This window comes from Schistocerca nitens, chromosome 12 (genome assembly GCF_023898315.1).
Source record: "Schistocerca nitens isolate TAMUIC-IGC-003100 chromosome 12, iqSchNite1.1, whole genome shotgun sequence".
NCBI lineage: Eukaryota > Metazoa > Arthropoda > Insecta > Orthoptera > Acrididae > Schistocerca > Schistocerca nitens.
Genome location: NC_064625.1, coordinates 12,118,197 through 12,406,554, shown reverse-complemented (window position 1 = coordinate 12,406,554; position 288,358 = coordinate 12,118,197). Strand labels below are relative to the sequence as shown.

Here is a 288,358-nt window from a genome sequence, read left to right as displayed (position 1 = left end):
CTGCGAACGATCTACACTTCGTCGCCAGAGTATCGATCGTGTGCTGTCTGTGTGTGTTAGGTGACGTGCTACGATGTGGTAAAAAAAGTGCTATCAAATGAGCGCAAGAGCGCTTTGAAAAAATTGGGCTGACTCTACAGTTACTTTAAATTTATGTTTATTTGGGTGTCCGATTAGTATGCCACAATTTTTATAATTTGTGTTGGATTTAGTAAGTTTATGCTGATAATTGTTATGACATCCTAGAAGCTTCATGCTGTTTCATACACTACCACAAGAATACTTACACTTTGTTCCGACGCGCAAGTAGAGTATTATGTATGAGTTTAAGATGTAAAGTAAGTATATCAAATTTGGTGCGACTTATGTACCCAAACACCAAGCTAACGTGCCACATTAAATGGAAGTGTGTAGCGTTAAGCGTACGTAGGTGGTCTAATCGACTGTTGAGTACAGAATTTTTTGTATGGCTGAGCGCTGGCGAGCCCCGGCAGGTCCAACTAAGTGCCCAGTACGGGCGAGTCTCGGTATAAAGACCAGCAGCGTCGCCGAAAATTGGTAAATTCCAAAGCTGGGAATTTGGACGGCTGTTTCTTGTATGCTCTTTGTACGCGAGATGCACCAAAGATGGTGGAGTGTCAGACAAGCTGAGTTCTTAACTTTTAACGCTTCATGCGATTGCATAAACGACATCTTAGATGACAGCATTGCATGATAGCTATCATCCTACGAAGTTACTCATCTGTATATTTTAATCTGTGATTTGTGACTTCTTTTCTAACTTTTTTGGTACGCAAATGTGTCAGAATAATGTGTTCTCCACAATTACACAGCATATGAATGCAGCATGAGTACCTCATATCTTGACACACTTGTGGTATTTAATAAACAGTTTACTATTTTGCCAGTAAATTTATTTAAATGTTGATTCCAAGAACTAATGAAAACTGTGTATAAATAATTGTTCAAACAATATTTAACAATTCCTTTTCATTCAATGTGAGTGGACTTTCGCAAGAATACTAGCGTATTTATTTATGAATAAACCTTTGTTTGTAATTATTGTGAATGATCTGAGGGTGACCGAATATTTTGTAAATGTTCTTTATTTAAATTTAGTCCAAGAAGTGGTTGAGTGAGATCATGCCAGTAGAACTTAAGAACGATGCATTTTCGGTGGGGACGACCTTCAGCCAATGGGAAAGTAGACAGTGAACACTACGAGAGTCGAGCGGGACTGGGGATTTTTGAGTGAAGATCTCAAAGGAGCTATTCTGGACACTTTTACATTTGTGCTTGAAGAAAGACTGATCTACTTAAAGTAATGTGTGATCTTCGGTCGTGTCGGTGATACACTCCAGGCAGTTAACGGCTACATCATTACTCGAACTATGTAAGGGATTTTATATTTTGAGGGGTCCAAATGTGCTTCAGAGTAGGAAAAACTTTTTGCATTTTTATTACGGGACTCAGGAAGAGCCCCTACTCGTCATCTCACCGTGTTATTTTGAATTGTGCTGAACTCTGAACTGATTTGAGCTGATGAATATTTCGTGTTTTGTGATTACGAAACAGACTTAGTTTTCGTGAATTTTTATGACTATGTAGTTTGGGGATTTTGCTATCATTATCATAACGCTCTCGACATAACTTTACTGCATTTGGAAAGGGTATTTTGTGTCTAATTAATTGATCATAGGACCACTTCCCATTTATTTAATGCGTGTTTTCCTGAATAAACATTATTCAATATAATTCTGTTGTGTACATCAATTACAGACGTTAGAACAGAACCCCTGTTATTAAATTATTCATTTAACTTTTATTTTGTATTTCTTTGTATTTTATCAACTCTGAATTCCAGGCAATGCATAGACTACTTGACTACAAGATCACAGCTTCAGTTTGTAGCACAGTATCTGTGGAGCATCAAAGCAGACATTTTTTTAAAACAAACAGAGCCGTGCATAGCCTAAGTACCTGAAGTACGACTGACGGCAGGTAAAGACGCAACTGGTTTGCTCGTATGAGATGCTGTTTGGAAGAGCAGCTCGACTAGCGGTAACTGTCAGGTAGTCAGTCACATCTTCCACATGGTGACTGGGTGATGGGGCAGGACTCCGGATGCAGGAGCCATGGGAAGACTGTGTGTCCCTAACACTATCCAGGTGGCGTGTAGAAGTGGGGGCGAAAGACGACAGACCCTACTCCTAGTGACCGCGGGCTGGTCCCACGTGAAGGGGGCCCTGGATCACGGCAGTCCCTAACCAGTCCTATGCGTCCAACAGATTATCCCTGGAGAATCTGTTGTCCGCCAGAAGAGAGTTGCAGCAAGCTGCGGGAACTGCGAGTCCTTTGGACTCTTGAAACCACGACAAATTTTGCTTTCTTTTCCGCAGTGTGCGGCAGAGAGTGAAGAATACTCGTGGAATTTCTTGAAACTTCTCTCGTTGCTACTTGAAGATCCTCAGCTGTTCTTCTACAATCTTCTGTGTACTTCTGCTTCCTCTGGGTAGGGGGAGCTCGTCCGAGACTGCGGCTGGCCAGTGGCGAGAGGGAGTCCACCAGCTAAGTGGATGCTGCGACCGCTCCCTGGCTTCTGGTTCTGGCTCGGAGGGCCACTGGTATTTAAGTCTGCAACAGCGGCATACTAATTCAGTTTTTCGTACGCGAGTGGCGCTATCAATTTATCACAGTACTAGTGCAGTAACTCGGCGTTGTCCAGATATTTACAACTGTTTGGCCACGCCCGTACTACGCAACATGTGCCCTTGTGCTTAAGAGGGGACGTTGATGAATTTACCAAAAATATAAATTTTCCATTCATTTTTATTTGTTAGTACAACTCATGGACAATAAGTTCCCAAAGTTTCAATGTTTAAATCGCATTCGAAGTGCCTGAAAATTAATTAAAAGTGTGACGCGGCCTCCTTGCCACGCCCACGTTTTGAAGCAGCACTTCAATACCAGCTCAATGAACAAGGATTCTGTGTATTACTTTCAACCACACGTGTGCAAGATACATCTAGAAGGCCGTGATAGATACCTACTCTTTGGTTTTATAGATCTTTGACTGTTCCATATCTTATAAACAAGAACAAACTAGCTACATCGTTTATGACGAAGCAATTCTTTTTTTGCCTTGTGATACTGACGGAGATTTATACAATTGTTCGACTCTTTCTTCATTCAGTTATGCCACGATCACAAAGAGTGTATAAAAAACCGGATAAACTGCGTTTGAATAAGTTAGTGAATGGAAGACGTGAGAAACAACGACAAACCAGCAATGAGGCTACGTCCGAAGTAAGAACATCTGCTGAAAATGTGAACTCGTCTCCTAACAGCTCCAAGCGAAAAATTGGTGAGGTGAATGGTGCATACTACAGTGATGAATCTCGGTACACTGGATTTAGGTTAATTGATCTTTAATAATTGACTGCAGCAGTGAAATTTTCTTGTTTTTGTAAGACGTGCGGTAGTGATAACATTCAGATTATAGATGATGGTAAGGGAGTAGGCTTTGCAGCCAATCTGCATACTGTGTGCAAAAAATGCGATGCTGATAGCTCATTCGAAACTTCTAAATGTAAAAACTGGTACTATGAAGCTAATATGAGGTTTACCTATGGACTAAAGTGCATTGGAGTTGGGAGAGAAGGGGGAAAATATTTTGTGGAATAATAAATATACCAGCGCCATGTCTGAGATTTACACAAATGAACTGTGTAGTGGAAAACAATTTCTGACGTGTGTGAGGGCAGTACAGTAGAAGCTATTGCGGACAATGATCTGTTAGATGAGAACGATTTGGGTCATGTTAGAACATCATCTTTTTGTGTCATGGTACATTCATGAAAAGAGGGCATACATCTTTATATAGTGTGTCAAGTGTCATAAGTATTGACACAGGGAAGGTACTAGATGTTCGTTATGAGCAAATTCTGCCATAACTGTGCACTTAGTGGAGAATGTGAAGGAGATGTAAAATGACAGAACTGCAGCAAAACATTTTCTGGTTCTGGTGGTGGAATGAAAGGAGCTAGTATGCAAATTATTTTTAAGAGATCTGTCATGGAACATGGTGTCAGATATGTGAAATATCTTGTGGATGGTGGCTCCAGTGCATTCAAATATGTGAATGAGAGGAAACCTTATGGAGAACTTTCAATTGAGAAACTTGAATGTATAGGTCACATCCAGAAGAGAATGGACTCAAGATTGAGGAAACTTGTCAGTGACAAGAAGGGCAAAAAGTTGGAAGATGGAAAGAGCATTGGTGGACACAACAGACTCGCTAAGATGTTGATAGACTCCCTTCAAGTGTATTATGGCAAGGCTATCAGACAGAACCTGTCCAGTGTAAATGACATGAAAAGTGCAGTATGGGCTACGTATTTCCACATGTTGTCAACAGATTTACACCCTGTTCATAATCTGTGCCACATTAGCTGGTGTAAATATCTACAAGCTCAGAGGGATTACGACCCCTACATTCACAAGGAGAGGCTTCCAACTTGTATCCTGGATCTTGTCAAGCCCATTTACAGGTTTCTGGCCGATCCTGCACTTCTCAAAAAGTGTGTTCACGGCAAAACCCAAAATCCAAATTAGTCTAAATTCACTCATATGGAAACGATGCCTAAAACACATTTGCATCTTCTACAGTTGTCAAAATTCTAACTTATCATGCAGTTATTGTATTTAATGATGGGAACGTCGGGAGGATGAAGGTATTTGAAAGAATGGGCTTCAAGATAGGAAATTTTACTCAAGGCATCCTGAGAAAAGTAGATTTATAGCTCTTCTCTGCAGCTGAAAGGTCAGCTGAAGACCAGGTAAAGGGAAGACAGACAACAAGAAATCAGAAGAGAAGCCTTGAAGGGAAAGACGACCCAGAGTACAAATGTGGTGCCTTCTGAAGAAGTGACGAAGGAAAAAAGTTAGGTTGAACTTCAAGTTGCGTTTCCTGAAAAGTTTGTTTTTTAAAGTTTATGTACCTTTTCCTCAGAATTCTAGAATTATGAAATTTTGTACACACATTTCTGTAAACCTAATAAACGTTGTCTCAGGAGTAAATTTTGAAATTCTGATTGCAAGCTGAGATATGGGGCACAGTGCTTATAATTTTCCACGAATTTAAAATTGTACTTTTGGAATTATAATTTTAAAAATTATGTAAATTCTCCTATTTGACCTATTCCAAAAACCTCATGAGAGAAGCTTACAACATATAAAGAAACAAATTTTTGTAGAAGTCTCTTCAATACTTTCTGAGAAAAAGGAACATACATTATTTTTTGAAATTAAAACTTCAAATTTCATTAAAAAAGTTAAATTATATAATCAAAGGATTTTATATGTAAATGTGTTACTTTCACGTAAAGCGTGGTACAAAATTTCATTGCCATATCTCCAAAACTGTGGATTTGGTGCATTTTTTAAATAATTGTTTTTCATCAACATCCCCCCTTAATGTTTATGACGTAAGCGATAAACTTTCCTCCTTTCATCACTTTAAGGTTTGTCGGCGAGAAAAAGTTTTGTATAGTTTTGAAATTGTGTGTAAAGTTTGTTGCAAGTCGCTAAGTGCTCTCTTCCTCAAATGCTGCGTGAATAAAGTCTGGGAATTCACACGTCACGGCTACGCTTCTTTTTCACCCCTAGGGGGTGGCCATAAGTCAGTTTAACAACTAACAATCCTTAATAACTAACAATACTTAGCCTTTGTTTTGCCTAGTGTAGTGGCAGTCAATTGTGAACTCGACTAGTGCGTGGTATCCTAAGTCAGCTGACACTAGCAGTTTGATACGATGCTATCTGAACAATTAAGTACTAGTACAGAGCAGCATGCATTTGTTTTGCGAACGTGCTGGCACATGACCACAATCGCTGTGATGTTTATGATTTGTTTCTGAAACGTTTTGCAGTAAGATATTGGCAACAGTGGTGACACTTGAGTATACGTTCTGGGTGTTCACAAACTTTTAGATTCCGATAAATTTCAGAGTGTGAAATTAGTAGCATCTGCTGTATAACAATTATGTTTATCAACAAGTTTATACACCTAGGGCCACTCCTAATAATAATAATAATAATAATAATAATAATAATAATAATAATAATAATAATAAACCCCGTGGAGGCCCGGGAAAAGAATAGGCCTCTGGTATGTTCTGCCAGTCGTAAAAGGCGACGAAAAGAACAAACCACTAATAGGGCTAACCCCCCTTTTAGTGTGATTACTTGGTTCAGGACAGAACTAAAGAAGCCTCGGACAAGCGCCGTCATGGTCGGGGACGACGCTTGAACCCTATGCCCGCCCACAATGGTAACGACACTGCTAGCCAACTGGAAAATGATTTAAATCCAAATAGAGGTGTTTTGCAGGATATGCTTCCTGCAACCACCCTAGAAGGAAAACAAAGAGGATGAGATGGTCAGATGAAGTTAATCGACACCTCATGTTCTGTTATTACCAAGCAACAAACCTAGGAACCAACACAACTGGATACAGATCACAAGTACACACAACATTTATTACCAGATACCCAGAATTAAAATTTTTAACAGAACAACGACTAGCTGATCAGATCCGTTTAATAATCAAAAATAACAGGATACCCCAGTCAGAATTAGAAAACATCAAACAACAAGTACAACAAATACTAGAACAAAATAATGTGCAATCAGAAGAAGAAGAAGAAGAAAATACAGTAATGGACTCAAACATCCCAGAGCAAACAAAGAACAACACACATCAATTAAACAATCAGAGGAAAACGACATCTTAAGACAGCCACCAGAACAAGCACAAATAGAACACGAAGTGACACACATGTTAGATATAGAAGAGAAATTTCAGCTGACATATATAGAATACAAAGACACAAATACAGACATTAGACCATTCTTGCATAGACCACCAAATAACCCACAAGTCGAAACAACAATAACAACTATCAACACAATCATACACAACAAAATAAATGAAAATACAACAATGGAAGAGTTACAACTACTGGTTTATGTAGGAGCACTCACTACACTAAATATACACACTAGGCAGAGATCAGAACCAACCAACACACAGAAGAAACCCACAAAACCAGCATGGCAACACAGGCTACAGATCAGAATAGAAAAACTGAGAAAAGACATCGGACAGCTAACACAATTTATAAGAAATGAAATATCAGACAAAAAACGAAAAAGGTTAGGTAAAATCTCACAACAAGAAGCAATGGAGCAATTAGATGAAAAGAAGCAGAAGTTACAAGCATTGGCCAAACGACTTAGAAGATACAAAAAAATTGAAAATAGAAGGAAACAAAACCAAACATTCAACACAAACCAAAAGAAATTTTACCAGACAATAGATAACACACATTAAAATAGACAATCCACCAAACATAACAGACATGGAACACTTCTGGAGCAACATATGGTCAAACCCGGTACAACATAACAGGCATGCACGGTGGATACAAGCAGAAACAGACTCATACAAGATGATACCACAAATGCCTAAAATGATAATTTTGCAACATGAAGTCACCCGAGCAATTAATTCTACACACAATTGGAAAGCCCCTGGAAATGATAAAATAGCAAATTTCTGGCTAAAGAAGTTCACCTCAACACATTCACATCTAACTAAATTATTTAACAGTTACATTGCATACCCATACACATTCCCTGATACACTTACACATGGAATAACCTATCTGAAACCTAAAGATCAAGCAGACACAGCAAACCCAGCTAAATATCGCCCCATAACATGCCTACCAACAATCTACAAAATATTAACTTCAGTCATTACACAGAAATTAATGACACATACAACACAGAACAAAATTATAAATGAAGAACAAAAAGGCTGTTGCAAAGGAGCACGAGGATGTAAAGAGCAACTGATAATAGATGCAGAGGTGACATATCAAGCTAAAACTAAACAAAGGTCACTACACTACGCATACATTGATTACCAAAAAGCTTTTGATAGTGTACCCCACTCATGGTTACTACAGATATTGGAAATATACAAAGTAGATCCTAAATTGATGCAGTTCCTAAACATAATTATGAAAAACTGGAAAACCACACTTAATATCCAAACAAATTCAAATAATATCACATCACAGCCAATACAGATTAAGCGTGGAATATACCAAGGAGACTCATTAAGTCCTTTCTGGTTCTGCCTTGCTCTGAACCCACTATCCAACATGCTAAACAATACAAATTATGGATACAATATTACTGGAACATACCCACACAAAATCACACATTTGCTATACATGGATGATCTAAAACTACTGGCAGCAACCAATCAACAACTCAACCAATTACTAAAGATAACAGAAGGATTCAGCAATGATATAAATATGGCTTTTGGAACAGACAAATGTAAGAAAAATAGCATAGTCAAGGGAAAACACATTAAACAAGAAGATTACATATTGGATAACCACAGCGACTGCATAGAAGCGATGGAAAAAACGGATGCCTATAAATATCTAGGATACAGGCAAAAAATAGGAATAGATAATACAAATATTAAAGAAGAACTAAAAGAAAAATATAGACAAAGACTAACAAAAATACTGAAAACAGAATTGACAGCAAGAAACAAGACAAAAGCTATAAATACTTACGCTATACCAATATTGACCTACTCATTTGGAGTAGTGAAATGGAGTAACACAGACCTAGAAGCACTCAATACACTTACACGATCACAATGCCACAAATATAGAATACATCACATACATTCAGCAACAGAAAGATTCACATTAAGCAGAAAGGAAGGAGGAAGGGGATTTATCGACATAAAAAACCTACATTATGGACAGGTAGAAAATTTAAGAAAATTCTTTCTAGAACGAGCAGAAACTAGCAAAATACACAAGGCAATCACTCATATAAATACATCGGCTACACCACTGCAATTTCATAACCACTTCTACAACCCTTTAGATCACATAACATCAACAGATACGAAGAAAGCAAATTGGAAAAAGAAAACACTTCATGGCAAGCACCCATATCATCTAACACAGCCACACATCGATCAAGACGCATCCAACATATGGCTAAGAAAAGGCAATATATACAGTGAGACAGAAGGATTCATGATTGCAATACAGGATCAAACAATAAACACCAGGTATTTCAGCAAGCATATTATTAAAGATCCCAATACCACAACAGATAAATGCAGACTTTGTAAACAACAAATAGAAACAGTAGATCACATCACAAGCGGATGTACAATACTAGCAAATACAGAATACCCCAGAAGACATGACAATGTCGCAAAAATAATACATCAACAGCTTGCCTTACAACATAAACTTATAAAACAACACGTTCCTACATACAAGTATGCACCACAAAATGTACTGGAGAATGATGAATACAAATTATACTGGAACAGAACCATTATAACAGATAAAACAACGCCACATAACAAACCTGACATCATACTCACCAATAAAAAGAAGAAATTAACACAACTAATCGAAATATCCATACCCAATACAACAAATATACAAAAGAAAACAGGAGAAAAAATTGAAAAATACATCCAACTGGCTGAGGAAGTCAAAGACATGTGGCATCAGGATAAAGTTGACATCATACCAATTATACTATCAACTACAGGAGTCATACCACACAATATCCACCAATACATCAATGCAATACAGCTACATCCAAACATATATATACAATTACAGAAATCCGTAATTATTGATACATGTTCAATTACCCGAAAGTTCCTAAATGCAATATAACATATACCGTACAGCAAAAAGGAAGTGACGCTTGATAAAGGTCCGCGTCACTCCATTCCTCACCAGACTTAACGTCTGAGAAAGTAAAGATAATAATAATAATATGCACAACTTTATTTCACTAAGAAGGATTTGTTTTGTGGAATTTTGTTGTTTTGTACATAATTAAGAACAGTTTGGGGCAGTTAGGAAAATAGGGTGCAAGCTTTCGCATCTCTCCATTTCGCACTTTCGGGTACGCGGGAGTTTTCGCGCTTTTCCATTTTTTCGGGAAAAATGTACAAGATCCGTAACAGATGTTTTAGCTGACGAATTTACTTCAGGGCTGAAAATCAGATATTCTTACGCTGCATCCACACCACAACTTGTGCTAAGTGTACACTTCCTTGTTAAATTTTCGCTTGTAGTCACGCTTATTTGATTTCGTAACTCTCTCAAAGGATCTGTTCTCTGAGGACCTAGTTCCTTGGCGGCTAACTTTTCATGATAATTTACTTTTCTGTTCCCAGAATGAGATTTTTCACTCTGCAGTAGACTGAGCGCTAATATGAAACCACTTGGCAGATTAAAGTGGTGTGCTGGACTGAGACTCGAACTCAGGACTTGCATTTCGCGGGCAAGTGCTCTAGCGACTGTGCTACCTGAGCACGACTCACGACCCGTCCTCACATCTTTAGTTTTCTGTTGGCATTTAAAGTAGATTCAACACAGTTCATGTTTATACTGAACACGTAAGCCAATTTCCACAAAGTAAACAACCAACTCCAAAGACAGAGCGCCATTTGTGGAAATAATTAAACGTAAACAGTAATGTCTACCAAATGGTTATTTTAATACAAATAAGGCGCTGAGATCCGTAAGGACTAAAGCACACCGCCGTTTATGTCACATTTAAGTGAATGTGAGCGAAACCAATGATACAGCTTTTCGTGAATCTTCGTGTATACCATGTGGGTCTACAGCATGAATAAACTTGACTCATCAGAAGATGAACAGATTCCAGAAGCACGAATAAATGCTACACTCTCACAATCGACAGTGGTGTCGTTTAGGCCCTTGCAATTCTTAGCGCCTCAAATGGATGATAAAATTCATAAATATATTACAACTCATTCAGAAACCCACAAAATATGTTTACTGTCAGTATAACATATGCTGACGTCCGATCTAATTTTACTACAGTATATAGTGAGTGAATTAGCATATCTGCGGAATGTGTTAATAGCAGGATTTTTGCCGAGCGAACAGGGAGGAAGTGTGCAATTTTCAAGTATTTGGCCCGTAAGGCAATTACATCGCGTGAGTTGCGCATGCGAGAAGGTTCCTACAAACGCGCACAACTGAAGGTGTGCTCGCGACCCTGATGCCGGGTTTCGTGGAGTCTAGCGGAGCAGTGGAGCGGTAGATTTAATTGTGGTGTCTTTCAGGTTGCAGTGTGTGTTGCGTTTAAGACCATTCAAAGAAAAATAACCGATAAATCTACAAGGTGTCGAGAGTTAGGGTGTTCACGTGCTCTTATACAGCAGCTACCACTGATTGGTAAATAAAATTTCAGATTTGAAGAGCTTGGACCCTTAGCTTCCTCGTTCATGTGTGACAAAAATCTGTCACTACAGAAGACGCACTCAATATTGCCAGTGACTAAACCCAAAAGAAAAGCGCCCACCGAATGTGGAATAGCAAGAACAGTCCCACAAGAGATACAGAAAAAGCTAAAAAACTGAGTTCATACAGGTCTTTTAGACCTAAATGAAGATGATCCGTATTGTATTTCTGCGATTTGTACACAAACTGACAAGAAACCGAAACCAAATTTTGCAAAAGCTTTATTTGGACTGTCGAAACTACTTTTAAGTGGAATGGTTGAGAACCCACAACAGTATCTACTGGGGTTGTGTGAATCCTCACGTCGCAGTGGAGACGAATTTATACTCTTCTGGCGTGTGTGTATGGGCAGGGATTTTCAGCGGTGGGCCAATTTCTTAACGGTGCTGTCGGTTCTGTAAATTATCTACATATGCTTAAAGAAGTATTCTTATAACTGGAAACTAGTCCACTTTTCAAACATCTACAGCCGGTTAAGGAGAAGTTAGTATGGCAACAAGACAGAACGCCTGCAATATGGAGCTGAAAACTTCGATTAAGGGGTGCTATTCAATGGCCTCCACAACCCCAGATATTGCCATTGATTTCTCAATCTGGGGTATAGTAGAAAAAGCTGTTTATTCTGTCAAGACCCAATGTTGAACATGTGAAAAAACGAATCCGTACAGACTTTAAAAACCTGCAGTCCCAGAGAATTTTCGGCAAAATTTGTCAATCAATGTTAACAAGTGGTAATGTTTGTTTGGAACAGTATGAAAATCCCTGAGCATCTTTAGTAGCTTCATTGAACGCTACACGTATTTCTGTGTTGACACCAAATTGTATTTTCATTTGTTTAGTATTATTGCAGCAAACGCGTTTTAGACGGTGACTTATGGCCCACACTGTATTCTTGTGAATGAAAGTGTAGCGACAGCAACGCCAGACATTATGTTGCACACTCTCGGAAACACAGTACGTATGACATTGAATGCAAATACTTTAGCAGAGAGCAAACAAAAGAAAAGCGCCATTCAGGTTGTTTGGTTGGTAAGTGACTGTCATAACAAACTAGTAATCCAGGTGTTCATTTGCATTTGTTTGGTTACTGTTGTAGGCATGACATAAGGGCCTGTTTTGTCCTTTGAAGGACAGGCATTAAAGAGAAAAGACTAGGACACAAAGACCGCGGCCATTCCACTTGTACTGTACATCCACACTGGGGTCACTGTGTGTCCACGTTTGCTTTAAGGGGCTGCCTGCACTCAACATACTAGTTTGTCAAACGTACAAAATATTGAAGCGACTCACTATCAAGAAGTCAGCAGGCAACTTGGTTTCACAAGGTTAAAATGTTCAGTACACAAAAGCAAGCGGGTACCGCAGTTATGTAAGTTCTAGCCGCAAACCATCGAAAATAACGGAAAAAAAGGCCTTTGGTCCGAGAATGGATGATAGAATGGAGAGTCGTGTATGTTAATTTCCTCACTAAAGTAACAACCATGGACCTGAAAAATTTCATAACATTTTCGCATGATTCCTGTATCCTAAGAAATGATTAATATTGATATGATAAAATAGAGGAGCAAAATACTTTAATGGGAGAGGCAACAACAGTCTACGAGAGATTTGGTGTAACTACGATTTCGGGCGAGAGGCAGGTCATTCGATGCTTGAAGTTCAGAGCTGTAGTATCAGCAAACGCAATTAGCGAAATAGCTATTGATACCTGTGAAGTAATTATATCTGTCCTACAATGACATTTTAAGGTAATTAACACAAGAGATATTTTTTACGTCTTCTGATAATGTTGTGAGACTCATACTTCGCTTCGTTTTTCGCATCTTCTAGCACCATTTTCCTTTTTTACGTTGTTTTTATTGCATATGTACAACGTACTTTTCCAAGTACAAGCATTTCATTATATCTTTGTTGATCCATTATGGACTGTGTGACAACGGCTGGCATGTATTTCTTGATGCAATAATTTAACAACATCTGTATGTATTGCAGAAATTTATTTTATGAACTTATGTGCTACCAGTTTCGGCATTACGTTAATGCCATCTTCAGGCCCCACACGCTATAGTCGTAAAATCGACACACACGGAAGGAGCCATATAACTGGATCCGTGAATCAAATCGCTATGCGACAGTTCTTGGTGGCCAGGCGACACAGACTGGGCCCATTATTGAATCAAGAGATTTTATTATATGGCTGAGTAATTCAACAAGCTAACAGGCTTGCCACGTTTTCAAATTAATAAAGAAAGCAATGCCATAGTCTATTTTCCACCGATCCCGAAAATGGTAAATACAATGAATACGCCTGCTATAGTTCTATTAAACCGGTTCTGTATTAAAAGCTTTCTTCAGAAACAATCTGGTGAGTGATATACACAGACGACCTGAAGACAAACAGCGCGCATTAACGCCGTTTGGTTGTTTCATGAAAATGGGTGCCGTATCTAGCTGGGACCTTATCGGGACACAATGAGCTGTGTGTGTAGAAATTACATGGAACTTATTGCGGCAAAAGTAGTTTGTACATCATATTTGTTCGAAAGATTTCACCTTTTTCAGCAAGGCTTTTTCCTTTTTGCGCATTTACAAAACTCCGGGCAGGTCAGACCGTAGTTAAACTGGCACTGGAAGACAAATTCCACAGTCCCTTGGTAGCAGTCGATTTCTTTCATCAGTCCACTGGGCCCTCATAAACGAAAATACTCTTTCCACAGTGGCATTGTGTGCAGGATTAGAAAACAAACACTCGCATAAATTCAGCAGTTAGGATTTGCGTTCAGGATTTTCGGTTCCTTAAAGTAAATCCACCTTTATTTCACGGAGTGTTTAGAGTTCCATTATTCCGAGTGACGTTTAGTTTCTAAAACGCTCTTCATATACATATACCGGGTGATCAAAAAGTCAGTATAAATATGAAAACTTGATAAACCACGGAATAATGCAGACAGAGGTAAAAATTGACACATGCTGGGAATGACATGGGGTTTTATTAGAACCAAAAAAAAACAATGTTCACAAAATGTCCGACAGATGGCGCTGGACAGCAGGTAACTGCTACCGTGAGGGGTGAGAGGTACGCCGATATGTTACAGAATCGCATCATCCCCAGCCTGGCTGATAAACACCTGCTGGAACGTACGATGTATATGCAGGATGGCGCTCCACCCCATATTGCTAGACGCGTGAAAGATCTCTTTTGCGCGTCGTTTGGTGATGATCGTGTGCTCAGCCGCCACTTTCGTCATGCTTGGCCTCCCAGGTCCCTAGACCTCAGTCCGTGCGATTATTGGCTTTGAGGTTACCTGAAGTCGCAAGTGTATCGTGATCGACCGACATCTCTAGGGATGCTGAAAGACAACATCCGACGCCAATGCCTCACCATAACTCCGGACGTGCTTTACAGTGCTGTTCACAACATTATTCCTCGACTACAGCTATTGTTGAGGAATGATGGTGGACATATGGAGCATTTCCTGTAAAGATCATCATCTTTGCTTTGTCTTACTTTGTTATGCTAATTATTGCTATTCTGATCAGATGAAGCGCCATCTGTCACTGTATTTCTGAAAACAATTATCGTCTCAAATCTTCACACCCTTTTTAATCACGTGTATAATAGTGTTTTCAATCATAACGCAATCGGGGTTTCAGATAGCATCAAACTCGCTCACTCCCTCCCTCTGACCGACTGACCGCCCCCTCATCCTCAGCCGATAGGCAGCACTAGACGCGGATATGGAGGGGCATGTGGACAGTTTGAGTGCAGCCCGCTTGCAAGTAGCGCTCGGCAGACCTGGACGGTCACCCATCCTATCTCTAGCCAAGCCCGACAGCGCTTAACTTTGGTGATCTGACGAGAACCGGTGTTACCGCTGCGGTAATGCCACTGTACGTCATCCAATCAAATACTTGACATTTATTAAAAGTAACAGCCCACTTCTCAACGTAATTAAATCCTATAGTGTAGAAAGCCATTACCTCTACCTTAAATTTCGAAATCAAATTTTTTCTTGGTTAGGATTCTCATTACTTAGTTTGTTCAAATTTGTCCTCGTTTGCATGCCAATAAATTTGATAGTATTCCTTTCACTCAGATATCTTTGTGTGTCGATTAATATATTTCTTATTTGAATTATAGAGACTTCACTATTGTCTGTGCTTTTTTTCAAAACCCAAGTTTCACTGCAGAAACATAGTAAATTTCACTGATCAGACTATTGAAAAAATCTGAAATTTTAGATAGTCTGTCTTCGGCGTGAAAAGATTGTTTTACTGGATTCCAAAGGTTAAGAATTCATTCAATTGCGGGCATTAATGACAGCTATCTTGTTTTTTAGTAAGACAGAAGGACACCAACACCAACGTATAAGCAGAACTCTTTCAGCATCTCTGTAAATACCGTGTATATTGAAAATAGTTAAATATTTTCGTAACGATTATTTCAATGTCGACAGTTAAGACTCCAGTAGTGCCTGATTAGTGTTTTGCAGAATATGGGCAGGGCATCCAATTGCTTCTACATTTTTCTAGTTCTTTAATTTGGTGAAACACATTCTGCTAGCCGCGTCGTTAGAGCCTTCCGAAGTTTGTATTGGTACTGTCTCCACAAAAATCGAACGATTTATCTAATTGAATCTGTAATTGTCTTAAAGTGTCTAGACAAAACTTTGCAGTTGTTTCCCGTTATTCAGCGAGTCAAACTTGAGCATCTTCTGTTGGATTCAGCCAGATTTAGTAAAGTATTGAACAACTAAAGGAAATATCTGTTCATCCTTGTGGCTCGATGCGTCTGTGCCTTTGCCGTAGAATGAGGCTTCCTACAATTGTTTTGTGCATTCGGACACGGAGTGTGACGCGAGAATATTTTTAACGGTCGCTGTAACTTTGGTCCTGGCCGTAGACTGCTTTGCGGCGACTTAGGAGTCGGGATACATTGCGGTATTCCGTTTTGACGGCGCCCTCAAGCGAACTAAAGGACTGATGACAGACAACGTTTAAAGTTTTTAATTACGCAGCAGCAACGAGGAATTTTTCCTGCGTATCTTCTTTAATCATGACTGCAGAAATAGGCTTTGATGTCGATGCTACGGCGAATCTATTTCTATGATCCTTCGTAGAAGTGTGATGCCACACAATTGCCTTACCTCCGGGAGTTAATGAGATGAAACACCTACAAATCTCTCTTAACTGTTGCTGATCCGTACGTCCTTTCTTGACCAAAGACCTCTCTTGTGTAATCATCCGAAAAGTGACGCTTTCTGTTTCTATCAGGCATTTTTGTAAGCTATGGTAATTTTATTAGACTGAAGAGTCGACAAGTAACACTTTAGTCATCTAAGTACATGTCGCTGTACACTTCATGCCTTCTATACCCGCAGAGAACACTTTGGACATTACTAACTTGCTCTCGTATTAAATTAAGAAAGAATCGCATTATCAGATCGATATTCAAATGGAAAGTGGTCGATTCTTCAGTGCTTAAATAGTTCCAGCCCAGTACTACTGGAAAAGTCTGGCGTCTTCTTGAACGACGGCGTCAGATGTAGAAGGCGCTTGCGTCGACCGACACAGGACACGCAACATGCAAGGCTGTCTGAGGCGACTTATCGACAAACTTGTGACGCAAATAAAACAGACTGCATTTACATGTTGCGCTAACAGATGGCATTACTTCAGTAGTTGAGCCAAGGTCGTAACAGTATTTTGCAAAGTTAGGTCTTGTCGGAATGTCAGGACAAGAAGGTCCGTAGCAGTGACTGTCCCGATGTATCAGGCAACCCCTGTGATGAAGCACCGTCAACATACGTATGGCTAACATTGGCAGACCGTCATTTCCAGACCTCACACGCTCAGTAAATATTGAGAATACATATGGCAGCATCATCAATGCCGCTCGTCAATATTTCTAGTACCGACAACAGGTCAATACTACTACTAAGACGGTCAATATAATGACGGATTCGACAATACTGTTAAACGTTGGCATCCTCAAAGTACACTTTGGCCATTAAAATTGCTGCACCACGAAGACGACGTGCTACAGACGCGAAATTTAACAGACAGGAAGAAGATGCTGTGATATGCAAGTGATTAGCGTTTCAGAACATTCACACAAGGTTGGCGCCGGTGGCGACACCTACAACGTGCTGACACGAGGAAAGTTTCCAACAGATTTCTCATACACACACAGCAGTTGACCGGCGTTGACAGGTGAAACGTTGTTGTGATGCCTCGTGTAAGGAGGAGAAATGCGTACCATCACGTTTCCGACTTTGATAAAGGTCGGATTGTAGCCTATCGCGACATTGCTGCTCGATATGTCGAGATCCAATGTCTGTTAGCAGAATGTGGAATCGGTGGGTTAAGGAGGGTAATACGGAACGCCATGCTGGATCCCAACGGCCTCTTATCACTAGCAGTCGAGATGACAGGCATCTTATCCGCATGGATGTAACGGATCGTGCAGCCACGTCTCGATCGCTGAGTCAACAGATGGGGACGTTTGCAAGACAACAACCATCTGCACGAACAGTTCGACGACGTTTGCGGCAGCATGGACTATCAGCTTGGAGACCATGGCTGCAGTTACCCTTGACGCTGCATCACAGACAGGAGCGCCTGCGATGGTGTACTCAACGACGGACGTGTTCAATGGTGGGCGAGCAGCTGGCTCGTCACAATACGCCAGTCACTACTCTTGAACTGTGGTATCGTGTTGAAGCTGCACGGGCAGCTCTGTTTGACTCAATGCCCAGGCGTATCAAGGCCATTATTATGGCCAAAGGTGGTGGTTCTGGGTACTGATTTCTCAGAATGTATGCACGCAAATTGCGTGAAAATGTGATCATATATCAGTTCTAGTATAATTTATTTGCCCAATGAATACCCGTTTATCAACTGCATTTCTTCTCGGTGTAGCAATTTTAACGGCCAGTAGTGTACTTTCATCAGATACGTTACATCTCCAGAGAGGACAAAATAACCCTGTCACTGTCACAGTTTAGAAGATGCAATCATTGTTTAGTCCCCTGTAAACGATTAAACTTTTTTACCAAATCCGTTGTTTCCTATTCACGGGTTTGTCAAAAAAGTGTGCAGACTTACTAAGAAAGTTTATCAAATTTAACCTATATTTTGAAGCAGCTGTCACAATGAGTATTGCGATGCGTATATTTTGTGATCGGTGGGCGCCGGTCCAGGTAATGGTTGCAATTGAAAACTATATCCATGAAAATATAAATATTACACTCAGAACGTGACTTAAGCTTTGCTTTTATTTTATCGCGCTTCAGCTTGTATGCAGCGTCTACAATACAGTTTTTCTTAATATCTTACTGTGTAATGTATGCTGAGGTGACAGATCATGGGATAGCGACACACACTTATACAGATGGCGGCAGTACCGCATACATATGCAGTGGCATAGCTGTCATTTGTCCTTACGTGATTAGTGTAGAAAGGTTTCCATCGTGACTATGGCCGCACGAAAGGCATTAACATTCTGTACGCGGCATTGCAGTTGGAGCTAGACGTGTGGGATAGCCCATTTCGGAAATCCTTAATGAAGTCAATATTCAGAGATCTACGGTGCCAAGAATATCAAATATTAGGCATTACCTCTCAACGTGGACAACGCAGTGAGTGAAGGCCTTCACTTAACGACCGAGAGGAGCAGTGTTTGGGTAGAGGTGCCAGTTAACAGACAAGCAACACCGAGAGATAACTGCAGAAATCAATGTGAGCCATACGACGAACATATCCGTTAGAACAGTGCGGCAAAATTTGGCATACTGGGCTATGGCAGCAGACGAACGACGCAATTGCCTTTCTTAACAGCACGACATCGGCCGTAGCGCCTGTCCATATCGGTGAGGCCCTAGAAGACTGAAAACCCTGACCTGGTCAGATGAGTTCCGATTTCAGTTGGTAAAAAGCTGATAGTAGGGTTCCGGTGTGTCGCAGACCCCCACGAAGCCACGGACCAGGTTATCGACAAGGCACTATGCAAGCAGGCGGTGACTCCACGATTGTGTGCACCGGGTTCACATCGAGTGAACTGGGTCCTCTGGTCCAACTGGAGATGGTTATGTTCGGCTACGTTGAGACCACTTACAGCCATTCAAAGACTTCATGTTTGCAAACATGTCACCGGGCTACAATTGTTTGCGACTGGTTTGAAGAACACACATGGAGTCCAAGTGATTGATTTGGCCACTCACATCGCACGACTTTAACCCAATCGAATGTTCGTGGGACACAATCAAGATGTCAGTTCGTGCACAAAATCCTGCTCCCGAACACTTTCACAACTGTGGGCGGCTACAGAGGCGATATCGTTCATTATCTCTGCAGGGCACTTGCAACGACTGGTTGAGTCCATGGCAAGTCCAGTTGCTGCTCTGCACCGGGCAAAAGGAGGTCCGAAACGATATTAGGCGATATCCCCTGACTTGCGCGGTGAATGGTTGTAAGGATCTATTCAGACGTTTCCAAGCTGATCCTGTAGTAGTTTAAAAATTTTTCCTGTGTTTGTATTCAGTCCTTTATGTAAGTAACTGAGTTCTGACAATCTGCTTTGTTTACTTAATGCCCCTACACACGCACCAATTTAACGACCAACAGGCCGGCCGGCCGACCGCTCGAGCGACCGAGCGACCGGCCAATTTCATGTCAGCCTACGCATGTCCCGACTGACTGCACCCAACGACTACAGCGCCGCACTGTTGTGATTTGTCTGTTAAGATAATTGTGTTTATGTTCCACGAGATCCAGCTTGGTTTTACACATAAAAATAAATGTGCGTTGCCTTACGTCTTTTGGACGATTTAGGGAAATCACAGAAATCATGAATCTGGATGGCCGGACGCGGGTTTAAACATCTACATCTACATACATACTCCGCAATCCACCATACGATGCGTGGCGGAGGGTACCTCGTACCACAATTCTCATTTTCTTTCCCTGTTCCACTCCCAAACAGAACGAGGGAAAAATGATTGCCTATATGCCTCTGTACGAGCCCTACTCTCTCTTATCTTTGTGGTCTTTCCGCGAAATGTAAGTTGGCGGCAGTAAAATTCTACTGCAGTCAGCCTCAAATGCTAGTTCTCTAAATTTCCTCAGTAGCGATTCACGAAAAGAACGCCTCCTTTCCTCTAGAGACTGCCACCCGAGTTCCTGAAGCATTTCCGTAACACTCGCGTGATGATCAAACCTACCAGTAACAAATGTAGCAGCCCGCCTCTGAATTGCTTTTATGTCCTCCCTCAATCCGACCTGATAGGGATCCAAAACGCTCGAGCAGTACTCAAGGATACGTCGTATTAGTGTTTTATAAGCGGTCTCCTTTACAGATGAACCACATCTTCCCAAAATTCCCTTCCGAATGCGGTCCCACCGTGCTGACCACTGCACTAACTCACTCGGTGGCTGTATTAGACGTAACAAGGACAATGGGATTGGGGGGGGGGGGGGGGGGGAAGCGAGAGAGAGCTGTGTGTAATGAAGTGGTTAATGCAGGGAAAGAAATTTATCCACGTTCTGTTACTTCAGCGGCTGGGTGCCGATGATTGTAATTATCTACGAATGCATGATCATGCAGTTCGGAGCTGCTAATCAGCAGACCATTCTTAACGGAAAAGAACACAGTCATGACAGAGGCTGTTAGCTACTTTGATTTCTAGCGACGGGCAGAAATTGAGGGGACCTCAAATCAGTGCTGTTATATCACCCACTAAACTAAAATGACTTCCGAAACGTGCAACGTGATTTACAGGTGGCCGAGAAAATACGTCATGGTAAACCGAAATAAACAAAAGACGTTCATTTGAAAGTTGTTTGTTTATGTTACAGGAAAGATGACCAATGAGTGTAAGACACTCATTTCAAATTCGAAGAATAAAGACTATACATGGTGGTGGTGGTGTACATAATCTAATAAATACACATACAGATACATAAGAAAGGAAGCATTTAGTCACTGTTAGATCTAAAAAAATCTCACACTTTGCTCTTCATAGCGGACGGCTAGGGTACAGACTGGACCATTATTAACACTTATAACAATGAAGAAAGTTATTTTACGAATTACCCTCAATATCGCTATTTCGGTTTGTAGACTTAATTTCTGGTAAGTATAGGAAATAAAACTTTATCATTAGGTCCCATACTCCGATGAGTGTAGGGGACGATGCGAGAGACCCGCACCACTTACTAGGCAAGGTCCTACCGGAGGTGGTTTGCCATTTACTTCCTCCGACCATAATGTGGATGAATGAATGATGAAGACAACAACCAGTCATCTCGACAGATGGCTAGCATAACGACTCAGAAGGACTGCTCGCTGATTGGACAGCGGAGGTTCAACAGTCTCAGCATAAAGGCTTTCCACAGGGCTGGTGTAAAAAGCTCCAGACACTAAACGTAATCCACGGTGGTGGATAGAGTCGAGACGACGAAGAATAGACGGCCGAGCAGAGGAGTAGACTATGCTTCCATAGTCCAATTTCGAGCGCACTAAGGCGCGACAGAGACGGAGAAGGACCACTCGGTCCGCTCCCCAGGAGGTACCATTCAGGACACGGAGGGTGTTGAGGGATCGCAGACAGAGAGCCGAAAGATAGGAAACGTGGGAGGACCAGCACAGTTTTCTGTCAAACATAAGACCCAAGAATTTAGCGAAGTCTGAAAACGGAAGGTTGACAGGACCTAAATGTAAGGAGGGCGGAAGAAACTCCTTACGTCGCCAAAAATTAACACAAACGGTCTTACTGGGAGAAAAACGGAAGCCGGTTTCGATGCTCCAAGAGTAGAGGCGATTGAGACATCCTTGAAGACGTCGTTCAAGAAGGCTGGCCCGTTGAGAGCTGTAGTAGATCGCAAAATCGTCCACAAAGAGGGAGCCCGAGACATCAGGAAGGGGACAACCCATATTTGGATTTATGGCAATAGCAAACAGTACAACACTCAGCACGGAGCCCTGGGCTACCCCGTTTTCTTGGGAGAAAGTACGGGAGAGAGTAGTGTTCACCCGCACTCTAAATGTGCGCTCTGCCATAAATTCGCGAAGAAAAAGGGGAAGCCGACCTCGAAAGCCCCAAGAGAACAGTGTGCGGAGGACGCCTGTTTTCCAACAGGTATAGTATGCTCTCTCCAGATCAAAAAATATTGCTACTGTTTGGCGTTTCCAGAGAAAATTGTTCATGATGTAAGTGGAGAGAGCAACAAGATGGTCAACTGCAGAACAATGCTTTCGCAGACCGCATTGGGCAGGTGTTAAAAGACTGCGGGACTCCAGTCGCCAAGCTAAACGGCAATTCACCATACGCTCCAAAACCTTACATACACTACTCGTGAGAGAAATGGGGCGATACCTAGAGGGGAGATGTTTGTCCTTTCCAGGTTTCGGAACATTAACGACGATAGCTTCCCGCCATCGTCTGGGAAAAGTACTGTCGGTCCAAATTCGATTATAAAGGCGAAGGAGGTAACGCAGACTATGGGTTGATAAATGCAGCAACATTTGGACGTGGATACCATCCGCTCCTGGGGCAGAGGAGCGAGAAGAAGAGAGTGCATCCTGGAGTTCCCGCATGGAGAAAACAGTATTATAGCTTTCGCGATTTTGAGAGAAGAAAGCAAGAGGTTGCATTTCCGCTGCACGTTTCTTCGGGAGAAACGCTGGTGGGTAATTTGAAGAGCTCGAAATCTCAGCAAAGTGTTGACCCAATGAGTTAGAAATTGCGACGGGGTCCACTAATTTATCATGCGCGACAGTGAGCCCAGAGACTGGGGAGAAACTTGGCGCGCCTGATAACCGTCTAATCTGACTCCAAACTTCAGAGGAGGGAGTGAAGGTGTTAAATGAGCTAATAAAGAATTTCCAGCATGCCTTCTTGCTATCGCGGATGACGCGACGGCATCGCGCACGGAACTGCTTATAGCGGATACAGGTGGCCAAATTAGGATGGTGGCGGAAAACACGAAGAGCACGTCGCCGCTCACGTTTTGCGTCACGGCATGCCTCGTTCCACCAAGGAACTGAGGGGCGCCGGGGCAATCTGGAGGTGCATGGTATTGAACGTTCCGCAGCTGTAAGAATAACGTCTGTAATATGTGTGACCTCATCGTCGACGCTAGGAAAGTGACGGTCATCGAATGTCGCTAGAGACGAAAAGTGTCCAATCGGCTTGGGCAAACTTCCAGCGTCGCGGGCGCATATATGGCAGTTGAGGCTGCAGTCTAAGGACACATGGAAAGTGGTCACTCGAGTGTGTATCATCAAGGGCGAACCATTCGAAGCGCCGAGCTAGCGGAACAGTACCGACCGAAAGGTCTAAATGAGATAAATTTGTCGTGGAGGCAGACAAAAATTTAGGGACCCCAGTGTTGAGGCAAACTAGATCCGCTTGGTGGAAGACGTCAAGCAATAGTGAGCCACGTGGACAAGGATGTGGAGATCCCCAAAGCGGGTGGTGGGCATTGAATGCCCCAACCAGCACATAGGGGGGTGGAAGCTGACCAAGAAGATGGAGATCAGCTCGTGCCATTGGTGTGGACGATGGAATGTATACAGTACAAAGAGAAAAGGTATATCCAGAAAGAGAAAGACGGACAGCGACAGCTTGGAAGGAAGTGTTTAAGGGGATTGGGTGATAATGGAGAGATCATGGAGAAGAATCATGAGTCCTCCATGGGCTGGAGTGCCTTCAACAGAGGAGATCAAATCAGACGGACTGAAAATGGGGGAGAACAAAGCGGTCATGGGGACGCAGCTTTGTTTCCTGAAGACAAAAGATTACCAGCGAGTAGGATCGTAAGAGGATCGACAATTCATCCCGATTGGCTCGAATGCCGCGGATATTCCAGTGGATAATGGACATAGGGTGAACATAAAATGGAGGAATGTGACCAAGGTTGCCGTCAACTCAACAACTGCTCAGAGCTTGCGACCGACAGCATGGAATGGCATTCAGCCGAAGGCAGAAGATCCTGATCCATGGGTTGTTCAGGAGCAGCTCCTGCCACCAGCGACCGGCCGGTTGATCGTCCGCCAGCGGTGCGCCTCGGCGACACAGAAGACGGCCAAGGGCGGTTACCGCCAGGTGGTGCTGTAGATGAGACATGCCGTGGCGGAGAAGGAGAGGAACTGGGTTTCTTATTAGCCTCCTTGGAAATATGTTTAGATGAAGGAGGAACCGATGGTTGTGAAGTTGGAGTACGTAAAAAATCTTCACGAGTATGCTCTTTTTTCGAAGTCTTGGTGTCTGACTTTTGGGCTCGCGATTTAGCAGAACCTGATGAAGGGTGAGCCATAAAGTGGGCAGGCGAAAGTGGTGAGGTTGAACGGGCGATCTTTGCGCTGGCCGATCTGATGACCGTGGCACTAAAGGTGAGGTCGCAAGTCTGCGTGGCCGCCTCCTTTGTTGGCCAAGGAGAAGCAAGGACAGGGCTGTATTTTCCTGTCTGAGGCACGGTGGGCTGTCGACTGGCGAATAATTTTCGAGCAGCAAAGGTCGACACTTTTTCCTTCACTCTGATTTCCTGAATGAGCTTTTCGTCTTTAAAAATGGGGCAATCTCGAGAGGAAGCAGCGTGGTCACGCACAAAGTTGATGCAACGAGGGGATGGAGGTGGATAAGCACCCTCATGGGCATGCTTGCCACACGTAACACATTTGGCCGGATTGGAACAGGACTGGCTGGTGTGATTGAACCGCTGACACCGATAGCAATGCTTAGGGTTTGGGACGTGGGGGCGAACGGAAGGTGTGGAGCAGTGAAGTACGCAGCAATTTTTGTGCCTGGAGGGCACTGACTGTTTCTAACAACAGGGTGCCATTACGTAATCTGGAACAAGACTTTACAGGGCCTGCAATTGCGTCGACACCTTTCTGAATAACGAAAGGGTTGACCGTGGAGAAGTCGTGACCTTCGTCAGACCGAGAAACAACAAGGAACTGTGCCAACGATGGAAGAACTGTCAGTGGCTGAGACTCAGTGAACTTACGCTTGTGAGCAGACATAGTGGAAGATGAGGAAACCATTGCGGAAGAATCCCCCATGATTACCGGCGTCTCCGATGGCGCGCTCTTCCCTTGTGGGGGCCCTCTCTGAGGGCATTCCCGCCTTAGGTGATTGTTCACACCTCAGGTCACACCTCCCGACAACCGGACAGAGGGACCAATCGGCACTTTCGGAAGGTATCAGCTCGGGTAATCACCCCTCCCTGGGCCTGGTCGTTACCAGGGGGTACATACATGTCCTACCTGTCTATCCGGGGCAGGGAATTACGCGTTACCCCGTCACCGGCTACGCACGAAAATGCGTGGGTCGGCCTTCAGACACGCACAGGGAGGAAGAAAGAGAAAGGGCAAAAACAAAGAAAGGGAAAGGAGAGAAGAGAGGTCTCAAACACCGCAGCGGAGAAAAGGGTAAAGAGAAGAGGTAAGGAAAAGAAGGACAAAGGAAGGATGAAGACATACAAGCAGAGAAGGCAAAGAATGCGTTACGTTTACGAGCGTCCGTCTCCGGATGTAGGCACAAACCTTACTCCCAGAGGGGGAGAAAGGGAAGGAAAGAGCCAGAGGGGAGGGGAGGGGAGGGGAGGGGAGGCGAAGATGGGGGATAGGGAAGGATGCGGAAAAGAAAGGTATGCAGCCCGGAAAGGAAGGAGGGCCACATTAGCTCGGGGTCCCATGCTCGCTACGCACGTATCCACGAAAGAGTTGTGGACCCCCTGGGGGGGGGGGGGGGGGGGGACGGTGTTTTATCTGCTACATCCATTTAATATTTTCTTGTAATGTCTATCAAATATTGTGAATAATGACCACAGAAGGAGTGGTTTTGCGTTAGGAAACGTATTTCAGTTAAAAATGGTCGCTTCATGCAAGAGGTGGCCCTACTGTCATGTTTCACGTTGCGACCTGTATACGTCAGCAACGATTATGGTAAGGGCAGTATTTACTACTGTGAGAACAAGGCACTGCTACAGTAAAGTGCTCCATTTACATGACTATAGCTATTTTCTTCATTAGTTCCAGTTTTCTGCAAAAGCTTTATCTTATCAATTCCTTCCGCTACTGCTCTTTTAAGTTCTAGTGCCTAAGTGACCAAACTGATAGGGTTATCAGTCCATAGACGTAGAAACTACTTACAGTAACTTATTCTATGGACAAAACACATTTCCATGCCCCAGGGAGGACTAGAAGCTCCGGCGGAAGCGGCCGCGAAATCTGTGACACGGCGCGGTCACCACGCGCGGCAACTGCTATTCAAAAGGTTGCAACTGCGAGACTATTCCAAACCCTCCGATTCATGTATGTTCTGGAAACCTCTCTGGACTTGCGACAGTAGTATTCTTATCGAATACCAATTTACATCAACAACAAAACAAGACTAACCCCCAGAAGAGACTAGAATTAACTGTCAGTAACACGAATTTGTGTTGTTTACACCGCGCGACCGCTACGGTCGCAGGTTAGAATCCTGCCTCGGGCATGGATGTGTGTGCTGTCCTTAGGTTAGTTGGGTTTAAGTAGTTTTAAGTTCTAGGGGACTGATGACCTTAGAAGTTGAGTCCCATAGCGCTCAGAGCCATTTTTGTGTTGTTTACATCATCTCGGTGTCAAACAAGAAGTTAAGTTACTGAAGCAATAAACGAGGTTATTATTGATGTATTAACTATAGCAGATATGAACATAAAAACGTATGAAAACACACATCAGCGCATTATCCCATTGTTTCCTTTCTTCTTCAATAATCTGTTATATTCATTGTGAATCCGCCAAATGATTTCGATGTGTTGGACTATTATCCATAACACCTGATATTCTAGTCATGTATAACAAATTTCACTGAAGCTGATCAGTGTAAGTACACAATTCATTCGTAGAACTCAGCAGTGTAAGGTGCTATCGGGTTGGCGTCTGGCAGCGCAGCACCACAAGGGCTGACACAAACAGGCTGTAGATAGCAGTGAGACCTTTCTGATCTGTCCAGTGCTTTAATCATATTGCTACTGTTTTTGGTACTTGGCGGCCGACCTTTCGAAAGTGTTGGGCACGCCTGTGGTCATTCACACTATCAGCATTGGTGGCGTAGAACAATGCTCAGTTCCCATAATTTTGTCTTTTTACTTTGACGAGTAATCTGCATAGTCGTCACGTTCATGTGCCATCTACATCTCAAATATAATATTACGATCCTAGGAACTAACCTGTATTACATAATCGGAACTATCTGTATTAACCATCATCAGAGCAGTCAGGGAACAGAATGCAGCAATGCCTTGGTAGCTACTTGAGGACCTGCCTGAGTCGTGTACTAAGGAAAGGGTAGTTGCTCGTTCACATATTACTCTAGCGAGAAGTACCGAATTTTCCTTTTTCTCTGCAAACATCCAGAACTAAATTCAGTAACAAAATGCTAAGAAGGTATTTGCAATGTGCCAACTCAACGATCAACCTATTTTTATAGATTTTTATTTGCACAGACATTCTCGTTCTGCATTGCAATAAACTTCACTCTATTTGCTTGTTCTTATTACGATTATTACTGTAATTCTCTCACTCGCAAGAGTTTTGTCATCCATATTTGGTATGGATGCACATGAACAGTGGCTATGAAACATGGGAATACTAAATGTTACGTTATGCAGAATACACTCTTACTTCGGCACCTCGTGATTAACACTACAGGAGAAGTGAGATACATAAAGTTGACAATGGGAGGACAGATATGCTGGCACAACTCCAACTACTGCTGATTTAACGGTGTTACCAGAAAAACTGGTGCTGCGGGATCGAAAATGTAGTACGGACTTTGCCACAGTAGCAGACAGCTGCTAATTTCAGACCATGACCGTGGATCACACTTGGGTCACCTGCTGGTTAAAGTGTTGCAACTGTAAATGGCAGACAGTTTTGTGCTCATGCTGTCTGAATAAATTATGCCATTGGACAAAAACGGTTTAGTTTTGAGACCAAACCCTCGAGGGGGGGGAGGGAGGGGGGAGGCAGAGTGGTCTGCTTCATGATTTCCAAGCAAAAAAACACACAGGAAGGGTTCAAATTACTTTCTTGCAGAGACATGCATTTGGAATCTACTGATCGTTTAGGGGCCAAACAAGAGGGTAACATCATGGAAACAATGATCAGTCTACTTACAAGGGAACCTCCCCATCGCACCCCCCTCAGATTTAGTTATAAGTTGGCACAGTGGATAGGCCTTGAAAAACTGAACACAGATCAATCGAGAAAACCGGAAGAAGTTGTGTGGAACTATGAAAAAAATTAGTAAAATATACAAACTGAGTAGTCCATGCGAAGATAGGCAACATCAAGGACAGTGCATGACACGGAGCGCCGTGGTCCCGTGGTTAGCGAGAGCAGCTACCAAACGAGAGGTCCTAGGTTCAAGTCTTCCTTCGAGTGAAAAGTTTAAATTTTTATTTTCAGTTTATGTGACAAACTCTTATGTTTTCAACACGTTTTTCGGAGTGATTATCACATCCACAAGAAAACCTAAATCGGGCAAGGTAGAAGAATCTTTTTACCCATTCGCCAAGTGTACAAGTTAGGTGGGTCAACATATTCCTGTCATGTGACGCACATGCCGTCACCAGTGTCGTATAGAATATATCAGACGTGTTTTCCTGCGGAGGAATAGGTTGACCTATGACCTTGCGATCAAATGTTTTCGGTTCCCATTGGAGAGGCACGTCCTTTCGTCTACTAATCGCACGGTTTTGCGGTGCGGTCGCAAAACACAGACACTAAACTTCTTACAGTGAACAGAGACGTCAATGAACGAACAGACAGATCATAACTTTGCGAAAATAAAGAAAGTAAAATTTTCAGTCGAGGCAAGACTTGAACCTAGGACCTCTCGTTCTGCAGCTACTCACGCTAACCACGGGACCACGGCGCTCCTTGTGCTACAACCTCCTTGATGTTGCATATGTTGCGCATGGACTACTCAGTTTGTATATTTTACTAATTTTTTTCATAGTTCCACACAACATCTTCCTGTTTTCTCGATTGGTCTGTGTCCAGTTTTTGAAGGCCTATCCACTGTGCCAACTTATAACTAAATCTGAGGGGGGTGCGATGGGGAGGTTCCCTTGTTAGTATATAAGAGAGCATACAGATTTCAGGGAGGAAACATATGAAGACGCAGGCTTCCTCGTTATCCATATGTGCGACATATCTTTCGTGTTAACGAAAGTAATATCCCGCTTTGCCTCTTCTTAAATCTCAAATGAAATGAATACCCTGAGGAATCGAATATGTGTTGACTGTGTCTCTTTTTGCTTCCATCCCTACCAACATATTTCTTCATTCTCGTGGTAATCGTGACATTCTATGTGTATGCTGCAAAAGATTGCATGTGGACACATTCGACATCGAGGTGCAAAGCGTTTGATATCTTTCATTATATTCAGTTCAAATAAGCTTAAGTTGTATTTTTACTTCGTCTGTAGTTTGAGATGATTATGAACATTACGGAAAATTATTTTACATGCTTTATGCTGAATGAGAAACACTGAATCATCCGTTTGGATTTCCTACGTTGAAATGATATGTCAGTTTTCAACAGCCTTCTCCCACGCCGGAAGCTGAAACTTGTATACATAGACCACACGGCGACATCAGAAACTATTAGGAGAGAACGCCGCATAAAAACCGAACGTGCGCGCGCGTCTCCCCTGTGAAGAACGGTATTGGACAAACACGAAAAGCATTTCGCTGAAGAGCTGCCTCGTAAGAGAGCTGAGAATAGGCAGCGTCGTAGCAAGTATTTGTCAACACTGTGATAGTGGATTTACTTCCGGGTGTAGCCCGGTGTTACCTCGCTAAATTCACTTGGCGTTCGTATTTCACATCTAAGACTCGTACGATATAACCCACTGTAAAACGAGGCACTTAGAAAGTATATTTAATTTCTGGACTCCAATAACGGCGTTCTTCACATATGTAACACCTGTTGGTGTGTTTAATGTTGCGCATTGACGCTCAGGCAATATTGCAATGACTGTAGTCCGCGTGTTGCGGCCAGTGTGTCGTTAGCTCAGTGGTTCCGTTATGCGTGCGATGATAGTGCTATATGAGATGAGTTCCACTCTGGCAGAAAGCCGCTGAACACGACCTTTTTATATTCCATTTTAATTAATGGAGTTTCAAACTGCTAGTAAAAATTCCTTACACGAAATCTGAGGAACGCCTTTACACACAAATCTTCGTGCAATTTTGACTTAGTAAATTATGTTAATATCACGGATGTCTGCTTTGCAAATGCCAAGGTGCTTCACTGTAAACTACTTTCGGAAAAGATTCAAACAGACTGTCAACGACACGAATTTTAGCTTCGTTCGTCATATAGGTCTAACATGTCAGGAGGTTGGTTGTGAAGTGAACATGTTGATTAATATACTTCCTCTCTTCTAAATTTTTGCAATAGCATTTAACTGTAGAGTTTTTCTGTCACCAGCGTTAGCAATTCCTTTCCGTTCTCTTAAGCCTCAAAAACAATAACTCTTTCTGGTTTAAATCTGATGACATTAACTATCACTTCCGATCAACGTTAAATACTTCATGAACCCATACATGGAACTCTAAATATGCAGTGCTCCTGCACTGCTACAGAGTATGCATTGCAAGGTATTCACACAGTTTATCGCATAGACTTACCACAAGGAATGAACCAGAAACGGTAATACAGTTTGCACCACAGCTCACTCTGCCTTGACGAAAACATCCGAATATTGGCCAAAAGTTGCACAAATGATTGACTGTGGAAGAAAAAGAAGCGAGGTATGAAGTATTTATAAATTCATCGAATGTGGTGTGTTGGTTTAATTTCGACCCAGTCTATAAAATTAATTTCGGGCCATACTCAGCTATTGCCGATTAATGTAATAGAGTAATCTCCGTTGCTTTCGAGTGTGAATGGAAATCGAGAAATTTTCTGTGGAGCAACATTTAATAATAAAGCGTTTTCAATTATCAAAAGCGATCAGCGGTAGCAGGCGCTTTCGATAAAGAACAGGGGAGTGCAGCGCCTCTGCTGTCGCCACAGCCGCTGCCGGTAGCCAGCACGAGGATCTCGGAGCTTTACCGCATACAGCGTCCAGAGGACAGTCTTCGAGAAATCTGCCGCAAAATGATTACTGGATAAAATCATGTTATTGGTATGTCAAAGTAAAATAGATTGAATCCGCGCTACCATTAAATTCACGTCTTCACCATTCAGACAGAAGATGGTATAAAAATATTTCAGTCCAGCTCGTCTCGATCCACAGACATTGTAGACAGAAAGAACGCATGCTACCACTAGACCACGGGCGTAAACCAACTACGTTTTATCATCAGACAAGATTTCCTCCAGGATGTGCCGCAGTGTACAGTGTTGCCAGATTGTGCAGATAGCCGGACTTGGAGAATTAGCGAGGTGGTCAGTTTATTTGTCCCATGTCGCGATCGGCGCGGACTTAGCCTCTGCAGCGGCCGGCCGCCGGTCGAGTTTTATGTCAAAGAATGTACATAGAAGTTAAGATCAAGGGAATGGTTCGGAATCATTCCGTAGCAGTAGTACCGGTCAATGCGAAAGTTATATCTTACTTTAGAAATGAAACTGATTAGACCGATATTACACTATCATATTTCTTTGTCAAACTTGATATGTCAAATATTTATGTCAAAGAAATTTGATGGTGTAACAGGAAACTTTGCCAACTCTCCCCGTCGTCAAATAAATTATTTGTTCAAATCTAAGAGTCGTTCGTCTTTTGTCCACTGCAATGTGAAACAACCGCTTCAAGTGCTGGCGTCACTGCAGCTATTTGACGTCTCTGTAGCGTTTATAAACATGGTTTCAGAGTTGGTTTGCTCCGACTTTTTTTTAATAAACTTACTTCGACTAGGGTGGGGAATGAGCAAGAGGGGCACAATACATGCTATTAATTGTGTTGATGGGCAGGTGGAATGTGCTGCACACTACTTTGTCCACAATCACAGCTCCAGCCATCCAACTAAATCTGGATACATCCAGGCAGCTAATCCAGCAAGCCGGAAATGAGCATGTGATCACTCAAAATTCTTAGCTTTCCATTCTACTTTATTTTTGAACTCTGGACGCTACAAGTTAAAAAGCGCTTCACCTGTTTAGTACTTTTTATTACTTTTGTAGTTGTTAGAACACTAATTCCATTAATCAAATTATTCAAAATTAAAAATACTTATTGCCCATATTGTGTACTAAACATTTATTTACCCTCACATATTCCGTTTCAGTGCTTTATAAATCGCTTCACATGTTTCTGGAATTATTTTGGGTACTGTGCAATATGATATTAGAGTTCTGTTGTAAACTAGAGTAGCTGTCTCGTATCAAGAAATCCCTGTGTCAGTTTGTCTTCTGCACTTACAGCCTTTCATTTCTCAAAAGAGTATTCTGTTTTGTAACATGAGAAGCCACTTTACTGAGGAAATACTGAAATAAATTGATTCATTTTGACGACACCTAGCGCGGCGGATCCAAATGGCAAAAATGGTGACTGGCCGATCCATAAATGATCAACACCACACTCTCGCAGACCTGGTTAGCAGGTCTCGAGTACTGTAAAAATTACAAGTGTGTGTCAAGGTTAGGGCAGCAAATTCTGAAAGAGCGCTTTGCCAGCAAACTTTTTCCCTATATTCACTATCACCACCTCCGCTTACTTTGTAAGTCACTTGAAGTAGCAAAATACAAACCTGGCCAGAGAATTCATTCGTCGATAAAAATACTTTATTGTATAATTGATTGTCATGTTGTAAGTGCATGCACAGACAGATCACGAGACGTTGGCTTTTATGTGTAAGGAAGTTCATTTTATTAGGTACGTATTAATGCACTTTGAATTTGTTGGTGGACGTCAACCAGAATGACATCATTTAACAACGCATACGCTCGAAATACTGGTTAACATCTAAGTCAAATAATCGCAATATGTGAAAAGGATTTTCAATTTATAGTGGAACTCGGGTGCGTATTCCCAGTCTTCGTTTCTTAAAGAAAACACGAATACTGAAAAAAGCCCAAATATGTCTCGTCAATGAACTGTTTTGCGCTCCCCTGAATTACAAGTACTTTGACAACAATGCTTGTTCTAGTTCATAATTTTTCAATTTGTACGGAAATTTTGTTTTAGTAGACAGCAGGCCTTTGATCCAGTTTAATCGGGTATTGGGTGTGAAAAAGGAAAGTGGCTTTATTCCTGGTCTTTAACGCACTTTAAACATTAGGAAGGAAATGTGTGTTGTGATCTAACGAGCATCATGCCAGAAGATCAATTACTTTTGCAACTCGCTGACTACCTGCTAGAAAATTATTTTGGTGAAAATCCGTCTTTCTTACCTTACGTGTGGGCAGAGAGCTCTGCGCTTTGCAGAATGACAAAACCATGGGATAGCTTTCATTCTCGTTTTAACTTTGAATCCCCTCACCTTAATATTTACATTTTTGTACCTTGATAAGGGTAGAAACATTCAACTAAATACTAAAAACGAACAAGAGGACCAGACAAACATTTATGCAGGAAAAGATGTGCAATCGCAAAACGGTGAACTTGAGAATTTGCAACTCAGCGTGTTGTACCCAAAATTTAAAAGTTTTCTTCAGCTTCAGAATATTTACCGAATAAAAGTATTTTCACTGAAGCCCGTTATTGTGTACTTCATTCTGTCATCTTTCATTCAGTTTCGAAATTTGGGAGAATGTTTTACCGTTTTGTACATTTTGTAGTAAAATTTAATAAAATTGCTACATCTCTTGTGGCTCACTGATGGTCAACAGAAAACGAGTTTGCAGATTAAGTTGCAGGGCTAATATGCCAGAAGCAGCGGTTCGTCGTCTGCACCGAAAACAAGCGTCTGCGCCCCATTCGAACGACCGGCAGATGCGCAAAGCGATTTCGGACAGCCTCAGGAATCTCCGGACCACAAATGTTCCAGAGTGGTCGAAATTTTCCACAGTGCGAATAAGTAGCGCGCATGATGGCCGTTTGGTCACTATATTTAGCCTTCCACAAGTAAAGGCATAAATTTCGCATACAAATTTCAAATTCTGAACATTTTCTCTTACGTGAGTTGCAAGATTACAGTTAACGTATTGGACGTAAGTGGCCACGGAACCAAATACTACCCAGCTATCCCGTTAGACTATGGAATGCAATTTCTTTAGATACCAGTTACTTTTAAAGTTATGTAAGAACACTTCACTTCATAAAAGCTAAAGAATAGTAATACATGCTTGCACGAAAATAGGACCAACAAGTGAAATGAGAAGTGTAAAATTTGTTTTGTAAATAAAAACTGCCTTTTCTTGCTGCATTATAGAAATGAAATATTCCGTCGGTATAATACGCATAAGACATTATGCATCTTATGAGCACAGGTAGAAACAAGTTTTAACATTACTCAAATGACATTTTAGAAATTGCTCTGAACGCAACATGTTTAAACTTTGCACTAAACCAAAGTTCAGAGAAACATTTTTTGCCAGATACAACCACATCGTATGTTTGTCTTCTATTTGGTACAGTTCGATTACTTTCTCTACAAAATATATATGTCTGATTACGAACGAGTCTACACATTACGATATTAAAACATCAGTCTCTAAGAACACAGGCGAGTATTAGGAGCCACAGCGGTTTAAAATCTTAACATAACGCAGTTTTAACAGGCAGAATAAAATACATCTAAAGTACTATGTCGAAAAGGACGTAGGCTTACATACTGCAAATTCTCGAAAACTGATCTTATATTATCCAATACATACCAATTCTGCAATAAATTTTTGATTCCTGCTAAAATCTACGAATGTAAAATACTTTCAACATATTTCATGAAATAAAACTGGTATTTAATACCGTATATGAAGCCACTTCGTAGATGCTATGTGGTGGAGTGCATAATACTGCTAACGGAAGCTAACCGATACAGAGTGAATAATAGTGTTCTGAATTCATCCACTCACACAATTCGAACTTCATATAATCCAAGAGTCGTCGCCTAACCTAAAATTCGAGACCCCATCCTACAGAAATAACGATTTACTCAACAGGCAGGAAATCATAAATAATCATGTTCCTACAATTACTATCGCAAGCGAGCTCTGTGACGGATATGTAAGTGTTTGTCGTTACGTAAGCTTACCTTATGACGGAAGAAGTCTTCGAAGACGAAAAAAAAATGGCTACGGTAGAAATGGAAGAGTACAACACGAAACCGAACGCACAGGATATCAAATTCGAACCGCACCTTGCGATCAGGGGTTGTTAACTTCGACACTTCAAACTTGTGATTCGCTGACGTGACGTCACAGCTGCTGATTGACCAATAGCTTTTAAGGCCGCTACACACGCACCAATTTATTGGCCGACCGACCGACCAACTTCTTGTCGACCTACCCATATCCCGATCCACTGCACACAGCGCCGCCCCGTAGTGGTCATGAAGTTGATGATGTAGGAGATCCCGCTCGGTTTTACATAGGAACAAAACGGGTGTTTGCCTTGCCTGTTTTAGAGGTAAACAGAAAAAAGAAACGACAGAAACCTGTGGGCAAAGAGGTGGCTAGTGGAAGGAAAGAAAATTACCGACGTTCCTTTATTTAAACAGCTGGGATCCGATGATTTTCGTAATTATCTGAATGCATGAATCTTGCGTTTCGGAGCTGCTTTAGATCTTCAGACCATTCAGAATACAGTAATGAGAGAGGCTGTAAGCTACATTACGATTTCTAGCCGCTGGCAGAAGATAAAAGGGCCTCAAATTCAGTGGTGTTGTGTCCTCAGGATAATTATCTAAAATGATTCCAGAAACCTGCAACGTGATTAATAGTTGACTGAGGAAATACATCACGGTAAAGCAAAATAAATAAAACACTAGACGTACGTTCGTGTAGATTTAATTTATTTATGTGTGTAGCATAAAAGACGACTAGTTAGTTTAGCGAACGAGGTGGCGCAATGGTTAGCACACTGGCCTCGCATCCGGCAGGACTTCGGTTAAAACCCGTGTCCGGCCGTCCTAATTTAGGTTTTCCGTGGTTCCCCTAATCGCTTCAGGCAATTGTTGGGATGGTTCCTGTGAAAGGGCACGGCCGACTTCCTTCCCTAATCCGATGGGACCGATGACCTTGCTGTTTGGTTCCCTCCCCCGAATCAACCAACCTGTTAGTTTAAGAAACTCATTTCAGAGTCCAAGAAAAAAGATTGCACATGGTGGTGGCATACATAATCGAATAAGTACAGTAAAAGAAACATAAGAAATGAGGGCCTTGGCAATTGTTATAATCGTTAAAAAAAATTATGCTCTTTATAGCACATGGCTTGTGTAAAGGCTGAACGTTTTTAACACATAACGGTAAAGCAAGTACAGGAAGTCCGTAATTAAAGGTCCAGTTTGAAAACGCTGTAGAAAGAGAACCACCGCACAGAATGACGTCAAATTTCAACAGCAACAGCATATTACTGACGCAGGGAGAAATGTCATGGGAAAAAAACGAACATTTTCCCGGTTGATGAGACTGTACGGGTAGTAATGTAAATGAGGTCGGCTACAAATGAAAGACGAATGTCAGTAGGACGGCTATAGCTTGTGTTGTATATTACACCATTTGTACTGCTCAGTGTGCATGACTGCGTAAGTTCGGCAGTCAGTCAGTAGTTGTGGCAATGTTAGTTAGGTATTTTATTTTATTTATTTAGCCGCTCTGTCTGGGGCGCCTTGCCACGGTTCGCGCGGCTCCCCCCATCGAAAGTTCGAGTCCTCCATCCATCACGGATGCTAGCTGGTGCCAAATCGGATGGGAAAAATCGGTTTTCATTGCCTTGCGGCCTAAAACCGCATAAAAAGCAAAATAGTATCGGTTTTTAATTGGCCTGGAGCCAAAAACCGCCAAAAAACAAAATGACATCGTTTTTTAATTGCCCTGAGGGCAAAATCCGCAGAATAAGTAAAACGACATGGGTTTCCTACTCGTCGTGAGATTGGCGCAAGACATGTTCAGTATGCTGTCCACCGTTTTCTGCCAAAGTTGACATCCAGAAACGTCATGTTCCACAACAGATCGGAGTGTCTGAAGGGTCACGTTGCTCGACGCGTGCCTCCAGCTACGTTCGTAATAGCAGCACTGAACAGAACGTCTCAGAAGCTGTGACATTGTCGCGAATAAAACAGTGACCCGTATATACAATAAGTTTACTTTAATTTACGTCTATGGTCACAAACTTTTTGTTAACAGATTACCGGTTTCGGTCTATAATGTCCATCATCCAATCTGTTTATAAAAACAAAGTCCTAATGTACTGCAGCCATAGTGGCATCGTCAAATGTTAAATGCAAAATCAGCACCAGCATCCTCAAATATACATAAATAACAGCATATGTACGAGTCATGTTGTCAGTAGCACTACTGTTCAAAACAAGCCGCGAAGTTTTGCTACGGAAAATTAACTGCTATGCTCAGCAGCAGTAGCAGATGATCTGCGCAAGTCATCAAATACTCGTACAGACGTAAGAAAAAAAATGGAGCTGACATTTACTCTAAATTGTTTTCGAACGCTCTTTTACATCACTATTTACATATTTTGGGGCTTCTTTCCGTTCCATTCATGAATAGACGAGAATATGACTGCTTAAACACATCTCTACACAGTGTCGTCGCGATCCCTACTGTCCTGAGAAAGCCCACTTACAAATTTTCAAGATCCTTCTTTAAATGAGCAGTACAGGAATGTACAAGAAGGGGTCACACAACTGCACTGCCCGTGGTCTCCTACAAACACAGGTGGTAGCTTAGTGATATGCCTATGTAGTGACGGCGGCACACGAGGTGTACAAGTGCAGTGTATTGGCGGAGTACTCCTTTGTACTCAGGTGATTCACGGGAAACCGCTTCCGATGTGATAAACCGCACGGCGAGAACTAACAGATTTTGAACGCAGAATGACAGTTCGAGCTAGACGCACGGGACATTCCTTTTCGGAAATCGCTAAGAAATTCAATATTTCGAGATCCTCAGTGTCAAGAGTGTACACAATGGCAAATTTCAGGCATTACCTTTCACCACGGATTATGCAGTGGTTGACAGCCTTCACTTAACGACCGAGAGCCGCGGCGTTTGTGTAGAGTAGTCAGTGCTAACAGACAAGCAACACTGCATACAACAACTGCAGAAATCAATGTGGGACGTACGACGAACGTATACGTTAGGACAGTGCGGCGAAATCTGGTATTAATGGGCCATGGCAGCTGACGACCGATGCGAGAACCTTTACAGGACGACATTGTCTGTGTACCTGTCCTAGACTCGTGACCTTATCCATATGGGTCAGGCCATAGACGACTAGAAAACCGTGGGCTGATCAGTCTCCATTTGAATTAGTAATAGTTGCAAAAAGGTGGCAATTTAAGGAGATGGGACCTGGATAAACTGACTAAAATAGAGGTTGTACAGAGTTTCAGGGAGAACACAAGGGAACAATTGACAAGAATGGGGAAAAGAAATACAGTAGAAGAAGAATGGATACCTTTCAGGGATGAAGTAGTGAAGGCGGCAGAGGATAAAGTAGGTAAAAAGACGAGGGCTAGCAGAAATCCTTCGGTGACAGAAGAAATATCGCATTTAATTGATGAAAGGAGAAAATATAAAAATGCAGCAAATGAAACAGGCAAAAAGGAATACAAAAGTCTCAAAAATGAGATTGACAGGAAGTGCAAAATGGCTAAGCAGGCGTGGCTAGAGGACAAAAATAAAGATGTAGAGGCTTATCTCACTAGGGGTAAGATAGATACTGCCTACTAGAAAATTAAAGACACCTTCGGAGAAAAGAGAACCACTTGCATGAATATCAAGAGCTCAGATGGCAACCCAGTTCTAAGCAAAGAAGGGAAAGCAGAAAGGTGGAAGGAGTATAAAGAGGGTCTATACAAGGGCGATGCTCTTGAGGACAATATATTATGGAAATGGAAGAGGATGTAGACGAAGATGAAATGGGAGATACGTTACTGCGTGAAGAGTTTGACAGAGCACTGAAACATCTGAGTCGAAACAAGGCCCCGGGAGTAGACAACATTCCATTAGAACTACTGACAGCCTTGGGAGAGCCAGTCCTGACAAACCTCTACCATCTGGTGAGCAAAATGTATGAGGCAGGCGAAATACCCTCAGACTTCAAGAAGAATATAATAATTCCAATCCCAAAGGAAGCAGGTGTTGACAGATGTCAAAATTACCGAACTATCAGTTTAATAAGTCACGCTTGCAAAATACTAACGCGAATTCTTTACAGACAAATGGAAAAACTGGTAGAAGCCGACCTCGAGGAAGATCAGTTTGGATTCCGTAAAAATATTCGAACACGTGAGGCAATACTGACCCTACGACTTATCTTAGAAGCTAGATTAAGGAAAGGCAAACCTACGTTTCTAGCATTTGTAGACTTGGAGGAGTCTTTTGACAATGTTGACTGGAATACTCTCTTTCAAATTTTGAAGGTGGCAGTGGTAAAATACAGGGAGCGAAAGGCTATTTACAATTTGTACAGAAACCAGATGGCAGTTACAAGAGTCGAGGGGCATGAAAAGGAAGCAGTGGTTGGTAACGGAGTGAGACAGGGTTGTAGCCTCTCCCCGATGTTATTCAATCTGTATATTGAGCAAGCAGTAAAAGAAACAAAAGAAAAATTTGGAGTAGGAAATAAAATTCATGGAGAAGAAATAAAAACTTTGAGGTTCGCTGATGACATTGTAATTTTGTCAGACAGGAAAGGACCTTGAAGAGCAGTTGAACGGAATGGACAGTGTCGTGAAAGGAGGATAAAGATGAACATCAACAAAAGCAAAACGAGGATAATGGAATGTAGTCGAGTTAACTTGGGTGATGCTGAGGGAATTAGATTAGGGAATGAGACACTTAAAGTAGTAAAGGAGTTTTGCTATTTGGGGAGCAAAATACCTGATGATGGTCGAAGTAGAGAGGATATAAAATGTAGACTGGCAATGGCAAGGAAAGCGTATCTGAAGGAGAGAAATTTGTTAACACCGAGTGTAGATTTAAATGTCAGGAAGTCGTTTCTGAGAGTATTTGTATGGAAGTGAAACGACGACGATGAATAGTTTAGACAAAAAGGGAATAGAAGGATTCGAAATGTGGTGCTACAGAAGAATGCTGAAGATTAGATGGGTAGATCACATAACTAATGAGGAGGTATTGAATAGAATTGGAGAGAAGAGAAATTTGTGATACAACTTGCCTAGAAGAAGGGATCGGTTGGTAGGACATGTTCTGAGGCATCAAGGGATCACCAATTTAGTACTGGAGGGCAGCATGGAGGCTAAAAATTATAGAGGGAGCCAAGAGATGAATACACTAAGCAGATTCAGAAGGATGTAGGCTTCAGTACGTACTGGGAGATGAAGCAGCTTGCACAGGATAGAGTAGCATGGAGAGCTGCATCAAACCAGTCTCAGGACTGAAGACCACAACAACAACGATGGTAGATATCGATTATGGCGCAGACCCCTGAAGCGGTGAACCCAAGTTCACTGTGGAAGCTGGCGAACCAGTGGTGGATCTACGATCGTGTGGGGTGTGTCTTCTGGTCCAACTGAATCGATTATTGATTATAAATGGTTATGTTCGACTAGCTGGAGCCATTTTTGGACTACACGTTTGCAAACAACGATGGATTTTTTATGGATGATTACGTGTCATGTCTCTGGGGCACAACTATTTGTGACTGGTTCGAAGAACATTCTGGACAATTGTAGCAAATGATTTGGCCACCCAGATCACCGGACACGAATACCATCGAACATTTATGGGACATGTCAGTTCGTGCACAAAAACGCGCACCAGCAACACGTCTGCAGTTACGGACAGCTGTGGAGACAGTTTGGTTCAATATTTCTGCTGGGACTTCCATCGACTTGTCGAGTCCGTGCGATGTAGAGCTGCTGCACTACACGGTATTAGGAGGTATCCCGAGACATGCTTTCCTAGAACTGTCCCAATAAACCAAAGTCGACCATTCACTTTCACTAATACCGACCTGACGTGCTCCCTCCGTATCATCTCACATACGCTTTGATATTTAACAGCACACCACCAAGTATTAGAGGAGTGCTTTTCGTACTCACCTGCATTCTTCTGCATTTAGAGCAATCTGCCATTCATCACAGCAAATAGAAACTGTGTGTAAACCGTCGTATAGCCAAGTACAGTCACTCGACGACAGCTCTGTCGCCTACACCGCAGTGTAGTCAGCGAACCGTCTCAGGTTGCTGCTGGCTCTGCCCGTCTGATAATTTGTGTGTACAGAGAAAATAGCAGTCATTTCAAACTTCCCTGTGGCACTGCTAACAATACCACTGTCTCTGACAAACACTCACCATCGAGGACGTTGTAGTGGGTTCTATTGAGAAGTCTTCGAACCCCTTACATATCCGAGAACCTATTCCGTACACTCGGACTTCCCTAACAGTCTGCGTCAGAGTACTGTGCCAGAAACCTGCAATAAAACTAGGAGTATGGAATTTGCCTGGTGCTCTTCATCCTCGGTTTGTAGCATATTGTGCGAGAAAAGGGCAAGCCGAGTATCACACGAGCGATACTCTCTACGTGCGTGCTGATTTGCGGACAGAAGCTATTCTGACCTGTAATTTTGCGAGGCCATTATTATACTCTTCTGATATAGAAGAGTCGCCTGCACTTTTCAACTTCTTCAGCTGCTTCTCAGTGGCACAGATGCCTATTGCTATGCTCTCCAAATGAAATTTGACAGTCACATCAAAAAAGTGCGGAGGCGACACGTGTCCTAGGCGTGCAGGCCCACTAGCACAACAGGGATGGCCGGCCGGGGTGGCCGAGTGGTTCTAGGCGCTACAGTCTGGAATCGCGCGACCACTACGGTCGCAGGTTCGAATCCTGCCTCGGACATGGCTGTGTGTGATGTCCTTAGGTTAGTTAAGTTTAAGTAGTTCTAAGTTCTATGGCACTGATGACCTTAGACGTTAAGTCCCATAGTGCTCCGAGCCATTTGAACCACAACAGGGAGGTAGGTCAGTCACGTTTTGGGCTGATACCGTGTACAGGCATCGCTTCTGAGAATCCGAGTGCTGCATAGTATCGGGGCTGGACACTCCAACTTACTGTTTGCCCTCAGACTCAAAATATCAGCTAAGCATTCGTCCTTTGAGATGATAATGCACGATCACGCCAGTAGGAATCGGCCGAATGTACCGTATCTGCTGACACGAAACCGATGAGGATTCTCCAGATCGGTGGAAACTTGAGTACTCATTTGCTCGGTCCCTCCTCATACACTGGGTGGTCTCAGAGTGGCCGAGAATGGTACAGGCTCGGGGAGAAGCGTCTCGACCGTCACGTGGTCAGTAAGCTGAGGTGAGTCCGAGGAGGAAATCAGTGTACGGGGTGGAGCGACACAGTCTCAAATGTTACACAGCAGCAAATTTCAATTTCATAGATATGCGTACAAATGAAAGACCGAGAACTAAATCCTCGGATTAAAATGGGTGGGACGAATTCTCTCATCGCTACTGTTCAGTCTATACATTGAAGAAGCAGCAATGGAAACAAAACAGAATTGCTGACCATTAACATTAACAATGGTCTGCTGTGAATTCTCGAACATATCCTCAGTTCAAATATAATAAATTTCCTCGAGACTGAAAAGCTTCTGTCCACGAATCAGCATGGTTTTAGAAAGCACCACCTATGCGAAATGCAGGTTGTTTTTTTTTATTGCACGATATATTACGAGCTACGGATGAAGGCAACATGCAGATACCATATTTCTAGATTTCTGGATAGCATTTGACACGGCGCCCCACTGTATACTGTTAATGAAGATACAAGCGTACGGACTAGCTTTCCAGATACACGAGTGGCTCAAATACTTCTTAAGTAACAGAACCCAATACTTTGACTTCAATGGCGAGTGTTCACCAGAAACAAGGTTATCGTCAAGAGTGTTCCATGGAAGTGTGGTAATACTGCTGTTATTTTCTATGTACACACAGAGTAAACAGCAGCCTGTGGCTATTCGCTGATGGTGCTGTACACCGTTACATCCGACTGAAGTGTTACATGCCATTTAGGGAAATGACATTTCACACTCCTCGTGAAGTACAAAGAAAGACGATTGGGACAGAGTAATACGAGGGGGAGTCAAATGAAAATCTTAAATATTTCTTTAAATATTATTTATTGTGCAGAAGTGGTACAAAGCTGTATCACTTTTCAACATAATCTCGCCCACGCTCAATGCAAGTGCTCCAGCGCTTACAAAGTGCATAAATTCCTTTACAAAAAAATTATTTTGGTAGTCCACGCAACCACTCATGCACCGCATGGTGTACCTCTTCATCAGAATGGAACTTCTTTCCTCCCATTGTGTCTTAGAGTGGTCCAAACATTGGGAAATCACTTGGAGCAAGGTCTGGTGATACTCAAGATGCAGGTTGTCATTGTTGCAACTGTTGTACGGGCAGTGTGGGGCCTTGCATTGTCATGTTACAGAAAGACACCCGCTGACAGCAATCCACGTCACCTTGATTTGATTGCAGGCCACAGATGATTTTTTAGGAGATCTGTGTATGATGCACTGGTGACAGTGGTCCCTCTAGGCACGTAATGCTCCAAAATGACGCCTTTTTCGTCCCAAAAGAGAGTCAGCATAACCTTCCCAGCTGATGGTTCTGTTCGAAACTTCTTTGGTTTTGGTGATGAGGAATGGCGCCATTCCTTGCTCGCTCTCTTCGTTTCCGGTTGGTGGAAGTGAACCCAGGTTTTGTACCCAGTAACGATTGTTGCAAGAAAGCCATCACCTTCTTGTTCAAAGCGCCGAAGTAGTTCTTCACGAGCATCGACACGTCATTCTCTCATTTCCGGAGTCAGCTGTCGTGGCATCCATCTTGCAGACACTTTGTGAAACTGGAGCACATCATGCACAATGTGGTGTGGTGGCACATGACTAATCTGTAAACATGCTGCAATGTCACTCGGCAGTTTTCCTTCACTATGGCTTCAACTGCCGCAATGTTCTGTGGAGTAACAACTCGTTGTGCCTGACCTGGACGAGGAACACCTTCCACTGAAGTCACACCATTTGCGAACTTCCTACTCCATTCGTAAACTTGCTGCTGTGACAAACATGCATCACCGTACTGAACCTTCATTCGTCGATGAATTTCAATAGGTTTCACACCTTCGCTACGCAAAAACCGAATAACAGAACGCTGTTCTTCCCTGGTGCAAGCCGCAAGTGGGGCGGCCATCTTTATACTGATACTGCCACGGTATGTGTGCATCTGCACTATGCTGTCACCTACAGGCCATTCTGCACGCTGTTTGTAGCACGCTCACCAACTTACAGGATGACGGCGCGAAATTTCGTTTTGTTATTACAAATTTAAGGTTTTCATTTGACTCACCCTCTTATTAAGTGGGGAGTAAGTCGCTGAAAGTATACTGTGAACGGATGTTTATTTATTAAATGGGAGGTGTGGAGTACAAGAGAACGGCAAGAGATGCTGACAACTAAACGGCTCGAGCTGCTTTACGTGGAGCCTTTCCCATTTTGGCATCACAGCTTAGCAGTGCCTTCACCGTCAAAGAGCAACCACACTCTCCGAGAAGGAAAACAAAACACAAGATGGTTTTGTCACAAATGAAATATATTGTGATCTTGAATGTGACGTTGAGCCTTCAAGGCATATGTCGCACAATAAGTGTGTTCTCCTCTAGTTCATGAATCACTCTAATGATCTGTACACCCATTGGAGGAAATATATGTTTGTAAAAGGAAAGAAGTGAAAGAGCTCTTTCGCAGTATGAGTAGAAGTTATCTTTTTTTGCTCCAATAACAGCTGCAGAACGCGAAGAAGTCAAGCCTTTCCTCTCCTACTCAAAGGATTTCAGAGGCACAGATTAGCATGACCTCACTTCAAGAGAACTGGTCGGATTAGAATAAAAAGGTAAATACGCCCAATGTTACGTCGGATATCAGATCTTATGGAGTATTCCGACTCAGCTTCAGTTACGAGGAACAAGCCAGCAGCTACATAAAACACTAAACCGACAAGAACAACACTTCACAACATGGTGATATAAAATTTTCCTTTATCACCTAAGTACCATTTATTTAATTTGCACTCTGTATGGATCAAATGAAATAAATTGAAGAGATCCTAATCACAATACAAGTCTCGATTTTTTTGTATCAAAGTGCATCTTTTTACCACCTATTGCTTTCCTACGTAAGTAATCAGAATATTGTCACTCTCGAGTAACCTCCACAATTCTCTCACCACGTCGTACAGCCCTGCTCTACGAGCCCACTATTGATGAGTGATGGTTTCCCAAAATGCCCTTTTCAACCTACTCATTTTTGCGCTTTCAGAACACAGCTGGCTCCAAAAGCACAGAGTGCTCTTGCTTACGATATACAGGGTGCTACAAAAAGGTACGGCCAAACTTTCAGGAAGCATTTCTCACACACAAAGAAAGAAAATATGTTATGTGGACATGTGTCCGGAAACGCTTACTTTCCATATTAGAGCTCATTTTATTACTTCTCTTCAAATCACATTAATCATGGAATGGAAACACACAGCTACAGAACGTACCAGCGTGACTTCAAACACTTTGTTACAGGAAATGTTCAAAATGTCCTCCGTTAGCGAGGATACATGCATCCACCCTCCGTTGCATGGAATCCCTGATGCGCTGATGCAGCCATGGAGAATGGCGTATTGTATCACAGCCGTCCATAATACGAGCACAAAGAGTCTCTACATTTGGTACCGGGGTTGCGTAGACAAGAGCTTTCAAATGCCCCCATAAATGAAAGCCAAGAGAGTTGAGGTCAGGAGAGCGTGGAGGCCATGGAATTGGTCCGTCTCTACCAATCCGTCGGTCACCGAATCTCTTGTTGAGAAGCGTACGAACACTTCGACTGAAATGTGCAGGAGCTACATCGTGCATGAACCACATGTTGTGTCGTACTTGTAAAGGCACATGTTCTAGCAGCACAGGTAGAGTATCCCGTATGAAATCATGATAACGTGCTGCATTGGGTGTAGGTGGAAGAACATGGGGCCCAGTCAAGACATCACCAACAATACCTGCCCAAACGTTCACAGAAAATCTGTTTTTATGACGTGATTGCACAATTGCGTGCGGATTCTTGTCAGCCCACACATGTTGATTGTGAAAATTTACGATCACGTTGGAATGAAGACTCATCCGTAAAGAGAACATTTGCACTGCAATGAGGATTGACACATTATTGGATGAACCATTCGCAGAAGTGTACCCGTGGAGGCCAATCAGCTGCTGATAGTGCCTGCACACGCTGTACATGGTACGGAAACAACTGGTTCTCCCGTAGCACTCTCCATACAGTGACGTGGTCAACGTTACCTTGTACAGCAGCAACTTCTCTGACGCTGACATTAGGGTTATCGTCAACTGCACGAAGAATTGCCTCGTCCATTGCAGGTGTCCTCGTCGTTCTAGGTCTTCCCCAGTCGCGAGTCATAGGCTGGAATGTTCCGTGCTCCCTAAGACGCCGATCAATTGCTTCGAACGTCTTCCTGTCGGGACACCTTCGTTCTGGAAATCTGTCTTGATACACACGTACCGCGCCACGGCTATTGCCCCGTGCTAAGCCATACATCAAACGGGCATCTGCCAACTCCGCATTTGTAAACATTGCACTGACTGCAAAACCACGTTCTTGATGAACACTAACCTGTTGATGCTACGTACTGATGTGCTTGATGCTAGTACTGTAGAGCAATGAGTCGCATGTCAGCACAAGCACCGAAGTCAACATTACCTTCCTTCAATTGGGCCAACTGGCGGTGAATCGAGGAAGTACAGTACATACTGACGAAACTAAAATGAGCTCTAACATGGAAATTAAGCGTTTCCGGACACATGTCCACATAACATCTTTTCTTTATTTGTGTGTGAGGAATGTTTCCTGAAAGTTTGGCCGTACCTTTTTGTAACACCCTGTATTGCCAATACACTGGAGCTCGCCCCACAGTGTGCTTCTGACTGCGAGGTAGGCCTAGTGACTCACCATTTTTCTAGTGTTCAGATCATGTGCAAATGAGGCCCCTCCTACGTGCACTCGCCTTAATATGGCGTATCACATCACTGACTTAATGACTGTCAATCACTATAAAAATGAGCCCAAAACATGGTATCTCCATTACTCACATGAATAAGGGAAATGAATGTTTTCATTAGGAAACCACTTATGTCGGTTACACAGTCAAACAGAACCATCATTTACACTACTGGTCATTAAAATCGCTACACCACGAAGATGACGTGCTACAGAAGCGAAATTTAACTGACAGGAAGAAGATGCTGTGATATGCAAATGATTAGCTTTTCAGAACATTCACACAAGGTTGGCGCCGGTGGCGACACCTACAACGTGCTGACACAAGGAAAGTTTCCAACCGATTTCTCATACACAAACAGCAGTTGACCCGCGTTGCCTGGTGAAACGTTGTTGTGGTGCCTCGTGTAAGGAGGAGAAATGCGTACCATCACGTTTCCGACTTTGATAAAGGTCGGATTGTAGCCTATCACGATTGCGGTTTATCGTATCGCGACATTGCTGCTCGCGTTGGTCGAGATCCGATGACTGTTAGCAGAATATGGAATCGGTGGGTTCAGGAGGGTAATACGGAACGCCGTGCTGGATCCCAACGGCCTCGTATCACTAGCAGTCGAGATGACAGGCATCTTATCCTCATGGCTGTAACGGATCGTGCAGCCACGTCTCGATCACTGAGTCAACAGATGGACGTTTGCAAGACAACAACCATCTACACGAACAGTTCGACGTCGTTTGCAGCAGCATGGACTATCAGCTTGGAGACTATGGCTGCGGTTACCCTTGACGCTGCATCACAGACAGTAGCGCCTGCGATGGTGCACTGAACGACGAACCTGGGTGCACGAATGGCAAAACGTCATTTTTTCGGTTGAATCCAGGTTCTGTTTACAGCATCGTGACGGTCACATCCGTGTTTGGCGACATCGCGGTGAACGCACATTGGAAGTGTGTATTCGTCATCGCCATACTGGCATATCGCCCGGCGTGATGGTATGGGATGCCATTCGTTACACGTCTCGGTCACCTCTTGTACGCATTGACGGCACTTTGAACAGTGGACGTTACATTTCTGATGTGTTACGACCCGTGGTTCTACCTTTCATTCGATTTCTGCGAAACCCTACATTTCAGCAGGATAATGCACGACCGCATGTTGCAAGTTCTGTACAGGCCTTTCTGGATACAGAAAATGTTCAACTGCTGCCCTGGCCAGCGCATTGTTCAGATCTCTCACCAATTGAAAACGTCTGGTCAATGGTGGCCGAGCAACTGGCTCGTCACAATATGCCAGTGATGAGTATCGTGTTGAAGCTGCATGGGCAGCTGTACCTGTACACACCATCCAAGCTCTGTTTGACTCAATGTCCAAGCGTATCAAGGCCGTTATTACGGCCAGAGGTGATTGTTCTGGGTACTGATTTCTCAGGATCTATGCACCCAGATTGCGTGAAAATGTAATCACATGTTAATTCTAGTATAATATATTTGTCCAATGAATACCCGTTTATCATCTGCATTTCTTCTTGGTGTAGCAATTTGAATGGCCAGTAGTGTAAAATAAAATACAGTTTACGTGTAAGTGTGGTGGCTCCCTAAAACCGTACATGAAGAAGAGAGCACTTCCCCAATGACTCCTGTGTCTGGTACCTGATCTAAATTATACTGAGCATGTACCTTCCCAGACATATTTCCTTTAACACTGTCCAGTTGGCATTGCCTCTTTGTAACTTTCAGCATCCAGAGATAAGTTCAGTTACTGGTCACTCTAATCTCGGATCTGTCACACGGGTCTTACTCACTAATTCACAACTTGCAAAATCTCATAAAATATCAGAGGACTTGTACAGGTACGATATTAAATGCAACGAGGTGGCCATTGGTAGTTTATATATTATTGTAAAGAAGATGCAGCAATGAAGTGCTAGTGCACCAAATACTTACCAGTACTTGAGAAGTGAGTCAAGCTGCACGGCCATCTCTAACACCGGTGGATAGGATTACATCAGGTGCTGGAATTCTTTAACAATGTCGGAACTGCTCTCGGCTTAATAACAGGTGCGGCAGTAAAACGGGCAATTTTTTAACCTCCACCATACAATGTGATCTGATATGTCGAGTTGCAGTGCATCCTCACGTGCAGAACACCTGGGACTTTGGTTGAAGGCAGTATAACAACTTCTGTGCAACTCTTGGACCTTCGTCGACATTTTTCTGTCCGGCACTCCGACACGGAGACTTTTGTCAAGTGCCCGATTGTGAGGCCTTCTCAAAATACCAGAAGGCACCCCTACTTAGGCTCTTTTGAATGATCGGGAGCCATTACTATGAATTGATTTTTGTCTCAAAATACCTTAACTAAAGTTCATTTGTGCACTTTGCCATTTCTTCTGTTCTCCAACTCTTACACAGTGCTTGAAAAGTAAAAAAATTCTGCACAATAGATTGCATCTTCCAGCCATCTGAGTTAATGCGCAGTCCCAAATCTGCAGTAAAGGAGTACCCATGCAGAGACTCCGTCACAATCTAAAGGGCACTGTAAATGATTGAACAATTTCAAACTTCACTATTATTGTCAAATTATTTGGCAGTATGCAGCTTTGTCTGACGTGTTTTCTGATGATGATGATGACAATGATGATGATGCTGATGTTCGGTTTGTAGGGCCTCAATGATGCAATTATCAGCACCTGTACAAATTCCCAATCATTACACAGTTCGGCCTCACGATTTTCCTTAATGATGAGGAAATGATGAGGACAAGACAAACACACAGTCCCTGGGCAGAGAAAATCCTCGACCTGGCTGTGAATCGAACCTAGGTCCCCATGAATCAGAGGCAGCAACTTCTGTGTGTTTGTCAAACTTATTGTGCTTGACCGTTTGAGGGATGGAAGTTGTCGGTGTTAATGTTTCGCTGCAGACATTTAGCGAGAAAGAGTTTCTGCGACAGCGTTGTGAGTTTCCGTGATTGTGGAAGTTATGGTCGCAAGAGTACTGGTATACAGAAAAAACCAAAAGAGCACTGGCAGTTAGCAAACTGGTAGAGTTATTGCATCTTTCCCAGCCATATATTATGCAGGAAGATATAAGAAGATAATCAATATTCTATGCACGCTATACAAGTGGGAGTGCTATAAAATAAAGAAATCGAAACTCTCTGGTTCTTCCATGGATGATGTATATATTTTTCTGCTGTGGTGTTTTAACAAACTTTCATTAGAGTTTCCTGGATACAATTATCTCTCAGTTTCAAAAATTCCCTCAACCAGCATCTTGTTTTCATTTTCTTCTTTATACACCGTGCTACAGTGAAAGCAAGAAATGCTTTACCAGCCCTTCCCACTAATGTCAAAACACTGTGCAACATGATACATATAGTTTGACGGCTCTTTCAACAGTGCGATTAAATTTTACAGACTTTGTTGATACGCGTATGTGCTTGTTTGACAAACCAGTGATCAGAAAACAGTGAATCCGACGAACATGTTTGACTGTTACTATACCGTGGGTGTTAAGAATTTCACAGAGGTAACGATGTGTCAATGTTCTAAGAGCTTCTTGGCATGGAACTCGCTGTAACCAGTACCCCCTGTGGCACCAGCTAGAAATCTTGCCATCTGTATCTCTCCAGCAAGATTTGCAGTAAAGGTGCCCATATTGACTCTTACTCCTTATACACACTCCTTTTGTGCTTATTTCGAGCTCACAGTAGCTCATAATATCAATTACTTAAACAGAATTACGTAATAAATATTTTCTCCTACATCATTCTTCATTGTCTTAACCTGTATTCGTAATCAGATTAATTGTGCAATAACTATCGTGAAGGTGGAATGAGGGCGGCACGGAGTGTGGATTCCCACCTGGCATCACCCTGAAAGCTGGTGATGAACTTTGATAGGAGCTTCATTGTGTATGTTAAAAAATTTCATCGTAGCCTTAGTTTACGCGTCAGCGTAGCCATTTTAAGTTACTGAAATATGCCAGCTGTCCTTTCATCATGTTGGTGTTGGTGCTGGTGGTACATGTAGGGCAATCAGTGGTGCGGCCATCAGCACCTGTACTAAACCAGTTGTAATTCTCGCCCATCTTTATTATTCCCTACTATTTTCGTCGCAAAATGATTGTCTCAGGTTCGATTTTTCTTTGTACCATTGAAAAGAGCTCATTTTGTCTGATCAAGAAAAGTTTGTTTCATTTTTGAGACAAACCAGTTAAAAGTAATAAAGAAGTTAAAAAACATGTTTTGACTGCTATTACTAGTGAAGAATATGCGGACTTTTTGAATATGCATATTTGAGAATTATGTAAAATCTGTTGGAACTGTTATTAGTTGTCTTTCTTTTTCTTAAATTAAATATTAAATTGTGCAGCCTTTGACATTTAGAAATGTTCATCTGTTCATTTAAGTTGTTTCTCGTTGTATGGGATTTCGTCACAACACTTTTCACAATCTATAAACGTACAATTATTTTCTGGTGAAAATGTTTGGTGAGTTGTGTACAAAGTCAAGTGGAAGTAAGAACCAAACTGTACCTTGATGGATGTTCAAGCCAACATTCCAATGCAGTGTGGCATTGGTTTTTCAAACAATTCTGCGAGTCACCTGACAACAGTTTACCATCCTTTTCGAGCCACCAAATCCTGTGTCATTCTTTTATAGTCCAACTTCTGAGGTGAAGTGTACAAAACAACCTCGCCGATCACTTTGCTAACACTGAAAGACCTGCTCTTTAGCGAATGGGCAAAATCTAAAATGTATTCTACATCTACATCTACATCCATACTCCGCAAGCCACCTGACGGTGTGTGGCGGAGGGTACCTTGAGTATCTCTATCGGTTCTCCCTTCTATTCCAGTCTCGTATTGTTCGTGGAAAGAAGGATTGTTGGTATGCTTCTGTGTGGGCTCTAATCTCTCTGATTTTATCAAAAAAATGGCTCTGAGCACTATGGGACTCAACTGCTGAGGTCATTAGTCCCCTAGAACTTAGAACTAGTTAAACCTAACTAACCTAAGGACATCACAAACATCCATGCCCGAGGCAGGATTCGAACCTGCGACCGTAGCGGTCTCGCGGTTCCAGACTGCAGCGCCTTTAACCGCACGGCCACTTCGGCCGGCCTGATTTTATCTTCATGGTCTCTTCGCGAGATATACGTAGGAGGGAGCAATATACTGCTTGACTCTTCGGTGAAGGTATGTTCTCGAAACTTCAACAAAAGCCCGTACCGAGCTACTTAGCGTCTCTCCTGCAGAGTCTTCCACTGGAGTTTATCTATCATCTCCGTAACGCTTTCGCGATTACTAAATGATCCTGTAACGAAGCGCGCTGCTCTTCTTTGGATCTTCTCTCTCTCTTCTATCAACCCTATCTGGTACGGATCCCACACTGCTGAGCAGTATTCAAGCAGTGGGCGAACAAGCGTACTGTAACCTACTTCCTTTGTTTTCGGATTGCATTTCCTTAGGATTCTTCCAATGAAACTCAGTCTGGCATCTGGTTTACCAACGATCAACTTCATATGATCATTCCATTTTAAATCACTCCTAATGCGTACTCCCAGATAATTTATGGAATTAACTGCTTCCGGTTTCTGACCTGCTATATTGTAGCAAAATGATAAGGGATCTTTCTTTCTATGTATTCGCAGCACATTACACTTGTCTATATTGAGATTAAATTGCCATTCCCTGCACCATGCGTAATTCGCTGCAGATCCTCCTGCATTTCAGTAAAATTTTCCATTGATATAACCTCTCGATATACTACAGCATCATCCGCAAAAACCCTCAATGAACTTCCGATATTATCCACAAGGTCATTTATACATATTGTGAATAGCAACGGTCCTACGATACACCCCTGCAGCACCCGTGAAATCACTCTTACTTCGGAAGGCTTCTCTCCATTGAGAATGACACGCAGCGTTCTGTTATTTAGAAACTCTTCAATCCAATCACACAATTGGTCTGATAGACAATATACTCTTACTTTGTTCTTTAAAGGACTGTGGGGAACTGTATGGAACACCTTGCGGAAGTGAAGAAACGCGGCATCTACCTGGGAACCCGTGTCCGTGGCCCTCTGAGTCTCGTGGATGAATAGCGCGAGCTGGGTTTCACACGACCGTCTTTTCGAAACCCATGCTGATTCCTACAGAGTAGATTTCTAGTCTCCCGAAAAGTCATTATACTTGAACATAATACGTGTTCCAAAATTCTACAACTGATCGACATTAGAGATATAGGTCTGTTCGACGTCCCTTCTTGAAAACGGGGATGACCTGTGCCCTTTTCCAATCCTTTGGAACGCTACGCTATTCTGATAAGTAATAAGCAAAAGTCTGCTATGCCAGTCCCAAGCTCAAGTGATGAGGAATTAGGAGGGGGGGGGGGGGAGGGTAACAGTCTCGTAAAAAAACCAGGACTCACCTGGCCTGAGAGATAGCACCCTGTGAGTGCTCCACACTAGGATTACAGTAATGGCTTTAATGGTAGAAAAGACAGAAAGAATGATTTCGGAATGGCAGAACTAGCAAAAAAAGCAATACAACAAAAAAATCCACAATTCACCAGAGGTGCAGCTGGAAACATATTCCTAGAGCTAACAACCCTGAGTGATATTTTTGTTCCCCTAACTCAACACGCAATCGACAACGGAGATGCATTTTGTAACAGATTTTACCCCAGGGAGCTCCCAGTCTCCCATTTCCAACCAAATGACAATTAGACATTTGGATTCTGTATGACATCATACAAAGAATAAGTCAGAGGATTCTGAAACCTGCTTTAAACAACAAACCCACACAATCAAACAAACAGAATTTAAACCAATTAATGAAAAACTTTCCACAGTGACATTTAAAACATCAAACAAAGTTTACATTCCAGAATGAGATTTTCACTCTGCAGCGGAGTGCCAGGAAGTTCCAAAGTTTACATTATTTTAAGTATGCATGCACCAACAACTGAGAAATGCTTAACACAGAAAGAGCAAACAGAAAATTTTTGGCAAACTCTGTCAAACACCCCAGACCACATTCCGTCGAAAAACACTGTATTTAACTACTTGGAGACTTTAATACAGAAACTGGTATAGAGTGTCAGCATAGATCAGTAGTAGGAAAATTACCTGCACATAGAAGAACCAACACGTAGCAGAGATGCTGAGTGACAGATAGGCACAACAAAAAGACTCACACTTGAAGCTTTTGGCCAATGGCCTTTGTCAGCAATAGACACACACACACACACACACACACACACACACACACACACACGCGCGCGCGCGCGCGCGCGCGCGCAAGTCATGTGTGTGTGTGTGTGTGTGTGTGTGTGTGTGTCTATTGCTGACAAAGGCCATTGGCTGAAAGCTTTAAGTGTGAAAGTCCTTTTGTTGTGCCTATCTGCGACTCAGCATCTCCGTTATATGATCAGTAGCAACTTTCCTTCTCTTAATATTGTTACATTCCATCCTGGATTTTTTATTGTTTGAAGGAACCAACACAAATGGAGAAAGACTGTAAAGCCTATGTGGGCAGCATAACATAGTACTAAAATCTACATTCTTCAAAAAACTTCCTAGAAAACAAATTGCATGGGTATCACCAAATCCAAATTGTAGTGAAAAACAACTTGACCTCACTGCTATAAGCAGATATTCTGCAATGGAGTCATTAAATAGAAAAGTTGCCAGTTTAGATTCAAATCCCTATCTATCTATCATCAAGTTCAAGGTTGGACCAATATTTAAAAAAAAGAACCAATGACAACTCAGAAAGATTGACATTCAGAAGTTATCTAGAAAAAATGATTACAAAATGCAGTTTGCAAAAAGAGTTCCTAAATATTGGGAACAACTTCAAAAAGAAATTATTGAGACTGCAGATGAAACTATTGCTCATAAAAAGAAATAGAAACATGCCTGCTGGAATCATGATTGTGATAAGTTAATTATAAAGAGGTAAGGAACTTGGACTATTTGGAATGCAAATAAAAATGATAAGAACTGGAAAATTTTTGTAGAAGCAAGGAAACATGCATCAAAAGGTCTCAAAAAGATCAAAGTACGGCATACATCAGATCGACTAACATCAATTGAGAAAGACTTCAAGTAGAACAACACAAGTAACTTATATAAGACATTCAAAAATAGTTTAAAGAAGTTTACACCACCAATCTTACAGTTTATAGATCCAAAAACACAGAAGACTGCGTATTATAACATGGAGAACTGAGGAATATTCGACGGCTACTTCAAGGAACTACACAATTGTGATCCAATTACAATCAGACTCACAGCTGCTAACAACAGAGGAAGTCAAAGAAATCATAAATTAACTTAAACATAGCAAAGCGTCAGGAAAAGATAACACAGTTGCTGAATAATGGAAACATGTAGTGACAGCGTTATTATATGTTTAACAGACAATTAGCCTTCCTACCACGACCCTCACCCACTTTTTCCATTTCGTATCACTTTGCAACACTATTTCCGGATATTTAAATAATGTGACTGTGTCAAACAGGGCACTATTAATGCTGTTTCCAAACATTATGGGTTTGTTTGACTCTCTTAGAGACTTCATCATGTGCAAAATATGCAAGGTGCTAAAAACTGGTGCAGAACTGATTTTCACTTTTCCCACTTTCACTTCAATTTGATACACAGGTCATCAAGCACTTCTGTTGCCGTTTCTGCTTCTTAACGGACAGACAGCGCGTCACTCGGGTCTTTGCCAGTCGACTCGTCCGACAGCACCGGAGGCACCTCTGCCATCTGATCACCGTGGCATACAGAGACTGTGTGTGTGTGTTTGTGTTTCTGTACTCTAGCTCGTCAAATGATGACTCCAAAACTAGGAAGTTTTCATTCTTCTGTGCGTGCCTATTGACAAAACGTGAATTGTGCAACTCTATTTTTCAATGTGATACTTACAACTTTATGACTACCCACTTGTTCCAATCCTTTCATTTTCTTCTGTCATCTATCTGCCGGCAACTGTTTACAGACAGGAAGGAAGACTAGGGACTGACACCTATCTACCACTGCAGTTGATTGTGGCACTTCAGCTGATTCTGAACATATATACTGAGGTGGAAAAAGTAATGGGATACATCCGAATATTGTGTCAGATCTTCTTTTGCCTGGCATTGTGTAGCAGCACAGTACGGAAGAGTCAACAAATCTGCAAAAATACTGAGCCCTGCTGCCTCTACAGCCGTCTATAATTGTGAAGGTGTTGCCAGTGCGCAAACTGACCTCTCAGTTGTGTCCCACAAACGTTCGACAGGATCCGTGTCGGGTGCTACGGTTGGCCAAATCGTTCACTTGAACTGTCCAGAGTGTTCTTCGAACTGATCGCAAACAATTGTGGCCCGGTGAGGTGGCGCAATGTCATCCGTCACCGTCTGTAAACGTGAAGTCCACGAATGGCTACAAACGGTCCCCGAGTAGCCGACATAACCGTTTACAGGCAACAGCTGATTTGGTTGCACCAGTGGATCCAGTCCACTACAGGCAAACACAGCCCACACCACTATGGAGTCACCACCAGCTCGCACAGTGCCTCGGGACCGCGGCTCCGCGGGACCGGCACCGCAACTGAACCCCACTATCGGCTCTGACCGGCTGCAATCCAGACTCGTCTGACCGGGCCACAGTTTTACAGTCATCTAGGATCCAATCGATGCGGTCACGAGCCCAGAAAAGGCACTGCAGGTTATTTCATTCTGTCAGCAACGGCACTCGCGTCAGCTGTCTGCTGCTGTAGCCGCGGGTGCCAAATTTCGCCACACTGTGCTAACGGATACATTTATTATATTTCCCACACTTATTTCTGTGGTTATATCACGTATTGCCGCTCATCTGTTATTACTGACGACTCGGCACAAACACCACTGCTCTCAGTCATCGAGTCTAGGCCGTCGGCCACTGTGTTGTCTGTGCTGAGAGGTAATCCCTGAAATTAGGTATTCTCTGTGCGCTTTTGACACTGTGGACTGTGGAATACTCAATTCCCTACCAATTTCTGAAATGGAATCTCCCACGAATCTAGCTCAAACTACCATTTCGTGTTCAAAGTCTATTAATTCCTGTCGGGCAGCCGTAATTATGTTGGAAATCTTTTCACGTGGATCACACGAGTACAAATGAAACTCCACCAGTGCATTGTCCTTTTACACCTGCCTGTCTCAGCTTTGCTCATCCCTTCCCAGAAGTACTCAGTACATTTCGACATTTTCTAGGCTGCCACAATTGTTCAATTGCTGGCACTATTGTCCAATTTATGAAGGAAAAAAGGAGTGCAGGAACGAAAATTAGAAGATTCGTAACTGATTGCAAGCCTCGCATTTTAAGCGCACTTGACTCTCACTGCCCACAGTAAGACTTGCAAGGTGAGAAACAACTTTATTTGATGGGGTTGCATTTAAAAAGAAAATCACTTTATGGAACACATTCTGACAAACACAGTCAGTTTCCTAAGCTCACTGCCATGAAAGGAAATGCAAAATTTGAAGAAACAATTTTGCCCTCGATAGAATTACATGGATATTTTCCGAAATGTTTCCAGGACACTACCATTCATAGATTTGTTTTCAAATTGCTTTTAAGATTGTTTGCCATTCAGTTGAAACCACCCTGTGCATGTGCACATGTATAACTGGCTGTCCTCCAAGATGATTCCCATTTTAATCACAAATCCTTTTCTGTTAAAACTGTCCAGGACACCTTCATTGCTTTCCTCAGGTAGAGTTTCCATGTCACCACAATGAGGTTACAAAAGTGCCACAATATTTTGACTAACATTCTTGTGTAGACGAACTTTTTTTTATTATAAAACTAAACTTGAGTGGAAACATCTGTGAAATTGTCTGCATCTGTCCTACTGACGGTTTGTACCAGGTAAAAACTGTGATACTGAAAATTTGTTTTTTATGATCCACATCCCCCCCATGAACCGTGGACCTTGCCGTCAGTGGAGAGGCTTGCATGCCTCAGCGATACAGATAGCTCTACCGTAGGTGCGACAACAACAGAGGGATGTCTGCTGAGAGGCCAGAAAAACGTGTGGTTCCTGAAGAGGGGCAGCAGCCTTTTCAGTAGTTGCAGGGGCAACAGTCTGGGTGACTGACTGATCTGGCCTTGAAACACTAACCAAAACGGACTTGCTGTGCTGGTAGCTAAGGGAAACTACAATAATAATTTTTCCCGAGGCCATCCAGCTTTGCTGTGTGGTTAAATGATGATGGCATTCTCTTGGGTAAAATACACCAGAGGTAAAATAGTCCCCCATTCGGATCTCCGGGCGGGGACTACTAGGGAGGATGGCGTTATCACGAGAAAGAAAACTGGCGTTCTATGGATCAGAGCGTGGAATGTCAGATCCCTTAATCAGGCAGGTAGATAAGAAAATTTAAAAAGGGAAATGGATAGGTTAACGTTAGATATAGTGGGAGTGAGTGAAGTTCGGTGGCAGGAGGAACAAGACTCCTGGTCACGTGAATACAGGGTTATAAATACAAAATCAAATAGAGGTATGAAGGAGGAGGTTTAATAATAAATAAAAAAATAGGAGTGCCAGTAAGCTACTACAAACAGCATAGTGAACACATTATTGTCGCCAAGATAGACATGAAGCCCACACCTACCACAGTAGTACAAGTTTATATGCCAACTAGCTCCGCAGATGACGAAGAAATTGATGAAATGTATGATGAGATAAAAGGAATTATTCAGATAGTGAAGGGAGATGAAAGTTTAATAGTCATGGGTGACTGGAATTCGATTGTAGGAAAAGGAAGAGAAGGAAATGTAGTAAGTGAATATGAAATGGGGGTAAGGAATGAAAGAAGAAGGCGCCTGGTAGAATTTTGCACAAAGCAAAACTTAATCATAGCTAACACTTGGTTCAAAAATCATGAAAGAAGGTTGGATACATGGAAGAAGTCTAGGTATACTGGAAGGTGTCAGACAGATTATAAAACGGTAAGACAGAGATTTAGGAAACATATTTTAAATTGTAAGACATTTCGAGGGGCAGATGTGGACTCTGACCACAATCTATTAGTTATGATCTGTAGATTGAAACTAAAGAAACTGCAAAAAGGTGGGAATTCCTAAGGAGGTGGGACCTGGATAAACCGACAGAACCGGAGGTTGTAGAGAGTTTCAGGGAGAGCTTTAGGGAATAATTGACATGAATGGGGGAAAGAAATACTGTAGAAGAAGAATGGGTAGCTTTGAGGGATGAAACAGTGAAGGCAGCAGAGGGTCAAGCAGTTAAAAAGACAAGGGCTAGTAGAAATGTTTGGATAACAGAAGATATATTGAATTTAATTGATGAAAGGAGAAAATATAAAAATGCAGTAAATGAAGCAAGCAAAAAGGAATACAAATATCTTAAAAATGAGATCGACAGGAAGTGCAAAATGGCTAAGCAGGGGTGGCTAGAGAACAAATGTAAGGATATAGAGGCATATATCACTAGGGGTAAGATAGATACTGCCTACTAGAAAATTAAAGACACCTTCGGAGAAAAGAGAACCACTTGCATGAATATCAAGAGTTCAGATGGCAACCCAGTTCTAAGCAAAGAAGGGAAAGCAGAAAGGTGGAAGGAGTATATAGAGGGTCTATACAAGGGTGATGTGCTTGAGGACAATATTATGGAAATGGAAGAGGATGTAGATGAAGATGAAATGGGAGGTACGATACTGCGTGAAGAGTATGATGGAGCACTGAAAGACCTGAGTCGAAACAAGGCCCTGGGAGTAGATAACATTCCATTAGAACTTGTGACGGCCTTGGGAGAGCCAGTCCTGACAAAACTCTTCCATCTAGTAAGCAAGATGTACGAGACAGGCGAAATACCCTCAGACTTCAAGAAGAATATAATAATTCCAATCCCAAAGAAAGCAGGTGTTGACAGATGTGAAAATTACCGAACTATCAGTTTAATAAGCCACGGCTGCAAATTACTATCACGAATTCTTTACAGACGAATGGAAAAACTGGTAGAAGCGGACCTCGGGGAAGATCAGTTTGGATTCCGTAGGAATATAGGAACACGTGAGGCAATACTGACCCTACAACTTATCTTAGAAGATAGATTAAGCAAAGGCAAACCTACATTTCTAGCATTTGTAGACTTAGAGAAAGCTTTTGACAATGTTGACTGGAATACTCTTTTTCAAATTCTGAAGGTGAGAGGGGTAAAATGCAGGGAGCTTTTTACAATTTGTACAGAAACCAGATAGCAGTTATAAGAGTTGAGGGGCATGAAAGGGAAGCAGTGGTTGGGGTGGGAGTGAGACAGGGTTGTAGCCTATCCCTGATGTTATACAATCTGTATATTGAGCAAGCCGTAAAGGAAACAAAAGAAAAATTTGGAGTAGGAATTAAAATCAATGGAGAAGAAATAAAAACTTTGAGGTTCACCAATGACATTGTAATTCTGTCAGACAGGAAAGGACTTGGAAGAGCAGTTGATCTGAATGGACAGTGTCTTGAAAGGAGGATATAAGCTGAACATCAACAAAAGCAAAATGAGGATAATGGAATGTGTTTGAATTAAATCGGGTGATGCTGAGGGAATTAGATTAGAAGATGAGACACTTAAGGTAGTAAATGAGTTTTACTATTTGGGGAGCAAAATAAAGGATGATGGTCGAAGTAGAGAGGATATAAGATGTATACTGGCAATGGGAAGGAAAGTGTTTCTGAAGAAGAGGAATTTGTTAACATCGAGTATAGATTTAAGTGTCAGGAAGTCGTTTCTGAAAGTATTTGTATGGAGTGTAGCCATCTATGGAAGTGAAACATGGATGATAAATAGTTTAGACAAGAAGAGAACAGAAGCTTTCGACACGTGGTTCTACAGAAGATTGCTGAAGATTAGATGGGTAGATCACGTAACTAATGATGAGGTACTGAACAGAATTGGGGAGAAGAGGAATTTGTGGCACAACTTGACTAGAAGAAGGGATTGAGTGGTAGGACACGTTCTCAGACCCCAAGGGATCACTAATTTAGTATTATCTTGGGTGGAGTGTAAAAATCGTAGAGGGAGACCAAGAGATAAATACACTAAGCAGATTCAGAAGGATGTAGGTTGCAGTAGTTACTGGGAGATGAAGATGTTTGCACAGGACAGAGTAGTACGTAGAGCTGCATCAAACCAGTCTCTGGACTGAAGACCACAACAACAACAACAACAACAACAACAACAACATGATTCTCATTGTTGAGAAATATGAAATACAAAACCAAGTCACATGCAATGAGACTGTGCTGCCATTTAAACGTTCATGGTTTCCTCCTCACCCCTCAATGACAGTGTGGTTTGGTGGTGGCTTTTCTTTTTTTAATTTTTTTCTGCAGGCATACATGCTGCTTCTTTGGACTACCACATTTACTTCACCCTTCATATTCTCCTGAAATGGCTTCCAGTGATTGCCTCTCTTTCATTTGATGAAAGTGGGTCATCAGAAGCATTTTGACAATGATGATACCATTTTTAAGTGGACTGTTACTGAACAGTCAAAACAAAGATTTCTGCTGAATGGTTATAATTAACTGATAATGTTCTAAGTACTGCAGTGTGGACTGTATACATCACAGGATGTGGGCTATACACAGTAAAGGATGCTGAAATGTCATAGGTAAGTTCATTAATAAATGCGCCCGTGGAGATGCTGAAAAAAAAGAAAAAAACAGTTCCATTTTCTGAAACCAGGTGAAAATAGGGTGCTGTAACCAGCCAGAATCTGGTGTGGGTGCAGGAAAATGCAAGGAATGATCAAACACATGATAACCATTGTTTTGACACACTTATTAGGATACCGTCACATGTAGACATGTGTTCTATACTGCCTCCCAACACAGCAAGACATTGTATTTGTTACATGGCACGGTTGACCGATGCTCACAGCGTATCCAGTGTAATAAGCACAATATCTCATCGTATGCCATCTTCCTGATTGGGATGAGACCAGATATGTCCCATACAGCAGACAGAATCTCTTAGATATCCTCACAACCAGAATCACACGGGTTTAGGTTGGGGAATATGGAAGGCCACACATCTTGAAATTGCCTAGAGATGCTACAGTTATTACCAGAGGTTTCTGTAAGCAAATCTTTTGCCTGGCAAGCAGCATGTGCTGTTGCCCCATCTTGCATGAAAATAGTGGTGAGGACACAGTTGCTTTTTTACTCTGATGCAGCCGGCCACGAATTCCTCTCCTGTGCCAACCTCTTCATCTCACAGTAGCACTTCCGACCTACGTCCTCAATTATTTGCTTGACGTATTCCAATCTCTGTCTTCCTCTACAGTTTTTGCCTTCTACAGCTCCCTCTAGTACCGTGGAAAATTGTCCCTCATGTCTTAACAGGTGTCCTATCATCCTGTCCCTTCTCCTTTCCTCTCCGATTCTGTACAGAACCTCCTCATTCCTTACCTTATCAGTCCACCCAATTTTCAACATTTGTCTGTGGCACCACACCTCAAATGTTTCGATTCTCTTCTGTTCTGGTTTTCCCACAGTTCATATTTCACTACCATACAATGCTGTACTCCAGACATACATTCTCAGAAATTTCTTCCTCAAATTAAGACTGATATTTGATATCAGTAGACTTCTCTTGGCCAGGAATGCCCTCTTTGCCATTGCTAGTCTGCTTTTGATGTCCTCCTAGCTCCATCCATCACTCATTTTACTGCTTAGGTAGCAGAATTCCTTAACTTCAACTACTTCACGACCATCGATCCTGATATTAAGTTTCCCGCTGTTTTCATTTCTACTACTTCTCATTACCTTATTCTTTCTTTGATTTACTCTCAGTCAATACTCTGTATTCATTAGACCATTCAGTCCATTCAGCAGATCATGTAATTCTTGTTCACTTTCACTCAGAATAGGAATGTCATCAGCAAATTCACCTTGAACTTTGAATCCACTCCTGAATCTTTCTTATATTTCCATCATTGCTTCCTCAATGTACAGATTAACAGTAGAGGCAAAAAACTACATCCTTGTCTTACACCCTTTTTAATAGGAGCACTTCATTCTTGGTCATCCACTCTTATTAATCCCTCTTGGCTGTTGTACATATTGTATATGACCCATCTCTGCCTATAGCTTACCTCTATTTTTCTCTGAATTTCGAACATCTTGCACCATTTTACATTGTCGAACGCTTTTTCCAGGTCGACAAATCCTATGAAAGTGTCTTGGTTTTTCTTTAGCCTTGCTTCCATTATTAGCCGTAACGTCAGAATTGCCTCTCTCGTCCCTTTACTTTTCCTAAAGCCAAACTTATCGTCACCTAGCGCATTCTCAATTTTCTTTTCCATTCTTCTGTATATTATTCTTGTAAGCAGCTTCGATGCATGAGCTGTTAAACTGCTTGTGCGATAATTCTCGCACTTGTCAGCTCTTGCCGTCTTCGGAATTGTGTGGATGATGCTTTTCCGAAAGTCAGATGGTATGTCGCCAGACTCATATATTCTACACACCAACGTGAATAGTAGTTTTGTTGCCACTTCCCCCAATGATTTTAGAAATTCTGATGGAATGTTATCTATCCCTTCTGCCTTATTTGACCGTAAGTCCTCCAAAGCTCTTTTAAATTCCGATTCTAATACTGGATCCCCTATCTCTTCTAAATCGACTCCTGTTTCTTCTTCTATCACATCAGACAAATCGTCACCCTCATAGAGGCTTTCAATGTATTCTTCCCATCTATGTGCTCTCTCCTCTGCATTTAACAGTGGAATTCCCGTTGCACTCTTAATGTTACCACCGTTGCTTTTAATGTCACCAAAGGTTGTTTTGACTTTCCTGTATGCTGAGTCTGTCCTTCTGACAATCATATCTTTTTCGATATCTTCACATTTTTCCTGCAGCCATTTCGTCTTAGCTTCCCTGCACTTCCTATTTATTTCATTCCTCAGCGACTTGTATTTCTGTATTCCTGATTTTCCCGGAACATGTTTGTACTTCCTCCTTTCATCAATCAACTGAAGTATTTCTTATGTTACCCATGGTTTCTTCGCAGCTACCTTCTTTGTACCTATGTTTTCCTTTCCAACTTCTGTGATGGCCCTTTTTAGAGATGTCCATTCCTCTTCAACTGTACTGCCTACTGCGCTATTCCTTATTGCTGTATCTATAGCGCTAGAGAACTTCAAACGTATCTCGTCATTCCTTAGTACTTCCGTATCCCACTCCTTTGCGTATTGATTCTTCCTGACTAATGTCTTGAACTTCAGCCTACTCTTCATCACTACTATATTGTGATCTGAGTCTATATCTGCTTCTGGGTATGCCTTAAAATCCAGTATCTGATTTCTGAATCTCTGTCTGACCATGATGTAATCTAATTGAAATCTTCCCGTATCTCCCGGCCTTTGCCAAGTATACCACCTCCTCCTGTGATTCCTGAACAGAGTATTCGCTATTACTAGCTGAAGTTTATTACAGAACTCAATTAATCTTCCTCCTCTCTCATTCCTTGTCCCAAGCCCATATTGTCCTGTAACCTTTTCTTCTATTCCTTCACCTACAACTGCATTCCAGTCCTCCAGGACTATTAGATTTTCATCTCCCTTTACGTACTGCATTACCCTTTCAATATCCTCGTACCCTTTCTCTGTCTCTTCATCTTCAGCTTGCAATGTCGACATATACAGGTATACCTGAACTATCGTTGTCGGTTTTGGTTTGCTGTCGATTCTTATAAGAAAAACTCTATCACTGAACTGTTTACAGTAACACACTCTCTGCCCTATCTTCACATTCATAACGAACCCTACTCCCATTATACCATTTTCTGCTACTGTTGATATTACCCTGTACTCATATGACCAGAAATCCTTGTCTTCTTTACACTTCACTTCACTGACCCCTACTATATCTAGATCGAGCCTTTGCATTTCCCTTTTCAGATTTTCTAGTTTCCCTACCACATTCAAGCTTCCGACATTCCACATCCCGACTCGCAGAATGTTATTATTTCATTAATTATTCAATATTTTTCTCAAGGTAACATCCTCGTTGGCAGTCTCCTCCCAGAGATCTGAATAGGGGACTATTCCGGAATCTTTTGCTAAAGAAGATATCATGACACTTCTTCAATTACAGGCAACATGTCCTGTGGATACACTTAACGTGTCTTTAATGTAGTGGTTTCCATTGCCTTCTGCATCCTCATGCCATTGATCTTTTGTTGATTTATGGCCTTTAGTTCCCCACCCCTAGGACAAGAGAGTGCCCTGAAACTCTATCCGCTCCTCCGCCCTCTTTGATAAGGCCGTTGGCAGAATGAGGGTGACTTCTTATGCCGGAAGTCTTCGGCTACCAATGCAAATTATTAATCAAAATTTAAGCAGCAGTGGGATTCGAACCCGGGACCGAAGACATTTTGATTATAAATCAGAGACACTACCCCGAGACCACGGGTCTCACCTTCTTTGCATTTTTGTGAATACACCTAACAGGCCCACAAGGTGTCTCCTCCTAGGAGAAAAATGGAGAGCCCCTAAGACCACACCCCTTAGTCACATAAGCTGAATCCAGTGGATGTTCTGCACATCATGTGGTGGAGCAGAACCCCAAATGTGACAGTTCCGTGCATTCACATCACCGTGAAGAGAAAAATTGGCCCTCATCCAAACAATATTCTCCAGCTACATGTCATCCATTTCCGTGTGTGCCAAAAATGAAGGACAAAGCCACAGTGACGTAGTCTAATTTGGGACTTCATTTGGTGCACATTTTGAGTCTCGAAGGGCCACTTGTGTAAAATGTGTCACAAAATCATTTGAACTATTGACCGTGCCAGAGACAGTTCCCCTGACACAGCACAGGCACTGTATACAGAATTTGAGGCGCGTGCTGCACGGTCGGCTACAGCTACAGCAACTTTATCGACAACTGGCACGGGTACGGGCCACCTCCCTCTCCCTGGTGCACCATCTAATTCACCCGTTTCTTAAAATTTTGTGATCATATTCTTTACCCCACTTATTGATATGAGGCCTCTACACAGCTTTTCTGTCAGTGCAGCTCTGCAATTGCTGCCATTCTGGTGAAACAATTTTACGAGGCATGCATGGTCTTTCTTCTCAATAGCCATTGAATTTTGCATTTTGTAAGAAAACTTGAAGCCGGCCGGTGTGGCCGTGCGGTTAAAGGCGCTTCAGTCTGGGACCGCGTGACCGCTCCGGTCGCAGGTTCGAATCCTGCCTCGGGCATGGATGTGTGTGATGTCCTTAGGTTAGTTAGGTTTAAGTAGTTCTAAGTTCTAGGGGACTGATGACCACAGATGTTAAGTCCCGTAGTGCACAGAGCCATTTGAACCAGAAAACTTGAAGACGCTTACAGCACCTTATTTTCACCTGGTGGGAAGGAGTGAAACTATTATTTTTTCAGCACATTCCACGAACATATTGATTAATGAACATACCCGTGATGTTTCAGAATCCTGTGATGTACAGAGCCCACACTGCAGCACTCAGAACAGTGTCAGTTTAGTGATAACAATCAAAGTCTCCACCGAGTCATCCACTGTCGAGAAAAATGTACGGCACCGTACAACGAATACGGATAGAACGTCTATCGCCGTCACCGAGCTTCACGATCGCAGCTTAATTTTTTTTTTTGACGTGTTAATTGAAACACTGTTAGACTGCCTCAGCACAATAGTAACACCGGTTCCTGCCATTTCCCGAAGTTAACTGCCGTCGGGCTCGGCTAGCTCTCGAACAGGTAGCCGTCCACTCTGCTGAACACTGTCGGCAGTCGGGATGCACTCGTCCACCGCGAGCCAAATCGAGGCCTACGTGACTGAGAAGTAGTGACTCCAGTCTCGTAAACTGACAGAGTCTGGGAGAGCAATGTGCCAATTACTCGCCCCTCCGTATTCGCATCCGGTGACACCTATGGGCCGAGGACGACGTGGCGGTCAGTCGGTTCTGTCGGGCCGTCCGATGCCCGTTTTTGATTAAAACTGTGATTAACCCTCACAAGTGCGGTTTGAGAAGGGGTAGGAAAGAGATGTGGAAATAGGCAGCTCTGAGTGTCAGTGGTTGAGGACGACATGGCGGTCAGTCAGTACTGTCGGGCCGTCCGACGCCCGTTTTTTATTAAAACTGTGACTAAACCTCGCAAGTGCGGTTTGAGAAGGGGTAGGAAAGAGATGCAGAAGTAGGCAGCTCTGAGTGTCAGAGACAAAATTCTGGCTAATTATTGTAATGGCCTGAAAATAGAGGTCAGAATGACAGGAGGAGAAAGAACAGGAGTACAATATAAGAACAGTGGAGGAAGAAGGAAAGAGTGAGGTGTACGGGGGTACAATTGAGGAACGGTATGACAGTCGACCCTTCACAGTTCAAAGGGGAGAGGCCCAAAATGCACAAAAGCAGACGTTATTGTGGTGTTTCACAACTGGGAAATCAAATTGGCAGTTAGGCACAGTTTTGTGGTGGCCTTCCACATACACGGCTGACAATCTGCTACTTGCACATAAAATATTATACTAAACAGTGGAATCTTCAGGTTGGAATATCAACAATTTTAAGTAAATGATAGATTACTACTTACTGTAAAGATGACACTTTAAGTTGCAACAAAAAGATACTTACACATTAGCCTTCACCATAAAAAGAAACACACAAGCAAGCACACCTCACACACACACAGCCATCATCTGCCAGTCCAAACAGCTGGAGAAGACGATGTGCGTGAGGTGTGCTTGCTTGTGTAAATGAATGTGTGTGTGTGTGTGTGTGTGTGTGTGTGTTGTTCCTTTTCTGACAAAGGCTTTGGACAAAGGCTAATGTGTAAGTGTCTTTTCGTTGTGTCCATCTGCAACTTAATGCGCCGTCTTTACAATTATTAGCAGTCTATTTATTCCTTATGTTGTTAATACATCAGAGCTGGTATACGGGTTCCCTCCTAAGAGTCATCAGGCTCATTATCCCTGGTGTTTCAGCAGATATTTGCAATTTCATTTCTGCAATGATTAGCTGGACTCTGCCTAAAAAAATACTGTTCATCACATTTTTCACGTGATACCCGGTAATGATGGAAAGTTTCAGTTTGTTTTCCATTACAGCTCTGCCCTGGATCGTGCTGACCGCTGCTGCCGTGTACCGACACTGGAGCACTGAGTATTGTTCGAGTTTTACTGTTCCTGATAGTATGTTCTGATAAAACAGATATTGTTTATGTTTTACTGTTCCAGGTAGTACATACTGATAAAACAGACATTGTTCTAGATTAATTAGGAACTGTACTCTCAAATGGGCATGTAAAATTCTGCTTTAAATATCATTTTGATTACAATGGGAAACAAATTGATGCTTTCCATTGATAATGATGTGAGGTGAAAGATGTGACAAGCAGTATTGGTTTGGGCTGACTTCAGCTGCTTGTGACACATCCTTCTATCGGATAAGAAATGTCTGTGACTGGGCTGGAGAAGCAGGTGGTGTGTGGACAGAACGGACCCACGACGGGCGAGATTGGGAGTGAGGACCGCAGAGGGATAAACTCGGATAATATACAATTTGGCTCAGTTACAGAATACCACTTTACAGTATGACAACGGCACTTTGAATGGAATATCTGTTATCTCAGGGCACGATGAAAAGTTAGTCAAAAAAGTAAGGATGTAGTCTGTTTCTTCCCGATACTTGTCTTTGAGTCAAAACAACTCTATCAGACATGTTTAAAAAAATGTTTATATTGTATATCATCTGATGAATGACTGGCTATAACAAATTTGCTTCTGTAGGTGACTAATGAAGTCATTAATAAAATTCCTGAAATAGATCCATTCACACAACATAAGAATGACATGTTCATACATATTTAATAACTATTTTCTTTTTCATGCTTAAGCAGAAGAAAAATTAAATACGTCAAGTCATATGTGAAATAAATTAATGTTATCCAAATATTTTTTTTACAAAAATTAATCACAGTGTATTACTGTTACCAAGATATATTTACCAAAAAATTTTCAATTTTCCAAATATAATAGCAATCATTATAAAAGTTGAGTCGGCACTCTTAAATAATTTTCAACACGTGTACGGAACCGACAATGTTGCTGCGTGCTTCTTAAGGAAATCTTTGACTTTCTTTACTGACAGCAGTCTTGCCATACAGTTGTGGAGAGTTATAACCTACAAATAATCAAATATTCCAATATGAAAAATACCTTTACTTCAAAAACATGGAAGCATTTTACAGTGAAAGGTTACATTTTAATGAAAGTATATTGTTCACAAAATGTAATTACAATTATGAGGTTCAAGGTTTTCTCCCCCGTCCACCCCACCCCCGCCCCTTCTTTTTTTTTTTAAGTGTCCCATTTGTCCATAGTAAGAGTGTGTTATAAACAATAAAGCTCAATATACCCTGCCAGAATAAAAAATTAGTACTCCCTTTTAGAGGTTTCCAGTCCACTCAAGATTTATTGTTGCAACAGTGCATAAGAAGTACTCGAAATATTTACATTTGGAGATGAAGAGCATAAGCAGTTCTATGGTAGTGGGCACTGAAACACCCATACTAATACGTGGTGTAACCTCCACAGCTGGCATCCAGTTTATCGTACACATGGCAAATACTGTGCCGGGAGATGTTACGCCACATCTGCTCGACCTGTTCACGTAGTCCCGTAAGAGCTGTCAGTCGACGAGTCGCACGAATCACTTCTCGTCCCATCGTATCCCACACGTGCTCAATTGAAGACGAGTCCAGAGATTGTGCCGGCTAGGGAAGTTGCTGCGCGTCTCACAGAGCACGGTGAGCTCGTCGGCATTTTACGGGCCGGTGTTATCCTGTCGGAATGACCCGTCACCTTCTCGTTGCGAGAATGGCAAAAGAATGGGTCTGACAATGTTCTGCACGTACAGAGCCCCAGTTAGTGTCCCCATCAGAAACATCAAAGGTGAACAAGAGTTGGAGCTTATTGCACCCCAGATTGTGAGGCCGGGGGTGGGGCCAGTATGTCTCAGACGAATGCACTTCACGAGACAGCACTCGCCAGGTCTACGTCATACGCACAAACGACCGTCACTCGCACGCAGGCAGAATCTGGTTTCATTGCCGAAGACGCGGCACACCGTTCCGTCTTCCGAGTGATCCTCTGACGGCACCAGTCGAGCCGCACGTGTCGGTGCTGTGGTTTGAGTGGAAAACTCGCTAGATGTGTGTTTGCCTGTAGTCTTACTGCAACATCTGTGCTGTGGTAGCTGTACGATCTGCCACTGCTGCCTTTACAATAAGACGATTCTGTCTGGCATCTGTGCTTTGTGGACGTACGTAACCTCGTCTAAGGGTGTGAGAATGTTGACGTGACCACCGGTACCAGAATCGTTGCCCTACTGATGCAGCATATCCAACCTGTGTGGCAGTTCTCCGAAAGGACCGTCCCGCCACTCGTAAGGCCACAATTTGATCCTTCTGAAACTTGCTCAGTTGGCTGTAGGAAGCAAGAGTGCATCTCTGTGGCATGCTTGCCTGCTTGTGTCACACATTTACAGCACACTGGGCCTTCTGTTTGTGATCATTCCCTATCTGATGGCGGATGATGTCGAAACCGTTATTAGTACATCTGCTATCCCCCAGGTGGCATATGCCACATAAGATCAAAATCGGTGTCATCTTTCCAGGTGTACTAATTTTATTTCTGGCAGTGTATTTCTTGACAGTTTAACTTTTACACGAATATGTGGTGTTTGTTGTTTTGAACAAGTCCAAAACAACAGACACCACATGGAATCAGCAGCAGTGAAACAAATTATACAAATTGAAGGAGGAGGGGGGAGAAAGGAAAGGAAAGGGAAGGGATTACTGAAATCAGCTGCATCAGGAATTTGTACAGCATCAGTGGCAATGAGTGAAAATGTGTGCCAGACTGGGATTCGAACCCAGTATCTCCTGCTTACCGGGCAGTTGTGTCACTCGGACACAGTGTTTATTGCATCTGTGCAGACTGTTTCGGAATGCCTCTCAGCCGACCCACATACTCACTGAGTGCTACCTATCTGCAGTCCCCATCTGTGTTCTCCGTTTTGCTATTCTGAGGGGTTCCTGCAGGAGGTCACACGTAACTGTGCATCTGCACGGAATGTAGTAGGTTTGACCGTGGCGAATCAGTTATACGAATGTGTGGTGTCTGTCCTTTCAGACACGTGGGTCAGCTGAGATGCTTGCCGAGATAGTCTGCACAGTTATAATAAACACTGGGTTCAGGTGGCACAGTGGTTAATGCAACTGCCTAGTAAGCGGGATGTACCCGGTTCGAATCCCTCCGGCACACATTTTCACTCGTAGCTGCACAAAGTGCTGATGCAGCTGATATCGATAGTCCATTCCCTTTCCTTTCACCCCCTCTTTCAGTTTGTACAGTTTAACTTTTCCCTAATGGATAACAAGTTAATCAAATTATGAGGGCTGCCTTTCCGTGTCACTAGGGTGTAGAAAGCTGATAGTAAGATGAGTTGAAGTGGCCTGACAGGAAAAGTGTCCTTTAAACATTTTTTTTCGCTTCCTGCCAAGAAGTGGTGACACTAGTGCTAGTACACTCATACATCAGTAAGTTTGACATAGAGAGCTGGTCCTATTATTTTTTAATAAGAACTTTTTTGATTTTCAGTCATATCATGTAATGTAAGTCATTTATGTTATTCTTGTTACTTCACTTAAATGGAAAGTAATAATTTTTTACAATACCAATGTGTAAAACAACATCTTTTGGTTTACATATGTAGTTTCTTATTGTTTCTTTCAGTTTGGTAGTTTCATCTGTGAACCACTAATGGCGATGTGGCACAAAATCGGGAAACTTGGCCACACAATCTGTCAGTAAAAGTGGCCATCCTGAACAGTTTATTTTTAATTTATTTACCCCAGTGAGAGTTGTTACACACTGATGAGCCAAAACATTATGACCGTCGGATTAATATCTTGTTTGTCCATCTTTGGAGTGACATAATCACTGAGTCTGCATATCAGGAATCCAACAGTTTTAAGCAAGTTTCTAGAGGTATGTGGCATTAGAAGTCTATGTGCAGATAATGTAATTCACACAAATAACAAGCTGCCAATTTACATGTGTGGTGATGGTGCCCGATAGTGAACGAGACGGTCTCCGTAGGATTTACGTGAGGCAAATTTGGTCACTGAGACATCGAAGTGACTTCATACAATGATCCTTGAACCGAAGTAGCACGGTTCTGGCTCCGAGACACGGACAATTATACTGCTGAAAGACGGCATCGCCTTCGGGGAAGACAATGAGCGTGGAAGAACGCAGGTGATTTCGACTGTGTTCTCGATTACTACCGCAGGTCCCGTGCGAGTGCAGGAGAATGTCTCCCACAGCATAATACTGCTCCCACCGACCTGTGTCTGTGGAGCACTGCACATTTCGAACCTTCATTTCCCTCAACGGTGGCATTCGTGTTGACGACCGTCGAACTAGTGTAGCAAAAATGTGATTCGCGTGAAGAGCTGACACGTTTCCGTTAATCCCGACGATCTCGTGCCTGTCACAGTCGTAATTGATGATGTCGTAGGGTTAACGTGTCGACGTGCGGGGGATGATCTGCCACAGAGCTCCACGTTCGACAGTGTACGATGAATTGTGTGCTCTGAAACACTTGCGGTTGCACCGGCATTGTGCTCTTTTGGCAGAGATGCCGCAGATCCACAGAGCAGACAAATCTCCAAACCCTACATTCTGTGAACATTCGGCCAGCTTCACCGTTTGCGAGATACTCGTTCACGGGCTCTGTGTAATAATAATCTGCCTGTTGTCGAGGTCACTTATCTCAATGGATTTCCCCATCTGCAGCACATATCTTCACTAGGGTGGTTCCCCGTCTGTGTCTACTCCACTTACATACTTTTGTTTGCACGTCACCTGCCTGCAAGGCCACCAGGCAGCATCCGACATCGCTGCGGGCACTGGTCATAATGATTTAGCTGATCAGCAAATATCATTTATACACTGACACGAGAAGAGTCACAGGATACCTCCTAAACAGCTCAAAAAGTTGCTGGAAGAAATATTGAGACTTGCTGCCTCTATACCTGTCCATAACTGCAGACGTGTTGCCAGTGCAGGATTTTATGTCCCATAAATTGGGGATGGGATCCAGGTCAAACGATGTGGGTGGCCAAACCATTTGCTCGAACTGATCAGAATGTTCTTCAAATCAATTGACAACAATTGCGACTTGGTGACACTGGCACTGTCATCCATAAAAATTCCATCGTTGTTTGGGAATGTGATGTCCATTAATGGCTGCAAATGGTCTCCAAGTTGCTGACATCCGGAGGTCCCAGTCCATTCCATATAAACACAGCCCACACCAGTAAGGAGCCACCATCAGCTTACACAGTGCTTTGTTGACAACTCGAGTCCACAGCTTCAAGGGGTCTGCACCACACGCAAACACCACTGTCAGCTCCTACTGACTACAATAGGGACTTGTCTGATTAGGCCACTGTTTTCCAGTCATCTAGGGTCCAAGCAATATGGTCACAAGCCCAGGAGATGCACTGCAGGCAATGTTGTTCAGTCAGAAAGGTAATTTCATCAGTCATCTCCTGCCAAAGGCTGTGCCAAATTTCGCTGCACTGTCCTAAGTGACACATTTGTTGTGTGTCCTACAGTGATTTCTGTGATTATTTCACACAGTGTCGCTCGTATGTTAGCAGTGACAACTCTACGCAAACGCGGCTGCTCCCGGTCGTTAAGTGAGGGCCTTCGGCCACTGCATTGCCCGTGGTGAGAGGTAATGACTGAAATCTGGCATTCTCTACCCACTCTTGACACTGTGGATCTCAGAATATCGAATTCCGTAATGATGTTATTTTCATCGTGCAGCAATAATCGCAGCAGAAACCTTTCCACGTGAAACACCTGAGCGCAAATGACAGCGCCACCAATACAGTGCTCTTTTATGCCTTGTATACACGATACACGATACCACTGCCATCTGTATATGTGCATATTGCTATCCCGTGACTTTTGTCACCTCAGTGTAATATTACATGTTGACTTCTAAACCCTTTCACATACAAAGCTGTCATGTGTAATTCCATTTCTTTGTGGCAATTTTGAATTAATTAATTAGATTTAAAATCATCTCTGTTTTGTTTGAGGTAGATACAAAAACTTGATTGAAAACAGTCTACTGCAGCTGTTCAGTACTAGTTTCGATATGAGGGCATCTAAATGTCATTAAAAAATGCAATTCACATGGTGAAGAGTGATAATGTGGCTTTTTTTACAGCAGCAACGCAATTTAATGTTCTGTGCAACACGTTGAGAAGCAGAGTTATAGGGAAAAAATTGAGATACAGTACGTGGTAAAAAGGTTATGCAAAGCTTAAGGAGGGTGTCCAAAGGAGAACAAGAATGCGAAGTCCTTAATTATATTTTTGAAACTGAAAATAGATTTTATGAATTTACAGTAAATAACCAATGGAAATCAGTATTTCAGTTGGCAGAGCAGAACAAAATACCATATTGTTTCTGTACTAATATCCTGTCTCGAAAAGTCACGAGGCACTGCCCAGGTTGGCCGCTTAGGCAGGGAAAAAGACTTCAGAAAAATGCATATAGTTCCTTTTCACTTTAAAATATCTGGTGCAATACCTTATACTGTGTAGATTCAAAATGTGTAAGCAGCAAGCTCCCGTGAATAATGATGGTTTGGTGAAAATTCATCTTTAAGAGTGGCTGCTTTCCCCTACACTTAACGATTCAGATATGATCGAGTTCTTATTCAGACTGAGTAGTCTGGCAAACTGGACAGTTTGCACGATGGTAAAAGCCCCAATGTTAAGCACTCAGATCTTCCAGTAAGGGCATAAGACTGACCTGCTCAGAAATTGGCACTACTCACATGTGGGTCATGAGTTATTCTTTACTTGTAAGTAAATACATGGCTGATTCAAATGAAAACCTAAAAAGTGCTGTAATATTTTTAGTTGTAACAATGAACAAAAAACTTAGTCTCCCTGATATTGAATGCACATATTCCACCATTTTGGAACTGTACAGATTCCACGATGAAAGAATTCTTACGGTCATGTGTGTAGGCAGTCATACAGCACAATTTTCACCTCTTTGTCACTTCTGGAAATGTCTGCTTCCTGTTGCTTCTTTGAATGCACTGAGCAGATGAAAGTCACTATGAGTCACTAGTCTGATGAATAAGTAGGACGTACCAGACATTCAAATTGAATTCCTCGAATAATCTCACCGTCTTACGGGCTGTATGCAGTCGGACATTGTCATGCTGTAGCAATACTAAAAAGTCAGACGTCCTCACAATTTACTCCTGATTGCAGGGCAAAGTAGATTTTTCAGCATGTCTCAATAAGAAATACAGATTACTGTCACTCCCCTATCCACGAAATGCTCCAAAATTACTCCATTTGCATCCCAGAAGAGAATAAGTACAACTTTTCCACCACACAGTCGATGCGGAATTTTTTAGGTTTCGGTGATGAGCTGTGGCACCTTTCCTCGCTTGACCTTTTCATTTCTGTTTGGTGATAGTGGACTAGAGCCTCATTACCCGGAACAAATTCTCCCAGAAATGCATCACCTTCGATGTGGAAATGGTGCAAAAGTTCCTCACAGGCACTGGTACTACGGTCTTTCAATTCAGTGGTCGACTGATGTGGCACTCATTTTGTATCCACCTTACTGAAGTGCAGTACATTGTGAACAATATTATGTGCTGATCCAATTCTAATCTTCAGACTTGTAGTCATTTGGTTCAGAGTTACACAACTATTCTGCTTTACAAATACCTCCACTAACACAATATTCTCGTCCGTCACTACATGGTGAGCCTGACCTGGTCTTGGAGCATCCTCCACAAAAGTTACACTGTTTTTAAACTTCCTACACCACTCTTACACTTGCTGCGATCACAAACGTAAATCACCATGCTGCACTGTCATTCACAACGAATTTTGATCTGTCTGACACCATCACTGCACAAAAATGCATCACAGATCGTCGCTCGACTGCAGTGCACGCTGACAGTGGGACGGCCATCTTGTTGTGGATGCTGCTGCCTTCTCGTGTGTTGTAGCATCACTCTGCCACTTCTTGATCACTTTCTTAAACTCGAGGAACACTACTGCTGCCTACCAACTTCATCACAAAAATTTTGGAAAAGAAATGGAACTTCTGAGGTTTTTATTTGAATCACCTTCGTATTTTAGGAACGTCCGGCCGTTGCGTTTGTACGGCTATCCTGAATATGTGCATCTCACTTCTGAGGCACAGATGAATGTTCCATGAAGTAAGCAGGTGAGAAAAAAGAACTTCAAAGTGCCGGTTAGTCCAGTGAGACAATGTTCTTGTCAAGTGACTACTGCTGCCCAGAGTGCACTTTTTTCCCTCGACAAATTTCTGAACAGAGTGGAGTTCCAGAGTTTAGATTCTCCACAACACAAATTTATCTGCCAGGGCTAGCGCCAAATACAGAGAGGCATTTCCACTGTTTTCGAGAGCAGAGTGTTGGTGAATGTCAAAGGTATCACTCTGGTACAAATTCCAGTGCACCGGCGTTGTATTTTGTCTAATTTGACGAGTGCTAACTCGATGACACTGCAGTAGAAGATCAGACCGTAGCCTAATGACATCGTACCAGTGACTTACGCAGGGTGCACATTGTCACAGAGTTGTACACACTAAGTACGGGCTAGCACAGGAAAATATGACTGCTCATTTTATAGCTTGAATAAAATAACTGTGATTGACAGCTTGCAATTGTGGTGGTGGGTGGTGGTGGTGGTGCTGGTGGTGGTGGTGGAGGGGGGGGGGGCACTGTTGCCACATTGACAAGGTCTTGCATGTACCTATGAGACAGGCATTGCAGTGAACATGTGATGTTCAAGAAAGCTGTGAGATTTGCCATAACATACCCTTTAATTTACTGGCATGTCAGTGGTAAAGTTATTTGAATCAAAGTATAGCCACATAAGTAGGTACAGGAAATGAATTTGCAGTTGCAAATATGGACAACCATCAGCTCTATAACAAAATGGCGACAATGATACGTTGTGCCGGACTGAGACTCGAACCCGGATTTCCCACGTATCGCAACTGGTTGCCTTACCGTTTGGTTGTCCGGGCACATTTCACAGCCGAACCCAGACTTCCGTAAGTCATCAGCCACGTGTCTACAATCTGCACTTGTACATCAAGTATATATAATCTCATACAGGAAAGACATTTTAATTGAAAATCGCTTTTCTGTTGTCAGTGGGATAAACAGTACAATATGCATGCATGTTTGAATGAACATTGCATTGTACTTTTGAAGAACATAGGCACTGCAATATCATGAAACTTCCTGGCAGATTAAAACTGTGTGCCGGACAGAGACTCGAACTCGGGACCTTTTGCCTTTCACGGGCAAGTGCCCTACCGAGGTAGAAAGGCAAAAGGTCCCGAGTTCGAGCCTCGGTCCGGCACACAGTTTTAATCAGCCAGGAAGTTTCATATCGGCGCACACTCTGCTGCAGAGTGAAAATCTCATTCTGGAAACATTCCCCAGGCTGTGGCTAAGCCATGTCTCTGCAATATCCTTTCTTTCAGAAGTGCTAGTTCTGCAAGGTTCGCAGTAAAGCTTCTGTAAAGTTTGGAACGTAGGAGACGAGGTACTGGCAGAAGTAAAGCTGTGAGGACGGGGCGTGAGTCGTGCTCGGGTAGCGCAGATGGTTCAAATGGTTCAAATGGCTCTGAGCACTATGGGACTCAACTGCTGTGGTCATCAGTCCCCTAGAACTTAGAACTACTTAAACCTAACTAACCTAAGGACATCACACACATCCATGCCCGAGGCAGGATTCGAACCTGCGACCGTAGCAGTCGTGCGGTCCCGGACTGCGCGCCTAGAACCGTTAGACCACCGCGGCCGGCGGTAGCGCAGATGGTAGAGCACTTGCCCGCGAAAGGCAAAGGTCCCGAGTTCGAGTCTCGGTCTGGCACACAGTTTTAATCTGCCAGGAAGTTTCATATCAGCGCACACTCCACTGCAGAGTGAAAATCTCATACTGCAATATCATATTTATCTCCCCTGTATGGGACTGCTGTCAAATAATCGGCAGCTGCTACGAATAGGTGTGTCAGAAGAGCTCCCGAGAGTTGTGTGCCTCTGATACTGGCACCAGAAATACCTCGAGCACTACCCTCTCCCACGGATCCAGTCTCCTCTGCAGAAAGTACAGAACCTATCATTACTTGTCCACTCGAGTGTGAGTGACCTATCAGTGGTAGATCCAGGCATCTGGTACAGGGTGGAGAGGGACCAGTGAGGACTCGGGGTGTTGTACCGATCACCCTAACTGACGAGTTTGAGGTACTGTCTTTTGCTGAAACTGGAGGAGACAGTGGGACTCACTTCACCTGTTTTGTGGAGGAGGCAAACGCAAAAGGTCAGGAGTCTATTATTCGTCAGCAGTTCAAACGTACAGCGAATTACGGTACCCCTCAGAAAAATGGCAGCGAGAGACAGGGAAGGACAGCAGATGTGCTCAGTGTGTATGCTGGGGGTCAGTCTAATTTGACATGTTGGAGAGGCTCTTACAGCAGCCACTGAGGGAACAGGCTGCAATCAACTGCAGATTCTGGCACTTGTTGGAACAAATGATGCCTGTCATACGAGCTTCACAGTCATTCTCGGGTCATTCCAGAGACCGGCAGAGAAGGCTGAGAATACCGGCCTCGTGCACGGAGTCACCGCAGCTCTCAATTTGCAGCATTGTCCCCAAAACTAATTGTGGCCCTTTGGCTCTGAGTCAAATGGAACAGCTGAACCAGAGACTCTGAAGGTTCTGTGACGAGCTAGGCTGCGACTTCCTGGTCTTGCACCGTAGGGTTGAGAACTGTGGGGTCAGGTGTGTACTATACATCAGAGGCTGCTACTCAGATAGCTGACTGTGTATGGGGTGCAAACAAGGGATTTTTAGATTAGGCAACTCTCCATCCAATCCAGATAATGATAGCTGTAGGAAACCCAGGGGTAGCAGTACGAGATCGAAAGAAATTCCTCCCACAGGTGAAAGTATTAAAATCCTAATGGTAAACTGCCAAATCATTCGCAACGAAGTGCCAGAGTTTGAAGTAACTTTATGTGTGCCCCCAGGGACGTGTGTTGGGACCCTTGCTCTTCATATTGTATGCGAATGATCTTGCAGACAATATTAATTACAAAATCAGACTTTTTTGCAGGTAATGCAGTTATCTACGACGTATGTCCACAAAATAAGTTCCGTTTGTTTATATAAAACAAATGTGTACAGATACAGAAAAAATATTTATTGTACAAAAATCTACAACTGTTACATTACTTTCCTACATAGCTTCTGAAATTTTATAGGCACTTGTCATAGCGTGGCACAAGTTTTTGTATGTCTTCTTCATAGAAGTGTATTCAACCGTATGGTAACATGTCCTTTCAGCTCATCATCAGCGTTGAAGTGTTGACCACTGAGGACAAATTTTAGGTGTAAGAAGAGTAAGTCACTAGGAGCGAGGTCCGGGCTGTATGGAGGATGATCGAACACGTCCCGGTGCAATTCCCGTAAGAGTTGTTAAGTCACATTCGCCGTGTGAGGTCGGGCATTATAGTGGAAAGAAACAACACCTTTTGGCAGTAATCCTTGGTGCTTGTTCTGTATTGTGCGGCGCAATTTCTTAATGGTCTCGCAGTAACCGTGTGCACTGATTGTTTGGCCTTGTGCTAAGAAATGGATCAGCAAAATGCCTTTTCTGTCCCAAAAAATGGTGCACATGACTTTATGAGGTGTCAAGATCTGCTTAGGCTTAACCTTCATTGGGGATGAAGTGTGCCTCCATTCCATTGATTGCTGTTTTGTTTCAGGGGTGTCATACAATACCCGAGTTTCATCGCCCGTGACTATCCGAGAAATAAAACCGTCGCGTTCTTCATTGTAGCATGTCAAAAACTGAAGTGCACTGCCCATCCGTTGATTTTTGCATTGTTCAGTAAGAATTTTGGGTACCCAACATGAGCAAAGTTTTCGAATTTTCACTTTTCAGTAACAATTTTGTGAATTAGTGATTGTGAGATTTGCGGAACTTCCATAGCGAGGGCACTAAGTGTAAAATTACAGTTGTGCTTAATCTTCTCTTCAATTGCGTGAACCAGTTCATCAGTAACCACAGACAGGCATCCACTTTGTTCTTAATCGTGCACTCGATCACGTCCTTCATCGAACAGTCTGACCTATTTTATAACAATCGAATCACACGCAGCATTTTGTCCGTAAACCTCGCAGATTTACCGACGAATTTCCTTCAGTTTACCTTTCTTTGCATTTAGAAAATGAATCACAGATCTGATTTCACATGCGGCGGCATTTTCAAGTACGGCTGACATAAAGAAGCACTACAAAGCACACATTGGCAGCAGCGATCTGTAAATGGCGTACATGTCGTCTCGAGTCACAGTAACTGCCATGCACACTCGGAACTGCGATGGTAGCACTGCCGCAGATAGAAATAGAAATGAAACTTACTCTGTGGACGACCCTCGTATAATTAAGTACTATCGGAAAGAAGCTGCATAAATATTTAGTCACATCTTGATAAGATCTCAAAGAGGTGCAGAGATTGGCAACTTGCTTTAAATGTTGAGAAATGTAAAATTTCGCACTTTACAAAACAAAAAGGATGTAGTATCCTATGACTGTAACATCAGTGAGGCACTGCTGGCATCAGCCAACTCGTACAAATATGTGGGTGTAACACACAGTAGGGATACGAAATGGAGTGATCATACTGTTTCAGTCATGCGTAAAAAAGGCGGTTTTATTGGCGGAATACTGGGGGAGTACAACCAATCTACAAAGGAGATTTCTTCCAAATCACTTGTGCAACCGGTTCTAGAACACTTGCTCAAGTGTGTGGAATCTGTGCCAGATAGGAGTAACAGAGGATACTGAGAGGGGCAGCACGAATGGTCACAGGTTTGTATAGTCCGTGGGAGAGTGTCATAGAGATACTGAAGCAACTGAACTGGAAGACTGTCCAAGATAGACGTAAACCATCCTGAGAAAGTCTGTTAACATAGTTTCAAGAACCAGCCTTAAATGATTAGGAATATACTTCAATCCCCTATGTATGCTCACATTTGGTCACAAAGATAAGATTAGAATAATTACCGCATGCACAGAGGCATATTCTTTCTGCACTCCATATGTGAATGTAACGAGAGGAAACCCTAATAACTGATACAGTGGGATGCACCCACTGCCATGTGCCTCACAGTGGCTTGCAGAGTATAGATATAGATGTAGATGTAGATGCAGATGTAGGTGAAATACACACAACGGATGTACAAATTCATATTGTAGACACACAGCTGATGACATGTGGAAGTCTGGGTCTGGCCGTAGTGATGCTCATGTCGCCTAATTGTAAGGAGACTACTTACAATAAGAGGGAAATCCTGGTTTGAGTTTTGGTCTGCCACAAATTTTCATTGTTGTCAATCCATTTTACAGCTGGTGGTGGTCCATATTCTCAACTGCGAATATATTTCACGTACTTCATAACGGCTGTACAGTCACTGCAGTGCCTGTCCCTTCGGACACGCGTACGTGTCCGAAAGAACATTCCATCGTACTTCTGAATGACAAAGGCAATGGAATATTGTAACCTCATAAGCAGATGTCTGGTGTTGGCACACCTCGTCTGTCATAGTTTAGTCACAGTAGCTGTACTGTTGAGGTTACTGTTATTGTACAGTCCACCAGTTTCAACTGCAGAGCAAGATGCTGCACACATTTGGGTGTAAATAACACTGATTGTTTACAGAATGAAAGGAAAGTAGGAGATGAAGTACCAGTGGAAATAAAATTGTGAGGTCGGGTCGTGCGTCGTGGTCAGTTAGCTCAGTCGGCAGAGGACTCGCCTGTGAAAGGCAAAGGTCTCAGGTTCGAGCCCTAGTCTGGCATTTAGTTTACCAGGAAGTTTCACCACTAATTGTGATTTGTTAGCCCATTTTTTACCAGCACAGTCTACAGCAGCACAATCTAAATTAAGTCATGTATCGTGGAGAGCTGTGGTCATTCAGTAGAGGCAAATATTGTCTGTATATTTCAATAGCTTAAGAATCATTGGGAGAGGAGTTTCAGTATCAGCAGTATTTATGGAATACAATATCGGGATGCGGAATGACCCTCGAGGTACACCTCGTGACTGCTATTTTCAGTGTGGGCTGCCTGTCTCGTTGCTTATCCGAATGTAAGCGCAATGAGTGTGGAGTAGCTTGCAGCTAAAATCTGTGAAGATATCTGGCATTCTCAGGGCACAAAGCTGACATATTAGTATAGGAACTTACACAACATGTACGAGAGTCATTCAGTAAGTAATGAAACACGCATTTTTTTCTCAGCCAGTTTCAGCTGAAAAAATGTGGAATATATTGTGGGACATCACGGAATACTTCCACTTTAGCCTCTATTATTTCACGAAGTTCCAATACGTTGTGGCAATACAGTAGCCTCCAAAACGGTATATGTGGCGGAGGTGCATTCCGAGCAGAGAACTGTCACCGAGTTCCTTTTGGCGGAAAACCACATTGTTGCAGATATTCGTAAGTGTTCGCAGAATGTCTACAGTGACCCGGCAGCGAACAACGGCACAATCGGTCACCGAGTGAGGCACCTGACGTCGCTGCGGCAATCCGTCGAGTGGCGCCACTCCGTCTCTCTTGAGAAGTAAAAGTTCAAAGCCACTCCTTCTGCTGCCGGTAAAGTCACGGTGCCGATCTTCTGCGTATCTCAAGTGGTTATTTTGTTCAGCGTCCTTTCTCGTGGTGCAGTGGTCAACTCAGAGGTGTATTGTGCTACCACCAGGAAATTGAGATCTCTGTCACTACAAAAATGCAAACGAACTTCCCCTTTTCTGTGACAAAGTGAGGCCTCACATAAGAGTGCATACCTGAGAAGGGCTCACTAAACTTCATCAGACTGTTCTTCCTTGTCCAGCCTACAGCCCAATGACTAGCACCTTCCTACATTCATCTGTTTGGCACAATGAAGGACACACTCCACAAGAAGCAGCAGTGCATGGCTAATGGGGAGGTTGTTAGTGCGACAAGACCGTGCCTGTGATGTCGACCAATAGAGAGGTACCTTGTGGGCGTACACTCACTCCCACTTAGGTGGGTAAGGCCTTTCCATTGAACAGAGATTATGTTGAAAAATAGGGTTTTGTAGGCAAAAGATTGGGGAACAATATGGTGTATCTGAATCCTGAATAAAACCGCCCTGCTTTCAGAAAAAATGTGTTGCATTATTTATTGACCACCCCGCATATGAAGCCAAGAAACTGAGGAAAACTACAATTGAAGGAACTGTGCCAGGCAAATTTGGGCAATACATCAATTTCTTAAGTCAGAAATGCCGTGTAGTTAGGGCCCCCCGTCGGCTAGACTGTTTGCCCGGTGCGAGTCTTTCGAGTCGACACCACTTCGGTGACTTCCGTGTCGGTGGGGACGAAACGGTGACGGTAAGAACGACACGACACCCGGTCCCCGAGCGCAGAAAATCTCCGACCCGGCTGGGAATCGAACCCGGCCGTCAGGTACGACATTCCGTCGCGCCGACCACTCGGCTACTGGGGGCGGACAATTCCTCGTGTTGCGTGATAGCCTTACGTCCTCGTTCCTTTTCTGAACCCATTTTAGGTGCTTGACAGTAAATAACTGTGCCGCAGTCACAATTCCAGCTGTGCTCTAACAATCAATTCCAGGGGTCTACTGACGGACGAACTTAGTGCCATCGGCCTATAAGACCAGGTGTCACTGGGCTCATTTCCGTGCTTCAGGGTTGGGACAACGATCTGTACGACCTGTAGCACTAGTAGTGGCTCCACAGGCCACATTTCGTAGCAGGTGTTGTAATACCTCCTATGGCAGATTTGGGACCATTAGGCAACATATTTTGTCGATTGCAAGGGCAGTATTTGAGATCTGGATGATTACCAGTTGAAGGTCTCTCATTGTTATGAGGGTACACAGAGAGCAATCCTCCTTTACCACAAGATCAAATGAAATTCCTCAGAGATTAACAGATGTTGCAGACATTGTGTTTGTGTTTTATCTTACCTTTGAATGTACCTCCAAGGTTATGAACAAATTTTTGTCTCCAAATCTCTTGACTTTCCACCAGATGTTTGTGAAGTTAGCATCACAAATCACTCAGGTACAAACCATCTTACGAGTGTCACTTTTGCATCTCTACAAGAACCACTTCACCCTGTGGTCATAATGCTCATATTTCAGTTATATTTCTTCTATAGGCTGTTCTCAAAGTTTTATTGGTGCTGACCTTCTTAGAGCAATAGTCTCAGAGCTTTTCAGTTTCTACCATCTCGTGGGCTGTTTATTGTGCGGTGAGGAACAGTTTCTTTTGAAACCGTTGTGAAAGCCACTTTCTCCAGCTGATCGACAGGCCGGTAATATGCAATACATCTGGTAACATGGTGTGTGAAGTGGTTCATTTCCTGTTTTATGCAAGCTGAACAACCTTTCAAGTAAGATTTATCACAGTTCCAGTGGAGAAGGCGAGTTTGCTGTCAGATTGATCAGAATGGGAAAATGATGTGACCCCATAGAGTCTTTCCAGATTTCATTGACATATGTCAGAGTGATATGATGTGGTGAATACATGAATATATCAACTGCTCCAACAAGGTCAAGTGTGTGCTTAAGGTTGTTTCACACTACAGCATTTTAGTTTTCTATTAGTGAATAGCCACACTGTTTTGTGTGCTGCCTCACGGCCTCATGCTGTGCCACAGGCATAATGTTGCTGCAAATTAAGTAATGTGGCCAACTCTGTGAGAAGATTTCCTGCATATGTCATTCTAAATGACTGTTGTTGGAGGGTGGTAAAGTGACACGATTGTAAATGAGACATCTGGTAGTTTTATGCATGCTGTCAAAAGCTGGAATGATGTTAGCAAAATATGTAGTGTCATTAAGTGCTGATATGCTACAGTTACATAAATGAATGGGGCAGTCTTCTCAAATTATGTTGTAGATTACTTTATATCTGGAGAATATAATCTGGGAGCTGGGAGTCGGGCCTGATCTATGCCTCTGCACCCGTCAACGAATGAATGAAGCTTCCTGGCAGATTCAAACTGTGAGATGGACCGGGACTTGAATCTGGGATCTTTGCCTATCGTGAGCAAGTGCTTTATGTGCTCAGCTATCCCAGTGCTACTCACAATTTTACTTCCACCAGTATCTCAACTCCTACATGCGCCGCAGAGTGAAAATTCATTCTGGAAAGAATCCTCCAGTCAGTGACCAAGTCATGTTCACATGATAACCTTTTTCCAGGGGCCCTAGTTCTGCAAGGTATGCAGGACACCTTCTGTGAAGTTTGGAAGGTAGGAGATGAGATACTGGCAGAAGTAAAGCTGTGAGGGCAGATCACGAGTTATGCCGAATAGCTCGGTCAGTAGAGTACTTGCCCGTGAAAGGTAAAGGCCCCAGGTTCGATTCCTGGTCTGGCACACAGTTTTAATCTGCCCACAGTTTCATATCAGTGCACACTCTGCTGCACAGTGAAAATTCATTCTGGAATGGATGAACGGTATCCATCACACGGAGCATACTTTCTCCATCAGATGTCACAGATCACACATTCTATCGGAACCATTTGTAGACACAAAGAAATGCACGATTCTGCCGCAAACAGATAGTGTGGCATTTTTATCTAGCTGGCTTCAGCTAGCCTAATGTACAACAGCAGTGGTAGTCAATTTGTTGCCTACCGCTCTCTAGTCGGCATTTCAACTTTCGTGGTGGGCAGAAGGTTGTGGCCAGTGGTGGTTTAAAAACCATTTTCCTTAGGTTTTCATAAAATTTTGTCATACAGTATTTGGTGGCTAAATATTATTACATGCTTTAACTTGCTCTGCCTCTATTTTATAAATTTTATGAAGTAAAGTTACTTCCCTACTTTATAAATCACCATCACTCTGCAACCACTGGGCTGTTAGAAAATTGTACCACTAACAGAGATACGAGGTGCAGTACACTGAACCATCTCCCACGGGATAGACGGCACTCAAAAGTTCACAGAATAGTGCTGCTTCGGGTGGAGACTGCACGGTACGCATTTTTCTCATCAGGTGCACGTGCTGCAACTTGTTGTGAGTTCATTACTACCTGTGGTGTCAACCAGGTACCCGTAGTGAATTTTGTCACCACAGTTGTTCTGCTATCCTCATTTTTTATGATTTCAAGTGTAAGTGAACAATGGGCAGCTTTGTTAAGTTTGCATCCCGCTCGAGAAAAGATGCCAAAGACACTGTCATGTTGATGAAAACAGCTTACAGACATGACACTATCGGAAAAACTCACAGGTACAACAAATCTGTAATTTTAACATTTTATAAAATACGACAGGCCGACTGAGACAAAACTCATTCTGGACACCTGTCAACTGCCCCGACCGGGAAAAATATTGAGAAAGTTTGTGAAATCGTGTCCGAAGCTCGACAAATGCACGAGTGCCATTATCTAGCTGTACTCCACAGGCAGTCGGGATATGAGCCCGTCCACTTGGGCCATCTGGGTTAAACACAGATTGTAATTTTCGAGAATTCTCTATAATTTTCAAGATTTTTAGTTATCACGTTACTTCATTCTCTGAAAGTTATCTGAAGAATTTGGATATTGGCAAATGTAAAAATGTAAATGCTTTTTTTGTCAATTTGAGGCACGCTGCCACAGGACGGTAGGTCTGCAGCTGTTCTGTTCTGAGGAAATTTAATGATTTCTTCATTTTGTCCATCTCAGTCGCACGAGTATACAAGTTTTGCTGCAGTGATTACCGGTTTCGAGCTGACACGTCCGTCCTCAAATCGCACACCTCGTTGTTAACTATAGTATGAATAACTTCTGTACAGAAAGTCAAACTGTGGGCAACACTGTCATTGATGTTAGCCTATGTGTCTACTGTTGCACCTGACTGACTTGGTTGTGTCAATCAGGTGCAACAGTAGACACATAGGCTAATATCAATCAGAGTACTCGTTGCTCACAGTTTGACTTTCTGCACAGAAGTTATTCGTGCCTTTTAGCACCTTACTGTACGACTGGTTACGGTTAATAACGAGGTGTGTGGTTTGAGAATGGTTGTGTCAGCCCGAACCAGGTAACCACTGTAGCAAAAATTGTATATTTGAGCAACTGAGATGGACAGGATAAAGAAATTATCAAATGCCCTCATACGTGCTTCACCTGCCCCCACCTCATACAAAGCTAGGGCCACTCATTTCGACGTTCCAGTCACTGGGCAACGTATTGTCGAAACTGGTCCACGAGTCCTCTCTTACCTTTGGAGCCTCTCAATTTTGCACTGTGTCGCTCGGCAAGACTCTCGTCCTGTCACTCTAGATTCTGGTCTTCTGGGGTCGAGCGAGACACAGTGGTGTCCGTGGCACTCCTCGGTGGGAGACTACCTTGCCTGATGTACTCCAGTCAGTTGACAGCTTGGTGGATCTCACCTAATTCTTTCACTAGATAGTTTCAGAGTGTCCCTGCTGATAACTGTTGCGGTGTAAGGAACCTCAGATCAAAGTTTACACGCTCCCCATATCACACCAAACATGGTGCACTGTTTCTGTGAGTTGTGGTGAGCTGGCTAGCAGAACGTGCTCAGGATTAAGGCACACCCTAACATTTCTTGAATTTATCCATATATCTGAAGGCAATTAGAGCAGCTAATTTCTGTAGTACCTCTAGAGAGAGAGAGAGAGTAGATTTCAAGAGTCCTAAATCTAAACATAGTCTCCACTTTACTCTCTTCAATTTTGATGAGGTTTCTTTCCAAGATATATGATGCATGGATTTTAGGTGAAACCATACCAAATTATAGACTTATAAGTAGCATGTTGGAGCTACTAACCATACTTTCGATTAAGGCAAGTTCTTCTATACACAGAGGCGACAAAAGTCACGGGATGGTGATATGCACATATATGATGGCAGTAGTGTCATGTATGTGAAGTATAAAAGAGCAGTGCCTCGGTGGAGCTGTCATTCGTACTCAGGTAATTCACGTACGAGGTTTCTGACATGACGATAGCCACACGACGGGAATTACCAGACTTTGAACGTGGAACAGTCATTGGAACTAGAAGCGTATGACATTCTATTTCAGAACTCATTAGGGAATTCAATATTCCGTGATTCACAGCGACAAGAGTGTGCCGACAATATCAAATTTTAGGCATTACCTCTCACCACAGACAATGCAGTGGCCAACAATCTTCACTTAACAACAAAGAGCAGTGGCATATGTGTACAGTCGTCAGTGCCAACAGACGAGCAACAATGTGTGAAGTAACTGCAAAAATCAATGTGGGACACACGAGAAACGTATCCATTATGACAGTGCAGGAAAATCTGGCGTTAACGGACTATGGCAGCAGAATGACTGACACGAGTGCCTTCGCTAACGGCACCTAGTCACCTGTATCAGGTGCCTGGAAAACTGTGGCCCGGTCACATTAGTCTCAGTTTCAGCTGGTAGGAGCTGACGGTAGGGTTCAAGTGCGGCACAGGCCCCCTGAGGCCGCCGACAAAAGTTGTTGACGAGGCACTGTGTGAGCTGGTGGTAGCTCCAGAGTGGGTTGGACCTCTGGTCCAACTAAACCGATTCCTGGAAATGGTTTTGTTCAGCTACTGAGAGACCACTTGCAGCTATTCATCGACTTCATGCTGCCAGACAATGATGGACTTTTTACAGATGATAATGTGCTATGTCACTGGGCCACAATTGTTCACAACTGGTCCGAAGAACATCCTGAACAGTTCGAGTGAACGATTTGGCCACCCTTCGAACATTTACGGGACGTAATCGAGAGGTCAGTTTGCGCACAAAATCCTGCACCGACACTTCCACAGTTGTGGATGACTGTAGGGGCAGCACGGCTCAATATTTCTTCGAGGGGCTTCCGACAACTCGCCGGGGCTGTGCCACAGCGAGTTGCTGCAGGACACCAGTCAAAAGGAGATCTGACACAATGTTAGGGGGTATTCCGTGACTTTTGTCACCTCAGTGTATTGTGACAAATTTGAAAAAATTAAAAAGTTTTGCTTTACTGCTGCTCATGATCTACGGGGACTCCCATGATGAAACTTGTTGATTCAGCTCAACTTTTGAAGTACAACAGCCTGGTTGATGAACAAGTGCTCGATATACTGCAGATTTGTCACAGTTTGATGTCAAAGTACTTCATAACTATATTTGTGCCAAATTTTGATCACGTTTTGGCAGCTTGTATCTTATGGCAGAATAACTTTCTGATGCTGTGTTCAAAACATCAATACATTCTTCACTCGTAATAGCAGTCAAAGCATGTTTTCTAGCCTCTTTATTACCTAAATAAAGTAGTAAATACTTCTCTGAAAACCACCTCTAACCGATAGTTCGGAATCGCACTCGTGATTGAAATATATTGGATCTAATGACTACAAATAGACGTGGCCTCTTTGAAGGTGTCCACATCAAAACTGGTATCAGTGACCGTGACACGGTTATGGCAACAGTGGTTACAAAAGTACAAAGGACAACTAAAACAAACAAAAAGACATATATGTTCAATAAACCAGTAAAAAATCAGTAGTGTCATACCTCAGTGAGGAACTTGAAACTTTCAGTACAGGGCAGGAACGTGCAGAGGAACTACGGCTCACATTTAAAAGAATGACAGATGTGTACCCAGCAGGAAAGTTCACAATGGGAGGGACCCTCCACGGTATGCAGCCACTGTAAAGAATATTTTAAAGAAACAGAAGCTACTGCATAACATGTCTAAAACAAAGTATAGGACTATCGATAGAGAGATGCCGGATGAAATGCATTTGGCTGTCAAAAGAGCAATGCGTGATGCCTTCAGAGATTACTGTAGCAGAATATTGTCAAACAATCTTTCACAAAACCTAAAGAAATACTGGTGGTACATAAAGGCTGTTAGTAGCACTGAAGTTAGTGTCCAGTCCCTAGCAAATGAGACAGGAACTGAAATTGACAGTAGCAAAGCAAAAACTGAAATGTTGAACTCCATTTTCAAATGTTCCTCTACAAAGAAAAATCCAGGAGTGCCACAATTTAATTCTTGTACCACTGAAAAGATGAGTGAAATAAGCATTAGTGTCAGTGGCTTTGAGAAACAGCTGAAATCATTAAAATTGAACTAAGCTTCAGGGCCCAGTGGAATCCCTACCAGATTCTGTACTGAATTTGTGGTTGAGTTAGCCCCTCTTCTGACTATAATCCATCATATATCCCTCAAACAAAAACTGTCTACAGTAAATGTAGTAGAAATGATCCACAAAACTACTGTCCAATATCTCTGACATCGATTTGTTGTAAAATCTTAGAACATATTCTGAGCACAAATGTAATGAGGTATCTCAAAAAGAATGATGTCCTTCAAGCAATCCAGCATGGATTATGAAAACAACTCATACTTTTCTCACATGCCATATTGAAAACTTTGTATCTAGGCCGTCAGGTAAAACCAGTATTTCTTGATTTCCAAAAAGCATTTGACTCAGTACCACACCTACACTTATTGTTGAAAGCATGATCATAGGGGCAATCAAGTGAAATTTGTGACTGGATTGAGGACTTTTCGGTAGGAAGGACACAGCATCTTATCTCAGACGGAGAGTCACCACTAGATGTAGGTGACGATGTAGAAGTAACTTCGGTTGTGCCCCAGAAAACTGTGCTGGGAGCCATGCTGGTCATGTTGTATATTAATGACTCTGCAGACAGTGTTAATAGCAACCTCTGAAATTTTGCCGATTATGCAGTTATCTATAATGAAGTACTATCTGAAAGAAGCTGCAGAAATATCCAATCAGATCTTGATAAGATTTCAAAGTTGTACAAACGTTGGGAACTTTGTTTAAATGTCCAGAGATGTAAAATTGTGCACTTCACAAAACAGAAAACATAGTATCCTATGACTATAATATCAAAGAGTCACTGTTGGAATCAGCCAACTCAAATGAATAAATTGTAGGGGTATGAGCAGAACCACCACATACGCTCAGTCACGGGTAAAGCAGGTGGTGGACTTCGGTTTATTGGTAGAATACTGGGTAAGTGCAATTAGTCTACAAAGGAGATTGCTTACAAATGTCCGGCACTGAAGGCGGTGAGGGAGATGGCAGTGATATGACGGGGACGTCCACCTCCAGAGGTTGTAGCAGCAGGGACCACGCCGGGAGGTCGACACGGAACTCCTGTCGGTCGTGCGGGTGGACGAGGCATCGGCCGCGCGTGAGGATGGAGCGGTGTGGGGAGGGACTGTGTCCCCCGCGTGATCGGCTGGCAGCGTTCGAACTGTAACTCTCCGTAGGGGGATTACCGTAGCTCGGAGGTGCAAGTGGTCGACCCTGCGGGCGGGAGCCGGCGATCGACTGGCGAACCGGGTTCCCGGTCGGGTGGGGTGAGCTATCTTGCAGCAAGATGGTGGCGTCCTATCCGTGTTCGTGTGGGATGTCAGTTTGCAGAACCACCAGAGAGGGTAGGGGGGAGGAGGTAGAGAGAGAGAGAGAGAGAGAGAGAGAGAGAGAGAGAGAGAGATGGCAAGACTCGAGGAACGGTGTCGATCGTGATGCAGTAAAGCAGACGCGTGTTTGGGTGAGGGCTGCACCAGCGGCTCTGAGGGTTCATAGCTCGAGCACGAGTTCTCAGTGCTGGGAAGCTGCATAACATCCGTGGGCGTGAAAGACACTGGGTCGAGGTGTGCCGGTTTCACACGGCGGAGAGAAACAGTGAGCGGTGAACCTTTAACGCGGATGTCCGTCGTGTTAGCGGTGTAGTTTATGACCTCGTATAGGCCCGAATACGGTGGGGCAAGTGGGGCCCAGATGGTGCTGACGCGGAAAGAAACGAACTTGCACGAAAGGAGATTCGAGGGCATGTAGGAGCGGGGGCCAGGGGACAGGGAAATGTTTGCAAAATACGTTCAGATCCGGTTTACGAAATTGGGAAGGGGGGTGAGATTGTCGGGGGAGGTAGGTCGTAACAGCTAACCACGGAGGACAGGGTTTTTCCGTAGACAAACTCCTCGTGGTGCCCTCGATGTCTGGTTTGTACGATGACCGTAGGCAGAGGAGTAGCCGAGGGAGGGTCTCAGTCCAAAGACTGTTACGACACCGCAGTGCTGTCTCGAAAGTGCGATGCCACCATTCTACCAATCCGTTTGTCAATACCGCACAGCCAGTAGAGTTGGGCGAAGGGTACCGATTCGAACTGCCAGCCCTGGTCAGTAGTGACAGTAAGGGGGCAGCTGAAGTGGGAAATCCAGGAAGAAACAAAAGCCTTAGCCAGGGTTGCAGCAGCAGTTACGTCGGTGAGAGGCACAGCCTCTACCCACCGAGATAAAAGATCGAGGCAAGAAAGAACACAACGGAAGCCCTCTGAGGGGGGAAGGGGGCCAGTGAGGTCCAGGTGTACGTGGCGAAAGTGGCCAGATGGAATGTCAAATTTGCAGAGAGGTGGTAAGTGTACACGGTGACTTAGTCGCGCTGGCAGGTGGCGCAGTTCCGGGCCCAGGTCTGACAATCGCACTTCACGTCTCGCCGCGCGAATCGTTCACACACGAGGCGTGTCGATGACTTAATTCTGGCGTGTGCTAGAGAAACCGATGTGTCAGACACTGAATGGCGGAGGAGAGTGGGGACGAAGGGTCGGAGGGTGCCGGTGGAGGAGTCACACCAGACTTCCTCTCAGACACTGGCAAATTTTTGCTTCGGTGAAAGACAGCGAAATGCAGGTGCTGTCGAGAAGTGCTGCGTATCCTCGACCCGGTCCTGTAGGGACGTGAGGTCAGGAAGGTTGACGACCGTCGAGATGGTGCTAATGCAGGAAAAGAAATCTGTAACGATGTTGTTGGTGTCTTTGATATGGCAGACGTCAGTAGACAAGTGAGACTTGAAACCGAAATGCTGAAAGCGACGGGAGGGGAGGGGGGGGGGTGCGTGTGGCATCTGCTACTGGTTTATAGTCGGTCAGGATGTGGAAAGATCGACCCTCGACATTGGGGCGGAAGTGTTTGACTGCCTCATAAACTGCTAAAAGTTCGCGGCCAAAGGCTGAGTATTTTTGTGGAATGCTTGAAAGTTTCTTTGAAAAGAACTGAAGTGGCATGACCACGTCATTGTGCTGTTGTTGTAGGACTGTGCCTACCACGGAGTCACTGGCATCCGTGGTGATGAAGAGTTCAGCATCCGAGATTGGACGAGCGAGAGTGACGGCTCGCGCAAGAGAGTCTTTCAGGGCCGCGGAATGGGGCACGTCCCTGAAGCTTGTTTGCCAGCGAGAGCATTAGTCAGTGCAGCCTGGATGTCAGCTGCTGCAGGAATATGATGACAGTAGTAGTTTATTATGATGTAAAATATGTAGTTTATGATGAAAATATGTAGTTTATTATTTCCAGGAACTGACGGAGCTTCTGTATGTGGTAGGGAGTGGCACGGATAAGATTGATTGTACCTTTGATTCAGAGGGGTGTATACTGGTGGCTAAGACTGTGTGCCCCAAGAACTGAACAGATTGTTGGCGCAGTTGCAGTTTGTCAGTGTTGATCTCGACTCTGTTTGATGAGGGAGTGTCCTTTACTAATGTGATGTCGCGTTCACGATCTTGTGCAGATTTGATGACGTTCAGGATATTGTTGAGATCTACGTAACAGAAAACGAACTGGAGCAAGAGAGAGTCAATAAAGTGTTGCCATGTCTGGGCGGCATTTTTTAACCCAAATGTCACGAAATGGTACTCGTAGAACATGACAGGTGTGATAATCACCATTTTCGGAATGTCTTCCGGTGCGGGATTTGGTGATAAGCGCCTTTTGAATGCAGTACGCTGAAAATTGTAGCACCTGTGAGAAGGTTTTTGAAGTTGGAAATGTTCGGTATAGGATATCTGTCCGTCACAGTTCTAGCATTCGAGTGTCTGTAATCGCCACACATATGAAAGGGGCCATCCTGTTTAGGGGTGAGGTGTACGGGTGACGACCAGTTACTATCAGAGGGCTGTAAAATTCCTGCCTCAAGATGTTCCTGTATTTGCCGGTGAGCCGAGTGTAACTCAGGTGGGTTAAGGCAGCGAGCCTTGTGGCGAATAGGTGAGTCCTCGGATGTGATGATCCGACAAACAGTTCCGTTCGCAACGGCGAAAACCGAATGTTCGATCACTGAGCACAGGCAGGGCACGGTGTCAGTCCATTTATTACGGTCGCACGGCTCGGAAGCAGCGTAGTCGTCTCCTCGAGAGGGGAACGGCAGCGAAAAAATCACATTTTGTTATGTTTATGCTGGCGTGGATGGCAGATTGCGAGTGCAGAGCACGAGGCAGGTGCGAGCAGTGCGCGTAGAGGCCGTCCACTGTCCACAGTGTGCGAGAGAGATGCGCTCGGCAGTGGCGGTGCTGCTGGCGCACGTGGAGCCGTGCGAGGAGGCGCCAGAGGGGGTCGACACACTGGGCGGGCGCACGCGTGGCGGCAGGGGGGCGTGGTCAGATGGCTGGATTGTCACGAGGCACGAGATTGTCAGTTTGCAAAACAGGTGAAAGAGATGTCGAGCACACTCGACGGGGGCGGGGTAACACTGCGTGGTTGAGACTGGAGTTTCACGAGATAGGTGTGTCGTTGCTAATCTGTGTGCTGTTGTCGGCAGAGCTTTCAGATGAGGGTTCGGGTGTCGGTGCTGCCGAACAGTGTGAATCGGTACGGGCAGTGATCGCGGCAAGCTCATCCTCGGCGCGTGCGATGCGATATTTCAAAACGGCATTCTCACAGCGGAAGGCACACGTCTCGGAACTTCCCGCCAGGAAGCGATTCGCAGTTGCACAATTCCTGCTCGTGAGAATTGTGCACTGATACACTAAACAGTTAATGGCGTTTACACTCGGAGCAGGTGGTGGAGCACGGTCACACGGGATGTGAGAGTTAGAGGTGTGGTGAAACAGAGAAACTTGAACGACGTTTGGAGACAGGTGCCGGTGTGATAAGAAGTCAATTCCCGGGATCAGTTTCACGATGTCTCCCACACGGAAGGTCCGAGGGAGGGAGAGGCTGTTAGAATGGTGGGGCTGAAGCTCGACAGAGCCGCAGGTCTGGAGTGTAGACGAGTTCACGGCTCGCAGGAGAGAGTGTGCGCGTGTGAGGGGGCGTTTCGCTGTCGATTTATGTACGATTGAGATGTCGGCGCCGGTGTCCACGTGGAAGTTGCAGCTCGAGGAATAGTCTTTGGCGTAAAGGCGGCCATTCGGTGGGACAAAGGCGTGGACAGAATGTAGCGTGGGTCGGCGCTTATCGGACAGTGGGCTTTTCGGACGCTCGCACGGCGGGCGGCACTTTTTTGCGTCGTCGCCGAATACGGTGCGGTACTAACAGTGAGGGTACATTGGGAGAGGAGGCGGCGGATCGTCCTCTACGTGTTTGGGTTCGTACACCGGGACGGTCGGCGCAGGTGCGATACGCGGCAGAGAGTACACGTGCTGCATTCCAGACGGCCCAGCAGTCTGGGGGGCGGAAGGCGACCCGGCCCTGCCTGCGGCTGGGCGAGCTACCGGTGCAGGAGTGCCGACCTGTTGCGTGAGTGAATAGACCCGGTCAGCCATCTGCAGATGTGAACTGACGGATTCCAGGGTGCGGTGGACGAGACGAACCCGGGGATCTGTAGGCCACAGGGTTTCGTTCGGCACCGTCCGCTCGCTGACCGGGAGGCGTAGCCAGTGCCGAAGCTGGGGCGAGGTGCAGTCACCGAGCTGTTCCTCGTACAGTATTTGTAGAATAACCTCTTGTGGGGAATGCGAGAGGTGCTCGACGATAGTCTGTTGTGCGAAATTGAACTTTGAAGTTAGCGGCGGTGTCAGAAGTAGGTCACAGATCAGGTTATGTGCTCGTGCAGTTGAGTCACGAGGCACACGAATTTTGAATATTGTCAGTGACGTGGTACAGTTCGGACACGTTCTCCACCAGTGCAAACCACGTTGCCGGGTTGCCCTCGAATAGTGGGGGCAGGGTCGATAAGCGGCCCGGTGGTGGCGATGAAGGTGCAGCTAGTTTTGTATCAGAGTCCCTAGTATCACTCGTATGACGTGGATGCCCGACCGGCGTAATCGACGCAGACGGCACTGTGTAGCGTGCGAGCGAGCTGTCTGGCGGAGCAGCGGAGGACTGTCTGATGAAACGTTCGTGGCACAAAAGTCTGACGTGCACGGCAACATTTGACAAGTGAGTGGGTGAACGACTGCAGCTGAAACTCCCTGCATGTTTACTTGTGGTGGTGGGGTGGGTGGAAGAGCAGGCATGCATGGAGCAGCACAGTAAAATGTTCCCACTGGGCTGTCAATGTGATGAGCCGGAGGACGTTCTGAAGGGCGGAAACCACAGTTAGTATCACTACACGGCACATTGTTCACATCAGGTGGGGGCCCGTAAAGTACACTGAGGGGCCGAACAATCACTGGAGGCGGAATGTTCGTGATATACACTGGGCATTGTCCACTTTATAAACCGATGAAGTGGTAAACCACTCGGGTGTCGCGGAAGCACTGTCGGTACACGTGGTCTGTTCTAACAAATGCGAGGTTGCACACGGCACTGTTTTAACGGTCGCCCAGGCAGCCAGCATCTGATACATAGTTTGTGCACGAAATGCAGAATCCGTGTCAGCGTGATGAAATGCAGTAACCTTGCTCTGCTCATTATTGTTTTCGAAATGCACATGTTGATGCATATTTGCTGGAGAGGCATAGCCAGAGTCTGCAGTCACATGTTCCACGTCGAGTAGCGAAAGTGTTGACGCAACGAAACTGCAGGAAATGTGTTGTAGAATCCAGGTGCTGGTGAAGTGACAAAATGTCCCATTGTAGGTGCAGGAGCTTTGATATCCACATGCTCGACAGCACGATACACGGCCAAGAACGAAGGTGTAAAAAAAGCCGGCACAGTAGCTGTGAAAATATTTGCACTACGAGGAAACAGCACACAAATTCTTACTTGGGGTCACCACTGTGGGATTTCTGTTGGGTTGTAGCCCACGGAAACACAATCATTTCTGTAAGACTGGGTATATTTCATGCTGACATATCCACATCACAACAAATCATACAGCGAACTAAACGAGCAAGGTGGCGTGGACTGTTAAGATTACACAGTCAGAGAACTTGTGATAGCAGAGATATGTCATCTGTACTTGTCGACGCCACAAACTGATTTGCCTCAAAAATGAAATAAACATTTCCCGATCAAATGAAATGAGCCCTTTTCAATGGTGCAATGAAAATTCAAATCTGATTCAACTGTTTTGAGATACCTATAGCCTTTTGGAAGTCTGACAAAACTGATGAACAACTTTTTTGAATAGACATTACTTTTGGATAACTCAGTAATTACCTTAGTAATCAAGACACCACTAACAGGGCATTATGGTATGCTGGCTGTCTGCAAATGAAGGGAGAAATCAGTATCAGAAAGTCATTCTATCATAAGACACAAGCTGCCAAAACATCATCCAAGTTTGTCCCAACAAGATTTTTGAACTACTTTGACAGCAAATTGTGATAAATCAACATCTACATCTACATCCATACTCTGCAAGCCACCTGATGGTGTGTGGCGGAGGGTACCTTGAGTAACTCTATCGATTCTCCCTTCTATTCCAGTCTCATATTGTTTGTGGAAAGAAAGATTGTCGGTACGCCTCTCTGTGGGCTCTAATCTCTCTGATCTTATCCTCATAGTCTCTTCGCGAGATATTCGTAGGAGGGAGCAATATACTGCTTGACTCCACGATGAAGGTATGTTCTCAAAACTTCAGCAAAAGCCCGTACCGAGCTACTGAGCGTCTCTCTTGCAGAGTCTTCCACTGGAGTTTATCTATCATCTCTATAACGCTCTTGTGATTACTAAATGACCCTGTAATGAAGCACGCTGCTCTCTGTTGGATCTTCTCTATCTCTCCTATCAACCCTATCTGGTATAGATCCCACACCGGTGAGCAGTATTCAAGCAGTGGGCAAACAAGTGTACTGTAACCTACTTCCTTTGTTTTCGGACAGCATTTATTTAGGATTCTTCCAATGAATCTCAGTCTGGCATCTGCTTTACCAACAATTAATTTTATATGGTCATTCCACTTTAAATCACTCCTAATGCCTGTTTTTGTTGCTGTGGTGGTCTTCAGTCCTGAGACTGGTTTGATGCAGCTCTCCATGCTACTCTATCCTGTGCAAGCTTCTTCATCTCCCAGTTCCTACTGCAACCTACATCCTTCTGAGTCCGCTTAGTGTATTCATCTCTTAGTCTCCCTCTACGATTTTTACCCTCCACGGTGCCCTCCAATGCTAAATTTGTAATCCCCTGACGCCTCAGAACATGTCCTACCAACCGATCCCTTCTTCTAGTCAAGTTGTGCCACAAACTCCTCTTCTCCCCAATTCTATTCAATACGTCCTCATTAGTTATGTGATCTACCCATTTAATCTTCAGCATTCTTCTGTGGCACTACATTTTGAAAGTTTCTATTCTCGTCTTGTCCAAACTATTTATTGTCCATGTTTCACTTCCATACATGGCTACACTCCATACAAATACTTTCAGAAGCGACTTCCTGACACTTAAATCTATACTCGATGTTAACAAATTTCTCTTCTTCAGAAATGCTTTCCTTACCATTGCCAGTCTACATTTTATATCTTCTCTACTTCGACCATCATCAGTTATTTTACTCCCCAAATAGCAAAACTCACTTACTACTTTATGTGTCCCGATCTAATTCCCTCAGCTTCATCCGACTTAATTCGACTACATTCCATTATCCTTCTTTTGCTTTTGTTGATGTTCATCTTATATCCTCCTTTCAAGACACTGTCCATTCCGTTCAACTGCTCTTTCAAGTCCTTAGCTGTCTCTGACAGAATTACAATGTCATCGGCGAACCTCAAAGTTTTTATTTCTTCTCCATGGATTTTAATACCTACTCTGAATTTTTCTTTTGTTTCCTTTGCTGCTTGTTCAATATACAAATTGAATAACATCGGGGAGAGGCTACAACCCTGTCTCACTCCTTTCCCAACCACTGCTTCCCTTTCGGCCCCTTGACTCTTATAACTGCCATCTGGTTTTTGTACAAATTGTACATAGCCTTTCGCTCCCTGTATTTTACCCCTACCACCTTTAAAATTTGAAAGAGAGTATTCCAGTCAACATTGTCTAAAGCTTTCTCTAAATCTACAAATGCTAGAAATGTAGGTTTGCCTTTCCTTAATCTTTCCTCTAAGATAAGTCGAAAGGTCAGTATTGCCTCACGTGTTCCAACATTTCTACGGAATCCAAACTGAGCTTCCCCGAGGTCAGCTCCTACCAGTTTTTCCATTCGTCTGTAAAGAATTCGCGTTAGTATTTTGCAGCTGTGACTTATTAAATTGATAGTTCGGTAATTTTCACATCTGTGAACACCTGCTTTCTTTGGGATTGGAATTATTATATTCTTCTTGAAGTCTGAGGGTATTTCGCCTGTCTCATACATCTTGCTCACCAGATGGTAGAGTTTTGTCAGGACTGGCTCTCCCAAGGCCGTCAGTAGTTCTAATGGAATGTTGTCTACTCCCGTGGCCTTGTTTCGACTAATGCCTACTGCCAGATAATTTATGGAATTAACTGCTTCCAGTTACTGACCTGCTATATTGTAGCTAAATGACAAAGGACTTTCTTTCTATGTGTTCACAGCACATTACACTTGTCTACATTGAGATTCAATTGCCATTCCCTGCACCATGTGTCAATTCGTTGCAGATCCTCCTGCATTTCAGAACAATTTTCCATTGTTACAACCTGTCGATATACCACAGCATCATCCGAAAAAAGCCTCAGTGAACTTCTGATGTTATCCACAAGGTCATTTTTGTATAATGTGAATAGCAATGGTCCTACGACACTCCCCTGTGGCACACCTGAAATCACTCTTACTTCGGAAGACTTTTCTCCATTGAGAATGACATGCTGCGTTCTGTTATCTAGGAACTCTTCAATCCAATCACACAATTGCTCTGATAGTCCATATGCTCTTACTTTGTTCATTAGATGACTGTGGGGAACTGTATCGAACGCCTTGCGGAAGTCAAGAAACACGGCATCTACTTGGAAACCCATGTCTATGGCCCTCTGAGTCTCGTGGACGAATAGCGCAAGCTGGGTTTCACACGATCGTCTTTTTTGAAACCCATGCTGATTCCTACAGAGTAGATTTCTAGTCTCCAGAAAAGTCATTGTACTCGAACATAATACGTGTTCCAAAATTCTACAACTGATCGACATTAGAGATATAGGTCTATAGTTCTGCACATCTGTTCAATGTCCCTTCTTGAAAACGGGGATGACCTGTGCCCTTTTCCAATCTTTTGGAATACTACGCTCTTCTAGAGACCTATGGTAGACTGCTGCAAGAAGGGGGGCAAGTTCCTTCGCATACTCTGTGTAAAATCGAACTGGTGCCCCATGAGGACCAGCAGCCTTTCCTCTTTTGAGCGATTGGAATTGTTTTTCTATCCCTCTGTCATCTATTTCAATATCAACCATTTTGCCATCTGTGTGACAATCTAGAGAAGTGCAGTCTTCCTCTGTGAAATAGCTTTGGAAAAAGACATTTAATATTTCAGCCTTTAGTCTGTCATCCTCTGTTTCAGTACCATTTTGGTCACAGAGTGTCTGGACATTTTGTTTTGATCCACCTACCGCTTTGACATAAGACCAGAATTTCTTAGGATTTTCTGCCAAGTCAGTAAATAGAACTTAACTTTCGAATTTGTTGAACGCCTCTCGCATAGCTCTCCTCTCACAACACTTCGCTTTGTGTAAGTTTTGTTTGTCTGTAAGGTTTTGGCTATGTTTATGTTTGCTGTGAAGTTCCCTTTGCTTTCATAGCAGTTTCCTAACTCGGTTGTTGTACCACAGTGGCTCTTTTCCATCTCTTATGATCTTGCTTGGCACATACTCATCTAATGCATATTGTACGATGGTTTTGAACTTTGTCCACTGATGCTCAACACTATCTGTACTTGAGATAAAACTTTTGTGTTGAGCCGTCAAGAACTCTGAAATCTGCTTTTTGTCACTTTTGCTAAACAGAAAAATCTTCCTACTTTTTTTTAATATTTCTAGTTACGACTGATATCACCGATGCTGTAAGCGCTTTATGACTGCTGATTCCCTGTTTTGCGTTAACTGTTTCAAATAGTTCGGGTCTGTTTGTCACCAGGTCTAATATGTTATCGCCACAAGTCGGTTCTCTGTTTAACTGCTCAAGGTAGTTTTCAGATAATGCACTTAAAAACAATTTCACTGGATTCTTTGTACCTGCCACCCGTTATAAACGTTTGAGTCTCCCAGTCTATATCAGGAAAATTAAAATCTCCACCCTAAACTAATACATGGTTGGGAAATCTACTCAAAATATCTTCCAAATTTTCCTTCAGGTGTTCTGATACAACAACTGCTGAGCCAGGGGGCCTAGAGAGACATCCAATTACCATGTTTGAGCCTGATTTAACCGTGACCTTCACCAAAATTATTTCACATTTCCAATCTCTGTCAATTTCCTTCGATACTATTTCACTTTTTGTCGCTATAAACATGCCTCCCCCTTCACTGTCCAGCCTGTCTCTGCAGTATACATTCCAATCTAAGTTTAGAATTTTATTACTGTTTACATCTGGTACACTGCTGTACACTGAGGACATCTTCAGCAATTAAATTATTGTGCATAAAAAGTTGAGCAGAAGCGCCAAGTTGCAGTATGTGGGTCCCCGTAGACCATGAGCAACAACACAGAAAACTGTACACTACTTAGTGGGCTACAATTTTGTACGGGTTCATGAAAGACCAATATGAACATCCTGCAAAAATTTCATCAAAATTGGAGAGTATCTACTGGGGATCCTTATGTTGGCTGACCAGATGTCCTGGTTTTGCTGGGACAGTCCCAGTTTTTACACAAATATACTGGTGTCCTGAGAAAATCATTCAGGACACGTAATTGTCTTGGTTTTTAACCGAGAGACAAAATGTGTGCAATGGTATTTATCATTTAATTAATTTTTTTTTGAAAAAAGTGTTTCATAGAAGTAGAGCGTTACACAAATATGTATATTCACAATACCACTCAGGCCTACCACATTTGTTTTAAATTGTGTTATAAATAGAAATAGAGGAAGAGATTTGTTGAAAAGAAAAGCAGGTATTACTTTACCCCAACCTCTTACTTGCCAGCCTTCTACTTTACAGTCCACAACACAAGTAAAACATAAACTAAAGGAGGTATAAAGGAGCATTACTTAAACTATTTGCCCTAACAGGACTGCATCCATACGGAATGTGAGCGATGTGGCGTATGTTAGCACTGCTAACTAAATATTGTTTGGCACGTATGTACGCATGCCTTAACACTCTACAGTCAATTGAAATCTTAAGTTTTAGTATGAAATATATAATTTGTATCTGATTACTGATTAGTAATATTATACTTTTTTTATAATTAACAAACTGTACCTACTAAGTGACTAAACATTGCTGAAAATATATCCAGGCTATTACAACAAAAAATATACTCATATCTCAGTATTTTATCACTTCTAAAGAAAAGAATTTTATTTACATGTGATGTACCTACACGTTCCTTTCCAATTCACAAAATGAAGATATATTCTCGTTTTGGGGTTTTCTGCTGCTGCATCGACACAGGTGTATTATCGATTTCAAAATATGACTATAACTGGGAAGAAATGTAAGCATAAGTGTAGAAATGAAGTTAAGTATAAAAGTAAAAACACAAGTGTCCTGGTTTTTTCTCTTTGAAATCTGGTCAGCCTATCCTCAGCTCACTTGACACGAAATGTCAAATAATTTCCACTGTGTGTACTGCAGCGCTGACTGACAAACAAATGACGTTAACTGAAGTTGCTATTGCTGCATTTTATGTATGACTGAAATATTCAGAGCTACGATTTAATGAGCCTGAAAATAATGATTTTAACATACTGCCTCTATGCATATAAGGGATGGTCAGATACAGGATGATATAAATATCCTCACTATTATAGTGGCGAGCAAGTAAGAAGCTGGTCGTGTGTCACGTTCTGCACAGAGGGGGCCGTAGCGTATTCAGATGGTGTGCTCTCGTTCCTGTCCCACACCACAGCATCTGGCAGGTGTGGGAGGCACACTGGGCTACTGTTTCTGCTTTCGAGTCTCCCGAGAAAAATCTAAATACTCCGAAAACTACCGCCAGCACTTGTAAACATAATGGACAACGTGTCTGTTTTACGTCACCCGGAACGAATGCTGCATCGGGCGACTACCTTCACCGTACCTAAACTAATATAAAAATTGCTGCTAAGTGTTTGAGGCAGAGCAACACTATCAGCTGAAGTGTCATGTAGTACACTGCGCACACCAGCCACCTTCTTACGTTTAAGCTGCTACAATAAGAAGTTACAGTACTGGTGACTTACCGGAAGGGTTTTAGCAGTCCGATTTGCACGTCGGGGGGCAGATAACTGGCTTCGGACAGGGGCCGGGTCTTATTTTTGGGCAAGGATCGTCTACTCTACAGTCACTTTTCTTGATTTCTTTCTTTGGGCATTTTTCCTTCGCCTCACAGCCAGTTTTCGGACACTTTTCTTTCTGCAAACAGGGGTCTGCTGCCGGCTTCCTGCAGGGGTCCGGTTTGGGTTCCGGCTGCTTGGGTGGCTTCGAACAGGGCGGAGGTCTCGCACAGGGATCGCACGATTTCGCTGGTGGGGGCTTTTTCGGTTCACACGGGTCTTCCTTTGGGCATTTATTTTCCCTCTTCTTTTTGGGACAGTGTTCGGGCTTCTTCTTAGGACACGGTTTCTGTGGTTCTTTCTTTGGGCAGCTGGTGTCCTTCTTACCACATCCGTTTGCATAGTGAGCAGTTTGTGTGTTGGTGACAGCCTGAAAAAGAAGGTAATACTGAATTTATTGTGTTTATAACACGCTTACAACTACTCGATCAGTTTGATGTACAGAATACTAGCTCGTGTTTGGTATGCCCTTAGAAATATTTCTGATTATGTTGATCTAAAGAAGAGGTTCCCCTCCCCCCTCCAACTGCCCCTCCCCCGCCATCCTCCCTCCCCACAAGTTGTTGTCTTGCAAAATTATTTTCTGGGGCAGCACATTTAAAACAAAGTGTCTATTAAGCATAAGTGAACAGTAAGAATACTGTGTAAAGTGGGTAATTGTACATCTTGTGAAAGTCCTTTTAAGAGTCTTTGGATTCTCGAACTCATTTCCCAATTCATTTCTTAATGGTTTTGTCAACAATAATAAAAACTGGTTTCGGGTAAACTGTGATTTGAGACACAAGGACAATTTAGGATAATTTTTGTGTAGACTTTGCCTCCCTGTCTAGTGTTCAGTATGCAGTTATGTACCATGTTGGCAAGATATTCAACAAACTCCCATCAAAAATAAAGCAAAAAATTTTGAGCCCTTCCCAGTGCAGAAGGATATTAAAAAGATTTTTTCTTATGCCAGTGTAATTGAATAAATGTTGAGCTACCAATATCAGATAAACAGCATCTTTATAGCATAATTGAGGATACAGTAACTTTTATCAACATAGTGGCTTTGTTACCAATTTGCTTCATTAAATTTAGCTGACATAAGCACGAATAATACTAGGCAATATAGTCATAGTTTGACGTTAATATAGCAGACAACTCAAGTTTCTGTGATATCTTTGTCTTTTGTTAATGTACGTCTTGGCTTGTTCCACCTCTCTGAAGGTTCTCATTTTCGGTGAACGAATGAAATGGAGCAGTGAGTGAGAGGGAATCGAACAAAAAATTACAAAATTCTAAATTGTCAAATATCAATTTTTTTTGGGTCAGTTGATTTATCACAAAATGACTCAATGGCAATGTTCTACTGCAAAACTGTATTGATGTAAGTGGTTGCCAAGTTCATCACTAACAACACAAATTTTGTGGGAAAAAATCGAGGTTAGAATGTAAAACAGAGTAACTTTAGTAACATTCCACACCCCACCTTTTTATACTTATCAAACAATTCAGTCACTATAGAAACATAATTCTCTTCTCTTTCGTTACCCAAAAAGCGACAAACAGTAGCTTCAAAAGAAGTACAAGTATGTAACTTGAGATTCGTGAGATAAGCATCAAACATCTTGTAGATTACAAACTAAAAATCACATGTGTGACCCATTTTGGAATATTGCTCGAGTGTGTGTGACCCGTACCAAATACAACTAACAGCGTATATTGAATGTATACAGAGAAGGGCAACACAAATGGCCACAGGTTTGCTTGACCCATCGGAGAGTGCAACAGAGATGCTGAAGAAACTGAACTGGCAGATCTTGAAGATAGATGTAAACTATCCTGAGAAAGCCTACTAACAAAGTTTGAAGAACCAGCTTCAACTGATTGCTCTGGGAATATACTACAACCCTCTATGTATCCCTCACACAGGAACTGTGAGGACAAGTTTAAATTATTTACAGCAACACACAGAGGCAATTAAACAATCATTCTTCCTGTGCTCCATACATGAATGGAATGGAAAGACACCCTATGACTGGTTTATTTGTTTTTATTTACTTATAAATTAAGTAATCCATCTGTAGACATTGTAAATTTTATGGTTGTCATCAACACATGAATACATAAAATACAGACACAGAGATACATAAACATACAGAATTACAACCATAAACAGATACATACATTTCTTGTCTACTGGGTTATGCATTTGGACATTGTATTTCACTGTTCTATTGAACATACTGTAAAATGCCTCTTAATTGCAGTAACTAATGATTAGCACAATTGGACTAACAAAATTTACACATCAGTCTAGGTCATCCTTTACAGTATAAAAACACTTTTTTAACAAATAATTTTTAGGGTATTTCTGAAGGCATGTATTTCACTTGTCTTTGATCTCTTGCGGTAGATTATTGTATAGTTTAATTCCATTATATAACACACTACTTTGGATTTTTGTTTTGTTTTTGCTATTGGTACTGGATTTGGTTCCATGTTCATGTAGAGACTTGTTTGTTGGGTACTGATCAATGTGTTTTTTAATGTGGATTCTGTTTGCAAAATGTACTCCCATGGAACAGTCAAAATTGCCATAGATTTAAACACCTCAGTGCAGAGAGTTCTCTTGCTACTTTTTGTCACAGCTCATACAGCCAAGGATAGATGTAGATGTTAATGTAGATGCACAGATCAACAACTTTGTGATCTGTGTTCCAATAAACATACCTTTTTTCGACACGGATCCACTGACCTCCGAAAAAGTTCTTTCAAACGATTGAAAATCTTAACCCATTTATCGGGGACATTTCCAAAATTCTCTGTCACACAAAGGCAGTATGACTTCATTTGCACAGATAATGACTTGTCTGTAACATTTTCCTATCCTGTAATAGACATTTGTCTCATATGTCATTTGTACCAAAAATATGTAGGAACTGATACTCCCGACACCAGCTGCAAAACGGTAATTATCAACAAAGTTACAAACCGAAAAAATACACAGTCATTTAATATATTGAATTACACAAAACTTTTCTCCCTTGGGATAAATTAGATAAAATATCAGTAGTGTCACATCTCAGTGAGGAACCTGGAAGTTTCAGTACAGGGCAGGAGCATGTAGACAAACTCTGGCTCAAATTTAAAAGAATAATTGATCAGAGAGATACCGAATGAAACACGTTTGGATGTCGAGAGAGTAATGTGTGATATCGAGTGAGTAATGTGTGATGCCTCTGGTGGTTACCGTAGCAGAATATTGTCAAATGACATTTCACAATATCCAAAGAAATTCTGGTCGTATGTAAAGACTGTCAGGGACACCAAAGTTAGTGTCCAGTCCCTTGTGAATGAGACAGAAACTGAAGCTGAGGGTTGGAAAGCAGAGGTTGAAATGCTTAACTCTGTTTTCAAATGCTCCCTTACAAAGGAAAACCCAGGAGAACTGTCCGGATTTAATCCTCATATCACTGAAAAGATGAGTGAAATAAGTATTAGTGTTAGTGGTGTTGAGAAACAGCTGAAATCGTTGAAACTGAACAAAGCTCCAGGGCCCGACGGAATCACTGAGGTTCTGTACTGAATTTATGGTCGAGTTAGCCCCTCTTCTAACTGTAATCTCACATAGATCCCTCAAACAAAAAACTGTGCCTATTTCTTGGGAAAAAGCACAGGCGACACCAGTCTACAATAAGGATAGTAGAAGTGATCTACATAACTACTGTCCAACATCCTTGACATCAATTTGCTGCAGAATCTTAGAACGTATCGTGAGCTCAAACATAATGAGGTATCTCGAACAAAATGACCTCCTCTGTGCCGACCAGTACAGATTTCAAAAAGGTCAGTCGTGTGAAACACAACTCGTACTTTTCTCACAAGGTACACTGAAAGCTCTGGATCGAGGAAACCGTGTAGAGACTGTATTTCTCAATTTCTGAAAACCATTTGACTCAGTACTGTACCTACATTTATTGTCAAAAGTATGATCATATGAGGTACCAAGCAAAATTTGTGACTGGATTGAGGACTTTTAGGTAGGGAGGGTGCACACAGATGGAGGGTGATCGTCAGATGTAGAAGTAACTTGGGGTGTGCCCCACAGAATTGCGTTTGGACCCTTGTTGTTCATGTTGTATATTAATGACCTTGCAGACAACATTAATAGTAAAATCAGGCTTTTTTAATATGATGCAATTATCTATAATGAAGTACTAAATGAAAGAAGCTGCATAAATATTCATTTTGATCTTGATAAGATTTCAACAAGGTGCAGAGATTGGCCATTTGCTTAAAATATTCAGAAATGTAAAATTTTGCACTTGACACAATGGAAAGATGTGGTATGCTATGATTGTAATATCAATGAGTCACGGCTGAAATCAGCCAACTCATACAAATACGTAGTTTTAACACTTAGTAGGGATATGAAATGGAATTATCATATAGGTTCAGCCATGGATAAAGCAGGTGGTAGACTTCAGTTTATTGGTAGAATACTGGGGAAGTGGAATCAGTCTACAAAGGAGATTGCTTACATATCCTCTTGCGTGACCAGTTCTAGAATATTGCTCAAGTGTCTGGGACCCATACCGGATAAGACTAACAGGGGATATAAAACATATACAGAGAAGGGCAGCACAAATGGTACAAGTTTGTTTCATCCGTGGGAGTGTCACAGGGATACTGAAGGAACTGAACTGCAAGACTGTTGAAGACAGACGTAAACTATCCCAAGAAAGTCTACTAACAACATTTCAAGAACTGGCTTTAAATGATCACTCTAGAAATATACTAAAATCCCTGGTATTGCTCACAGGGGGATCATAAGGACAATATTAGAATAATTACAGCACACACAGAGACATTCAAACAATCATTATTCCCACACTGCATACGTAAATGGGAATTGGAAGAAACCCTAATAACTGGCACAATGGGATGTACCATCTGCTATGCACTTTATCGTAGTTAGCAGAATATATATATAGATGTAGCTGTGGAACTGAAGCATATTTGAAACTAACATTAAAGTAAAACAACTGCCACACGATGGATGCGCAACTGCCAGTCATTACCAGACCCTATCACAGCTCAGACATAACTGAAGAAAGGGAAAATGAGAGAAGGCCCAGTGATCAGGCCCTGGAGACTGTGTACTAATCAACTGACCGCCGTATCGTCCTCAGCTATTCGTCATCTGTTAGGGGGTAACGCAGTCAGAACACGGCACTCCCAGCCGTTGTCGACATTCCGACCTCGGAGCCACTACCTGTCAGCCGGACAGCTTCTCAGTCGGCATCTCGAGGCCGAGTACACCCAGTCTATCATTCCACCGAGGAACAATCCCTGACAGTACCGAGAGTCGAACCCCGGTCCCCCGTGAGAGAGTCTGTTGTGTCGATCGTCCATCTAAGGTGGGGGTCAACGGAAGAAACAGAAGACATTTTATAACATATTTATTCCCATTTCGCAAATGAAGGTGTCAGCGGTAGAAAGTGCTAACCCTCAGTTTACCGAGAATTACTGTGAGTACACTAACTGTCGTGGTTTCAAATGCATTACGTGCTAGCAAAAAGTAGTTCCATTTGAACTGCTAGAATCATTTGTTCGCTATATACATTATTTTATGACCTTGTTCTTTGGAAGAAAACAGTGTCATGCCACAATGTCAACATAGCAGTGGCATCAAAAATTGTTAATCGAGTTAGAAGATGACTGCTCAATGGCACAATGATATCGAGACATCGGAGAGAAACTGGCCAGGTTACAGAGAGAAGCAGAAGTTGCAGGCCTCAAGATAAATGTTCACAAAACCAAAGAAATGCGGATAAATTTGACCGTCACAAATAGGCTGGCCGTTAATGGAAAGGACGAAGAAACTTGGGGAAGGTGACTAACCACATCAAAAACCAGCTCCAAGCTTTTATCGACCACTGTCTCCGGCATATTTTAAATGTGAGATGGCCATATATTATGACAAATGAAGATCTTTGGAAGGAGACAAATCAGCAACCAATCAATATACAAATCAAAGAAAGAAAATTGAATTAGATCGGGCATACATAGAGGAAACCAGATGGAGCTTTTGAAAGGATGGCATCGGATCGGAACCGTCTAGGAGTCAGAAAATGTGGTCATCCCAAACAGACGTGGAAAGGACAATCGAGAGAGAAGCTGCGGAGGATGGAAAAACCTGGAGTGAAGTGAAGAGCCTTGCTACAAATCATACCAGGTGGAGAAATTTTGTCACGGCCCTACGTTCCAGGAACTGAGCTAAGCAAAGGTAAGAAGATGACTGTTTGGTTAGGTTGGTAACAACAATAGTGATCCAGTTTTTTTGTATATCGTGACTACACATGTGGGAACACTGCTTCACAAGGTATCACCACCAGTGGGCAAATCTGAACATTGGTCGGTCAGATGACTTCACTGTGCTCAGATGATTGTTTGTATACACTTGTACCATTGTTCTTCAGAGTACTACGATCATGTAATAATTGTCTCCTATACCCCATGATCCAGACACAAGAGAAAATTCAGCAGATGTTAAAAATACTGCAAGTGTGGCTTAGCAATCTACTGCTACCAAATGGTCTACATACGACATTTGTTAAAATGTTGGGGACTTCTTTAATGTTAGTAGCATATGAATTTAATTTAATGTATATCAGTAAACTCCTAAGGTTGTTACAGTCACTGTTTCATTTTACATTGCAGCAACAGGAAAACCTAAAATAATCGTGTTTGAGGGTTAGAATTATTTTGGCTCTACTGTTGAACATCTTTAGTCTCTTTTATTTTCCTACAAATGCTCATGTGTGTTTATAATTAAGAAGGAGCAATTCCACGTCCACTGAAAGAGAAGCAGGAGAGAATGTCACTGAAGGCCAAACATCGAGTGAATGCAGATTTTGTAAATGTTTCATTATAAAAAAAGTAGAGATGTTTATTAATGTGGTGACTTCAGTTAACCAAAACTCACATACGTTCCTCCTTAATGTCTTACACATACTGAATTATAGTTTATTTACACATATGTTTATTATGTTGTATCCTGTTTTCTAATGCACAAGGAAACAAACACGAGGGTTCAGAAATATGTGATGTATTAAATCAGTCACTGACATTCAAAACGAACATCGTTACTTTACAGATGTTACTATAATTTTCCCCCTTACGTTTATTCTCTCTAATGTAGGAAACAAAGAGTCACATATTTGCTCTCAAAACTTCTCTAGAAACTTTGTGGTAAAGACAGTGCTAACCCACAAAAGCAAAGACAGTGTTACAAGTAAATAATTTTCTGTGACTTACTAACAATTTTGCTACACGTGTGGCAGATTAGATAGCTAAGGAATGGTGTAACAATCTGTAGGAAAAAAATATTATGAAAAGGATTGGTTGCTACTCTCTGTGAAGATGACATGCCGAGTTGCAGACAAGTACAATTAAAAAACTGTTACAACTGAGCTATCAGCCGAAGCCTTCTTCAGAAAAGAAAACACACACATTCAGACAAGGCGGCACACCTCACGCACACATGACCGTTACCTCTGGCTACAGCAGCTGGAGATTGTCTGCAGCTCAGCATGTCATCTTTACAGAGAGTAGCAGTCTGCCATTTTCATAATATTGTTGATATTCCAATCTAGACTTTTCATTATTTAATTTGTAGAAAAAGTTACAAATAAGTCCACCACAATTTACAATTTACAAATTTAACCGAACAGATAACACGTAATAAGGAAAACCTACGCTCTCGTGTGTTAGCACTTTCTTCCTCTGGCACCTATAAATGTATTACTACATATATGGGTCTGTACAGAACTATCTAAAAGAAAAGAATAACAATAAATGTGAAAAAACTGGATGAGTTCTTGAATCCGTGTCCACCAAATTGATCTTCAGTGCTCTTACACAAGAACTACCACATATAATAATTTGTGAGGTAGGTGAATATACGATGTTGCCAATAGACCAGAATAACACAGCCGTGGGCGGAGCACGTGTAGTACGCATTTCTACTGCTAGGTGTGTATAGCACAACTCGTTGCCAGTTCGGTGTCATTTGTGTTATCGACCTGGGTCGTTCTGTTCGTATGCGGTGACTGTTTCTGCTAGCACTGTTTTATTCTCATTTCATTTTTTACGGTGGTAAGTTTAAGTGAACATTGTGCAGCTGTGAAATTCTGTTTTATGCTCGGTAAAAATGCTGCCGAAACTGTTTTAATTTTGAAAATAGCTTACCGAGATGACGCTGTGGGAAAAACTCGAGTGTACGAGTGGTTTGCTCAATTTAAAAATGGTGATATGTCGAACGATGACAGACCTCATTCTGGACGTCCGTTGACTGCCCGATTTGATGAAAATATTCAGAGTTTCTTCCCCCCAGGCCAGACTGTCAATCGAACCCTTTATTTGGAAGTTTTGAGAAGATTGCACAACAGTGTCTGTCAAAACAGACCCAATTTTTGGCAGACAGGAGACCTGTTCTTCCACCACGACAATGCACCTGCACACACAGCCATCTCCGTCAGGCAGTTTTTTGGCCGAAAACGGCACAGCTCCACAGCCCCGTGCACCGTACTCACCTGACGTGGCTCCGTGTAATTTTTTGTTATTTCCACACGAGAAGGGCCACGACATAACACCAATTTCACAACGTTGAGGGAGGAGCTGCCAGCCATTTCTAAAGATGACTACAAAGAATGTTTCAAACAGTGGAAGCAGCGGTGGTGCAAATGTATAAGTTGTAATGGGCAGTATTTTGAAGGAGACAAGATAGTCAAAATATCCCTCTCTCCTCCACAAGGACTAACTATAGTTCTGAAAGCTAGAATAATATCCCTTTCATTTTTACACGTGTCCACCAGCAGTACTTTATCTTCTATACTTAAGTTCGGAACATTATTTCTGTCTCGTAATTTATCAGTTATCTCAACTGAATGTGCCTTTGATGCATACAATATTTTGCTATTTACACTGCCCGACTGAAAAAGTGAAGGACACAAAAGTGGAGGAGGAAACTAAATGAAATTGCACATGTTGAGAGGGGTCGTGAAATTATCCCAGTGATTAAAAAACTGAGCCTACTTTACAAAGAACTAGGAAGTACGAGCCCACTTATCGATACGACATTGCACCCCCTCCGCTCCGGCTGCACGAACCGATTCTGTCGGGAAGGGTGTCAAAAATCTGCCATATCCTCTCCTACAACTATCTTAACTGGTCCTCGGCATCACAGAGATGGGCACTGTTACAGAGTCGATGTGAGAGCTGGTCCCAGACGTGTTCTGTCAAGAGCAGAACTGGGGATCTCACCGGCCACAAAAGTACGTCAGCACCGTGACGTGTGCGGACGAGCACTGTCCTGTCAAAAAATGACACCACGATCCTGTAATATTAGAGGTAATGCAGAATGTCCGTGACATACCACTGTGCCACCAGCTGTGACCTGAAGTCGTATCCGACGGCTCCCCACGCTACGTTGCCAGGAGTAATGTACTGTGCCTCTCTGAAACATTGCGAGACTGGGACATCTCCGCAGGTGACGGCCACAGTCGCCGGGGCAGCGCAGACACGCAATTCGTCGCCGAATGCGGTGCGGCACCGGTCGTCGGTGGCCCGTGCTTCCCAGCCGTGGCACAACTCGGAATGCCGGTGTCCGTGTCGTGGTGCCTGAGCTGCGTTGCAGCCTGCACACAGGACGGTAATTTCACAGTGTGGCTGATAGTGCGGGATGACACAGATGTTGGAGGGAGTGCATTGCTGGTTCTCGGACGGCAAGTGCAGTACGGAGAGGTTACCGTACGTTCGGTGCACGGTACGCTGACGATCCTTCACTGCGGTCGGCCGGAAGCTCGGTGACGAGTACGTCCGACCTGACGTTCCCACACGGTCTGACACCGTGCCACCGCCACCTCTAAATACCTCGTAAATGTGGATATTGCACAAATCGACCGGCTGGCCGAATGGAGACCCACGACGTGGCTCCTTCCAAATTCTGTCAGGTGCCGAAAATGCCGTCTCACACGAGTACGTGTCCTTCAAGACAGTCACACGACATCTGAAGCTGTTCGCACCCCTCGTATATCCTACCGGGGGCTTTAGCGATATCCACAGCTACGTCTATACTCCGCAAACCACTGTGAAGTGCATTGTAGTGGCTACTAGTTGTTAGGGTTTCTTCTCATTCCATTCACATATGGAGCACTGTAATTAATCTAATCTTCTTCTCACGATGTAGAGGGTTGTAGCAGGGGAGACAGGGGTGGAGTGACTACCAAGCAGAACAGTCTCGGTCATCTAATTTTCTATAGAGACTCTAGGGTGCACCCAGACAGACAAGTGTTTAACAATCCGACTTCTGTGACAGTTCAGTAAGGTCGCAACTGTTGTCGCACACGAATTACGTAGTCTGCCTACAAAAGTGAGTGAATTCACTGTTCTATTATAACCTTCCAGACCATTTCCAACTAAGGTAAGTCTCGTCTTTTTTTTTCTTCTCAATCGACATTTAGTCCACCTAAATTGGCACGGTCACATTTTATTCTCCGTTTGATGAATTCTACCACACGGTTTGCCTGTTTTGTTTGCAGATGGTATGCCATTTTGTATGGAAAATGGAGAGATAAAAGCTTTCCACAAAAAAAAAAAAAAGGAAAAGGACCGAGCTGTTGAATCAGTAAGTAATAAAATGATGACCCACGAAAAAGTGTCAAAACATTTGGTGTGCATTTGCTGTTTCAAAATGATACATAAAAATGAAAATGTACAGTCCCCTTTCAACAATTGATAAAACCTATGGAAAATAAGGAGAAAAAGTCAGAACTTTTCAAATATCTTACAGACCTGCAAAATTGACATTTTGGTATGACTATGGAAGAACTACACAGATTGACGTATCAATGCAAAGAATGACATGGCTGTCCACACCTATTTCACAATGAAATGATAATGGCTGCAGGAATTGGGTCCTTGGATAACCAGACTTAAGTTTCAGGAAGTAGTGCAAGCAGTGGGCTCATAACTCATGTGCTGACATAAATACTGAGGATGATGAAGCCCAGCTTACTTGTAAGATGTGTCATGGGAGAGGGGGGGGGGGGGGGGGGATGGAGTCCATTGAATCGATCTTCTTCAGGACACCATAATGCAGAACAGTACTGCACCTGTGTTCTGGAGCCCTTCCTAAGTGAACTGAATAAGGACGAAATCGAGAATGCCTGGTTCCAAAAGAATGGGGTGACTGCACATACCGCATACAAGGCAATGAATGTTTTAAAGGACATCTTCAGTGACTCTGGCCTCTACTTCACCTGACTTGGCTCCACTGGATTACTTTCTGTTGGATATGTTGAAGGGAAAGGCCTATGAAGGCAATCCACACACCATACAAGAACTCCAAGCTGCACTGACACATCATATTCAGAACATCACTCCCAATGTTCTGTGCAAAGACTTCAAGAACGTGCAGAAATGTGTGCAACTGTCTCTGGGGATCACTTCCAGCGCTTTACACATTGTATGCGAAGGAACTTGCCCCCCTTCTTACACCGGTGTACTGTAGGTCTCTAGAAAAACGTAGCATTAGAAAGTATTGGAAAAGGGCACAGGTCATCCCAATTTTTAAGAAGGGACGTCAAACAGATGTGCAGAACTATAGACCTATATCTCTAACGTCGATCAGTTGTAGAATTTTGGAACACGTATTATGTTCAAGTACAATGACTTTCCTGGAGGCTAGAAATCTACTCTGTAGGAATCAGCATGGGTTTCAAAAAAGACGATCGTGTGAAACCCAGCTCGCGCTATTCGTCCACAAGACTCAGAGGACCATAGACACGGGTTTCCAAGTAGATGCCGTGTTTCTTGACTTCCGCAAGGCGTTCGATACAGTTCCCCACAGTCATCTAATGAACAAAGTAAGAGCATATGGGCTATCAGAGCAATTGTGTGATTGGATTGAAGAGTTGCTAGATAACAGAACGCAGCATGTCATTCTCAATGGAGAAAAGTCTTCCAAAGTAAGAGTGATTTCAGGTGTGCCGCAGGGGAGTGTCGTAGGACCGTTGCTATTTGCATTATATATAAATGACCTTGTGGATAACATCGGAAGTTCACTGAGGCTTTTTTCGGATGATGCTGTGGTATCTCGAGAGGTTGTAACAATGGAAAATTGTACTGAAATGCAAGAGGATCTGCAACAAATTGAAGCATGGTGCAGCGAATGGCAATTGAATCTCAATGTAGATAAGTGTAATGTGCTGCGAATACATAGAAAGAAAGATCCTTTATCATTTAGCTACAATATTGCAGGTCAGCAACTAGAAGCAATTAATTCCATAAATTATCTGGGTGTGATTTAAAATGGAATGATCATATAAAGTTGATCGTCGGTAAAGCAGATGCCAGACAGATTCATTGGAAGAGTCCTAAGGAAATGCAGTCCGAAAACAAAGGAAGTAGGTTACAGTACACTTGTTCGCACACTGCTTGAACATTGCTCAGCGGTGTGGGATCCGTACCAGATAGGGTTGATAGAGGATATAGAGAAGATCCAACGGAGAGCAGCGCGCTTCGTCACAGGATCATTTGGTAATCGCGAAAGCGTTACGGAGATGATAGATAAACTCCAGAGGAAGACTTTGCAGGAGAGAAGCTCAGTAGCTCGGTACGGGCTTTTGTTGAAGTTTCGAGAACATACCTTCACCGACGAGTCAAGCAGTATATTGTTCCCTCCTATGTATATCTCGCAAAGGGACCATGAGGATAAAATCAGAGAGATTAGAGCCCACACAGAGGTATAATGACAATCTTTCTTTCCACGAACAATACAAGACTGGAATAGAATGGAGAACCGATAGAGGTACTCAGAGTACCCTCCGAGACACACCGCCAGTTGGCTTGCGGAGTATGGATGTAGATGTAGATGTAGATGTAGAAGATATAAGATGAACCACAACAAAAGCAAAACGTGTATAATGGAATGTGGCCAAATTAAATCAGGTGATTCTGAAGGAATTAGATTAGGAAAGGAGACTCTGAAAGCAGAAAACGAGTTTTCCTATTTGGGCGTCAAAATAATTGACAATGGCTGAAGTAGAGAGAGTAATTGACTGCCAATGGCAAGAGAAGCATTTCTGAAGAAGAGAAACTTGTTGCCATCAAATATAGATTTAAGGATCAGGAAGCCTTCTCTAAAACTGTTTTTAAGGAGTGTAGCCACGTATCGAAGTGAAACACAGACAAATGGACAATAAGCTATTTAAACAAGAAGAGAATAGAAGCCTTTGAAATCTGGTGTTACAGAAGAATCCTTGAAGATTAAATGGGTAGATCACGTAAGTGATGGTATTGAATAGAAATGGGGAGGTACTGAATAGAAATGGGCAGAAAAGAAATTTTGTGCCACAACCTGATTAGAAGAAGGGGTCGGGTGATAGAACACATCTGAGACATCAAAGGATCATCAGTTTAATATTGGAGGAAAGTTTGGAAGGTAAAAATTGTAGTGCAAGATAAAGAGATGAATACAGTAAGCAGATTCAGAAGGACGTAGACTGCAGTAGTTATTCAGACACGAAGAGGCTCGCACAAGATAGCGCAGAGAGGAGAGCTGCATCAGGCCACAACAACAACGTAGGTGTCCACGAGGGAGCACTTATTCCCCCCTGGAATTTGGGTACCTACCCAATTCGTACTCATTACGTAATTCTCAACAACCTTCTGAAAAGGACAGATTGCTATTTATGGTAAAGAGGGGATGTCGGAGTCAATAAAGATTTAAAAATAAAAAACTGACACGATAAGTTTTGAACCCACACCTTTCGTAAGTGATGACTCTGCATTAACCATTACACTACACAACCACTCTGTGCAACTATTAGTTCTTAAAAAGCTGTAGAGCATCACGTGAAAGCCTGAATATTTTTTCGGCGGTTACTCACAAATGACTGTCCACCAGAGTGAATACTGCAGGGTGATATTCCTGCAACCTTAACCTACATTACCAGATAGATGGTTTCAAAAAATCTATACCACAACTGGAGTTGTCTCCCTATCAGCCCAGGTACGGCCACTAACAACTTATATTGGGTGGAATACACAGAAAATGTTGTGGGGAAGGCTAACCGAAGACTGCGTTTTATTGGCAGGACACTTAGAAAATACATTACTGGCCATTAAATTGCTACACCACGAAGATGATGTGCTACAGATGTGATATTTAACCGACAGGTTGGAGATGCTGTGATATGCAAATGATTAGCTTTTCAGAGCATTCACACAAGGTTGGCGCCGCTGGCGACACCTACAACGTGCTGACATGAGGAAAGTTTCCAACCAGTTTCTCATACACAAACAGCAGTTGACCGGCATTGCCTGGTGAAACGTTGTTGTGATGCCTCGTGTAAGGAGGAGAAATGTGTACTGTCACATTTCTGACTTTGATAAAGGTCGGATTGTAGCCTATCGTGACTGCGGTTTACCGTATCGCGACATTGCTGCTCGACATCCAATGACTGTTAGCAGAATATGGAATCGATGGGTTCAGGAGGGTAATACGGAACGCTGTGCTGGATCCCAACAGCCTCGTATCACTAGCAGTTGAGGTGACAGGCATCTTATCCGCATGGCTATAACGGATCGTGCAGCCACGTCTCGATCCATGAGTCAACAGATGGGGACATTTGTAATACAACAACCATTTGCACGAACAATTCGATGAAGTTTGCAGCAGCATGGACTATCAGCTCGGAGACCATGGCTGAAATACCCTTGACGCTGCATCACAGACAGAAGCGCCTGCGATGGTGTACTCAACGACGAACCTGGGTGCACGAATGGCAAAACGTCATGTTTTTGGATGAATCAAGGTTCAGTTTACAGCATCATGACAGTCGCATCAGTGTTTGGCGACATCGCAGTGAACGCACATTGGAAGCGTGTATTCGTCATCGCCACACTGGCGTATCGCCCGGCGTGATGGTATGGGGTGCCATTGGTTACACGTCTCTGTCACCTCTTGTTCGCATTCACGGCACTTCGAACAGTGGACGTTACATTTCAGATGTGTTACGACCCGTGGCTCTACCCTTCATTCGATCCCTGTAAAACCCTATATTTCAGGAGGATAATGCACGACTGCATGTTGAAGGTCATGTACGGGCCTTTCTGGATACAGAAAATGTTCGACTGCTGCCCTGCCCAGCACATTCTCCAGATCTCTCATTAACTGAAAAAGTCTGGTCAATGGTGGCCGAGCAACTGGCTCGTCACAATACGCCAGTCACTACTCTTGATGAACTGTGGTATCGTGTTGAAGCTGCATGGGCAGCTGTACCTGTACACGCCACCCAAGCTCTGTTTGACTCAATGCCCAGGCGTATCATGGCCGTTATTACAGCCAGAGGTGGTTGTTCTGGGTACTGATTTCTCAGGATCTATGCACCCAAATTGTGTGAAAATTTAATCACATGTCAGTTCTAGTATAATATATTTGTCCAATGAATACCCGTTTATCATCTGCATTTCTTCTTGGTGTAACAATTTTAATGGCCAGTAGTGTATAACAGATACTAAGGAGACTGCCTACACCATGCTGGTCCGTCCTCTTTTAGAATACTGCTGCACAATGTGCGATCCTTACCAGATAGGACTGATGGAGTACATTGAAAAAGTTCAGAGAAGAGCAGCACATTTTGTATTATCGCGAAATATGGGAGAGAATGTCACGGAAATGATACAGGATTTGGGCTGGACATCATTAAAGGAAAGGCGTTTTTCATTGTGACGGCATCTTCTCACAAAATTCCAGTCACAAACTTTCTCCTCCGAATGAGAAAATATTTTGTTGACACCGACCTACATAGGGAGAAACAATCACCACAATAAAATAAAGGAAATCAGAGCTCGTACGTAAAGATATAGGTGTTCGTTCTTTCTGCGCGCTATATGAGATTGGAATAATAGAGAATTGTGAAGGTGGTTCGATGAACCCTCTGCCGGGCACTTAAATGTGATTTGCAGAGTATCCGTGTACATGTAGATAGACGTACAGACACCTCATTGAAAATGTTTCCAGCTGAGTTCCAGCCTCCAAAAATGTTAAGGGTGGACATGTCCCATGTTATTGTCCACTATCAGGTCTCCAGATGCTTTTAATGAAATAGTGTGTATCTTAGCATTTTTGCTTACCACACTATTTATAATAAATTATTTCCATTTTTGGTGTGACGGCAGATTCAATGAAGTGCTGCAGTCGAGATGGATTACACACCAGTGCTGAAACAGAGTCCTCAATCTCTTCTGTCACTTCTTCATAAAGGTCTTATTGAACTGCAGAAAGGAACCAGTCCTACACCTCTGTGCACAGATTCCAGCTATAAACCACAGCACAATATAAAAACGGTCGCAGTAAGAGTGCCGACCATCTGGCTCTGATTCTCACAAGCACACCCTCTCTGCTTGATATGGAATGGAATCATAACAGTTGTTTCCTGTTTATATGTGGACAAAGAACACTCACAATGGCTTGCTGATTCTAAATACAAAAATTAAAAATTTTTGAAGAATGGAAAACATTTTTGAGTACAGGTTACAGCTCACTAACTAGTAGAGGCATTGAGAAATTGGCAGTGTTATAAATTAGACTGGAAACTTTAGTAGCCTTTGACAGCTCCTTCTTTGAGCTACAGTGCACATATATAGGTACGTACAGCTACACCTTTCTGTCTCGCAAGCTAGTGTGGTGTGCATTACACTGTACAAGCAGGTCTGTATTCTGAATATTTGTTGCAAATGTTGACACAGTTTAAACGGTCAAAATTCCCTTAATTACAGATTCAGTTTACAAAAGCTGTGTTTCATAATTCAATAATTATTTTACTGATGTGGGATGTACAGGACTTCAACAACTCAGAACTGCATGAAAACAACAAACTGTTGCTATTGACCTGATATGCTATTGACGTGATAGTACTGAACAACTGTTCAGTGTTCAAAAGCATAGGCATGGGATTTCAGTGAAGTGGTCAGAGCAAAGTGTACTATGCAATCGACTTTCTGCAGCAAAGTACAAGCCTACATTACACTATGCTCAGTTATAGTCGGATTATGATATTGACACACCAATAGCATCCTTTGAAAAAGTAATTAGTGTGTCATTTGATAATGTACTGCTCGAATGCAGAAGTGATGTCGAATGCAAAAAAGTGCCTGTTGTTCTGTTCCACTTTGCTTTGACCACTCCAATGAAATCCCACATTTGCACTTCGAAGACTGAATAGGTGTGGCAACACTATCAAGTCAGTGGAAAAAGTTTGCTGCTGAGTTAGCACAATTATTTTAAGTCTACAGAAATATAATAACAAATCATGTCATTGAAACATGTTTGTTTTCAGTTCTATTGTATCGATATTTTGTTTCTTCGTGTTATCGAAGTTACTCCCTTAGACTTTGAATAGGTGATATTCAAATATCGCTCAAGGTAAAATGCACAGTTTTGCATCTGAATGGCTCATTCCACTGTTTTTTGAAATGAGCGATTTATATTGTAAGCACGTGTTCAGCCAGTTCTGAAATTCAGTGTCATGCTCTTCCCATGTGAGTAAAAGCCCTGTTCCATTGCGGTTCTATTTAGTGGTATTTCTATACTTCTGTTTTAAATCATGGTTAAAGTTATATAGACTGATTTCAGACTTCTGAAGTTTTAGCACAGCAAACCATAGCACAACTGATGTGGTTTGGAGAGATCTTTTATGTGATGTATCATTGGAATTGCATATTTTCATAATATACTAGTATAAACACAAGAACCACTAATTATGGCACATTTGCTTTGAAAACAATGAAATCAAAATGGCAGCTGCTCAATTTGTATCTGACAAACAAATCGAATCACAACATCACTTAATGTATACAAATGTTATAGTAAGTGTCGCGTATGGGCCGTGGCACAATTTGGACATTAGTTCTTTCTATTGTACTCCTCAGCTTGTGAATCACATATAAACCTGACAACGATTCTTTGGCTGTGGAGCTAGTCTACGGAGAGATATGAGACATTGTGTCTTCCTGGTGAAATCATTGATGCCTATGTCCTGCATACATCCACACGAGACCAGCTAGAATACTTATGTTCAAAAAGATTTCGGGCATGCAGCCGGTCGTAGTAAACTTTACGTAAAGTTTACGATGACCAGCTGCAAGCCCCAAATTTTTTGAATAGTTGATTCGCCGGGAAATTTTCAAATTAGAATTCTTATGTCACGTGTGGGATCATATCAGTCAGATCTGGCCTTCAAAAGCTTCCTGTCACGGCACACCACCTTCTTACGTGCATTGAGATCTAGACAGCTATCCACGTGTCACGCTCTGTACCAGCAGCATGAAACCACCATTCCAACCACCGTACACTGGCCTGTACTGTGTGTTACAAAGAGGTACATAGAAAGACAACTGTTTCGCCCAACAGAGTCAAACCTGTCTATATGTTCCAAGAGGCATCACCATCCAAAATGCCAAGAAGACATCGGATTCTTCCAGAGCCTGGCAAGCAATCTCTCGAGTGTGAGGTCGCAAAAGGCCAACGATTCTTGCAGCATTTGACACCCTACATATTGTCTTCTGTGCAACCACAATATTGGCTGCTAATGGCAACAGGGGGTGAGACCGGGGGTATCCAATGGTGAACACTTCATGAGGCTCTGGAATGTAGTTGAACTGTTTAGTTGATGACTAACCCACAACAGTATTAGAGTGGTAGTGGTGTTGTTACAAAGCAGAGCAATGGCAATGATAAACAAGCGAACATTACATTATATCTACAATAACAGTTGCTGAAGTTGACATTTCATCAGAAAGGTTCCAATGTGATTATGATCGCACGATGGGAATTCCTAGACTTTGAACGTGGAATAGTAGTTGGAGCTAGATGCATGGGACATTCCATTTTGGAAATCATTAGGGAATTCAATATTCAAAGATTCACATGTCGAGAGTGTGGTGAAAGTACCAAATTTCAGGCATAACCTCTCACCACGGACAACACAGTGGCTGACAGTCTTCACTTAATTACTGAGAGCAGCGGCATTTGTGCAGAGTTGTCAGTACCAACAGACAAGCAACACTGTATGAAATAACCACAGAAATTCATGTGGGATGTACGACGAACGTATCTGTTAGGAAAATTTGGCGTTAATTGGTTACGGCAGCAGACAATCGACACGAATGCCTTTGCTAACAGCACAACATCGCCTGCAACACCTCTACTGGGCTCCTGATCATATTGGTTGGACCCTAGACGACTGGAAAACAGTGGCATGGTCAGAAGAGTCTCAAATTCAGTTGTTAAGTGCTAACAGTAAGGTTCGAATGTGGTACAGGCCTCACAAAGCCGTGGACCCAAATTGTCAAAAAGACACTGTGCAAGCTGGTGCTGGCTTCATAATGGTGTTGGTTGTGTTTACATGGAATGAACTGGGTCCAACTGAACCGATCATTGACCAGAAATGGTTATGTTCAGGTAATCAGAGATCATTTGCATCCATTCGTGGACTTAATATTTCACCCCCCCCCCCCCAAAAAAAAAGAAATGTAATTTTTATGGATGACAATGCGCCATATCACCAGGCCACAACTGTTCACAATTGGTTCGAAAAACACTTTGGACGATTCGAGTGAATAATTTGAGCACTCAGATCGTCCGACATGAATCCCATTAAACATTTATGGGGCTTAGTCGAGAGGTCAATTCTGCATCGGCAACACTTTCACAATTGTTGACACCTATAGTGGCAGCATGGCACAATATTTCTGCAGAGGGCTTCCAACGTCTTATTGAGTCCATGTCCGGTGAGTTTCTGTACTACGCAGGGCAAAACGAGTCCGACACAATGTTGGCAGGTATCCCATTTTTTGTCACTTTTGTTTATTTCAATAAATTCATCAGTGAACTCCCTATTGCAATGGCGCAGATCGGCCACTTCAGAATTCAGTGTACTGAAGACGAAGAGGTAGACTGAATAAGTAGCCAGTGCAAACGGGTTTCACCGACAGATTTGCGGCGCTCTTCTGTTCAAATGCTACGATATAGCTGCGCAGAGGTGAATCGCGCTCAGAAGTTGGAGCGATTTTGCTCAGACCTCCGACTAGCATGTCTGCACACGTGTCATACCTGCGCCAACTGTCGAACTATTCGCTATGATCTGCCTGCACAGATATGTTGGCGCACACAGATCATTCCGAATCGTCCGGTCGACGTTTATAGTATGATTCTCTAGCATTCTTTCTATTTGTTAGATTAGATTAGATTAGATTAATACTAGTTCCATGGATCATGAATACGATATTTCGTAATGATGTGGAACGAGTCGAATTTTCCAATACATGACATAATTAGGTTAATTTAACAACATACTTAAGTTAATATAACAACTTTATTGTATTGTGTTTTTTTGTTTTTCTTTATTTTTTATTTTTATTTTTTTTTAATATTTTTTTTGTTTTTTTTTTCTTAATTTATATCTAAAAATTCCTCTATGGAGTAGAAGGAGTTGTCATTCAGAAATTCTTTTAATTTCGTCTTAAATATTTGTTGGTTATCTGCCAGACTTTTGATACTATTTGGTAAGTGGCCAAAGACTTTAGTGCCAGTATAATTCACCCCTTTCTGTGCCAAAGTTAGATTTAATCTTGAATAGTGAAGATCATCCTTTCTCCTAGTATTGTAGTTATGCACACTGCTATTACTTTTGAATTGGGTTTGGTTGTTAATAACAAATTTCATAAGAGAGTATATATACTGAGAAGCTACTGTGAATATCCCTAGATCCTTAAATAAATGTCTGCAGGATGATCTTGGGTGGACTCCAGCTATTATTCTGATTACACGCTTTTGTGCAATAAATACTTTATTCCTCAGTGATGAATTACCCCAAAATATGATGCCATATGAAAGCAATGAGTGAAAATAGGCGTAGTAAGCTAATTTACTAAGATGTTTATCACCAAAATTTGCAATGACCCTTATTGCATAAGTAGCTGAACTCAAACGTTTCAGCAGATCATCAATGTGTTTCTTCCAATTTAATCTCTCATCAATGGACACACCTAAAAATTTGCAATATTCTACCTTAGCTATATGCTTCTGATTAAGGTCTATATTTATTAATGGTGTCATACCATTCACTGTACGGAACTGTATGTACTGTGTCTTATCAAAATTCAGTGAGAGTCCGTTTACAAGGAACCACTTAGTAATTTTCTGAAAGACAATATTGACAATTTCATCAGTTAATTCTTGTTTGTCAGGTGTGATTACTATACTTGTATCATCAGCAAAGAGAACTAACTTTGCCTCTTCATGAATATAGAATGGCAAGTCATTAATACTGTATATAATAAGAACAACAAAGGACCCAAGGCTGACCCTTGTGGAACCCCATTCTTGATAGTTCCCCAGTTTGAGGAATGTGCTGATCTTTGCATGTTACGAGAACTACTTATTTCTACTTTCTGCACTCTTCCAGTTAGGTACGAATTAAACCATTTGTGCACTGTCCCACTCATGCCACAATACTTGAGCTTGTCTAGCAGAATTTCATCATTTACACAATCAAAAGCCTTTGAGAGATCACAAAAAATCCCAATGGGTGGTGTTCGGTTATTCAGATCATTCAAAATTTGACTGGAGAAAGCATATATGGCATTTTCTGTTGAAAAACCTTTCTGGAAACCAAACTGACATTTTGTTAGTACTTCATTTTTACAGATATGTGAAGCTACTCTTGAATACATTACTTTCTCAAAAATTTTGGATAAAGCTGTTAGAAGGGAGATTGGACGGTAATTGTTGACATCAGATCTATCCCCCTTTTTATGCAAAGGTATAACAATAGCATATTTCAGTCTACCAGGGAAAATGCCCTGTTCCAGAGAGCTATTACACAGGTGGCTGAGAATCTTACTTATCTGTTGAGAACAAGCTTCTAGTATTTTGCTGGAAATGCCATCAATTCCATGTGAGTTTTTGCTTTTTAGCAAGTTTATTATTTTCCTAATTTCAGAGGGAGAAGTGGGTGAGATTTCAATTGTATCAAATTGCATAGGTATGGCCTCTTCCATTAACAGCCTAGCATCTTCTAATGAACACCTGGATCCTACTATATCCACAACATTTAGAAAATGATTATTAAAAATATTTTCAACTTCTGACTTTTTGTTCGTAAAGTTTTCATTCAATTTGATGGTAATACTGTCTTCCTCTGCTCTTGGTTGACCTGTTTCTCTTTCAATAATATTCCAAATTGTTTTAATTTTATTATCAGAGTTCCTGATTTCAGACATGATACACATACTCCTGGATTTTTTAATAACTTTTCTTAATATAACACAGTAGTTTTTATAATGTTTGATAGTTTCTGGGTCACTACTCTTTCTTACTGTCAGATACATTTCCCTTTTCCGGTTACAAGATATTTTTATACCCTTAGTAAGCCATGGTTTGTTACAAGGTTTCTTACGAGTATATTTAACTATTTTCTTGGGGAAGCAGTTTTCAAATGCATTTACAAAAATGTCATGAAATAAATTATATTTTAAATTGGCATCAGGTTCATGGTACACCTCATCCCAGTCTAACTGCTGTAGGCTTTCCCTGAAATTTGCAATTGTTAAATCGTTGACTGAATGTACTACTTTGGAGGACTGTTTAGTATTGCTGAATGGAGCTATGTCATATATTGTAACTAGCTGTGCACCATGATCAGAAAGACCATTCTCAACAGGCTGAGCATTTATCTGGTTAAACTTATCTTGGTCTATAAAGAAGTTATCTATCAGTGAGCTGCTATCCTTTACCACCCAAGTAGGAAAATCAATAACGGGTGTCAAATTGAAAGAACCGAGTAATACTTCAAGGTCATTTTTCCTATTACCCTCTTTCAGAGAATCTACATTGAAGTCCCCACAAATAATAATTTGCTTCCCCCTGTCTGACAGATAGCACAACAAGGAGTCCAAATTTTTCAGAAATAGATGAAAATTTCCTGATGGGGACCTATATACAGTTACAATTATAAATGTGCCTTTATTTAATTTAAGCTCACAGGCACATGCTTCTATATGTTTCTCTATACAAAACTTTTTTGTTTCTATACTTTTTGCACAATGATAACTTTTGACATATATGGCAACTCCTCCTTTCTCCATATTTTCTCTCATTACACGTGCAGAGAGCTTATATCCACTTACATTTACCTTATCCATATCAGTAACAATGTGATGCTCAGACAGGCATAGTATATCTATTTCATTCTCAGCTTCTAAATCTTCTAAACAAACCAGAAGCTCATCTACTTTATTCTTTAAACTCCCAATATTTTGATGAAATATACTTACATTATTTTTAATTATACTTTTATGAGAACCTTTCCTTATTCTAACATTTGCAGTACTCTCCTGTCTGAGTTTCTGATTGTGCTTAGGCCTAGTTCCTATACCAGTGGTCACACGGTGTTCAGAGAGGCAGATTATGTCAACTGGGTTGGGTGACTTTAATTCATCAATGCAATTACCGAGGACTGAGATACAACTTGGTGGAGATAAAATTTCTGGTGATTGGTGAAAATTTATAATTGATAGCTGTGATTGGTGATCCAATGTGCTAGAATTGTGCTGTTTAATTTCTTTCCCAAACTGAAGATTTGTTTCAATCCTGACCTCTCGTAGAACTTGACATCTTTCTGTCTTACCTATCCTAAAAAAGGTGCTGCTCCAACACCTGTAACCACTGGTATTTTACCATTCATGGCAGTGCCTCCCCCCCTTAAATTTCCTGCTATTACCCCAGCCAGTTTCCCCTTCCCTTTCCTGTTGAGATGTAGGCCGTGCCTGGTATAGTCCCACCTACTGAGATAATCAACAGGAACCACACCAATATGAGCCCCCGCACCCGACCCAAGCAGCCGTTCCAACTCCAAATTAACTCTCCCAACAGAAGAGTTCAAATGAGGCCGGTCATGGCGTCTCAGGACAGATACAAATTCAACATTGGTGTGTCTCGATGCCGACGCAATCTTTACCAGGTCACACTCTATACTGTACCCAGGATCTCTGTCGATGCTGTTCCCTGGCCCTCCCACAATAACCACGGTGTCTTCCCTGGTAAATCCTTTACAGAGTGAACCTAAATCCTCTGTCACCTGATCCAGACTAGCACTTGGTTTGAAAAAATTTGTGACCTGGTATTCTGGTCGTAATTCCTCCTGCAGAAGTTGGCCTACACCTCTGGCATGAGAACTGCCTAACAACAAAACTTTCTTCCTTTTCGATGACTTTCCTACATTCTTTTTCAATTTCCCATTGAAAGTTTGTTGTGTCCTGTCTACACCTACCTCTGCTTGAAGCTCATCAGTTTCTAACTGAAGCAACAGGTCAAACTTATTTTTGACATTCACCACAAAACTGTCAGACTTAGTTCTAGGCCTGTTCCTCCTGCTACCTGTTGCCACTTCCCACCTCTCTTTGCCCTTCTCCCTCCTTAACCTGTCCAGATCTTCCCTAGCCTGATCTAGCTCAGCCTGAAGGGCAGCAATTTTCCCCTCCTGTTCCACTATCTTCCTATCTCTGCTGCAAATCCTACATAACCACTGATGAGCCTGATCCACTTTCCCAACACCCACGCCACTGCAATCCCCCCAGTGAAAAAAACTACTACATCCATCACACCAAACCCCGGAACTAACAATTCTACGGCAAGTCAGGCACTTCTCACTCATGGCAAAAATAATACTTTAGCTAGAATAAATCAATTAAATTACCGAAAATCAAAAAAGACGTTACAAGAATTAAGCCTATTCACAAATGTATATAAGCAAGTTTCTGATTTAAAATTCCGCTGTTTTTCTGAGATCTGTATTAAAACAATGAAGGTATACGCTATTTATTATATATTTCATTCGATTGAATGAAAAAAAAGGACAATTAAACGAGGTACTTTAACTTTGATTCTCCAAAAACGTAACGAGAATTAGGCCTATAAACAAATGTGTATAGGCAAGTTTCTGATATAAAGTTACGCTGTTTTTCTGAAATCTGTATTAAAACAATGAAGTTACACGCTATTTACGGTAGTTTACTTATTTGTTACCGAGAAACTAGTTAAATTACCGTGAAACAATAAACAAACACGTTTACAAAATTTAAGCCTAAGCGCGACTTCGCGAAGTTACGATCTTTTCGTGTTTTCTGAAAAAATACGCAAAGAAAAGTCAAACCTTTAATGGCAAGACTAAACGATACACTAATGCACGTATTTAATTTGTTGTCGGCGTTAAACTAAATTATATTCCTGTCTAAATCACTTAACTTTCTGGAAATGGTTTCTGGCGTCACTTACTCGGCGGCCCTTAAGACCGAATCAAACAAAAACGAATGCCCATCGCAAACAATGCCCAGGGGATGCGCACTATCTTAAATGTACCTGCGAATAAGTAAGAATTTACGCTGAAGCCAGAGAAAGACAATGCGAGGGAACGAAGATCTTAGCATACGTTGTGCATTGATTTTTGACGCTAACGTCGCCGTTGTTGCTTAACTTACAAGTCGTACAGCGCATTGTCGTCGCAATGGAGAAACGAAACGTGCAACCTGGCGCAAAGGAAGAATTTAGGTGTCTCGCTTTGTACGTAAATGTGAAATGTGTGGCGATAAACGTAGTGGTCAGAACACTGAATTGCATTTCAAGCTTTCCTTAGCATTATTCGTCCAAAACTTTGCATATTCTTCGGTTAATGCTTTTCGGCGTCTTCTCATTACAGCTGAGGAGAAAATTCAAAAGCAGAACACTGATTTCCGAAGGCCAACACAAGCTGAAGATAGGTTAACATTTGCACTCTGATTATTAGCAACAGCAGACATTTACGTTGGTGCTGTTTCGCATTTTAGTTCTGTAGCTGATTTGTGTAAGATGGTTTCCCGTCTGTAGTGAAATACTCGAAGCACTTAAAGGATTTTATTAGAAATATATATAAGGAAGATAATGTCAATAAAATATGATTGATGAAATGTGAAATATGCATATGATTTGTTGCACAGTCTAAGCACTTGATAAGCGTGATCGTGGGCCATTTTATCATCAACGGTTTGTAACATGTATGGATAGAGATAGCAACGAGTATGATGAGACCTTTCGTTTATTTTAATCTGCATAATCGCACATGTTTACATTCAAGGACATATTCCCACTTGTCTACTTTCAAGAAAATTCACTGTACTTTTCTCTTTTAATATAAAGAATAACGAAGCTTGTTCTTATTTACTCCGTTCCCGCCTAATGCAAGCATCTAATGAATTTGTCGTCTTTCTCGTGTCTCCAGAAGGTGCTTTTGTTTGATTCTGCAATTTTTCACTAATCATATTTCTTTTCCTTCGGCATTTGTGCTGTGAATCTCTTAGATCTGAGAAGGGCGTATCAGCAACATTGTTTACATTCCCCTCGGACCACTGCATCGTTCATCCAACTCATGACATCTATAACAAAAAGTAGACGAGATAACAGACGGAAGTCTCTGTGCTCCTAGCACTGAAGCGGAGGTGGTTCGCCGAAAAACTCGACAATTTATTTACCACAGATTACTGGTTATCCGTCAGAAATGCTGTATTTGGTTCTAAGTCTTCCAGAAATCTAGGAACATAGCATAATACTGAATACTCATTAAAAAGACACAAACGAATTAAGAATACTATCACATTCCAACCTGTATGAAAAAAATCAGATTTTCGTAACCCACTATAGCGTCAAGACCAAATATGATGAGTTCTGTAATACCGATACAGTTAATCTACGTCACAATAGCACTCTGCTTTTGTGTAATGTATTGTTTATCCACCCAGACTGTAACCAAACTTCTTATCAACAAAAAAGCGAAGTAGAGCAGCTACTATCCGCGATTTCGCGAAGATAAGAGTTAAAGCAAATGGAATATCGAATGCCGTTCACAGCGCAGATTTTTCTAGTAGAAATAAATTCCCTTTTTATCAGTTTCGAAGACGAAGGATTCTCTTGTACTTGTAATAAACACAAAGAAAACTAAAAATGGTTCATAATATAAAGGAAAGTCAAACTCACCTCTATAAATACTGGTCTCAATTTAGAAGCAAAACCAAAAAGTTTGTTCATTTTTTGGTTTAATTCCCACAAGAATTTTGATGTAGGCCGAAAATAAAATGTTACCAGACGCCGATAGGCGTTTGTTCCGCCCCTCCCTTATTAAACAATTCTTAGAAACTCTATTTACGGCTATAATTTCCATGTAGCTGTTGCCCAGGAATGTGCCTACATATGAAAGCTTGGTGCATGCTAAACTTTATTAGCGGTTAGAGATGTTATTTGCGGTTAATAAGTTGCAACGTTGCATTTCGAATTAGATACTAGGTACCAGAAACCTGTTTATTACGCAATAGTAGTTATAGGTTGCGGTTACATGCTCCCCTGTGAGTGATGAATTACAATTAAACCAGCGACATAGTTCATTTTACTATATTAACATTTTCTGTTTCATGTCGTTAAAAATCGTTTTGAATGTTGACGAATTTAAAACCTAAACTGATAAACTGTAGAACTTTCTAAATAAGGTATTTTTATTTTCTTCAACAAATAAGAGAGAGAGTGTGGTGGTATTGAACACCCCCTCCCCCACCCCAAAATATTGGATATTGATATTGGTGACAAATTGATGTTAGTGTAGCCCGAGGTCTAAGGTCAGATGGAAAATGCTAATTTGATTGTGAATTGCAAAACCAATGGCTGTGAGAAAAAAGAATCATTTCTATGTGCTTTGTGCTTTACTTAACTTTGCTGTGGTATATTATGTTTACACAATAAATGAAAAACTACTTTTTCGCAACAACATACCATACCATAGCGAAACAAATGCATCATGGCATTATGGTACTAATGGCAATCCTCTGTTGTCCTAGCTGATAGGTAAGATCAGTACCTTAGTGACTTAGTATTTAATAAGTGTTTATAGTCTGGAATTTTTCCTGATTCCCCTAAAATCTGAAAAGTGGTTCCAAAATTTTGAAGGAAGGCAAACATCTACGCCAAGCTATCACACAGTGTCAATTATTTCAATAGAGAATATTGAAAAATGTGATGCAACTCGTCAATTTTAACCAATGACGTAACAGTCAGTCTGGATTTTGGCAGGGTAGCTGCTTTATTGATGAAACATTATCAGCCTTTCAAAATAAGAATATAATGGCACTTGTATTATGCTATCTAAGGAAAGCACTTGACTGTATTTCCATTGACATTCTAATAACAAACCTGAAATTTTAAGGTGTGTATAATCCTCCTTCAGTACAAATTATAGTACTCCTCATCTTAACAGTAGGGAACAGTTTTGCCTCAGTAAAATGTGAATCTAGGACTATATTGGACCATGTCCTAATTACTATAGTCATTTCTTGAAATTGTTACACAGGAAAATACTCAGCACTGATATTTAGTAAAAGGTAACTGAAACCTAATGATAGATAATAGAAGGCATCACAGGTATGCCCCAGAATTATTACTCTCACTATTAATGATGGTAATGTATATTTCTTACTAAAACGAAGGAAACACCAAGTAGGAATATCAACAGTGTAGGAAAATATAGATTGCTTCATACCGTAAAGAAGACACGTCAAGTTACAGACAGACGCAATTAAAAGACACTTACATATTGCATTTGGCCACAGTCTTCATCAGTAAAATAGACACAAAAATACCATTCACACCCACAAGCAAGCATACCTCACACATATGCGACCACCAACTCCAGCATCTCGGGCTGGAGTGGAACATCACGTGGGATGCGAGCAACAATCTGGAGGGGGCAGGGAAGGGGAAGGGATGGTGCACGGATGGGTAGAGAAGCGAACCCTGTTTGGTGGAGTGTGCAGGGACTAGAATGTCAACAGGCACAGCGTCAGGAGGTTGTGGGGCAGGGAGGTTGAGAAAAAATGAGCAAAAAAGGAGAGGACCAGGGAAAGATGGGGGATGTGTTGGTAGAGGACTGCAAATAAATGTATGGGAGATGAGATGAGAATGGGAATAGAGGGAGTGGAAACTGTCGAGTGGAGGGTGTGGGTACAGCACGTTACCGTAGGTTGAGGTCGGAATAATTACGGGAGTGGAGAATGTGATGTAAGGATAACTCCCATCTGCACAGTTCAGTAAAGCTGTTGGTGGAGGGAAGGATCCAGATGCCTCAGCTAGTGAGGCATCCATTGAAATCAAGTGTGTTGTGTTCAGCTGCATGTTGTGCCACTGGGTGACACACTTTGCTCTTGGCCACAGTTTGGCAGTGGCCATTCATCCTGGTGGACTGCTGGCTGGTAGTCATACCAATATAAAAATCTGTGCAGTGATTGCAGCAGATCTGGCAAATGGCACGGATGCTTTCGCAGGTGCCCTGATGGGGTAGGATAAACCTGTGAAAGTACTGGAATAGGAAGTGCTGTGGGGATGGATCGGACAGGTTTTGTACCTGTGTCTTCCACAAGGATACGATCCTCGTGGCAAGGGGTCGGGATTGGGAGTGGCATAGGGATGGTCTAGGATGTTGTGCAGGTTGGATGGGCAACAGAACATCACTTTAGGAGGGGTGGGAAGTACCTCACGTAGGATGTCCCTCATTTCAGGGCACAATGATACGTAATCAAAGCCCTGTAGAAGGATGTAGTTCAGTTGTTCCAGTCCGGGGTGGTTCTGGGTGATGAAGGGGACATATTATTATGGCTGGTTCTTGGGGGTGGTGGGAGGATTGGGGGGGGGGGGGGGATGAGGGGAAATGGCATGGGAGATCTGTTTGCAGACTGGGTCTGGGGGATAGTGCCTGTCTGTGAAGGCCTTGATGAGTCCCTCAGCATACTGAGCAAGGGAGTTTTTGTTACTGCAGATGCACCATACCCAGGTAGCCAGGCTGTAAGGGAGAGATTTTTTTGATGTGAAAGGAATAACAGTGGTCAAAATGTAGCTGCTGCTGGTGATTGGTGGGCTTAATGTGGACAGAACTGCAGATGGAGCCATCACAGGCGAGGAGGTCAACATCTAGGAAGGTGACACGCTGGGTTGAGGAGGAACATGTAAAGCAGATGGGAGAGGTGTTGAGGTTGTGAAGGAACAAAGACAGGGAGGGTATCTTGGCCCTGAGTCCAGATCATGAAGATATCATCAATGAATGTGAACCAGACTTGGGGTTTTGGGAGACTAGGAAGGTGTCCTCCAGATGGCCCATAAAAAGGTTGACATAGAAGGGTGCCATGTGGGTGCCCGTGGCTGTGCTGCAGATTTGTTTATATACCTTCCCTTCAAATGAGAAGTAGTTGTGGGAGTTTGGAGGACATTCGAAAAGGTAGTGTTCAATAGCAGTAAGACTGTGGGCATGTGGGATGTTGGCATATAGGGAGGTGGTGTCAACAGTGATGAGTAGGGGAGGGAATGGTGAATAGCTGGGGAAGGAAGTAGTTGGTATCTTTGACATGAGAGGCTAGATTATGGGCAATTGATTGGAGATGTTGGTCCATGAGGGCCAAAATTCTTTCAGTAGGGGCACAATAATTAGCTACAATGGGGCATCCAAGATTGTTGGTTTCTTTTTTGGGGAGCATGTAGAAGGTGGATTTGAGGAGTGTCAGAGAGGTGAGGAGGGAAATGGATTCAGGAGAGATGTTCTGGGAAATGACTATGCTTTTAAGCAGGGATTGGAGTTTGTGTTGGACATCTACGATGGGATCACTCTGGCAGAGATTATAGGTGGTGTAGTCAGATAAATGGTGGAAGCCTTCTGCAGGTAGTCATTGCAGTTCATAATAACAGTGGTGGAACCTTCATCTGCAGGTACAATGATTAGATCAAGATTTGTTTTCATGTTGTGTATGGCTGTTCTTTCTTCTACTGAGGAAGGGGCTGGGGAAGGATGGGGAGGCTAATCTGGAGGTAAGGAATTCCGGGAAGTGACCAGCAGGTGGTTAGGTGGGGGGAGGAGGGATAGGGTTTGGGGGGGGTGGGGGGAGATCACAGTTGGATGGTGGTATGAACTGGAAGAGGCAGGATTCATTGTTGGAATTAAGGTGGTATTGGTGGTTGTAAGTTATCCCTACAACACATTCTCCTTTCCCACAATTATCCCAGCCTCAGCCTACTGTAACATGCTGTGCCCACACCGTTGACCCAGCAGTTTCCACCCCCTCTACCCCTGTCTTATCTCCCACTCTGGTTATTTGCAGCCCTGTACCAACGCATTTGCCTGTCTCTTGCTGCTCCTCTCCTTTTTTGCTCCTTCTTTTTCCCCATCTCCCTGCCCCACAACCTCCGGATGCTGTGCCCGTTGACATTCTAGTCCCTGCACACTCCACCAGACACGTACACCATCCCTTCCCCGTCCTTGCCCCCTCCAGATTGCTGCTTGCATCCCACGAGATGCAACACTCCAGCCTGAGATGCTGTAGTTGGTGGTCATGTGTGCATGAGGTGTGCTCACTTGTTTGTGTGAATGGTGTGTGTATCTCTCTTTCACTGATGAAGGCTGTGGCTGAAAGCTATATGTAAGTGTCTTTTAATTGCACCTGTCTGCAACTTGACATATCTTTTTATGGTAAGTAGCAATCTGTGTTTTCCTACATTATTCATATTTCATACTAGGAACAATGGAAAAACTAGAGAAGCCGACCTCGGGGAAGATCAGTTTGGATTCCGTAGAAATGTTGGAACTCATGAGGCAATACTGACCCTACGACTTACCTTAGAAGCTAGATTAAGGAAGGGCAAACCTATGTTTCTAGCATTTGTAGACTTAGAGAAAGCTTTTGACAATGTTGACTGGAATACTCTCTTTCAAATTCTGAAGGTGGCAGGGTAAAATACAGGGAGCGAAAGGCTATTTACAATTTGTACAGAAACCAGATGGCAGTTATAAGAGTCGAGGGACATGAAAGGGAAGCAGTGGTTGGGAAGGGAGTGAGACAGGGTTGTAGTCTCTCCCCGATGTTATTCAGTCTGTATATTGAGCAAGCAGTGAAGGAAACAAAAGAAAAATTCGGAGCAGGTATTAAAATCCATGGAGAAGAAATAAAAACTTTGAGGTTCGCCGATGACATTGTAATTCTGTCAGACACAGCAAAGGACTTGGAAGAGCAGTTGAATGGAATGGATAGTGTCTTGAAAGGAGGATATAAGATGAACATCAACAAAAGTGAAACGAGGATAATGGAATGTAGTTGAATTAAGTCAGGTGATGCTGAGGGAATTAGATTAGGAAATGAGACACTTAATGTAGTAAAGGAGTTTTGCTATTTGGGGAGCAAAATAACTGATGATGGTCGAAGGAGAGAGGATATAAAATGTAGACTGGCAATGGCAAGGAAAGCGTTTCTGAAGAACAGAAATTTGTTAACATCGAATATAGATTTAAGTGTCAGGAAGTCGTTTCTGAAAGTATTTGTATGGAGTGTAGCCATGTATGGAAGTGAAACGTGGACGATAAATAGTTTGGACAAGAAGAGAATAGAAGCTTTCGAAATGTGGTGCTACAGAAGAATGCTGAAGATTAGATGGGTAGAAGGGGAGAAGAGAAGTTTGTGGCACAACTTGACCAGAAGAAGGGATCGGTTGGTAGGACATGTTCTGAGGCATCAAGGGATCACCAATTTAGTATTGGAGGGCAGCGTGAAGGGTAAAAATCGTAGAGGGAGACCAAGAGATGAATACACTAAGCAGATTCAGAAGGATGTAGGTTGCAGTAGGTACTGGGAGATGAAGAAGCTTGCACAGGATAGAGTAGCATGGAGAGCTGCATCAAACCAGTCTCAGGACTGAAGACCACAACAACAACTAGGAACATAAAACTGGCTGAAATAGGAAATGAAGGGCAGTGACATATTAAAGTCTGAATGGAATACATACTGGAAAAATAGGATATACACCAATTATTGAAATGTCTTTACTCGCATGAAAAATCTCATAATGCATCACAAGGTAAATACAGAATATGGATGTGAGATACTTAGGTGGAAAGTAATCTTCAAGGTGAATCTAAAACAGGAATCAGTGTTTTCTTTTATACACCTACATCAACTATCAAAATGTTGGAATGTTTCACAGAGAGCTTGGAAAATATTGGTCATACTGGTAAGTCCTCAAATCACACCACAGTAATGTGGGGAGATTACAATCTGCCATCTACAGATTATGAGAAGCACACATTTAGAATGGAAGAAAAATCTCATTATATTATACTGAATGTATTTACCAAATGTTATTTTAAGAGACTGCTGAGACAACTCAACTGCAAGGGAACAAAATGATGAGTTAACACTGGATGCTACTACGGGACTAGAGCAAATAACTACTTATTTCCAGGATCAAAGTTTGAAGGTTAACATCAGCAAATCACGGCTATTGCCATTTAAACTTCCAAATTGACACCAAAACTCTTTCAGTATTATGGGTGGAATTGAAGCAGTAGATACAGAAGACTGTAAATTTCTCGATATTTACCTAGATGAAAATCTACAATGGGTAAACTGTATCAATTTTATATGTAATAAAAGCAGTAGATCACTACATCTAATTAGCCAGCTATCAAAAGTAGTTTTCTGAATGGACACTAAAAACTGTTTACTGTGGGGCAATTTTTGCACAAATTAATTATGGGCTAATGATATGGGGCTGTGCTGCTAATATACATTTGAGCAGAATATTAATCCTGCAGAAAACGGCAATCAGGATTATTGGTGGAATAGAGTACAGTGACTTCTGCAAAGAAATCATAAATACCTCACTGTCTGCTCACTGTATCTTTACAAATTAATTTCATTTTTTGCGATACATAAATACAAATCAACCAGGTGCTCTGATACTCATGTTTATAATACAAGAAAGAAAGACTGATACTACACACAAAGAGCTAAGCTAAAAACAACAGACCACAGTCCGCGCATTAGCATCCAAATACAGTGCAAGAAAGCACTGAGCTCTATAAGGTGTCGCAATGGGAACTTACTCAGAGTGAAACTGAAATCATTCTCGATTGATAAGTGCTTATACTCTTTGAGTGAATACTAGTATTGAACCCAATTGAAATCTCCATATATTTTGTTGTGTAAAATTTGAACATTTGCAATAATTATGAAGTAATAAATGCATCTACTCTGTTTGTATGAAACTTGTAAAAAATTTCTACATTTGCAAAAGTCATCAGTTCGTGGTTCCACGCAATAAAATACGACAAATAAGTAAATAAATGTATTTGATCTGCTGATGACATACAGTTCTCAGATTTTCACATTACTAACTTAAGATACGTGTATCAGCAATAACGAGGCTCTTACGGCACCATCGATCACTGGTGTCGAACGAAAATTTAAACAAGATAGAAATACATTTCTCTCAATGAGTACAACATGAAAATGAATAGAAACAAATTGAACAATCAACAACAAACATTCAGCTATGGAGAGGTAAATGTGGAGAATACATGCCACAAATTAGGCACATTGTAGGCTAAGTATTAGTGGGAGACGGGAAGGCTCCACGAGGGTTCAATAACAATATTAGAAAGTTTCTAGAAAAGCAGAAGATCTGCATAGCAGGTGAGAATGAACTCAAATCTTTGCTGGCAAACAAAAGCTGAACAAAGTCAAAAGTAGTGTCAACACACCTGTGCAAGAAGTTGTCTGTGAATTCAGAAAACGAGATCTTACATACCGAGATGTCAAAAACACTATAGAGTTTTGATTGTGTACGGAATCAGTCAGTAGGACGAAGTCATCTATTTCTAATATCTTGTATACAATGGGATTTTCACAAACCAACCTCCTAAAGGTGTAACACGAGTACCGAAAATCCACCACTGCTACTAGTAATAGTAGTAGTAGTTAGAGTTTTATTCATCCATAGATCATTTTTGCAAAGATATTGGATATGTCTTGGTATTAAAATTTAAGACCAACAAAAATAATGTAATACATACACTGAGCTGAGAAAAGTCATGGGATAGAAATAAGTGCATAAGCCGATAGTGGTAGTTTTGCATACACAAGGTTAAAAGGGCAGCGCATTGCCAGAGCTGTTACTTTTACTCAGGTGATTCGTGTCAAAAGATTTCCAACGAGATTATGGCTGCACAACAGGAATTATCAGACTTTGAATGTCGAACGGTAGTCGGAGCTAGACGCACGAGACATTCCATTTCAGAAATCGTTAGGGAATTCGATATTCCACGAGTGTGTCGAGAACACCGATTTGCAGGCATTATCGCTCGCCACAGGCAGTGCAGTGGCCGACAGCCTTCATTTGGTGACTGAGAATAGTGGCATTTGTGTAGAGTTGCCAGTGCTAACAGACAAGCGACACTCTGTGAAATAACTAAATAGATCCGTGTGGGCACACAGTGAACATTGCCAGTAGGACAGTGTGGTGAAATCTGGTGTTAATGGGCTAGGACAACAGATGACCGACAAGCATTTGCTAACAGCATATCACCTGCAGTGCCTCTCCGGGGCTCGTGACCGTACCGATTAAATCCTAGATGACTGAAAAACGGTGGTCCGGTCAGGTGAGTCCCAGTTTCAGTCGGTAAAAGCTGACCGTAGGATTCGTACGTGGCGCAAGACCCCGAGAAACCTCGGACCCGAGTTGTCGACAAAGCACTGTGCTAGCTGACGGTGGTTCCGTAAAGGTGTGGGCCGGGTTTACACGGAACAAATTGGGTCCTCTGGTCCAACAGAACTGGACATTGACTGGAAATTGTTATGTTCAGCTACTTGGAGACCATTTGTGGACTTAATGTTCCCAAACAACAATGGACATTTTACGGATGACAGTGTGCCGTGTCACTGGGCCACGATTGTTCACGACTGGTTAGAAGAACATTCTGGAAAACTGAATGAGTAATTTCGCCCGACTCGAACCTCATCGAACGTGTCGGACATAATCGAGAGATCAGTTTGTGCACAAAATCCTGCACCACACACACTTTCACAAGTACGGACAGTCGTAGAGGCAGCTTCGCATTCGACGACTCGTCGAACCCGTGCCACGTCGAGTTGCTGCACGACGCCTGGCAGAAGGAGGTCTGACGTGGCATTAGGAGGTATCCCGTGACTTCTGTCACCTAAGTGTATACACGCGTTTACATCTTTACAGGTCTAGCTAGTTTGACAAGGATGGGACAGGTAATTGGCTGTGGCCTGATAGTAGGAGCCATCCCTGCATTTGCCTGAAGTAATTTAGAGAAACCACAGAAAACTTGCCACCGGATGGTGACCGGTGCTTCCACACTTCCGAGAGCGAGGCCAGTCTGTTTTAAACAGTGCTATCTTAAGTTTGTACCTAGTCCGCAATACCGTTTTGCATAGAAGCTAAAAGTCTAGTGCTACATCATCCATTCATTTCTCACTCACAGTGACTGCACACGCTACACACACATTGCTCCACAATGTAACACTACACAGCCTATCGGGCTGACATAAGATCCACAGCACTGATGTTTGGTCCCCTTTTGTGTGCCATAACTTCCCATTTGCTAGCCTGAAAAAGTGAATCAGCATCCCTATATAATGAGTGACATGTTGAGCTCAGAAATAGGATGTGAGGTTTTACTATTATTATTTGCATAGCGTAAGGAATAAGTTATTCCAGAAACGGAAAAAGAAAAAAAAAAAAAAGACATAGTGTGAACGTGTTACTTGAAATTACAGGTGTTTTATCATCATTTTTGGCCCACAGCCATGTAATAATGTTCAAATAACATTTCTGCCATTTGACTGTACACATTTGTTTATTTTATATTACTATAATAATTTTGGCCTTAAGCCATTATCAAGTACAACAATGTTGTGTACAATTAGACTTTTTAGAGTTTGTTAAGTGAAGCCATAATCGAGGTCTACTCAACCGTGTGTCCCGGTGTGTAAATAAATACAAAATCACCGAAATGTATGTCAGACAGCTAGCAAACGTGTCAACCAGTAACTTCCGTAGTTTTTTTTAAGCATATGACTGCAAATAATAGATTGCCCCAGTCACAAGTTCTGATATAGAGAAGGATGTTTCCATACAGTGAGAAAGTACTTAATTCATTAGATAACAATTTAGAGGCCACTGGCATTTTCTATGTACTGCCAAAAGTCTTTAACTTTGTGAACCACAGCAGTAAATTAGAATATTATGGTGTCACTGGCAGTGCTGCAAAATGCATCTAACACAAAACATAGAGCGTCATTGCAAAATACCTGTCGAGTAAGCAATCAGTCTTCATCTAATTAGGAATTAATTGCATGTGGTGTTCCTCAATGTTCCATCTTGTGTCCATTGCTTTTTCTTGTTTACATTACTGACCTCTCATCTGTTACATTGCAGATGCTAAGTTTGTTTTGTTTGCAAATGATAAAAACACTGCAATTAAAAGCAAGCCAAGAAATGGCTGATAATCAAAGTTTCTCTGGCATTAATAAATGGTTTAAAGCTATTTCACTGTCATTAAACTTTGAAAAGACCAACTATATGCAGTTCAAGGCCTGTAAGCGATTTCCTTCCTGTATGTGTATAACAAAAGATGACAAGCAGATTGAAGAGGTCGAATCTGTTAAATTTCCAAGATCACAACACAATAATAAATTCAATTGGAAATTGCATACCACAGAATTGCTGAAGTGCCTAAACAAGTCTGTTTTTGCAATACAAATGATGTCAGGTATAGGAATTATATATATAAAACTTGCACACTTTGCTTACTTTCATTGTATTATGTCATTTGGGATCATATTCTACGATAACTCGTCAAACCGTGCCAAAGTTTTTAGAGGGCAAAACCGTGTAATAAGACTCATTTGGGGTGTGAATTCAAGAATATCATGTAGAAACTGTTCAAGGAGCTGGGTATTGTAACTACTGCTTCTCAGTATAGAATAGAATAGAATAGAATAGAATAGAAGTTTATTGTCTTATAACATACAATTTCAAGCCATTGGCTTAATGTACAGGAGACTCGTGAAAACACAAAAACTAGTTTACAATTTTCCTTATAGTACCAGTAATATAATACACGGTTTTGAATAATTGCTTAATTGAATAATTACTTAATCAAGCAATTAATAATTTTTCTTCCAAAGTAACAATCTTTTATAAAGTAACAGTCCTAATTACTTGCTCTCTCCTGAGTAGCAAAGAGTGATTCACACTATCAGAGGCCTTTGATAGGTCACAAAATATTCCTGTGGCATGCAGAGTTGTCTAGAGACGAGCTAATTTTATCAACAAAATTATTTATAGCAGATACTGTGGTTTTGCCTTTTTGAAATCCATACTGATTTTTTGAGGTTATTTTAAATTTTTCTACGAAATTTTGCATTTGTATAGCGACTACCTTTTCGGATATTTTTGATAGTGATGGAAGAAGAGAGACTGGGCGATAGTTTCCCATATGTTCTTTTGTGCCTTTTTTGAATAGTGGCTTAACTACTGCATACTTCAGTGTGTCTGAAAAGTAACCTTATTGAAGGGACTGGTTAACTATTGTAGTTAGTGGCTGCACAATTATTTTAGAGACTGTTTTTAACACTTTGGTTGGGATCCCATCTCATCCTGCTGATGTTTTACTGTTTAGTGATAGTATCACATTTTCTGTATCTATTACAGAAGTTTTGGTAAATGTCCTGAAAAATTCACCTTCAGATTGTTCACTGTTGAAGAAATTTACCTTATCTGGGTAATTTGCTACATTGATATTAGATTTGTTTACATTTATAAAGAATTCATTAAATAATTCAGTAATTTGAGCAGGATTTACAATAGTTTTATGCTCCATGTTGATTTCGGAAATATCATGGCCTCTACCTGTGGTACCTGTTCCAGCTTTGATAACTGACCATATTGCCTTTGATTTGTTTTCACCATCCAATATAAATCTATTATTTGACAGTTCTTTGGCTGCCTTTACAAATTTTTTAAAAATATTTTTGTTATCTTTTACATAGGTAACAAAATCAGGACTTTTGTTATGTTTTAGTTCCCTATGTAGTCATCTTTTTCTTGCACTAGAGATTTTTACTCCTTCAGTAATCTACTTCACTTTATTTCCTACTTTTTTATTATGTACAATAAGGGGGAATGTTTCATTAAAATATGTAGGAAGTTTTTCAAGAAAGTAGAGCATGAAATACTATGATCTATAGCCCACTCCACATTATTTAATCTTTGTATTTTCGTTGCTGAACTGACGTTCGCTGTAGGATTTTTTTGATTCAGGTTCTATTGTTTTTGGTAACTCTATAAACAGAGCACAATGATCAGAAAGTCGTAAATCTAAACAAGACAGAGCACAATGATCAGAAAGTCGTAAATCTAAACAAAACTTCTTTAACTCGTTATAAGTGTAGTTGGTTAAAATATTACTGATATCAATATAATAGAGGGAAACATTCCACGTGGGAAAAATATATGTAAAAACAAAGATGATGTGACTTACCGAACGAAAGCGCTGGCAGGTCGATAGACACACAAACAAACACAAACACACACACAAAATTCAAGCTTTCGCAACAAACTGTTGCCTCATCAGGAAAGAGGGGAAGGAGATGAAAGGATGTGGGTTTTAAGGGAGAGGGTAAGGAGTCATTCCAATCCCGGGAGCGGAAAGACTTACCTTAGGGGGAAAAAAGGACAGGTATACACTCGCACACTTGCCCATATCCATCCACACATCCTAAGGTAAGTCTTTCCGCTCCCGGGATTGGAATGACTCCTTACCCTCTCCCTTAAAACCCACATCCTTTTGTCTTTCCCTCTCCTTCCCCTCTTTCCTGATGAGGCAACAGTTTGTTGCGAAAGCTTGAATTTTGTGTGTGTGTTTGTGTTTGTTTGTGTGTCTATCGACCTGCCAGCGCTTTCGTTCGGTAAGTCACATCATCTTTGGTTAAAATATTATCTATACATGTTGAGACATTTAGTTTACTCGACTAAAATCAGTGAAATTTGCACTGAAACCCAATATCTAAATCATATCAAGGAATTTATTCAGTTATTGGCTTCACTGGCTAGATTTATGTTGAAATCAGCAGTTATTATGATTTCTTTTTTCTTTTTTTTTTTCTTTTTCAAGTTTTAGCAGTAGACACTGGAATTTCAACAAAAAATGTTTTGTTATTTCTGCACCTGGAATTCTATACACAGATAAAAACCATTAACAATTTGCTTTCAGATAAAGCAGTATTTAAATAGAGTTTTAAAGACTTTTTGGAAGGCAACTCTTCCTACCCTGTAACTGAATATCATAACAGGGACTGTTAGACAAGATTAAGTAAAAATGTCTTGTAGATTTCAGTTCTGACAGTACAGTCAAGGTTAGGTACTTAGTGCCATAGTGACCATATGTCAGCTCTGACTGACAAAGTAAACATCACTGTCCTGCGCAGTAGAGTGAACAAAAATATCTGCGACGGTTTAGTATGTGTCAAACTGCTGACCGGTGCAGACCACGATTTAATTCTGTTGTATACCGCACACCGTGTACTATTTATTATGTATACATTCCCGCCGGTTCCCCATTTCCTACAGCAGTTACCCTGTCCGCCGTTCTGCGTCGTGATTTTGTGCAAATCTGCCGTGCCAGACAGGTACCTGACACTGCTGCCGCCATTCGCCGCATCGTCTCGCCGTGACAGTGACAGCTCCGAGAATATTCCACAGACAGTGCCCCGACCCGATACGAACATTTGATGCAATAATTTAGAAAGTAACATTTGACCCGGACTAGAGGAACTTCACTGCAATGACTTATACAGAAACAATGTTGAGTGGTGTAACGAACAGTGGCACCCAGTTTATCCTTCAATTCTTATCTTGTGTGCTCCTAGGTTTTCCTTTGTTGCAGCTCCTGCACCTACCCGTGGACTTCCGAACCTTTCCAGTAACTTTTCGAGCGATATTTTCCGGCCACAATGCTATACAGGTGCATCGGGAGTGGACTCTTCGAAATAATCCTGCCGTTATTTCGTCTGCCGCACATACAGACCGCAAATTACGGTGACCGATCCTGCCACAGTGTCGGAGTCTCACGTCACAACTATTTCCGCACCATTCGTTTCCCTCGAAAGTGATCCCGGTGCGTCGAACAGTGACGTCACGCTCGTTACACCCGTGCCTCCCGCACTGCGTACTGTGTTTTACCTGACCACTGCCACACACTCCATATTTCACACCTCTCGGGTGCATTCTGCATACAGTGGTAACATGCTCCGCAAGCCTGGACTTTTGCAGAATTCACTGCTTCAGGCTCCATCTTCATTGCGCCAACCCACGTCTGACATCATATCTGTGCCAGCTGTGCCACACAGTTTTGACCTCTCGTACGCCACTGATTGAGATGGGACGTGTCCGTCTGATTACCGAGCATTGTACATCTCGTGCCTGCCACGTCGGTTTTCGAGTCACACGACACCACACTTCCGCGACCGCCTCGTCGGTACAGTGTGTCGCCCGAGGTCTACGCTCCGTACCACACAATGTCTGAGCGTCTGCATCGCACGCTTCGTGTTGCTGCAAGACAGGCACTTACAAGAGATGCAGCAACTGTGTACTGTGTGCTCCGTCGCTCCAGCACCAGCCACGCCAGCCGACACTGTGCTCTGACTGATTTTGCGTATACAACTGACAGCCTCACTTTGAACTGCTCCCATTCCGTACCGAGATTCTGGCAATTTGGTTCACTCTATGCGAGTACTCGATGTTTGCACACGGGATCGTCAATGGTGACATACGATTTATGACCTTACTCGGCCGCCTCGGTGACGACACAGATGTGACTGGGGACCTATTCCTGGCAGCACCCACTCACAGTAAGTACGAGACGACTATGGCTTTGCTGCTCTGGTACCCTTCACGCTCTCCAGAACACCAACTACGTGTAGTCATGCACAAATAACCTCTTGAAGATGACTCCCCATCCTCACTCTGTTGACGCCTATAGGCACAGATTGATCCTACATTGCTGCCTGATCACATGCTCCGGACAATGTGGCTGTCAGAGCTTACCACACACGACCAGACTGCAGTGCTGTCACACAAGGATGATTCTTCAATGCCAGACTTTGCCTTCGTGCCCTGGGACAATATTGTACTCTTGACAAATTCTCAGACATCGGGAAGGCCGTCATCCCACTCGACTCGAGGCGACCGAGGCTTGACTACTGCCGAGCTCCCCCGATCTCCCCCAGTTGCCACTGTTTGACATCACTGCCTCTGCTCCGTGCAGCCGTGACACGTCCGAGGTCAGCCGACTCCTGCCGATTCGGACCGGGCCTCCTCCCACTGCTATGTTACAAAATATGCCACTTAAGAGAACAATGCTGCCGCTTCTGCCCCTTCGATGGCTGAGCAATACTGTCAGTTCCGTAGCAGATTCGGACAGGAGGCTAGCAACTGCAGAGCACCTTGTGCTTACGTAAACTAGCACAGCAGTCTGCCATAGGCACACCAAGTTCCCCTACAACAACAAGATGCCTCGCCTTCATCAATCGCACCTGCACAATTCTGCCAAATCACGTTACCCTTCCGACCGCTCACGCTTATTTGTTTACGGCTGTCTGAACGCGAACCTACATCCTCGTCGACACGGGCGCCAATGTCGGCACCCTCCCGCCAGCTCGAGTGACGACTACTCTCTCACCGTCGTCACTCCAATTACGTGCAGTGAACGACACTGTCATCGCAGCCGCGTTCCGCCTCAGTCACTTTGGACTTGGGGGTAGAGGATCACGTGCACTGGACCTTCCCCATCACCGAGACGGCGAGCTGGTCCCGGGAGCAGACTTTCGGCATCACTGTCACCCACTTCCCGACCTCGCCCGCGGTTTGTTATTACGCCGTGACAGTCGGCAGCCGATCATTGAAGTTATCGGCAAAGTTCTCATTAAACATTCCTGTCCACCTCTCACCTCTTCATCACACAGAGATACGCCGCTGGACCTCCTCCTAAAGTGCTCAGCACCCTACAGTGAACTTCGTTCTCTGATGTCCGACTGTTCTTCACGAACACCACAAATGACACCACAAGACACAAAAACACGGATCTTTGGCAGTGCATCGCTGACACTGCAGCACCACTTCACACTGCCGAGCATAATCTTGCCACCCCACAACGTTCGCAACAGCCACGCAGCACGTCTGCCTCTTCAGTGGACGCTGATGTACTTCCAGAGCCTTTCTGAAAGGAATTTGGACAGGTTAGTAAAATGCTGTACCCAACTTCAGTGTGATTCTGACAGTGTACCCAGAGCGTGCATTCCATGCCAACAGAGCAAAACAGGCCACCACACTCAGCCCCCTCCCAACGGGAGGTTACAACATGTGCATATGTACAACAGGACAGGTTTCCAGTCTCAGATGGACAGCACGACATTATATCACTCATCGGTAAGAGTTACGTGTCGGGTCGAGGCGACATCTACTGCCGATTTATCTGCCGAGACTGTTGCCAAAGTTTTCGTCAATATGTGGATTGTTTGTGTGGGCTGCCACGTGTTGCTCACTACTGACCAGGGCAGACAAATTGAGTCCTCTCTATTCAATGACCTGTGTCATCTTTGCGGCTGCCAACGTTTCTGTACCACCGCTTATCACCTGCAGTCAACCAGGCTCGTCAAAAGATGGCACCGCGTGTTAAAACCAGCTCTAATGTGCCATCCTGAATCGTGGGCAGAAGCCCTTCCCTCAGTATCGCTCGACGTCTGCATCGCGAGTAAGGAAGACCTCGACGCATCTTCAGCCGAGACCCCGTACGGCGAGAGATTATCTCTTCCCGCTGACTCTGTCGAACAGGCTACATCCCCTACTCACCGTGACCTGCCATATCTCATTGCCCGTGTCAAGATGCCGCATACAGAAGCTGTATATACCCGTCACACAGTGCAACATTATGAGTATTCATCTGTAACGACCTGTCCATCTCCTCGTATGTGCTGCTACACACTGTGAGGCTGGCCCTGCACTCGCCTTATACAGGCTCTCAGAAAGTAATTACGCGTGGCACGAACACATTCGACATCACGAATGGGGGACAATTAACAACACTGTCTGTTAATAGACTGCAGCCGGATCGGGCCGTTGCAGAACAGCCTCTGCAGCCCCCATCTGGCTCTGCACCTGCCCAGTGGTCTTCCATCCATTTCACACTGCAGCTCAGTCTCTCCGACGTTCTCCCCAGGGATATATCTGTGATGCTCGTTGACCAAAATCTGGTCACCTTCGTGCAGTACGAAGACGGGAGATCCGGGACCGGCACAATTTTGCACCGTTACCACCACACCTTGCTTACCTGGGAAAGTTGCGCTGTAGACCGGGGCAGTTACGATGAGGGAGCCCTCGGTAATGAATTGGGACACCAATTCCACCGTGGTCACATCGGTATCAGGGCTCTCCGATCAACAGTTTTCACCCCTTCTGTCATACTGTTCTATCTCCTATCCCTATACTCATTTCCCAGCTTCTTTGTGTGCTACCCAATAGCAACACACCCGCCCATCTTTCCCTTCACTGCTCTTTTCCTTTTTCACTCCCAGCTCCAGTCCCTCTTCCCACCTCCCTGCCACGCAGCTTCCCAATGCCGTGCCTGTCGCCAGTATAGCACTGCGCACTCCACCCTGTAGCTCTCTTCTCTCCCTCTGGTCGGTATTCTGCTATCTGTATAACCCCCTCTCTTCCTCTCGATCGCTGCTTCCATTCTATATAACAGTTGCATACTGGTCCGAGCTGCTGGAGATGGCACTCGTGTGTGCATGAAATGTGCTTGTTTGTGTGAATGTATGTGTGTATGTTTCCTTTTCTGATAAAAGCTTTAGCCAAAGATAATGTGCAAGTTTATTTTCGTTGACACTATATGCAACTCAGTGTGTCATCTTTACAGTATCTGTCTATAATTTCAAGGCTTACAATTTTTTTTCACTATTATACCATTCTCTTGCTATCGTTAACGTGATGAGGCCTTATTTTGCAAACATTTTACTTTCGAGCCTAAACATTTTTAAAATCCACACAAGTGCGAGTATAAGACAACATTACACGCAGCAACATCTGGAGCACACGGACTGTCGGCACGGCAGGCTTCATCGCGGCTTCCCTCGACACGGCATTAGAGAGATACGCACCGATGACAGTGCAACCGACCGCAGCACCGGGCACGGGACTGGCACCGTATCCACTTTTTGGACGACTCTCAGTTCTGTGAAAAGCATCGCAAAGGACATGTTGCCTGTCTGTGGAGGCTCTAAGGAGAATAAGTATGGTCAGACTGCATCTGTAATCATTGTACGAGCCCAGTATCTGGCGTGATGGTACAGATGTTCGAATACAATAAATTTCCTGGAGACCGTGAAGCTTGTGTCCCAGACAGTAATTCCGATATAAATATAAGTATTAAGCATAGTAAGTTTCAGAACTCAGATTTAACTCCAAATCTGACAGTATTTCATCAAAATCTACAATCGCTGTCCAACAAACTAAATGAATTTCATATTTTGTTAGAAAATGACATGAAACACACTTCTGCATTACATTTTACTTAACATTGCCTTGACAAAGAGAAACTTCGTACGGTATCCATTCCAAATTTTGTATCGGGTAGTTATTTTTGTAGGGTCCGCCCCGATAGCTGAGTGGACAGCGTGACGGATTGCCATCCTACGGGCCCGGGTTCAATTCCGGGCTGGGTCGGGGATTTTCTCTGCTCATCGACTGGGTGTTGTGTTGTCTTCATCATCACTTCATCCCCATCCGGTGCGCAGGTCACCCAATGTGATGTTGAATGTAATAAGACCTGCACCGAGGCGGCCGGACACCTCCCGGCCAATGACGCCAAACGCTCATTTCCATTTCGGTAGGAAGCTATATAAACATGGCAGTAGTTGCAATTATGTTAAAAATGGCATACATTTTACATGTATACCTTACTTAGAAAAATTATCCTTAGAGAAAGATATTGAAGTAAATGGAGTTGAAATCACTGATGAAAAAATAGCTGTAATTTGCCTATCTAGGGCATCACCTGATGTTATTAACACCATGTAAAAAAATCTTGAAAATATTTTACATAAGGCTATATAAAAAATAGAAACATAATTATATGTGAAGATTTCAATATTAACTTTGCAATTGAGTCCACACTAAAAACTGTTTTACTGAACCTCTTAGCAACTTTCAATTTAAAGGCTACTACAGAAGCAACAACCCACACCACAGAAACCACAGTCACAATCTTTGATCAAATATTTATGAATATGCCCTTGAAATATTCAACACAAATGTTCAAAACACGTTTTGGGGACCACACAGCCTAAGAAATTAATATAGATTAGGAAAACAGCTTAGTTCAACTGAATTCCTAACAACTACACATAAGAAGTACAATGACCAGAACATACAACATTTCCTTCATTATCTGAGTCAAGAAATTTGGGAAGAGTTCATTCCTACTTTAATAATTACAAAAAGATTTTAATTTATGATGTAAAAGAAGCAAAAAGAATGGCAAATAGTTCCTTCATAGCAAACTCACCAAATAAAATGAAAGCCAAATTGGACATTATAAGAGAAGAAACATGAGTAAAACAGAGAAAATACCATAACATCAGACTGAAAGGAAACTAATCTGTAATATCTAACACTCATCAGATTTCAAATAATTTTAAGTCTTATTTCACAGAGGCAGCCGAGATTCCGATGAAGCAAAACATTCAATATGCTGCCACCGCACATCAGATTAAAACTGTCCATCTTTACACAACCCGTTACCTCGTGGCTCATACCCCTGTAATAGACCTAGATGTAAGACCTGTCCCATACATCCTCCCACCACCACCTACTCCAGTCCTGTCACTAACACCACCTATCCCATCAAAGGGAGGGCTGGCTACCTGTGAAGCCAGTCACGTGGTGTACAAGCTAAGCTGCAGCCACTCTGCTGCATTCTACGTGGGCATAACAACCGACAAGCTGTCTGTCCGCACGAGAAATGAGTGGACCATCACGTTGCTGGATGCGCTGCCAAACATGATACCCTTCATTTCAATGACTGCTTCACAGCTTGTGCCATACAGATCCTTCCCACCGACACCAGCTTTCCTGAATTGTGCAGGTGGGAACTGTCCCTGCAATACATCCTATGTTCCTGTAACCCTCCTGTCCTACTTTCAGTAGTCACTGTCCTCGCCCATCCAGCCCTCTCCCTGTTCCCATTCCGGCACTACACAGCCATCATATCACCACCACACTCAGTCTTTTTATTTCCCTCCTTTTCCGCTACTCCTCACGTCTCCCCTGCCCTCTGTCTAACCTGCAGCACTTCACTGTCTGCCACCCCCCCATACTATCCCTCCCCATCCCCGCACCAGCCTCCTCCTTAGCCCCACCCAGTCGCCACTCCCATCATGCACTGGTGCTGCTGCTTGCAGTGTGGTTTCAGTTGCCTGAGACTGCAGTCGTGTGTGTGAGTTGTGTGTGTGTGTGTGTGTGTGTGTGTGTGTGTGTGTTTTTTGTTGACAAAGGCTGATGGCCGAAAGCTTTAATTGAGATAGTCTTTTTGTTACGCCTATCTGCGGCGGCTCGACATCTCCGCTATATGGTGAGTAGCAACTTTCCTTCTCATAATATTATCACGTGCCATCCTGGATTTTCCATTGTTGGATTAAAACTGTCCCTCATAACATGTCTCTCTTTTTATAAACAGAAAAATGGAAAATGTTACAATATCTTCCTTTGGTACTGACAGTATACCATCCCACATCATTAAAAAATGAGCACCCTTAGCAGTTAGGCCCAGGCTGACATATGCAATAGCTCACTTTCTGAGGGAATCTTCCCAGATAAGCTAAACATAGCTAAAGTGAAGTCATTGTACAAAAAAGGTGAAAAATAGATGTAATAAATATGGGCCAGTCTGTAATATTTGATTTTTTTTCTAAAATAATTGAAAAAATCTTTTACAAGAGTCTCACAGATTTCACTGAAATAAATAAACTTTTCTCGCCCACGTGGCACAATTTTCGCAAAGGTAAATCCACCGAGACAGCTATTATTGATTTCCTAAAGGAACCTGTGAACATGTTAGACAAAATAGAACACGTAGCAGTAATATTCTTGGATCCTTCAAAAGCCTTTGATGTCATTAACCACTGTCTATTGCTAAGAAAGCTAGAAAATACTGGTGTCAGAGGCCCAGCCTACGAATGGGTAATGTCATACCTACAAAACAGACAACAAACAGTTGAAGTCTTGTACAAAGAAGGCAAAAATTTAATTTCCTGTCACCCAGAAAAGCACTGTGATAAATATGATGTGCCAAAGTGTTCCATTCTGGGACCGAGCTTGTTCTTGCTCTTTGTAAATTACTTGAAACCACCCGACCCTAACTATAAGTACATTAATTATGCTGATGATACAAATATTCTTATCAACAGACAGACCCCATTAGAGCTCCAAAATGAAATAAAAATGAGCACTTCACATACAGCAGAATGGTTTGCAATGAACAACTTAATAATACACACAGAAATCAACCAATATGCAATTACACACAGCATAGAATAAACAGCCCCTAACTGCAACCACAGAACTTTCAGACAAAAGACTTGAAACCGGGAATAACACCAAATTTCTAGGAGTTGGGATCTGAGATGGCCTAAGATGGCAGAACCACATACAACTATGTAGAAAATTATACAACATTTGTTGTTTGTTGTTGTGGTCTTCAGTCCTGAGACTGGTTTGATTCAGCTCTCCATGCTACTCTACCCTGTGCAAGCTTCTTCATCTCCCAATACCTACTGCAACCTACATCCTTCTGAATCTGTTTAGTGTATTCATCTCTTGGTCTCCCTCTACGATTTTTACCCTCCACACTGCCCTCCAATACCAAATTGGTGATCCCTTGATGCCTCAGAACATGTCCTACCAACCGATGCCTTCTTCTAGTCAAGTTGTGCCACAAACTCCTCTTCTCCACAATTCTATTCAACACCTCCTCATTAGTTATGTGATCTACCCATCTAATCTTCAGCATCCTTCTGTAGCACCACATTTCGAAAGCTTCTATTCTCTTTTTGTCTAAACTATTTAATGTCCATGTTTCACTTCCATACATGGCTACACTCCATACAAATACACACCTAAATCTATACTCGATGTTAACAAATTTCTCTTTTTCAGAAACGCCTTCCTTGCCTTTGCTAGTCTACATTTTATATCCTCTCTACTTCGACCATCATCAGTTATTTTGCTCCCCAAATAGCAAAACTCATTTACAATACCATTTGTTATAGAATTAAAATTTTTACTGGATGCGCATCAATGCAAGGCATAAAAAAATGTGTAGTATGCCCGAGCAGAATCGCTATTAAGATATGGTCTGATTTGGGGAGGAGGAGAAGAAGAAGGAAGAAGAAGAATCAGAAGAGCCATGGAACGCACAGCACATCAATCTTCGCACATTCATTTAAAATGCTTCATATTCTTCCATTACCGTGATTATATATCTTAGAAACTACAATGTTCACAAAGAAAATAATAGATGACAACAGCAAGATTGCTCCAAAAAACCAAAATATCCATTCATACAACACAAGGAATAACAACGATTTACATGTGCAGTTTGCACATACGGCACTAAAACAAAAAGGAGCCCCTGCAAACAGAAAAAGAACTCTACAACAAAACTACCTAATAAATTAAGGCAACAACTAGCTTGCATAAATTCAGATCTGCAGTCAGCGACTACCTGCTACAGAATAGCTCCTGAAGTGCTGATGGATTTTTATCTACTACGTAAATATGTGAAAAGCTTTAAATAGTTTATACAACTAAGGCCAAAATAAGAAATGTGTATGTATAAATTTATTTGTGTATTCTACAAATGTGTAAGCTGTCATACCTGTGTGTGTGTGTGTGTGTGTGTGTGTGTGTGTGTGTAAAATTTATTTGTGTATTTGTGGACTGTTTTACCCATATGTCAGGCTTATATTGTATTTCCTGTAAACCATATAACAGCTTCTGTTCAAAATTTATTGCAATTTTTGGACTTGTCCTATACCACTATGTACCCCTGTACAATGTATGATGCACAGGACCAATAAATATACAATACAATATAATAATACATCAGGTAAACATTTGTATGCTAACCACCAGATACACCATAGCAAAAAATAGCTTGTAATTTTTCCAGTTTTTTAACATTATGAAACATTCTGATTTATTATGTATGCAATGTTTTATCCAAAATACATCATTCTCACAAAAATTAGGCACATTACAAATGACACCAAAATTCCCCTAGATTGCATCTAATGACTGCATATTACATCAACTGTTAGCCGCAGATTCAATGTGTGCACTATGCTTATCTGCGAGCACGGCCACTATCTTGCGCTCTATCTCGACACCGGCCGATTGCTCCTCTGGTGAGAGTAGTATTTCCTTTTCACTGTCTGGTGTTATAATCAGCACTCTGTACTTTCTGGTGTTCAGAATATTTCCAATCACCATCTGAAACAATGTGGAGACTGTATCAGGGCTCGAGACATTTAACAGCCGAGAAGTTATCGTTTATCGCACATTTAAGATATTTGAAGCGTACAACAGGGATCGTAGTACATACGTCTACAATGCTGTTGGTTCTCAGGATGAGAAATCGTCATAAAGTAAACTAATCGGAGTCTGTGTCCATATGGGTTAAAGGTGCTCTGAATTGTGCTAAGATTAAAGTTGTTGGTGATGTCACACATTGTTATAGGAACTGAAATAAAATACTTATCCTTTCCTTATCTCATATATAAGTGCATTATAAAAGGTATCTGAACTTTCAAGCAGTTTCTTTATGTTATTGTCCTGTAGTATAGGTAATACGAGGTGCATTCAAGTTCTAAGGCCTCCGATTTTTTTTTCTAATTAACTATTCACCCGAAATCGATGAAACTGGCGTTACTTCTCGACGTAATCGCCCTGCAGATGTACACATTTTTCACAACGCTGATGCCATGATTCCATGGCTTCTTTAGGAGTCTGTTTTGACCACTGGAAAATGGCTGAGGCAATAGCAGCACAGCTGGTGAATGTGCGGCCACGGAGAGTGTCTTTCATTGTTGGAAAAAGCCAAAAGTCACTAGGAGCCAGGTCAGGTGAGTAGGGAGCATGAGGAATCACTTCAAAGTTGTTATCACGAAGAAACTGTTGCGTAACGTTAGCTCGATGTGCGGGTGCGTTGTCTCGGTGAAACAGCACACGCGCAGCCCTTCCCGGCGTTTTTATTGCAGTGCAGGAAGGAATTTGTTCTTCAAAACATTTTCGTAGGATGCACCTGTTACCGTAGTGCCCTTTGGAACGCAATGGGTAAGGATTACGCCCTCGCTGTCCCAGAACATGGACACCATCATTTTTTCAGCACTAGCAGTTACCCAAAATTTTTTTGGTGGCAGTGAAACATTGTGCTTCCATTGAGCTGACTGGCGCTTTGTTTCTGGATTGAAAAATGGCATCCATGTCTCATCCATTGTCACAACCGACGAAAAGAAAGTCCCAATCATGCTGTTGTTGCGCGTCAACATCGCTTGGCAACATGCCACACGGGCAGCCATGTGGTCGTCCGTCAGCATTCGTGGCACCCACCTGGATGACACTTTTCGCATTTTCAGGTCGTCATGCAGGATTGTGTGCGCAGAACCCACAGAAATGCCAACTCTGGAGGCGATCTGTTCAACAGTCATTCGGCGATCCCTCAAAACAATTCTCTCCACTTTCTCGATCATGTCGGCTTGTGCGAGCCCGAGGTTGTTTCAGTTTGTTGTCACACGATGTTCTGCCTTCATTAAACTGTTGCACCCACGAACGCACTTTCGACACATCCATAACCCCATCACCACATGTCTCCTTCAGCTGTCGATGAATTGCAATTGGTTTCACACCACGCAAATTCAGAAAACGAATGATTGCACACTGTTCAAGTAAGGAAAACGTCGCCATTTTAAGTATTTAAAACAGTTCTCATTCTCGCCGCTGGCGGTAAAATTCCATCTGCCGTACGGTGCTGCCATCTCTGGGACGTATTGACAATGAACGTGGCCTCATTTTAAAACAATGCGCATGTTTCTATCTCTTTCCAGTCCGGGGAAAAAAAAACCGGAGGCCTTAGAACTTGAATGCACCTCGTATAGTAACTGCAAAGAAATACTTTTCTTGAATCTCAGGGAAAACGCAAATTTAATCATCATAAATAACCTGTACCGTTCTTACACACAATATTGTTCCACAGATTTCATCAAAAAGTAGAGCCTTCCAGTACGAGCAACAAGTCAAATTTTACATTAATAGACAGAAGGAGCTATTGCAGTATGCTTCTCTGAAGTATACTAATAACATATTATCACTCGTGGTAATGTGCTCACATTACTTAATTGCTCAGCTGATGTTTTTACATAATATTTCATACTAAGCATTTATATAACTTCACAGATTTCAGATAACATTATCAGCTGCCTGTGTGCAGAAAAAGATAAACAAGAAGTTCAGGTATGTTTGCTCTTTGTATAATAGCTGGTCTTGGAAACAAATGAATCAACCTGCTGAAATATTTTGCATATTTTCATTGAGTAATGTCTTATGGAATAGTTTTCTGGGGTAACTCATCACTCAGGAAGGAATTATTCATTGCACAAAAGTGAGCAGTGCAAACAATGCATGGTGTTCCCCACAGTTGTCATGTAGGAACCTCTTCAAGGAGATTGGCATCTCAACTGCACTGCCACAACACACAGATTCGCTGATGAAATTCATCATAAATAATCCATCACAGTTTGAGAAGAACAGTGATATTCACACCTACAACACTAGAGGAAAAAATGACCTTTGCTACCTATTATTACAGCTTTCTGTCCGGTAAGTTTCCCTGACCTCGGGGTTCTGGGTCACTTTACCATAACTCTCCCAATTTCCTAAACTTCACCACTCCTTTTCCTTCATCCAACTTCCTTTGACTTCAACTTGTCTATCAGAAGGATCCATGGTTCCAAAAGCTTGCACACTTCCTTAACTTTTGTATGCTCCTGCCACAGTCTATTGAGTAGATTTCTTTATCTGTCCAATTACACTACATTTAAAAACGTACACAATGACATTCTGATACCTCAAAGGCACGTTTACACTGAGTTCGAAACCCGTTCTGCAACGTTTGCAGCTACTACTGGGCTATCAACATTTGCAATGTGCTGCGACCACGAAAACGGCGTCCCACGGCCGCGTCAGTACAGATTGAAGGAATATCACTCCCAGTCTGCTACTACTAAATGCTGCTACACAGCGCTAGTGTTCGTTTCTGCTATTGTGTGTAGTGTCGCACATCATCTTACGTTGTGTCGTGTGTTCCTATTTGAAAATGGAGTGGACGAGAAATAAAATATATGAACTTGTCACACACTACGGACAAGAAGAGTGCCTCGCGAATGTATGAAGTCCCATTTACAAAAATACTAAAGTCGTGCGTTATTATCTACAGAAAATCACTGCACTACTTGGAACCAGTAATAGTGATGTGGATAGTTAAACAGGTGTTTTATATTTAAGTACAGTCACGAGAAATGAAAAATTGAAGATAGGAAGAAAACTGAATTAAACTGAATTATCTTCACATATTTGTTCAACCAATGCTCACACACTACATGGACTGTATGAGATATGGTTGGCTTGGAAATGTGGAATACATATGCAAGGCTTTTACTGGAATCTGCAGTTACTGAAAAATGAAGCGTAACAGCAAGTCTTTGCTTCACAGGAACTGCTTTTCTGTAGTTTGTGTATTTCTTTTAAAAGCTGGCCCCATAACATTCATTAGAATTTCAGAATGAAACTGCAACATCCTAGTGAAGTTGCAAAAACTAGAACAGTCTTCCAAATGCAGCGCACACAGCCTGTCATTCTCACCACGTCTTCTACAGTACGTTACTGTCCATGGAAGACAACTACGCTTCTCGGTCTGCTTATTTCGTCAAGTATTATTAATTATCATTAATTCTGCCTCTTCATTTTTCGAAGTATAGCTCTCAATGCGAAAATACAATGTGAAACTTCAGTAGCAGTTCAGCATAGCATGTAGAAATGTTTGTCACTAGAGAAGATGGGGACGTGAAAAATTAACATTGCTGCCAAGTCACAGTATAGCTCTCAATGCGAACACACGATGTGAAACTTCGAACTTTGGTACCAGTTCAGCGTAGCAGATGCTCCAAATACATATGCAGAAATGTTTGTCACTACAAAAGACGGGGACGTGAAAAATTAACATTTCTGCCAAAATGTTGCAGACTTCAGTGGAATAATATTATGAACAGAAACATGATTTAAGCTCAGTGCAAATGTGGGTTAAAGCAGCACAGTTTAATCATCAAAGAAGCAATAGAGTCAGCTTTTCACCAGTACACTCTCCTCCATTGCACCGACTCACCTTGTGTTTGTACCTCTCCAGAGCATTTTTCGCCTTTGGCACCAGTAGCCCCTCGTCGGTCTCCAGCTTGAATGAGACAATGAAGGTGCTCACCGCCCACTTTGTTGCCACCTCTCTCAGAATCTTTGGGGCTACACGTAGCTGGATTTTAGGACTGCCACCAGATGACTGAATTTTATGTTCGGGCTGCAAATCAAAATTATATTCCAATAAATTTCTCTGTAAATCCACTAAAAGGTATTTTCCTTCTCTCTGGAAAATTATAACAATGTTGAAAAAAACAATGTCACAGGAGGAAAAGGCAACATTATTTTGTCTGGTGTGTCCCTCATATGTAACTCAACGTACCCACACCTTCTATTAGTACCATAATTTAAATAAATAATAGTATCTTGTATCCAAGACGATAATCATACTGGACAAAGTAAGCAGGCGAGAACGTTACTTTTTCGTCGGAACAGACTGCAAACAGCCACGATACGAAATATATTTAACGCAACTGGAGCTGTTATTTATTTAAAATGAATATTCCAGCAAGTAAAAAAATGGGTACCTGAAACAAAGAATTTAATGTTGATGTATGCACTACTCCAAATATTTGCAAGATAAGCTTTCAATGAGGTGCAAAGATTGCTATAATGATTATAAGGGCATCAAAATGAAGCACTGAGTAGACATTTCATTGCACAAGTTATCACTAAAGGTAACATATTTTCACTAATGCAGAACACGTGAATACAGTGAGCATTTACAATTTCTAGCAAGTTTGCTCCTGCTGCTATTTGAGAACAATTTTAGGCTGAACTTTACTTCAGGCCATCCATGCGCTGCTCTTGTTCATGGTATAGCGCAAATGTTGTCAACGCCTGTGCTCATATCTTTGATGGCACCCGATTGGATTCAAGCATTTGTAGAGATAATGAGTTAGCCAGAAAATGAGAAAATACAAATGGATTGCTTTATTTTTACTCAAGTTTTGGCTGGATATCTATGTTTCTGATGTAAATACAAATCGGAATACGAAATTTCATTTGTGGTGACGGACACACAAGAGTTATTCACGTTGTGTAGATGGTCCTTTTTTTAAATTTTTACTATAGGAGCATATTGACATTTCTATCATTGGCATATCTAGCAATTTGTATGATGAAATTTCACTAATGATTTTTTTTCTCAAATGTGGAATGTTGTGCTGGTGACAGACAGCAATGGATTATTTGTGTTTTATAGACGGCCCTTTATTAATTTTCTACTTATGCTGCACTTTGGCATTTCTATTATAGATGTATATAGGCAGTTTGGCATTTCTTGTGTTGAAGCCGTTATTACTGAGCCTGTCTAAATTATGGAAATTTGTTTTGTGACAATCTGATGGCAAGTATAGTGAATTCTTGTTTCGATGAGAAACAAATTCCATTACGTCGTGTAGCCTGTCGGTTTCTGTCTCGGGTTCTTCAGCAGACTTCTGTCCGATGATTTTCTGATGTTTCACCAGCACGAGTGGCTGGCATTGTCAAAGCTTCACCCTCATTTGCTAGTGGCGGACTGGAGCCAAGCTCGAGCCACAGACGATATGTACCTGGTGTGCCAACGTCCGAGGGCTTTTCCGTGCAGTTCTCCTCTTGCTACCTGCAACAGTAGTTTGTTGCTGCACGGGAACCCAGGATCGGTTTACCTCGAGGCTTCTTTCAATCTTGTTGAAGCTATTCTAGTGTTTGTGTATTTCTATAGCTTCTCGGAATGAGAGGGTGTAATATCTCTTCTCTACAACTAGAACTTCTGTGTTGGCGAATTTTACTATGTGGTCAGCCTCACACAGTATACGCTATGCCGTGGCCCATTTCTCCACCTGCCTCAACCTGCAGAGTCACTTATATTCCGTTATATTCTATGATCCTGGTATTGGTTGACCGTCCAGTCACTCTGACAAACTTTTCCCCACATGCGTATGTGGTATATTCCCAACATTGCAAGTGGGTCCCTTTTCTTCTTTGCCGATTTGAGACAATCTTTGATGATCTTTTTCAGTTCGTAAATAGTCTTTACACGGTGTTTGTGCAATGTACAGCCGATTCTTTCCATCACTCGGGGAATGTACGGCAGAAAGGCCCTACCTGACATTTCTTTTTCGACGTGTCACTTTTCCGAGTGTTCGATTCTGTTATACTTCTAATATAGTTTGTGTATTTTCCAGATGTCGCATTTCGCATATGACATGCTGCGGCTTTGTTTTACCGGTGCGGTTGTAGATACGAGCTATCGCACCCAGTTGTCCACAGAAGCTATAGAAATACACAAACATGAGAATAGCTTCAACAAGAAAGAAGAAAGCCTCAAGGTTCCCCGTGCTGCAGCGAATGACTGTTGCAGGTAGCAAGAGGAGAACTGCACCAGAAATGACTGTGGAGAAGCCCTCGGGCATTCGTGCGCCACGTACATATAGTATGTGGACACGAGCTCAGCTCCAGTCCACCATCAGTAATGGAGGGTGAAGCGTTGACAATGCCAGTCACTCATGCTGGCAAAATGTCAGAAAAATCGTGAGAAAAATGTTGGCCGAAGTACCCAAGACAGAGGCCAACATGCAGTTTGTAAACAAGTATCCACGAAAGCCTTAACAATTTTGTGTTGTGTAGATGGCCTCTTCAGTTTCCGCAACTCTGGTATACTGTCATTTCTATTATTCATATATACAGCACTTTATATGGTGAAATATTATTAATACTTTGTTGTGGAATGGTGTGTTGGTGATGAACTGTTACAAATAATTCACATTTAAAGGAAGACCCATTATTAATTTTTTACTTCTGCTGCATTTTGACCTTTCTGCTATCTTATAATTTTCAGTGCGATAGGGTCCGCAGCTGTGATGAATTTTTTTGAATGATTTCTTGAACAACTGCTCGAAAGTAACATGCTCCTAAAATAGTGTGAAACCTAGAACTAATTTATGAACATAACACGATGTCACAATAGCAACGACATATACGACACAATCTGCTACCAAGAAATCATCTATAAAATACTTGAAAATGGCCTAAGGCCGAAATTGTACAGGAAATAAAGAAAATGGCAACTGAAGGCCTTTTTCTTAAAAAAAAAAAAACACCTTCTGTTATCGATGTATATATGCATTTTGGCATTTTTTATGTGGAACTTGGTATGAGATATGTCTAAATTATAGATATTTTTGTTTTGTGACATTCTGATCAGAAGCAAATTGTATACAATAGTGAATCTTGATTGTGATGAAAGATGAATTACAAGCATTGTATAGATGACCCTTTCTTTATTTTTTGATGTTACAGCTTATTAGTATTTCTATTACGACCTGTAGCCTAGTGATGTCTAGATTAGGTGGGAATGAGGCATTTTGGTTTTGAAAGCAAGAAAAACTGGTTGTGGTGACAGACTGACCCATAGTGTAGCTCGAGGCCTAGGTTAGGTTGGAAGGCAACAGTTTGGCTTTGTGTTGGTGAAGCCAATGAATGTGAAAGCAGAAAAACTAGTAGTGGTGACAGACTGACCTGTAGCATAGTCTGAGGCCTAGGTTAGGTTGGAAGGCAACAGTCTGACTGAGAGTTTGCAAAGCCAATGAATGTGGAAGTTGGAAAACACGTAGTGTCACCCAAGGTCTATGTAAGAGCAATGTGTCTCACCCTGTAACAATATTGGTACTAATAAATAGATACTAATGTAGGTTCTATTCAAAGTTTATCTTGTAGTGCACAGATTCTTCTGATTGGACCATATCAAAATGGGGTGGGTTTACATAATGGGGGATATTTCGCCCTAACCTAAAGAAAAATTTACTCAGGCATATTTATTTCCAGAGAGAGTACAATTTTCTGATATGAGTCTGTCTCTCATCACCTTATAACACAACTGTAGACATTAATGCTGCATTTGGTATTCTTGTAAGTAACCTATGAGAAATACAAAAACAGATGACTTCAGCCTCTTTTCAGCAAACAATTCAATTTGACTCCACTGCGTTTTCTCATATGGCCTATGAAGGAGTTTGCTACAGGAACCTCATCTTTATGGAACATGAAGGCACTGTAGTTAACTGGTGTATGTTGCACGGTTTTATAGTCAGTCTAGGAAGTGTCCAAAGTGTGGTGGGAATGTGACCCTTACTTCTTGTACAAAAAGTACAGACTCATCGCAGAGTTAAGTTAGTTGCTGCATTAGAAAAAAATTCGTGGTTTCAGGGAAGCAAGTAAAGTATTGTAAATATTCTACAGTTAACTTATCTCTGGGTCAAAAGGTGCACACACATTTTTACTGCCAGTGAACTACAATTATCCGAGAAGACCGTAGTGGACTGGAAATCCTTCATAGAAGTCTAGGCCTATGTGTGGATTACATCTTTCCAGGAACGACTGTCTTTCCAACTGTTTTAGGTCGTACAAATGCTTGAATGAGGAAGGATTTGAGCATTTTACAGTGTACCGTAAAGTGACATTTAAGGATCTCGAAACACGTGCACACGCTAATAGTACTGATGGCACTTGGTCAGCCACAAGGACATCTCTTCACCACATCAGACAGTGCAAAAAACTTTGTGACAGTTACTTGTTCATGTGCCACAAACAGTACTCTCAAAAGCAGGATTTATTTATGCATATCATGAAGAGTGCAGCAGCAGTGTACAAGCCCTAGCGTGATGGTTATTTTCAATAAAATCATGGTCTTATTATTTTTATGTTTTCCATAATTCCTTTGTTGTTCCTATATTTTTATTTTGTTGGAGATGTGGTACATCCATATAACTGCATAAAAGGCTGTTTGTTTTTATCACATGTTTCACTTCCTTTTATTTATGAAGTTTCATAAGTACCTTTTAACACACAGCCTTTCTTAAATAAAAGGAAGCGGAACCTGTGTGTGATAAAAATAAAATATTGTTCCCCTCCCCACAGACAGGTCACATCTCCAGGTTATAATGATACCACTTGTGCTAAATATTTTATTGTATGTTTTTATGTATCCGTGTTTCTCTGTAAAACTTGAAGTGCATTGTGTAAACAACACGTACAATGCTAATGGATGTTGTGAAAAATGCAGTATTTGTTTTGCCCACATTTGAAACTCAAACATCATTCTTATTGGCTACACAAATCAGCCCTTCCACCAACTTACATTTCCATCACCACTCGGGAAGGCATTATCGACATACGCTTTAGAGCACTGACGGCCCTCTGTAAAATTTTACCCAATTTGAAACTTTGTAACTTCGAGTAAACAGTTTTTAATTTTAACACATTGTTTGAAACTGGAGGACTGATTAATGAATGCTTCATGTGAATGAGGAGTTGAACAGTATGTAAAGAAGTGTTGTGTTCTCATTATCTAACAGAGTCCTACAACAAGCCCACAACAGCTTTGCACTTACTCACATATGGCAAACATCCAGAAACCATCTTGATTCTGGAGACAGTGCACAATAACTTGATTTTAGCATTGGTTAACACCAGTCATTATGCGGTCCATGAATGCACTACAACAAGCAATACAACATGTTCTGACAGTAAAAAAGTGCACTGAAGTTGGTTGTAGGGCATTTGAAAATTTGTAGCAAACTGTTAATGATGTTTTCTGAGCTACTGGAAATATATTACTAACCACTGCATGCTTGTAAAATGGCAAATAAATAACAGCTTATACATGAAAATAAGTAACAAAGTAAAAGCATTTCAAAATGTTGAAACATTCATGTGCATTTTTATTTGAAGTAAAGCATAGGTCTGGCAACTCGTTTTTTTCTTAAATGACCTGTCCTGTTGTCTTTCAGAGAATTGATCTTTGTTCCTGGGACACACGTTATACAGATGTCAATACAAATTGTCTCGAGAAGTCAACGTACGTGCAGAGGATGAATTATATTGTTGGCTTATAAAGTAAACTATATAACTTCAAATGAATCAAAAAATGTAATCGGCATGTTAATGCAATCACAATGCTGTCATTAAAATTAAAGCTCTAAAAAAGTTGTGAGCCATCTCAAATGAATTACTTGACAGAGTTCCCATGAAACGGAGAGGGAAATGACTATAACAGCAGCTCTCCAGAATATACAGAATAGGCATAAACTGGTATTATGCAGTCACACTGTAAGGGGCTGCCACAGATTGAATCTGGTTGTCTATAAGGTATACTCATCCATCCACCCATACATTTTTCATGTTCTGAAGGTCACTAATGAAAGATAAACTTCAGGCACTCACAAAGCCAGACCCCCTTCTGCTTCTGCACTGCAACCGTCAGCACATTGTGTGCATCTGCCGATAGTGTGGACAGCTGCTGAAGAGAGCACTGTTAAATGTGGACTTCACTGCTTCTGTCTCGAACTGGCAGGTACGTAAATTCTTCTGCCGACAGACTGAAAATGACCCCACCCCACTGACACTATCAGAGATCCCAACCACCAAATAAAATGGGAGCAATCAGCCCACAACACTGTGGTGTGGTGCTTACAAGCAGACAGAAGCTGTCTGTGCCTATGACAGTGGCAATGTTGTGATGGAAAAGTCACAATTGGTTAGATTGATCTGAATCTGGACTGCTGCCACTTGTTAATGTGTGACGAATCACATTTTCTGGCTCACTGGTACACGTGGGTGCAACATGTTTGGTGAGAACCACACTGTGTAAAATGAGCATAGAACACCAGCATTATTGTTTGTGAAAAGTTTGCATGCTATTCTCTAGGAGAATTATTCCTTGTGCAGTACACCTACATCCGTGCCCTGCAAACCACAGTGGAGTGCACGGCAGAGGATATGTAGCACATTAGCAATCTCATTTGAAGTGTGGTAAGATTGCTTAAATGTGTCTGTGCAGTCTGTAATTAGTCTAATTTAATCTTAACAGTCCTTACGGGAGCAATATGTTGACAACTGAAGAATTATCTCCAGATTCTTCACATACTACTGGTTCTTGAAACTTCACAAGTAGCCTTTTACAGGATAATTTGAAGCTATCTTCAGATTTTTCAATATCTTTGTGACACTCTCTCCTGGGTCAAACAAACTTGTGGCCACTCCTGTCACCCTTCTTTCTGTATATTCAAATCCCCTGTTAGTCCCATTTGGTATGAGTCATTTACACTTGAGCAATATTCTAAGATGGGAAGCACAAGTAATTTGTAAAAAGTCTCCTTTGTAGACTGGCTGCATTTTCCCAGAATCTACGCAAAGAACCAAACTCTGCCACCTGCTTTACCTACAAATAAGTCTATGTGATTGTTCCATTTTGTATTCCTACAAACTGTTACACCTGACATTTGTATGAGTTGACCAATTATAACTGTGACTCACTGATACTGTAAGCATGGAACACTACATTTTTTGATATTGAGAACCGTACAATTTTACATTTCTGAACATATGAGCCAACCCACCAATCTTTGCACCACTTTGAAATGCTACCAAAGTCTGACTGAATATTTTCACAGATTTTTTCAGACAGTACTTCATTACAGATAATTGTATCATATGCAGAAAATTTGGGGTTTCTATTAATATATCCATTCAAGATGACACTGCTGCATCCTCCCTAGCAAGAAATCCTAAATCCCTTAAACCAATTTTGTTCAATACAACACACAATCGTACTTTCGATAATAAGTGTAAGTGTGTTACTGAGCCAAATGCTTTTCGCACATCAACAAATACTGCATATACTTGACTGCGTCAATCCGTGACTTTCAGGATGTCGTGTGAGAAAAGTGTAAGTTTGGCTTCACATGACCAATGTTTTCTGAATTCATGATGGTTTGTACAGAAGATATCATTCTGTTCAAGATACATCATTACGTTTGAGCTCAGAATATGTTCTGAGATTCTACAACAATTGGATGTCATGGATATTCGACAGTAGTTTTGTGGATCACTTTTGCTACCTTTCTTATAGATGTGTGTGACTTGTGCATTCATTCCAATAGTGGGCACAGTATTTTATTCGAGGGATATATAGTACACTACTAGCCATTAAAATTGCTACACCAAGAAGAAATGTAGATGACAAACGGGTATTCATTGGGCAAATATATTATACAGCAACTGGCATGTGATTACATTTTCACGCAATTTGGGTGCATAGATTCTGAGAAATCAGTACTCAGAACAAAACCACCTATGGCTGTAATAACGGCCTTGATGCACCTGCGTATTGAGTCAAACAGAGCTTGGATGGCGTGTATAGGTACAGCTGCCCATGCAGTAGGACTGGTGTATTGCGACGAGCCAGTTGCTCGGCCACCATTGACCAGATGTTTTCAATTGGTGAGAGATCTGGAGAATGTGCTGGCCAGGGCAGCAGTCGAACATTTTCTGTATCCACAAAGGCCCGTACAGGACCTGCAACATGTGGTCGTGCATTATCCTGCTGAAATGTAGGATTTCGCAGGGACTGAATGAAGGGTAGAGCCACGGGTCGTAACACATCTGAAATGTAACGTCCACTGTTCAAAGTGCCGTCAATGCGAACAAGAGGTGACTGAGACGTGTAACCAATGGCACCCCATACCATCACACCGAGTGATACGCCAGTATGGCGATGACGAATACACGCTTCCAATGTGCGTTCACCACGATGTCGCCAAACACGGATGCGACAACCATGATGCTGTAAACAGAACCTGGATTCATTCGGAAAAATCACGTTTTGCCACTCGTGCACCCAGGTTCGTCATTGAGTACACCATCGCAGGCACTCCTGTCTGTGATGCAGCGTCAAGGGTAACCGCAGCCTGGTCTCCAAGCTGATAGTCCATGCTGCTGCAAACGTCGTCGAACTGTTTGTGCAGATGGTTGTTGTCTTGCAAACGTCCCCATCTGTTGACTCAGGGATCGAGACGTGGTTGCACAATCACTTACAGCCATGTGGATAAGATGCCTTTCATCTCAACTGCTAGTGATACGTGGCCGTTGGGATCCAGCATGGCGTTCCATATTACCCTCCTGAACCCACCGACTCCATGTTCTGCTAACAGTCATTGGATCTTGACCAACGTGAGTAGCAATGTCGCGATACAATAAACTGCAATCGCGATAGGCTACAATCCGACCTTTATCAAAGTCGGAAACACGATGGTACATATTTCTCCTCCTTACACAAGGCATCACAACAACATTTCACCAGGCAATGCCAGTCAACTGCTGTTTGTGTATGAGAAATCGGTTTGAAACGTTCCTCATGTCAGCACATTGTATGTATCGCCACCGGCGCCAACCTTGTGTGAATGCTCTGAAAAGCTAATCATTTGCATATCACAGCATCTTCTTCCTTTCGGTTAAATTTCACTTCTGTAGCACATCATCTTCGTGGTGTAGCAATTTTAATAGCCAGTAGTGTAGATTATGGCTGTAAGGGGACTAACTCAGCTGCAAATCTGGTAAAGAATCTGACAGGGATTCCACTGTGTCCTGGATCTTTGTGTAATCTTAACGATTTCAACTATTTCTCAACACCACTGACACTAATATCTACACCACTCATCTTTGCAGTGGTGCGAGACAAAAATTGGGACAATACCCCTCGATTTTCAATTGTAAAGGTATAATTGGACACAGAATTCAGCATTTTCTCTGCTAGCCTCAATTTCACTCCCTGTCTCATCTGTGAGTATCTGGACACTAACTTTGGTACCACCAACAGCCTTCATGTATGACCAGAATTTCTTTGGATTCTGTGTGAGATTTGTTCAAAAATATTCTGTTACAGTACTCACTGAAGGTTTCACACATTGCCCTCTTGACAGCCAAACATGTTTCATTCAATATTTCCTCTGTTTTACACTTATGCTATAGTCTCTGTTTATTTAAAGTGACTGCATACCATGGAGGGTCCTTTTCCTACAATAAATTGTTCTTCTAAATGTGAGCCATATTTTTTTTCTATATGGTCCTCTTAAGAGCTAACTTTTATGAGTTCCTTACTGGGATACAACACTACTGCCTTTTTACAGAGTTTGCTGAAAATATGTGTCCTTCTACTCGCTTTAGTTGCCCTTTGTGTTTTTGTACCCATCGTCGCTACAATTGCCTCACAGTCACACCCACCATTCCCTAGCTTCTATGAGAACTGCTAATAAATCCAACAGATTTCCATACCCGCCAGTATAGCTGTTTCTGGGACGGTTAGGTGCGCCAGCCCTGGACCGAATCTGTCTGGCGGACTAACGGTGACAGCTGGTGTGCCGGTGACCTGGATGTGTAGTGTAGGTGGTTTCCCACATCCCACTATGTGAATACTGAGCTGCAGTCCCATCTCAGTTCACGATTCGAAAACTTTTGTTCAATTTTACGTGAATAACACTACACATAGACAGTTGGGGTGGCAACAGGAAGAGCATATCAACATCCCTTAACTTAAGCACGTCAAAGCCGTAAACAACTATCCGAGCCCGGTGCCGATATGGGTCAAAGGAACAGGGAAAGAAGAAGGAATCCAATATATTTCCATCAAGAGAGCACTTATGAACCACTTGTTCTAGATAGTGCTCAGAGAATGCATGTAATAATGTTTCACAGACCACTTAAGAAACATAATTTTTTTCCAATTGATTGTTGGACAATAAAAGTCTCTTTGATATGACAGTATGGTCGGGTACTTACACGCTATCAAACTGAGGTTTTTTCTAAAGTTTTTGATTACATCAGGAGTTGTGTTCTGGTGGTCGCCTAAAGGCTCCAATCACCACATTGTGCCCACCCCTAACACTGAGTCTTGCCCAAATTATATCACATGCAGCTTCAATTTTGAGTTTGTCTACTGCAAAAAATACACCTCCGTTTACCATTACCATATCATTTTGATATATACTTAAATTTTCCCCAAAAATATCTCTGCTACCAATTCAACAGCTTCCTGTACCTTGTATCCTAGTATAATACGAACTCCACAGCCCTGGCACTTTGTTGTGGATTTTTTAGCAGTTAACCATTAGGATTTTGACGCACTTGATCGTAGAGGGCATTCTCACACTGCCCGGTCACCTACACCTATTGTTATCAACACTGGACAGAGTTGCCTAATCTAAAAAAAAAGAAAAACCTCTTACGTGCACCCCCCACCCTCCTCGCCTCCCATCTCACACACTCTAATACAAAAAAATATATATTATAATAAAAGCTAGAGTGTGTGGCTTTTTAGATATATTGAATTAATGAGATTATTTTTTCGGCACTCGGACAAGCACAATAAGCTGGGCTATGCCTGGAAACGGGTAAGGTATCCTTTTATATTAGTTTCATATAAATGAAATAGTCTTTCTCTTGTGGTATATTTGTGCTCATCAATTAATAATATTATGTCTAATCGGCGCATTCACCTACAAAATCTTGACCGTGTCCGTGTTACGTTAATTGGATCTTTGTAAATTTTTCAAAGTACACAGGTGGGCTTCAGTTCTCTTTATTACATTACTACTTGAAATAATAACTTGTACAATCTTTCAGTTAATAAAATAATACTATATTCTTCTGTTCGATGCACACAGAAAATACATACTCTTCACTTATTTACATCGCCCAAAATGGCTACCTCTGTTCACTGGCAGAGAGCAAGTCCTTCCTCCTACAGAGCGAAAGGAAAAACATCTACATTTTTAACATCTGAAAATAAAAAATACACGACAGTAGCTACAATCTCTATGCTGGGTTACTGCTTCACCCTTTCTCTTTGTCTTTAAAGAAAACGAAAACATAAAAGTAGGAAATGCATAAGGTTCATCATAAAAAAAACACACACACACACACACACACACACACACACACACACACACACACACACACAGAGAGAGAGAGAGAGAGAGAGAGAGAGAGAGAGAGAGAGAGAGAGAGAGAGAGAGAGAGAGAGAGAGAGAGAGAGAGGGGGGGGGGGGGGGGGGGGAGAGAGAGAGAGAGAGAGAGAGAAAATCAGGATATCAGTCTCAGCCTCTGATGTGTAGTGCACACCCAGCCTAGTCAAGGTTGTCGCAACCTAGCTTGCTGCAAACTTTTGAAGTCTCTAGTCCAGTCCTCAACTTAGAACTGTGGGAGCATGATAACTTCTGGGGACAATGCTGCAGATTGTGAGCTTTGCTGAAACACTTTCTCTACTAGTCTCTGGAATGGCCCACGTGTGTTCTCAGAGCCCAGAAAACAGGAATCATTTGTTCCAGTGTACACCACATTCTTCACCTGGTTACACCCCCTTCTCTCAACGGCTGCCGATCACAGTCTATGCTGAATAACGAGCCCACGCATAAACATTGATTGTATCTGGTGTTCCTTCCCATCCTGTGCTGCTATTTCCGTGAGGAGTATCATTATTTGCTGTATGTTTGAACACCGGTGATTATCATATTAACTATTCCCACAAAAAACCTGTGTAATAAACAAAAGCACATAAGTTCTTTTGTAAATATATATTACGTATTTTAGTTTTGCAGGCATGTCCCACGTCCTCCAGGATTCCGTCAGTGTAAGTCTGTGGAACAGACAGTGTACTTTATCTAACCTGATCAACAAAAGACCATGATTCTTTACAGATATACAACTGTGGCACCTATTAAAGGGGCATGATACTGCCTTCTCCAGTTGTCTATACTCCAGTACAGCACAGAAGGGCATACACAAGTGGCATTTAATCACTTCAATCATATGTTACACAATTCAACAATGCACTTTGATAGATCTTGCTCTCCTCATCAGGTTGTCAACACCTGACACATATTAAAACTGGAACAACAGCTTTGTATCCTTCACAAAATAAAATACACAGGACTACGGGTCCTTCTCTTATACTAAAATCATTCACTTCTGTCTTCGGCAGTCTCGTACACACAGCTACTGTGCATCGGACAATGTCCTCTTCATCAGCTGTGCCTCCAAGAGTGTTCAGTTGACACTTATCCTGGCTTAGTTGTGAGCTGCTGTGCCCGACGTATCACTGCGTGGTAACAGTGTACAGTTCTAATGTGACTACGAACTGTAGTCCAAATATTTTTTAACTTGATAACTACTGTTGACTTTTCTTAAGTAAAGTGCTGAATGCTATCAATTATATCTGATTACAAGAATTATATTCATGATATGCTACAGCAAATTGGAACATAAAAAAGAAAGAATCAGTGGAAATACGGAAGCATCCGATCCCGCCCGTCTGCTTTAGCCTATGACGTCACAAATATGGCGGAAACAAAAACAAACACACACACTTTCCACAAGAAGCCTAATGACACTAACGGGACAAGCGTGGGAAATGGGGTGTTTTGGGTGGGGGGGCAAACTAAATATAAACAAATGTAGACGCCTTGCGTAGCTACAACGTGTAGGCCTAAGTGAAGACAGCCATGCATGAATACCCACCCACCTCCCCAGGGGTCGTAACCCCTGCAACCCATAGAAGATAAAGATGCTTCAGTAGCTGATTAGTGTTTTTTGTCTTTTTTTAAAAAAAAATCTCATGGGATAGAACGAACAGATCAGAAAGATAAATATAATAAACTAAAACAGAAATTGGAGGAAACAGATAATTAAAATAAGTAATAAGTGTTTTTAATTTTTTAAAAAAATCTCATGAGATAGAACGAACAGATCAGAAAAGTAAATAAAATAAGATAAAACAGAACTGGAGACAGCCACACTCAAACCAAACTCCGCGCCGTCATGATGTCATACACACGACAACACCCTTACGTCACGGGTCAAAGCCGAAGCGTGGGATCGGACACTTCTGTCGACCCGAATCAGTAGCTCTTTGACAAGTTTACTGTTTCATAAATCTTTCACCCTTACCATCTCTTTCGCAGGAACATAGAAGTCAGCCACAGCAGCAGCCATATACAACATCACACGGTTGCCGAGAGGTTGTACAGCATCACATGCAGCGTGGACCAACCAAGCGTAGTCAGAGAGGGTTCTGAACTGAACTCCCAAAAATCTGTTTGACTCTATTGCACTATGGTAGTCTTGCAGCACTGGCAACAGCTTCGGTATGACCTCCGTACGCACTGCGTAACACATTCAGAAACTAATTATAGTGAGTCAGAAACCTGTATTCATTACTGACTGCTAACACTGAGACACTTACTGATACATAATAATACTACAGACAATAAACACACTTATAATCTTAAAAAATCAAAGGAAATGTTGCGAAGTGGAGGCTAAAACATTTGTATGAAAGCTGATTACATATTTGCACTAAAATATAATCAACAACATAAGCAAACAGAAATGTCATAATTTATTACATACTGACAGTATTCACTTGTGTATCTAGTTCCTGGTAGCCAATAAGATGAATGTATCTCTAACTTTATGTGCTAGTATGAAATCACAACTGTGTAAATTAAAGTTACTACTGTCGGGCACTAGTTAATCTGGGCAAGAATTGGACAGAAAATCAGTATGGCTCTTTTGAGGAAAACATTAAATGTGTCTGAAGATATCCGGGGAAACTGCAGTGAGCAATAAGCAGGATTGGTGGACACTGATTTTCAACCGGCTCTTAAAATATAAGTGTTACTGTGTCTTAATGACGGTGCCATTTCATAGGATACTTCTGTTATACACTTTCCTACTTGTTACATCATTTATATTAACACTGGACAACTTGCAATGCACACTTCAATGAACTGACATATGTAACTTGTGTAGTATGACGGTGGACAACACATCACAATGAATCGTGGAGTAGGGAAAATAATTTGGCCTGAGAAGTTTTTGTATGTCTCTCAAACACGAAAACGTCTATAACAACTCTTCTTTGTCACAGTCTCCCGTGGTTTTCAGTTTGTCTGAGCATACATTATTCATTGCTCCTGTAGGTAAAAAAGAACGGCTTAAAAACGTTGCAGATCACTACCACGGATGAGAAATCAATCAACTAACCTGCTATATTTGTGTTTTCTCCTTCGTAAGAAATGTCTAGTGCATCAAGTAATGTATGTCCTGGAAAATGTCGAGTAAATGGTTCTAAGGAGCCTGACCTAAACAGAACAAAACAAAAACTGTTGCACTTGAAACTGCCGGAGAAAAAAAATTTTATCTTTGAATTAGCAAGTTATGATGCTACACAACCTGTACAAGAAAATAACAGCATATCCGCTTTTCAGAAAGTATTCAGCAGACGATGCCCCTCTAGTGCCGGCGCTAAAATTGTCAACAAATCGGACGGTATTTTGTTCCAACGGCACCGTTGTACCTCCAGACTGCAAAATGAAAGTTTATCTGAGCAAACACTACGCCAAATAGTATCAGAGTCAATATTGGCCAGTTCCCGTACCGTGATCAAAACAATTTTTGTTTCCAAATTGGTGTGGTGCTGGCAAAAGTCTTTCATTCGTTTCGATTGTTTATCATAATCGGATGGCTTGGGATTTGTCGCGAAAAATTCATCACAGGTATCGACGCTTTCTACGTTATCTCCCATTATTGCGCAGCTGTCTTCACAATTTATATCTCAATCCAAACGATACAAGCCACTTGAGGCAACAAACTAGTACGAATCATACGTTTGTAGTTTGTACCTTGCTCGTAGCATGTTGACATAACAAGAGAATACCTACAGTACCAACATAACGACACTAGATATCAAGGCATGCTAGATATCAAAACAAGTAATTTAAAAATATGTGCTACTGTCAACCATCTTAATCGGCTTGTAAATAAGTAAAATTACAAGTACTGCAGAGGAGTATCTTATTTAGAATCACAATTTGATACAATCAACATATACCTAATAATAACCTACATTTGACAGAGTTGGCTGCTGGCTCCAAGTGTCAGGGCCCAGGTGTGATTGCATTGGGGTGCAGAGCTTAGTAAGTGTTTATTTTGTCCTGGATATGTGCAGTGTTGTGTTGACATAAGTTAAAAAATATTCCCCAACATTAATATGCGTTTCTCTACTTAGTTTATCGTGGTTTATATGTCTCAAGAACAAGCTAAGTGTTATACGTGCCGTGTTATGAAGACGCCGTAGATCCGAGGATGCTCAATTTAAGTGTTCAAAAATAGAACAGAAGCGTGTTTGGAGCCAGAATATTCTAGCGTGCCCGAAGCGTCGATCGCAGAAAACAGTCATTGCTTGTGTGTTGAAACGGAATCTTCAAAATGACGAATCTACCGGCAACAGAAAAGAAAAATAGCGCGGAAGACGAGAAGCAGGCGAACCAGCTGAAGGAGGAAGGCAATGCCGCTTTCAAGGAAGGCGAATGGGATAAAGCAATCAATTGTTACTCTCGAGCCATCAATTTAATAAAAGGAGAAAGTCCCGACAAGGCTGTCTATTACAAGAACAGGGCTGCAGTCCACCTGAAAAAAGAAATGTTCAGAGAGGCGATGGATGACTGCACAGCATCACTCGAAATTACCCCCAACGATCCCAAGGTAAGTCCGTCAAAAATCTATGACGAGAAAACTTAATAGAAGGTCATCAGTCAACACTTTTATTAAGTCTTCTCTTGTGGTACTGTAATAGTCCTGGATATGTCAGTGCTCCACTCTGCAACTCAAGTTCTTTTTGCCAACACCATTGACTGTTTAGTGCACATCTTTACCTAATCCAGTGTAAACAGTGTTTGATTGGTAGCAAATGCGTTTACCTTGTACCATGTTTGTGATCATGGGAAACCTAAAAATATTTATGTTTGACCTCCCTCTTTTTTAGTTTTGTACCATTTTTGTTGACTTCTTCTAATTGTTATAGTAATGCTGCTTTCAACAACATCATGGTTCCATTTTTTCTCCTAGCTTTGTACGATTAGTTTTAATAAGAAACATTTGTGAATAAAATTGAGTGTGTGGCTAAAGATACAGATAGGCTGTGTATGCTGCTGGGGTATACATGGAGTTGTACCATCCTCTTGTTGTGTATGATACTGCAATCACATTTTATTCTTAGATTCCATTCACAGCCTGGAACCTAATCACATGAGTGTACACTAAACATGCACAGCTAACTCCTATTGAGTGTGGTCACAGCAATTGAGACAATGAGTTTTTATGCAGAAGGTATAGTTTCAGATTCCTGTCCTGTAGTTCAGATTCCAGTTGTCGACAAAAAAACAGTTTCGGTGAACCTGCACCCTCCATTGCATGCTGCGTTTGGTAACCCTGCAGTGAATTATTGGAGATTTGTTGGCTTCACCATCTCACAGCCAAGTTATCCCATTCTAACCTAATTTCATTACAGGTCAGTCTGTCACCTCGTCAAGTTTTCTTTCTGTTCGTCATATAGAATGTTATTTAAACTGTTTCAGACCAATTGCAATAGGTAATGGTTCATTTTCCTCCCTATATTTTTCCAACTTGACAAGTGTTGCAGCCATAATAGCCTCAGTCTTCTCAAGACATTAAATTCAAATCATAATTCCATTTAACAAGTTGCTGGCGCCACTTTAAGAACCATGACATCTGTCACTGGGAACTTATATTATAGCTATGATTTAGAAACTGTTGTTGCTTAGTGTGTTTCCTGTATTTTTGCAAATATTGTGTCATACAAATGAGAGGGGTCTGCAGAGTGTACATTGAGGCATAAATACTGAAATACTGCTATGTATGTAAACTGGTTAATGTGTGTCTTACTGATCACAGGCCCTTTTCCGACGCTGCCAGGCATACGAAGCATTGGGACGGTTTGAGGAGGCATACAAGGATGCACGTCAGGCGCATACAGTGGACCCGGGGAATAAAGCTCTGACCCCAGTCCTGGAGAGGCTCCACCGCATTGTACAGGACCGGCTCAGAGAAAACGCTCAAACTAACAACAAGGTAATTTTGCACATATTATGTTAATGACGTTAACACTGGGAGTAATGAAAATGCGTTACAGTGCATCAGCTTTGACCGGTGACTCTTTCAGCAAAGCAACTATTCAGGAGCACTGTGTAACCAAAATGGTACTTATGGCTTCATACAATTTTGCGCACTTTAACAATCAAAGTATCAGGATCTCTGTGGGAAATAGGGAATTTTGGGCAGGGACTTCCTGGTTGGTAACATTTAAAACAAAGGTTGAAAACACGCAGTGGGAAAAATTGAGATTTTCATTGGGGACACAAATATAACTAAGGTGGGGGGGGGGGGGGGGGGGGTGAATTACTGCCATGGCACATTCATTGGCTTCACAATTCGCAGACAAACTTTGACTTTCCAAGTAGACCACCACCTTCATTTCTAAAAACTAGTGTCAGTGGTGGCATCGCTACTCTAAGCAGAAGGACAGCTTTTTAAACTTTACAATCAGAGAGATGTGTGTGTGTTTAAAATAAATCTGGATTTACAGTGAAAATTCTGTTTGCATTGGAACACGTAGGAGGGTTACCAACTGTATTTCCTTTCTGTGTGGTGCACAATGTGTCCAAAAGTCATGCACTGTGAGTGATGAGCATGGAATATTGTTTTTGTGTAAGTTTCTTGTCATAATAATGCTGAGGGAATGCAGATGCAGTGAATCTACTTAGATCTTTCATTGCTCTGTCAGATTCTTTTCACATCTTCATATCTCCCATAACATCTCCATCTACTTCCTCTACTATCTATGTGTTCCCTCCTCCTTTCAGACAAAACTTCTTTGCTCAGTATGTGTACCTACTTGCCGTTGGAGCTCTTGCTGGCCACACAAGTCTTCTTCTGTTCTTCAAAGGTTTCATTAATTTTGCTGTTGGCAGCATTTGTCTTTCTGGTAGACTTTGTACTTTTGCAGCTTTGCAGCCTCCCCCCCCCCCTCCCCCTGCAATTCAGCAATTCATGGTTCACAATTTTGCACTTCCATTTTAATGCTTTACACGTCTGTATTCTCTTTTGCCTCCTTCATTTCTTGCAGTTTTCTGCTTACATCAGTTAAATTCAATATCTCGTGTTATCCAAGGATTTGTTCTGGACATTGTCTTTTTGCCTATTTGATCCTCTGCTGCTTTCACTTTCACCTCTCAAAGCTATGCATCCATCTTTATTGCATTCCTTTCCCATGTTTCAGTCATTCATTTCCTAATGCCTCATTTGAAGTTCTCAACAGCCACTGGTATTTTCAATTTATCATGCTCTACTTTTACTAATTTTGCACCTTTCTGAAGTTTCTTAAGTAGACTTAGAGAAAGCTTTTGACAATGTTAACTGGAATACTCTCTTTCAAATTCTGAAAGTGGCAGGGGTAAAATACAGGGAGCGAAAGGCTATTTACAATTTGTACAGAAACCAGATGGCAGTTATAAGAGTCGAGGGGCATGAAAGGGAAGCAGTGGTTGGGAAAGGAGTGAGACAGGGTTGTAGCCTCTCCCCGACGTTATTCAATCTGTATATTGAGCAAGCAGTACAGGAAACAAAAGAAAAATTTGGAGTAGGTATTAAAATTCATGGAGAAGAAGTAAAAACTTTGAGGTTCGCCGATGACATTGTAATTCTGTCAGAGACAGCAAAGGACTTGGAAGAGCATTTGAACGGAATGGACAGTGTCTTGAAAGGAGGATATAAGATAAACATCAACAAAAACAAAATGAGGATAATGGAATGTAGTCAAATTAAATCGGATGATGCTGAGGGAATTAGATTAGGAAATGAGACACTTATAGTTGTAAAGGAGTTTTGCTATTTAGGGAGTAAAATAACTGATGATGGTCAAAGTAGAGAGGATATAAAATGTAGACTGGCAATGGCAAGGAAAGCCTTTCTGAAGAATAGAAATTTGTTAACATCGAATATAGATTTAAGTGTCAGGAAGTCGTTTCTGAAAGTATTTGTATGGAGTATAGCCATGTATGGAAGTGAAACATGGACGATAACTAGTTTGGACAAGAAGAGAATAGAAGCTTTCGAAATGTGGTGCTACAGAAGTATGCTGAAGATAAGGTGGGTAGATCACGTAACTAATGAGGAGGTATTGAATAGGATTGGGGAGAAGAGAAGTTTGTAGCACAACTTGACTAGAAGAAGGGATCGGTTGGTAGGACATGTTTTGAGGCATCAAGGGATCACAAATTTAGCATTGGAGGGCAGCGTGGAGGATAAAAATCGTAGAGGGAGACCAAGAGATGAATACACTAAGCCGAATCAGAAGGATGTAGGTTGCAGTAGGTACTGGGAGATGAAGAAGCTAGCACAGGATAGAGTAGCATGGAGAGCTGCATCAAACCAGTCTCAGGACTGAAGACAACAACAACAACAACAAGAGGCCACATATGACCTTGAAATATTTTGTGATTAAAAAGAAAGGAATGAATTTTCAAATTGGTTATATAATGGCAAGCCAGAGATTTTGCAACCAGATTTTAAATTGTAAGACATTTGCAGGAGTAGATGTGGACACTGACCACAATTAATTGGTTGTGAACTGTAGATCAAAACTGAAGAAACTTTGAAAAGGTGAGAAGACGATGATGATTGGTTTGTGTGGCGATCAACTGCTCGGTCATTAGCGCCTGAAAAAGGTAGAAAATTAAGGAGATGGGATCTCAGTGAGTCGAAAAGATGAAAGGTCATTGAGAGTTCAGAGGGAGCACTGGGCTGTGATTTACTAGAACAGGAGAAAGGAATACAGTACAAGGTGAATGGGTAATTTTGAGAGATGGAATAGTGAAGGCAGCAGACGATTAGATAGGTAAAGCCTATAGAATTCCTCGGATATCACAGGAGATACGGAATTTAATTGAGGAAAGGATAAAATATAAAAATTTGGCAAATGAAGCAGGCGAAAGGAAATACAAACGCCTAAAAAATGAGATCTCATATAATATTTTTTGCTGTATCTATCCAGTATCCATGTTTCCCCTAGTGGTACATGCTTCTAAATCCTTACATTTGTCATCCAGCCATTGCTGCGTAGCCATTTTGCACTTCCTGGCAGTGTCATTTTTTAGATGTTTGTATTCCCTTTCACCTGCTTCATTTGCCAAATTTTTGTAGTTTTTCCTTTCATCAATTAAATTGCATAGATTTAGATTTAAAAATGCTTTCATAATGAAATGTTTTCATATATATTTTGTTCATTTATTTGCAACATGCTCATTACAATATTTTAAATGCTACATTTATGTAGAGAGAGAGAGAGAGAGAGAGAGAGAGAGAGAGAGAGAGAGAGAGAGAGAGAGTGTGTGTGTGTGTGTGTGTGTGTGTGTGTGTGTGTGTGTGTGTGTGTGTGCGCGCGCGCGCGCGCAATGTAATGTAATGTTTGTGTTGGATGATGATGATGGTGAAACCCATTGCTGGAACATAGCCTCCCCCTTGCTAATAGCACCGAGGGGGCTGCTGAGCTTATTGTCCCCATCGGATGGGTGGATCACCACTAACAGTATCACCTGCCTTAACTTCATGAGACACTACAGGAAGGTTCAGTATTTAAACCAGGAAACTGATGCAAAGCCAGATGATCAGGCACTTTATGACACTGCTTCTCTACCTCTTGCAGCCCAAACACTGGCAGTGAAATTTTCTTCCCACCACCAGTATTTGAACTGTTTTACCCCAGGGTCCTGGCAGGCAGATATTTAGTCACGTTCCGACGATATTCCAGGTGTCGCAGATGATGAACTACGTGTGCGACACGAGCACCGAGAAGGAGAAGCGCGAGACGGCCGCAAACAACCTGGTGGTGTTGGCGAGGGAGCGGGCCGGTGCAGAGTGCCTGTACGCAGCTGACGCCCACCGGCGCCTCGCCCAGGTCGCACACTCGGAGCCGAAGGTCAGTACGTGGCACGGAAAGTTAAGTAGCTACGAAAAGTGGTACCGTCTTTGACATTGTATTTGTCCAATTATTACATATTTCTACTCGTTGAAAAAAAATTTAAGTCCCTAAAAGGAGAGGAGAAAATGAAATTAAATGAAATGTCAAGTGTCGAGTGGTCACGATGTCGTGGTCTCTGGCCCGAAGACTGGTTTCGTGCAGCTCTCCCTGCGAGTCGACCCTGTGTGAGCCTCTTTGTTTCTGAATAGCTTTTTCAACCTACATCCATTTCAGCCTGCTTACTGCAGTCTAGCTTTTTTCTACCTCTGTAGTTTTTACCCCCTGCACTTCCTTCCACTACCAAATTGGTGATCGCTTCACATCTCAGAATGCGTCCTACAACCGATCTCTTCTTTCGGACAAGTTCTACCGTAAATTTCTTTCCTCCCCAGTTCGATTCAGTACCTCCTCATTACTTATTCGATTGTGTGAATCTTTTTGTTGTGCCTATCGTGACTCAGCATCTCCGCTATATGGTGAGTAGCAACTTTCCTTTTCTGGTATTGTTACATTCCATCCTGGGTTTTCCATTGTTCAATATACCGTAATATTACATGCAGCTGAGAAGAACAGGATACATGTTGAAGATGTTGATATTTCGGTGTTTGCTACTGTGACTTTGAGCGAAAAATGTAGTAGGTATGTGACAAGTTGAAAGTGTGTTGTCAGGTTTGTGCAGCAGCTGGCTTTCAAAGGCAGTGCCGTTCGAACTGAGCAGGTTGCCAGAACGTGCAGACCGGCTCGAAGTTCCGAGCTGTGAGGGGCTCTACTCCATTCCTTCAAAGTACCTCAGGCACCGTCACATTATGCTGTGAGACTAATCCTCCTAGGACGGGGTGTGTGGTGGGTAGTGTGACTCGATCAGTGCCTGAGTGGTTTTGCTATAGTTATCTGAAACCAGCACACAGTTTCAACCCGACATGAGAAATCGTCACATTAAAGTGCTTCTTATGTGAACAGAATGATACTTTCTTACAGAAAACTACAATTAACACAACTGCTGCAACTGCTGTTGCTCCTTTTCATATTAGTCGGGAACTAGCAGGGAAGATTTCATGCTGCCCTGTAGTTTGCAGTGTTTTTCAGAGGTTTGTCATTTAATTTGTCTGCATCGGACTTCTGAGTGGTTCGATGCAACATCATAAATATGAATTTATTTCCTTTTAGAAGTAATGTTATTTTTCTTTGGTCATTAAGTATTTTTCGTATTCTTTGTAGGTTCTTCTAATGATGTTTGCTTGTTCTTCTAATTGAGCTAAGTAGAGAACAGGATGTTACTTCAAGAATTTCAGGTTCACGGATGTGAATAATATTTAGTGCTCTCAAAATAAAAAATATGATAACCCTAATATTTGTTTTCCCTAAATCTTCTCACATTATAGTTTACCGAATGCACAATAGATTGGTCAACTGCTATCTGTCAGTGTACAAAGCATTTAATATGAGTATGAATACCATCAACTGATTGAATGAAGCCGACCGGAGTGGCCGTGCGGTTCTAGGCGCTACAGTCTGGAACTGCGCGACTGCTACGGTCGCAGGTTCGAATCCTGCCTCGGGCATGGATGTGTGTGATGTCTGTAGGTTTGTTAGGTTTAAGTAGTTCTAGGGGACTGATGACCACAGCAGTTAAGTCCCATTGTGCTCAGAGCCATTTCATTTTTTGATTGAATGAACAGTGCCATTTACATTGAGCTAATCACAGAGCTCATTTACAAATTGGTTAAATTTCATTTATTGTCAATATTGTAGTAAATTATAGGAAGGCTGTCATCGGTGCAGATCCCGTCTTCTCACAGTCTCTGGCTGTCGGCTAAAATATCGTGACGAACAGGACTGTAAAGACCTGGATCTTCAGAGAACTACAGGGACACATTATTACAGTCTCATTATCTTTACAGAAAACAGAAAACAAACAAGTTGTGTGATTATTTTGAAACGTAGCTAACATTATTTTTGTTTACGTCATCAGTCTTGTGACTGGTTTGATGGAGCCAGCAATGAATTTCTCTCCTGTGCGAACCTCTGCATCCCAGAGTAGCACTTCCATTCAATGTTCTCAATTATCTGTCAGACGTATTACAAATCTTTGTCTTCCCTGAGAGAGGAGCTCCTCCTAGTACCACAGAGTTATTCTCTGATGTCTTAATGCATGTACTATCATCCTGTCCCTCATTGTTTTCCAAATATTCCTTTTTTGCCAATACTGCAGAGGGGGTGTTCACTCCTTACGTTATCAGTCCCAACTAATTTTCAACATCATTCTGTAGCACCACATCTCTTCTTTCCTGGTTTCATTGCTGTCTACAATTCACTGCTGTACAATGCTGTGCTGAAATGTACATTCTCAGAAATTTCTCCCTCAAATTAAGACATTTGTTTGTTACTAGTAGGCTTCTTTTGGCTAGAAATGCCCAGGTTTCCTTGCTGTGGTCTCTTCTTATGTCCTCGATTCATCCCTCGTGTATATTTTTCTGCCGAGATAGCAGAATTCCTTCATTATTTGTAATCACAACTTAAATGCATCGCAATATAAATTTTTAAATACTTACCTGATGTCATTCGAGTTGGTGTCAGTATTTGCATCACTACATATTTGATCTCTCATGCACTTCTACAGGGGCACCCTGCATACTGCAGTGAACACCTCCCGCCGACAAAGTTGTGAAACTGATAGGAATTGGAAAACATTGCAGTGCCCCACACCTTCTGTAAAATAAGAAATTTTGAAAAATCCCATAAACAGTAATGTTTTAAATTTAACACTGGAGAATGCAGGTTGGAATATAAACCTTATTATGAAAAGGATACATTGGTACATGCCATAAAGATGACACATTCAGTTGCATACAGGCACAACAAATAGACTGTTACACATTGTGCTTTTGCCCGAAAACTTCTTCAGAAAGGAAAAGGAAAACATATAGCACATTCAGACAGACAAGCAAACTGCACACATGCATGACCACTTTGTCTGGCCGGGCTGCAATGGTAAGGCATCAAATGGAATGGAAGTAGAAATCCAGAGTGGGACGGGAAGGGGTCATGGACTCTTCTATTCCTGCCCCCCCCAACCCCCCGCTTTCTCTCTCTCTCTCTATTGCTGCTTCCGTTCAGTGCCTTACCATTGCATTCCGGATGGACGTAGTGGTCATGTGTGCGTGAGATGTGCTTACTTTGCTTACTTGTACAAATGTGTTGTGTGTTTTCCTTTTCCTTCCCGTAGAAGGCTGTGTCCGAAAGCTCACTGTATAACAATCTTTTCACTGTGCCTACGTGTAACTCAGTGTGTCATCTTTACTGTGAGTAGTAATGTATCCTTTTCATAATATTGTTAATGTTTTAAAATTTGTGTACTTACACCTACGTCTACTTGTTTCTGTCCAAGTGACGGAGAACACTCCTGTTTCATCTCCAGTGCTATTGACAGTTTTGTTTGCACTCATGTTTTTTACAGCCAGTTTACGAATCTCGTTCTGTTTACACAGGGCAGTGCCGTGTGCCTGGCGATAATACGCTGCATCGGCGAGCTGTGCCGCAACCACGAGGACCGGACGGACGGCATTCTGAAGTCACTGGGCGTCCCCTGGTTCCTCGACATGCTCAACTCGGCAAAGGAAGAGCAGGTATTTGGAGTGGCGATTCGTGCAGTGCCACGATATATCGCATTTCTGTACGTGTATCCTCGATGTCCCTACACCGACGCAATTGTAATATAGCTTTTTATAAACACTGACCTGCATTACTTGGCAGATAGAACAGGTTACTGGGTCAGAGTGTTATCAGAGAGTTAGAGGTTCTTTATTTCCAAAGACGCAAAAGACAGTGGCCAGTCCAGTCGACAACGGTTTGTGGAGAAAATTAACGGTGTAAGTACACGTAAAAGGACGATTGCTGTAAAGTTTTGTGTTCCAAAAACGTAAGTATTTAGTTATCATCGGCCTCAGTATACTCTACTCCTCTATCCCTACAATACTCCGTGCGAATTTTCTATTGACGGAAACAGTGCTGGAACTCATCCTCTTTGAGCTCCTCGATGATGCGAGGTGCTTTTTCTTTCACCATTTCAGTGGACTGAAATCTTGTTCCCTTTAATGCATATTTGCCCTTGGAGAATAGACAGAAGTGACATGGGGATAGGTCAGTTGAATAAGGCAGGTGGACTAACACTGCAGTGCTGTAGTTCGCTAGAAACCACATAGCAGGCCAGTACGTCATTTTTCGACAACTTGCTACACCCTACCCCCTCCCCCTCCTCCGTGGAGTTGGGCAAGAACCTCAGGGTAGAATTGTTGATTCATAGTTTGACCTTGAGGAATCAACTAAAGATAGAAAAGTCTGCGAATGTTAAAAAAATCTTCATTTCTTTCAATCTTGACGTGCTCTTTTCTTCTGTCTCTGTGAAATTGGCCCCTTTGAATGAATGGACTTAATTTCTGGATTGTAATTGAAAAATCAAGATTTGTCCTAAGTTACCACTCTTTTCAAGAAATTAGCATAATTTTCAGTGGTATTGAAAGTGTCAGTACAAACATTTTTATGAGCTCCTTTTTGTTCGATAGTGAGAGTTTTTGGCACCAGTTCCACGCAAACTTTTCTCATGTTAAACTGGATGTGCAAAATTTGCCTTACACATTCTTTGTCAATTCCTACAGTTTCAGCAATCGATCAAATATTCGATGACAGTCAGATCAAATCATATTACCAACTTTTTCAATATTTTCATCTGTTTTTTATGTTGAAAGGTGCCCTGGCTGTGAGTCATCTTCCAGTGCCTTCTTGGCCACCTAAGAAACACCCTTATAAACTCACGTACATAATAAACATTCCTCACCGTACAGTTCTTTTAGTAAAATATAGTTTTCAGAATCAGTTTTCCTAAATTTCATGTGAAACTTCGTAACAATTCATTGCTCTATTATTATATTTTTCATCTTTCCGGCAAAACAAAATAACAGCTTTTACACAAATGAAGGCCACGGCCACAATGATTTGTCTAGAGGCAACAGATATGCCGCATTTGACTGAGGAGGCTTCATGCTTCACAGCTGTTGGTCATTCACCTGTGGCACGTGCATACTTATTCCGCTATAGCATCAGTCCTATTATTTTATCGCCACACCTTGTATGTGAAGCGTTTTGCATTTTACTTTTCATAGGAGGAGTTTATAGATTTACGTATAAACCAGTACAAATTTACAGGTTCGTTCATACATTTTCACAGAAATCTGAAAGAAATGATACGAAAAACCTCACACATAAAGTTTTTCAGTAGATTTGTAATTCCAGTTCTTACGTACGGAGGTGGACCACTTCTGTAGCTGAAGGATTAGTGTAAATGCTTTTGGTGTGGAGGGACCCAGGTTCAATTCCCGGTTCCTCCTCGGGTTTGTCTGAGATAGGGAGATGTGGAACACGGTGTACCCAATGTCGGGGGGCCAAACGTGTAGTTGCCCGAAGAAGAAGCGGCGGCATTGTCAGGGTTCACCTGCTAGCAGTAACATCTCGAGGGAGCGGTGACGTGCCGATCACAGTCCCACAGTCACCAATCGATCCTCACACTGCCCTGTAGGCAGCAGTCGGCCAGTCAGAATGAGCCCGAGGTCAGATCTGTGAAGAGTGCTCGTTTTACATATGAGAGTGAAAGTGGAGTAATAAGTGCTAAAGCAGAGACTGGAATCGAGGTGTCAGATACCAGAATTTTAAGACACACATTTGTCTGTACTTCAATAGATAGGAAAAGAAGGAAAGGAATCACTCGCAAATAAAGTACTTGTAAACAACATTAGACGGTTTTAGTGTAGATTTCTGTGGCCGATGTTGTTTTCGATAGAACTTATTTGGGTACGTTACCACCTAGTCGTATCGTTTTTAGACCGATCTTTATGTGTTTCATCGGTGTCAAGTATTTACTGCTGGGCCAAACCTGCATTCAGATGATATGTAGGGTAATGCCCTTCTGCTGTGAGATGCAGTTTGTCAAAAACATCAGTGACCTATGTTTGTGATCAGTGGCAGAAGTGGGGCATAGGGAGGGACCGACACATTCGCTGACAGTAGTTTTCATTTTAATCGTATCGGCCGGCATCGATAAATGAGCCGTTGCAGTGGCGTGATGTCACATTCCGCAGTGCTCGGCAGCAGCTGAGGTGACGAGGTTAATTACGTGCCTTCGGCAGTGTGTCGGTTTGGCTGCCACCTGCCACTGTGAGAATGAGACAATACACTGTTGGAAAAAAAATTTCAACACCGAGAAAGAGTTCTGTGCCATAAACAAAAAGTTGATATGCACGTTTCTGTATCTGAAAGATGATATCTTTTCAAATTTCACCCCAGTCACACGAGAGGGGCACTAGAAGTGCCACTATTAGGGTGGAAATCAGGTTTTCTTTAAATATATGCTGTTATGGTTGTGAGCACTAGGTACCTTTGAGATCGGGTGCGGTGTCTTGACAGTAGTTTCGAACGCCTTCAAAGCCATTATCGCACCTCACTGGCTTCGAAAGACGTCACGTAATAGGGCTTCGAGAAGCCAGATGTTCTTTTTGTGATTTTTGGCGAAGGGCTCGGAAGGAATGTAGCCACTCTTTACGTGACTGCTGGCAGTGGTCGTCACGGAAACGTGTGGCTGCGAGAGGACCGGGCTGCGGACGCCCATGCGGCGCTACCGAGAGGGAAGAGCGTCACGTTCAGCATACGGCTCTTGTGCACCGTACTGTGTTTTCTGGAAGCAATTTGAGTAGCAGTCAGCACCACAGTGACACGACAAACTGTATACAAATCGTGAAACTTCCTGGCAGATTAAAATTGTGTGCCGGACCGAGACTCAAACTCGGGACCTTTGCCTTTCGCGGGCAAGAGCTCTACCAACTGAGCTACCCGAGCACGACTCACGCCCCGTCCTCACAGATTTACTTCTTCCAGTATCTCGTCTCCTACCTACGAAACTTTACAGAAGCTCTCCTGCGAACCCTGCAGAACTAGCACTCCTGAAAGAAAGGATATTGCGGAGACATGGCTTAGCCACAGCCTGGGGGATGTTTCCAGAATGAGATCTTCACTCTGCAGTGGAGTGTACGCTGATATGAAACTTCCTGGCAGATTAAAACTGAATGATATTTTCACTCTGCAGCGGAGTGTACACTGATATGAAACTTCCTGGCAGATTATAACAGTTTTAATCTGCCAGGAAGTTTCATATCAGTGCAAACTTCGCTGCAGAGTGAAAATCTCATTCTGGAAGCATCCCCCAGGCTGTGGCTAAGCCATGTCTCCGCAATATCCTTTCTTCCAGGAGTGCTAGTTCTGCAAGTTTCGCAGAAGAGCTTCTGTGAAGTTTGGAAGGTAGGAGACGACATACTGGCAGAACTGAAGCTGTGAGGACGGGGCGTGAGTCGTGCTCGGGTAGCTCAGACGGTAGAGCACTTGCCTGCGAAAGGCAAAGGTCCCGAGTTTGAGTCTCGGTCTGGCACACAGTTTTAATCTGCTGGGAAGTTTCAGATTTAGGTTTCCGTGATTTTCATAAATCACTCCAGACAAATGGCGGGATGGTTCCTGTGAAAGGGCACGGCCAATTTTCTTCACCTTCGTCGACACAATCCGAGCTTGTGCTTCGTCTCTAATGACCTCAGTGTTGACGGGACATTGAACCCGATCGTCTTTCCTTCAATGTTTCTCTGACCTTTCATTATTCGGCATGCAGTTACTGGCCAACAATTTTTGTAAATGCAGTGGTTGTCAATGAAGAGATTCCCAACAGGGGTCGTAAACTTTACTGAAATAGAGGAAGGGAAATGAAAGAGGAAAAGTAGGTGGGAAACTGTGTCTCCCAGCTGCACAGGGCATTGCAATATCCCAGTGGCAAAAGTTGAAACTTTGTGCCGGACCGGGACTCGAACTTGGATGCCCCACTCCTCTAGTATGGCTTCCTTGACTGTCTCGGCCACCCGGATACACCTCCCGTCTGACCAAAATCGCAACTTATTGCACATTGCAGTGCAGTGTCTTTTGTCAATTACACCTCCTAATCACAAATTCTCGATTCCTGTAGTGATTCTAATGCTGTTTGTGTGTGTCCACTCCAAAATATACCTCGTGGAGCAATCGCATTCAACTACATTAATGTAACTGCACGTTTTCTGTTCCGTCGGACATGTACGACAGAACAGACGACACTAGTTTGCATTAACAAGTCGTGAAGTATGCTCCAGAAGGGACCTAGGAAGATAGAGGTAGGGATTGGAACAGGATTTTTGTGCTTAATGTTTGAATGAAAGTAGATGGAAAAGAAAAAAATGTAATGTAGGATGTGTTAACAAGTTTGTCTGATTGAATGTCATTCTGCATTTGGATGTTCAAAATATTAAGTATTGTGGTTTCAGTTTCAATGTATAGTCATTGTGAATCATCCTGAAAGCAGTCATCAAATAAAAGGAACACATTCACCTTAGCACAACACATCACATGTTTCTGTGTGTGTGTGCGCGCTTTATGTATGTGGACTGCTGCCTTTAATTTACAATTAAGATTCTTGACACTGTTACATTTGTGTTTTAAGATGTCGGCAAATCACTTCAGTTTTACAGTATGATGCGTCATTTAAGATGTTCTTATGTACGTTCCTACTTTTAATTTATATTCTTGGTATCATTTATTCCTTTTACAATGAGTATATGCATCTGTCACAAACATCCTTTATTTGTACACATTGTACAAACCAAATGGTATTTGACTCCTTAGACTGACATCTTTGTACTTTCAAGTGCAACTCTCTGTATCTTTACACCTTTGCCATTTTACCAGCATTGTAATCCACCCGCAGTGTCAGTTACACGAGTGGTTTACTTTGGTGTACGTGATGGTGTTTGTCTGTACTTTTACACTAGCTGTTTGCTGTTATCGTATTAATTGCACAGTGTGTGGGGTAACGTGTAGATTTACACCACCACACACATTTGGTTTCAGACTGCTGGGAACTACGTTCCAGTATGTCACAGTGTAATGCTGTAGAGTGGGCTAAACATCCCGTGTTAGTACCCTGATGTTTCATGTTTCAAAGATATGCTACTTAATTTTTAACTGTAGCGTATCATATTTAGTGACTGTTTTCAGGCTGCTCGGCAATGACTGTTTGTCGAAATTTCCGATCACGGTAATAATATTTTCAATAGCCAAAAGCTGAATGGCTCCATTCGATAATTACACTAAAGCTGTTGTTGACCCAGTCCTCGTCAAAATTGTAAGGTCGTCCAATACGCCACATTCGCTTACACCGATAGCAGGCTACCGGTGAGTGAGACCTTCACGATTCCCTCTCAGTGCGGCTGGCTCCCCTCGGTGGGAGTCCAGCTGAGATTGCATACGGCCGGTGTTCCAGGTGAACGCGGCCCAGTACATGATCCAGACAGTGCTGAACGCTCTGTCCGGCAATGCGGGCGACCTGGGCTCGAACCCGGAGCAGAAGACTGTGGACCGGCACAAGCAGCAGCTGGACACCGTCCTCTCGTGCCTCGTCTACAGCACCACCAGCAGGTAAGCTCTTACGCAGAAGCTGCGACCGCCAGAATAAATGCGAACAGTCACCGAATACTGTGGATGGCCCACTTGCACTCTGAGCTGTTGTGTAGATATAAACAGTCCAGTCACACTGATGTGATGTGCAAATTTTACATTTAAAAAAAAAAATAATATAATTAATTAAACAAATTAATTTTTTCTCACTTTTATCATTTTGATTCCTTATAGAATTTTAAGGGAATGCAATGTCCTTCACTTTTAACTTACATCGATTCTTGTCTGTGTGTACAATATTGATTCTTAATCGGACTTCCTCTTCAGATGCAGGCAGCTAGTGACATGACATTAGCATAATGCACAGAAGGAAATGAAAACTTTCGTGGTTTTGCACTAATAAGAATCCTCACACTTCATATTTTCATAAAAATTATTATTCAGATAATACAACGTGTACTACATGCTCCTCACAATAATACGTCTACTCGCCACGAGAACTAACAACAGAGACTCTGTAATAATTGTGAAAACAAATGAAAAATATTTCCATCATTTGTCTTTTGTTGTCTTCCGGCGTAGCAAAATATCTCTTTGCCAATGGTTACAGTGGTCGCGCTAGTGTTTATCGTAGCATGTTGGAGCTTTTCCTTTATGTACCTATACAGTGATCGACACCTGTGTTTGACATCTACGTGCAGTAACCACTCACAGACAGCAGGTGGCATATTAGCAGTGGAGGGTATATAAAACGTGAAGGTGGGGGGGGGGGGGGCATGGGAAACAATGCAGTCTTTACAGTAAAGGAGCAATTTATGTGATGTCTGAGAAGGTGTGATCATTGCCTTTTGTGCCAATTTTGGAAGCATTTCCAAAGCAACTAAGTTTTTAAATCGTTCACATGCTGTTGTGGTTAAAGTATACTGTGCACATCAAAATGCTGCCATCCGAAACCTGCACTGAGGCAACCGTGGTACAATGCAGACCGTAGATGACGTGGATGAACAACAGGGTGGAGATGTGTATGAGCGAACAGATGTGCCACTGACTACCCAGATAAGGGGCTCCCAACAGTGTCTCCTCAGTGATCGATTGGCGAACGTCGCTGCGTACGGCCCTCCACGGCAGGTGCTCGGTTCGTCCACCCGTGCTGATTGCTGTTGTGGTGTCACGCCTCATTAAATCGACCGAGACTTATACGAAAAATTGTAAGAATAGTTGGTATTATTACGTCGTTTAAGTTTGTTTTTTGGGTTTTCAGAAATACTGTGGGAAGAAAGTTTATTTATGTTGCAGATAACGTGGAAGACGTTGCCCAACGATTACCACGAATGTTAGACGTAGCTGCAAGTGGGCGAGGAATAAAACTAATGCTGGAAACTACCACGAGCCACGGAAGAGCCCGGGCCGCGAGGGTGTCGAGCTTCCTAGGTCGTTGTCGGACAACGTCAAAGGAAGAGATATTCTGCCTTCTCTTTGTAAACAGATCGATCGAGTCTTGAAAGGTTCACGTAAAACGTGTACGCGGTGACACGTTAGGTGGGACCCGATGCCTGTAATACTTCCACAGTTATTAAAAAGGTGTTAAACGGCAAAACCAATAGTTCATCGTTTATATAGATAAAAAGTAGTAAAGATATAGGAAATTTGCGGCGTCAGAACGAAAAGTGATACATCGCTCAGCAACGAAGAAGGAAGTAAACCGCAGGCGTTACGTGGTGAAAATAAAATCGACTGATGAAACAGTAAGTCTATAATTAAGCATAAAGCCACGTAACAGTGCACTGTTCGTCAGCAATGAGGGCTGGAATTTGCACACCAGTACGGCTACTGGGCATGCATTGAGTGACAGAAGGTGGCCTTCTCAGACAAATCAGTTTTATACTCCATTGGTGTAAAATTTCAGGAAGCAGACACACTGCAACAATAGTCGGAGGGGTCCGAGCTGTAGACGGGAGCATTGTGCCTCGGGGAATGTTATCGCGATATTCCCTGTGTCATTTCATCATTCTGGAAGGCACAGTGGTACAACACAAGCATGCTTCTATTCTTGAGGATCACGTCCATCCCTACACGCAGTTTGTTTTTCCCCAGCACAGTAGCATCTACCGGCAGGATAATGCGACGTATCGAGCAGCTCACATTGTATGTGCACGGTTCAAAGAGCAACAAAATCGAGAATTGGTGAAACCTCGTCAATTGGCCTGTCGGCACTGTGGATCGTCGGGCGAGAACAGTGTCGCTGCCTCTGGATCGCAGGGTTCCGGGTTCGATTCCCATCTGGGTCGGGGATTTTCTCTGCCCGTGGGACTGGATTCTTCTGTTGTCCTCATCATCTGATCATCATCATCATCATCATCATCATCATCATCATCGTCATCCTTTGTGACAGTGGCTAGATTGGATTGTGTAGAAGTTGGACTGTGTAAAAATTGGGACTTTGTACAGGCACTGATGACTGCGCAGTCAAGTACCCTACAAATTGAACATCATCGTCAGGCGAGAAACACAGTGTAACTGCCCACAACACTGGAGTTGACACGGCTCCACGTGCCTGTCGATATTTTCCAGAACCTCACTGACTTCCTTCCCTCGCGCATTGCAGCACTCCACATTGCAAAAGTTGATTATTCGGGCTTTTGACAGGTGATCACATTAACGATACTGGACAGTGTATTTGAAATGAATTAAATACACTGAAATGATGTGAATTTATTGGTGGGGATGAGATTCGTGAAAATTCAGTGACAAATGATATCAGTGTAGACCGTTCAGAAACTCTGAACCTGCAACGCTTTCATCTTGATTAATGTGATTTGGTTGATGATAATTTAGGCTGTTTATTTATATGATTCTTAATTTCAACAAAAATGAATTTATATGAAATTAAAATAATTTTACGACGGATACTTGAGAAAATCGAGTGATAGGATCCCGTCACCAATTGATCACAGTACTTTCTTGACGGTCCTTGTTGTGCAGCTGAAAACGGATTACAAATACGTTTAATTAGTCAAAAGTTGTTTGAGATGGAAAAAGTCTTTCTGTCTATGTAAATGTATTCACTGAAATTTATCAGTTTCCTCGGAACAGTGGCCTACCCTGAAGCTTTGTCTAATGTGCTTTAGCTGTGGATAGCTGTTTAAAAGACACTCTATGCTATACGTATCGGCAGGATGCGTAAATGTTTCGCTTCCCGATGCAAAGGAGGTTTATTGTAACGGGTCTGGCTGAGTTACTAAATAAAACAAGTTTTGTCTAAATTGCTGTCCTAATTCTCATCTTAAGAGTCCATATGCTGCTACCGAGTCCACTCTTAACACACAGTTCTCGATTTAAAAACATATTCTAGCTCACAGTTTACAGTATCACATTGACTGACGTAGCATATTCTCTCAGTAGTAGCCAGGAAAAGTAAGTAAGTAACTCGTGACCCGATGTCTGGAGGACCACAACCTTTTTCTGTCAATAAACAGCTGGAAAGTTCACACAGTAGTTATCAGTACTGTGTGCTCGCTCAGTGCTACGCAGTTCACAGGTATTCGGTAACCTGAAATTTCAGAACTTCAAATACACAGTATGTTACGTGAAATTACATTGTCCTTTCACATTAATGTGGTCGCCTGTCAAAAGCCTCGATAACTTCCTTTTGCAGTACAGATTGTTGCGAGATGCACCGGAAGTGTGTCAGTAAAGTTGTGGAAGATACTGACGGGGGACGTGGAACCGTGTCGATTCCGGCGCCACGGCCAGCCGCACTAGATTCGTCGATCGAGGATCCGCGGCATAAACGGCCCGGTCGAAGTGGTCCCGCAGATTCTCGACCGGATTTAAATCTGGTGAGTCCGGTGGCCACAGGAGTACGGCAAACTTGTCCTGCCGGTGCTCTACGAACCGCGCACACACACTGCGAGCTGCGTGACGTACAGCGTCGCCCTGCTGATGCTCTGAGGAAAAGTAAACTGCTTGTAGGATTGGACTCGGTCCCCAGAGGTAGGGCATACTTGTCTCGGTCTGTTGTGCCGTGCAGAATGACGAGATCACCCAGGGAAATGCCCTGACCGTAATGTTCCCTCCTCCGACCCGGACGCTTCCGACGATTGTTGCGATTTGTTTGCTTTTGGATGTTTTATGCTGTATGTGCCGACAGTAATTTGTCTGATGGTGCATAAAACGTGATTCGTCTGAAAAGGCCACCTGTCACCACTCGGTGGATGTCCACTTGTGGTGCTGACGTGGCAGATTCCGGCCTTCGTCACCAGTGAACGGCAGTGAGCGTGGCTGCGCAAACCGCGCGACTCCTGCGGACACCCGTACCCGGCGGTGTTCGCCGAACCGTCATCGAGGACACACTGTCGATAGCCTCTTCCTTCGTCTGGGCTGTCAGTTGAGCAACAGTTGCACATCTGTTTGCCCGTACACTTCTCTGCGGCCACTGTCGGCCCCTGTCATCTACGGCCTACAGTGCACGACATTTGCCACAGTGCCTATTTTGGATTGCGACAGTTTGCCGTGCGCAGTATATTTTAATGACAGGGGCACACAAACAGTTTACCAACTCGGGTGCTTTGGAAACAATTCCACCCATTGCCGGCAAGCTGACGATCGTGCCATTTTGGACACCTGATAAATCACTCTGTTTCTGATATACGACTATTACTGAACTGTTTTCCGCATCCCCCTATCCCCCTGACAGTCTTTTTTTTTTTTTGTCATGTGATACAAACATTGTAATAAGCAGCAAGTCAAGTACAGATTTAGAAATAGCTGCTAATCAAATTTTCACTGACATCAATAAGTGGTTTAAAAATAATTTACTGTCATTACACTTTGAGAAGACCCACTGTATGCAGTGCAGAACCTGTAAAAGTTTTACTTCCAGTACGTGTATAACGTACGAAGATGTGCAGATCGAAGAGGTCGACAATGTTAAATTTCTGGGATTACAGCCCGATAATAAATTCAGTCAGGAAGGGCATACCGTAGAATTCCTCGAGCACCTAAACGAGTCTGTATTTGCTGTGAGAATGGTGTCAGATGTAGGGGATATAAATATAAAAAACTTGCGTACTTTACTTACTTTCATTCTATTATGTCATACGGTATCATATTCTGGGGTAATTCGTGAAACCGAGCAAAAGTTTTTAGGGTGCAAAAGCGTGTGATAATAATCATTTGTGGTGTAAATTCGAGAACGTCACGTAGAAACCTGTTTGAGGAACTTTGTATTCTAACTACTGCTTCTCAGTATATTTATCCTTAATGAAATTTGTTGCAAGTAATACACCTCTATTTGCAAGCAATAGCTCAATACATAGTATCAGTACTAGGAATAAGAACAATCTACATAAAGATCTAAAATCACTTACCTTGGTCCAAAAAGAGGTCGAATATTCAGGAACATATTTTCAGTAAATTGCCAGCACCCATTAAAAACTTGGTTTCAGATAAAGCACAGTTTAAACAGAGTTTGAAAGACTTTTTGATAGGCAACTCCTTCTACACCATAGATGAATATCTTAACAGAGACTGTTAAGCCAGCTTAAGTAAAAATATGTGTTAGATTTCAGTTTTGATAGCACTTGGTCACAACAGTCAAGATCAGCCATATTTTGTGTATGATAAATTTATTAATAGTGCATAACTGTGTTTCATTCTGACAGCGCGTTAATTCTGTAAATATTAGCTGTTCCAGTTTACTGCATTCTATTCACCTATTTCAACAATCTCCTGACAAATGATCAGGGTAGTATTCAAATGTTTTGTGTTTTTATGTTATACTTTCTCACATGTTCCACACCCTCAAGAATCGTCTAATTTTTTGGGTGTATGGAACGAAAACTGAACCTAATCTAATCTAATAATACTAATGGCATCCGTCCATCCTTGAATGATGATGGTGTAACATGCTTGGTTCAGAGTCTGCAGCGTCTGCTGTGGCTAAAAAGTCCCAGTCGAGAGTGGCAGTCCCTGCTGCAGTTTGGACATGTCAAATTTGAGGGACTTCGAACAGAATTCACTCTGTCTCCTCGCTTTGTCCTCTTCCTGATTTGTTCCTGTGTGCGTTCGTCCTCTGAGAGCTTGACGCCGTTGCGCACAGTTACTCGCCACTTGACACGGTCATCTGCAGTGCTTTCCCAGCGACTAGGATTGATTCTGGTCTGGTCAGGTCTCTCTTGCAGACATCCTTCAAACGAAGATGCGGTCGTCCCACTGGCCTCACACCTTCCTGAAGTTCGCCGTACAGCAGCTGTTTCGGTATCTGTTCAGGATCCGTGCACCTGACATGCCCCAACCATTTTAGACGTCGATGACTCAGGAGTGCAAAGATGCTGGTTGTGCTTGCACGATGAAAGACTTCGGTGTTGGGTACTCTATCTCTCCAAGAGATCTGAAGGATCTTCCGGAGACAGCGGAGATGGAAGCTGTTGAGTTGAGATTCGTGCTTAGAAAGAGTTGTCCATGTCTCACGGCTATAGAGAAGGGTGCTTATAACACAAGTGTTGTAGACTTTTAATTTAGTTTTTGTGGTAAGCAGTCCGTTGTTCCGTACTCTGTTTTTCAATCTAGCCATGACAAATTATGCCTTTGCGATTCTGTTAGTAATTTCAGTGTTCGTGGACAAGTTGCTACATATTGTGGATCCCAAGTAGGTAAAGTCATCAACTACCTGTAGAGGATTGCCATCAATGCTGATGGATGGAAGGTTGGTAGTGCTCTGCGCCATGATCTTAGTCTTTTGAAGGCTGATGAGTAGTGGTCTTGGCCTTGAGGCGAGCAATGTTGAAAAGATTTCCATCAGACCTCGTATGTAGATACACTCCCTCCTCACAGTCTTCAAAGGCAAATCTGAGCAGAAGAGAAAAGAAAATCCCAAATAATGTAGGAACTAACACACACCCCTGTTTTACATCGCTATTAACAGGGAATGCTTCTGATGTTTTACCGTTGAAGCAGATTGTTGCTTGTGTTTTCTCATGGAAAGAGACAATTATTTGTAGTAGTTTAGGTGGGCATCCAATCTTCAGCAACAGTTTGAAAAGCCCATTTCTGCTCACTAAATCAAATGCTTTAACAAGATCAATGAAAGCAATATAAGGTGGCCTCTGCTGCTCATGACATTTCTCTTGTAGCTGTCTTAAGGAGAAGATCATATCTACGGTTGATCGGCCAGGCCTGAAGCCACACTGAGATTCTGGGTAGATTCTGGAAGCTAAGATTTGTAATCGCATTAGGATGACTCTTGCATAAGCTTTCCTAGCTACACTTAGTAATGAAATGCCTCGGTAGTTGTTACAGTCACTTCTGTTCCCTTTCTGTTTATATAGAGCATCTATCCTCGTATTCCGCATACTCATCGGGACATAACCTCCTTCCCAGCTGGTTGTGATAAGTGAATATATACATGTTTGAGAAGAACAGACTTGTTATACTTAATAACTTCTGCAGGGATCCCATCTTCACCTGGGGCCTTTCCATTAGCAAGAGAATCTATTTCTCTACTGAGTTCTTCCATAGTAGGCATTGCATCTAATTCTTCCATAACTGGCATTTGTTTTATGGCATCACCTGCATCCTTGCTAACTTCATTCTCGGCTGCATACAACTCAAGGTAGTGTTCAACCCAGCGTTCCATTTGTTTGCCTTCATCAGTAATGACTTCACCCGTCTTGGACTTCAGAGGAGCTGTTTTTTCTGACAGTTGGTCCAATTGCTTTGTTAATACCATCGTACATTGCCTTAGCATCCCCAGAATCGGCCGCTTTCTGTATACCTGCACATAAATTCAGCCAGTACTTATTTGCGCGTCTCCTGGATGTTTGCTGTGCCCTGTTCTTTGCTTTTCGTAGGTCATCTCGAGTTCTTTCATTTGGGTTTCTTTTGTAAGCAAGCAAGGCTTTCCGTTTAGCCTCAGTTACTGGTTCTATTTCTTCCAAATTTTGCTCGTACCAGTCCTTATTTCTTTTTCCTTTTATTCCATAGGCCAATACTGCTGAGTTATAGATTGCACCCGAGAGTTTTGCCCATTTCTTATCAACATTCCTTTCTGTTTGCATGTTTCCTGGGAAAGCACTTTCAAAATTACTGGCAAAATCCTGCTTTCTTTGTGTGTCGTGAACATGATCTGTGTTGATACGGGGATGACCTCTCGGTTTAGCGTGGTGATATTTCTTAGGAGTGAGCGTCAATGTGCACGCCACCAGGGCATGGTCAGTGTTACAATCAGCACTATGGTAACTTTGTGTCAGTAGCACATTTTTGAGACCAGTACGCCTAGCTATGACTAAGTCAAGTTGATGCCAGTGATGAGAGCATGGGTGTCTCCAGGACACCTTGTGCTGATCCTTGAACTGGAAATATGTGTTTGTAACGCAGAGTCCATAAAAGCAGAAAACTTCAAGCAGTCTCTGGCCATTTTCATTCATTTTTCCCACCCCAAGATGTCCCAGGCAATTTGGCCATATGTCATTATCTGATCCAATTCTAGCATTAAAGTCCCCTATAATATACAGTGTCTCGGTGCTAGGTATCTTGGCTATTCTGTCGCTGAGTAAATCATAAAACAGATCCTTCTCTTCCATGCTGGATGATAAGGTGGAAGCGCTTGAGGAGCATATTTTTAAAGCAGTAATTCACTCTGTTCCACTGGATGGTGGCACGGTACAGTCCAGGAGGGCGTTTTTAACAGCAAATCCTACGCCATGAAGTCTTGGCTCGGCTTGAGACTTCCCCTGCCAGAAGAATGTGTAATTATCCTCCCTGATATAGCCCGCGTCTGGAAGCCGCGTCTCCTGCAGTCCCGCGATGTCAACATTCAAACGATGGAGCTCTCTGTCAATTACGGCAGTCTTACGGATGAAATCAACCTCTTGGCCATCGTCAATGTAGCTTGGACACATGGTCCTAACATTCCAAGTGGCAATACGAAATAGTGGTTTCTTTATTATTTCATTTTTGTTGTTGGTAGGTGTACTATATCAACCAGCTTGTCGAAGATTACTTCTAAGCTTCACCCACCCCGTGAAGCAGGCGGATAGTGGCGGGACAGCACCTTATTGGCTGGGGGCTGCCCAGCTGGAGGCAGGCGGTAGCTGTCCAATGAGATGCAATGATCTCTCCCACCGTCGGAAGTGGCCCCTGGCACTCGAGTCTTACGCATAATCAGACAGAGCTTATAACCGGTAACTGCCTCTTCCCGTGCTGTGCCAGAGTCCTTGGACATCGCTGAAGTGTCCTCTCCAGGATGCTGCAAGCCTGAGCGATAAATATGAAGACACGTGAGTTGCCCAATCATCACGGTCTCCCTCTCGACCTAAATGATAATATCCAGAGGAAAGGCAAGCCAATACGTCTGGTATCACTTCGGTTGCAGGAGCTGCCAAAAGGGGACGTAGTACGCCTTCCAACAGCCTTTGGGGCCCCACTCCAGATTTTCTTTCAGGGTTTTCTCCCTTAGTCTTCATCCCTCCCGAGACCAACCACAAGGCAGTGGTGTGTTAAGGTAATTAGAGAAAGAAAAGGAATGGTAACTGAGGAGAGGGAATAGGATATATAGGACATAGGATATAAGACGGGTCGTTGTGAGGCACACTTTGTCTGGCTCCTCTGCTGAGACCTGCCTGGCTAGGTTGGACCTGCCAGTAGCTACGCTACCGCCGATATAGCTCTCAGCTTCCTTGGAGCACGCAAACTCTCCCGCCCACACGGACAGTGCTACGATAAGGCGGTGCCTCATGGGAGATTACACATCTAATCTAATCTAATATACCCTGTACTGATAGTCATGCTACCTTCAATTTGTTAGTGGTCGTTGGATATTGACACTGAACGTGGTTGGTGGTCGCATTAATGTGACTGGACTATGTGTTTAATCCGTCGGAAGAAAATCGCAAAATTCTCTGAAAATCCCAAAACTTCCAGAAATTTTGTTTACACCTGATCTCTCATTACTTACCGAACATCTCAAATTGTCACTGAAAGCAAATTACAACATTTTTACTAAATTACTAGAATGCCAAAACGTAGGACATCACGTTACTAAAGCTCAGTTGTGACTCCTGGAGGTGAGCGTACATGAATCTCACTCTTTGCAGAACGTGTCAAGTTTCCCTTCTCTGAATGGCGGGGACATTCTGTAACTAATCAGCTTTGTAGCTGTTTGCAGGCAGTGCAGTAATTTTCCTATTTGGCCAATTCCCAACTGAAAATTTACTTTAATGATTTTCCTAACACTGTATTTTCCAAAAAGCGAATGAACTGCAATCATCTGTCGTCAGCAGTAGTGTGGCTGGAAAACCTTGGACTTAAACAAAATGTGGAAAAGTGTCAGCAATTTTAGTGTCCCATCAGAAATCAATAATTTCTGAATTTCGTGAACAAAAAAATGGTTCAAATGGCTCTGAGCACTATGGGACTCAACTTCTCAGGTCATTAGTCCCCTAGAACTTAGAACTACTTAAACCTAACTAACCTAAGGACATCACACACATCCATGCCCGAGGCAGGATTCGAACCTGCGACCGTAACGGTCTCGCGGTTCCAGACTGCAGCACCTAGAACCGCACGGCCACTTCGGCCGGCAATTTCGTGAACAATTGCCTCCTATTTCGCTGAGTGGTATGCTGATGCCTTATCAAAAAACTACTGAAGAACTTGGTTATAACTTTTGACAGACATCTCTGCCGGGCAGAAATACTGTCGCAAAATGCGGGAAGATTTCCATTAACCTCTGTGTTCTTTCCACAGAAAGCGAAACTAAAATTGTGGAGTCACTCGTCCTATCTGACCTCCACTATTTTGACGTAATCCAATATTGCACAGGTAGGGAGAAAGCTAGACTATTACAACTAACCCCAAATGCTCGTGTGCACTATATCCGCAATATCCGTCTATGATATCCTCATATGTGACTGTGTCAGTGCTTCATACACTCAGTTAGATTGGTTGTGGCTACACAATTTATGTGAGTACCGTATGCTGTGTCTATTTCATCTCCTCAGTGCAAGAGTACCCCAGAACCTTGCATCTCGTCACAACCGAAACGCAAGGCCTCATTTACCTAATACCCTCCATGTGCCCACCTGTAAGTAAAAGCATTTGGATATTCCTCCTCTGACTCTGGAACAATGTACACTTAACACTGTGCCCAGTGAAATGCCCTGTTGCTTTTAAGAAGACACCAGTACATTTCATGTGGTCACCCTCACAACTATTCCACCAAAAATTAACACATATGACCAGTTTTCCTTCTGTCAAACACTAAAGTCAATGGTCCGATAGTCCCCCTTGTACACTTAATGTCCTTTTCATTTCCAGTCAGGCCTATTGCTTTCCTTTCCCCTATCTTCATACAAATGAAACTCGTTTTTACATTTTCATGCAGTCCAGACTTAAAAAAAGGCAAAATTGAGGAAAATGCAAAAATACGGAAAATGTTAAAACCCCTCAAATATGAGCAAAAACACGTGCAATTGACATATATGACTAAAAATTGCAGTTCTCTCCAATACTATGTATAAAATCTGTATAAGTGAAGGAAATTAAATTTACTGTAATAGTGTTCATACAATAATTTGTACTGAGCGAGGTGGCACAGCAGTTAACACACTCGAGTCGCACTCGGGAGGACAATGGTGCAAACACGCATCTGGCCATCCTGATTTAGATTTTTTGTGATTCCCCTAAATTGCTTCAGGTAAATGGTAGGATGGTTCCTTTGAGAGGGCACGGCTAATTTCCTTCCCCGTCCTTCCCTGATCTGGGCTTGCGTTCCATCTCTAATGACCTCATTGGCGATAGGACGCTAAACACTCAGCTCCTCCTCCAATAATTTATGCTAATGAATTTCTGTCTGTTGAATTATTTATATATTTCTGCAGAACCTATAGAGATTTAATGCTTAGCCAATATGCCAATATTAACTTCATAACTTGTAACTCAGCAGGTTACTTAACATCATAAATATTGAGCACTGTTTGTCAAAGAACAAAAGTTTATGCATTTGTGGGTTCTATTTTGTAAAAAAAAAAGAAAAAAGTTACTGTAAAAGCAATGCGACGAGCCGGACTTCAGCGGAAAGGAATTGGTCCAGATACAGAAATTTTCAGCAGCTACAAGCTGTCTTTGTCAGTTGTAAAATAAGTTAGGAGGTACAGTAATTTTTATTTTATGCACTGTATATTACTGAAATAAAGGAAAAATATGAAATATCACAGCAGCTCCCCCTCAGGAGACTCCGCCTTAACGAAACACTGTCCGTGTGGGTAAGGGGATCTCTGCAATCCAGTGCAGTGGAGGGCTATACCGGCAGTAGTCTAACTACCGGCAGGGCCTCCCAAGTCAGACAGGTCTGCATAGATGATCCAGACAAAGTCTCGCCTAGCGTTCTGTCCTGTCCCGTCCTTTCCTGTCGTATCATATCGTATCCCGTCCTATTCTCTCCCTTCCTTTCCTTTTGCTCTCTGTGACTGTGCGGCAGCAGGCACATTCCCATAATGTGGACAGCGGAAGATCCTCGGAAGCCAGGACAACGGTGATGTACGTACACCTTACTGTGAAGGGATGGATAGTGTTCTGTAGTCGCGGTGAAGATGAGCTATCTAAGGGGTAAGGCTCTGAAATAAAACTTGGCAGGTGTCCGGCCCGTGAGGTGGCAACCCTACCAGGACACTGGGGGCTGTGACCTGATAACCTGCACCACCTAAAACCATGCATCACAGAAACTAAAAGGAGAAACAGCCAGGTGGGTCTTAAGGATATGACATTTGGCCTGAAAAGGAAAACCTTTATTGATTTTTGGAATGTAAGGACGTTGAGGGAGGCAGGAAAGCTAAGACAGGTTGAAAAAGAGGAGGAGAACTACTGAATAGATATATTGGGATTAAGCAAAATAAGGTTTCCAGGATCTGGGGAATTCCAAAAACAAAATGGTGGACTGCTGCTGTATGCGGGTCAGACAGGTGAGGACGCAATGTGTAGGAATGGTTTATGGTTCTTACTATCTAAAAGCAGCAAGAAGAGCTTACTGGAGTAGAAACCAGTCTCGGAATGGATAATAATTGCACTCTTTGAAACAAATGTGCAATATTTCACTGTAATTCAATGGTATGCACCTACTAAAATAGCTAAGACAGAATTAAAAGATGCCTTTTATACAGAGCTTAACGCAGTCTTTAGACAAACAAATTCTAGGGACATAAAAATTTTAATGGGTTACTTGAATGCAAAAGTTGGTTCAGAAAATGAAGGGCTTGAACATATCACGAGTGTGCATGGCATGAAGATCAGGAATGTAAATGGCGAACTATAAACAGATACGTGCGCAGAATGTGACCTAGTCATTGGAGGCACATTGTTTCCACACCGTAACTGCTATAAGATAATGTAGGTTTCTCCAGACCACATCACTGAAAAACACATAGACCACATAGCCGTAAGCTGCTAGTTTCGATACTCCGATGTCAGAAATAGAAGAGGAGCGGAGTTGGAAGTGATTACCACCTAGTTTTGGCGGAATTCAGACTGAAGATACTGGCAAACAGAACCGAGCTCAATCGCAGGAGCAAGAAAATAGATGTGGCAAGGTTAAAAGATCAATAGATCAAAGAAACATTTGCCCTTGAGCTACAAAACAGATTCCAGGTCCTCTGTAAAGAAAACTTTATGGAAGAGGTAATTGAAACAGGTTGGCAAAAAATCAAAGACAGTTATTTAGATGTGGGGAAAAAAAATCTTAGGATTTAAGGCACATGAAAGGAAGGAATGGATCTCCGATGCTACACGGAATGAAATCAGCCACAGGAAAGAACAAAAACTTAAGTTAAATCTTTGTAACAGTAGAGCACAAAAGAGCGAGGCGCATAAAGAATACACGGAGGCGAACAAAATTGTGAAAATATGGCTATGTCGAGATGAAAGGAAATGGATAGGTGAGCAAGCAAAGTTAGCAGAAGAGGCAGCAAGAAAAGGAAATATGAAAGAGCTCTATAATATAATCAGTTGGCTGTCAATGAAGAACTTAGATGTGAAGAACCAGTTAAGAACAAGGATGGGGTGATGCTTACAACTCTACAGGCATACCTACAGAGATGGGAGGAGCACTTCAAGGAACTGTTAATTTATAGAGACAAACCAAGAGGGACAGGTAAGAGATGTTCCAGAGGAAGTTGAAGAAGACCGAGATATAAATCTGCAGTGCCCCACAGTGGATGAAATTAGGATTGCTTTGAAAACCCTAAAAAATGCAAAGGCTCCAGGCCTAGGCAATATAGCCCCAGAGCTCTTAAAAGCTGATATTGAAAGTACTGTTAGAATGCTCCATCCCTTGCTGAATCATATTTGGCGTGAAGAGAAACATCCAAAGGAGTGGAAAAATGGTTTGGCGGTAAAGCTCCCAAAAAAGGGAAATTTTTCAGACTGTAACAACTGGCGTGGTATTACATTGCTGTCAGTGCCCACTAAGGTCCTCACCAGGATTATTATAAACAGAGTTAAAGAGTCTCTCAAAAATCGACTGCATAAGGAACAGGCTGGTTTTAGGGCACAATGCACTTGTGTTGATCTTATTAACACTCTTAGGATCACTTTAGAGCAAAGCAAAGAATCCCAAGCAACTGTGTATCTGGCATTCATTGATTTGCAAAAGGCCTACGATTCCGTGAAACATGAAGTGCTCTGGCAGGTGTTGCAGGAGTGTGGTGTACCACAGAAGATCCTAAACATCATAAAAGATCTGTACGATGGCTACAAATGTTGCATACTCCACAAGGGAAGTAAGACAGAGCCCACAAAAGTAAAAACTGGAGTCCGGCAGGGTTGCATTTTATCACCAATACTTTTCCTACTCGTTCTAGACTCAGTTATCAGAAGAGTCACAGCAGGCAGGAGACATGGAATCCAGTGGAGGATCCATGAACGTCTCAAGGATTTGGATTTTACAGACGACGTGGTTTTATTAGCTCAAAGGCTGACTGATATCCAAGCTAAATTAAACTTGCCGAAAGAAGAAGCAGGGACTGTTGGCCTCGAGATAAATATAGGCAAAACAAAGGAAATGAGAGTAAATTCAGGGAACATGGAGGTGCCACTATTAATAGTGAAGCAGCGGTTGGAGACTGTCAACTCATTACTGTATCTGGGTAGTATAGTGGGGGAAGATGGTGGATCTGGAGATGATGTGGAAAACCACATTAAAAAGGCAAATGGTGCCTTCGTACAGTTGTATCCAATATGGAAAAACAGAAATGTCAGGTACAAAACAAAAATTCATATTTTTAATACAAATGTGAAGTCTGTCCTTCTGTACAAAGTGAAAGCTGGAAAATGGATAAAAAGATATCATCCCAGTTACAAAGCTTCTCAAATAGATGACTCCGAAGCAACAAGATTATCTGGTGGCCAGAAAAAATATGTAACGAGGAGCTCTGGCTAATTAGAAACCGTATACCTGTAGAAGACCAGATACGAGAGAGAAAGTGGGGGAGGCCGGGGCACAGATTGAGAAAACGAGACGGAGCCATCGAGAAAAAAGCATCGGAACGGAATCCTCAGGGAATGAGGAAGACCTAGGAGCACACAGAAGAGGACAGTGGAAGGGGAAGCAAAAAGAGTTGGCAAGACCTGGGCAGAATTGAGGCAAGAGGCCAATGACAGAGACAGATGGTGAGTATCCTGGATGCCCTATGCCCCCATAGGGGCCAAGGGAATTAAGTCAAGTCACAACAGCTAAGTTGTAAGCATAAATGTGCCCATCTGCTTAATGACGAACTTTGTCACCACTGCCATTATTGTTTAACACTTTTCTTACGAGCCACACTTCATACGCTCACCGCACTTCATACGATCAGATCTGTCAAAGTATTATTTTTGGCTCAATGAGAGAAATAGAGACGTGAAAAAATGACTTTACTTCTTCAGTTGATGTTACAAACATATTAGAAGTCAGCTCAGGGAGTTCCTGCACACTGTGTAAAATGTAAATTTAAAAGAAAGCTGAGTGCTACAGTTTCGCTTCATGCCTTCTACCACTGCCTGCCAATCTTTATGATCTACAGTGTACGGTGCAAAGTATGCTGTAGATGGCCGTCATTTCCTTGATTCTGACCTAGCATATTCTTTGAGGCTCACTGTTTGAATCTAAAAGGTTGGCATTCGATGTTGTTGCTGAATACAGTACGTCAGAAATGCACCCAAAAAGATGAGAATGAGTTATAAGTGGCACAAGAAGAAATGGTGGCTGGCCCCCTCTGTCACATAATGGCTCTGTCCAAAATACTGTCCGTCGACTGTTCCGGTTTTCCGTTGCTGCCACAACCTGGCGGCAGTTGTATCGTAATTATGGAATGGAACTAAACTTTGCAATTTGTGCTGGCAATGCCGGTCACGGATTATGTCAGCATTCCTCTCTCGCATCTGTCCTGTCCTCATCGGCCTATAATATTCCCTTAACTCTGCCACCACCCGCAGTGTGAACTGTCTGTCTTTTGTACCACTTATAATTTGATCAGTCACATCAAACGGCAATAGGAACAAAACAAGATGAAGTCGAGTGAGACATCAATTGAGAACATAGAATCGAGGTAAGTCTTACTAGGAATAAATGTAAAATCAGCAAATTTTAACATTAATCTTACGGATCTTTCACAGGGCCCTCGAATTTATGGCATAGAATCGCGGGAAACATAAAATATATGTTCCAGTGTACTATGTTTTATCATGTCCCCCCCCCCCCCCCCGTCCCCCTCCCCCTTCCCCTTCCCCTTCACCTTCACCTTCACCTTCCCATTCCACTTCCATCCTTCTCCTCATCCTTCTCCCGCTCTTTCTCCCTCTTCCCCTCTTTCCACCTTCCCCTCCTCCTCCTCCTCCTCCTCCTCATCATCATCATCCTCTCATGGTCATTCCTGCTAGCCCTCAAAGCTTAAAACTACCTCCCTGTAACTTGTCTCTGTTGTTGTACTCATAAACAAGTGTAAACTGTTCTTATTTTCTCTCTTTCTCCATTGTAGTAATTACTAAGTGTTTCATAATCTTGTATACTATATGTGACTTGGGCTTATCATAAGGAATACAATGCAGAACTCGAGAATGTGTGGTTAGGTGTAAGAGAGGGCCCTAATCTTGCCAAACTAAATAAATAAACTGAAATAATCCTGTCTTTACTTGTCCTAAGGACAAAGGTAAAGATTTTGCTTCTAGAATTCTTAAAGTGCCTACTTTACATTGAACTTACCATAACATGTATGCGAGTCACACTCAATTACACAATATAAACCACACGCTCATTTGCCATTAAATACACTCCTGGAAATGGAAAAAAGAACACATTGACACCGATGTGTCAGACCCACCATACTTGCTCCGGACACTGCGAGAGGGCTGTACAAGCAATGATCACACGCACGGCACAGCGGACACACCAGGAACCGCGGTGTTGGCCGTCGAATGGCGCTAGCTGCGCAGCATTTGTGCACCGCCGCCGTCAGTGTCACCCAGTTTGCCGTGGCATACGGAGCTCCATCGCAGTCTTTAACACTGGTAGCATGCCGCGACAGCGTGGACGTGAACCGTATGTGCAGTTGACGGACTTTGAGCGAGGGCGTATAGTGGGCATGCGGGAGGCCGGGTGGACGTACCGCCGAATTGCTCAACACGTGCGGCGTGAGGTCTCCACAGTACATCGATGTTGTCGCCAGTGGTTGGCGGAAGGTGCACGTGCCCGTTGACCTGGGACCGGACCGCAGCGACACACGGATGCACGCCAAGACCGTAGGATCCTACGCAGTGCCGTAGGGGACCGCACCGCCACTTCCCAGCAAATTAGGGACACTGTTGCTCCTGGGGTATCGGCGAGGCCCATTCGCAACCGTCTCCATGAAGCTGGGCTACGGTCCCGCACACCGTTAGGCCGTCTTCCGCTCACACCCCAACATCGTGCAGCCTGCCTCCAGTGGTGTCGCGACAGGCGTGAATGGAGGGACGAATGGAGACGTGTCGTCTTCAGCGATGAGAGTCACTTCTGCCTTGGTGCCAATGATGGTCGTATGCATGTTTGGCGCCGTGCAGGTGAGCGCCACAATCAGGACTGCATACGACCGAGGCACACAGGGCCAACACCCGGCATCATGGTGTGGGGAGCGATCTCCTACACTGGCCGTACACCACTGGTGATCGTCGAGGGGACACTGAATAGTGCACAGTACATCCAAACCGTCATCGAACCCATCGTTCTACCATTCCTAGACCGGCAAGGGAACTTGCTGTTCCAACAGGACAATGCACGTCCGCATGTATCCCGTGCCACCCAACGTGCTCTAGAAGGTGTAAGTCAACTACCCTGGCCAGCAAGATCTCCGGATCTGTCCCCCATTGAGCATGTTTGGGACTGGATGAAGTGTCGTCTCACGCGGTCTGCACGTCCAGCACGAACGCTGGTCCAACTGAGGCGCCAGGTGGAAATGGCATGGCAAGCCGTTCCACAGGACTACATCCAGCATCTCTACGATCGTCTCCATGGGAGAATAGCAGCCTGCATTGCTGCGAAAGGTGGATATACACTGTACTAGTGCCGACATTGTGCATGCTCTGTTGCCTGTGTCTATGTGCCTGTGGTTCTGTCAGTGTGATCATGTGATGTATCTGACCCCAGGAATGTGTCAATAAAGTTTCCCCTTCCTGGGACAATGAATTCACGGTGTTCTTATTTCAATTTCCAGGAGTGTATTTACAATTTTCAGGATACAAATTTCACATAAGTGCTGCAGTCACAACCTCACTCACTTCGATAGCATAACAAATGAAAACAGTAAAAGTCAAACAAATTAAAATAGTAATTATTGTTTGAAAGCAAACTTTATGTACCTTTTACTGTTATAAAGATATTACTGTTTACAATATCATGAGAAGGATAGGTTGCTACTCAGCATACAGAGGAGACATTGAGCTGCAGACAGTCACAAGAAAAAGGCTGCTACACATTTGAGATTTTGGCCAAAAGGCCTTTCTCTAATGCAGACTGCAGACAACAAAAACACACACACACACAGCCACTGTCTGTGGCCACTAACAGTGGCCTCAGTTGTGCTTCTGTGAGTGCGTTTGTGTGTTTTCTACTTTAGAGGACCATTTGGCTGAAAGCTCAAACGTGCAACAGTCTTTTTCTTGTGGCTGTCTGCAACTCAACATCTCTACATGGTGAGTAGCAATTTATCCTTTTCATTATATTGTCGTTCCGTCCTGGGTTTTCCAATATTTGATACTGATTATTTAACTAGTTAGTGACAAATTATTTACTTTGAACCACCCTGTGATCGTTTACAAAAGTGTATTAATGTGTCAGGATATTTCTTTTTATGGGAAATTATAAAATTTAGTTTTCATGTAAATTTGAATATCTTGCAAAATATTTCAGGTATAGAACTGAAGTTTATACAGCATTTAAATATTAAACAAACAATGGAAACTCCTGAATGGAATGTAACAATATTATGAAAAGGATAGTTGCTACTCACCATATAGCAGAGATGCTGTGTCGCAGGCACGACCAAAAGACTGTCAGAAAGTCAGGTTTCGGCCAGTCTCTTCCTGCTAAGACCAGACTCAGCAGCCAGAGACTGTGTGCGTGTGTGTGTGAGTTGTAAAATTTCATCTCGATTCCTGTGTGGCAAGTGACTTCATTAATTCACAGTTTGTGCTGTATAGTTTAGTGACCTGCAATAGTGCACACATGTGTTCGTGCCCACAATCCCGATTGTCCACGCACCTCGATACGCCACAGTATGACCCTGTGTAGACATGTAAATAAGCATCAACCTGTATTAACATGCAAAGGACTATAGCTAAACATACACGGTGTGAGCAAAAAGTAAGGGGAATTTTTAATTTTGTGGGATTTATAATCCGATTTAAAAATTTTTGTCTGTCTTTTTGATACCCATGTACCTGATCTATGTTTCCATTTTCAGCCATTTTTGAGTGCTCGGCGAATTTTTACATTAAAAAAAAAGGATGGATCAAAGTATCTGCATTAAATTTTGCTTGAAAAAATGGAGTAAAGTGCAGCACCGCATTCAAAATGTCAACTGTGGCTTTTGGGGAATCTACTACGAGTAAGACGAGAGTTTATGAGTGGTATAGATGTTTCAAAGAGTGTCGAGAAGACAATGACTATCCTGAACACCCTAACACATCAACTGCTGCTGACAGTGTGGAAGAAGTAAAGAAAATGGCTCTGGAAAATTGCTGAATCACCATCAGAGGCATTGCTGATTAGCTCAAAATTGTTGGATTTCAATGAAGATGACGACACATAGATATCACTCAGGAATTGGTGAATGAAGTAGACAGTGATCCAGAAGTTTAAAAAAAGGTGACAAAATCTGGGCAAAACCAAGGCTCAATCGTCCCAGTGGACACTGCCTCAAGAGCCAAAAAATATTTGACAAGTTCGAGCACGTGTGAAGGTTCTTCTCATTGTTTCCTTTGGTTACAATGGAATAGGGCACCGTGAGTTCTACATAGGGTCATATGGTCAATAAGGAATACAACCTGGAAGTTATGTCCCCCTTGTGTGAGGCAGTCTGGGGGGGGGGGGGGGGGGGGGGGGGGGAAAGGACCAGAACTGTGGCAGAACCACTCGTGGAAATTCATTCATGATAATGCTACCACACATGCCTCAGTGCTTTTTTTTTTTACAGCCGTTATGTTGCCTCAGCCACTGTATTCACTGGACGTGGCCCCCCTGCGACTTCTTTGTATCCCCTGGGCCGAAGAGTACCACGAAAGGATGCATTTTGCCAACATTGATGACATAAAAACATAATCGCTGAAGGAGCTGAACACCATGAAGAAAATTGTGCTTTGAAGATTGGAAAATATACTGGCAGAAGTATATTATAACTGATGGGGATTACTTTGAAGGGGACAAAGTTGATGTTGATCAATAAATAAAGATTTCTTAAGAAAAACAATAATTCCCGTTACTTTTTGATCATACCTTGTGTATGTTGATTGTGGAGTAAGCAAAGGTCACCTACTACTGGAAATTACAGTAGCAGGTGGAGAATTCTGAAATATTGTGTGTGTGTGTGTGTGTGTGATTTGTACATTTTTATTTGAATGTCTCCTCTGCGACAGGTCCATAACAGGGCAAGCCCGCGATGCAACGATAGAGCTGCTGACACGGAATGTGGACTACCGAGCACTGGACTGGGCGGAGAGGCTGGTGTCCATCAAGGGCCTGCAGCGGCTGCTCGAGGTGGCATCCGAGGTGCCCGAGTGTAAGTACGAGTCGGCCATGGACATCACGCCCAACACCCGCACCGTCGTCTCCGTCTGCCTCGCCAAGTGAGTGCACCGTGAGTTCCGTGAGAAAGGCGTTTCGATAGAACGTATCTAGAATATCACTCTTTCGTAAATGTAACATACAGTAAACTTACGTGCTTAAATAATTATCTCTTATCAGTTTGAATTTATTATTATTTTTAACACTGCTTTAGTCATTTTTTGTAAGAAATTTTAATACTGCACAAATAAATTCTTACTTTTCTAACAGACAGCAGAGTGTGTAAGTAATAAATTGTGTCCTGACTGTAAAGCTGAACTCGGAAAGGAGGAGTAAAAACTATTATGTCCTGCTAGGTTAATTGGTATGTCAGTGTTGGCTTTGCCTGATTTTCTTGTTCCCAAATGGGATTTAGCATTTTGGAGCATAATATACAGGGTGACAATTATTGAACTATATGATTAAAAATTTGAATTAGTTACAAACTATGGTGTGCACATACTTTATTCAACATGTAAACTTCACTACAGACATTCGCATTTAGGTTATGACGTGTTATATATGCCTGCCATCATCGGCAATGATGTAGTGCAGAAGAACAGCAAAATTCTGCATGACCTGCTGAAGCGTCAAAACTTGAATGCTGTCGATGTCTTCCCGAATGGCTCTCTTCAGCTCGGCAATGGTTTTAGGGTTATTGCTGTACGCTTTGTATTTAATATACGACAAGGAGTCGCACCCCCTGCTTAAATTGGGTCGAACTCCATCTCGCACGAACTACATCCAGTCGAAATCGGGGTCACTTTGAATAGTGGCTATGAAATCATTTCCCAAAACCTTCACGTGCCATTCGGTAGTCACTGTGCCGTCGAGGAATATCTCACTGATTATTCCGTAACTGGACATTGCACACTGATGTGGACTCTCAGTCCTCCAAATGCGCCAATTTTGCTTATTGACAGACCCGTCCAAATGAAAGTAGCCTTCATCACATATACGCTTACTAATTCCCGTCGTACCCCGTGGCCATCGGTGCAGTTTGAACATCCCAATGCAAATTATTCAGAAATTATGGCGATTTTATTTCATATAGTTCAATAGTTGTCACCCTGTATGTTCCACACAATAGTCATACTACAAGGGTCACTCCAAAAAAATGCACACTATTTTTGTAAAAATACAGTTTTCATTCTGCATGTGTGAAAGTTTTATAGTGTGTAGATACATCCTTCCCGCTTGTTTTCAAACTTAGTTCAACCTGTTCCTGTGAGTGGCGCCGTCACAGCATGTCTTCAAGATGACTGCTACACTTGACGTTCATCAGAAGCAACGTGCTGTCATAGTATTCCTGTGCTGTGAAAACGAGACAGTGGGAAACATCCACAAGAGGTTGAAAAAGGTGTACGGAGATGCTGCTGTCGATCGCAGTACAGTTAGTCGGTGGGCAAGCAGGTTACGTGATGAAAGAGAGCACGGCAATATCGAGGATTGTCCTCACAGCGGCAGGCCTCGTACTGCACACACTACAGACAATGTGCAGAGAGTTAACGAATTGGTGACTGCTGGCAGATGCATCACAGTGAACGAATTGTCACGCTACGTTGGGATAGGGGAAGGAAGTGTTTGCAAAATACTGAAAGTGTTGGTGTTAAAAAACGTTTGTGCCAGGTGGGTTCCCAGGATGTTGACAGTGGCTCACAAAGAAACAAGAAAAACGGCATGCAACGAACTTTTGGAACGATACGAGAATGGTGGAGATGATTTTCTTGGAAGAATTGTGACAAGTGATGAAACGTGACTCCATCATTTTTCACCAGAGATGAAGAGGCAATCAATACAGTTGCATCATGCAAATTCACTCAAGGAAAAAAAAAAATTCAAAACCGCACCTTCTTCTGGAAAAGTTATGGCTACGGTGTTTTTCGATTCCGAAGGACTCTCGCTTGTGGACATCGTGCCAAGTGGAACCACCATAAATTCTGATGAATATGTGACGACACTGAAGAAACTTCAAGCTCGACTGAGTCGTGTTTTGACCAAATCGGCAAAAGCAGGATGTTTTGCTGTTGCACGACAATGCACGACCACATGTCACACAAAAAACCATGAAAGCGATCACAAAACTCGGATGGACAACACTGAAACACCCGCCCGACAGTCCTGATGTGGCTCCATGTGACTATCATCTCTTTGAGAAACTGAAAGACTCTCTTTGTGGAACAAGGTTTGAAGATGTTGACTCCCTTGTGCATGCTGCCAAACAGTGGCTCCAACAGGTTGGTCCAGAATTTTACCGTGCGGGTATACAGGCGCTGATTCCAAGATGGCGTCAGGCAGTTGAGAGGGATGGAAATTATGCGGAGAAATGAAAATATTGTTCCTAAAGCATGTATCTACACACTGTAAAACTTTCAAACATGTAGAATAAAAGATGGATTAAAAAAAAATGCATTTCTTTTGGAGTGACACTCATACCTGAAGGTAACACAGTGACTGCATTGCAAACCATGTTTTTTCTTAATTAGATCTACATCTACAAATACATCCAAATTCTGCAGACCACTGTGAAATGTGTGGAAGAGGGTACATACTATTGTACCAGTTACTAGGGCTTTTTCTCATTCCATTTCAGATATGGAACATGGAATGATGATTGTTTAAATATGTCTGTGCGTTCAGTAATTTTTCTAGTCCTATCCTCACAATCCCTATCTAAGAGATATGTAGGGGACTGCATTTTATTCCTAGAGTCCTCATTTAAAGCCGGTTTGTGAAACATTGTTAGTAGACTTTCTCAGGATAGTTTATATCTGTTTTCAAGAGACTACCAGTTCAATTTCTTCAGCATCTCTGAGGCACTCGCCTAATGGTCAGACAGACCTGTGACCACCATGCTGCCGTTCTCTGTGTACTTACAATATCAGCTGTCAGTCCTGTTTGATATGGGTCCCGTACTCTCGAGCAATATTCTAGAGTGGGACACACAAGTGATATGTAAGCAGTCTCCTTTGTAGACTGATTGCACTTCTCCAAATTCTACCAATAAACCAAAGTCTACCACCTGCTTCACCCATGACTGAACCTATGTGATCATTGCATTTCACATCTTTCGTATCGCTACAGTGTGTTACACCCAAGTATTTGTATGAGTTGGTTGATTCCAGCAGTGACTCATTGATGTTATAGTCATAGAACACTACTTTTTCTTTTCATTTTGTGAAATGCACAGTTTTACGTTTCTGAACATTTAAAGCAAGTTGGCAGTCTGTGCACCACTTTGAAATCTTATCAAGATATGACTAGATATCTATGCAGCTTCTTTCAGACAGTACTTCATGTGTATATGAACAATATAAGGAAAAGATAGATATTTACTTATGATAAAGATGACATGTTAAGTTGCAGTCAGGTTCAACAAAAAGACACTTACACATTAGCTTTTGACCAAAGCCTTCGTCAGGTTACTCGGTTTTTGTTGCAGCTGTACTGGTCACCAAATAGTGGTGCCTGTGCTGAGAGACAGCATTATGGCCAATACGAAATACTTATAATCCGATGTTTCAAAAACATCAGGTAAAAATTTGATTTTTCCATATCTTACAGTCTGATATCTTAACTCATTTAAGGACTGAATTTCTTTTCATTATCCATCATACTTACTTAACTGCATCAAATTTAGTGTATTGCTTACTATAAGATGCACCTTAATTTTTTAAGAATCTTTTTAAAAATAACGATTTTACCGTTTCTTTTATTAGATTGCAAAGCCAGACTAAAAAAATTCTTAGTTTATAAAACTGAACTGACCTTTAAAATCCCTGAAAATTGTCATACGAATGTTCTTCTTCTTCCTACTCCTTCTCCTCCTCCTCTTCTTCTTCTTCATCATCATCGCCATCTTTGTCCTCCTCATTTATAAGACGGTCGTCAGTGCCATCGAAAGCATTATGCCGCACTTCTTGAAACATTTAACAATAATGTTTTCTCCCACTCTAGAACAAAACTGTTTTAACTTCTGAAACACTTGTTTAATTGTACGTCATTTTAAAGCTTCCTTTGGCGTGAATTCGTGTCGTGTTTAATTCATCATCGATTTGTTCCATTTGTGTCTCGTATACAGTTTAAATGGTTTATTTATCGAGGCATCGAGAGGTTGCAGTTATGAAGTCAGTCCCAGAATAACAGCAAGCTCTGTATTTTCCCTGTCTCAGTTTCTCTTTCACAGAATTTTTCAAATTACTACTAAACTGATCTAGCTCAAGAAGAGAACACTTATTCAGTACAGCACCTTTCCCACACTCTGTTAATCCATAATGTCATATCAGTCTTGTCCATTGATCCCTTGTCTTGTACATGAACGACAACAGCAGACAGTATTTCAGAAGGTTTTGGCATTGTTTTGTGCTTGGAAATAATTTTAGTATTAAGTTTAGTACCACGAGCACAACGTGAAAGGACAATGGTGTAGTGCACTCTTTCATGTCCACTTGTCTTTATAGTTACAGCTTTAGCACCTTTCGTGGCAACAGTTCCGTTACTCGGCACAACAAATGTCAGAGGAGTCCCCTCCACATTTGCTGCTCAGAATAGTTCCACATTGGTTTTCTTTCGATCTTGAATAACAAAGTGGCATTTTCTGAGACATTTTGGTTTCAGTTGGCACGCTACGTCCACAGTGCTTCATAAACTTGTAGCACCGACCAACCCCACCCATAAAATCTGTTAAGTTCGACTGTAGTGAAAGCTTACAAGTGTGTCCTCGAATCCGTTTCAGTATGTCATCTATTTTTGGCCATTTTGCAATTTAGTCCTCTATTTGCACATTTAGTCTTTCTCATTTTTTTCAGTTCTTCTTTACTGGCCTGCCAACTGCGAATGATTTTTTCCGTCGGTGGAGAGCCGAAATGCTGCTCAGCTGCTCTGTTTGCATGTTCTTCTGCATATGCCATTACTTTCAGTTTATAGCCTGCTTCATACGAATACCTTTTCTTTTTTCCATTACAAAAGTAGCTACTAACAAAAATATTGTATTGTTACCGATAATGCAAATCACTTTCATTTCGAGTTCGCTGGCATCATAGATGTTTGGGATTTGTGATGGCGGGGTCAGAGGGAGACAGTGTTAGTGAGCTTGCAAATCCCCGCAACTCACTTTCGTCGCATCGGTGCACTGTTGCTGCCAGTTGAATGCGATTTGAATATATGGCCATTTTTAAGACTGGTGGGTATTTTAACACAAACTCCGGACATTTTTATATTAATTTTGACTATAAGACTCACTCGAGTTTTGGAGTCAATTTTTCGAAGAAAAAAGTGTGTCTTATATCCCGTAAAATACGGTATAACATTGCACGAAATTTTGAATAGTTCACAGTGGTGAAAACACATTCCGCAGTAAGATCTCTCATTTCCTTCTCGAGTGACTGGGTTTCATATTAGAAGCACAGTCACGTGAGATGCACCCGTTGGTGTCCTCGGACATTGCGAATTGTGGTGGTAATGATCATCGATCATCGTATCTCGAGATATTAAAAAGAGGTTTCTCACAAATGATAACACACAATGAGGCACGTATGTTGTATGATAATTCTAACATTTCTGTAGTAAGTACTAAGTGTTTTGTGAGGTGCTGTAAAGAGTGATACCATCAGGCAGTGGATAACTCGAAACGAGTGCTTCGGAGTAACAAATCGTGCTATACCTCGTGAAATTCTGTGGATGGATCTGGGTTTGGCAAATGTCTGTCCTTGTGTGTATTGTCAACAGTGGAGGACGGAGGAGGTGGTACGATGGTACGGAAGTGTTTTTTGTGGTTAGGTTGTGGACCCATGTTGCACTTTAGAAAACTTTTGATGAGGTAGGATACGAACACCTTTTACACAATTGTGTACTGTGTACAGTAGAGCAACAGTTTGGAGATGATGACTGTGTGAATCAGCTCAGCAGTGCTGCCTATCATAAAGCAGCATCTGTGAGACAATGATCTGTGGACAGTAACACTCCTGAAATGGACTGGCCTTCCCAGGGGCCCAACCAGAACCAAAAGGAACACATTCAAGACGAGTTAGACTTTTGACTTCACTCCAGACTCTAGCGTCCGACATTATTACCTTTCCTACTTTTGGCTCTTGAAGAAGAATGGCCTGCCACTCCACTACAGACATTCAGACACCTCGGTGAAAGTGTCCCCTGTAAAGTTCAAGTCATCATAAAAGCAAAAGGTGGACAGCCCACATCCCCCATTAGTATCCACTAACAGGTGTCCAGATATTTTACTACATCTACATCTACGAGGGATGTTCGGTAAGTAATGTGACACACCTTTCTTCTGAAAGCAGGTTGGTTTTATTGTGGATTCCAGTACAGCCTATTATTCCCACTCATTCGACTACAAAACCCTATTTTCTCAGCATACTCTCTGTTCAGTGTGACTGCCTTACTAGGAGGGCCCATATACCCGCACGGTACCACTCTACTGGTCGATGTGAGAACCGACATCTTGTTGTATCGGCAACCTCCCCATCGTATGTGTGCTGCTTCCCGTGAAGGGCATCCTTCACTGGCCCAAACAGATGGAAATAGGAAGGTGTGAGATGTGGGCTGGGAATGGATGAGGAAGAACAGTCCAGTAAAGTTTTGTGAGCACAGACTTGTGTGAGGCCTTGCATTGTCACGGAGAAGGAGAAGTTAATTAGCATTTTTGTGGCAACAACACACCGAAGTAGGTAGGGTAGTCGAGGGCAGCTGGCCGACGTACGGGAGATCGGACAGGTCTGCACGACCTCGTCGCAGTGACAGCAGATGTCTCGCCCGACGACTCGCCGTGCTTTTGTTTACTGCTAGGTCTCTCTAGACATTTGCGAACACCAATGAATATCTACAGTGCTCTAATTTCCACCGAAAGAAACTCGGAGTCATTTTGAAGGCTACAAATAGTCCCACCACCCATCAGAACTTAATCGAACTATAGGGGCTGAAGCAGGATGCAAAATCGATGTTGCCGGCACTAGAATGGTTCTGCAGTCAGCTTAAATATCAGTTCTCTAAATTTTCTCAATACTTTTCTTTAAGAGGAATGTCACTTTCCCTGCAGGGATTTCCATTCGATTTCCCGAAGCATTTCCGTAACAATTGTGTGTGTTCGAAATTACCGATAACGAATCTAGTAGCCTGCCTCTGAATTGCTCGAGTGTCTTCCTTTAGTCCAACCTGGTAAAGATCCCAAACACTCGAATTGCTCAAATGTCTTCCTTTAGTCTTACCTGGTACAGATCCCAAACACTCGAGAATAGGTCACACTAGCATCCAAGTTAGGACACCTCTGATCAGACAGTGTACATACGATCAGACATAATACATTGTCAAATCTTACGTAGAGTCAAAACAATCCGTGTAAGATATTGTTGTGACAGTGCCACGACATTTACAGTGCCGCCACGACAGTACACGAAAACGGCGATAGAGGCGCTCTGCAACTCGGCTGAGCACGGGAGCGCCACCTCGCTACGAACGGCGCCGGCCGCACGTCACGGCACGGCAGTCGAATAAGAGATACTGAGTTGCTATCATGTAACCAGCTATTGTTTCTAAGTGAGTGTGTTTGAATATCCACGCAATTATTGGTGATTAAAGGTTATAACACTTTTTGGCGACGAGGTCGGATATTTTCACTGCATTGTGGATTTGTGTGTTTGTGACGGGGCAGACATGGAACAGCTTATGCAAGCGCTCATTGAACAACAAACGCAGCTGACGGCTGCTATTCAGGCACAACAAACACAGCTGACGGCTGCTATTCAGGCGTTGTCGACGTCGCTTACTCATCGTCTGTCTTCCTCTTCTCCGCCTCCATTCCCTCCTTACGACGAGGCCGCTGAAGACTGGGAGGATTATAAGAAGCGTTTGCGGCAACACTTCTTGTCTTTCGGCGTTGTCGACGCTCCTATGTGTAAGTCGTTATTTCTATCTTGGATTTCCCCACGGATCTATCAGCTGCTATCCCAGCTAGCCCCTCTGCGGGAACCTGCCTCTCTGTCCTTCCAAGAAATGTGTGACTTATTGTCTAACTATTACTGAAAAAACACCCACGTCGTTGCCGCCCGCGTGGCGTTCTACCGGTGTCGTAAACAGCCCCATCAATCTTACCGGGCTTGGGCGGCGGAACTACACGGTCTGAGTAGAAAATGTCAGTTTGTCACAGACACTCATCATGAGTCTTATGCTGATTCGATGGTTAGGGATGCTATTCTACGGCTTGCTCCTGATAAAGAAGTTCGGCAACGTGCCCTACAACTGCCAAACCCGTCGTTGTCGGAAGTTCTAAGCATCGCTCAATCCTTTGAAGTGTCTCACGCTGCTGGCGCGCAAATAGACGCGTGGTGTGATGTAGGCGCTGTACAGTCAACTTTCGACACGGACAATTTGCCTGTTTCACAGGAGAACGAAGATGTGGCGGCGGTTCACTCACGTAAACAACGCTCGCAGCGAAAACAGCAACCACAGAAGCAGGTTCGTTCCGCACTTCCTTCTTGTCCACGTTGTTTCGTACAGCATGACAGGGCCGCGTGTCCAAAACGTTGGGCTACGTGTAATTCCTGTAGGAAAAAAGGCCACATTGCTTCTGTGTGTCAGTCCCCTAAAGTTCCTGTCGACGAGGACGAGGCATCGGACATGGATGTTAACTGTGTGCTTTCTCAAACACATAAGTTGTTTGTTACTGTTCGTGTTCTGGATAAAGACATTCGCATGCAAGTGGACACTGGCTCTGCAGTAACTCTCATTAATTCTCGCACGTATTTGGAGTTGGGCTCCCCTCCCTTGTCTCCAGTTACGCGAAATCTGAGAACTTATAATAAACAGAAAATTCCTATCATTGGCCAGTTTGATGCTTCCACTGCCTACAAGTCTGTTGTTAGGCCCCTCACGTTTTATTTGGTGGATCATGCGGGCACTGAAAACCTGTTCGGTTATGATGCTTTCCAGTTGTTCGGGTTCTCCATTGATGATGATGTGCACCTCATATCTGAGGATATTCCGTATCAACAACTGGATGGATTGTGTTCTGAATTTTCGTCCGTGTTCTCTGCTGGTCTGGGTCATGCCAAGGATTTTGAAGCCCACATTACTCTTAAACCTACAGCTCGCCCTAAGTTTTCCCGGGCACGCCCTATTCCGGTGACGTTGCGTGCACCTGTCAAGGCTGAGATAGACAGGTTAACAGCTTCAGGGATTCTCCTTCCTGTTACCTCCAGCGAATGGGCATCGCCATTCTTGGTGGTTTCTAAACCAAATGGGAGTCTGCAATTGTGTGGTGATTTTAAAGCCACTTCAACGCTCAGAGCCTCATTGACACTTATCCTCTTTCCTGTCCGGAGGAGTTATTTACCAAGCTCGCTGGGGGCCAGTTCTTTTCCAAACTTGACTTATCGGAGGCATACCATCAGTTGCCATTGGATGCTTCTTCCAAGGAATTTCTCGTCATCAACACTCCTTGTGGGTTGTATCAGTACCAGCGGTTACCATTTGGTGTCGCTAGCGCGCCGGCCATTTTTCAGCGGTTTTTGGAACAGCTCACAGCTTCCGTTCCCGGCTGCATAAACTATCTGGATGACATTGTTGTCACGGGGGCCTCCACTGAGAAGCACCTTCGCAATTTGCGTTCCCTGTTTCGGGTTCTGCATTCGGCTGGGTTGAAGTTCAATCCGGACAAGTCACAGTTCTTCCAACCCTCCATTGTGTATCTTGGTTTCCACTTGTCTCATCAGGGTATACGTCCTCTACGTCAGCACGTTGCGGCCATTAACGCTCTACCCCGGCCGTCTACGGTCAAAGAACTTCAGGCGTTTCTAGGCAAGATTGCTTATTATCACAAATTCATTCCATCCGCGGCGACGGTAGCTCATCCTCTGCATCAGCTGTTACGCAAAAACGTCCTTTTCTGTTGGTCCGACGAGTGTGAGCAGGCTTTTGTCTGCCTGAAGGCTCATTTGCAGTCGGCGCCTTGTCTTGCCACATTCCGTTCGGGTCAGCACTTTGTTCTGGCGACTGACGCATCACAGTATGGCCTAGGGGTTGTTCTCGCCCATCGGTATGAGGATGGGTCGGAACGACCCATCGCCTATGCTTCCAAGACCCTCAACGATGCGCAACGGCGTTGCTCTCAAATCGAAAAGGAGGCGCTCGCTATCATTTATGCTCTAAAAAAGTTCAGCGTTTTTTTGTATGGTTCTAAGTTTCACCTCATCACCGACCACAAGCCGCTGGTCTCTCTGTTCAGCCCATCGGCGTCGCTACCGGATAAGGCAGCTCACCGCCTGCAACGTTGGGCCTTGTACTTGTCTCGTTTTCACTATGAGTTTCACTATCGCCCCACGGCCCAGCACGCCAACGCTGATGCATTGTCGCGATTGCCGATGGGCCCCGACCCGGTTTTCGATCGTGATGAACTACTCTGTTTCCACATTGATGAGGAAGAACGTCGTGCGGTCGAGGGTTTTCCACTTACAGGTTCGCAGGTCGCGTCGGCTACTGTGCGGGACCGGGTCCTGCGTCAGGTGATCGGTTTTGTTCAACGGGGTTGGCTGGACAGGAGCAAGGGCCGGACATCGGATCCCCTTCGCAACTACCATGCTTTGCGCCTTCGTCTGTCTGTTTCTGATGGTGTTGTTCTTCTGGCCACGGATGGCGCATCTCCACGGGTCGTGGTGCCAGACTGTCTTCGCAAAGATGTTCTCAAACCGTTGCATGAAGGCCATTGGGGTATTTCTCGGACTAAGTCCCTGGCCCGCAGGCACGTTTATTGGCCCGGTATTGATTCGGACATCGCCCACATGGTCGCTGTGTGTGGTCAGTGTGCTCCACAACTGGCTGCACCTCGTACAATGCCCTCTCCGTGGCGTGATCCGGCGCAGCCGTGGGAACGGGTGCACGCTGACTTTGCCGGCCCCTTCCTCGGTACTTATTGGCTACTGTTGATTGACGCCTTTTCGAAGTTTCCGTTTGTTGTTCGATGTCCGTCGCCCACCACTGCGGCGACGACGCTGGCTTTGTCCAAAATCTTTGCGCTAGAAGGTCTTCCATCCACGATCGTCACGGACAATGGCCCTCAGTTCTCTTCGCAGGCCATCCGTGATTTTTGTACTGGACAAGGGATTCATCATGTTACAGCACCGCCCTTCCATCCGCTATCGAATGGGGAGGTCGAGCGCCTTGTCCGCACTTTCAAAAGCCAGATGAAAACCGCGCACTCTACTGCACCTGCTTCACCCTGTCAGGCCTTGTACTGTGTCCCCTAGTGCGGGCAAATACTCGGTGGGCGCCGACGTGTGGGCACGAGGGTATGGATCTCGCCCTAAATGGATTCCAGGGGTGGTCAAGGCTCTTCGCGGCCGCCGGCTTTGTGAAATACGTACGGACGACGGCACGGTTGTTCGCCATTACGACCAGATGCGCCCACGAGTGGTGGCCACGCCGGTGCCACCGCCCCTTCCTTCGCCTCCACCAGCCCGAGACACCAGTCCTGTCGCTGCTGCCGATCTACCGTACGTGTTGCTGCAGCCGACGTCGCTACCGCTTCCGAGTACGCCGGAACCGGCCCCAGTCGCGACACCGTCTTCTCCGGGACCCATCTCTCTGGAGCACACCCCCAGGTCCACGACACCTATGGATGCTACTCCGGAGTTTTCACCCATCATCTCGTCCAGGAGGCACGTTCCACGCACGAGCTTCCGTCCTGGACATTTTCGACCATATTCTCGTGTCTCTCCGCGGGATCTTCTCGGGGCCTCCCAAGAGGCCACGGATGTCTCCGCACTGTCCGTGTCTCCAAGGAAGTGAGTGTTTTTTTTTCAAGGGGGGAAAAGTGTTGTGACAGTGCCACGACATTTACAGTGCCACCACGACAGTACGCGAAAACGGCGATAGAGGCGCTCCGCAACTCGGCTGAGTGCGGGAGCGCCACCTAGCCTACGAATGGCGCCGGCCGCATGTCACGGCACGTCAGTCGAATAAGAGATACTGAGTTGTTATCATGTAACCAGCTATTGTTTCTAAGTGAGTGTGTTTGAATATCCACGCAATTATTGGTGATTAAAGGTTATAACAGATATGACAAGATATTTTCTCCAATCATATGTGTACCTGAGTAGCTTTTAATCATTTTGTGATGTGGTGTTCTACATTGTTTCCTCACACCTTCAGATGCTTAGAACATTTTTTATTTTTAAATTATCGTGTCACAGTCTCTGTGTTTTGAAAGATTCTTTGAGAATGGCTATATGATAGAAACTGTCCAATAGCAAAAAGTAAAATGTAGTATAAAATACAGCCTACAGTGTAACTGTTGTATTGATAATAGGATTAATTTTATAACAAGTAGTTTGATCGTATACTTCACACGTCAACGTTCCAGACTTTGACGCTATAGCTTCTCCTTTAAAACCAAGAAATATGTTACGTCAGTTACTCTACATTTTAGGAATAATTTACACGCTATTTGTGACTTAACTTTTGATGTATTTTTGTTCACTTTGAATATGTGGGCATCGCGTACTAATCAAACGTGTTAATGCTAATGTACGTGAGATCAGTATTTAACTCAAAAGCTTACCTCAGTTCCGAGACAATATAAGAGTCATTATAAGGGTACTTAAGGAAATCTGAGCATCTCCAGCACGGGACGGTGATCCACGGAGTACTAGCTTCAACACCCGATCAGGTGTTGCCTCTCACTCCATTACCACGATTGCTGGCCCGTGCTGAAGATTAGCGTCCTTTGTCAGTACGACTCTCCACTTGCACAATAAAAATAAAACTGAAGCACAATATCTGCACATTTATAGTAGATGTATTATTTTATGTACAAAGAACTTTTGTTGCAAGTCTCATTTGTCATTAAGAGTATGTAGGTATACAAATCACTGCTCTGGAATAGTACGTGTCATTACGAGCCACTGCAGAACTGTGACATCCTTTAAAGAATCGATGAATAGGTATGAAATGGCGCAGTTGTGACAAAAGCAAATAGCAAGTATCAGTTCATTGGTAGCATGCAGGAAAATTACTATTAGTGTACGAAAGCCATTGTTTAAAACGCATTTTTGCAACACCTACCAAAATAGTTCTCTAGTGTACGGGATCTGGATCAGTCAGATAAATGGGGGAGGCTGACTCTACCCAAAGGAGACCAAGTGAACAGTTGCATGCTCGTTTGACTGGCAAGCGAGTCTTACAGAAACATTGAAAAATGTTATGTGGCATACGCTCAAAGAATGGCGATGTATATCTGAAAAAGAAAACTGTGTCAGAAAATGTTGAGAACCTGTGTGAATTGCTGAAATTCTTCAGTTTCGTATGAGGTGTAATCAAAAAGTAATGGGAATTTCTGTTTTTCTTTATTTTTTTCCTCAAAGAACCTTTGTTTATTCATCAACGTCAGCTTTGTCTCCTTCAAAGTAATCCACCTCAGATATAATACACATGTGCCAGTGCTTTTTCCAGTTTTGGAAACGCTTCTGGCACTTGCTTTATGAGCTCCTTCAGCAATTTTTATCTTGTCAGTGGTCACAAAATAATGTCTTTTATGGTTCTCTCTAGCTTCAGGAATAAAACCATGTTCAGTGAATATAATGGCTGAGGCAACATAACAGTTTTCGTTTTTATGAAAAAAATCATGAACTAGCACTGAGGTTTGAGTGGGAGCATTATCATGATGCAATTTCCACAAGTGTTTTGTCACAATTCTGATAATTTTTTTCGGATTTCTTTTCAGAAACAGTGCATAACTTCCAGGTAGTACCCCTTATCGACAGCGCAACTGTAAGGCAGGGACTCATGATGTGCTAACCCATTGTAATTGAAGAAAACAATGAGAAGAACCTGCACATGTGACTGAACTTTTCTAATTTTTTTGTCTTGGCTCTTCAGGCACTTTCTGTTGCAACAATTGGGCTTCAGTTTCAAAGATGTAGGTGTTTCATCACCTGTTATAACTTTTCTTTTTTTAGAATTTCTGTATCGTTGTCGGCTTCATTCAGCAATTCTTGAGCGATGCCTACACAATGTCATTTTGTACAAAATCAACAATTTTGGAACAAACTTTGCTGCTGCTCATTTCGTGCTCAAAACATAAAAAAAACTGCTTGGCATGAAATGAAGGATATGGTGAAATCATAAGCAACCTCTCTGACGGTGATGCAGATATTTTTGCAGAACCATTTTCTTCACTTACTCCACATTGTCATCCGGGGCGGTTGTCGTCTTCAGCATCTTCTTGACCCTTTTGGGAACATTTGCATCACTTGTACACTCTTGTCTTGCCCATAATAGATTCACGAAAAGCAACAGTCAACATTTTGAATATGGTGCTGCACTTTATTCCATTTCACATGCAAAATTTAGTGCAAATTGTATGATCCATCTTTTTCGGAAGTAAAACTTTGCTGAGCACTCAAAAACACAAATAACCTAAATATTCAAATCAAGTTAGTCTAAATATTCAAATCGGCTGAAAATGCAGGCATACTTCAGCAACATGTGCACCAACAAGATAAACTGAATGTATAAAGCCTGCAAAATTAAAAAAGTCCCATTACGTTTTGACCACACTTCATATTTAAAGATCCTTTAACAACCATGATTATAAACACGAAGCTATGTGGCGGATAAGGCATTCGACTGGCAGGGTTTAAATCCCTGTTGATAATCTTAATTCAGATTTTCTCTCAATTCCCTAAACTGATTAACAGAAGTACTGTGATGGCTGTCCTTATTTTCCTCTGTTGTCACACAAGCTAATCTTGAGCGTCATTTCTTAATGGCTTCTTCATCAGTGGGACATAAAATCTGACCTCTCTTCCTTCCTCCTTGGAGATAAAATTGCCATAACAACAGCTTGTACAGAGGCATACACACAGTCATTCTTTCTTCACTCCATTTGTGACTGAAATGAGAAACATCAATATTTGGTAGCAAAAGATGACAGACAGACACCACTCTAAGAGAAATTGAGTTTTCAACAAACCACAGTTCACAGTAGATGCTTACACATTTTGAATCTGTTTTGAGACATCACACCAGTAATTTTAAGAGAAAAAGAAAACAATAAATAGGAACTACATACTTTTTCTGAAGGCATACATAGTGGAAATTTTTCCCTACCTAGGGGAGTAATGCAGCTCGGGAGTAATGCAACTCCTGCCATTACAGTCGTATCACATGTTTGTTGTTCAGATTTCTGTACATATTTTCTAGACATCTTGATGCCCTAATGTCTGAAAAAGTACCAAGTAGCTACAGCAGACCATGTTCCATGAGTTTTTTTAATTAAGTAAATTTAATTAATTTATTCAAAATTTAATTAATTTATTCAAAATGTAGTTTTGCCTGTAAAAGGGTTCACAAGTCAATCAGATCCTTAGTACTATCTGTGCTATGCAGAAATAACTATTTCTTATTGGTGTAAACACGCCTGTCACTTTTCCCGATGAGAAATGAACCTATTTTCTCAATTGGATGCCATGTTGGCATTAGTGGTTCACAGCTGAAACTGCCAAAATGAAATAAAGAATAAGGAACTACTTTTTAGGCCAAAAAACATTGTTTAAACATCAATATTGTAAAAAAAAATATTACCCTATATATAAAGTGAGACAACGAGAATAATGTAAATGGCTTACCTTACCTCAGACAATTGAAAAATCAGAAAAGTTTTTACCGAATAACAATGGAACAAGCTTCCTCTGTCAGACTCACAGACAACAATGGTGATTATATTAGAACTAGTGTACCAGTTTTTGGCAGGCAGAAGCACCATTCAGTGAAGGAAAAAAAAAAAATTGCTGCCCTGGACCCTCCATGACATGTCCCTATACAGTACTCTCTGCCACACACTTTATAGTTATTCCCCAGTCTAGATGGAGATTTGCTTACGACTCATTTAAAACACCGTAATAGTTTACATGTTGAATTTCAATGTATAAAATTTGACAAACTGTGCAATTATACTGAGAATGGAAATATTGTGCTATGTTTGTATTTTATGTTATTTCATGCCTTTGCCACAATATTTTTTTGTTTTGCTATTCTTATCTTCATTGTCTTCCTTTTTGTTGTTTTTCATTGCGTTATTCAATATTATTATTGTTGTTGTTAATTGCTATCTTCATTATATTTGCAGAATATATGAGAATATGTACTATGACCAGGCCAAGGAGCGATTTTTGAATAATGTTGATGACTATATAAAGGACAAACTACTAACCCCAGACACAGAATCAAAGGTGAGTACACAAATATTACAGTTACATCTGCTAGGATAGAAGGGAAAAAAGAATATTTAAGCATGTTTAGATTAGATTAATTATACTTTTGTTCCACAGATTCATAGTGACGAAATCCTCGAGGATGTAGAACAGTCATAAAACAGTAATACATAATACATATTCAAACAGGAAAAAAAGCTGTGTTAACATCCCTTCCACAGATCCTATTTGGACTGGTCTTCATGGACATGGAATAACTCAAAAATTTTTTTAAACGTCTTTCATTTAAGAGGTAATAACAAACTTGTCACAAAACATGTAAATGCACACTGCACCGCATCAATAAGACAATTTTTAAACTATTGTAGCCACTCACTATCGAACAAAAAATCATTTTGTAACCCTTATGTAGATTAATGATATTAGTGCACGAAGATGCGCAGAAGTTATTTGATATTGTTAATGATATATACATTAGTCTGTTAAGTGTTGTAGAAGGAGTTGGCTGCCAATAAATCCTTTAGGTTCCTCTTAAACTCCATATTGTAAAAGGTTAAACTTTTTATAGCTTCTGGTAAGCTGTGTACTGAAAAGCACTGTTTAAATTTTAAAATATTTTAATGATATTTTTTTTCTAGCTGAAATAATAGAGAAGTGAGGAAGAAAGGTTGTTACTGTGGATTGTAGCGAACGCTGGATCGTGGATTCTGAGTGACTTCCACAATTCTCCCCACATGCCAGTGCCTCGTGGCTGTGTCTTGCCTATAATGCTCCCCAGTCAAAAGGTTGCTTTGAGTGTGATACTGTCCTGTCAGAAGTGGGAAGCCCTCACATTCCTCTGATCTGTGAACAGACTTAAGCAGCCACTTAGCAGTTAAATGCAGACTCCTACCGTGGTGCGATTCGTGATTTTTCACATACAGGTATAATTTCTGGAGGTGAAAGATGGGGGGAGTGAGCGGGAAAAATCCTAGGACCACTCGAGGATCGATCCCCGGTCCTCTGGAAATGTAATCTAGTATTTACCCACTGACAAGGAAACGTTACCAATTAGACCTCTTATTTTAAGAAGGAAAAAAGTATGCTCAAGATATTAGCCCCAGGAACTCACAGTCCATAAAAATTAGGAACGAGTGCATCATTAAAGAAGTTACACAGCACTATTCAGTTATAATTGTCGTCGTGTGCATTATTTTCTTCAAATTTTAAAGTTGACAATCTTCAAGTGAAGTACATTTGCAGGATTCGCGCTGCTGCTCGGCACGATCGGATCGTAAATCGAAAGTGATTAACTTCATTTCGTAACAATTCTTAAGTTGGTTAGGCTTCTTCAGTTTGATTTAAACAGGCTGGCAATTCTTTTGGAAAATCTGGAAATATCGGGCAATTTTTACCTGGGAAAGTTGAGGGAAATCTCTGGGAATTCCAGGAGTTTCATAAAATCTCAGGGAATTCTGTGTTTTTAACCTAACATTGAAATTGAATTTTATTGGGTTTTATAAACTACAAATGTGAAAATACCTGATATTTCAAGCTGTGTTTACTATGTGAACATTGTTTCACATAAATTATTCGTATCTAAAAACTGCAGTTAAACTGCTGCTTATGGCTGGTATACAGCTCAGCTGCCCCCGGAGTAGACAACACTCCATTGGAACTACTGACGGCGTTGGGAGAGCCAGTCCTGACAAAACTCTACCATCTGGTGAGCAAGATGTATGAAACAGGTGAAATACCCTCAGACTTCAAGAAGAATATAATAATTCCAATCCCAAAGAAAGCAGGTGTTGACAGATGTGAAAATTACCGGACAATCAGTTTAATAAGCCACAGCTGCAAAATACTAACACGAATTCTTTACAGACAAATGGAAAAACTAGTAGAAGCCGGCCTCGGGGAAGATCAGTTTGGACTCCGTAGAAATACTGGAACACGTGAGGCAATACTGACCTTACGACTTACCTTAGAAGAAAGATTAAGGAAAGGCAAACCTACGTTTCTAGCATTTGTAGACTTAGAGAAAGCTTTTGACAATGTTGACTGGAATACTCTCTTCCAAATTCTAAAGGTGGCAGGGATAAAATACAGGGAGCGAAAGGCTATTTACAATTCGTACAGAAACCAGATGGCAGTTATAAGAGTCGAGGGACATGAAAGGGAAGCAGCGGTTGGGAAGGTAGTAAGACAGGGTTGTAGCCTCTCCCCGATGTTATTCAATCTGTATATTGAGCAAGCAGTAAAGGAAACAAAAGAAAAATTTGGAGTAGGTATTAAAATCCATGGAGAAGAAATAAAAACTTTGAGGTTCGCCGATGACATTGTAATTATGTCAGAGACAGCAAAGGACTTGGAAGAGCAGATGAACGGAATGGATGGTGTCTTGAAGGGAGGATATAAGATGAACATCAACAAAAGCAAAACGAGGATAATGGAATGTAGTCGAATTAAGTCGGGTGATGTTGAGGGTATTAGATTAGGAAATGAGACACTTAAAGTAGTAAAGGAGTTTTGCTATTTGGGGAGCAAAATAACCGATGATGGTCAAAGTAGAGAGGATATAAAATGTAGACTGGCAATGGCAAGGAAAGCGTTTCTGAAGAAGAGAAATTTGTTAACATCGAGTATAGATTTAAGAGTCAGGAAGTCATTTCTGAAAGTATTTGTATGGAGTGTAGCCATGTATGGAAGTGAAACATGGACGGTAAATAGTTTGGACAAGAAGAGAATAGAAGCTTTCGAAATGTGGTGCTACAGAAGAATGCTGAAGATTAGATGGGTAGATCACATAACTAATGAGGAGGTACTGAATAGGATTGGGGAGAAGAGGAGTTTGTGGCACAACTTGACCAGAAGAAGGGATCGGTTGGTAGGACATGTTCTGAGGCATCAAGGGATCACCAATTTAGTACTGGAGGGCATCGTGGAGGGTAAAAATCGTAGGGGGAGACCAAGAGATGAATACACTAAGCAGATTCAGAAGGACGTAGGTTGCAGTAGGTACTGGGAGATGAAGAAGCTTGCACAGGATAGAGTAGCATGGAGAGCTGCATCAAACCAGTCTCAGGACCGAAGACCACAACAACAACAACAACAACAACAACAACAACAGCTCAGCTGACATAAAAGAAAAGTTGTTATTGTGGTATGCTGCCTCTCCCACCAGCCCCTGGTCACCAGTAATTTCTGTTAATTTAACGGGAGCTCCTCGACACCATCTTCCTCCTCACACCTGGAATTCTCGGGGAGTTTTCTTCCCCCCCCCCCTCCCCCCCTCCCCAAGTTTGAGTAGCCACCCTGCTAGAAGTAAACTGCTGCAAAGCGCCATTTCGAGAATATTGTTAAAACATATTGAATGTTTATATGTGTGACATTAACATATTACATACTAACATTACTTACCTCTTTTTCACGTGGAATAACATACTGAAACAGGATTGCAGAACACGTCTGGCAAATGTGGTCCCCTCCCAGTCTTCCTCCCTCACCACTGACATTCCACATTACACGGTTATCACTCCGCTGTACAGTACTTCGAACTCGGGCATTAACCAGCTGCTGCGGGATGGAGTGAGTGACAGATGACAGGTGCACGTCAATGTTTAAAGGCTGTGGCCTACCAGAACTGAGGCCCAGATTTTCACGTGGGGTCGATTTCTGGAACCGGTATCTTGCGAGTGTGCTTTTTTCTCTGTGAAATACGAAGTCAGGTTGACGATGTTTCTTTGTGAGCCAAACGTTTTAATGTTTTTGTATACTTCGCTTAAAATAATGTAGTTACTGAAAGTCAAGTGATACAGGTCGCGTGTAGCCTCCGTTACCTGACCCCTGTTCGTGTGATTTTGTGTTACCTGTTGTGCTACTTTCAGTACCAAAGAACATAGGGATACTACAGATCATCTAGCAAAACGACCTTCTCTAGATCTCAGATGTAAATAAGGAGACTGTTTTATGACGATTTTACATTATTCGGCCAAAATGTTACGACTGCTGCCCACTGTGAGACGGAATGCTGCCCTGTGACAATGCTGGTGTGTGATGTGGTGAGCAAAATATATAAGCAGAGAATAAAAGAAGGGGGAATTGTTCTAGTGATGATATGAGAAAATCCACTCAGGTAAATGACTTCGAGAAAGGGGACAGTGTTACGGCCCGGCACAGGGGAAGGAGCAGCTCAGAAGTGGTGAAGGTGGTCAGCTGTTTGTGTACTACTACTACTACTACTACTACTACTACTGTGGAAAGTGATTGACACAAGGTGAAACTATGAGCAGGTGACAAGGTGTCAGATGTCCACACCTCGTCACAGAATGTGGAGGTCAGAAGCTTCCTGACTCTGTAAAATAGGAAAAGTGGCACTCTTTGGCCGATCTAATGACAGAGAACAATGCTGGTGTAGACAGGAGTGCTCGGGACCTCACCAACTCGTGGCTTGCAGTGGACGACCCCTACGTGTTCCCTTCTCGAACTGATGACGTCACCAGTTACGATTTGAGTGGGTGTGGGATTGTCAAAATCGGAATTTGGATCGGTGGAAGTACCTTGTACGGTCGAGAGAATCACGTTTCTTATTATGCCGACTCATTGACTGTGTACAGATGTGCTGTTATGCAGGTGAATGACTGCTCGAAATATACAGTGAACTATAGATGCGGGCCGGTAGTGGCAGTATTATGTTATGGGGGGGACACTGACCTGGGCTTCCGTGGGACTTGCGGTAGTAATCGAAAGCACCGTGATGGCCACAGACTCTGTCAGCATTGTTGTGAACCACCTGCTTCCCTTGATGTCTTCCCTGATGATGATGGTGACGGCATCTTCCAGCACGATTACTGTTCGTGTCACGAGGCCAAAATGGTGCTACAGTGATTTGAGGAGCACGATAGTGAACTTATGTCGATGTCTCGGCCACCAGATGTGCACGATCTGAGGCCAACGGAATACATCTGTATCTACATCTACATATTCTGTGAGCTACTGTACAGTATGTGGCAGAGGGTACCTTACATCGATACGTGTTATTTCCATTTTTGTTCCACTTATAAATAGATCGAGGTAAAAACAACTATCTGTATGCCTCTGTACAAACCGTAATCTCTCTGATCTTGTGTTCATGGCCCTTACGCAAAATGTTCATTGGAAACAGAAGAATTGCTCTGGAGTCAGCCTCCAATGCTGGTTCTCTGAATGTTCTCAGTAGTGCTCCTCAAAAAGAATGTCGCCTCTCCTCGAATAATTCCCACTCGAGTTCCCGAGGCATGGCCATAATATATAAATTGAAGGTGGAGGGGTGGTAAAGGAACAGAACAGGAAGGAACTAATTGTAACAGCTGCATCGGGATATAATGCGGAATCAGTGGCGATGAGTGAAAATGTGTGCCAGACTGGGACCTGAACCCGGGCTCTCCAGCTTACGAGGCAGTGGCATTAACCACTCCACTACCCAGACACAGTATTTGTCGCAATTGTATGGACTGTCTTGGCACTCTTTTGGACGTGTCCAACAGAACGGACACTACGGGTTCACATAATTGTTTTCCCCGATGGACAATTAATCCGCAACCTTCAGTACGGATGTACATTCACATTCGACCTACAGTGGGAATCTCGAACTGGCGAGCGTGAAGGACAGGGGTGAGGACTGTGAATAGGTGGTGCTAGTTGGGGCTGTGGATCAGCTGGGAAATGTGCTGAGATAGTCCGTGCATTTGTGATAAACAGTGTGCCTGGGTGGCACAGTGGTTAACACAGCTTCCTAGTAAGCTGAAGATTCTGGGTTTGACTCCCGGTCTGATAAACATTTTTCAAACATTGTACACAGTCTCGATGCAGCTGACATCATCAGTTCCTTCCCTTCCCTTTCCTTTCCTTTCTTCCACTTCCATCTTCAGTTTACATAAAATGTATGACAGCTGTGAATTCTGCTTGGTATCTGTTCTTCCGGACGTGTCTGAAAGAGTAGACACAATGTTTTCATATAATATCCATAAAACATGCATGTTGTTTGAACCTACAGGTAACAAATTTAGCAGCTCACCTCTTAATTTCTTTGACATCTTCCTTTCATCTGACCCAGTGCGGATCCCAAACATTCGAACAGCACTCGACAGCAGGTTGCACCGGTGTCCTATATCGGGTCTCCTGTACAGATAAATCACACTTTCCACATTCTCTCCCAATAAACCAAAGTCGACCATTTGCTTCTCCTGCTACATTCCTTATGTGCTCATTCCGTTCGATATTGCTTTGCAGCTTTATGCACAGATATTTAATCAGTGTGACTGTCGAGCAGCTGACTACTAATACTGTATTCGAACATTGAGGGCTGCCACGAGGTGATGTCGCTGGACACCATCTCTGCTCCCATAAATCGCCGACCCGTACCTTATGGGAACTGCGTGATTTGCGCATAGACATCTGGTACCACACACCTCCAGAAACCTGTCGAGAATGTGTCGAATGGATGCCACGCAGAATCACCGCTGTTAAGTGTGTGGTCGTACTGGTTTGATTCACTAGCATTACTTCAGTGCAGCAATCAGCTGCAAGTACGGTATAAAAGGTATATTCAAATTTTATACAATACTTGTGGCTCGTTGCTGAATTTAAGTTATACTCCACATAGCTCTACTAAACCCAGGATTTATAATTTCTCATAATCAACAAGCTACCAACCCCCCCCCCCCTCTCTCTCTCTCTCTCTCTCTCTCTCTCTCTCTCTCTCTCTCTCTCTCTGTGTGTGTGTGTGTGTGTGTGTGTGTGTGTGTGTGTGTGAGGTGGCTGGTGCTATATATTTTTTAACTACAGGAGATATTTGCAGCTCCAATACAAACTATGATGTCTTCTTTGTTGGCAGGTTCGTGTCGTAGTAGCACTGACGTGCTTGCTTCTCGGACCTTTGGATATTGGAAACACAATTATGGGCCGGGAAGGTATTCTACAGATGATTCTGGTCATGGCAAATACAGATGACATCCTGCAGCAGAGAGTAGCTTGCGAATGTATTGTCGCTGCTGCATCCAAGAAGGACAAAGCCCGAGCCATAGTTGCTGAGGTATGTGACGTACTAGACTTGTTAAGACTGCGGCGGGTGATTAGTACACGATAGTAGGAAGCCCTAGAAAGCAGACATTTATGTGTTGTATTAAAACAGTGATTTATTTGAGAATAAGTTATAACAGGTTTTTCACCGTATGGATGACAAAGGTTATTTTATTTATTATGAGCAGTTTCAGTTCACTTTGAAAACGGTCATCAGGTCTGTGATAATTTTATATAACTGAAAAGTGGTATAAAGCAGAACATATGCTGTAATATGCCTATACCAAAATACATCCTGTAGTCAACATAAAGTAAAGGTGGGGACACTAAATACACTAGCAGGATTGGAAGCAAGACTGCTACTCGCCATATAGAGGAGACGTCGACTTGCAGACAGGCACGAGAAGAAGACTGCTATAGATTTGAGCATTCAACCAAAAGGCCTTCTTCTAAAGTAGAAAACACCCACACATTCACACAAATACGAGCACTGTCTCTCAGACATCAGGCATTCACTTCAGGTTACCATCATAAATTTTGTAATATCCATGACTGGATAGCTCCAACAGTAATTTCTTTAGTAAACACAGTCACGGTTTCGTATGAGCTGTTACTTTTTATCTCGATGACAGATTTCAATCTACTACAGAGATTGTTATCAGATCTACATTCCGTGAAGAGGAATAAAACATACCGCTTTAGTTACAATTGAAATGGACATTAATATACAATAATGTAGTAAAAAGGCGCAGCACAATATGTCCTCGGTAGGAATCGTTGGCGCAGGGAACACTTCTGATTACCGGTTGTATTCGTATAGAGACTGAATACTGGTTGTACTCGTATCGAGTCTGAAATCAAACACGCCGTGGCGGCTCGTTTATACACTGACCGTGGGTCCGCCACGCGTGCGTGAACGTAACTGTCCTCTAGCAACAGGCATAACAGCGCACCACAAATTTTAAAGAAATTTGATATTAGAAGTTTATTCTGTTTGCCAGCTAAGACCAGAGCCCTGCTGGGCTCAGTGAAGGATGATTTGGGTTTGAGAAAGCCCACGGTCTACAAGATTCCCTGCCATTGCGGGAAAGTCTATATCGGACAAACGATACGTACGGTCCAGGATCGTCACGTGGAGCATCATGGCCACACGTGTTTATTTCGGCCAAAAAAATCTGCAGTGGCACAACATTGTCTTACTGAATTACATAAAATGTACGATGAGACACGAGTGGTCGGTTGTGCATCGCGGTATTGGGACTGTGTAGTGAAATAAGCCAGTAAAATCTGGCTATGTGACAATATTAGGAACGGAGATAAGGGGTATCCTTTAAGTAAGAGTTGGAACCCTGTTCTGTTTGACATCAAGAAACCACTGTCCTCGTCTCAGTCTTCAAAAACTGTCAGTAGTGTTTGATATCGATTTATCATTTCCACGAGCTTTCACCATCGGTGCACTGTCGTGCCTGTCACCAGAGGGCAGTGGCGTTCGCGAACACGCGGTGGACCCACGGTCGGTGTTTAAAGGAGCCGCCACGGCGTGTTCGATTTCAGTTCCGGCGAGACACTGTGACGGCCTACTCACCTGAAGATGGCGGCCAGGTGGACCGCCGAAATATTGTGTCCGGCTGGAGACCCGATACGAATGCGACCAATTATTACACCGGGAAAGTTTACGGAGGCACTTCTGAATACTGTTTGCCTGCCGGTAGCGAAGTAGCGGAAGCCCCGCCCGTTGTCGGTGGCGTAACATTATGGGTAGCCAGTGGCTGTGGGAATTGATTACATTGTGCAGAGAACATGTATTAGATGTATAATTATTAGGAGTTTGGTGTTTGAGAAAACAATGAAAGATATTTTGATTTTATAAGAATAAAATACTCGATAAAACTGGTAAAATAGAAAAACGGTCATTATCCGATGACAGGACTCATTTAATTGTGAGCTGCCCTCTGCGCGACCTTCTAGTAAATGTAAATGTACCAGTGGTGATCAGTAGGACGCCAGCTCGGTAACTGAGGAGACGCGTATGTTCCGCCATCTATCGAAGGTGTTATGGCTTCCCATTGGCAAGAAGAGTGCCAGCTGGTAACCGTTGAAGTGATGTGTTATCGATAAGTACTGTCATCTGGTAACAGATGTACATAACCGTCTGCAGCTAGTGTAATATACTTATGTAATGTGTAATTAGCTGCTTGTTATGTTGTTACATTTACCTAGATGTAATTGATCTTTCTTTCAGTGGCTGAGTCACTGCTTACAAGGAAGATGCAGACCTAAAGCACAGATTAAAAGACATACAGCCACTTGTCATTTTAAGAGTATATTTCTCAATTGCATGCAGAAAGTAACTAATAAATACAGAATGCAAGATGTTCATACTGCAACTAATGTGTGCAACAGTGTGATTGTATGTAAATTTGTAGCTTTTTTTTACTGTAGATCTGATGGCTGTTCCAAAGAGAATCAAAACCAATTATAAAGAATGAAAGAACATTTATGATCTAAACAGTGAAGATTCTGTTATCCCAAGACACTGTGTTCTTCAATATTTCATATGATAAAACTGTGCAATTGTAGTATTGTTGTGAGGGGAATGTTACATCACCACTTGCAGCACATGCCTTTTGTCTGAATAAGATTGCTGGCTAATAGAAACAGGTTACAACAAGTGAAATGCTCATGCAGTTGTGTCATAAAAATATAAAAAATTAAAAATAGTTATTAATCAGTCACTTAATCTCTGTGGATTGTATGTCAGTTTTTCCAAGACACTGTGACACTTCAAAATAATATAATAGCTCTTGAAATAAATCCCCATAATGAAATGAGTGTGAACAAAATCAGTGAAGTTGCAATAACAGAAATTGATATCTGTGAAAAAAAATTATTACAGACGGACAGCTATGAAATACTGATAACTTATGAGACACACTGCCTCACAGGGAGTCCCGATTCTGAAGAAGCTGTACCAAAGCAAGGACCTGGGTGTGCGTGTGCGCGCCCTGGTCGGCCTGTGCAAGCTGGGCAGCAGTGGCGGCACCGACGCCTCCGTCCGGCCGTTCGCCGAGGGCTCCACCCAGAAGCTGGCCGAGGCCTGCCGGCGCTTCCTGCTCACCGCCAAGAACCAGGATGCCAAGCGCTGGGCCGTCGAAGGTTCACTTCTGATTTATATACTTCCACAGTAGTATTGTATGTCCCGGATAGTAGTAATCGATAAAGGTGCTCGAACACTTTTTAAGTAACGGAACCGAGTACGTCTCCTCGACGGCGACTGTTCGTCAGAAACAGTGGTGTATTCGTAGGTTTTTATAGTGAATATGCTTCTCGAAAGTCTCCCAGGTGTGCAGCCAGATTGATTGATCGTTGTAGAAGGAATTTTCAACAGCACGTGCCGGCCGTCCCCTCCCACCACTGACTGTGCGTACGGACCGCACGATGTGCCAACTGCAGTGGTGGGGGTAGCTGGTGCTCGGAATTTGAGTGACGGTCCTCAGTCTGCAATCAGCCTCGGCCGTGCTCAGTGTTCCATTTCTGCTGCATTTTGAGAATTTCCAGTGCCAGAGCACACGCTCGACTGAGTTGAAATCCATTGTCCTCGTCGAAGAGGTTCTCGTGTATCCCAGTTTTGATAGCTTCCGTGTATACATGTGCAAAATTTGTGTAGCTTTGTATCTCATTACGTAGTTGGTTTCAAGGCAGTGTTCAGCATTTGCTGATGTTGTAGGCTGCTGTAGATTGGTCTGCCATTTGTGTTCCATCCGCCTTCCTTCAATTGTGTGAACGGTTTGTCTGACGTATGTGATCAGTGTGCGGCTCGCATTGGTACCATTGATAGGTTTGCATCGTGTAACAGGGATAGTGGTGTCACGTTTTCTTCTTCTGTTTACTGGCGCCACTACATTTTCTAGCATTTAAGAACCTTCGACATCGCAGCACGTCAGCAATCGTTGGTTAATATATTAAAAAACTAAAAACCCACCTCGATTGCGAAAAAAGCACCTAGTGATAACCCAGGTTTCGGCGTAGATAACTACACCTTCTTCAGAACAACAATAAAATCCACAAGTGCCTAAGATGACCTTTGTCAATGATTAAAAGAACACCATAGCTATACATTTATAAACGAAAACGAAAAGGAAAACACGAACAGTACATATGTACAAAGTCAAAACCACTACTTAACTTAATAGTGTACGCTCCACCTCACACCGACCTATGTTCGATGGGCCTTGACCCGCCATAAACTGCTGCTACAAATGGTCGCTCACTTACTTTTCTAAGGTGTTCTTTTAATCATTGACAAAGGTCATCTTAGGCACTTGTGGGTTTTATTGTTGTTCTGAAGAAGGTGTAGTTATCTACGCCGAAACCTGGGTTAACACTAGGTGCTTTTTTCGCAATTGGAGCGGGTTTTTAGTTTTTTAATATTTTCTAGCATTGTCTGTCACGAGTGGCAGCAGCAGCGTTTATCGATATCTAGTACCTGTACTATTTTTGGAAGGACAGGGGTGTGTCAGTAGTTCGGTTGGGATGGAGCAGCAGAGAGGTCCGGCAGCACGAAGACGTGCCAGGACTGCTGGTGGCATGCAGGCATTGTCGGATCGAGAGACCGTAGTTGCGAGAGCCACAACCTCGTCCACCGGACCCAGCACATTCAGTTGAGTAAACATTAATCCAGTAGTGAAACCTCCACTATTTTGTGATCATGCCATTTGTTCGTGCATTGCTGCTCGCAGGGTTTCCGTGAGACGAACAGCAACAAGTGTGTCGAGTTGGCAGAATCTGTTAGCCGTCTTCTACTGCCTGTTATTAGTTTATTAGTTTTTTAATTTTGTGTTATTATTTGGTGAAGTGCAACCAGCAGTATTTTACTGCTTAGTAGCCGCAAACGCCCCAGTTACCTGCCCTGGAGGTTAGTGTATTTTTGCGGCAGTGTACTTTTCTTCGTCTTGCTGATGGCGTCCAGCATGACATGTAGTTCGACAGTCTCCTTGATTGCAGTGTGGATTGTGGCTTCTTTTGTCTACCTTGGTTGTAGTGGTTCCTTCTGACTTTCAATGTTTTTAACACCGGATTCTGAAGACGCAGTGCTGTCTGTCACTTAACCCTCGCTTCAATTATTTCATCGTTGTACTGGTTATCACACATTAGGTGGATTTGGTAAGAGGATTGATCAATGCTTAAACTGTCCCTAGTTTGAGTTGGCATCCTGTTAGGTGAGCGTAAGTCTTGGCTGCCTGTCTCACCCCTTACGCAGTTGTACAGACTTTTCTCAGGCCAATCCTTGGAGCACTGTCTGTGGATCACTCCCTTTTTTTATTTTGTCTGATTGTGTCAATTGTTTAAAAAATAATATTTTGTTTAAATTATTCGTATTGCTTGTGGCCTTCAGCCGTCAAATAATTTTGAATTCTTTTGTAACAAGGCCTTCAGACATCAGTGAATCTTGTGTTACAGTCAGTTTCTTAAATTATTGTTTAAAAAATTATTTTGGTATTTTTAACATGTAATTATCTTCCTCATTTGTGATTCAGGCCTTCAGCTGTTAATTGTTCTGAAGTATTGCTTTTAGCCTTCAGCCAACAAATAACTTTGAATTATTTCTTAATAAGGCTTTCAGCTGTCAGTGTAGCTTGTGTTACAGTCAGTTTTTAAAAGGATTGTTTTTAAAAATTATTTCCTTAAATAAAGTGTATGTGTTTACTGTGCAACCAACAGTAACTGATTAGGCCTCGTCCACACCTTTTCCTGCTTTTCCTAAGTCCCATGTCTCAGTATGCATTCCTGCACTCGCACAGTATTTAATACTCTCCATATTTCTGGAGTCACAGGTCGTCTTTTACTGTTCCTAAAAGGGACATGGCCTTTGATGGCAGGCCATACTCATATTTGATATGTAGTCGTCATAAAATTCTATCAGTTTTTCCAGATACGTTGCCCACGTGTGGAATGTTGGCTATCTTTTTCGGTCGGTCCTCATTGCGTGTCAGCTGTGGCACAGTCTTCTGCTTGAAGATGCATCAAATTTGGTGGTCGCTAAAGCTATTTTTCTGGAACACGTCCCTGAGGTGGTTCAGTTCCGGGTTTGGGCTTTCATCGTGGGAGATCACAAGAGCTCTGCAGACCAGCATGTACAGCACTCCTTCCCATTGTGATGGGCTATGACAGCTAAAGGTGTGATCATACTGGTCTGTGTGAGTTTTCTTCTGATAAACACTGCGTCCCAGTGTTCCGTCCAGTTTTCTCTGGACCAGAACATCCGAGAATGACAGCTGGACAATTTACTCCACCTCCATCATGAATTTAGTTTGGTTGTGGATAGATACAAAAAATTTGCACAACACATCACACTGATAGGAGAGTCTGTACTTGAGGAGGCTATCGAAATCCATCTACATGAGAATTTCCTCAACAAGGACAGTGGATTTCAAATTGAGTCTAGTAGCTCATCTATAAAGGAGACTGTGTCCTTGAGTGACTCAATCTGGAGTACTGCTAGAGTGTTTGGTATGCCCATCAGATCAAATTAAGGGAGACAGCTAACAGTTCATAGACGTGCTGCTAGATTCGTTGTTTCAAGAAACACCTGAATGTTACAGAGATTCTCCATGAAATCAAATGGGAATTCCTGAAAGGAAGGAGATGTTCTTTTCATGAAATGCTATTGAGAAATTAACTAAACAAGCACTGTTTTTTGCCTTGTTTCACAAATTTTATTACTGTTATTGCACAACCTGTTTTTTGTGAAACAAGGCAAAAACAGTGTTTGTTTAGTTAATTAGCAATGTTTCACCAAGAACCCCCAGTTGATTCAATTAAAATGCTATTGAGAAAGTTTAGAGAATCAGCATTTGCAACAGACTACAGAATGATCGCCACTGTCACCGACATATATCTCAATTAATGACCGTGAAGGCAAAAGAAGAGGAAACAGGACTCAGAAACGTATAGACAGTTGTCTCTCCTTGCTACATTTGTGAGTGAAAATGATTAAGAGCGGTACAAGATACCCTCCTGTCACACACCATGTGACGGTCCACCGAGTATGCTTAGTATGGACAGTAGTGTCAATAGCTACATTTAAAAGTAGAAAGAGCTGTTCACAGTTTTCAGAATTCTTAATTCCTTTCTCAAGGAGGTGAGGGGGATAGATTTTTGAAGGTTTGGGTGGAGTGTCAGGTTACTTGTGCCACAGCTTGGGAAGGACCAAACTGTTGTGATGATGTGAGCAGACAAAAATCGAGGGGAGGGATTCCATAAGAGTAGGAGGTTGAAGGTACTACATTGTTAAGAACTGTGTCAGCCCCAGTCAAGAGTTAATGTAAGAAGAAACTGAAAAGCGAAACTGAATTGCGAGTAATAGGAATGAGAAGTAGAATGAATAGTGCCTTTAAAAACCGAGAGGAAAGCAGTAAAGAAGACAGGCAGAAAATGAAAAGAAAAAGAACGAGAAAGATGAAGGTAAGGGGAAAAAAATGCCCACGTCCAAGTAGGACTTGTGCACTGAGGTTTTCGTACTAACTTAATTATGTATGTGGACAATTCGCCCATTCTGAGTGTTGAGAATCTTGACCACTTTTGCCTGGTACTGACATAGATGCGGGCAAGATATCGGTCTGAGGAATTCCACAATTTTTTAGAATGTATTAATTTCAATAATATAAACGTGACATAAAATCATGCAGGAAGCAGGCGACCACTATTATAATAATCAGTAGTTCTGCAATCAGGCATCACAATGCTAGAAGTCAAACATGAGGCAAGGAATGACTTTATTGCTCATACGACACATTTTGGAATTTATCCGTTGGTCAGATTTACAGGAGCAGTATGGCATTTCAAGTCGTGCGTGAAAAGAACATTCACAGACTTTCAATCTGATGGATAAATTTCGAAACATGTCATCTGAGTAATAAAGTCATTCTGTGCATGATGTTTGACTTTTACCATTGCAACACTATTGGCCTGAATGCAGAAATTTTTGTGGAATATAAAAACAACTTAACAATTTTCAGATTTTTTTTTTTTTTTGGAAAACTGTGTGATAAACTGCTGTACGTACACACTATTTTAATTTACACAGTACAGTAAACATGATTAGAAAAATTGGCAAGAAAACATTAGGTTTAAACAATGAAAGAAAAGCTGTCAAACTTACTAAAATACAACGGACATTTTATCCCTACTTTTTAGATGAAAAAAACTCTGTCATTGTTTTTTGGAGTAATGAAGACAGTCTGTTATATGACGAGTAGTTGCACCATTGTCTCACAAACATCAAATCGGCAGGTGTAGCAGCAGGATGTTGCTCCAAATAATGTTGTCCAAGGTCAAGGGCTTCTGCTGTGTCACTGTGTAGCAGCAGCTCTCTTTTGTCACAGGCTCATTGTCACTTCCGTCACAGCAGTCCACTTCGTCCTGGTCTCGAGTCATAGCAGTAACTAAACCAGTGTCAGTAAGGTTCTCCACACATGCCCCATCAGCTGCCATCCACTCACCTACATGTCCTTCACTAGCTTCTTCACATCCAGGGATTGTCTGTATCATTTTTAGTAGATTTTCCTCTTCATTTTCAACCAGGTTGTCCTGAAATTCAAGAGATGTCCACAGTTTCCTCCACAATTTTCTCAGAGTATTTTCTGAAATATTCTGCCATGCCTCACCGGCCCAATAAACAACATTCTTCACATTGGTCTTTTTTATTTTGTCCACCAGAGGAATGTTTTCATCTTGGGTTAGCATTCTTAAAAATTATGCTCTGTAAATCAGTTTTAATGTTTGCAGTATGCCTCGGTCCATCGGATGTAGAAGTGGTGCAACATCCGGCAGCAAAAACTTTGCCACAATTTCTCCAACACATAATTCCTCAGTGCTGGAGTGAGATGGCGCATTATCGATCAAAAGGATTGCATGGGGAGACAAATGATTTTCCTTAGAAAACCGTTGAATAGAGGAAACAAACTGGCCGTGAAACCATTCTGTGAACAGCTTACCATCCATCTGTGTTTTTTTCTGGTTGCGATAATATATGGGCTTCATGTTGCAGTTTTTAAAAACTCTGGGACGAGCAGATTTGCCGATCAGCATTAAAGGCAGCTTGTGATTACCAGCAGCGTTGCTGCCCACTAATAAAGCCATACAATCTTTGCACATTTTAAAACCAGGAGTATGGTCTTCTGCTTTTGATGCTAGGCTTTTTGTTGGCAATGCCTTAAAATTACAGCCAGTCTCACTAGCGTTATAAATTTGTTGGAGAGGATACTTTCCCTGTCTTATCATTTTTTCAAACTCATCCAAGTATTCCTTCGCTGCATCACGGTCAGAAGAAAGCTTCTCTCCAGTAGTTGTAAGCTGACAGATTCCGTGACATTTTTTGAATCTGTCTGACCGACCCGTACTTGCACTAAAAGACTCGTCACCATTTATTAACTTGTTCAGGTAAACAGCCTTCTCCTGAACCAGTGCTCCACTCAGAGGAGTTCCTCTTTCTCTTTCCTGTGTAAACCAAAGGAAAAGAGCTTCATCCACTTTATCGTACTGGGACTGTTTGAAAGTCTGCCGAGTTTCAAGTGTTTTCCCCGAAGACATCGCACAGGACTTCGAGCTTTACTCGGTTCTTCTTCCAATCACAAATGGTTGCTTTACCGACACCCAGTTCCGTTGCCAGTTTAGATACATTCTCACCACTGTCTACCCGCTTCAAAGCATTCAGTTTTTCTTTGAGAGTTAACGTTGTACGTTTCCATTTACTTGTGACGAAAATATGTACACCACTACACCCGAATGAATACGATACAACTGTTACGCGTGCCAGCAGTCAATAACTAATATAAGTGAGCACTTTGCGAGCCAACTGGAAGTGCACTGATCTCGGATGCTACAAAGGTCTCGACAACGCACAACAACAAAGGCAGGGAGTGAGAGTGAGCCATTGTTACCACACTTGTTCCCATTTGTTACCACGGTCTACCTACTTATCTGCTCTGTATACTCCATTCTAGAAACTCGTCAGTGTAATTCCGGCTAATCCGAACAAATCGGTAATCTGAACGAGGTCCGGTCCCAATTAGTACGGATTAACGGGCCTCTACTGTACTTGTATTGTCTTGCCAACTTTCAGAATTCTAGGTCAACGAGAAGTACTCTATAGGTTTCGATGAGGGAGTTTGCGAGCATCAAAATATATGACACAAATGGCTGCACCTTTTGATTGCGCTGACCTAGAATCTTCAATTTTCTACACCACCAAGGGACCGTAGGCCTCAGTATGTGATGTAAATTTCAACTGGATGTGTCTGGCAGGCAGATGGGCAACAAAGTGATCCTGTAAGGGTTCTGTATTTGCGGATTGAGGTTTGGAACCCTAGAAATGGAAAAAAAGAAGAAATATAAGAAGGGGGGGGGGGGGGGGGAGAAAAGGGAGAAATAAATTTGAGTAAATAAGGAAATATAACCTGTGGAAAAAAATTTAAGCCGGTGGGGGGAGGGGGCATGTGAACGGAGGTTAAATGCAGAGGATGGGAGAATGTGAGAATATGTTAGTGAATAAGTTCTCGTCTCCAGAATTCAGGGGAAATAGTTCTGGGTGGATTAATCTAAATGGAGAGGAATAATTTTTTCTTGTGTGTGTATTGTCACTCTCAGAATTTTGCTTCCTCGAAGCCCATTTTCACAGAGCAAGCTCCGTCATAAGGTCACGGGCTGGCATAACGGCCCCCGAGCAGTCTCTGTTGCCTGCGAGGCTGCTTCCTCGGAGGGAGCTCCGCACATTTTCACACGGTAGCTGCGGTGCCGTTTCATTCGGTAGAGTGTCCCGAACGCTACCTGCGCCACCCGGGCGGGAGACCTGTCGGCGTCCGACTTTGTGGCCCGGAAAGCGGGACCTCGTCACGAGCGCACCGTGCCGAGGGGGTGCTCGGCAGCAGTGTAAACCCGGAGTGTCTCTCAGTTGTCGCAGTTGACTCTGCAGTGAAGCAAAGAAAGCATTATTGCTTTAAATGGTGCAATCAGAGAAAACTCACAGTTAATTTAACAAATATTTGTTCTCGAAACAAACAGTTTGCTACGATACAACTTGCAGCAGGCTGTGTACAGTTTCATCAGCACGAGAACTGGCCGTCCGTACTCCCGGTAGCCGCCAACCGAGTGTGCCACCTAGCAAACGTATGGCAACTCTTACTCTGCGTGAGATGTGCTCGAGGTAAATACGAGTCACCCATTCTGTTTGCTTGTAATTTTACAGCTTTGTCAAACAAATTTTCCTTTCCATACAAATAACCTCTTCGTAATCTCGTGCACTTGTGAGCTCTCACTGTGCAGCTGTTCCTGTAGAAGAATAACTGTGCATACGTTAGAATGTATAGGCCGAGTGTACCATGCCGTGGCCACTGCGCGCCAGACTAGTGCCTTAAGGGGCCACGAGCTGACACTGGACAGGTTACACAACTCTCCGTCCTCAATCTTTCTTTTCATTCGTGCAGTTGTAAGTGCAGTTGTAAGAAATGATAGAAACAGGTTACTAGTCATTTTTCAGTGGGTTCCATTGTTTTACAACTCTGGGATGACATTTCAGAAATTTAATTATACCAGCTATTATGTTTATCATGTAAATAAGAGAAATTCCGTGTCCCACAGCAAAATGTGTATTTTGTTTTTATCAAAACATTCTGTCGCAAAAGACAGAATTTTTCTTATCTACGTGATAAACAGAACTGAAGTAGCATAGCAGCTGTGGAAGAATGGCTGCAGACATTAACAATATTATATTAGCTGTCTTTCTGAACAAGACAATTATTAACACTGAAAGGTTTTTTGAAAATATGTCACTGTTAAGGCAGTAGGAATCTAGAGCCACAAAAATTGGTATGTGGTTTCTTGATCAGAAATGAAGAAATATGTATTTCAGAATTTTTAGAAATTTTTAACCTCCTATGGGAATGAAATAATGGGCGATAGTTTTTTTAAATAAATCATTATTGAAGAATTACTACAGCATTTTTAACGCTACATCTATGAAAATTGGTATTTCATTTCTCAATTAGAAGTTAAAAAAACATGTTTCATTTTTTTGGAAATTCGATCTCCTAAAGGAGTGAAATAGGGGATGAAAGGTTTTATAAAATTATTTGATTTTGAAAGTAACAATATTATGAGAAGGAAAGTTGCCACTCACCGTACAGCGGAGATGCTGTGTCGCAGATACGCACAACTAAAAGACTCTCGCAGTTACGCTTTTGGCATTGGCCATTGTCAACAATAGACACGTACACTCGTGCAAGTGCAGCTGACACACACACACGACTGCAATCTGAGGCAACTGAAACCACACTGCCTTCGTTGTGCCTATCTACAGCTCAGCATCTTCGCTATGTGGTGAGTGGCAACTTTCTTACTCATAATATTGTTACATTCCATCCTTGATATTCCATTGTTTGATTTTATTATGAAAGCATTTTCAATGCTAAATCTATGAAAATTTGTATTTGGTTTCTCTGTTATAAATAGAAAATATACATTTCACTGTTTTTGGAAAGTTGACCCCTAGGGGATGAAACTTTTAAGAAAATATTTCATTATTGTTTTTCATAAAAAAAAACTTAAAACTACATCAGTGAAAACTGTCATTTCATTTTTCAGCTAGATATAAAGAAATATATGTTACTGGATGAAAGTTTCTTTAAAAATATCACCAGAAGAATTTAAAAGGCAAGAATAACAAAAATATTGGACACTAGCTACCAGCATCGCTTCTCGGTCAGAAGTACATTTGGAAAAAAGAAAGGTCATGCTTCTTTGGACTTAATTAGTGTGAAAAGTTTAGAAGGTGGCACAATTTGTGAACAATATAAAAATTTGAATTAAAAAAAGTGTGTGCAAACCACACAATCTACAGCAAACATGTGGACACTAAGTTAGTTATTATTAAGTACAGTAAGATTGTTAAGCCTCACAGCAAGGAGGTAATTTCTACTTGAAAATTATTATTTTGCCTTTTATTGCAGTTGTATAAATCATAGTTAAGCTGGAACTGATTTTTTATCGTTGGCAATAAAAACCCCTAAGGACTAAATGCATTAGGAACAAAGATCCTTAAAAAGGCTTCTGCAGAACATAAGGCCACCTGCATTGCAAAATTTTCTCACTTCTCGGTCCTGCTGAACAATCACTTTATTTACTTTAGTTGCAGTCCTCCAGAAAATAATTCTGTAAGATCTCAGAGAATGAAAATATCCTACACAAACCGATGCTCTTTCCTTTAGGTCAACAGAACAGAAGACATTTATAAGGGCATAACGATATGTCGACTCCTTTTAACTCGAATCGAACCCCACGGAAATTTACATACTGCGTTTCATTCAATGTATGACCGTTAATATCTACTATTAGTGCTAAAAGTCCACATTGGCATCCACATACGTACTCTGCAAGCCACCACACAGTGCATTGCAGAGGGTACCTTTCACCATCATTTCCATTCCTGTTACACTCACAGATAGAGCAGGGGAAAAAATGACTATCTGAGTGCCTCTGTATGTACCCTAATTTCTCATATCCTTTCTTCACGTATTATACAAAATGTACATCGATGGCAGCACAATTGTTGTTTAGTCAGCCTCAGATGCGAGTTCTCTTATTTCCTCAATAGTACCTCGCAAAAACAAAGTCCCCTTCCCTCGAGGGATTCCCATTTGAATTCACGGAGCATCTCCGTACTGCTCCCACACTCGTCGAACCTACCGGTAACGAATCTAGCATCGTGCCTCTGAATTGCTTTGATGTCTTCCTTTGATCTGACCTGGTGGTGAGCAGTACACAACTATTGGGGGCACTTGGGTTCTGATGCAGTACACAGCTATTGGGGCACTTGGGTTCTGATGCAGCCTCCTGTCTCGACGAGCTGCACTGTCTTAAAATTCTCCCAGTAAACAGAAGTCGACCACGTGCCTTCCCTACTACCGACATGACGTGCTCGTTCCATTTTGTATCACTTCTCAATGTTACACCTAGATATTAAATTGGTGTGGCTCGCGACACACTACTGACGCTGTGTTCGAATGTTACAGAACTGTTTTTCCTACTCGTCCTTATTAACTTACATTTTTCTACATTTAGAGTGAGCTGCCATTCGTCACATCGACTCAAAAATCTGCCTAAGTCATCTCGTATCCTCCTGCAGTCACTCGACAATGACACCTTTCCGTACCCTGCAGCGTCATCAGCAAAGGACCGTACATTGTTACTCATCTCATCTGCCATCTCATTTAAGAGTGATTGTATTGCACTTCACTGGAGCGCTTCTGACACTATCTTTGTCTCTTACGAGAATTCGCCATCGAGGACGTACTGGGTCCTATTGCTCGAGAAGTCTTTGACTCGCTCACACATATGGGAACCTCGTACGTACACTCTTACCTCCATTAACAGACGACGATGGGGAACTGTGTCAGATGCTTTTGAAAATACAGAAATACGGAATCTGCCTGTCGGCCTTCATCTGTAGTTCACAGTGTATCGTGTAAGAAAGGGGCAAGTTGCATTCCACACGAGTGACGCTTTCTAAAACCCTGCCGATTTGTGGACGTAAGCTTTTCGGTCTCCGGGAAATTATATTCTAACGCAGAATACGTTCGAGAATTCTGCACCAAACTGACGCAAAGGATATTGCTCTTAATTAAGTGGATCTGTTCCTTTACTGTACTTATGTACAGGAGTCACCTGCACATTTTTTCCAGTCGCTCGGGGTTTTTCGCCGGGCGAGAGATTAGCGATAAATGCGAACTGAGTAAGGGACCGGTGTCACACGGTACTCTCTTTAAACCAAATTGGGATTCCATCTGGACATAGTGACTTATTTGCTTTCGACTCTTTCAGTTGCTTCTCTACACCAGAGATGCCCATTTCTGTGCCCTCCGTGCGGTAGTCTGTGCGACAGTCAAACGACACTACGTCTGTACCGTCCTCCTGCTCGAATGATTTCTTAAACGTGAAATTTAAAACCTCAGCTTTCCTTTTCCTGTCTTCTACTGCTTCCCCAGACTGGTTGCCGAGGGGCCGGACAGAAGCCTTCAATCTGCTCAGTGATCTTTACGTGTTGCCATAATTTTCTCAGGCTCTCGGCAAGATATTTCACTACGGTACGACAGTGGATGTTGTCGTACGTTTTGTGCGTCGGTCTTCTTATGGACACATTAATTTCTACCCACTTTTGCCTTTTGAAGAAAAAGAGAGCTGCTTAAGACAGCAGCAGTGTGTGTTTCTTTACATTCCTCAGTAATTCTCAGTGTTTTTTGTCCCGCAACAGGTCTGTCGTACCTGACTCTGGACGCAGACGTCAAGGAGAAACTGATCGAGGACCGAGAAGCCCTCCGTGCCTTGTTCGAAGTGGCCCGCTCCGGAGACCAGTCGGTAACGTTCTGCTCCGTGACTGCACTGGTCAACCTGGCCAACGCGTACGAGAAGCAAGAGGTCATCCCGGAGATGGTAGAGTTGGCCAAGTTTGCCAAGCAGCACATACCGCAGGAACACGAACTGGACGATCCTGACTTTGTTACCAAGCGTCTGCTGGTAAGTAATGCGCACTGTGATTAACTTGCCGTGACAAACCTTACTCTTACCAGAATGATATTTTCACTCTGCAGTGCAGTGTGCGGTGATGTGAAGCTTCCTGGCAGATTAAAACTGTGAGCCAGACCGAGACTCGAACTCGGGACCTTTGCCTTTCGCAGGCGACTGCTCTACCGTCTGAGCTACCCAACCACAACTCACACCCCCTCCTCACAGCTTCACTTCTGCCAGTACTTCGTCTCCTGCCTTCCAAACTTTACAGAAGCTCTCCTGCAAACCTTGCAGAACTAGCACTCCTGAAAGAAAGGATAAGTTCGAGTCTCAGTCCGGCACACAGTTTTAATCTGCCAGGAAGTTTCGTACCTTATTCTTATGTTATGTCGTGCTGGCATTCTGCATACATCGTATTTAGATATACAGTATAACAGTATACGTGTGTATTTTCTCTTTACTTGCAGGTTTTTTCCACGAATATTTACTACTATCATCCAGATATTATCACAATTTTTACGATGTAGGATATCGGCTCTTAACAAGTTATTTATACTATTGCTATAGGGTTAAACAGAGGTGACCTTTGTAACTCTGTGCTAGAGATGTTGTTCAGCTTGAGGTGTTCATTATATTATTTTTGTAGTCTTCGATATATTCAGTGCTCGCTTATTCTTTCTCGCTTTCCTTTAGTTAAACTTTTTGGAACCTTGTGTAAGTGTTTGAGGGGGTAGATCATTTCATGTTGATAGTCCAATAACAGATAGTCTTTCACTCTTTCATATCAGAAAATACTTTTCTTTTTTAATTAGTTGTTTAAAGTGTACAAAAAATATGGGAAAGTTGACAAGTCTCCAGACAACATTGTTTATTTGTACACTTCACAAAAAGATATTTATTTGTCTCTTTTATGACAGTACTAATTTGCACCGTGTTGTGTCACTTTCGTGATCAAATTTATACGGTTTTGACAGTTTTTTAGTACAAGATATGGTATGTAACTGCATATTGCAAAAGTTAGCCTTGTACAGTATTTTGTGTACTTTTTCTTCGTTTCACAATTTCAGTAATGAAGGTCACAGGAAATTAAAACAAAATGGCAATAACTTCCCAAAGTCACCGGGCTTCAGCTAAATGTGTTGTTCTGCCCGATAGAGCCACAATCCGCTCCCAATGAAGCATACGGAGCCTAGTTGCTCTGATCGCCGCTCGTTCGAGATTAAGCATAAAAATTAAACATTTTGTAATTATAATTTTTCACGATCAATATGGAGGCATTCTTTATGATAAGGTACTGTTTTTTATTCGAAGCATCTTGTATTTAATTCGGAAAGTGTTACATTAATTACTGCTCTGAGTTCAGAGACAGGCTTCACTGCACAGTAGGGAACTAGCAAATTGTTGTGCCAAAGAAAGGTACCCCATAACAAAAGAACTAACTGCTTTGTAATACTTGTCAGTTTTTAATTTTTTATTGCTGTTTAATCTAGATACTATGCAGCCATCACTTTGTTACTAGGTGGTAAGTGTGATTGCTTTAAAAAAGTAAGCAAACACAGTGCACACACAATAACAGAACCTGTCCACGGAAATACTCTCAATTATATGTGCCAGTTAGTCGGTTAAAAAGTCCACAATGAGGTTAAAAAGTCCACAGTGATTCTAGGAGTCACCATATTGTTTGATGTGAACATGGTGGGATGCTAGTGGATAGTTGGTGAATCATCTTGCTTAATCTCTTGCATAATGATACTTACTAATCACGACACTGCTCACGGGAGAAAAATATGTGATTTGAATCACCTTCTCGTGATGATTGGCACAAGCTAGGTGGGGAGTCTGTGATGTCTGTCCCATGGAGGTGAGTGGGAAAGTTTCTGTGATAGAAGCACATCCACAGAATGAACATTACATCAGGTGCTGCCTGCCGTACAACCAGTCGATAAACCACCACCTTCTGTGAGGGGAGGGGGCAATTTTCATGTATATTACTGGTCGCTCTAAGCCATCGTGTTTGTTCCCATATTTATTTCCAAGTATTATATACCATTGTTTTAAGTTTATATATGCGGTGGGATGCGTTGAAAAAGACGAGACACAAATGCACGGTGTATGTTGCCTCTGTGTGAAGATCTTCGTGTACTGGTTTTGTTGACTGCCTCAGTGTGCTGCTCGTCGTAACTCTCACTTCACACCGTAAGTTTATTAATGTAAACAACACTTGTAACAGGAAACAGTTCTTGAAGAAATGTTTGTCAGAGCCTCAATAGAATCTACAGTAAAACTCCCTTTTTACACTTTTCAACAGACTGCCCCAAAGAAGTGTAAAATGCGAGAAAGGGTAAAATACAGGAACACATAGGAAACACAACAAGCTGCAGATTTTATGCCTATTGTTCTCTATTTACGAAGACCACCAACTTTAGTTTTTTAACCAATATTGTGTTCCAAGTTTTATTTACCGTAATTATACCTTGAAGAGCCAAAGAAACTGGTATACTTGCCTAAAATCGTGTGGGCCCGTGCGAGCACGCAGAAGTGTCGCAACACGACGTGGCACGGACTCGACTAATATCTGAAGTAATGCTGAAGGGATGTGACACCATGAATCCTGCAGGACTGTCCATAAATCCGTAAGAGTACGAGAGGGTGGAGATCTCTTCTGAACAGCATGTTACAAGGCATCCCAGATATGCTCAATAATGTTCATGTCTGGGGAGTTTGGTGGCCAGTGGAAGTGTTTAAACTCATAAGAGTATTCCTGATGCCACTCTGTAGCAATTCTGGGTGTCGGGTGTTGCATTGTCCTGCTGGAATTGACCAAATCTGTCAGAATGTACAGTGGACACGAATGGACGCAGGTGGGCAGACAGCGTGTGTGCATATGTCACCTGTCAGTCATATCTAGACGTATCAGGGGTCCCATACCACTCCAATTCCACACGCCCAACACCATTACACAGCCTCCGCCAGCTCGAACAGTCCCCTGATGATATGTAGTGTCCACGGATTCGTGAGGCTGTCTCCGTACCGGTACGCATCCATCTGCTCAATACAAACGAGACTCGTCCGACCAGGCATCACGTTTCCATTCATCGACAGTCCGACATCGGTGTCGATGGGCCCAGGTGTGGCATAAAGCTTTGTATTGTGCAGTCATTAAGAATACGTGAGTGGGCCTTTGGCTCTGAAAGCCCATATTGATGATGTTTTGTTGAATGGTTCACATGCTGACACTTGTTGATGGCCCGGCATTGAAATCTGCAGCAATTTTCAGACTGGTTCCACGAGATTTGATGTTTTACCAGATTCCTGATATTCACGGCACACGTGTGAAATGATCGTATGGGAAAAAGCCCCACTTCTTCCCTACCTCGGAGATGCAGTGACCTATTGCTCATGCGCCAACTACAACCCGTGTTCGAATTCAGTTAAATCTTGATAACCTGTTATTGTGGCTCGCAGTAACTGATGTAACAACTGCGCCAGACACTTGTCGTCTTATATGGGCGTTGCTGACCGAGGCACTGTATCCTGCCTGTTTACGTATCTCTGTATTTGAATATGCATGCTTGTACCAGTTTGTTTGGCACATCACTGTATAATGACTATCAGTAATAAGTCTCACATTTGAACTTGATTATCTTTTTAATGTTTTCCATGTTTTATTTAAACCATTTGATGTGATCAGAGAGAAGAAAGGAACTCCCACTTGTGTGTGTGTTAGCACTGAGCCATTGCCTTCACATTAATCACAAACACAGTGGCTGAGTGTCGACACACACAAATGCGAGCACGGGTTTTCCTGTTCACTCCGATCGTGTCAGATGGTGTAGATAAAACCTGGAAGCAAAAGTCTTATGTGAAACCACATTAAAAAGATATATGTGTGATCTAATGTAAGACTCATTAGTGATAATCGTAATAAAATTACAGTAAATAAAACATTTAACACAATATTGGTTAAAACACTAAAGTTGGCAGTCTTCGTAAATGGAGAACAGTAGGCTCAAAATCGACAGCTTGTTGCTGAGAAGGGGGTGACTGAGTTCAGGGACATCTCAGGTGAGAAAGAGGGCAGAAATTGTCGTCAAGTTACGGAACATCTCGAGGAGGAATGTTTACATCTGACATCAGGTTGTACCACCTAAGACTGCACACTTAGTACAGATTAGCATATTTGACGCTGAAGTAGCAAAGATTTGTGAAAGCCCATTATAGAGATGGCTGTCTTCAAAAGCACTGCTTATTTGTGTAAATGAAGAGTTAGCTTCGTCAGGTTGTGATTATCATTAATGCAGTGACTCAGCGTACTTCTCCACCCTTTCAAACACTGCAAACCTATAACACAGGCGACAGTGGGCCAACACACCGACAATGAAAATCTTGCTTACCGTGCTAACACTACATTATACGATCAGTCATTCTGCATATAGTCTGTTTTCCTTTTTGTTCCCAGGCTTACTTCAAGCAGGAATATGATGCACTTTTTGCAAAAGTCAGTGTTAAAAGCTGTGATAATGTCAAAGAAAACTTAAAATGTGGGAAATTTTGTAACACGGAATCATTAATTTCAGGAAAACGTGGTATTGAGAGAACAGGGCTTCTGTTGGGACCAGCAAAAATGAATGTAAAAAGGTGGAACACGTAAAATGTGGGAACATAGAAATGAGATTTTTACTGTATGTGGAGATCACTCCAGAGTAGAAAGATCAGTTTCCGACACTAGTCGGTTGAGATGTATTTCACAAGTAAAGTTCCACGTAGGCAAGAGTTGAAGTTCAGGATCTTTTGCACTAAAGACACAGTAAACTCTGCAGTTTCCCCTTTTAGAGGCGGTCAAGTAATGGCAAACTGAGGCAGAGCCAGCCTTTTATACGGACCACAACGGATGCTCACATGACCGACCTGCAATTGTGTTTGTGTTACCACTGTAATTGCCCTTACCAGATGTATGTGATGTTACGTGTATCCATTAATTGTCTGCACATCCCATCCAGAGAAAATTCAGTTGGATTTCCATATCACACTGGCTCAACTACTTCTTGCATTACAGTCATGAAATGAACGTTGTTGTCTTCTGTTGTTGTTACAGCAAGAGCCGGTAGTACACTTAATGGGCCATATATGACAGACATCTTGTTCAGACCGAATGACCTAAGAAATTGGAGAGATTACACGGTGGCCACTGTTCTGAGGGAGGGATAATGACTGTATAAGACAAAAGAAGGTGCTAGCCACACGTGGTCAATCCATTGTTTGTGACCCATCAGTGAACATCATAATCACATCTGGCCATTACATTTCCGTGGCTGTCAAGAATTTGTTAATGGTCGATATATTTCACATTTGAGGCACAGATAGATCTTGCATGAACTGGATAGCATAAAAGAGATATTTAGAAGGGCTAGTTTCCCTGTTTGACTTAGTATTAAGAAATTGTTTGTGTGTGGCAGCATTTGCCATTTAGCAGTTGGCTTTAGGTTTCATTAATAACAATAATCAGTCCATATTATTTATTATACACTCCTCTTGTGCAAATATATTACTCACAGCTCCTTGCCAAATATTTGGATGGCACTGAAAAATGCAATTTTACCCTAAATTGCAGTTACAAATGTATACTTCTTGGAAATAATGTCAATGAAGAATAATTTCATTTTGGTGCGTCATTTTTTTGCTGTTTCTGTCATTCAGTCTACGTTACTTTTGACAGAACAGTTGTTTTAGGATTGGTGGTTCCATCTTCAGCTGTGTGTGTTTTAAAAATCATTTATTCATTGTAATCAGTTTCGGTGCTACACCATCAGCCCCTATATACATCAATGTGGTAACATTGTTAGTCATCCAAGACACATGAAACAATGTTACAAAAAATGCTAACAAATATTCTTTCATTAATAACACAAAATATGCCTAACATTATCTAAGCACATTATCATTAGATGATGAAAACATACATAAATTGTAATTTGTTCTATCCATTAATTAAAGTAAATCACTTATAGCTACAAAATAATTGTGTTTTGTAATAATTGCAGCCAGTCATTAAATAAATCGACCTTCGAGAGTATGTACTAGCAGTAATTGTGAACTCAAATGGCCACAAAACAGGGCTGTTGCTCATTGACAGTACTGAAAAGTATATTTTGAGTACATAAATCGATCGTATGAACGTGTAAACAGTCTCTTACCGTCAGTATACACCCTGTAGTTAGCATTGGTTAGTCAAAATGAGCTCTCTCTATGAAGTTCCACGATCTGTGTGTAATATGAGTAATGTGTGTGAGAATGGTTCTTAAATAACAACAAGTGTAAACTTGTAGTCCCAATAACAGCACAACATACAAATTCTTGAGGGGTGTCCTCCTCTTCATAATAAACCACACGTTCTTAGCTCACCACAAAAGTGAAGTTTGTAATCACTGCAAAACAGGATCACAAACCGTAACTAATCTGTAAACCCTGTAATGTCACTGATCAGACATGACCAAACAGCTTTCCACACGATATTGATAGCACGTAAGACAGGCAAATTTAAATCCCACTTGAAGCCTTGTGTTGCCTCTCTAAACAAGATACCGTTAGTATGTAGAACAACTACATTCAATATCAAAGCCTTAATAGAAGTAATGTGGCATAATAACCCACACATAATTATGCCGTATGACTACGATTAGACTTTGACACTGAATGTAGGTGTTCTGCCTATGAATGGTATCTTGTTTAGTTAGACACAACATACAGCTTCAAATTCAGATTTGCCTGTCTCCTGTGCTATCCATATCATGTGGAAGCTGTTCGGTCATGTCAGACATGTGATATTTGCGTGTGGGGAGGAGGGGGGGGGGGGGGGGGTTGCAAGCGGGTGGTCTCTCTATGTCGATCTCGTTAATGTATTCCTCAGAAAGCTAGCAACTTTTTATTATGTTTTATGTGCCTCTTCTCCTGTCCTGTGAGTCATCTCCTCTACTCCTTATTTATTTGCATTCTGCAGGAACTTTTGTTACCATATAAATTATTAGGTAATTGCTGGTAGCTTAGAACATAGCGTAAAAGATTCTTAATAGTAAGCTCCCTGGTTTGAATCTTGCCAATATCAGTATTTTTTTAATCCTATATGCATTGACAATTAGAAACTTAATTTAACAAATGTTGAATCTGTTTTTAAATAAAAATGACACCTTTTTATTTTTAATGACTGTTTCCATAGAAATAAATTAAAATTTGTTACAGACAGGCAAAATTCCTTATTCCTAAATGAAAAAGTATTATAAAAATATGTTATTTATATTTAAAAAATATGATTGAATGTTTGCTAGTTAACATTTCTATTTGGTAATGTAAAACAAGTTGATGTTGGCAAGATTTGAACAAACAATCTTACAGTTGTGAGACTCAGAAATTACGCACTAAGTTACTGACACCTGTGTTAATAATTTGCGAATGGTTTTACTCTTAACAGTGCAAAGAAATCTTCTAATTTTCAAAGGTGTCTTTTTTTTTAAGCTTCTTCAGAATTGCATCATACTGCTTTAGGATATTGATGTCTGGGCATTCAGCTTCAAGTCATATAAGTATGAATAAAATCAAAGAGGGCCAACATGTAAGGTCTGCCCATCAAAGTATATATGAACTTTTGTTCAGGCTTGGACTATATTTGCAATATGTTACATGTTTATTCTGCTAGTTCCTTTTTTTAACCATTATAGTAGTACTTCTGCGGTTTGCTCCTCGCACCGGCAAAATACACTGTCGACAAGATTCACAGTTACCGTTCGGTCCGTTTTGCAGGTCCTCGCAAAGGAGGGCGTGACTTCGGCCCTGGTAGCTCTGGCGAAGACGGACAGCCACAATGCGCGGGAGCTGATCGCGCGTGTGCTGAACGCGCTGTGTGGAGAGACGGAGTTGCGTGGCATTGTGGTGCAGCAGGGCGGTGCCAAGGCGCTGCTGCCGCTGGCGCTCGAGGGCTCCGAGCGGGGCAAGCGGCAGGCCTCGCAGGCGCTCGCCCGCATCGGCATCTCCATAGACCCCAAGGTCGCCTTCCCCGGCCAGCGTGTGCTCGAGGTGAGTGAAGTGTAGACCTTTCTGTTCCACCTGGAAGCAGGGTTGTGGTCACTGTGTGTAAGACGCAGTCAAATAAAAACCGAATACCCGCCACAGTAAGACTGTGGAACCGTTCCACACGCGTTGCAGACATTTATCCCACTGGGAGACGGGATGATCAATTCCTGTTTCATAGAATGCGGTCGGCCACTGACAGATCCACAATAGCATCCACCCTTCCACTTTCTCACCTGACTGAAACCGGTGTCCACACGTCATTCTTCAGGCTACTAAAGATGTGGAAACTGCAGGGTAAAAGATCGTGGTTGCACAGAGGATGTTGCAGTGTTTCTCAATGAAGTCACTGAAACGTAGCCGTCATCCAATTGGCAGTGTTGACGTGGCCGTTTGTATTCTGCAACATCGCACATTTTATAACCGAACAATTTGAACAGAAACAACCAGTAATATATGTGCTTTCTGTAGCCTCACAAACACCTTAACTTCCATTTGCAACCACTTCCTGCTAAATCTGTGCGCAACGAAGAAGAACAGAGATACTCTACACAGCAAATAATTTACATCTTCGTCAGAGATAATTGCTGTTATATAGTTAGCCAAATTAATAGAAATTAATTTGCAAAATTTTACGCAAAATATTTCAAAATTGTTTTAAATACATGGAATATAATTATTTAATCATGAAATAATAATTCTTATGACCATGGATTTGTATGAATGTATTTTTATGTGAATGAAGATCATAGTATTCCTAATGTATCATCAACTCAATCACATTTCGACATTCACAATAGCAACCTGCGCTACTCAAAGGGTGCAACTTTCCTGCTCCAAAACAAACATCCATCATAAGCTGTTACAATAATTGTGAATGTATACTATTTTGATAATGTTTGCTTCTATATGCAATAATAATTAGTTGTGTTTGTGTCTCATATTGATAACTTCGACTAAATATGTTATATTTACCACATTAGTAATCTGTGCTGGAACAATAGGTTGTATATGCATATATACAACATTTCAATAACTGTGCTTAAGTGTCTCAAGCGAAAGACAAAGAAGGCTTCAAAATTGACTGCAAAGAACATAAACATAAAAAACACAGATTAATGAAAATTAGTATGAAAACAACTTTCCTGCTCCAAAACAAACATCCATCATAAGCTGTTTGCTGAGATGTCACAACTCATATGTTCTCATAATAAACTTTTCCTTGTGTATTCACATACTGCAATTTTGAGCGGATATTGGTCTCGCAAGTGGCAGTTAATTGCCAACGTGACCAGGATTCACTAATACTGCACTGTCCTCAGCATTTGTATTTTTCTGATCCAATTTGTCCTTTACAGGTGATAAGGCCGCTCATATCGCTGCTGCACATGGAGTGCTCAGCTCTGGAGAACTTCGAAGCCCTGCTCGCTCTCTGCAACCTGGCACAGGTCGCGGAGAATGTGAGGGCGCGCATTGTGAAGGAGGGCGGCATCCAGAAGATCGAGCACTACATGTACGAGGACCACACGATGCTGAGGAGAGCCGCCACACAGGTACGTGCGGCATAACAGTGGCTGATACAAATTTGAAACTGTGTTACGTGATTGAGCAGTTTATTCATTTCCTTCCAGCGTTAAATATGCAAGTGTGAGAGTTGTTTGATAAGCATGGTAAAAACACAAGAAAAAAAATATTTTTTTGTAATCAACTCACCTCACTTCTCGACACAATCTCCTTTGAGGAATATACACTTGGTCCAGCAATCCTCCAGCTTTTCCATTCCATCGGAAAAATAGGTTCTGTCAAACTCTGCAAAATAGTCATTGAGTGCAAATATCACTGCCTCATTTATGGAAGTTTCTTGCCAGCTAGCCAAAGTTTCAAGTTATGGAACAGGAAAAACTCACTTGGGGGTTATGTCTGGTGAGTAGGGTGCGGCTCTTTCACCATTGTTATAGCTGATGTGTGGGATTGTGCATTATCCTGATGAAAGAGTCCTTTTTTACATATTAACATGGGCCTTCCCAGCTGACAAAATTATCTTTCCCTTCTTCATTGCACTGTGACCAGCCTTTGTCCATCATTTTGACTGTTGTTTTGACTCTGGTGTGTAAAGGTGGATCCAGATTTCATCAACAGTCACAAATCAGCACAAAAAGTCTTGCGGATTGCAATTAAATGTCACCAGACATTGTGTTGAAATGTTGTCCTGGATGAGCTGTTGGTCGACTGTGAAGAATCGTGGCAACCGTCTCGCACATAGCTCCTTCGTAACTAATTCTCCGTGAGGGATACTGTGCACTTGCTCAGTTGATATACCTACAGTCTCGACAATCTCACAAATTTTTATTTGGTGGTCTTGCATTACCTTATCATGGATTTTGTCAATGGTTTCCTTTGTGGTGACCTCAACTTGGATGGCCAGAGCATGCTTTGTCTTCTGTGCTTATCTGGCCACATTTAAATTCAATAATCCAAAACAAAATTGTTTTCAGTTGTGGTGCAGAGTCTCTATGAACTTCATGCAGTTCTGTTTTGATTTATGCGGCAGTCCAAACCGTCAAATAAAATTGTTTAATAACAGTGTGAAATTCGGTTTTCTCCATTTTCAATCAAAGTTGACACGCTGACTGATTCAGATGGCTGTCAGCAGTGAACTGTACATTGTTGAAATTTTTTATATGATCCTTGAAATAATCTAGCTTACCACCCATGAAGGAGTAACAAAAATATTCCAACTTTTGTGGAAACTTAATAGACTTATCAGACCATCTGCATAATAGTCCTCCCTGGCTATATTTGTCACACAAAAATTAATGTACAGTAACATAGAAAATAAACATGTATCTTGTCTTGAGCCATCTTCTGTGTTATGTAATCTGTGATATGAATTCTTTGACCAAAATTGTAACTCTCCCTACCCACCCACTCTAGATGTTCTCTCTTGCCATCCTTTCTAGCAATCCTATCTCAATGCCCTCTCTTTTCTCTTCTCTTCTACCCTTTCTCTTTTCCTCCCATATTCTACCCTTCTGTTCCTTTCGATCTCCTCCTCCTTTCCTTATACTTCTTCCCATCATTCTCTCTCTCTCTCTCTCCCTCTCCCCTCCCCTCCCCTCCCCTCCCCTCCTACCTCTCCTCCCCTTTCCCTACTTCCCTCCTCCCTCCCCCCCTTATTTTAATCCCTTAACACATTGGCGCCAATGGACGTACTGGATATGTTCACTATGTTTTAACCATAAAATGGATGTATGTCATACTTTTTTTCACTCATGACTTATTTATTTGTGATTTAAACTTGTGTTTTAGATTTATAAGTGGTGAGACTAATTGTTTGGCTTGTCGTAAGTGCATTATTGGTGGCTAGTGCACGCCAGTCTTCAGTAAATGGTACCAGTGTTATGTGAACTGTGTGCTCACTTGGAATATTGTTGAAGGTTGTTTTGTTCTATGTCAGCTGCCATGTTGTGCTATTGTGTGCATCCTTCCCATGTGTAAAAACATATAAATAGTGAATATGGCCAACAGACATCGCTTGTCAAACTTAGAGATTGAAGAACTCTTGAACAATGGCTCAGAACTTGACAGTCTTTCGGACGGCATCAGCGATTTTTCAGAAGACAATGATGACCTATTGGAGCTGCAGTGCGAAACCTGTGCTGCTAATAGAAATGATGGTAGTACGAAGAAGCTAATGCATAAGTTTCTATTAGTCAGGTTTGTCTTTCAGGACAACAGCCTGCCCTTCATAATGAATGGTGTCATTTTGATGCACTCCCTGAATTACCTCTGTTTGAAGAAATGAGTGGAATTCAGGTTCCTGTCGATACATTATCAACAGAACTAGATCCATCACGAAATCTGACTGTGGACGAAGCAATATATCCTTTTCAAGGAAGAATTGGATTCTGTATTATATGAAAGACAACCCAGAGAAATATGGGATAAAACTGTATGTTGTAAGTGATGCTCAAACAGGTTACATGTGCAATGCTGAAGTTTATACTGGAGGAAAAGGAAATGTTGACAATTTTGTCAAATCCCTGAGGCTGTGTTACTCTTACTTGGGGAATCGAGATGTGGTATACATGAACAGATTTTATTCGAGTCATGCAGTCTTTGAAGAACTATGGGAAAGCAATATATTGGGAGTTGGAACTATGATGATGAACAGGATAGGTTTGCCTAAAGACCCAATATACAAGGGCTATTCAGAAAGTAGGGAACATCTTAGCACTAAAAAAAAAATTTTAAAAAAACCCAAGTACAAGAAATATATCTGAAAGAGTGACTGACATACTGCTTTTCCACATAGTCGGCAAACACACTGAGGCACATATCATAGCGGTGGACAAGCTTTGAAGGACCTTCGTCGTAAAATTCTGCCGCCTGAGACTTCAGCCAGTGAATCACACCTGCCTGGAGTGCCACGTCGTCATCAAAGCGCTGTGTTGCAAGCCAGTTCTTCATCTTGGGAAACAAGTGGAAGTCGCTTGGTGCAAGATTGGGGCTATAGGGCAGATGAGGAAAAATTTCCCATTTGAATGAATTAAGGAGTTCTTTTGTGTGGTTTGCCGTGTGAGGTCGGGCATTGTCGTGTAATTTTGGACGTCAGCTTTCCTCGGCATTTGTTTTGAACTGCTCTTCTAAGGCTGTGCAAAGTTTGACAGTACTGGGCAGAATTTATGGTTGCTCCAAGTTCGAGAAAATCAATAAGAAGCACACCTTGCCTATCCCAGAACACTGTTGCCATCAACTCCCTTGCTGACAAGATTTGCAAACATTTTCTTGGTTTTTGGGGGAGACCTTGTGTGGCCCCATTCCATGTACTGTAATTTTGTCTAGCAATTGACGTGTTTCACCAAAGTATTGTAACCGGTTGTGATTCCATCCCGTAATGAATCACCATGTTTGTGTTAGGCCTCCAGAAATGTCAACATTGCCCCCATTCGCTGTTCTTTATGGTGTTCTGAAAGCATGTTGGGCACCCATCATGCACAAAATTTGTGGTAGCCTAGCTTTTGAGTGACAATTTCATACAACAAAGTCCATAAAACTCGTGGAAAAGAAAGCGAAAGCTCCGTTATTGTGAAGCGATGGTTTTCACGAATCGTTCCATCAACTTTAGCGACGAGATCGTCAGTCACATTGCTCGGGTGTCCACTCTTCTCTTCATCATGAACATTGGTTTAAACCGAATGCACTATTTCCGGACAGAGCATTCACTCATTACATTGTTTCCGTACACTTTGCACAGTTCACGATAAATTTCTATAGTTTTTAGTTTTTTGTCAACAAAAACAGTATCACAGACCGCACCTCATAACTGGCGGGATTTTCAATTGCAGCGCACATTTCAAATTTGAATATTGGAAAAATCAGACACGCAGAGACGTTCCGGCTGTCACGGACGGATGCCGACTGAGCTGCCGAGCACGCACATACCAAAATACACGCGATCGGCACGCGTCTAGTGGTGTCAGACGGAAACGTTCCCTACTTTCTGAATAGCCCTTGTATCAAAAACTAAAGAAAGGAGAACTGACATTTCGCCGCAAAGGAGACCTTTTGTGCTCGAAATGGAAAGACAGACACGATGTACGCATGTTGTCAACACAGCATAAGATGACTGCTTCACATGTCAGTGTAAAATCCAGGAGTGGATGTGTTGAGGTAGTAAAGCCGGATGTTGTACTAGACTACAACTTGTCTGTAACTGGTGTTGACAGAGGAGACCAGCTGATGAGTTACTATCCCTTCCAGTGAAAGACTGTAAAATGATGGAAAAAGATTTTCTTCCATATTTTTGTGGGGGCAGTTGTGAATGCCAACATTATTGTAGTGGGAAGAGGTGGAAGGCACCGAATTAAAACTCGGTGAGGACTTTTCACGTTATTGTTTCCAACTACAGTGCCCTCGTTCCTCTCGGTCTGCGCCACGGGGCCCCGCAATGCCGAGGAAGCACCCCAGCGGCCCGTGCAACACAGTGTCGTGTCGTGCCGGCCTCGGACGGCCACAGAATTGTGACGGTGTCAAAATGCGCCGACAGTCGGCTCGGCAGTCTGCACCCCTGCCGACTCACCGCTACTCAGTGTGAGCCTCGGGCGGCCAGCTGCTGCTTCCTCTCGCCGGTGTGGCTGAGATCGCGGCGACAATAAGCGCCCGCGATCTGACATCCAAATTTGCGGCCCTCGCCTCAGGATGCCTGTAACGTGTTTCGGAAGCCGGGACGACTGCCCGCAGTAGCGATCCGCGGAGTGGCCCGGCCCTGGCCGGCTACGGACCCCGCGTCGGCCTCAGTTAGGCGAACCGACGGCCCGCCGTGGACTGGAACGCTGGTGCGTCGTCTGCTGCTGTGTGTAGCCGGTCGTGTGATGCGCCCCGCCGTCCAGGAGAGCTGCCACACTCGAATGACTCTCATTAGAAAACGACACCTATTTATACTCGGCTGTGCACCCCTGTTTTGCTAACACGCCGCTCCGAGTCACGTACTCGCCACACCGGATTGTGCCAGTGGGCCCCTTCTGCCTGTAGCTTGTGCCGTGCAAACGGCTGCATTTACGCTTTTCAGTGGTTCGATGGCCCTGTGGCCTCAATTCTATTTCGCAATCGCTGGTCGACGTAACTTACTGTCAACCGGCCTGCACCTGGCTGTAACTTGTGCGCTCAGAATATTGCACAAAACTAACTTTCCCTATCCTAAACAGTGGTGCCACTACATTATTCACAATATCAAAAAAGAGGGGATTAGCAGATCTTATCTGTAAATTAGCAAAGCAATTGGTTCGAAAAGGAGGAGCGGAACTAAATAAAGACACACATTCAGTTTAATGGAGTTTCAAGAGCGAACACACTCACAGCACGTCATTTTCCTGAGAAACTGCCACCGACAGAAAGAAAACAAACCCAGCTAGAAGATACGAGGTCTGTTGGGCACGAGAGAAAGCTGCAGGAAAGGTATTGAGGAAAGAGACCAGATACTACTGTATGCCATGTAACACAGGCCTTTGTGTTCCCGAGTGTTTTGAAAGATTCCATTCCTGCATGAAGTTCTCAAATTTGTAAAAATTTATCCATAAATGAAGCATTTAATATTTCCTGCTGACAAGTGATTTTAAATCGATAGCCTACCATTCCCTACGACTTATGAAAATTTTTTACACTTCACGGAAAAATAAAAATGTTGAAAAACAGTAGAGTAATATCTGAAAATCCCTGTAAAATTTATTTGTGCTAAACGTATACATATTCATAAAGAGGTAGGAAATGGAATGTTATCCTGATATACTGACCAAAGAAGTAAGTGGATTAGAAAAATTTATTTAAAAATTGTAAATTGTAGCAAATTTCCTCAGGATCCGGGTATTAACTGGATAGCCGACCCATTATGTTCCAGCATGGTAAATCCCTCCTTACCCTACCCCCTCTCTCTCCTGTCATTCTCCTCCTCCTTTCTCTCCCCTCTTCCATCTCTCTCTCTTATTTCCCTGTTCTCTCTCTCTGTTTTGTGGAGTAACAAAATGCATTTGAATCTTTGTTTTCATCTGTGTTTGTACTTATCGTGTAAGATATTTTACTTTTACAGGTAATGACAAACATGGTGTCATCACCCGATGTGGTAAAAATGTTTGAGGGTGAGAATGACCGCGTCAAGTTCATGACCCTGCTTTGCGGGGAGGAAGACGAAGAGACGGCAGAAGCAGCCGGGGGTGCCCTAGCAATGCTCACCCTTGCCAGCAAGAAAGTCTGCGAGAAGGTTTGTTATCCAAAAAGTGGTCTCTAAGTGCAAAAATGTAGGTGTATATCTTCAAATAAAGTTTCAGTACACATTTGGCAGCTGTTCTTCCTTTTGGCTGATTAGTTCTTCTACATCAGACTTCGTAAGAAACGAAGAGAACTCTACATAACTGAATTTATTTCTTTTTCGTAGTAATGATTTAAAATAAATTGTAGTAGTATTGCTCTGAAAAACATGTGTTAAATGTATTTAGTATTACCCATTTGTGTGAATTCTAAATATGTTGACGTTCTGGGATCTAAATTATTTAATGTTCTTGGGGGGGGGGGGGGGGGCGGCACAGAATTGTCTAATATTTGGTCCTATAAATCTTCTTGCATTAACTTTTATTAAGCGTGTGATACATATAGTAAACTGTTTTACTACTGCTGATACAATCTAATGTTAATGTACTATGTGCATTGACAGTCAGGTTGAAGACAAATCTGGTCATTTATAATTCTTCAGACTTCCTCTTTTTATGTAATAATTGTAGTAAAACACAAGACCTTCTTGCGGTCAGTGGCATTGGCTGAGCTACTTCTGTAACTCCACATCTGAAATGCTTTATTCTCTTACGTTCCAGTTTTCCCATAGCCCATGTCTCACTGCCAATCAACGCTGTTCTCTAAACAGTACATACTAAGAAACTTATTCCTCAAATTAAGGCCTATATTTGATATAGTAGACCAGAAATGCGCTCAGTGCCCATGTTACGCTACTTTTCATGTCATCCTTGCTTTACCCGTCATGTGCTATTTTCTTTTCATGGTACCAGAATTCCTTAATTTAATCTCCTTCATAGTCTCTGATTTTGATGTTATGTTTATCGTTAATCTCATTTCTGGTCTTCCTCAGTACTTTAGTCATTCTTCAGTTGACTCTCAATTCGTAGTGTTGCATGATGCAGTAGTCTAAATACATATATATTACTAGGAGAGACTGTGATTGTTCCCTGGAAAGGCAGAGGTAGACAATAGCTCCTATTACATGAGGGTCGAATTTTATAACAAACTTCCAAAAAATTCAAAAAGCTCAAATGGAATCTGCCTTGAAATGGGTTTGAAAGAGTTTCTTAGCGATAAATGAGGCATATAGTATCAAAACTGGCCAGCTCTCTGAAGGCATATTTTTCAGTATGGTTGGAAAACCTCTAAGAGACAAAACATTCAGGGTCACAGATGTTTTGCTCTCATAGTTACGTCCTTAATAGTTTAGTATTTAAGTTCTATTATTTTTTTAATCTGATTCATAATGAACCCGTTTCATTAATTTAAGTTTTGCCTCTTGTGTAGAAAGCAGTTCAATGAAAATAAAGTGACACTGTAATTAATTTTTTATAGCAGTGAAAAAAGCATTTCAACATAAATTGGATAATAACATATCAAGAAGAACATTGCAGGACTGAGATGAATGCAAAATAGGATTTCTCTCACTAAAAGTTTGTAGTTCACCTACATCTGAAACACACTACAAAGAAAATGATATGCAAATAACCATGTTATTAGAATCATTTTTATGGTAGACACTGCTGGCACATACTGAATAATACTGTTGTTTTAAGTCTTCAATTCATCCTCATTTACATTACAATATTAGGCATTTCACATGAACCATTGATGCAGACTTTGGAGACAGCATTGGAACTCTCATTACCAGTGCAAGCTGTTTCATTAGCTACTTTTATTGTTTCATAAAACTGCAATGATTTAAGATCTTCCAATGTTGGACCAAAGTGTTCCTGCAGGAGATTTTTTATGCCCTTCTTTAGAGAGCAAGAGAGAGAGAGAGAGAGAAACGAAAGGCAGTAAGAGGAACGCTTTCCATTACAGTGTGAGATATCATTTAAGTCTGTAATTTTCCTCATTTACACTGAGTTTTGTACTTGCCAATATCATTATTTTACATGGACAGAATTTTGTGCCTTCTCTGCTTCCTTCATGATAGGCCTAATTATTTTGGTCTTAGCTAATGGAAAATGTGATTGAGAAGAAGGCTCGAGTACATCAGCAGCTTGTGATGTCCAGTCACTCAGCTCACAAGCTACGTCCAGATGAAAAAGAGGCCCATGATTAGACAACATCTGTTCATATTCATCAGCTTCTTTTTCAGCTCTCCCAGTACTTACTACTCTCGATTTTGTTGTTGTATTACACTTTGATGTGTCGCATGTCTGCTTTCTTGCACTTGATGTGTGGGTTTCATCTATCAGTGTTTCCATTATGCAGCACAAGATAAGAAAGTCAATTCTTCAGGTCCTCAGCCAGAACAGTATACATGCTACACTACACGATAATGACAACGTACAGGCGCACGGGAAGTAGAGTTGCTTTTGCAGCAGGTACACTAAGAAGCATGGGAATACAGAAATGAGTGCAAAGATTAGTGGTGCCAACATACAAATGATATATTATGGCTTCAAAGAATATGCAGTGTAAGGAATTATTTTGCCTGCTGATATGAACACATTGCTGTGTACTCTGAGAACATAAGATACCAGACAAAAATGCTGTGACTTAAAGATTGTTGCTCATTCCTTGACACGGCTGCAAGACTTGGGCCATTTTGTTACATGACCAAGAATTCAGTGCTTTGTAACACTAAGATATGGCTGAGTTTGAAGGATATTCTTGTTTGACAGATAATGACATACTTCTACTTTAAATTCATAACTTAACTCATGGACCATGGACCTTGCCGTCGGTGGGGAGGCTTGCGTGCCTCAACGGTACAGATAGCCGTACCGTAGGTGCAACCACAACGGAGGGGTATCTGTTGAGAGGCCAGACAAACGTGTGGTTCCTGAAGAGGGGCAGCAGCCTTTTCAGTAGTTGCAGGGACAACAGTCTGGATGATTGACTGATCTGGCCTTGTAACATTAACCAAAACGGCCTTGCTGTTGTGGTACTGCGAACGGCTGAAAGCAAGGGGAAACTACAGCCGTAATTTTTCCCGAGGGCATGCAGCTTTACTGTATGATTAAATGATGATGACGTCCTCTTGGGTAAAATATTCTGGAGGTAAAATAGTCCCCCATTCAGATCTCTGGGTGGGGACTACTCAGGAGGACGTCGTTATCAGGAGAAAGAAAACTGGCATTCTATGGATCGGAACGTGGAATGTCAGATCCCTTAATCGGGCAGGTAAGTTAGAAAATTTAAAAAGGGAAATGGATAGGTTAAAGTTAGATATAGTGGGAATTAGTGAAGTCCGGTGGCAGGAGGAACAAGACTTCTGGTCAGGTGAATACAGGATTATAAGTACAGAATCAAATAGGGGTAATGCAGGAGTAGGTTTAATAATGAATAAAAAAATAGGAGTGCAGGTAAGCTACTACCAACAGCATAGTGAACGTATTATTGTGGCCAAGATAGACACGAAGCCCATGCCTACTACAGTAGTACAAGTTTATATGCCAACTAGCTCTGCAGATGATGAAGAAATTGAAGAAATGTATGATGAGATAAAAGAAATTATTCAGGTAGTGAAGGGAGACGAAAATTTAATAGTCATGGGTGACTGGAATTCGACAGTAGGAAAAGGGAGAGAAGGAAACATAGTAGGTGAATATGGATTGGGGCTAAGAAATGAATGAGGAAGCTGTCTGTCAGAATTTTGCACGGAGCATAACTTAATCATTGCTAACACTTGGTTCAAGAATCATAAAAGCAGGTTGTATACATGGAAGAATCCTGGAGATACTAAAAGGTATCAGATAGATTATATAATGGTAAGACAGAGATTTAGGAACCAGGTTTTAAATTGTAGGACATTTCCAGGGGCAGATGTGGACTCTGACCACAATCTATTGGTTATGAACTGTAGAATAAAACTGAAGAAATTGCAAAAAGGTGGGAATTTAAGGAGATGGGACCTGGATAAACTGACTAAACCAGAGGTTTTACAGAGTTTCAGGTAGAGCATAAGGGAACAATTGACAGGAATGGGGGAAATAAATACAGTAGAAGACGAATGGGTAGCTCTGAGGGATGAAGTAGTGAAGGCAGCAGAGGATCAAGTAGGTAAAAAGATGAGGGCTAGTAGAAGTCCTTGGGTAACAGAAGAAATATTGAATTTAAATGATGAAAAGAGAAAATATAAAAATGCAGTGAATGAAGCAGGCAAAAAGGAATACAAACGTCTCAAAAATGAGATCGACAGGAAGTGCAAAATGGCTAAGCAGGCACGGCTAGAGGACAAATGTAAGGATGTGGAGGCTTATCTCACTAGAGGTAAGATAGATACGGCCTACAGGAAAATTAAAGAGACCTTTGGATGAATATCAAGAGCTCAGATGGAAACCCAGTTGTAGCGGGACTTTGAATTTCGCCGCGCTACACTCGTTCCCTCAGATAAAAAATATCTCGTCACAGCGGTATGAGCGCTCGATGGCAGAGAAAATACTAAAATCGTAACTTTTTTTGTTTTCTATCAGTTTCAATTGTCTCTTGATAGCCGTAGCTTAAGGCAGGCGTGATCGGATGCTGACGTAAAAACTTAATGGCTAATCTTGATCTGATTGTAATGTGTAGACATTGTGGAAGTTATTAAGAAATTCTGTGGATGGAAGTAGCAAAGTGAATTAAATTGCATACAGTATCAAGATGATTTTAATTGGTATAAATTAGTGATTCCTGGATTATTGCAAGATTTCGGAGCAGATTTTTCACGCTGAAATGAAGGAGATTTTTGAAGACGTGGACGCCGCCCGAAAGAAGATAAGTTAATCTGGTAAAGGATGATCTCTCATCTACGCCACTTCCCCCTGTCAGTTACATTATGTTATTCTCTGTTTCTTTTCAATAACTTTTGTAGTGAAAATTGGTTTAACTTTTGCTCAAAAACGCCACAAGGACCACCCCGACAATAGCTTTCCCGAATAACGAAGTCCGATAGCTACAAAGTCCGATTTGCTTTTCATTCTTTCCCTTTTTCACGGTCTCTCTTTTCACATTTATTTTTTTTATTAAACACTACACAGTTCTAAGCAAAGAGGGGAAAGCAGAAACGTGGAAGGAGTATATAGAGGGTCTATACAAGGGCGATGTACTTGAGGACAATATTATGGAAATGGAAGAGGATGTAGATGAAGATGAAATGGGAGATACAATACTGCATGAAGAGTTTGACAGAGCACTGAAAGACCTGATTCGAAACAGGGCCCCGGGAGTAGACAACATTCCATTAGAACTAGTGACGGCCTTGGGAGAGCCAGTCCTGACAAAACTCTTCCATATGGTAGGCAAGATGTACGAGACAGGCGAAATACCCTCAGACTTCAAGAAGAATATAATAATTCCAATCCCAAAGAAAGCAGGTGTTGACAGATGTGAAAATTACAGAACTATCAGTTTAATAAGTCACAGCTGCAAAATACTGACACGAATTATTAACAGACGAATGGAAAAACTGATAGAAGCCGACCTCGGGGAAGATCAGTTTGGATTCTGTAGAAATGTTGGAACACGTGAGGCAATACTGACCTTACGACTTATCTTAGAAGCTAGATTAAGGAAAGGCAAACCTATGTTTCTAGCATTTGTAGACTTAGAGAAAGCTTTTGACAATGTTGACTGGAATAGTCTCTTTCATACTCTAAAGGTGGCAGGGGTAAAATACAGGGAGCGGCAGGCTATTTACAATTTGTACAGAAAGCAGATGGCAGTTATAAGAGTCGAGGGGCATGGAAGGGAAGCAGTGGTTGGGAAGGGAGTGAGACAGGGTTGTAGCCTCTCCCTAATGTTATTCAATCTGTATATTGAGCAAGCACTAAAGGAAACAAAAGAAAAATTTGGAGTAGGTATTAAAATCCAGGGAGAAGAAATAAAAGCTTTGAGGTTCGCCGATGACATTGTAATTCTGTCAGACAGCAAAGGACTTGGAGAGCAGTTGAATGGAATGGACGGTGTCTTGAAAGGAGGATATAAGATGAACATCAACAAAAGCAAAACAAGGATAATGGAATGTAGTCGAATTAAGTCGGGTGATGCTGAGGGAATTAGATTGGGCAATGAGACACTTAAAGTAGTAAAGGAGTATTGCTATTTGGGTAGCAAAATAACTGATGATGGTCGAAGTAGAGAGGATATAAAATGTAGACTGGTAATGGCAAGGAAAGCGTTTCTGAAGAAGAGAAATTTGTTAACATCGAGTATAGATTTAAGTGTCAGGAAGTCGTTTCTGAAAGTATTTGTATGGAGTGTAGCCATGTATGGGAGTGAAACGTGGACGATAAATAGTTTAGACAAGAAGAGAATAGAAGCTCTCGAAATGTGGTGCTACAGAAGAATGCTGAAGATTAGATGGGTAAATCACATAACTAATGAGGTGGTGTTGAATAGGATTGGGGAGAAGAGAAGTTTGTGGCACAACTTGACTAGAAGAAGGGATCAGCTGGTAGGACATGTCCTGAGGCATCGAGGGATCACAAATTTAGCATTGGAGGGCACCGTGGAGGGTAAAAATCGTAGAGGGAGACCAAGAGATGAATACACTAAGCAGACTGAGAAGGATGTAGGTTGCAGTAGGTACTGGGAGATGAAGAAGCTTGCACAGGATAGAGTAGCATGGAGAGCTGCATCAAACCAGTCTCAAGACTGAAGACCACAAGAACAACAACAACACAACTCATTTTTGTAAATTTTGTGGCTTGGTCGATCTTGATACTGCGGAGGTCATTCAATAATTAAAGAGACAAATTGGTCTGGGGGAAAAAACTGTTTGTAGGACAGGATTGGTATTTTTATGGCTTTAACTTGGCATCGCTAGGATGAGCCCTGATCGGCTGATGTATCAACATTGTTTTGTTTATAACATCAAAAATACATTTCAAGGTGGTGAGTCCACTCGAAATGCCACATTAGCTGAACAACGTTGTGTTATTCATTTTTTTACTTGCTGTAGTCGAGGAACCAGTGAATATTATACTGTAGAATGTCTAATGTTTATGCTGGAGGTTGTATGAATCGTGCAAGATTTTACAAGTGGGTAGAGCAGTTCAAAAATGGTCGCGACTCAGTGACTGACGATCACCGTTCTGGCCGACCAGTTGTAGTTTCAACTCTCTCACTTGAAAGTCGAATTGATGACATTATTTGTGCTGACCGCTGTGTGACTGTGGCAATGGTTGTCGATAATGTTCAAGTTAGTACTGGTACAGTTCATATCATTATCTGTAACAAGCTGAAATATCACAAAACGTGTGCAAGATGCGTCCCAAAGGAGTTGACGTGGCTACACGAGGAAATGAGGGTGAGAGTGTGCACAGAACTAAAGGAATATTATGAAAGAGGAGGTGAGCACTTCCTCAACAAAATTTTAACTTGTGTTGAAAATTGGGTTCACTATTATGATCCAGAATCAAAAAGACAAAGCATGGAGTGGAAGCACACCAACTCACCTGTCAAGAAAAAATTCAAAACCTAAGCATCAGTAGGGAAAGTCATGTTGACGATGTTAAACAATGTGAAGCCAGCCATGAGAGAGAGATGACGTGGATCTCAGAGGAAAGGTGTGATTCTCCAGCAAGACAATGCTTCTCCTCATATTGCTCAACTAACCCATGAAGCCATTGACAAAATGGGATGGGAAGTACTGAATCATCCCCCTTACAGTCCTGATTTAGCACCCAGTGATTTCCATTTGTTTGGTGCACTCAAGGAGGCATTATGTCGCAAGAGGTTCCAGGACAACGAGGACGTGAAAAAGTTTGTGGTAAATTGGTTCAAACATCATGATAAGAATTCTTTGCAGCCAGAATAAAATAGCTTGTAGCCCGTTGGAACAAGTGCATAAATGTTCAAGGGGATTATGTTGAAAAGTAGAAAAAGTATTGTTTTGTAAAAATGAACTTTTTTTTTTTTTCTTCTCCAGATCAATCTGTATCTTTAATTATAGAATGACCCTCGTAGAGGCCTCAAATGTTTTTATAATATTAAACGAACTCCTATCAAAGGAGTAGAATAGTAACTATCAATAGTGCTTAAATGTACCACCACAAAGTTGTGACAGGAAGTGTCAATTATCTCAACAATCCAAAACAAATCCTGTATTTGTTTTAAGAGAATGAATAAATTAATAAATAAATAACTCGTTAGACTGTTGTTTCCATTCAGCAGATGCTGCACTTCTTCCTGACTTACACTGAGAATAGCAGTCTCATCAGTGTATATTATCATTGATACCCATTCACCCTCAATTTTAATCACACTCATAAACCTTTCTTTTATTTCCACCATTTTTTCTCATTGTTAAGACTGAACAGTACAGATGAAAGACTGCGTCCCTTTTTACACCCATTTAATCCGAGCGCTTCATTCTTGCCCTTCCATTCTTAAGTGTTCCCTCTCAGTTCTTGTACATATTGTATATTATCCACCTTTCCCTGTAGCTTACTCCTATTTTTATCAGAGTATCAGATATTTTACATTGTCAAACACTTTTTCCAGCTCAACAGACCCTATGAATGTGTCTTGAATTTTCATTAGTCTTGGTTCTGTTATCAGTCCCAACATCAGAACTACCTCTCTGGTGCCCTTATCTTTCCTGAAGCAAAACTGATCACCGTCTAATGGATCCTCAGTTTTCTTTCCCATTCTTTCGCGTTTTATTCCCGTCAGCAACTTGGATGTGTGGACTGTTAATCTGATTGTCCAGTAGTTTCTGTTCGTATCTGCCCTCGCTGTCTTTGGGATTGTGTGGATGATAATTTTTAAAAAGTGCGATGACGTGTCTCGAGATTTGTACATTCTACGTACTAATTTGAATAGTCACTTCCCCAATGATTTCAGAAATTCCAAAGAAAAGTTGTCTGCCCCTTCTGCCTTTTGGCTGCAAGTTTTCCAAAGCACTATTAAACTCTGGAGGCCCTATATGGACTCCTATTTCTTCCTCAGTCACATCACCAGACAAGTCCCCTCTTTCCACCTAACCACTCTCTTCTCTGCATTTAACGCTGGAATTCCCGTTGCACTCTTAATGGTGATGCCATTGCTTTTAATTTTACCAAAGGTAATTTTTACTTTTCTGTGTGCTGAACCAGTTCTTTTGATCATCATTTCTTTTCCAATTTCTTCACATTTTTCCATCAGCCGTTTCTCCTTTGCATCCTTGCACTTCCTATTTATTACTTTACTGAGTTACCTATTTTTCTGTAATTTTTATTTTCCACCATTGTTTTGCGCTTTCTTCTTTCTTTGATCGATTTAAGTATATCCTCTATTTCTCAAGTTTTCTCCAGACTTACCATCTGTGTTTGTCTGCTCGAATTCTGTGATTGCCCTTTCTTGAGATGTCCATTCTTCTTCAGTTGGACTGCCTGTTGTGGTAATCATTATCACAGTATCTGTAGTCTCAGAGAACTTGAAATGCATCTCATCATTGTTCAGTACTTCATTATCCCATTTCTTTGTACATTGATTCTTCTGGAGAAGTCTCTTAAACTTCAGTATTCTCTTCATCATTACTAAATTGTGATCCAAATGTATATCTGCACTGGGCATGTCTTACAATCCAATATGTGATGTGGGAATCTCTGTCTCTGTAAAGTTTCTCAATAGTGTTCCTTGAAAAGAACATCTCCTTTCCTCTGAGATTCCCATTTGAGTTCCTGAAGCATCTTCATAATACTTACACGTTGTTCGAACCTACTGGTAACAAATCTAACAGCCTGCCTCTGAATTGTTTCAATGTCTTCCTTTAAACTGACCTGGTGTGGATCCCAAACACTCGAGCAGTACTCGAGGACGGGTTGCACTGGTGTCCTATACACGATCTCCAATACAGATAAAGCACACTTTCCTAAAATACTCCCAATAAACTGGAGTTAGCCATTCGCCTTCCGTACTACAATCCTTACATGCTCCTTCCATTTCACATTACTTTGCAACATTACGCCTAGGTATATAGTACCATTTATAACAACTACAGTATTGTGAAAAGGATAGATTGCCACTCAGCATATAGTGGAAATGTTGAGTCACATACAGGCACAACAAGAAGACTGCTAAACAAGTAAGTTTTCAGCCAAAAAGCCTTCTTCTGAATTAGACAAGAGACACATTCACGCAAATGTGACTCTCACATTGTGTCTAATTCAGAAGAAGGGTTCTTGACCATAAGCTTACTTGTTTAGCAGTCTTTTTGTTGTGCCTGTCTGCGACTCAACATTTCCATTATATGGTGAGTAGCAGTCTACTCTTTTCCTAATATTGTCATTATTCCTTCCTGGATTTTCCTTTGTTTTATTTTTAACAACTCCTACTTACATTAAATTGTTTTATGCTGCTGTTAATGTTACCCTTTATACATCTGACCAGAAATTCATATCTCCTTTCCGCCGTAGTCCAGTGACTCCCACTATTTCTAGACTGAGCCTTTGCATTTTCCATTTCAGATTTTCTAGCTTCCATACCACATTGAAAGTTCTAACAATGCACTCTCTGTCTTATAGTTTGTTACCCCTTCATTGTTTATTCAGCCTTTTTCTCGTGGTTACCTCCCCATTTGGAGTCCCCTTCCAGGGATATGAATGGGGGACTAATCAGTAATCTTTTGCCAATGGAGGGATCATCATGACTGCTTTTCAGTTACAGGCCACATGTCCCAGTCAAAAATTGTGTGTAACTGTTTATACTTGGAGTCTTCAGGTGCCATTTCTGATGATTTTTATTCAAACTTTAAGTAGTGGCTGGGTTTGTACCTGGGATTCAGAATGTTTTGATTACTGGTCAGAGATGCTACCCCTAGACCGTGAGGATGAATAAAACCAGTGTAAATAGATTGCTTTATCAATTTATAAATGTATACCTTGTTTCACTCAGGCAGGTGCATCACCTTTGATGCTGGTAACATTTCATTTTTTTTGTGCTCATTTGTAGACACTTTTAAGAAGTGTACAGTAAGACTGTGTATGGAGGGTTGATTTGGTGAGGCAAATGAAAATAGGAGGAAAAACGGAATAGCTGAAGGCCTATGTTTTTTCTGTAAATATAACAGCTGTAACTAACCGTATTACCCTCAATTTCATGTGTATATACGCATTTATTTGTTTAGCATAGTGAATATTTTTAGTGCCACTTTGACGGTCACAAATGTCAATTTTCGTTGACATTGTTTAACAATCTGAGCCATCTTAACAAAGTTACCGTCTTAACAAAGTTGGTATCTAAATTTTACTTCATAAGCAGTAAAATGCAAATGTATAAGCCAAAACAGGAAATATGAACACAAGATTACTAACAAATTCCCATTTTTTGCAGGTGTTAAAGGTAACTAGCTGGGTCGAATCGCTCCAGCGACTTCTGGGAGATCAGAAACCATCCATGAGGCTTCGTGGCTGTGCAATAGTTGCCTCGCTTGTCGAATCGTCGAAGGAAATAGCCGAGAAGGCAAGTTTTTCTGTTTGTTGCCACCGAGAATGGTTATCTGTACTGTATAAAATTCTGAGGCAGAATTTCTGACTCGTATTTAGGTTCAGGACAAATGTTAGTACTGGTGACAGATACATAAAAAGTAAAAGTGACACAGTACATACATTTTGTAACTTTTAAAAACTTTGTTGGGGAGAAGAAAGGGAGAATTTTATAAAGAAATGACGGGTCACTCAGAACCCTGTGTGAGAGTTACCCACTTTTGAGGGTAAGGGGAGACAAAGATATGAGCGTCTTTGTCTCTGTATGTCTCTGTCAGCAATAATAATAATTCTCCTAAGAGTATTCTGGGTAACAAAACCGTGAAAATCCTTACATGAGCGTATTCTCGATACATTAGTTGTTAATCAGTCTCCGATCTCAACTCTTGAAATAAATTGTAGGTAGTACATGTAACTGTGATCATTTATTGTGTATTGGACTACAGACATCTGTTCAGAGTGTAGACTTAATTCACGACTGAAGACTTTCTACAAAACCTTTTGCCACAGTGATGTAAAAGCATCTGTTGGCGAATTCTGACAGCTGCATGCTGCCTGAGGACTATCTCAAACAAATAATACAACACAAAACAAATATTTGTACTAATGTGTGATATTAGATTCGTGAATAAGTTTGTAGTTTTTTTTCCATGTGTTTGATAAACACAATAGATACACATAACAGAGACTTTAGTCATCAATAATATATTCTCCTTCACTATTTATAACAGTCTGCCAATGCTGGTGTAACTTTTCAATTCTGCGACAGTACAAATCACGTGGTCTTGAGGTGAAGAACTTGTTGAGCAATGTACAAAGTGAAATTTCATTCGGAAAGAAAGTTCCTTGAAGGTTTTTTGATAGAGACCGGAAAAGGTGAAAATCTGAGGGAACAAGATCAGATGAATAAGGTGAGTGCGTAATGACTCCCCAACCCAACTCCTGATAGTGTTTTTCTTCAGTCTAGCAGAAGGCGGGTGGCTGTTATCGTGGAGTAGCATCACTTCACACCCTCTTCCTGGTCATTGTTCTCAGATTTCGTGTGCGACACATCTCAGTTGTTGACAATAAATGTCAGCAGTGACGGTTACACCTCAGCGAAGCAATTCGTAGCACACGACACTGTCGCTGTTCCTCCAGATACGTAACATTATCTTATGTGGATGCTTGCAGGTCTTCGTACTGGAAGTAGGTGCTTTATTTGATTCATTCTTTTCCTTATGTTAGCATAAAGACACTATTTCTCGTCACCAATAGTGGTACAGGATAGGGATGCTCGGTGTTGTTCACGAGCCAATTGATGGGAGCAACCAGAGATGCACATGTGACCACCTGCTGATTTTTTTGTTTTTAGCTTAGAGCGTGCAATATCTATGACCCTATAGTCGAGTCTTCCCCATTGCACGCCAATGTCTCACAATGGCAAAATGATCACAGTTCATCACATTTGGCAGTTCTCGAGTACGTTGATGTGGGTCATCGTGGATTAATGTCTTTAAGTGATCCCCGTCAAACCTCGAAGTCTTCCTGAACGTGGAGAGTCACTAACGTCAAAACAATCCTCCTTAAAACAAGGAAAACATCTTCTTGCCGTGCTGTGTCCAGTGTGGTATTATCCTCTTACATGGCGCAAATGTTTCTGGTTGTCATCAGTGCTGTCACTATTGAACTCAAACAGAAGAATATGTCAGATGTGTTCTGGTTTCTCCACTTGGCACTCCATTTGCTAGCATCCACAGAATCACTTACTATCTCCAAATGACAATATGTAAACTCAAATAGCAACAATGAACTACAATATGTAAACTCAAATGTCAATAGTGAACTGCAATTAAAAAAAATACCATCTATAAATAAACCCATAGCAATCGGAATACCAAATGTAAAACGAAAACATTATGAACTTATGGACCAACCTAATATTATATGATGCACCTGCATATTATTTAAATGGTGAAAGTCTTAACTCTTTGGAGACAGGCCACTTAGAAAAATAAAGGGTCTACACTTCGTTCATCATAAGAATAAACCTGATGTAAACAAACACAAGTGTGATGATCAGTCAGCAGCCGTAACTCTCACACACAGGTGTTGTTCCACTCTTGGAAGTAGGTCCAACTTATGTATTAGATATCTTGTCACTATGTCATTCTGAGGTATTTAATGGCTACAAACATTTTTCTTAATCATACTTTAGCTGCATAATTTTTACTTCAAGAATTGTGTACAGTCACAGTCTCCGTACACGCTACTTGTGCTGTGCCTGTCTCGCTGTTAATATGTACTGTGAAGATGAATGACACTGCTTCTTGCTTCATTGTGAAACATCTGTGGAACACTGTTCATGTCGAGAAACAAGTTGTTCTTAATGTTTTTCACAAGCCAGCAGAGAAAAATCAGCTCTGACGTTTTTTGAGAAACACCATGCAATAAGTAAAAGTTCATGTTCTAATTATATGTGTGGCGCAATGGGTAACACCGTAGAATGAAAATGATGTACGGTTACAGACGGCAGTTCGAATCTCTGTGTAGCCTATTATTTTTTTCCAGTTTGAATACCTAGATCATTAAAATATGAAATTCATCAAATATATATTAATTAGCTCATACTCCACCATCATTTTTCAAGAAAAATACACATCTTCTACTTTCTAATTACATATTGCATGAGAAATTAAAGTTTTCATTGCCTATATAAATTCTTAAGCATCGATATTTTATAAAAGATTGCTAAAGATTTTTGCGGTTAAGAAAACGTTACACAATCAAACTTTTTTGGAGAAAAATGAAAAACCAAATACTCTTTATTTGAATATGCCCATTGTTTTGTAGGAAAGATGTGGTCTCTCACGAATCAGAATAAGTGTCGTAAAAACATAGAAAACAATAATGCCGCATTTTTACATTTGTCACCCCACTACTGCTGTCTGAACCAAATTAAGGGATTTGTCATGAGAAATAACGAGATATTGAAGCGGCCAAACATAGTGCAGCTAATGCATGAAGCTTCACGTCATTGCCAAACGAGGGCAAAATGCAGAGCAGCGTATCGTGAAAGAGGAGGAGGAAATGTGGCCTCTGTGGTGGCTTGAGATTCTGTTGCTGATCATCTCATTATCAACATAGCAGTACTGAAATGTATTCCCCAGAGCCTGGTGTGGAAGGAGTTCAGAGATTATCAAATGACTGACTGTAATATTTTCAGTGGCTTCAATTTAACTATTATGGGAAATCAGCAGTATGCTTTTATGCCACGCATAGCTCATGCAGAAAAATCAGCAGTGTTAAAGTAAGAAATTTTCATCACTCTCTTTTTTTAATTACAGTACTATGTTACCTAAGATCTAGCACATGTTATGTTTTCCGTCAGGTCACCTAAGAAGCATATTGCCTGAGTTTTGCCATACATAATTTCTTTCTGTTTAAAAATTAAATGACATTCAAAGCTGTATTGTTCTCTGCCATCTCTTTTTACTTCCTTACAATGACTGTGCAGGCTAGTCGGATCACTTGCCCGGCCAGTGCTGTCCCAGTTCAATGCTCCAGGAAAGCTGTCGACCCGTACTGTCGCCGAATCGACACATGCGTGATGCGCAGCATAAAATGTATCCTCATTATCTTATTCGACTATACTCGAGACAGCTCGGTTTCTAATCCGTGTGAAACAAAATCCAATGAGGTTCCAGCAAATGCGGAAGAATAAGTAGTGTAATGTTAATGTGCGGTTTATTCTTATGATGAAAGGGGTATAGGAAACTGGTGATTTATGCCATTATTTAAAGCGTTACTGGCACATCTGTAATTTATCTGTCTTCGAGAGTGATACATACTAAAAAAGGGCCAAACTTCGAGATTTATTTGTGATATTTACTTTAGTTCATTGATAGATTACAAATTTTAAAATAATGATGACAGAAAGTATAATTATTCTCCCAAGAAGAGAGTGTGAGGTGAGTTACTGAGCAATTTTGTCTTCTCGAGCTTCTGAAATTTCTCACTCACTTGACAGATGTGATGCATTTGTAGTGGAACTACAGCAAATGGAGAAACCTAATGACTACACGGGCAAAATTACTTCAGTGCGATCGTATTTACTCGGCCATTCGCGACAGCGGGCGTTACTTTTACTGGTGTTCCTTTCAAAATAATTCTAGAGATTGAAAACAGAAGACATCCTTAGTCGAGAGGCAGATTACGAGACGTCTGTAGATTGTTCTCGTACGACACATGTCCAGTTTTCGAACGACAGGCAAGTCGAGTGTCGAGGAATTGACGGCCCGTTCTATACTCGGGCACGGTCTTCTTAAAACAAAGTTGTGACTCTAGCTCGGTCTCAAAAGTGTTAACATAAAGCTAATTATTGACAGACTTGTTAATTTATAGGCGACAAGGGTACAGAAAACTTCGGGCCCCTGGCACTCGTCGGAAAAATTCCAAATTTAATTCTGCGAAAATCCTGTACCCTCACGCTCCTAAAGGTAAATACTGATCAGCAGTTCTGTTACATAGTTTTATACTTTTTTTGACAGAATTTTTCTTTTCACACAATTACCCATAATGTATTCTTTTTGTGTGAAAAAGTTTGTCCATTATAGTGCATTTGTATATTCTGTGCTACACATGTCTACACGTATCATTTGAAACACAGTATTTGCATCACTGTCGAGCAGTTAAATTAATTGTTTGATCCATTTTCATCGGGTCACTTTAGTCTCGGAAAACAGTACGAGTAATTTTGAGAACAGTTCCAAATCCTATGTAATTAGCAAACAGTTATCTACAGGAATACGAACTTGCGAATGCCGGTGAGCATTTCTGGACTCCGTAGCTGCGTTAGTGGTTCTTCGTGGTAGCAAACTGTGTAACAGCACCAGATGTTACATTCTCCTCTCTTCTTTCAAGCACGGCCACTTGTCACAGTGGTTATACCACTACACTGAGGTGACAAAAATTATGGGATAGTGATGTACGTACATACAGGTGGTGGTAGTATCGTGAGAGCAGTGCACTGGTACTCAGGTGATTCACGTGAAACGGTTTCCAACACGATTATGGCCGCAGGACAGCAGGAATTGACTGTCTTTGGACACAGAATGGTAGTTGAAGCTAGATTCATGGGACATTCCATGTTGTTAGGGAATTCAGTATTCCAAAATCTACAGTGTCAAGAGTGTGACGAGAATACCAAATTTCAGGCATCACCTCTGATCGCAGACAGTGTAGTGGCCGACAGCCTTCACTTAATGACTGACAACAGCGGTGTTTGCATAGAGTTCTCAGTGCCAGCATAACCACAGAAACCAATGTGTCACACACAATGAATGTATCAAATTGGACAGTGCGGCAAAATTTGGTGTTAATGGGCTACGGCAGGAGACGACTGATGCGAGAGCCTTTGCCGAGGGCGTGATGTCGACTGCAGAGACTCTCCTTGACTTGTGATGATATCATTTGTACCTTAAGACAACTGGGAAACCGTGGCCCAGTCACAAGAGTCCCGATGTCAGTTGGCAAGAGCTTACGGTTGCCGACGAGGCACTGTTCGAGCCGGTGGTGACTCCACGATGGAGCGGGCTGTGTGTATGTGAATCGTTGCTTGGAAATGGTTACGTTCAGCTACTCGGAGACCATTTTCAGCCATTCGTGGCATTCGTGTTCCCAAACAGTGATGGAATTTTTATGGGATTACAGTGCGCCGTGTCACCGAGTCACAAAGCATTCTGGTACGAACTGCCGGAGTTGGCGGTGGTGTGTGCGTGAGGTGTTCTTGCTTGTGTGAATGAATGGTGTGTGTTTCTCTTTCTTCTTCTGATGAAGGCTGTGGCCAAAATGTTGTAAGTGTCTTTTAATTGTCCCTGTCTGCGACTTAACATTAACATACTAGATTAACGTGATACCGAGAGCCGGCCAGAAATAAAGTCCGTACGAGTCCACGATCGCAGCCGAGAGGTATCGTAAGATAGCAGCCAGTGCACTGAATGTTTAACGAATACGACTCCAAGAGAGTGTGATAAATCTGCATTGACGAACACAGGTAACTGCTGCTGGCGGGCACGGGTAGCGGCACGGGACGTGAAGTTCAGGGCTGTGGTGCAGGACGAGGGCCCAACATGTGGTGAGTGCTCGTCGGTCGTGGAACCGCCACGGGTGAAGGCTGCGAGTGCAGTCAGTCTCCGACAGCTGTGACAATTCTTTATTGTCGTCACAGTCCAGTTTCAGAAGAAAACTGTCATGATTTTTGTTGTCTGATCATATGACGTGCATACCGAACTGTGTGTGGTGTGATGTGTACCGTACTAATGAGTGCAGTAAGAATATAATGGTTGTAAACCTAATAAAGTGAATTTCTCTTCTTTCCAATTTGAGGGACTTCAGGCAGCCTTGTTGACTAGTACTTAGCGAACTGTCTGTGTTTGATCATTTAACGACGCTTATATGATCTGAGTGCATTGTGGCTCCTTGACTGAATTTGTAACTGTTCTTTTATGTTTCTTTTGGAGTATCTCTTTAGTTTATATGCGTTTACTGCTTCATAAAGAGCGTTCAGAAATTCCCGTTACAGACGTTTAGGACCTGTAGAGGGGTGTGAGTACATATCATTTTGAATAGGAACCCACATCCAGAAATATACCATTTCCAATTTACAACAGTTTCAATTTGGATCTTTTACTCATCTACTTCTGCTTGAGGAATTGAATTAGGTGTGACACAGTACAGTTATTAGGTAACAATTTGAAAGGAAGTATAATGAAACATCTGCATATTTGTTTGTATTAACACTTAAACATTATGTGTGCATTATTCCAGAACAAAAAAGAACCCAGCATACTGTACATACAGTACAGTACTGATGCATTACAACAACGGCTCAATGTGACGACCACTAACATTGTTATAGACTTTGTTATATACTTTGCACCTATGAAGCATGTTCTGGTACACACACTCCATCCCACCTGTTGGCTCTTCATTGTCTATTCCAACGACCAGCAGATCTTCCTCTGTCTGTAAAGGAGTCTTGTAAATTAAACTTTGCATATGATCCCTCAAGAAGTAGTCCATAGGAGTTAAATCCAGTGATCACAGCAGCCGCGCAGTTGGACCCATCTCGGCCTATCTATCTTTCATCATATCATCTGCTGAGATGTCTCCGAACCACAGTTGAGAAGTGTGTTCGTGCACCATCGTGCTGAAACCCCGTTTCCTGACAGACATTCAGGTGACCGTCTGACGTAGTACACGTCATCCTGTCTACCTTACTGCATATCGGGACAAGCAACTCTTGAGACTTTTCTCTATCCCCTCAGCAGACTTGGACACATTACACATAAGAATTGAAACCCTCGTAGAACGGAAACGGTACTTTTCTGAATTTCGGTTCCTATTCAAAATATTACGTACTCGCTGCTCTCCGTGAGTCTTAGAAGTTTGTAACGGGAATTTCCAAACACCCCATATCTGCAGAAAGTGCTAGGTTCTCTAAACCTATTCCTGTACGCAAAATGAGCAGCTCAAATGTGGGTTTTCATTGTAATTTGACAGGTAGTGGAGACAACATTGCTAGAGGTGCTGATGGCTTTCTCACAACTGGAAGGAGACTACGGAGCGGGCAACACCGAGGAGGGGAAGAAGGTGCGATCCGTCGCCACGGACGCACTCCAGACCATCGAGAACTGGGGCCTCATCAGGAAGCCCGTCAGCGAGAGGGACGTGGGAGGCGAACCCCCGGAAGAAGACGACTGAGTGGGCTGCGATACTGACAGGGGTGCTGCTGATCTGACTCTGTCGCTACAGATTCTTTTGACATTGAGGATGCAAATAATAATAATAATATTGTAGTCACAGAAGTTGAAGGCAAATAGAAGGCACACAGCAGACTGACAAATCTAGTTACATAGAAATGTCCACTTCATTTCCACATGGGACATACATATAGAATATTCCACTGTTGTTGTTGTTGTTGTTGTTGTTGTTGTTCATCACCCAGAAAGTTGGTTTAATGCTGTTCTCCATTCCTGATCACTCACCTATATTCTTCATTTGAACACAACCACCACATCCTGCTGCCTTGAGACTGCCTCATACATTCACATCTAGGCCTTCCTTCAACTACGAGTGGTAGTCATAAAGTTATTGTCGATAACTGTTCACAGGGTCATCGTAAAGTTTTAATTATCTCTCAAAAAAGGTACTGATAAGTAATTAATTTCTTTTTTTGTTTAATTGGAAGTACATGTCTGCAGCTCTAGCACACGTTGAAATGGCGCAACCCAGTGATAAAGAGGAGATAAGCTGTGCCGTTTTATTTTGCGCCTCTAGCCAGGCGCTACAGTTCTGTGATAAAGGGATTTGAACGTGTATGAGGAATGCAGACCGGACCCACAATCAATCGAACAAACAAAGAAATTAATTTGAATGAGGACTCCATCAGAAGTTGCGTGCACTGTGACCACCAAATGTGTATTGATAACAAGAGGAGGATGAGCATTGGTCATTGACATAGAAATCTTTATTTCTGTTGCAAATCTATTTCAATCACTGTCTGGACCATCATCAGTGTTGTATGTGGAACAAGAGTAAAATAATCAGACTGCACTATAACATACTACACCTGCCCAACTATATGCGTAAGAACATACAGGAGAGATTGTTTGCATCAACATACTTGGTATTAAAGCCCTGTGGACTCATAAATGCAAGCAGTAAAATTGCAATGTCTGCAAATATCAGTGAAGAGTACTTGTCAGACCAAAAGGTACAAATGCAACTGGGCTAACTGCTTACAGGGACCTACAAAGCTACGCTCATTGCCATACTTGGATGCAACAGTGCCCTCTTTAATGATCATTATTACAGAATCTTTTATTCGTAAAATCCAAAGACATAATGAAATTTAGTATGTAATCCATGCACACAACCGGAACCTTCACTGTAATAATTATTAGGATTAATAATAGAATCATAAAAATGACAGTGCTTGCACTCTGACGTGTTTTCAGGAATCGTGTCCCAACATATGTGGTATATTATGAACCAGGCTAGAATTTAGTATTGCAGCCATTATATTACCGTAATGTTGAAATAATTCCAGATAAACCAAAAGAGTTGTGTTACACTTTTATGCCCTTTGACATTAGTTTTTATACTTGTGCTGTTCCAAATTCCTGTTTGACCGAGAATGTTTAAAATACAATTTAGGTATAAAAATACACATCATGTAAAAACTTTTATAAAACCAAATTACAAATTCGTCAGAACTTATATTTATAGAGGGAAACATTCCATGTGGGAAAAATATATCTAAAAACAAAGATGATGTGACTTACCGAACGAAAGTGCTGGCAGGTCGATGTGTTTGTTTGTGTGTCTATCGACCTGCCAGCACTTTCGTTCGGTAAGTCACATCATTTTTGTTTAGATATAGAACTTACATTTAGGTAGAGTTACTGTACACACATCCTTTGGTGTTAATTTTGACACTCATATACTTTTGAATGACTTACAAAAACCATGTAGATATAAACATATAAACACCATCTAAAAGCTTTTAAAACAAGCATAGAAAATTCTAACAATCATAGTTACATAAAGTGATGTTCACATCATCTATTTCCATAAGGCTGTCTTGTTGTTTGAATCTGAAGCATTATTATTCCCTTTTACTGCAATTGAGACTTAATCTGCAATAGAACATTACAGCTTGTTGTTATGAAATGTTTCTTATCCAAACATAAAAGGAGATGAAGTGTAACTGTGTCCAGTCCTTCCAAACAGATTCTGTTGTCGCACCGTGTTCTGCTGCCTTGGTATGATATGAGATGAACTATGTGAACTTTATTGCCCATCAGCTGGACTGATGGGTGTAACTTTTTGTAGTCAGCACCACAAGTGAAGCAAAGCACTCCCAAAAGTGACTGTTTTTCATTGACATCTGCTTGTCGAGCAGTGTACACTTTGCCGAGTTTTTACTACAAAATATCTCCATCTCCTCAAGGAGATCGAGATATCTTTCTTTTTCACTCTGGTGCAACAATTTTAATTGTGATGTCACTTCAAGGAGGCCACGGCCAGTAACAGTTAAAAGTGCCACAAAAATATATTTGTCTACTATACCTGTTCTATCCAATGCCACGTACTCGCAGAACCTCACTTCGAGCCTCCTTCCAATTTGCCCAATATAAATGGCACCCCGTGCAGAACACGACAACCTGTATAACCTGATTCCTGCAGTTGCTCATATTTATGAATGTTATTAATTACCAGACAACTAAACCTAATGTGCCATTTTCCATTTTAACTGTTAAGTCTCTTGTTGTATGCATGGATTATATATTACATGTCATTATGTCTTCTATTTTTATTAATAAAACTAACTAACTTAATTCCTTTGGCTCCTATGGGGGCATAGGGCATCTAGGAGAACTCGCCATCCGTCTCTGTTTATGGCCATTTGCCTCAATTCTGCCTAGGTCTTGCCAACTCTTTTTGCTTCCCCTTCCACTGTCCTCTTCCATGTGCCCCTGGGTGTTCCTTGTTCCCTGGGGATTCCATTCCAATGCTTTTTTCTTGATGGATCCATCTGGTTTTCTCAATGTTTGCCCCAACCACCCCCACTTTCTCTCTCGTATCTGGTCTTCTATAGGTATCTGGTTTGTTATTCGCCAGAGCTCCTCATTACATATTTTTTCTGGCCACCAAATATTCGTGATGGGTCAGAGATGTCTATTTGTGAAGCTTTGTAACTGGGATGTTATCTTTTTATCCATTTTCCAGCTTTCACTGGCATACAGAAGGACAGGCTCCACATTTGTATTAAAAATACGGATTTTTGTTTTGTACCTGATATTTCTGTTTTGTTATCTCCAG

At 42.1% G+C, this 288,358-nt stretch overlaps 2 protein-coding genes across 2 annotated transcripts; one reads left to right on the top strand and one right to left on the bottom strand.

The window, feature by feature from the left end:
* Nucleotides 1-154,472: 154,472 nt before the first annotated feature.
* On the bottom strand, nt 154,473-174,399 carry LOC126215123 (phosphopantothenate--cysteine ligase). The gene is made up of 6 exons (XM_049941780.1): nt 174,162-174,399; nt 173,957-174,087; nt 173,768-173,865; nt 172,670-172,884; nt 158,883-159,068; nt 154,473-154,936 (listed from the first exon to the last, which is right to left on the bottom strand). Exons 1-6 carry the CDS (start codon nt 174,306-174,308, stop codon nt 154,754-154,756), a joined length of 960 nt encoding a protein of 319 aa, XP_049797737.1. The 5' UTR covers nt 174,309-174,399; the 3' UTR covers nt 154,473-154,753.
* A 264-nt stretch (nt 174,400-174,663) lies between these two features.
* On the top strand, nt 174,664-285,381 carry LOC126215283 (protein unc-45 homolog B). The gene is made up of 15 exons (XM_049941972.1): nt 174,664-175,267; nt 176,477-176,653; nt 180,390-180,557; nt 184,088-184,225; nt 189,976-190,130; nt 211,242-211,451; nt 227,564-227,666; nt 234,502-234,699; nt 237,632-237,842; nt 249,991-250,253; nt 258,039-258,311; nt 259,664-259,858; nt 265,891-266,061; nt 277,341-277,469; nt 285,035-285,381. Exons 1-15 carry the CDS (start codon nt 174,992-174,994, stop codon nt 285,233-285,235), a joined length of 2,868 nt encoding a protein of 955 aa, XP_049797929.1. The 5' UTR covers nt 174,664-174,991; the 3' UTR covers nt 285,236-285,381.
* The last annotated feature ends 2,977 nt before the right edge of the window (nt 285,382-288,358 follow it).

Bases quoted from the DNA above. Each gene is read 5' to 3' on its own strand.
- LOC126215283 (XM_049941972.1), top strand. From the start codon at position 174,992: ATGACGAATCTACCGGCAACAGAAAAGAAAAATAGCGCGGAAGACGAG. The intron at 180,558-184,087 runs GTCAGTACGTGG...CTGTTTACACAG, and splicing joins TCGCACACTCGGAGCCGAAG to GGCAGTGCCGTGTGCCTGGC. The intron at 277,470-285,034 runs GCAAGTTTTTCT...GTAATTTGACAG, and splicing joins CGAAGGAAATAGCCGAGAAG to GTAGTGGAGACAACATTGCT.
- LOC126215123 (XM_049941780.1), bottom strand. From the start codon at position 174,308: ATGGGAGATAACGTAGAAAGCGTCGATACCTGTGATGAATTTTTCGCG. The intron at 173,866-173,956 runs GTTGTGTAGCAT...TGTTCTGTTTAG, and splicing joins GCTGTTATTTTCTTGTACAG to GTCAGGCTCCTTAGAACCAT. The intron at 159,069-172,669 runs GTAAGGGTGAAA...TTTGATTTGCAG, and splicing joins ATGTTCCTGCGAAAGAGATG to CCCGAACATAAAATTCAGTC.